Source organism: Schistocerca americana, chromosome 8, assembly GCF_021461395.2.
Source record: "Schistocerca americana isolate TAMUIC-IGC-003095 chromosome 8, iqSchAmer2.1, whole genome shotgun sequence".
Lineage (NCBI taxonomy): Eukaryota > Metazoa > Arthropoda > Insecta > Orthoptera > Acrididae > Schistocerca > Schistocerca americana.
Window position 1 is genome coordinate 391946715 of NC_060126.1, and position 288358 is coordinate 392235072.

A 288358-nucleotide genomic window follows, 5' to 3' on the forward strand; every position below is an offset into this window, starting at 1 on the left:
GATAGTTCCAAATGAAGTGGTATACAGAGAACTGGAGCCCATCACTGATACTATAGGAAAGAAAAGGATCTCTTTTTGTGGTCACATCCTGAGGACACCAGAAACCAGATTATCAAGGAAAATTATTGAGAAACTCTGGAATTTGAAACAACAAGGAGGATGGCTTAAGGAAATAAGAGAGGATATGGAAGAACTTGAAATAACTCTGGATGATTTGCAGAACAAAACGCCAAATTTAAAGAAGTTGAGGGACACAGAAATAAGATTTAAACCAAAAATTGACAAACGACATACAATGAAAAGGGTATTTACAGATAAGGAACGACGAAAAGCATCGGAACGAATGAAGAGATACTGGGCCACTCGGAAGGGGAAAATACCAAAGAAGAGGACCAGAAATGATTGACTGAAGTGGTCCAATGAGGCCGTAAAAGCAGAAGAAGAAGAAGAAAAAGGATCCTTCTTTCTATGTATTCGCAATACATTACATTTGTCTATGTTAAGGGTCAGTTGCCACTCCCTGCACCAAGTGCCTATCCGCTGTAAATCTTCCTGCATTTCGCTGCCATTTTCCAATGCTGCAATTTCTCTGCATACTACAGCATCATCCGCGAAAAGCCGCATGGAACTTACGACACTATCTACTAGGTCATTTTATATATATTGTGAAAAGCAATGGTCCCATAACACTCCCCTGTGGCACGCCAGAGGTTACTTTAACGTCTGTAGACGTCTCTCCATTGAGAGCAACATGCTGGGGTCTGTTTTCTAAAAAGTCTTCAATCCAGCCACACAGCTGGTCTGATATTCCGTAGGCTCTTACTTTGTTGATCAGGCGACAGTGCGGAACTGTATCGAACGCCTTCCGGAAGTCAAGGAAAATGGCATCTACCTGGGAGCCTGCATCTAATATTTTCTGGGTCTCATGAACAAATAAAGCGAGTTGGGTCTCACACGATCGCTGTTTCCGCAATCGATGTTGATTCCTACATAGTATATTCTGGGTTTCCAGAAATGACATGATACGCGATCAAAAAATATGTTCTAAAATTCTACAACAGATCGATGTCAGAGATATAGGCCTATAGTTTTGCGCATCTGCTCGACGACCCTTCTTGAAGACTGGGACTACCTGTGCTCTTTTCCAATCATCTGGAACCTTCCGTTCCTCTAGAGACTTGCGGTACACGGCTGTTAGAAGGGGGGCAAGTTCTTTCGCGTACTCTGTGTAGAATCGAATTGGTATCCCGCCAGGTCCAGTGGACTTTCCTCCGTTGAGTGATTTCAGTTGCTTTTCTATTCCTTGGACACTAATTTCGATGTCAGCCATTTTTTCGTTTGTGCGAGGATTTAGAGAAAGAACTGCAGTGCGGTCTTCCTCTGTGAAACAGCTTTGGAAAAATGTGTTTAGTATTTCAGCTTCACGCGTGTCATCCTCTGTTTCAATGCCATCATCATCCCGGAGTGTCTGGATATGCTGTTTCGAGCCACTTACTAATTTAACGTAAGACCAGAACTTGTACAGTTACAACTTATAAAATTTTACTTATTATTTATTTTTATTTTGAAAAGGTACAATTGTCATCCATAAAAATGACGCCAGGACCGAATACACCCCTGAAAATATGGACATTATTCCGGTGTAAAATCGAGCGCTGGTACGACGGGCAAGAACGTTAGAGTATAGAGGGCTGTGAGACGGCGTCAGCCAATAGTACGCTGACCGACCCCTCTCTAGGACGACAACGAGACAGTAGCGCTGTCTACACGAAGAGGACATAAGCGCCGTGCCGCGTGGCAGCGGCCCAGTTGGAGTCTAGGTGACTTACGAACTCTGCAGCTGCGATTTAGGAACTGCATTGTTTGGCTTGTATTACGAAATGTATATACTGAAGAGATTGCTTATGTTTGTCTGTCGCCCATTGCTCGCTAAACTTGTGTATTTCACAAAAGTTGAGTACTGTGATCATTTTCTTTTGTAATAAACTTTATTAATACGATCTGCTTGAATTGTTATCTAGCGAACCAAGAAGCAGGTTTCCTAGGCATCCACATATCTGATGAGTGGGCGGACACAACAGACATGGGGAGGGAGAACACTGCCACAGAAACGTTAACTGGTGAATGTTCTGTGTTCAAAGCTTTGGAGGGCAGTGCACTTATTATACCTTGCCCCCCCAATAAAATCTGGACAACAAAAACGATCATGTTCGACTATGTTCCTGGGTGCATTAAGTGTTTCCACTTCTGGCCATACTGCGCGTAGCTGGTTGAAATGTCCCTGCTGGATGTGTTACTCAGATAACATCCAATGACTAGTACACATTCGCAGTCACTGAGCTCTTCCGATATCCTGCTGTTTCTGCTACTCTTTTGACAACACAAAACTTCCCACCTGCTTTTATACCGGCAGGTCCGCCTCTCGTGAGACATAGTGGTCACAACCACCTTACATAATATATGAAGATAGTAACTGTTCCCGAAAGAACAGATACCATTGATGACCGTGCAGCTTCTCTAGAATAAATGGTAATTAATTCAAACTCTCAGCTGCCGACAGGTGTTGTTGATATACCTCGATTGGGACACCTGAAAATGTGTGCCCCGACCGGGACTCGAACCCGGGATCGCCTGCTTACGTGGCAGACACTCTATCCATCTGAGCCACCGAGGACACAAATAAATTGCGCGACTGGAGGGACTTATCCGTTGCACATTTCCTGTGAGACGCACATTCCCAACTGTCCCCAAGACAAGGCAATGCAGATTGCTGTATACAGCTCCCTGCCGCCGTTGGATAAGCAGCTGCAGCAGCGAGTCGTATACCCCTAGCTTACTTATTTGTTACCTAGTTTAATTCTTAATTTCTTTGCGTGTTTTTGGGTACTTGCATTGTTTAATTCATAAACTTCGGGCGTATTATAGTATTTGAGAGCTGTAGCATCGCGCTTTAGTACCTGAATAGTCTAAATTCGCGTAGTCGTCTGTCTTCTGTTTTTGTTTTGAACGGTCAGTGTCGGTTGGTCACAGCCAGTGGGCTCCCTGCCGCCCGTGGATAAGCAGCTGCAGCAGCAAGTCGTATACCTCTAGCTTACTTATTTGTTACATAGTTTAATTCTTAATTTCTTTGCGTGTTTTTGGGTACTTGCATTGTTTAATTCATAAATTTTGGGCGTATTATAGTATTTGAGAGTTGTAGCACCGCGCTTAGTGTTTACTTAGTAGATTCTTACTTAAATTGCGTGTGAGTTTCGTATAGGAGGTGTAATTTCGAGTTTTAGTTACTGTAATCGTAAATTCAGGCAGATTGTAGCGCAGTCGTTAGGCATTTGTACAGGTTATCTAGGCACGGACTCGTGTTTCAGTAACTGTTGTTCAACATCGATTAGAATGGACAGGGACTGTGATTGCTGTGTTCGGATGAGGGCTGAGTTGGCATCCCTTCGCTCACAGCTGCAAGCGGCGCTGACTCCGGTCGCGCAGCTTGAGGCTGTTGCCAATGGGCACCACTGTGGGGAGCCAGACTTGGGTATCACGGGGATGTCAACCTCGTCCCGTCTGTCCCCAGATCGGTCTGCCGCTGTGGTTGCCCCGGTTACTGCCCGCAGTGGGGCTGAGCCCTCGCCTGTGGTTGATTGGGAGGTCGTTCCAAGGCGTGGCAGGCAGCGAAGGACGTCCCCGGAGGCTGATCAGAAAGCCTCCCCGGTGCGTCTGACAAACAGGTTTCTGGCACTGTCTCTGGCTGAGCCAGATGCAGCTGCCTGCCCTGTTTCAGAGGATGATTCTCAGCCTTCAAGGTCCGGGCAATCACAGAGGGTGGGCTTATTGGTAGTTGGGAGTTCCAATGTTAGGCGCGTAATGGGGCCCCTTAGGGATATGGCGGCTAAGGAGGGGAAGAAATCCAGTGTGCACTCCGTGTGAATTCCGGGTGGAGTCATTCCTGATGTGGAAAGGGTCCTTCCGGATGCCATGAAGAGCACAGGGTGCAGCCAGCTGCAGGTGGTGGCACATGTCGGCACTAATGACGTGTGTCGCTTTGGAGCTGAGGAAATTCTCTCTGGATTCCAGCAGCTATCTGATTTGGTGAAGGCTGCAGGTCTTGCTTACGAGATGAAGACAGAGCTCACCATCTGCAGCGTCGCTGACAGAACCGACTGCGGACCTTTGGTGCAGAGCTGGGTGGAGGGTCTGAATCAGAGGCTCAGACGGTTTTGCGACCGTGTTGGCTGCCGATTCCTTGACTTGCGCCATAGGGTGGTGGGGTTTCGGGTTCCGCTGAATAGGTCAGGTTCCGCTGAATAGGGCAGCGGAGGCTGTGTGGCGTGGACTGGGCGGTTTTTTAGGTTAGAAGGCCTCGGGGAAGTACGGGGTGGGCTGCAATCTCAAAGGGTGCATGGCAAATACGGGACGTGCTTGGATCAAGGAACAGTCGGAATTGTAGTTGTAAACTGTTGTAGTTGTGCTGGGAAAGTCCCTGAGCTTCAAGCGCTAATAGAAATCACAGAAGCTGAAACCGTTATAGGTACAGAAAGCTGGCTAAAGCCTGAAATAAGTTATGCAGAAATTTTTACGAAGTCTCAGACGGTGTTCAGGAAAGATAAATTAGGCAGAATTGGTGGTGGAGTGTTTGTGTCTGTCAGTAGTGGTTTATCTTGTTGTGGAGTCGAAGTAGATACTCCGTGCGAATTGGTATGGGGTGAGGTTATACTTAACAGCCGAACTAAGTTAATAATTGGCTCCTTCTACCGACCCCCAGACTCCGATGGTATAGTTGCTGAACAGTTCAGAGAAAATTTGAGTCTCGTAACAAATAAATACCCCACTCATACGGTTATAGTTGGTGGGGACTTCAACCTTCCCTCGATATGTTGGCAAAAATACTTGTTCAAAACCGGTGGTAGGCAGAAAACATCTTCCGAAATTGTCCTAAATGCTTTCTCCGAAAATTTTTTCGAGCAGTTAGTCCACGAACTCAGGCGAATTGTAAATGGTTGCGAAAACACACTTGACCTCTTAGCCACAAACAATCCAGAGCTGATAGAGAGTATCATGACTCATACAGGGATTAGTGATCACAAGGTCGTTGTAGCTAGGCTCAATACCGTTTCTCCCAAATCCACCAGAAACAAACGCAAAATAATTTTATTTAAAAAAGCGGATAAAGTGTTACTAGAAGCCTTCCTAAGAGACAATCTCCATTCCTTCCGAACTGACTATGCAAATGTAGATGAGATGTGGCTCAAATTCAGAGATACAGTAGCAACAGCAATTGAGAGATTCATACCTCATAAATTGGAAAGAGATGGAACTGATCCCCCGTGGTACACAAAACAGGTCCGAACGCTGTTGCAGAGGCAACGGAAAAAGCATGCGAAGTTCAGAAGAACGAGAAATCCCGAAGATATGCTAAAATTTACAGACGCGCGAAATTTGCCACGGACTTCAATGCGAGATGCCTTTAATAGGTTCCACAACGAAACATTGTCTCGAAATTTGGTAGAAAATCCGATGAAATTCTGGTCGTATGTAAAGTACACAAGCGGCAAGACGCAGTCAATACCTTCGCTGCGTAGTTCCGATGGTACTGTTACCGACGACTGCGCCGCTAAAGCGGAGTTATTGAACGCAGTTTTCCGAAATTCCTTCACTAGGAAAGACGAATGGAATATTCCAGAATTTGAAACACGAACAGCTGCTAGCATGAGTTTCTTAGAAGTAGATACCTTAGGGGTTGCGAAGCAACTCAAATCGCTTGATCCGGGCAAGTTTTCAGGTCCAGATTGTATGCCGATTAGGTTCCTTTCAGATTACGCTGATACAATAGCTCCCTACTTAGCAATCATATACAACCGCTCACTCGCCGATAGATCTGTACCTACAGATTGGAAAATTGCGCAGGTCGCACCAGTGTTTAAGAAGGGTAGTAGGAGTAATCCATCTAACTACAGATCTATATCATTGACGTCGGTTTTCAGTAGGGTTTTGGAGCATATACTGTATTCAAACATTATGAATCACCTCGAAGGGAACGATCTATTGATACGTAATCAGCATGGTTTCAGAAAACATCATTCTTGTGTAACGCAGCTAGCTCTTTATTCGCACGAAGTAATGGCCCCTATCGACAGGGGATCTCAAGTTGATTCCGTATTTCTAGATTTCCGGAAAGCTTTTGACACCGTTCCTCACAAGCGACTTCTAATCAAGCTGCGGGCCTATGGGGTATCGTCTCAGTTGTGCGACTGGATTCGTGATTTCCTGTCAGGAAGGTCGCAGTTCGTAATAATAGATGGCAAATCATAAACTGAAGTGATATCAGGTGTTCCCCAGGGAAGCGTCCTGGGACCTCTGCTGTTCCTGATCATTATAAATGACCTGGGTGACAATCTGAGCAGTTCTCTTAGGTTGTTCGCAGATGATGCTGTAATTTACCGTCTAGTAAGGTCATCCGAAGACCAGTATCAGTTGCAAAGCGATTTAGAAAAGATTGCTGTATGATGTGGCAGGTGGCAGTTGACGCTAAATAAAGAAAAGTGTGAGGTGATCTACATGAGTTCCAAAAGAAATCCGTTGGAATTCGATTACTCGATAAATAGTACAATTCTCAAGGCTGTCAATTCAACTAAGTACCTGGGTGTTAAAATTACGAACAACATTAGTTGGAAAGACCACATAGATAATATTGTGGGGAAGGCGAGCCAAAGGTTGCGTTTCATTGGCAGGACACTTAGAAGATGCAACAAGTCCACTAAAGGGACAGCTTACACTACACTCGTTCGTCCTCTGTTAGAATATTGCTGCGCGGTGTGGGATCCTTACCAGGTGGGATTGACGGAGGACATCGAAAGGGTGAAAAATAGGGCAGCTCGTCTTGTATTATCACTTAATAGGGGAGGGGATGGAAGTCATTAAAGTAAAAACGTTTTTCGTCGCGGCGAGATCTATTTACGAAATTTCAGTCACCAACTTTCTCTTCCGAATGCGAAAATATTTTGTTGAGCCCAACCTACATAGGTAGGAATGATCATCAAAACAAAATAAGAGAAATCAGAGCTCGAACAGAAAGGTTTAGGTGTTCGTTTTTCCCACTTGCAGTTCGGGAGTGGAATGATAGAGAGATAGTATGATTGTGGTTCGATCAACCCTCTGTCACGCTCTTAAATGTGAATTGCAGAGAAGTCATGTAGATGTAGATGTAGATACATAAGCAATGTTCCTAACAGATATTTGCCCATCCACTCATTCCTCGCGCCCACTAAGGTGACGATTCCCGTAAGAGTTTGGGCAACCTGTGCACATTCACACAGATTAAGGTCAATAGCCAGGTAGCCTTTCAACTATATATCAAGATAGTAACTGTTCCCGAAAGAACAGATACCATTGATGACGTGCAGCTTCTCTAGAATAAAAGACAATCAATTCAGACCCTCCTGCCGACAGGTGTTGTTGATATACCTCGTCGGGTCAGCTGAATGCTATTAGGAACATTACGTATATACATTGTGGACAGTTGGGAATGTGGGTCTCACGAGAAGCGTGCAAGGGATGAGTTCCTGCAGTTGCGCTGTTCATCTGTCTCCTCGGTGGCTCAGTGGATGCCGGCACGGTAGCTCAGCGTGTTGGTCAGAGGGTTAGCTATCCTCTGTAATAAAAAAATGAGTGAACGGATCAACCAACAACCTGAACGGGTGTCTTGAGACGTCCGGCCCGAACATATACAACGAAGAAATTAGAACAAAATGAGATCAAAAAAAAAAAAAAAGGATAGAGCGTCAGCCATGTAAGCAGGTGATCCCGGATTCGAGTCCCGGTCGGGACACACATTTTCAGCTGTCCCCATCGAGGTATATCAACAACACCTGTCGGCAGCTGAGGGTTTCAATTAATTATCATTTACATTGCATAATGGTTGTCCTACTACTTTTGGTCAGAGATTGTATGAGACGGTAGTTGGCTCGATTCGATACCTCAAAATTCCCAATGAGAATATGTCGGCTTGTTGTTGCTGTTGCAGGTTGCGAGGCGATGCTGTGTCCGTGGCAACCTCTGCTGCCACTGGTGCTGGCTGTCTGGGCCTCAGTGTCGAGCGGAGAGCTGTTGGTGCGCAAGTGCTGCGGCCAGCATCAGTTCATGGACGACAAATACGCGTGTCGTGACGCAAACGCCAGCCAGGACAACAGCGACGACCCCTGGTGGTGGCTGCCCAAGAGCTCCGTCAGTCTCAGTGAGTGCCGCTGTTGAACACCACCACATCTCGATTGGCTCTTGACTTGGAAAAGAAGAAGGGAAGGAAGATCAAGATTTAACGTTCCGTCGACGACGAAGTCATTAGAGGCGGAGCACAAGCTCAATTTGGGGAAGGACAAGAAAGCAAATAGTCGTGCCCTCATCAAAGAAACTGCTTCGACATTTACCTTAGTATATTTTAAGGACGCCATGGAGAACGTACATCTGGATGATTACCGTGATCTCTACTCCACGTGGTCCAGTGGACTCGTATTCCGGAGTACAGCGTTTCAAATCTCGGTTTGTCCATCCAGACAAAGGTTTTAGCGTGATTTCCCTACATCCCTTGAGGCTAATTCTAGAGTTTTTCCTTTGAAAGAGTCACGGCTAATTTTCCTCCCCATTCTTCCACACTACGAGCTCGAGTAACGTCTCTGATATGGATGGAACGTTAAGCTCTAACAGCCCTTCCTCAGTGGGTTTGATACACGGATTCTGTTTCTCTTATTCCGTCAGAATGGATATTTTCTGTTACCGCATAATGTTTATTTACTCCACAGATAAATCTGTCATTCGAAAAAAGTTTCTTCCCTGTAGGCTTTGTAAGGTTAGCAACCTCATTGAGCATCGTGAGGAAAAAACTAGGTAATAGGGAGCTTTGGTCTAAGACGGGCCAGGCACCTTCCTCAGTGTAAGATCCCCGCCCCCTTTTCACTAAACCTCCAGAAGTTTCTCAGCGTAGTTAGGGAGTACATAGAAGTCGGCATGAGAGAAACAGTGAGACTGGCCGTGCTTTCCCATCCGAGGCTTACAGAGAATAAGGCAAGCCGTCCTTGGATTATTTCAGTGAGTCAAATGGCTCTGAGCACTATGGGCCTCAACTTCTGAGGTCATCAGTCCCCTAGAACCTATAACTACTTAAACTTAACTAACCTAAGGACATCACACACATCCATGCCCGAGGCAGGATTCGAACCTGCGACCGTAGCGGTCCCGCGGTTCCAGACTGTAGCGCCTATAACCGCACGGCCACAACGGCCGGCTTCAGTGAGTCATCACGTAGGATTTCATCCTACCTATTTTGCCACAAAGCTCTCGTAGTTGATGTCCCTCGCGGAAACCGACTCAACGTCATCGGATTATCTGGAAAATGCATTTCTGTATCCTGTAATGTCTGTGTAACGAAAGCGGGGAGGTATATTACTTGAAATAATGTTCGGTGATGCTCTTAAGATGCGTTTACTTACGAAAACACCGTAATCTGATAATAAACGAAACAATATGTTACTTATTAACTCGAAACTAGCGATTTCTTGATAGCATGCTCCTACGACAGAACCATATCGAAAGGCATCCCATCGGCGACTGGCGACTGCGGCACGCAGTCTGGATCTTGTACTTACAATCGCGACACATCGTAGCTCTCCGTATAATTGTGTTATGTTGAACACTATTCATCTCTTTGTTGAAATGAATGCTTTCTTGGGTCGTAATACTGCTGTAAGAAGGTGTTTAAGACCAGAAGGCATCTTCTAACGTCTACAGGGGAAAAACTGCTTTCATTAGTAAATTTTTATTTAAAAAAATGCTCGCTTCGCGCCAGAATCGCTGTGGTTTCCCTCAGTAGCGTGCGCTGCCGTAACTGTCTGTCTCACAGCTAGTCGCAGCGCCTCACCCCGCCGTCTACCGGCAATGCCAAGGGGTGCAGCGGCTACTTCAGCCAGCGTGGTAACTGAATTCTTACTCCCTGCTAGGCGTTCTTCAGTGGTGCCGGGGTGTATTGAATGCTATTGATATCTTCAGACGCGAGATAAAATGTAAATCTGGAAATTAAGGGAATAAAATGTAAATCTGGAAATCAAGGGATAGCTTACATCAGTCAGTGGCGATATTTGGACGTATGAGAGGGTGTGGGCTCAGTACATGGTTTTTCCGGCCGTTGTCGGCTTTGGAGGCCTAGGAGCCGCTACTTCACATTCAAGTAGCTCCTCAGTTGGCATCATGAAACAAACTTGGTCCAGTTCTCCCACAAAGAAAAAGTCCCCCGCAGAACCGGGAATGGAACTCAGGCGCTTTGCATGGCAGTCATATACGCTGACCTCTCAGCCGCGAAGGTGGACAGGTAACAGGAAGTTTAGGACATTACTTTGAAGGCCAGTTGATGCATTTTTGGAAGCTCATTGTTCAGGAAGTGAAGATATGCACTGTCTCGGTGTAAGGGCTTTGTTTTGTGGGATGATCTACACACAGTGAAGAGAACCATCCAGATGTGACTTCTCTGATCCACTCCAGAGAGATAAAGTGCTATTAATATGGTTCAATATAATGCACTTCCGTTTCATTCAGGGATTCCTTCTCTGACGAGAAGAGTCATCAGTCTATTGACCTTAGGTGTACTTCATAAATTTTTAGAATGCTCGCCGCACGTGATTAGCCGGGTGGTCTAAGACGCTGCAGTCCTCAACTGAGCGGCTGGTCCCGGTGGAGGTTCGAGTCCTCCCTCGGACATGGGTATGTGTGTTTGTCCTTAGGATAATTCAGGTTAAGTAGTGTGTAAGCTTAGGGACTGATGACCTTAGCAGTTAAGTCCCATAAGATTTCAGACACATTTGAACTTTTTTTTTTAGAATGCTCATTGTTTGCCGATGAAATTGAAGCCCGTTGTGTAGCTGTGGACTTTTTCTAAGCAGACTAGTAGACATACCAATAATAATAAATTCGCACTTAGACATTTTTAGTACATTCCAATCTTGACAGCAGCCCAAATCACCTTTTTACTACCCACAGCTGTGCTTGCGTATCAGCAGTTTTTTCATCGTGAGTGATGGTAAGTAAGTTATTGCACGTGCAATAATGTCAGCTGCCCCCACGTGTGTGCCTGTTTGGGTAAGCATAGGTCGCGAGGTGCGCCACGCTCTGTCCACTCCCAGACTGTCCCAACGCACGATGCGCCAGCACCCACAGTGTTAATGCCGACCCTTGAGTGCAGAGGGGCGTGGGCAGCAGTGGGCACGTATGTATACTGGTATTCAAGTAGCTGTATGCTATGTGGATTAAACACGTTGAGAATTGTATAAGTATTACATTGATTAGCTTGAATCATATTATGAAGAACATATCAACCAATAAAAGAATTTTCACCAACACGATCAAAGTTCAAAAGTCAAGGGCTAAATAGGGTTTTTAAAGAACAGATATTTCCCCCTAATTCGCTTTATGTTCTTCAGATCAATAAGTATCTTTCGCTACACGCTTTTTATAGTAGCCTATGTTCTTCCTCAGGGCTCAAGCTACCTCCGTATCAAATTTCATCGAAATCTTTTCAACGGTTTAGGCATGAGAAGGTAACTGATCGGGTTCCTTTCGGATTTTCAATATTAATGTTGGCTTTTCGTTAACCAGTTTCATCTATGTCACCCTAACAGCAGAAAGTTCTTGTAATGGCAGTGCACGCAGCAATGAAGAAGTACCATATGGTCCAGCAGTTTCCTGTATTAAGTGACGTAACCTGTTTCTGAAAATAATATAGTGAGGTGGTGGGGTTGTCACGGGTGGCGAAACGATGCTTTGTCTGTAGGATCTACAGTAGGCAGTTAAGGAAAATGCTTGTGAGGGGCGAGGTGAGTAGTGGGGAGACAGTCCCCTCTCTCGCCAATGAGCCACTCACCGTTGAAGTTCTTGACATGGCGCACGTAAGCAAACTCACGAGCCATCACAGCCAGCAGAATTCTCAGAAAGCGTATTTTGGAGCATTTTCCAGTGTTGTTCCTAAACAACCTATAACTCATGTGAATTAAAATGCGGAAATCGCAAGAAAAATCCCTTGTAGTGGAACTACACAGGACGTGCTTGTTAGTTACGTGTATCCACTGAAGGGAAATACCAGCTCGCTCTAGACCTGTACGTCCACACAGTGTGACGTCATCCCTCCCATATTATGTCGATGGTTTATTGGCGTCTCTACGTACAAGGGGCGTTCAATAACTAATGCAAAACCTTTTTTTTTGTCGGCCAGTTTCGGCTGAAAAAATGCGGAATTTCTCGTGGAATATTCCCGCCTCAGTTCCTATAAAGTCCCGATAGGTGGCGACGCTACACTTAGCCTTTAAAAAAGCCTTTGTCGCTTGCGCGACTGGGACGCAACACGCGCCTGCGCCTGCGCCGCGTCGCGCGGCATTGTGGTTGAGGTAAGGCCGGTTCCCACTAGAGCGCGGCGTGCGGCAACGGCAGCGGCAAGCGTTTTCCGCTTTGACGCGGCGGCTCGCGGAATTGGCGTTCCCATCTGGAAGCGGCAGACGCTAGCGGTAGCCAATGACGGACAGCCACTGAGGTACGGGTCGGGACCCACTGAAACTCCCGGTGCGTTTGAAAAACTATATCTTACACCTACATGGAGGAAAGACGAAGTTGGGTGAAGACATACCAATTTTTCATTTTCTGTACAGTGTACTCTTTCACATATTCCATTATGCATGTTTTCTCATTTCACCATAAACAGATTTCATGACTACCGTTCATGATTGTTCACTATCTCCTTACACACTGAAACAATGTACGATAAAAGAGATTATTCAGATAGTTAAGCGAGACAAAAATTTAAAGTGTGATACGGTAGCAGGTACAGGAAAACAATAAAAACACAAGGGCTTGGGGGAAGGGATGAAAGTGGAAGCCACCTGATAGAATTTAGCACAGAGCACAATGTAATCATCGCCAGCACCTTGCTTAAGAATCATGAAAGAATAATACATACTTGGAACAAAGTTTTCGAAACCAGATTTTAAATTATAAGATAGTTCCTGGTGCAGACGCAAACCTACAGTAATTTATTGGTTACGAGCTGCGGTTTACAACTAAAGAGACAGTAAACGGTAGCAAATTAAGGAAATGGAACTTGAATAAGACCCACAGTTTTTCGATAATCTTAAAGTTACCGTAATGCAACAACTGACTGAAACAGAGAAAGGAATCCGCTAGAATACGAATGGATATCTTTGAGAGAAAAAGTGGTGAATGCAGCAGAGTATGTGAACGGGAAGAAGGTACAGTAGAAATCGTTAGATTAAACGTGATATATTAAATTTGACACGAGGGAAATATATAAAAATGCAGCAAGCTACACAAAATAAAAATACAGTAGTTACTTTCGTAGACTTCAAGAAGGCCTACGACTCAGTTGACAGACAAACGCTATTCCAGATACTTTATGAATCAGGGATAGATGAAAACACCAGAAGACTTGTTGAACAAACGCTCACAGATACAACATCAAGAATTAAGTTTCAAGGCGAAATTTCTGAACCATTCAAAATCAAAATAGGAGTTCGACAAGGTGACGGACTGTCCCCAATTCTCTTTAACTTGGTTTTAGATAAAGTAGTAAAAACATGGGAAAACACATTAAAAAACAGAGGCACAAAGGGTATAAGCATGGGCCAAGGAAAGAACAAATTTGAAGTAAAATGTTTAGCCTTTGCGGATGATATGGCATTGATAACTGAAAACCGAACAGACGCAACAGTTATGCTTGATATGTTACACGAGATTGCTGAAAAGACTGGGCTAAAAATATCCTACGAAAAAACCGAGTATATAGAACACAAACATAATACAGAAAAGTTTATGAAAACAAAGTATGGAAAAATTAAAAGAGTTGATAGATTCAGGGAGTGGATCCAAGCCAATGGACTGGATAACACAACAAATAAAGAAAGGATAAAAAAGTTGGAATTTGCATATAAATTAACACAAAACTACTACAATAAGAAATCAATATCCATACAAGCAAAGATTAAACATTATAATTCAGTTATTAGGACACAAGCAACATATGGATCAGAGTGCCTAACATTGAATAAGAAAGGCGAATTAAGAGAACTAGAAAAAAGAGAGAGAAAAATATTAAGAAAAATTCTAGGTCCTGAGAAAAACAAGGAAAACAGGTGGATTAAAAGGAGAAATGAAGACCTATACAAAAATACAGAAAAGATCACAGATACAATGAGGAAGAGACGGCTAAAATTTTATGGACATTTAAAAAGAATGGAAGAAACACGAATTACAAAGAAAATTTTTAATTATGTTAGTAAGCTGAAAAACACCGTAGGATGGATAGAAGCAGTAAAGAAAGACGCCAACAAAATAGGTGCTACAGAAGAAATAATACGTGACAGGAATAACTTTAGGCTACTTATAGAAAACGCAAACTATGAAGAAGATGCGCCAAAACCTCGACCCAAGAGAGTGTGGACAGATGAGCAGAGATGAGCAGTTGGCGAGAAAATGAAGTAGTACTGGGAAGAACGGAAGAAAAAGAAACACCATAAGTCTTAAGTTTTATGCGGTCCATAGCTGGCCAAATTCATAATTAAAATTAGAAAAAAAATGCAGCAAATAAAGTAGGCCATGGGAAATAGAAATGTCTAAACATGACGTTGACAGAAAGTCCAAAATTGCAACGCGATTTTGCACTTGGAAAACAGGGGAATGAAAATGAGAAAGAACAAAGAAAACTTTGCTCAAAGGAGAAGCAACTGCCAAGGACTCATCTGGCAAGCCAGAACTAAGCAAATAAGAGAAGGCTAGAAAGTAGAAGGAATATGTAGAGAGGAGAGGGGGAGGGGTTGTACAAACTAACATAAGCACAATGTTAGATTCCTGTGAAATGTCTGAACACGCAAGGCAATACTGATCCTACCACTTAGTTAAGTAGACACACTGAAGAACTGCGAAACTGTGTTTATAGCATTTGCATGTTTAGAGAAAGATTTTGACAATCTTAATTAAAACATTCTTTGAAGCTCTAAAACGTAGGGCCACAAGATTATCTACAACTTGTACAGAAACCAAACTGCATTTCTAAGACTTTAATGACTTGCAAGGGAAGCAGTAATTGAGAAGGCAGAAGTAGAGAGGATATAAAATGAAGACTGTGAATAGCAACAAAAGCGTTCTGAAAAAGAAACTTTGTTCACATCGAATATAAATTCTAATGATTGGGTACAATTTTACAAAGGTATTTGTGTGGAGTGCAGCCTTGTATGTAAGTGAAACGTGGGCTATGAACAGTTCTGTCAAGAAGACAATGGACGCTTTCAAAACGTGGTGATCAATAAGAATGCTGAATATTAGATATGAGGATCGTGTAACTAAAGAAGAGGAACGGAATTAGAGCAGGAAGAGGAAGAGGAAATTACGGCACAACTTTGACTACAAGAGGGGTAAGTTGACAGGACATATTATGAGGCGTCAAAGAGTGAGGACAAAGGGGTTGGGTGATAGGATTCTGATAATAATCATCTGTTGAAATGCTATTCTGCTATTTTATCGATTAATGTAAGCAGTGAATTTACTATTCCATGCACTTCTCCATGAAACATTTAAACCAGAACTGAAATCAGCTGAACACCAAATCTTTCAACCACTGTCTGACAACTACTGCATTCTCTTTCAACTTTCTATAACTATCACTGGCTAGCCACACACACATAAAGATATAAGGAGGACAGAAATAAACAAACATTAGTTTTCAGCATATAATTCTTAAGATTGGCAACATGCACATAAACAAACCAAACAGGAAGGGACATGAGGTGAACACACTGTAGTTATGACTTCAAATCAGTGTTTTCGGTAAAATGTCTACAGCTAGTTACAGAAGAAAAAAGAGCGAACATGAAAATGTGCTTATGTTCCATAATCTAAGTTTTAGTTCAACCTCAAGCATGTGACCAGGTGAGGGGAAACGCAGGTGTCCGCCAAAAACTCGATTCACTGTAAGTAATCAGTTGTTGTTGTTGTGGTCTTCAGTCCTGAGACTGGTTTGATGCAGCTCTCCATGCTACTCTATCCTGTGCAAGCTTCTTCATCTCCCAGTACCTACTGCAGCCTGCATCCTTCTGAATCTGCTTAGTGTATTTATCTCTTGGTCTCCCTCTACGAGTTTTACCCTCCACGCTGCCCTCCAATATTAAATTGGTGATCCCTCGATGTCTCAGAACATGTCCTACCAACCGATCCCTTCTTCTAGTCAAGTTGTCCCACAAACTTCTCTTCTCCCCAATTCTATTCAATATCTCCTCATTAGTTATGTGATCTACCACCACATTTCGAAAGCTTCTATTCTCTTCTAGTGTAAACTATTTATCGTCCACGTTTCACTTCCATACATGGCTACACTCCATACAAGTACTTTCAGAAGCGACTTCCTGACATTTAAATCTATACTCAATGTTAAAAAATTTTTCTTCTTCAGAAACGATTTCTTTGCCATTGCCAGTCTACTTTTATATCCTCTCTACTTCGACCATCGTCAGTTATTTTGCTCCCCAAATAGCAAAACTCCTTTACTACCTTAAGTGTCTCATTTCCTAATCTAATTCCATCAGCATCACCCGACTTAATTCGACTACATTCCATTATCCTCGATTTGCTTTTGTTGATGTTCATCTTATATCCTCCTTTCAAGACACTGTCCATTACGTTCAGAGTAATCAGTTATTCACGTAAAAAAAGATGTGAACTGTTTTATAATCTGCAAGTATCACATATCAAAACAAAACTGAATCATTCTAGATTCCACCGAAGATGCCTTAAAGTAAAAGGCGAAACGCATCTTGAACCAATAAAGTACACTGGATAAAGAAAAAAACGTTTGTTACTTCCAAAGGAAATAATCAATAGCTGTAGATAATTAGCAAATTACATCTTATGACATACCAGCAAATTAGTCTCAGTTTAACTTCTCATTACAGATGCTATTAAATGCTGTTTAAAAAATTCATCTATCCCTTCCGAAAAAACTGTAGTTTCTTTCATATCTTGGTAGTTAAACAGATTTTGGATATTTACTATGCGACGAAATACATGAGTTTTTACAAGTTATCGTTTGCAAAAAAAACACGTTTCGATTTCTTGAACCGTTTACAAAATTTGCAGTTGATACAACCACACGGTTTACGACGAGCAGGACGAAGTATCGGTCGCGTCGCGAGCGACCCGCGCACGGTCACCGCACAGCCCGTCCGCCGACATGTCATTCAATATCTCGAGAACGGTGATAGCTATCGTTCTGCACTCAGCTTTAAAAACAATTTCGATATGTTGACTAAATTTCATACGCAATAATGTATTACCTAAAATGAACTGTACGCAAAGTCCACGCAATGCGTTTTTACCTCTGCACACTCATTCAAATTTCGTGTAAAAGTTTACGTAAATGCGATACAGCAAGTAACCACGACGAATAACGAAAAGAAATTTGGTCCTTTATCGAGAGAAGATATCAGGCTGTAACATGCCCAAGGATCAAATTTTTCTGCCGAATAGTTTCCTTGGAATCGGATGATAAGTATTTCATAGCTGCCGCCGCGTCTGCGCCAGCGGTTCGGCGAAAGTTCGTGTGGCCCAGGGGTCCGTACCTGACGTCACGCTCAGCGCGTTCTGTGATTGGCGGCGCGCACCTGGAGCGCGGCACGCGGCAGCGGAAGCGGTTCGACATGGTCAAACCGCGACGCAGAGCCCGCCGCGCCTTGCCGCTGACGCCATTTCCATGGCAACCACGCCGCTGACGCGCGGTTTTGACGCGCGGCAGCCCTAGTGGGAACCGGCCTGTACAGCTCCCCGAGCCGCGCGCCACGCGAGCACTGTGGAGTGGGAGGGAGGGGGAGGGGGGAGGAGGCGGGAGCAGGAAGGCAGTCCTGCCATGTGCTCACTTCGGCATAGCGCCAACGTTAATACCGTCTAACACTGTCTCTAGCATTGAAAATGTCCTTAATTCGGCGAGAAAGAAAGACCACAAGTTTCTGCAGGTGCGCCACATCCAGCTGAAGCCAGTCATTTACGACTAGATTCCATAGAGCTAGCATACTGTGACTGCTACGTTTCAGCGACTGTTCCTGTTACATCCGACATAATTCAACCGTGGAAGCTAAACTGAAAAAATATTTATTGATATAATTACGTTGAATGCACCCAGTAGCCCTTAGCAAAAAAATAACAACAATACAAAAAAATCTTTTTGAAGTGTCTTCCAAAACTAATCAACAAAAACACCATAGAAATTATAATGAAGCGCCAAAGAAACTGGCATAGGCATGCGTATTCAAATACAGAGATATGTAAACAGGCAGAATACGGCGCTGCGGTCGGCAATGCCTATATAAGACAAGTGTCTGGCGTAGTTGTTAGATCGGTTACTGCTGCTACAACGATAGGTTATCTAGATTTAAATGAGCTTGAACGTGGTGTTATAGTCGGCGCACGAGCGATGGGATACAGCATTTCTGAGGTAGCGATGAGGTAGCGATTTTGCCGTACGAACATTTCATGAGTGTACCGTGAATATCAGTAATTCAGAAAAAGATCCTGCAAGAACGGAACCAACGACGACTGAAGAGAATCGTTCAACGTGACAGAAGTGGAATCCTTCCGCAAGTTGCTGCAGATTTCAATTCTGGGCCATCAACAAGTGTCAGTGTGTGAACCATTCAACGAAATATCATCAATATTTCGGTGCCGAACGCCCTCTCGTGTACCCTTGACGACTGCACGACACAAAGCTTTACACCTCGCCTGGGCCTGTCAACACCGGCATTGGACTGTTGGTGACTGGAAACATGTTGCGTGATCGGACGAGACTCTTTTCAAACTGTATCCAGCGGATGGACGTGTACGGGTATGGAGACAACCCCATGAATCCATGGATCCTGCATGTCAGCAGGGGACTGCTAAAGCGGTGGAGGCTCTGTAATGGTGTGGGATGTGTGCAGTTAGAGTGATAATTATTCTACTAAATTATTATGCAAAAGGTATCTAAATATAAATTTTTAAGTTTCTAGCTCTTTTCTGTTGCGCCAATGTTTTTTACAGAAAAACGTCCAAATTTCGAAAATGGTTAAAGTTATTGAACTGATATTCAACACATAATGATTTAGTATTACTCCTGACATGCTAGAAACGTTTCAGATTATTTACTTGATTTTTAAAGTATTGCGCAACGTTTATGACGTCAGAGCTAGTTACAGCGGACTGGCTGGCACACAATGGAAGGACTGATGTGAATTTTATACGGCGTGAGTTGGCTGCTTCCCTACACAATGATATCAGACTTCCTCAGTGCCTCAAACATTTTCTACGGAATTAGGCCAGTCGATGCCTCATAGGGTATCTGAGTGTTCGTCAAAGTAGTAAGGTATCCATACAGCCCTATGAACATGGCTTTTCACAGCATACTGATCATTAAGATGTACTAGAAATGCCACAATTGGTCACCGAGAGTCTTGAAATAAATACCTTGTTTCATGCTGACGGTAACGTGATTGAGTTGGCCCAGGTCCTGATACGAAAAACGTTCCCAAAGTATCACAAAATCACCTTCAACCTGCACTATATTCGCTGTAACTTAAACGTATCATTAGGGCGTCGGCTCATTCGATATCTCGCCTCAATTGAAGAAAGAAAAAACTCGTTACTCGACGGAGCATACGATACGCCTGCTGCCAGGTTTCTGTATTGTTCGGCGCATCGAAGATGTGCACCTTTCTGTCGCGCAGGGAACAATAGCCATCTGTGAGCTATCCAACTCCATTTTCCCATTGCACGCAGTTCCCTTCACAATGTTCGATCGCAAATTGGCCGAGATGAACCTGCTTCACTAACATCAACAGCTCCTGTCGGAATTTTAACTGGCTGCCTTTGACAAGTTGTGACGCTCGTATCTTCTGCCTGTGAGCTGGAATCTTGTTTCACGCATCTCTGCATCTTTTACACAATTCCTTGCAGACATCTAGGACAGTCTGTACTAATACACTAATAGATCGGGCAGCTTCATACATGGCATGGTAACGGTCACGCCCAAAGACAAAAGCTTCTTTCTACCTTCTGTCATATCTTCTTTCTACACGTCTTACTGCGCCGATTGCATAAAATCGGCTGTTCACATACACGCTAATTCACTGCCATGACTTACATTAACGGTAGAGGGTCACATGACCAGTCCACTTGCTCTGCCCCTAGTGTTTGCCTTTAGCGGGGGGAGGGTGGGCAATATTTTATCTGGTGAGCTTATGTGAGTTAGCGCACAACTTTGCTGGTTGCAGACAACACCTTCGTTGAGCCGGAGAACGTGACGCGGGTTCTGTCTGGCGTGAGAGCCGAGTACAACGCGACAGCCACCTGCGACTGGAACTCGCAGCTTGAGCTGGTGAACTTGCCCGGAGAAGACGTTGACGAGTTTCACCTGCATATCGGGTCTCAACAGGTAAGCAGCCATGGCAGAAGGCACCTTGTGTAAGAGTACATACACGTATTTCACAAGATGCGAGGAGTGTTCAATAAGTAACGCAACTTCCTTTCGCAACAAATTCTACTTAAAAAAATGAGGAATTTGTTGCGGAACATCATAGAATGTTCCTGCTTCAGTCCATACAGTTTCGTGAAGTTACTATAGGTGGCGGTGCCATACGTAGCCTTCACAATGGCGTCTGTAACGGAGGAGAGCTGACATCGAGTTTCTTTTGGCAGAAAACCAGAGCATTCACAGGTGCTTGCAGAATGTCTGTCGAGATCTGGCAATCTGGCAGGGAACAAAAGCACGGTGATTCATTAAGCGAGGGGTCTGTCATCATCGCAACAAGGTCACGCACCTCACGAAATTGAAGGAACGATGTCAGCGTGTTAGCCGCCACAAACATGCAAACAATCTTCTTCTTCTCCGCGACAGCGCAAGGCATCACACAAATGCACAGCCTAAAAGAGCACACAGGACTTCCCAGCAATGTGCCATAAGGCCGTCATATTGAACAGAGATTATGTTAAAAAATGGAGTTCTGTAGCCAAAAGAGTGGAGAATAATATAGCGTATTGGAATCTTCAATAAAACGAACCTGCTTTTGGAAAAGATTTGTTGCATTTCTTATTGAATGCCCCTCGAATGAAAAACCTAACACTTTGGGAATCCAAGGCAATCCATATCCTTCATCACGTGTACATAAACCGTAAATGGGATTTTCTATAGTCTCTGAATAGAACACAATTTTTTATGTTGATAGATTCAGTACATTTGGTATCAAGCTCTGATACTACAGTAGTACACTCGATTAGCATGGAAGTGTACACTGGTGACTCCAGCAGTATATTAGTGCTGGTGCTGTACAAAAGCGGTGTCGAGATAAGTGGATGGTTGAAGCCATTTTTCTGGCTGCAGGGGTAGCTGTAGACCCGCCTGTGGTATTGTGAGTGCCTCAAGTGGCAGTACAGACAGTTAGTTAGTTACTTAGTTACATGTTCCATGGATCATTTTGCATTGTATATCATAATGGTGTGGAACGAGTCATTTCTCATGCACATCGCAAAATATCTGTAAAAAGAGCTTCATGTTGAACATTTCTAATTCTTTTAAATACACGACGGAAAAAAATCGCAGGACCAAGAATGAATTGTGGAACACAAACAAAAGTTGGCATACGTATATCTGTATGTGAAAGATGATGTCTGTTCAGACTTTGTGCTAGCGGCATGAGAGTGGCGCTAGTAATACCACTCTGACGATGCAAATCAGGTTTTAAATACACGTTGTAACGGTTGTAAGAGTTCGTTACCTTTGAGACTGGACGTGGTGAGTTTGCATTAGGCAAGAATGCCTTTAAGGTGAAGAAGAAGCCTTTATCAACACCTCACAGAGTTTGAGGCCGGCAGTGGTGGCCGAGCGGTTCTAGGCGCTACAGTCTGGAACCGCGCGACCGCTACGGTCGCAGGTTCGAATCCTGCCTCGGGCATGGCTGTGTGTGATGTCCGTAGGTTAGTTAGGTTGAAGTAGTTGTAAGTTCTAGGGAACTGATGACCTTAGAAGTTAAGTCCCATAGTACTCAGAGCCATCTGAACAATTTGAACAGAGTTTGAATGAGGTCGTGAAACACTGCTACCAGAAGCTAGATGTTCCTTTTGCGATACTGCAGAGAGACTTGGCGGGAATGTAGCCACTGTACATGACTGCTAGCAGCAGCAGTTACGAGAATGTCGGGTCGCAAGAAGACCGGGCTCCAGATGGCCGCGTGGCACTACCGACAGGGAAGACCATCGTGTTCGGCGTATGGTTCTGGCGCATCGTACTGCATCTGCAGCAGCAATTTGAGCAGCAGTTGGCCCCACAGTGACACGACGAACTGTTTCAAATCGGTTATTTCAAGGAAGGTCCCCTGTAGTGTGCGTTCCACTGACCCCAAACCACCACCGTTTGCGACTTAAGTGGCGCCAAGCGAGAGCTCATTCGAGGGCACGGCGGTGATCCGTTGCGTTCCCTGATGAAATCTGGTTCGGCCTCGGTGCCAGTGACGACCGTGTATTGGTTAGAATGAAGCCAGTTAAGAGCCTGCAACCTACCTGTCTACCTGCTACACATACTGGGCCTGCACTTGGAGTTACGGTCTGGGAGGCGATTTCGTATTACAGCAGGAGCACTCTCGTGCTTAGCCCAAGCACCCTGACTACTTATTTGTAAGTCAATCTGATGATGCGATCTGTGTGCCGCCATTCATGAAGAATTTTCTAGGGGCTGCTTTCCAGCAGGATAACGCTCGCCCACATACCGTTGTTGTATCCAAAAATGCTCTACAGAGTGTCGGCGTGTTGCCCTCGCCCGCCGGATCAACAGATGTCTTCCAATCGAGCACATATGGCACATCATCGGACGACACCTCAAGCGTCATCCACAAACAGCATTAACCGCCCCAGCACTGACTAACTAACTGCATCTGGCTTAGTACTCCATCACACAAACTGGTACAACGCAAGCGCGTTTACATGTTTCCATTCACCATTCTGGCGGTTGCACCATTTATTAACGCACCAGCATTTCGCTTTTGCAGTGGCTTATCTAGCGTTTACATTAACCTGTAATCTTGCATTGTTAATCACTTAAATGTTTCCTAGACCAATATATTCTCGAAATTTCAGTACTCTACATTAATTATTTCTCGGTACTGCAATTTTTCTTCCGTCATTGTGTACAGATGAGTGTTAATAATTCCTGCCCACCACTTTTTACACATTACTAAACTAAACTAAACTCCGCCCGAAGAGGCCATGAAGGCCCAACGGAACCGACCGGCCGCCGTGTCATCCTCAGCCCACTGGCGTCACTGGATGCAGGTATGGAGGGGCATGTGGTCAGCACACCGCTCTCTCGATCGTATGTCAGTTTATGAGACCGGAGCCGCTACTTCTCAATCAAGTAGCTCCTCAGTTTGCCTCACAAGGGCTGAGTGCACCCCGCTTGCCAACAGCACTCAGCAGACCAGATGGACACCCATCCAAGTGCTAGCCCAACCCGACAGCACTTCGGTGATCTGACAGGAATCGGACCTTTTACACATTGCTACAAAAGAAATGCACAGCAGTTAACGATCATGATGTCATCATAGCAACTGTGGTCACTAAAGATGAAAATTTAATCAAAAAGGCTAGGACAGTATTTCTGCTAGAAAGAGCAGATAAGCAGTTGTTAGCAAACCCACTTAGACAAGGAACTGACATCATTTAGTTCCAACATGATGGACGTACAGGTATTACGGGCAACGTTTAAACAGATTGATTCGTACTCTGAAGAACAGGATTTAGGAAGGAAAAGTCATACCGTGGTTTAAAAACGAAATTCGGGAAATGCTGAGGAAGCAACGGCTGTTCGACTCTCAGTTCAAAGGAAAACGCGCAAATGACGACAGGCTAAAGTTAGCAGAGATCAATGCGCCTGTAAAAAGATCCACGCATGAACCATAAAAAAAATGCCATCACCATACCTTAGCCAAAGATCTTGCCGAGAACTGGAGAAAATTCTGATCCTGTGTAAAAATGCTAGTTGGGAGTAAAACTTCCACGCAGTCACTCGCTGACCAATCTGGTGTGTGGCGGTAGAAGGTAGTGGAAGGCAAACCTAAGTTTTTTTCCTTTTTTTGCGTTTAAAAAATCATTCACGCAGGAGAATTGAACAAAAACGTCGTCCTTTGATCATTGCACAGACTCCCGACAAACAACTGAAAGAGTTGAAAAGAAATAAGTCGCTAGGTCCGAATGGAATCTAAATTCGGTTTACAAAGAGTGCTCTACAGCATTGGCCCCTTTCTTAGCTTGCATTTATGGCGAATCTCTCGCCCAGAGCAAAGTCCCAAGGGACTGAAAGAAACGCATGTGACTCATGAATACAAGAAAAGTAAAAGAATGGACGCGCAGAATTACAGATAAATATCTTTAACATTAGCTTGCTGCAGAATTCTTGAACATATCCTCAGTTCGAAGGTTACAAATTTCCTTGAGACGGAAAAGCTTCTGTCCACAAATCAGTACGTTTTCAGAAACTCAGCTTGCCCTTTGCTCAAATGAATGAAGCCTAAGAGGCAAATTCCATAATCCTAGATTTTCGAAAAGTGTTCGATGCGGTGCCCCATTTCCGGCTGTTAACGCAGGTCCGAGCACACGGAATAGGTTCCCAGATATATAAGTATATAGTTCTGGCAACACCGGCCATGACCTCCTTCTGCTGTGCGGATGCACACACATTCCCAGAACTCTTACGGGACTTGGTAAGTAATGAGTGTGCTGGGGTGGGATACCGCGAATGTAGTGTGTGGACATGTAGGGTGAGAATGTGGGTCTCGCGGGAGGCGTGCGCGAGATAGTTCCTGCGGTCGCACTATCCTCTGTGTCCTCGGTGGCTCAGATGGATAGAGCGTCTGCCCTGTAAGCAGGAGATCCCGAGTTCGAGTCCCCGTCGGAGCACACATTTTCACCCGTCCCCGTTGATATATATCAACGCCCGTCGTCAGCTGACGGTATTAATATAGTTCTAATTAGGTTCCCAGATAGGTGGGTGGCTCGAAGACCCCATACGTTGTCCTCGACGGTAAGTGTTCATCAGAGACAACAGCATCGTCAGGAGTGTCGCAAGGAAGTATGATAGGGCAGTTGTTATTTACTACATAAACAAATGAGAGGACAGGGTGAGCAGCAATCTGTGGCTGTTTGCTGATGGCGCTTTAGTTTACGGGAGGTGTCGCCGCTGAGTGATTTTTGGAAGATACAAGATGACTTAGACAAAATTTCTACTTGGTGTGATGAATGTAGAAAAATGAAAGTTAATGCAGATGATTAGGTAAAGCAAACCCATAATGTTCGAAAACAACATTAATAATATGCTGTTAAACACATTCACATTGATTACACATCTAGAGGAAACGTTTCAAAACGCTATAAAATGGAACGGGCATATAAACACTGTAGTAGGGAAGGCGAATGGTCAACTTCGGTTTATCGGGAGAATTTTATGGAAGTGTGGTTCACCTGTAAAGGTCACCACATGTAGGACACTACTGCGACCCGTTCTTGAGTGCTGCTTGAGTGTTTGGTATCCATACCAGGTCGGATTAAAGGAATACATAGAAAACATTGAGAGGCCGCTTTCTAGTTTTGTTATCAGCTGGTTCGAACAACACACAAATATTACAGAGATGCTTCGGGCACTCAAATAGGAATCCCTGGTGCGTAGGCGACGTTCTTTTCAAGGAAAAATATTAAGAAATCTGAGAATCGGCATTTGAAGCTGACTGCAGAGTGCTCCTATTACCGTCAACACACGTTTTGCTTGAGGACCACGGAGGTAAGATACAGGGAAACTAGGTCTCTCACAGACGCATATAGGCAGTCCTCTCTCCTTCGCTCTGATTGGGAGTGGAACAGGAATTGAAATGACTAATAGTGGTACAGGGTACCCTCCGCCACGCACCCAGTGATGGCTTGTGCAGTACGTATGTAGACGCAGATGTAGGAGGTGATGGTTCGCCTTCAGTGGGACCCGGCAGCCACGGAAGAATATAGGTCCATTTAGTATCACAGCTTGGGCTGTTCCATTCCCTCCGAGTTTATTCTCGAGGCTAATAATACGTTTGCAGACAGGCATACGATGGCGGCGTTGACGATACAGACGTCCACGAGGCATAGTGCTTCAATGTGCTGTTGCAGACAGAGCTCACAGCGGAATGGTTCCGCTGGAGTGCACTGCCCGCTTATATAGAAGAAGAGTGACATTGATTACGTAACGCGCTGATGATCCCACATGCTTCTGTGATCTCTTGCCGGGCTGGGGTCATACTGGTGATGTGGCCAGGTGTTGCATGTCTGTGGATGAGGTCACAGTAGATCACAGTTGTTGCAAAGGTTACTCTGAGGTCTTGGTGCGGGCACAGTTTATGGAGGTTGTCGTAACTACAGCTGATTTCTGTTGTGGATCATCAGCTCTGGTCTGGCCTTGACGTCGAAAACCTAGTGTTCCACGTGATCTATGATGACGCCTTGCAGCTAAGTCGGGGTCTGGCGTAAAGTGCAAGCCGAGATGAGGGGACCTGCACAGAAACAGGAGCTCGAGTACGGATTGTGGGCTGATGAAGATGGGCACGATACGAGGGTTGAAACTTAAATAGTGACAACTATTTACGTGTTTGCACCTGTTACTGTCCTTCAAAGTAGTCACCAGCGTTGTGTAGAACCCGTTGTCATTGATGTGGGAGGCGTAGCATACCGTTAGCAGAGCCTGTTCTGTTGGTGGTGCGAATGGAGCGGCCTACTGCCTGTCGAATCTCTGGAACAGTTCTGAACCAAATGCCACGAAGTGGTTCCTTCATCTCCGGTGTCCTCCCTGAACAGTTATTAGTACTTCGTGAAGTAGTAGCTCCTTTTCTTTGACTGAGGCTTCTTAACAATAGGTTATGGGAAATTCTTTCAGGATACTTTGCACGTTGTTATCCATAGCAGACCACAATGCCTCATTCATAGTCAGATCGGTGTCTGGCCACAAAGGCGTGAGAGATAGAGCATCGACATTCGTGTGTTGGGCCGTGGGCGATAATGTAATTAATAATTATAAAAGTTCAGAAATATTACCTGTGCCACTGTTGGTGGCCCGTATTGTCTGAGAGCTTTTATAATGGCGAAATAGCATGGTCACTGGCTTATGATTAGTTAGCAGATGGAATTTTGTACCGTACAGGAATACATGAAAAGTTTTCATGTCGGAGAATACTGCTGATGCCCGTTTTTGGAACAGTTCATTTGTGATAATGCCAGATTCCTAGAGTCGAACGCTATCGGATGTTCCGTAGCATCAGAAAGTTAGTAGGACAGCGTTACACCACCACCACATTCAGAAACATCAGTAACTATAGTGAGACACATGTTTGGCATAAGGCTGGGAGGTAGGGAATAGATCGAAGACGTCTGATGTCCACTCAAACTGTAAAACCTCCTTGTGGAGTCTATTGCAAAGATATGCTAGATCCTTGCTGCAGGATGCTAATGAAAACTCTAGCAATGATGTATATATTCATCAATGCACCAACAGCTGTTGAATCAGGGCCTTGTTTCTCAGGGTTAATTCGCACAGTGTTGAAATGGAGTCAAAATGGTTCAAATGGCTCTGAGCACTATGGGACTTAACTTCTGAGGCCATCAGTCCCCTAGAACTTAGAACTACTTAAACCTAACTAATCTAAGGACATCACACACGTCCATGCCCGAGGCAGGATTCGAACCTTCGACCGTAGCGGTCACGCGGTTCCAAACTGAAGCGCCTAGCACCGCACGGCCACACTGGCCGGCCAATGGAGTCAAAAGCTATCAAGCAATCCACCTACATAATCTGGAGTTTCATGGTTTTTCAAAATGCTTCCGTCAATCATCTCCTTTCCACAAGCTCCTTTCGTACAGTAACTGATGGAAAGAGTTTGTAGTTGGTTCTAATCATAGCTAAAGTTACTAGTTCCTCATCAGTTGATGTTTTTTCAGCATCCTCCACCTCTTCTCTATTGTTAATTTCTTCAAACCCCTAAATGAGCTCATAAGGTCTACAACTACTTTAGCAGGTAATATTTTCAGTCAAGTTACTCTAACGGGCGCCACTTGGTCAGCCTAGTGTTCTCTGAGGGCTGAGATAGATCACTATTCTATTGACTCTTAAGTGGCTCTGCAGGGAAACAGTTCACAATTTGTTTCATTCATATCTGCAGCTGTTTTCAGCAATCTGTTAATAAGAATGATCATTGTGTCGTTCCTCTGCAGCATTGTTTGCATTTATTTCTCTACTTTATTGCAACTTCATTACAATTATACTTCATAAAGTCTGATTTGATGAACAGCCACGACTGAGGATCATATTAATAAGATTGAGAAATCCGCTTCAGTTGTAAATGATAGATTAGATTATTACTTGTTCCATAGATCGTGACTACGACACTCGTAATAATGTGGAATGTGTGAGGTTAATAAAAGGTGTCTATACAAGATATTACATTACACAAAATATTAAATGACACTTAATTTGGGGGGGGGGGGGGGTTGAGGAAATTACCCACTTACTACATCCAAAAATTCATCTAATGAGTACAAGGAGTTGCCATTAAGAAATTCTTTTAATTTCCTTTTAAATGCTATGTGGCTATCTGTCAGACTTTTGATGCTATTAGGTAAGTGACCAAAGACTTTTGTGGCAGCATAATTTACCCCCTTCTGAGCCAAATTTAGATTTAACCTTGAGTAGTGAAGATCATCCTTTCTCCTAGTGTTGTAGCCATGTACACTGCTATTACTTTTGAATTCGTTCGGATTGTTAATAACAAATTTCATAAGTGAATATATATATTGTGAGGCTACAGTGAAGATCTCTAGCTCTTTAAATAAGTGTCTGCAGATGATGTTGGATGATCTCCAGCAATTATTCTGATTACACGCTTTTGTGCAATGAACACTCTTTTACTCAATGATGGGTTATCCCAGAATATGATGCCATACGTAAGCAGAGAATGAAAATAAGCATGGTAAGCTATTTTACTGAGATGTATATCGCCAAAATTTGCAATGACCCTAATAACATAAGTAGCTGAACTCAAACGTTTCAGCAGATCCTCAGTGTGTTTTTTCCAGTTCAACCCCTCATCAATGCATACTCCTAGAAATGTTGAATATTCTACCTTAGCTACCGATTTCTGATCGAAGTCTACATTTATTAATGGTGTTATTCCATTTACTGTGTGAAAATGTATATACTAATATATATTAAGAAAAGCAGAGGACCCAAGACCGAACCTTGCGGGTCCCCATTCTTGATTGTACCCCAGTTTGAGAAATCACCAGTTTTTTGCATGTAATGTGAACTGCTTATTTCAACTTTCTGCACTCTTCCAGTTGGGTATGATTTAAACTATTTGAGCACTGTCCCATTCATACCACAGTACTTGAGCTTATCTAGAAGTATTGTATGATTTATACAATCAAAAGCCTTTGATAGATCAGAGAAAATCCCAATGGGTGACTTCCGGTTACTCAGAGCATTTAATATTTCATTACTGAAAGTATATATTGCATTTTCCGTTGAAAAACCCTTCTGGAAACCAAACTGACATTTTGTTAAAACATTATTTTTACAAAGGTGTGAAGCTACTCTACAATACATTACTTTTTTCAAGAATTTTGGATAAGGCAGTCAGAAGAGAGATTGAGCGGTAGTTGTTGACATCAGACGTATCCCCTTTTTATGCAGTGGTTTAACAATGGCATATTTCAGTCTATCTGGGAAAATACCCTGCTTCAGAGAGCTATTACATATGTGGCTAAGAATCCCACTTATTTCTTGGGAACAGGCTATTTTTTTATCAGCACGCTTAGTTTCAGGGACTGTTGCTCGATTGTGGGATGCTAAACACTGCAACAAGAAGTGGGGGAAATGCTTTAATACGATGTTTGACTTACAAGGCAAAACGGATAAAGGCTAGATTAACGGCTACTTACTCAAATAGCTTGTCAAGTCATGGGTGTGCGACGGGCCAGTTAATCACAATACATTTAAACCCATGCATATCTGACATTGGGATATGCAACAAAAAACGCTACACTGTACAGGGGGACATGACTCAGACAAAAAGAGAAGTATGGGACTGCTATAGAAACGCCCTTCTCGCCAGCACACAGGACACTAAGCGTGCGACCAGTTTGGCCTAACAGCTGGGGCGTGGCGCCACAGGAGACCGGTACATGAACATGTCGGTTTGGAGACTGAAAGTAAAATCGCTAACCGGTAAATGTAGAACCCTGACGACACAAATGAGAGGAAACTGTAGTGTAATGCAGAAAATTACAAATAAACATCATTTATTCACTCTTTAATCCAGATTCCTGATTTATATGGATTTTTCCCCCTTTTCCGTGTTCGGAGGCGAAAGTGTGCGGTTTACCGTTGGAACGGTACGCCATATGTACATCTATTGTGTTGGCACCGCAGGTAGCAGCAAGTTCACCTGTCTGGAAAATGACGGTGATGCTGGTTACGGCATAATGATGGCTGACGAAATTTGCATTGCCGCCTGTTGTACTAAGAGAATAATGCCTCATGCGGAGGCAACGGCTCAGCTGGAAAAAGTAATGGATTACCTAGCACATCACCGGAACTAGGAAAACAGAGACAGAGAGAGAGAGTCGGAACTCACAGAGGGCCAGCAGACGACTCCACCACAAACGCTTCCCACAACAGCAAAACAAAACACACAAAATGACACAGAAGTGTAAGTATGTCAAGCGCAATGAAAGTGCTGTGTGCAAATGCTAATACGAACATATACGTAGAAGACGAAGAAGAGTGGAATAAACAATAAAAACGTAACGAAAAGAGTAAAAACTGTTTATTATAAGTGAAGCATGCGAGCTGTTAATGCTCGAAACAGATAAAATTGTAAGAGAAAAAAATAATTTGTCCAGTGACCACTCGAAGTGCTTTGCAACAAGGCAAAACGGAATAAGTCTTTTCTTACAGTCGCTAGGGACGGCAACTAACCGATATAAAGTGTATATGTCCATCTGCGGAAAAAAGAGATATAAAAAAGAAGACAACCTGTATTATTATTATTATTATTATTATTAACTGTATTACAATTACGCATCACTTTACAAATACAAATAGAATATGTACATAACTCACAAATATACAGACGTGTTATTCATATAAATACAAATACACTGAAGCGCCAAAGAAACCTGTGTAGACTTAACATCTGAGGTCATCAGTCCCCTAGAACTTAGAACTACTTAAACCTAACTAACCTAAGGACATCACACACATCCATGCCCGAGGCAGGATCCGAACCTGCGACCGTAGCAGTCGCGCAGTTCCGGACTGAAGCGCCTAGAACAGCTCGGTCACAGCGGCTGGCAAGACAACAATTGTCTGGCGCAGTTGTTACATCGGTTACAGCTGCTACAATGGCAGGTTATCAAGATTTAACTGAGTTTCAACGTGATGTTATTGGGCGCAGGAGCGGTGGGACACAGCATCTCTGAGGTAGCAATGAAGATTTTCCCGTAAGACCATTTCATGAGTGTACCGTGAATATCAGGAATCCGATAAAACATCAAATCTCGACATCGCTATGGCCAGGAAAAGATCCTGCAAGAACGGAACCAACGACGACTGATGAGAATCGTTCAACATGACAGAAGTGCAACCCTTCCGCAAGTTGCTGTAGATTTCAATGCTGGGCCGTCAACGAGTGTCAGTGTGTGAACCAGTCAACGAAACATCATCGATATGGGTTTTCGGAGCCGACGGCCCACTCGTGTACCCTTGATGACTGCACGACGCAAAGCTTTCCAGCTCGCCTGGGACCGGTCAACACCGACATTGTACTGTTGACAACTGGAAACATGTTGCCCGGTCGGACTAGTCCCGTTTCAAATTGAATAGAGCGGATAGACGTGTACGGGTATGGAGACAACCTCATGAATTCATGGACTGTGCATGTCAGCAGGAGACTGTTCAAGCTGATGGAGGCTCTGTAGTGGGGTGGGGCGTGTGCAGTTGGAGTGATATGGGGGGACCGCTGATATGCCTAGATACGACTCTGACAGGTGACACCTACATAAGCATCTTGTGTGGTAACCTGCATCCATTCATGTCCACTGTGCATTCTGATGGATTGGGCAATTCCAGCAGGACAAAGCGACACCCCGCACGTTCACAATTGCTACAGAGTGGTTCCAGGAATACTCTTCTGAGTTTAAACGCTTCCACTGGCCACCAAATTTCGCAGACGTGAAAATTATTGAGCATATTTGGGATGCCTTGCAACGTGCTGTTCAGAAGAATCCCGTCGTAGTCTTATGAATTTATGGACAGCACTGCATGATTCATGGTGTCAGTTCCCTCCAGCACTATTTCCGACAAAAGTCGAGTCCATGCCACGTCGTGTTGCGGCACTTCTGCGTGCTCGCGGGGGCCCTCCCCGATATTAGGCAGGTGTACCAGTTTCTCTGGCTCTTCAGAGTAGAATATGTTCATACTTTACAAATTTTGTGACGTGTTATTTATATAAGTTAGCACATGTGCTGTAGCGTCCAAGGCGTCGGAGGAGTTGCCGGAGTACGAATTTTGAAAGCATTCCTCAACAATTTGTCTGAAAGCCTGTCTTGGAAAGCCACTGGTGCACTGCACACCGGCAATCTTTTTCCATCTGCACGGTGGGTCACTGCATCTCCTGTGGTTCGTCCAGATCCTGTTAAGTGCACTCCTCATCCTCCAGGAAGACCAAGCTCACAAGCTTTATTATTGGCTTGGAAACAGCTCTGGAGCTTTGGTGGGTTCTTATTATACCATCCTTCTCCCCAAGCTTCATGGAGACTAAAGTCAAAGTTCGCCAGGTCGCTAGCTGCTCTGAGTGGGGAAAGTCTGTAGCGAAATCTGTTGACTGGGATAGCAGATATGTCCTTATGAATTAGTGGCTGCTGGTTGTTGCAGATTTTCTTATATTTCCTTAGAAGTTTATTCTTTTTTTCTAAGGGTAGTTTGTGGGCAGCGGTCCAGCACAGGTCTCCAGCATGCGGGAGTGGATTTGCTTGTAGCAGCAACATTCTGCATTGTTTGATTTAGTTACGTACCCACCCGTTTCCTGTGGCTGGTGTTTATTCAGACAGGGCTGTAATATTCTGCCGCTGAGTAGGCAAGACCGAGGGCAGATGCTCGTAAGTTCGGAGCTTCAGAATCTCATGTTGTACAACTCTATTTTTGCAGAATATTATTACTTGACGTCAGTTTAGCTGCAGTCTTTCTTAGATGTTGTGTAAATGACACCGTTCTGCCAAGTATAACTACAAGGTACTGTGGATACTTTTTATGGACCAGGCGGTTAACCTCGCAAAATATGTACATTTATCGGATGGCTAGAATAATGAAAGCAAGTCGATTCATGTTTCCTAAGATTCGTTTCAAGTCCCAATTTAACGAAAATATTGTCCCATTGTGCTTGGGACTTTTGTTAATATATGTTCGGTGCTGTGTTGCTGTCGCCCAATCATTAGCATAAGCAAACTGCCCGGACTGAGTGGCTCGCATGTCTGAAACATACACTCTAAATTCAGCGGAGCTAGGAGTGACCCTTGAGGTAGGCCACTGTTGAGGGTCTTGGTGGTATTACCTATAATTACCTGAAGTAGTCTTTGAGTCAGCATATTGTTAAGAATTTGTGCTGTTCTTCTGCAGAGTATTTTGTTGAGCGGCTGATAGACAGCATACTGCCTCCACACGCTATCCTAAGTGCTGTCAGATCAATAAACACAGCAGGGGTCTTTAGTTGTTTCTGAAACCCAGCTTTGTGTAAGTTGTCAATGAAAGGAAGTCATCCACACAGCTGTGGCTTGGTCGGAATCCGGCCAGTTCAATAGGAATCTTTCCAAGTACCTAGATACGTATCTTGTCATACAGCAGCTTCTCGAGTAGTTTTTTCATCTTAGTCAGAATGGCAGGAGGCCCCTCCAGAATCGCCGAGAGCGCTGACGCGCTGCTTCCTGGACTCGAGTAGGCGCGCCACGAGTCGAATCCGCCTGGCGGATTAACGACGAGGGCCGGTGTGCCAGCCAGCCTGGATGTGGTTTTTAGGCGGTTTTACACATCCTTCTAGGTGAATGCCGGGCTGGTCCCCACGTTCTGCCTCAGTTACATAGCTCGCAGACATCTGAACACATTCGCACTGTCATTCGGGAGGACGACGGTTCAATCCCGCGTCCGGCCATCCTGATTTAGGTTGGCTCAAATGGTTCAAATGGCTCTGAGCACTATGGGACTCAACTGCTGAGGTCATTAGTCCCCTAGAACTTAGAACTAGTTAAACCTAACTAACCTAAGGACATCACAAACATCCATGCCCGAGGCAGGATTCGAACCTGCGACCGTAGCGGTCTTGCGGTTCCAGACTGCAGCGCCTTTAACCGCACGGCCACTTCGGCCGGCCTGATTTAGATTTTCTGCGATTTCCCTAAATCGCTCCAGGAAAATTACGGGATGGTTCCTTTGAAAGGGAACAGCCGACTTCCTTCCCCGTCCTTCCCTAATCAGATGAGACCGATGACCTCGCTGTCTGGTCTCCTTCCCCCAAAGAGCCCCAACCCAACATTCGCGCTGTCCCATGGTTTCACTCGACGCAGACAGTTGGAGTACACTAATTTCTTCCTGGGGGGCACGGGGTGGCGACAGGAAGGGCATCCGGCCACCCCTTAAAAATTAACGTGTTGCATCCAATTACCCAGCAGACCCCACAAGTCGGGGTTAATGCTTGGAAAGAGAGAGCCAGAATGGCAGTAGGACGATAGCTTTCAGTTTTGTTGTTGGGTTTACCTGGTTTTAAGATATCAGTGACCATCTGTTTCATAACAAACAAATAAATTTTTTTATTTAGTTAAAAGTTTTTCTCCATATAAAACTTTGTTTAAGATATGTCTGAAAGATCTACAACTACACCTACATACATACTCTGCAACCCACTCTATATTGTATGTAGAAGAGTACCTTGTATCACTACTGGTCATTTGCATTCTTATTCCACTAGAAAGTGGGGCGAGGGAAAAACGACTGTCTATATGTCTCCTTACGAGCTCTTTCTCTTATATTATTTTCAGGGTCCTTAGTGAAATCTACGTTGGCGTCAGTGCAAGGTCTTTATAAATGATTAAAGCGATTTCATAGATTTGTTGGAGCTGTATTATTTGACATATTGTCACAGGACTTTGCACACACATAGAAAAACTTGAAAAGCTTTCTCACGTAATACAAGTGGTCCATATGTGCTCCCCTACTTATTCTGCAGACATCAAGTCTGTAATCTAGTTCTTCCCACGTTCGGCGCAGCGTGCTCCTATCAATCTGTTCAAAAATACTGTTACTGCGAGCTCGCAGTTCTTGGAGGTTTGTTGGTACAGGAGACGTAAACACAATCTTTCACATAATCCCAAACAAAAAATTGCGTGGGGTTACGTCGAGAGAGCGAGTAAGTGACGACATGAATTGCTGATTACCGCCACCATGACTCACCCATCGGTTTCTCAATTTCCTGTTGAAGAATTCACGAATGCCATGATGGAAGTGCGTTGGAGCACCGTCCTGTTGGTAGATGAGACCCACACTGTCGGCCTCCTGTTGTGGCATGATCCAGTTTTCCAGCATGTCCAGATAAGGCGCCCTGTTACTGTCTTTTCGCAGAAGAAAAAGGGGCAGTAAACTTTAAACCGTGAGACTGCACAGAATACATTAACTTTTGGTGAATCTCAGATGTGCTCCACGATAGTGCGGGTAGTCTCTGTCCCTAAAATTCGTACCTTGCGCCTGTTCAGTATACTATTCACAAAAAATGTTGCCTAATCACTAGTGGAAGATGAGTTTCTCACAAAAGCCGTTACCTGCCGTAAGGTACTGCAACTGTGCCGTAAATTCAAAGTGTCTGACTTGTCATCAGGAGTCAAGGCTTGTAGCAATTGAAAGCGGTAAGTCTACAGCTTCAGTCGTTTCCTGTAGATCTTGCGAACAGTAAGCATTGCTATGCTTGCTCTTTCCGTCGACTTCTGTAGCTACGTGCTAAACTCTCCCGCACGCGGTCAACCGTTTCTTCGCCCACAGCTGGTCGACCCGATGACTTCCCCTTGCAGAGGCATCCTGAAGTTTTAAACTGCGCATAGTATCGCCAAATGGAGTTGGCATTTGGTAGATCTTTGCTGAACTTCGTTCTGGAATGTCGTTACACTGTTAAGGCAGGTAGATATGAATCCATTCCAAACACAAGATACGCTTTGTTGGCGCCTGTCGCCATCTTGCCTAATTGCTCACTGCTGCGCTCTCGTACAGAAAATTGAAGCGCAACTGCAACGATAAAAAACTTTTTGAGTTTTTCTACATGAGTGCTGAGTTTTGTGACGACATCTCAATTAATGTAACTATACTGCATTTATGAAATCGCTTAAATCATTATAATAACCATGTAGAATCATTGTGCAGTAAGCTCCAAATGCAGCCTCTGCAAATTTGCTCAGTAGCGCTTCACGAAAAAAACACCGTCTTTGCATCAGAGGGAAGTTCACGAAGCATCTCTGTAATATTTGTGTATCGATTGGACCTACCGATAACAAATACGGCAGCATTCATGTGAATCGCTACGACGTCTTCCTTTAATCAGTCTTGACTCAAATCCGAAAAACTAGAATGGTTGCAGTAGAGTCCTATACGCCACCCACTTTATAGATGCGTTACACTTTCCTACAGATCTCCCAATAAATCTTAGTCGACCGTTCTCCTTCCCTGCTAGTACTCTTAAAGTGTTCATTCCACTTAGTGTTACTATGGAACGTAACATCTTGTATTTGAGCATTATAGGACTCATCAGTTTCCTGGAAATCTAGGGATATGTAATCCGTCTGTTGCCCTCATCCATGGCTCAGACGATATCACGTGGGAAAATGGCAAGCTGAGTGTCACACGAGCGATGCTTTCTAAAACCGTGCAGTTTTGTGCTCATAAACTTTTACGTCTAATGGAAACGTGTTACCTTGGAACTTAGAATAGGTTCAAGTATTCTGCAGAAAACCGATTTAAGGACATAGGTCTGTAACTCTGGGGTCCATTCATTTACCCTTCTTATATACAGGAGTCACCTATGCTTGCTTTTTTTTCAGTCATTTCGGACTTCGCGCTGAGCGAGAGATTCGCGATGAATGCAAACTAAGCACGATTGTTTTCTAAAATTTAATCAGCCTATTTTTTGTATATTGAAATCCTAGTACAAAGGCCCCAAATCATGTCAATACTAATTGCTGACTGTCAGAAAAAGAACGCTGAACACCATTTTGACATCTAGAGAGATGGTCCTGAAATTCTGTATTCTTTTGCCTAAGTTATTTTATTTGTTTTTCTATAGTTTCTGATGGTTGGCAAAAATGCGAATAGTCCCATTTACAGCACAGTTATTGTTTTCTCTACTAGTAGTTTTGTTTGTTAGTCGGTAATGTATTTTAGTGTAAAATCTGCTGTACTTCCATATGGTAAACCCATTTTTGTGTTCAAACTTTCCTCTCATTACGAACCCGTAAATCAAATCTCGAGAATGGAAGATGCAGAGCTGAAAGAGTATAAGCCTTTAACTTGAATTTTGGAGGAACATTCAAAGTCGCTTCCATAACGCGAATCAGCAAAATTCATTGCACGCACACAAACATTAGCAACTGAAAATGAATCAGCATGTTTACAAGAACATATCTATATTTTTCATCTCATTGTTCTTAGGAAATGCATGAACCTTAATTCTTAACCTTTTCTTCCTTTTTCTACAGTTATTAGTACATCTTGCGATCACAGAGTAAACCACATTTTTAAATGAAAACAATTCAGAACACACTTTCACAGCCACCCCTATATTGATAAATGTAGCGAAACACCGCACTTATTCGTCAGTCACCGAAAAGAGCTTACACTCATGTAAACAACGCTGTATTCATTCTAAAGCGCAGAGACCATACAACAGGTTAGGGTAGCGGCGAGCTGCTGAGAGCTGGAAGAGTCGGTTTTGTCGCCAGCACCACAGCTTTCTACTGCGCACACGCCTCGTCACCCCTGCTATATATTCTAGTAATTGTGGCCTTAACTGTTAGGCTGAGCACACCTTCAAGAGTAACTCGAGGTTTCATTACCTCTTAAGTTTGCATCTAAGATTTCCAAACTACGGCCAGAAATTCTTCTGCAGGCTTCGTGACAGTAGCGCCATTAGCGGAATTGACTCTGTGGAGTGCCGTGGCTTATGCTGCCACAACGGATGCATATATATGATATGATATGATTGAAATATACTAAAGTGAAATGAATGGAAAACTTCAGTGGCAATGAAAGATTGAACCAGGTCTGGAGAACTGCTTAACGATTAAGTTGACTGCCTCCAATAAACAAAAAACCTGCGTTCGGGTTCCAGTGTGGCACAGATTTTAGGTTCTGACTGACATAAATACACGTAGACGTTATTCTGCACAGTCTTGGGATGTGCCTTCATCGTCCTGTGCAGAAAAGGAATGGCAACCTAATATGTTAGTTTGTTGGGCTGCTGTTCACATAATTTTTTTAAAAAACAGTCACCAATACTGTTCATAAGAAATGCTTGTCTTTTTGTAGTGCGTTCAGTTATCTCCACTGCTATGGTTCCTTGGAAATTGTTAACTATTGTTCATGAATTAACAAAGAAAAATTAAAACATGACAACACAGACAGTTCTCCTTTACAGCAGAAACAAGATGGCGGTCAAAGCCAAGCTTTTCTCAGTTTAAACATCGATATGTCGATCCTGCTGTTCTCTGCCACTTGCAATGTCTTCTGCACATATTGCTATCTTATTTCCCATGTTGGTCGACGAACTAAATTACAATACGATAGACTTCGAAAATTTGATATTAAAATGACAGTATTACCTTAAGATATCGCCTAGATATATTAATGTCGTGTTCAGAGTATATAATCAAACTGAAGAAGCAACAGAAACTTTGTCAAGTAGACTTAATAATTTACATAAAAACATCCACTTCACCATAGAACATCAGAAAGATTAAAAAAACATTTATTTTAGACGTGGCAGTGCCTAATACAAACCACACTTGAACATTAATGTACACAGAAAACCAACATACAAGTTGAATTCGGAGCCGTCTTATTCAGTGTACAGAAATTTCCAACTAGCGCTGCCGAATATGATACAAAAAAGAATACATAACTGTGGTTATCATAAACGCTAAATATGTGCTCTTTTACAACACGTAACAGAAAGTAAAGTTATACAAATTAACATAGCCACTATCCACAACAACATACAAAAAACGGCGTATATAAATATACCTTATTCCGGAGTTATTTCAGACAAAATAGTTAAGTTGTTTAAAAACACAGATATCAAGGTCGCTTTTCGCAAGGAAAAAACTGGTGCATGATATCTCACCATCAGCTGAGAAACTGAGTAAATATTTCGTTGGCCAAACAGGTAGAAATCTTAGAACACGTTTTAAAGAACACATAGACTGTTTCACACTTGATGAACTATAGCAAAGCGTATAGACGAAACAGGACACTGTTGCAGTACAGAGCACTCTTAAAGTACTATGTACTTTAGAGAAAAGATGGAAAATAAACTCCTTGAAGGAAATGGTAATACTCCTCTATGATCACACGTGAAAAAATGAAATCATAAATGCAATTACAAAGTTGAAAAACTCATATTCAACAGTTCCAATTCATTTCCGCTAAAGTAGAAAAAACATAAAAGTTAAGAATATTTATAAGTGTATTCCAGAGATATCTTTGTAATTCTTAAAAGTAACTCCTAGACTCCTTTTCATATCAAATTATCAACGTAATATACACTCCTGGAAATTGAAATAAGAACACCGTGAATTCATTGTCCCAGGAAGGGGAAGCTTTATTGACACATTCGTGGGGTCAGATACATCACATGATCACACTGACAGAACCACAGGCACATAGACACAGGCAACAGAGCATGCACAATGTCGGCACTAGTACAGTCTATATCCACCTTTCGCAGCAATGCAGGCTGCTATTCTCCCATGGAGACGATCGTAGAGATGCTGGATGTAGTCCTGTGGAACGGCTTGCCATGCCATTTCCACCTGGCGCCTCAGTTGGACCAGCGTTCGTGCTGGACGTGCAGACCGCGTGAGACGACGCTTCATCCAGTCCCAAACATGCTCAATGGGAGACAGATCCGGAGATCTTGCTGGCCAGGGTAGTTGACTTACACCTTCTAGAGCACGTTGGGTGGCACGGGATACATGCGGACGTGCATTGTCCTGTTGGAACAGCAAGTTCCCTTGCCGGTCTAGGAATGGTAGAACGATGGGTTCGATGACGGTTTGGATGTACCGTGCACTATTCAGTGTCCCCTCGACGATCACCAGTGGTGTACGGCCAGTGTAGGAGATCGCTCCCCACACCATGATGCCGGGTGTTGGCCCTGTGTGCCTCGGTCGTATGCAGTCCTGATTGTGGCGCTCACCTGCACGGCGCCAAACACGCATACGACCATCATTGGCACCAAGGCAGAAGCGACTCTCATCGCTGAAGACGACACGTATCCATTCGTCCCTCCATTCACGCCTGTCGCGATACCACTGGAGGCGGGCTGCACGATGTTGGGGCGTGAGCGGAAGACGGCCTAACGGTGTGAGGGACCGTAGCCCAGCTTCATGGAGACGGTTGCGAATGGTCCTCGCCGATACCCCAGGAGCAACAGTGTCCCTAATTTGCTGGGAAGTGGCGGTGCGGTCCCCTACGGCACTGCGTAGGATCCTACGGTCTTGGCGTGCATCCGTGCGTCGTTGCGGTCCGGTCCCAGGTCGACGGGCACGTGCGCCTTCCGCCGACCACTGGCGACAAATCGATGTACTGTGGAGACCTCACGCCCCACGTGTTGAGCAATTCGGCGGTACGTCCACCCGGCCTCCCGCATGCCCACTATACGCCCTCGCTCAAAGTCCGTCAACTGCACATACGGTTCACGTCCACGCTGTCGCGGCATGCTACCAGTGTTAAAGACTGCGATGGAGCTCCGTAAGCCACGGCAAACTGGCTGACACTGACGGCAGCGGTTCACAAATGCTGCGCAGCTAGCGCCATTCGACGGCCAACACCGCGGTTCCTGGTGTGTCCGCTGTGCCGTGCATGTGATCATTGCTTGTACAGCCCTCTCGCAGTGTCCGGAGCAAGTATGGTGGGTCTGACACACCGGTGTCAATGTGTTCTTTTTTCTATTTCCAGGAGTGTAGTTCGTCGACCATCTTCAGAGATAAGACAGCAAGGTGTTTACAAGAAGTGCCTTTATTTGTATATACTTCACGAGAGGTACTGTGGCTGCGTTCCTTTCAAAGATATCCTTTGCCTTTCTCGAAAGCATAGATAGATGTCTCTGTTGTCAAAGTATAGTCGTGATTTCGGCAGCCATTCCATCAGCTGAATTTAAGTGGAAGCTCTTTATATATTCAGCTGCTTCCAACACTGCAAATTTGGAAACTACTGCTGTCTTTTCATTCTTTGAAAGTGAGAAGCTGCCCAATTCATTCTCGTTATTTACAAAGCGGTATGTAGTACTTAAAAGTGCTTACGAGGCTCCCCCAATGCTAAATAAATATGCTGGTTGTGTGAAGAATGTTGTAATCTACGCTAAAATTACAACTATTCTCTGAAAGTGAGTACCTGTCAGCTGCATACTAGTTATTTACATAGGGATAAGTGTTACAAAAATACTTAAGGAGCAGCTCCCCCATTGCTAAATAAATGTGCTGGTTGTGTGAAATATGCTCTAATTTGAGCGAAAAAATTACAATTCACTATCAGGAAAGTAAACTCTTCCTTTACTCCTGAAAGTCACTGAAACAACGACAAAAAGTACCAGCAGGAATATGCCTGCACCAGTACCAGAATATATTTCGACCGCATGTTTCCTTTATTTGAAGACGATTCTGTTTGGAAAATAAATCTGCTAAAATAACTAGCTCGCAAATTTTCTTTTGTACTTTATAGGCGGCTGAAAGTGTGACTAAGTCACCTTTCAATTCTTTCTCATAGGCGTCAGTCCGTTTCATGTTTTTCGTTCTGACAATGAGTGGCAGTTTGTTTTTACCAGCTACTCAACGTGTTTTGAATATTTACTCGCATTTCCATGTTGCATTCTTAATTTGTAAATTATTGAAATAGCAAGACCCAGAAGCTATCAGGAACGTGAAGGTTGATAATAAAACTTTTGTCAATGACAGCACACGAAGGAAAATTATCGTATTTGAAATTGCACATCTTCAACCACAAAATAAGAAGTTACCATTATACCACTGTTATGGCATACAACTTGGAACTTTGTTCTGTTTCATGCCTTCTGAGACCTTTACATGCCGATAACTTATTATCTGAAATTTAATATCAGCAGACTGTACCTTTCTGATAGATCCTTAGTGTGCTAGTATATTGAGACAGCATTTATTTATAGGACATAAGTTATAATGTGGTTTTAGTATAAAACGCCAAAGATACGAGCTTGAAGAGATTCAATACGGCCTCAGCCTGGTGCTTCAGTCAAAGTTTATCTTTGAGAGGACCACTGCACCTCTCGTAACAAGTATGCAAATAAAAGCACGTGTTTAGAAGACATTGCATCGACTTACCGACAGTTAAATAGAAACAAGCATTATTTTGATCGCCATCTTGTTTCTGTTGCACAGGGGAGGTGATTGTGGTGTCGTGTTTGAAGTTTTCTTTGCAAGTTCATGGACAATGGTCAACAAGATCCAAGGAGCCGTCACAGTGGACGTAATTGAACACACTACAGGAAGACAGCCATCACATAAAACAACGTGTGTGATTATTTTTTTTTAATATGTCAACTGCAGACCAACGTATGAACAGATTAGATTATCCTTCTCTCTCTCCATAGGATGACCAGAGCTCATGCCAAGACTATACAGAACACGTTTGACATCTACGTGTACTTTAGTTAAATGTTTTTCTATTGGCATTGTAGCCTGAAGGTGAAGTTCATACCTCGAAATGTGTTGCTTTTTTCTTTTGTTTCTTGTCTGACATGGTTCGCAGGAGAGCTTCCGTAAAGTTTGGAAGGTAGGAGACGAGGTACTGGCAGAAGTAAAACTGTCAGGAGGGGTCGTGAATCGTGCTTGAGTAGCTAAGATAGCAGAGCACTTGCCCGCGAAAGGGAAAGGTCCCGAGTCTGAGTCTCGGTCCGGCACACGGATTTAATCTTCGAGGAGGTTTCACATCAGCGCACACTGAGCTGCAGAGTGAAAATCGTATTCAACAGATTTTGTGACTGGCATCGCTATCTGAAAAAAAACGTTTTAATATTTTTGAAACAATCGCAATCGTTTAACAGTCAACACGGCTATAAGTTGTTTGATTCATTTCACTTCACGGCATTTCATTATTAGAAAAAAAGTAAAATTCACAGTTACCAAAAATTCGGCCATACTTCTCTAAGGCGCCTCGTGCAAGATGATTTCCGCTGCAAAAGGAGTACCGGCCGGGGTGGCCGAGAGGTTCCAGGCGCTACAGTCTGGAACCGCGCGACCGCTACGGTCGCAGGTTCGAATCCTGCCTCGGGCATGGATGTGTGTGATGTCCTTAGGTTAGTTAGGTTTAAGTAGTTTTAAGTTCTAGGGGACTGATGACCTCCGCAGTTAAGTCCCATAGTGCTCAGAGCCATTTGAACCATTTTGCAAAAGCAGTGTGTGTTGCACAGGTGGAGCTGGAGGTGCTGCTCCTGGACACGGCCCCAGAGGGCGCGCTGGTGCCGGCGACCTCCTTCTGCGTGGACGGCGTGCGCGTGGACAGCATGGTCCTGCACATCGCCTTCGCCTGCGTGTGTGCGGGGGCGGCTCCCTGCGTTCGCAAGTGCTGCAAGGACGACGAGGCCTACGACCCCGATGGCGACGGCCTCTGCGCAGATGTCTCGGACGAGGAGTGGGAAAGGGACCCGGATATCGCCTACTGGCGGCCTACGCTGCAGGTCTGTACCAACCACTAGAGAGGGCGTGCGCAGCGGTCTAAAACTGCACTTTTGTTGTTGTTGTTGTTGTTGTTGTGGTCTTCAGTCCTGAGACTGTTTTGATGTAGCTCTCCATGCTACTCTATCCTGTGCAAGCTTCTTCGTCTCCCAGTACCTACTGCAGCCTATATCCTTCTGAATCTGCGTAGTGTATTCATCTCTTGGTCTCCCTCTACGATTTTAACCCTCCACCCTGCCCTCCAATACTAAATCGGTGATCCCTTGATGCCTCAGAATACGTCCTACCAACCGATCCCATCTTCTGGTCAAGTTGTGCACAAACTCCTCTTCTCCCCAATTCTATTCAATACCTCCTCATTAGTTATGTGATCTACCCATCTAATCTTCAGCATTTCTTATGTAGCACCACATTTCGAAAGCTTCTATTCTCTTCTTGTCCAAACTATTTATCGTCCATGTTTCACTTCCATACACGGCTACACTCCATGCAAATACTTTCAGAAACGACTTCCTGACACTTAAATCTATACTCGATGTTAACAAATTTCTCTTCTTCAGAAACGCATTCCTTGCCATTGCCATTTTATATCCTCTCTACTTCGATCATCATCTGTTAGTTTGCTCCCCAAATAGCAAAACTCATTTACTACTTTAAGCGTCTCATTTCCTAATCTAATTCCCGCAGCATCACCAGATTTAATTCGACTACAATCCATTAGCCTCGTTTTGCTTTTGTTGATGTTCATCTTACACCCTCCTTTCAAAACACTGTCCATTCCGTTCAACTGCTCTTCCAAGTCCTTTGTTGTCTCTGACAGAATTACAATGTCATCCGCGAACCTCAAAGTTTTTATCTCTTCTCCATGGATTTTAATACCTACTCCGAATTTTTCTTTTATTTCCTTCACTGCTTGCACAATATACAGATTGAATAACATTGGGGATAGGCTACAACCCTGTCTCACTCCCTTCCCAACCACTGCTTCCCTTTCATGTCCCTCGACTCTTGTAATTGCCATCTGGTTTCTGTACAAATTGTAAATAGCCTTTCGCTCCCTGTATTTTACCCCCGCCACCTTCAGAATTTGAAAGAGAGTATTCCAGTCAACATTGTCAAAAGCTTTCTCTAAGTCTACAAATGCTAGAAACGTATGTTTGCCTTTCCTTAATCTTTCTTCTAAGATACGTCTTAGGGTCAGTATTGCCTCACGTGTTCCAACATTTCTACGGAATCCAAACTGCACTGCGCAGCAGAATTAAAGGATCACTTTTTCAGACATAATTCCAACCCATTGCGACGAGTAAGTTAGAAAGTCGGTGATATACTCTTTCTACCAGGTCAATCAATAAACTGTTCTCCCAACCAGTTTCAACAACAAGGGACAAACAATCAGATATCTTTAACGGTAATTATTAGGGAAAGGATTATTTCGCCCCAGCGCTTCACTTTAGATTTTGCATTTATTGTCACACCCTATAACACTGCTGTCCGTTACTGCTATACCATAACCTTGAAGTTGGAGTCAGGTCGTGAAATAAAACTATCTTGTTAAAGCAATTATGGTATAAAGCAACAGAGTAGTGTTACCCTCTGAGAGGAATTTTACTATGCTGATCGTGTGGTACCTAACGGAGGTGGCTTATCGGAAGCGAAAGTAAGAATTACGTAAATATTTAAACAGTAAGAAACAATATTTTACCTAACTACACTGTTCAAAGAATAAAGAAAACGGTCGCCAGCCTAATTAGGCAAGAGAATGATTGATGTTCTTGTTCAAGAAAATAGGTATGAGTAACTTTAACGGACAAACACAACCTATATTTTGCCACACGCGAATACAATGAACTCTGACACCTGCATATATTAACGTTAAGTCTGGAGTTGACAGAGTAGAACAAATTATTTGCATAAATATAACAGATAACAATACACACTATTACTTTCAGGGCTTATTCAAACTGAATGGTCTTTATAACATTACTATTACTATCCACTGTAGAATCACAAATTGAACATAGGTTCAGTATTACTTTTGAAACATTTTCCTAGCTGACATAAAATTGTAAATGTAGTTCATTGCAAAATTATGAACTGGTCACAGGTTAAATCTCTCTCAGCTAAATACTTTTCTAATTAGAATGAAAGTTAAATGGAATTCACTAACAGAATACTTATCACTGTCTTTTGAATAAAGATGTTACTGTATTCATAGGTAGTTGTCTTTCTATTGATCCTTATGTAGCATGAGCACGATAGGCAAACTATGAATCCTGTTACAACATTAATATGCACTTTTAATACACAAGAGGAACCAGTGCTTAACAAGCATGAGTATATAATTTTCCACAATTTCAGTTTTGCACTTGTACTACAGTGAAACACAAAATTAACATATTTGTAAGATACTGACTCACCTTTTGCGATTTACAACAGGCAGCAATGTGATCATTTACTAAGCAAAACTTAATAAGCCTCAGTCTTAAGAACTTTTAATTTTGAAGTTGGCAACAACATATTAATAAGCATTTTTAGTAGGAAAATTACTTTCAGCAAGCATCATTTGCTTTAGTTTACTCTCTTGCCACATTAACTTTAACTTTCTTTCAATAAAGGATACTCGGTAAGCACTTTAGCGTGGGAGGGACCCTAAGTGGATATGTGACTGAGAATAAATCACGGTAGGTACAAAAGTTCAGTTAAAAATTACCTTGTATTTGAGTACACTAAACATCCAATAAGCTGATCCTTCACTGTACATTACTATAGTGTTCCATTACAGCGATTGCGCAATGTGGTGGCGATTGCATGTTGGTAGGTGGATTTGCAGATAGAATTGACGGACTCTGTCATTTCTTGGTGGCGATGATAGACATCAATTCCAGAATAGTTCCAGCTCTTTCTCTATCCATCCGAGGCATTGGAAATCGCCAGGAAAAGCCTCTCTCAGGACCAACACAATACACAACTTTTACATGAGCAGTTGACAGTTTGGTAGCTGGTCCCCGACTGACTCTTGTTCCACCTTTCTACCTAGGCCAACCACAATTTGCGAGCGCTACACAATTCCGTTCCCGAGGGGAACCACAACACCTTTTACATACAAAATAACTAAGAACCCTAAGTGAAGGTCAACAGTTTACATAACAGAGAACAAACATTTTAAATAAAACTGAACCTTTTCACATATTGACAATTCTAAAAAATTGTTTAAACAAATTCCAAGTATATACAGTAAGTTTTGTCTCCCTCCAATTCGGACAAAGAATTTAAATCACAGATACACTACATTGCATAGAATCAAATCATGACATCAAAGTTTTTACAAAGAAAGGAGTATACAATTTTGTGTTATCTATTCAATCAAACATTTTTACAGAAGCTCAACGATGTGACATTAAATAAAACAAAAGGCAAAATAAATCAGTAGAGTATTAGAGCTATGGTGTTACAACTGTATGGCCTGCAGAGATTTGTTTGTTTTTATTTAATCGAATTTTTATGCTGTTCACAAATTGCAACACCTTCTAAACTTTTTACGCTAATTAAGGCCATATAAGAATGATCTTTTCCGAATATACTTCTGACCAAAAAGCGATTCTGCTACCTGGAGTCCAAAGTTTTTGTTAAACCTGCCTTTGCGTTCTTGTGGAGATATTTCCACAGCAATTTTCATCCTCTACCAAATATTTCCTTATATCTAATCGAGAAGTAAAATACCAATTTCCTTAACTAAAGCTTTACTTTTTTTTAATGTAACGAAGTATTTTCTTAAAAATATTCATCCTCTATTGGACTCCGTTAGTGGTCGAATTTCCAGAAACACTGAAGCACGTATTTTTTATTTCTAAGCGAGAAGTCAAATACAAATTGTCATAGATGTAGCCTAAAATTTCCTTTAGCAATTCTTTGGCAAGTACTGATTTCAAAAAAGGTTTTCACTCGTTATTTCACCTCCTTAGTAGCTGAATTTCCAAAAATGTTCAAACACATGTTTGCATGGTCTGATTGAGAAACCAAATACCAGTTTTCATAGTTCTAGCTTCAAAATTCCTTAAATAGCGACGTATTTTCAAAAGGCCTTTCAACCCCTATTTCACCCCATTAGTAGTGGAATTTCAGGCAATCCCTTCTTAAACGTTGACTACAGTCCAATATCCACACCTTATCCAGACTTTACGTTCGAATCCTTAGAGGTTTGGGCTGGCCGATGATGGCTCAGTCAGACTGACCTCATTTTTTTTCATCTCTAACCGAGAAGCTTTAAAAATGCTTTCGCAATGAAATATTTTCAGAGAACGATTCACCCCTGTTTCACCCCTTAAGGGGTTGAATTTCCAAAAACACTGATACAAGTATCTTTTATTTCTAACAGAGCAGCTAAATACAATTTTTCGTATAATTAGCTTAAAAAATGATTGCGCCATGTAATATTTTCATAACTATCTTCATCCCCCGTTTCTCTTCCTTAGGAGTTGAATTTCCAAAAACAGTGAAACACCTTTTTTTGTTTCTAACTGAGAAGCCAAATTTAAAATTTCTTAGATTTAGTTTTAAAAATGCTTTCGTAATGAAATGTTTTCATAAAATAGTGTGATCCTTAATTTAATCTCCATAGGGGTTCAATTTCCAAACCACTGAAACAGGTGCTTTTTTTACCTGTAACCGAGAAGTCAAATACCAATGTTCATAGATGTAGTTTGAAATACTTTAATAGTTCTTTAATAATGGTATATTTTCGAAGAAAGCTTTCACCCACCATTTCACCTTCGCAGGGCTAAATTTCCAAAAATGCTGAAACACGCATTTCTTTATTTCTGACCGAGAAACCAGATACCAATTTTCGTAGATCTAGCTTCAAAATTGCCTTGCACTTCTTTAACAAGGACATGTTTTCAAAAAACGCTTTCACCCACTATTTCACCCCCATAGGTTTAAATTTCCAAAAATGCTGAAACACTTATTGTTTCTGACCGAGAAACCAAATACCGGTTTTCGTACGTCTAGCTTCAAAATTGCTTTAACAGTGACATTTTTCAAAAAATTCTCCAGTCCCTGTTTCATCCCCTTGGACTGAGAGTAAATCGAAGAAAGACGAAAGTAATGAGACGTAGCAGAAAGTGAACATTAGGACTGATGGCCACGAAGTGGATGAATTTAAGGAATTCTGCTACCTAGGCAGCAATATAACCTATAACGGACGGAGCAAGGAAGACGTCAAAAGCATACTACCACTGACAGAAAGGATATTCCTAGCCAAGAGAAGTCTACTAGTATCAAACGTAGCTCTTAATTTGAGAAAGAAATGTCTGAAAATGTACGTTTGGAGTACAGCATTGTATGGCAGTGAAACATGGACTGTGGGAAAACCGGAACAGAAGAGAATGGAGGCATTCGAGATGTGGTTCTGCAGACGAATGTTGACAGTTAGGTGGACTGATAAGATAAGAAATGAGGAGGTTCTGCGCAGAACTGGAGAGGAAAAGAATATGTGGAAAACATTGAGAAGGAGAAGGGACAGGATGATAGGACATCTGCTAAGACATCAGGGAATGACCTGCAAGGTACCAGAGGGAACTGTAGAGGGCAGAAACTCTAGAGGAAGACAGAGATCTGAATACATCTAGCAAAAAACTGAGGACGTAGGTTGCAAGTGCTACTCTGATATGAAGAGATTGGCAAAGGAGAGGATTCTTTTTTGGGCCTCGTCGAATCGGTCAGAAGACTGATGACTCAAAAAAAAAAGGTTGGAATTTCGGAAAATCCGTCATTATACTAAGCCTACAATATAAGATCCACACCTTGTCCAAATTTGAATTTTCTGTCATTGGGCTGGCCGATGACGATTCAGTCACTAAGTCAGGACATTGCCCTGTATATATGGAGATTTTAAGAATGTACCCGTACAGAAAGCATCCGTGACGACGCCCTAGCCGCTTGTCGACCGGCAACTCCTTTGACACTCTCCGATTCTGGATGGACTACTATCTACATCTACTACTACATAGATACTCTGCAAACCACATTTAATTGCCTGGCAGAGGGTTCATCAGTGGAGTGCACAATAGGCTTAATTCATCCTAGGTGAATAATATCCTTTAGTCTTAGCAGACAGTCATCGATATCACGAATAAATTCTACATCTACATCTACATACATACTCCGCAATCTATTATACGGTGCGTGGCGGAGGGTACCTCGTACCATAACTAGCATCTTCTCTCCTTGTTCCACTCCCAAACAGAACGAGGGAAAAATGACTGCCTATACGTCTCTGTACGAACCCTAATCTCTTTTATCTTATCTTTGTGGTCTTTCCGCGAAATGCAGTCAGCCTCAAATGCTGGCTCTCTAAATTTCCTCAGTAGCGATTCACGAAAAGAACGCCCCCTTTGCTCTAGAGACTTTCACCCGAGTTCCTGAAGCATTTCCGTAACACTCGCGTGATGATCAAACCTAGCAGTAACAAATCTAGCAGCCCGCCTCTGAATTGCTTCTATGTCCTCCCTCAATCCGACCTGATAGGGATCCCAAACGCTCGATCAGTACTCAAGTTTCACTCAAGAATAGGTCGTATTAGTGTTTTGTAAGCGATCCCCTTTACAGATGAACCACATCTTCCCTAAATTCTACCAATGAACCGAAGACGACTATCCGCCTGCCCCACAACTCCCATTACATGCTTGTGCCACTCCATATCCCTCTGCAATGTTACGCCCAAATATTTAATCGACGTGACTGTGCCAAGCGCGACACTACTAATGGAGTATTCAAATATTACAGAATTCCTTTTCCTATTCATCTGCATTAATTTACATTTATCTATATTTAGAGTTAGCTGCCATTCTTTACACCAATCACAAATCCTGTCCAAGTCATCTTGTATCCTCCTACAGTCACTCAACGACGACACCTTCCCGTACACCACAGCATCATCAGCAAACAGCCGTACATTGCTATCCACCCTATCCAAAAGATCATTTATGTAGATAGAAAGCAACAGCGGACCTACCACACTTCCCTGGGGCACTCCAGATGATACCGTCACCTCCGATGAACACTCACCATCGAGGACAACGTACTGGGTTCTATTACTTCGAGCCACTCACATACTCGGGAACCAATCCCATATGCTCGTACCTTATTTAGGAATCTGCAGTGGGGCACCGAGTCAAACGCTTTGCGGAAGTCAAGAAATATGGCATCCGTCTGATACCCTTCACCCATGGTTCGCAAGATATGAGCTGTGTGCGGGCGCAGGAGGAACTAGCCGCGGTTCGCGAGCAGCCGAGCGTGCTGTTGGCCACGGTCAGCCGCCTTCAGGCTGCTGCCTCGAGGATACATGGAGACCAGGTTGCAACTATCCCCTCCAATTAACAATCCCGCACAGATTAAGTGTTCTGAACAGTGCTGTGATATTTTTGTTACTGTTATGGTTTTCTTAAAATTATTATTGCTCCCATAGAACGTAGTCGTTGCATGACTATCTTGGCAGTTATAGGCGTACTGGGGTCTTTCCTTGCTTCGTATGCCGTCTTTGAAGGCAAGATACATCGAGCTACAACTCTTCTGTCACTCTTTTTGCCTGATGCAATGCGCGGACATTTCTCATAGCATTAAGTCCATAGAAATTACAAGAGGGCAGGGACACGGTTCTTAATAGGGTGTGTGACCATCACCGGCGGCAGCGCATGCTCTGCAACGCCCTCCGCTGCTGGCCACAACGCTGGTAAGGAAGTCTTGTGGCAGGGAGTACAGTTCCTCCACCAGCCCGATTAACAACAACTGGATAGTCGTGGGTGCATGTGGACGCTCTGCGATACGTCTCCTCAATGTATTTGTCACGTGCCCGCTGGGATTTAAGTCGGTGAAAGGAGTAGTACAGTCCATTCGCCGAACATCCTCACGTTCCAAGAGCTCCTTCGTCTGCGCTATTCGATATTGATATAATAGGATCACCACTGGGGTTTACTACCTAGAAAAGAAAGAAATACGAGGGTAATCCCAAAAGTAAGGTCTCCTATTTTTTATAAGTACATAGACCTGTTTATTTCTACAATGGTTTACATCTGTTTACAGCTTTAAAATTTAGCTATTTTTCGACATAATCACCATTTCTGTCGATGTATTTTTTTAGACACTGTGGCAGTTCTTGTATGCCCATGTCATACCAGCTCGCCGCCATGCTGTTCAAGAATTTATGAACCTCTTCTTTCCCCTCGTTGTCGGTGCTGAATCGCTGGGACCACAATTAACGCTGACAGGTACTGTGAGACTCTGAAAAAACTCAAACGGGCAATTCAGAACCGGAGAAGAGGAATTTTGAGCAGGGACGCACACATTCTCCACGACAACGCTTGCCCACACATTTCTCGGCAAACGGTTGCTCTCCTGCAACATTTTCAGTGGGACATAATCACCCAATCGCTCTATAGTCCTGACTGGGCGCCCAGTGACTATCAACTGTTCACTAGAATAAAAGAACATTTGACGGAAAGCGATTCAGCTCCGACGACGAGGTGAAAGAAGAGGTTCATAACTTTCTGAACAGCATGGCGGCGAGCTGGTATGACATGGGCATACAAAAACTGCCACAGTGTCTACAAAAATAGATCGACAGAAATGGTGATTATGTCGAAAAATAGCTAAGTGTTCAAGCAGTAAACTGATGTAAACCATTGCAGAAATAAACAGGTCTATGTACTTATAAAAAAATAGGAGACCTTACTTTTGGGATTGCCCTCGGAAGTGACGCCGCTCTTAATGTCACAGCATGAATCCACCTTCCTACGAACATACTGCATATTGTCAATTGGAAGTAGGTCATGTGTAATACCTAAACAAGTAGCTCCCCATATCATACCTTTTTACTTTTTTTTGTTTTCTCTCGTTATCAATTTATATGATTGTTTTCTTTTCCTCATTATTAATAAAAAATGTGTACATTGCCGCAGAAGGCGGCAAAGATAGGCTTATAAAATAATCTTTGCAACAGAAGGGAAATGTCCAGAGAATATTCAATTTTTGTAATAGAATTTCGCTTGAAAGTACTTATGTTTTAGATTTCACACAAAAAGGACGTGTAATTTACTCGTGCGTCAATAATGTGTGTATAAAATTGCAAGAAAATATACATATTAAGAGTTATCATAGCCGCAAGAATATTTTCATTTATTACGCCAATATTCGTTTACAAGCATGACTTTTGCCTGCAGGCATAAGAAGAGGCAGTAATTTCTTCCATCCTGCAAGACATCTGAAAATCTCATATATATGTACTAATCATCAAGATTTAGTGGATGTACTGTACGATCGGCAACCGCAGAGAATTAGAGGCAAATTAATGTCAGCGTAAGTCAATAGTGACTTCTATTAAATATATATTTGTGTAATAATTGGACAATTTACTTTTTGTGAAGCACTAAGTTTTCCGCAAAATCAGACAGTCTAAAAATCTACGTCGACAGAGTAAGAAAATTTATCGTACATACATTTATCATAGACACATTATTCATTTTTGCGCCTTCAGTATTTGTATTTTTGTACGTTGCATTGTATTTTCCTTACGCTGCGAGGAAGACTGTTTCAACAAGAATTCATGCTTTAATTCCAGTACTGCAAGCAGTAATTAACTCTCATTACGTAAATTTCATTTGTGTTAACTGTTGGGCTGCCTCCGAGGACGGTTATTCCAAAATCGAACCACAGGCTAACACAGGCACTACATTTGTTGACGAGCTATACTGATTCTTACGCGTCACAAGGCACAGTAAACGTTCGTCCACATTTGATGAAAATAAGTTTATTACAACATTTTGACAAAAATAAGAGTATAGATAAAAGTAAGCATCTAAATCGAGGCACCACAGTTCCACGGAATTTTTCTTCCTCAATTGCAGTCAGTCTCGTATAGCACCTAGGGTAGTCCTTCCTCTACCAGACAGCAGCTAAGAGTGAGCGGTCTGACGTCTGCACCACACGTAACTCCAAAATTATGAACTGAGGCAATTGGCGTTCGCCAGAACTCTCATGACAAGTCAGGCCACTTCCCCTAGTTAAAAAATACTGACGTTATATTCATACATTATAGACATGCCTTTAACAAGGCTTAGTTTTTTGAAAAAAGCTTCCTACTACTTTATATTGCCCACTGCGCTATTAATTTGATATTAAGCATTCGCTATTTCACACCAAACCCTCTCCTTGCGGTTTCTCTGTCCATTCAAAACCTCCCTCCTCTCAAGTATGAGTAGCCACATCTTCTCCATCCCCCTACCCCCAACACTCTGTTTAAAAGAAGACCGTGACAGCAGCTTTCTTGCAAACTGTTGCCATCTCGCTTTCTTACACTGGTCAGTACGAACCGTCTGTATACAGCAAACATAAAGTAAAAATAGAGCGTTGTATCTGACATGTTGTCCACCAGACGGGACTGAGTGTCGGCTGGTTTGTTTACAGGACCGTACAGCCACCCCCAAGCACTTCGTGTTACGCGGCCGTTTCCCGCGCTGCAGCCTGGCACTCTACCTCACACAGGGCAACGCGTCGGGCTTCGTCTTGCGCGACGACGGCCACCTGCTGGTAAGTCATCCACTCTGCCTACAGCGTTATTCAGTTCAGAACCGCAACCATTCTTGATTACAAACTTCTTTCCTTTGTAATAAATTATGAAACGAGGGAAAATTCACTGTAGTTGTTACAGGGCAACTATCTTCAAGCATGCCATGCTGTGTTGAACAAAGTCGACAATGAATGCGAGTGCAAGGTCTACCAGATTGGTTCTCTTCAGTCTACGAAGGATAGCCTAACATTTTTGTTTGTGCTGTTGCCGGGTGTCCAGCCGGGTACAGTCGTTTTCGTAACATGGTAGTTCGACAGCATCCCTTGCCTCTCGAAATATCGTGTTGCGAAAACGACTGCACCCGGCTGGACACCCGACAACAGTACAAACAGTTGATACACTAGGAAAGCCTAGATCACACCTAAGAGTTCTTGTTATCACCTCGAAAAAATAAATTTACGGCTTTAATTTTTGTTTGTTCGCAGATACGTGTGTGCAGTCCTGTTGCACGTTTTATTATGTTAACTGATTCTTTCGTCGCTTCTTGGTGGGACAACAAATTAATAAATGAAAAGCACAATACTGTGTATCTTCTAGCGGATTAATTTACTTAGTTAACCTATTATCGGCTTACAAGGCCATCATCAGACTTTGAATGACTATCGACGTCAAAGAAATTACAACACTCACTAGCAACATTCGAAAAGATGTTACTCATCTAGAGCGAGTCACAAGCACAAAGTGAAGGTCATTTTTGACAGTGCAGTGTTAATGCAATAAAAAGTTGAACAGTAAATAAATATCAAGGTAGCATACCAGGAAAAACGTTAACATTGAACTGGAAAACAGCGCCTGTACAGCAATTAAAATTAAATTAACAAAATCCCAGCAAAATAAAATTATTACTTGATAAGAGCACTAAGGAATAGGCTGAATAGGTATTACATATTGAAAGCCATACAGGAACAGAGTAAAACATTGAATTCACAATTGTAACGACAAAATATAAGGAGCACATAGGCAACCACAATAAAATAATAAATATAGGAAAAAGGAGGAATAGAGAAGAACAGACATTGTCAGAAGCACTGAAAACTTTGAGGATGATGTTTGCTTTGTGGGGGCCTCAACTCGGCGGTCATCAGCGCCCGTACAAAGTCCCAATTGTCACACAGTGCACTCTAGCCACAATTGATGTTGATGAAATGATGAGGGCAACACAAACATCCAGTCCGCGGGAACAGAAAATATTCAAGCTGGTTTGGAATCGAACCCGGGACTCCGTGATCCAGAGGCAGCAACGCTAACCACTTTTCTTTCCGTTATGGTTCGGTGCGTTTGCTCGTAGCGGACGTCACGTGACATTCGTTGAAGTTCGTTGTTGATCCCTTCACTCAGTTTTTTTATTACAGAGACCAGCTCGCTCTCTGACCGAACATGCTTTTTTTTGCGTTTTGTTCGTTATTGATCGTTGTGTTTGGTCGTTGCGGACGTCGCAAGACATCCTGTTCAAGTTCGGTGGTTGATCCTTCCACTCAGTTTTTTATTACAGAGGCCAACCGGCTCTCTGACCGAACACGCCGAGCTACCGCGCCGGCGCCACTAAACCACGAGCTGTGGACCGGAAAGCGTGAGGATTTCAGTCTGTTAAGTAAGAGCGTGTTCGGCAGTACACACAAATGGTAAAACGAATCACCATAGTTCTTACAGAGTCCAATAGAAGGAGCCTTTGGCCTTCATAAAATGTCCATAAACCACTAGTGTACTTTGAATTCATGACTGAGATACACAAGAAGAGAATGGTGTGCAGGTACTGGACTGAATCTCACAGTCGCCTGACACTCATCCAATAGACAATTTACGATCTTACATCAAAAAGAAGTTGCAAGGAATAAAGATTTTTACTTCTAAACAGCTGTCAACGCATATTCGACACATCTGGAGCTTTCTTACATGTGAATAAGTGTAAAATTTGATTGTAATCTTGCCTCAGAGATGCCAAGCAATTATCGATGCTGCGTGTGAGTGGACTTATTACTAATTGTAATTGCATTTTTATTTTGTTCACATATGATGCATGTATATATTTTATTTTTTTTGTCAAATACATTTTCCTACTGATTAACCCGACCACGATCTTACTTAACAGTCTGCAACTAAAATTTAGCAGAGGGTAAGTGTTCCCTCATTTATGTTTGTTGATTTCTAGGGCTTCCAACATCTTGAGTTTTTAACATTTTTTGCTAATTGGAGGCCTCGTCACTGTGGCTGGTAATTTGGGCATCACTCAGTACAGGTTCAGCGAACCAGCCGCAGCTTCTCTGCCTGATCGATCAATATAAAACTTATCACAATCAGGACAACCAATTTTAATGTTACCTAGTAAGTGGGTCTTATCATTGTTACTGAGAATACATTTGGCTGTAGTATTCCTCACATAGCAGGAAGTCCTGTACTTCCAGGATTTCAGTGTTTTCCCTACGGAAAATAAATGGCTCTGAGCACTATGGGACTCAACTTCTGAGGTCATCAGTCCCTTAGAACTTAGAACTACTTAAACCTAACTAAACTAGGGACATCACACACATCCATGCCCGAGGCAGGATTCGAACCTGCGACCGTAGCGGTCTCGCGGCTCCAGACTGTAGCGCGTAGAACCGCACGGCCACTCCGGCCGGCTGTTTTCCCTACAGTCTCTGATATCTTTCCTAGGTATGAGACTGTACACCAATTTCTGTACACATTGCAAAGAGAAGCAGAGTGAGCCCAGAGGAGGGGTATAATTTTGAATTTTTGTTTCCTGTGTAAGATGTGATCAATCAGGACAGACAATGAATTGTTTAACACGGTTTTGAAATCTTTTTTGGACGAGGGAATGGATATTAGACGGTGCACCATTGAGTGGGAAGGTGCACGTTTGTATGTTACTAGATTTTGCGAGCAAGAAGATATTACTGTGTCTGTAGTTATAATTTTTATATGAATTCTGAAATAATGTGTTTGTATACTGATGTGAATCGTTACATCTGGGAATACCTCAATGCACTGCTAGAAGATCCAAGACACAAAGACGCAGCACTCCACAAGGTGGAGCACAGAATGGTAATTCGTTTTCTGCGTATGAAGAGGAACAACTCTGTAACAATCCATCTGCAGCAGGCAGTGTACAGTAATAATGCTCCTCATAAGACAGAGTAGTTAGGTGTCCCGACGCTTTCAGTGTGGTAAAACAATTGTGAATCACATAGAACCAAGTGGCAGACGAGCTTACTACGAAGAACTAGGAATCATAGTCAGCATTGTCGTGGTCTTCTGATTAGCGCTCGATCACGGAACCTCGGGTTCGATTCGCGACCGCATCTGGAACTTTCACCGCTCGAGACCGACTATCTGTGCTGTCCTCAACATCATTTAATCACCATCGACGTGCGAAGTCGCCGAAGTGGCGTCAAATAAAAGATTTGCACTAGGCAGCCGGAACACCCCAGATGGAGTCTACAGGCAAATAACGCCATACACACATTTCATTTCACCATAAATCATCCGATGGCTGGTGTAATAAAATAGAGGCGATACTCGAAAAAGTGAAAAACAGTCACCAGTGATGTTTTCAACATCTTGCATGGTATTTTGAACGTAGCCTATGTTGCCTCCCACGAGTTTCCACCAGTGTCGCAATGGATAAAAAGTTCCACAAGGAAACCTATAACGTCCTTCGTGGGGTGGACATCGATTCAGATCATTACATTTCAAAGGTAAAAATTAAGTTAACCCCAAGAAATAAAAACAAATCATCAGAACCCACTATGAGGAGGAAATATGACCCTAGCTGTTTAATAAATAATGTGTTGTTGTATTCAGAGAGATCCAAAACAGTTCCAAGCGACGAACCGGCAACGATTATTGATAAACTGAAAAACATTGCCAAATAGATTTCCCCTGGCAGAAGAAGAAAGAACATGCCTGGTGGAATGAAGAATGTGATAAAGCAATACAGAAAAGGCACAAAGCATGGCTGAATGACTAGCAAAAGAAAACTGAAATATCTCGAGAAGAGCTAACCACTGCCAGAAGACAAACGGCCAAGGAAATCAGAAGAATCAAAAGAGAACATAAAAAAAACCTAAGCTTCATAGACGAATCATTCAAACAACATAAAACAAGGGACTATTATAGGACATTCGAAAAATTTCAATCAAAGTATACTCCACCACATTCATGATGAAAAATAAAAATAGGAAACTAGCGCACAATAATCAAGACAATGCCCCAACATTCTAGCTGATCACTTCAAAGAATTACTAAATGCCGAGGAACCAAAAGAATACCTAGATTTCCAACCACATCCAAAAAACAAAACACTTCCAGAGAAGATTACACCACCAGACTTCAGTGAAGTGATCGAAGCAACTAGCTGGCTCAAAAAGTACAAAGCAGCAGGGGAGAATCAACTGGTCGCAGAGCTGTGGAAGAACGCAAATAACCAAACACTTCAGAACCTCCATAAGCTCACAGTAGACATATGGAATTCTGAAAAAATGCCAGATGAGTGGAATACAGCTATAATCCACCCAATACACAAAAAGGGTGGTAGATCGGATCCAAACAACTATTGGGGGATTTCGCTGCTTGATGCTACATGTAAGATCTTGTCTAGAATTTTCTTTACAAGAAATCAGGAACAACTCGACCAAGAACTTGGAGAATATCAAGGAGGATTTCGTCCTGGAAGAAGCTGCCCAGATCACATTATCAGTCGATCATGAAACAACAAAGAGTGAGAAACAAGAAGTTGGTCACCACTTTTATTGGCTTCAAGAAAGCATATGACAGTTTCCATCGTGAGTCATTACTTAAAATCCTCGCGGAATTTGGACTGCACCTGAAACTCGTTAATTTTATTGGACTCACCCTTAACAATACTAAATCAAAAGTTAAATTCAGAGGGAACTACCTGAATCATTTGAAATCCTGACGGGACTTCGACAAGGGGATGGTCTCTCCCCACTACTATTTAACAGCGCACTGGAGAAAGTCATGCGACAGTGGAATGAGAAATGCCAACCAAACATCAAGATTGGCAGAAATATCAAAATCAATTGTCTGGCCTTTGCTGATGATCTAGCGCTGTGCGCAAATGGCGTGGAAGAGGCTAAACACCAAATTGAAGAACTCGAAAAAATAGCACCAAAAGTCGGACTACGGATCTCGTTTGAAAAGACAAAAATGATGCCATCCTTCAAAGCCGAAACAGCAGCCATTGAACTGAATGATAACAAACAAATTAAAATTGTAAATAAATTCAAATATCTCGGGGAGGTTATAAGTTGGAATTCAACGAGAAAATGTCAGTAGAAAGCAGAACAACTGAAACAAGCACAACGCATCACTTGGCCAGCTTAGAAGAAGAAATGTCTCTCGATAAACGCAAAACTCTGTCACTACCACTCTGCTATTAAACCTGAAGCAATATATGCTAGTGAAACACTTTTCACGATGAACGTCCAATCAACCACAGACAAACCACAGAAGGCAGACAGAAGAATCCTTAGAACAATTATAAACAAAAAATACCAAGTAGAGGGACAGCGGCGTCTATTACTTAACGAAGTTGTATACCAAGAAACTGAATCAATAATTCACACAATGCGGAAAAGGAGGGTAGCTTTTTTCTGACACCTTTTCAGACTACCAGAAACCAGGCTACTGAAACAACTGTTCACTTACTTTTGGAAAAGTAAGACCAAAAACAACTGGTTCAAAGAAGTTCAAGATGGTTTAGACCTGTTAGACTTGACAATGCAACAAATTGAAGGAGGAGAAGAGAAGAACATCCTGAAGTACAGTGACGCGAGATTTAAACTAAAGATATTTGAATGCAAAAAATACACCACAACTGATGAAGAAAGGGCAGCCAGGTCAGAAATGATGAAGAAGTTTTGGGAGGAGAAGAGAAAAGCCAAATCTACAACTAGTATTAAGACTTAAATATATATGAAATGAATAAAGTGCTCCAATGAAGGCGTAAAATATGTAAATAAATAATAACTGTATATGAGTATACACTGAAGCGCCAAAGAAGTGGTATAGGCATGCGTATCAAATACGGAGATATGTAAACAGGCAGAATATGGCGCTACGGTCAACAACGCCTATAGAAGACAACAAATGTCTGGCGCAGTTGTTAGATTGGTTACTACTGCTACAACTGCACGTTATCAAGATTTAAGTGGTGTTACAGACGGCGCACGAACGATGGGACACAGGATCTCCGAGGTAGCGATGAAGTGCGGATTCTCGCGTATGACCATTTCAAGAGTGTACCGTGAACATCAGGAATGCGGTAAAACATAAAAATTTCCGACATCGCTGCGGCCGGAAAAAGATCATGCAAGAACGGGACCAACGACGACTGAAGAGAATCGATCAACGTGACAGAGGTGCAACTCTTCCGCGAATTGCTGCAGATTTCAGTGCTGGGCCATCAACAAGTGTCAGCGTGCGAACCAGTCAATGAAACATCACCGTTATGGGTTTTCGGAGCCGAAGAGCCGCTCGTGTACCCTTGATGACTACATGGCATAAAGCCTTAAGACTCGCCTGGGACCGTCAACATAGACACTGGGCTGTTCATGACTGGAAACATGTTGCCTGGTCGAACTAGTCTCGTTTCAAATTGTATCGAGCAGATGAATGTGTACGGGTGTGGACACAATCTCAAGAATCCACGACCCTGCACGTCAGCAGGGGACTGTTCAAGCTTTCTAATGGTGTGGCGTGTGGAGTTGGAGTGATATGGGACCCCTGATACGTATAGATACGACTCTGACAGGTGACACGTACGTAAGCATCCAGTCTGATCATCTGAATCTATTCATGTCCATTCTGTATTCCGACGGAATTGGGCAATTCTAGCAGCACAATGCGACACCACACACATTGCTACAGAAAGGCTCCAGGAGCACTCTTCCGAATTTAAACACTTCCGCTGGCCACCAAACACTCCAGACATGAACATTATTGAGCATATCTGGCATGCCTTGCAAAGTGCTGTTCAAAAGATATCTACAACCCATCGTACTCTTACAGATTTATGGATATCCCTGGAGGACTCATGGTGTCAGTTCCCTCCAGCCCTACTTCAGACATTAGTCGAGTCCATGCTACGTTGTACTGCGGCACTTCTGCGTGCTCGCGGGGGCCCTACACGACATTAGGCAGATGTACCAGTTATTTGGCTGTTCAGTGTAGTGCCCTTTAGTAAAGTGTTGCTTCTTGCCAGCATTTTTCAAAAGTTTATTTCGAACAGGATTTGGAGAATATATGCCATTATGGAAGGTCACTAGCTCGTATGTCAGTATAATTGGCTCCGACTGCAACCCATTTGGAAGTATATACAGGCTCGACAAGGTGGTATGATGGGATATTCAAATGGTTAGCATTTCAGCACAGTTTCTCAAAGTAAATGGAAATAACGTCATCTACATTCTAGTCTGTTGTTGTTGTTATGGCCTTCAGTCCAGAGACTGGTTTGATGCAGTTCTTCACGCTACTACATTGTGTGCAAGCTTCTTCATCTCCAACTAACTACTGCAATCTACATCCTTCTGAATCTGCTTAGTGTATTCATCTCTTGGCCTCCCTCCACGATTTTTACCCTCCACGCTGCCCTTAAATACTAAATTTGTGATTCCTTGATGCCTCAGAACATGTCCTACCAACCGATCCCTTCTTCTAGTCAAGTTGTGCCACAAACTCCTCTTCTCACCAATTCTATTCAATATCTCCTCATTAGTTATGTGATCCACCCATCTAATCTCCAGCATTCTACTGTAGCACCACATTTCGAAAGCTTCTATTCTCTTCTTGTCCACACTATTTATCGTCCATGTTTCACCTCCATACATGGCCACACTCCATACAAATACTTTCAGAAACGAGTTCCTGACACTTAAATCTATACTTGATGTTAACAAATTTCTCTTCTTCAGAAACGCGTTCCTTGACATTGCCAATCTACGTTTTATATCCACACTACTTCGACCATCATCAGTTATTTTGCTCCCCAAATAGCAAAACCCATTTACTACCTTAAGCGTCTCATTTCCTAATCTAATTCCCTCAACATCACCCGATTTAATTCGAATACATTCCATTATCCTCGTTTTGCTTTGGTTGGTGTTCATCTTATATCCTCCTTTCAAAACACTGTCCATTCCGTTCAACTGCTCTTCCAAGTATTTGCTGTTTCTGATAGCATTACAATGTCATCGGCGAACCTCAAAGTTTTTCCTTTACTGCTTGCTAAATATATAGATTGAATAACATCGCGGATAGGCTACAAACCTGTCCCACTCCCTTCCTCCCAATCACTGCTTCCCTTTCACGCCCGTCGACTCTTATAACTGCAATCTGGTTTCTGTACAAATTGTAAATAGCCTTTCGCTCCCTGCCACCTTAAGAATTTGAAAGAGGCTATTCCAGTCAGCATTGTGAAAAGCTTTCTCTAAGTCTACAAATGCTAGAAACGTAGGTTTGCCTTTCCTTAATCTATTTTCTAAGTTAAGTCGTAGGGTTAGTATTGCCTGACGTGTTCCAACATTTCTACGGAATCCAATCTGATCTTTGGGGAGGTCGGTTTCTCCCAGTTTTTTCAATTGTCTGTAAAGAATTCTTGTTAGAATTTTGCAGTCGTGGCTTATTAAACTGATAGTTCGGTAATTTTCACATCTGTCAACACCTGCTTTCTTTGGGATTTTAATTATTATATTCTTCTTGAAGCCTGAGGGTATTTCGCCTGTCTCATACATCTTGCTGACCAGATGATAGAGTTTTGTCAGGGTTGGTTCTCTCAAGGCTATCAGTAGTTCTAATGGAATGTTGTCTACTCCCAGGACCTTGTTTTGGCTTAGGTCTTCCACTGTTCTGTCAAACTCTTCAAGCAGTATCATATCCCCGTTTCATCTTCATCTACTTCCTCTTACATTTCCTCAATATTGTCCTCAAGTACATCACCCTTGTACAGACCCTCTATATACTGATTCCACCTTTCTGCTTTCCCTTCCCGTGGTCTAGGGGTAGCGTCTTTGATTCATAATCAAAACGTCTTCGGTCCCGGATTCGATCCCCGCCACTGCCTAAATTTTGATAAATAATCAGCATTGGCGGCTGAAGACTTCCGGCATAAGAAGTCAGCCTCATTCTCCCAACGGCCTTGTCAAAGAGGGCGGAGGAGCGGATAGAGGTTCAGGGCACTCTCTTGTCCTAGGGGTGGGAAATTGCCCCTAATGGTGGAAGAATCAGCAATGATCAACGACATGAGGATGCAGAAGGCAATGGAAACAACTCCATTAAAGACACGTAACGTGTATCCACAGGACATGTGGCCTGTAATTGAAGAAGTGTCATGATGATCTCTCCATTGGCAAAAGATTCCGGAATAGTCCCCCATTCGGATCTCTGGGAGGGGACTGCCAAGGGGGAGGTTACCATGAGAAAAAGATTGAATAATCAACGAAAGGATAAGGTTCTACGAGTCGGGGCGTGGAATGTCAGAAGCTCGAACGTGGTAGGGAAACTAGAAAATCTGAAAAGGGAAATGCAAAAGCTCAATCTAGATATAGTAGGGGTCAGTGAAGTGAAGTGGAAGGAAGACAAGGATTTCTGGTCAGATGAGTATCGGGTAACATCAACAGCAGCAGAAAATGGTATAACAAGTGTAGGATTCGTTATGAATAGGAAGGTGGGGCAGAGGGTGTGTTACTGTGAACAGTTCAGTGACCGGGTTGTTCTAATCAGAATCGACAGCAGACCAACACCGACAACGATAGTTCAGGTATACATGCCAACGTCGCAAGCTGAAGATGAACAGATAGAGAAAGTGTATGAGGATAATGAAAGGGTAATGCAGTATGTAAAGGGGGACGAAAATCTAATAGTCATGGACGACTGGAATGAAGTTGTAGGGGAAGTAGAAGAGGAAAAGGTTACAGGAAATATGGGCTTGGGACAAGGAATGAAAGACTAACTGAGTTCTGTAACAAGTTTCAGCTAGTAATAGCGAATACTCTGTTCAAGAATCACAAGAGTAGGAGGTATACTTGGAAAAGGCCGGGAGATACGGGAAGATTTCAATTAGATTATATCATGGTCAGACAGAGATTCCGAAATCAGATACTGGGTTGTAAGGCATACCCAGGAGCAGATATAGACTCAGATCACAATATAGTAGTGATGAAGAGTAGGCTGAAGTTCAAGACATTAGTCAGGAAGAATCGATACGCAAAGAAGTGGGATACGAAAGTACTAAGGAATGACGAGATACGTTTGAAGTTCTCTAACGCTATAGATACAGCAATAAGGAATAGCGCAGTAGGCAGTACAGTTGAAGAGGAATGGACATCTCTAAGAAGGGCCATCACAGAAGTTGGGAAGGAAAACATAGGTACAAAGAAGGTAGCTGCGAAGAAACCATGGGTAACAGAAGAAATACTTCAGTTGATTGATGAAAGGAGGAAGTACAAACATGTTCCGGGAACATCAGGAATACAGAAATACAAGTCGCTGAGGAATGAAATACACTCCTGGAAATGGAAAAAAGAACACATTGACACCGGTGTGTCAGACCCACCATACTTGCTCCGGACACTGCGAGAGGGCTGCACAAGCAATGATCACACGCACGGCACAGCGGACACACCAGGAACCGCGGTGTTGGCCGTCGAATGGCGCTAGCTGCGCAGCATTTGTGCACCGCCGCCGTCAGTGTCAGCCAGTTTGCCGTGGCATACGGAGCTCCATCGCAGTCTTTAACACTGGTAGCATGCCGCGACAGCGTGGACGTGAACCGTATGTGCAGTTGACGGACTTTGAGCGAGGGCGTATAGTGGGCATGCGGGAGGCCGGGTGGACGTACCGCCGAATTGCTCAACACGTGGGGCGTGAGGTCTCCACAGTACATCGATGTTATCGCCAGTGGTCGGCGGAAGGTGCACGTGCCCGTCGACCTGGGACCGGACCGCAGCGACGCACGGATGCACGCCAAGACCGTAGGATCCTACGCAGTGCCGTAGGGGACCGCACCGCCACTTCCCAGCAAATTAGGGACACTGTTGCTCCTGGGGTATCGGCGAGGACCATTCGCAACCGTCTCCATGAAGCTGGGCTACGGTCCCGCACACCGTTAGGCCGTCTTCCGCTCACGCCCCAACATCGTGCAGCCCGCCTCCAGTGGTGTCGCGACAGGCGTGAATGGAGGGACGAATGGAGACGTGTCGTCTTCAGCGATGAGAGTCGCTTCTGCCTTGGTGCCAATGATGGTCGTATGCGTGTTTGGCGCCGTGCAGGTGAGCGCCACAATCAGGACTGCATACGACCGAGGCACACAGGGGCAACACCCGGCATCATGGTGTGGGGAGCGATCTCCTACACTGGCCGTACACCACTGGTGATCGTCGAGGGGACACTGAATAGTGCACGGTACATCCAAACCGTCATCGAACCCATCGTTCTACCATTCCTAGACCGGCAAGGGAACTTGCTGTTCCAACAGGACAATGCACGTCCGCATGTATCCCGTGCCACCCAACGTGCTCTAGAAGGTGTAAGTCAACTACCCTGGCCAGCAAGATCTCCGGATCTGTCCCCCATTGAGCATGTTTGGGACTGGATGAAGCGTCGTCTCACGCGGTCTGCACGTCCAGCACGAACGCTGGTCCAACTGAGGCGCCAGGTGGAAATGGCATGGCAAGCCGTTCCACAGGACTACATCCAGCATCTCTACGATCGTCTCCATGGGAGAATAGCTGCCTGCATTGCTGCGAAAGGTGGATATACACTGTACTAGTGCCGACATTGTGCATGCTCTGTTGCCTGTGTCTATGTGCCTGTGGTTCTGTCAGTGTGATCATGTGATGTATCTGACCCCAGGAATGTGTCAATAAAGTTTCCCCTTCCTGGGACAATGAATTCACGGTGTTCTTATTTCAATTTCCAGGAGTGTAAATAGGAAGTGCAGGGAAGCTAAGACGAAATGGCTGCAGGAAAAATGTGAAGACATCGAAAAAGATATGATTGTCGGAAGCACAGACTCAGCGTACAGGAATGTCAAAACAACCTTTGGTGACATTAAAAGCAACGGTGGTAACATTAAGAGTGCAACGGGAATTCCACTGTTAAATGCAAAGGAGAGAGCAGATAGGTGGAAAGAATACATTGAAAGCCTCTATGAGGGTGAAGATTTGTCTGATGTGATAGAAGAAGAAACAGAAGTCGATTTAGAAGAGATAGTGGATCCAGTATTAGAATCGGAATTTAAAAGAGCTTTGGAGGACTTACGGTCAAATAAGGCAGAAGGGATAGATAACATTCCATCAGAATTTCTAAAATCATTGGGGGAAGTGGCAACAAAATGACTATTCACGTTGGTGTGTAGAATATATGAGTCTGGCGATATACCATCTGACTTTCGGAAAAGCATCATCCACACAATTCCGAAGACGGCAAGAGCTGACAAGTGCGAGAATTATCGCACAATCAGCTTAGCAGCTCATGCATCGAAGCTGCTTACAAGAATAATATACAGAAGAATGGAAAAGAAAATTGAGAATGCACTAGGTGACGATCAGTTTGGCTTTAGGAAAAGTAAAGGGACGAGAGAGGCAATTCTGACGTTACTGCTAATAATGGAAGCAAGGCTAAAGAAAAATTAAGACACTTTCATAGGATTTGTTGACCTGGAAAAAGCGTTCGACAATATAAAATGGTGCAAGCTGTTCGAGATTCTGTAAAAAGACGGTTCATATACAATATATACAACAATCAAGAGGGAATAATAAAAGTGGACGATCAAGAACGAATTGCTCGTATTAAGAAGGGTGTAAGACAAGGCTGTAGCCTTTCGCCCCTACTCTTCAATCTGTGCATCGAGGAAGCAATGATGGAAATGAAAGGTTCAGGAGTGGAATTAAAATACAAGGTGAAAGTATATCAATGATACGATTCGCTGATGACATTGCTATCCTGAGTGAAAGTGAAGAAGAATTAAACGATCTGCTGAACGGGATGAACAGTGTAATGAGTACACAGTATGGTTTGAGAGTAAATCGGAGAAAGACGAACGTAATGAAAAGTAGTAGAAATGAGAACAGAGAGAAACTTAACATCAGGATTGATGGTCACGAAGTCAATGAAGTTAAGGAATTCTGCTACCTAAGCAGTAAAATAACCAATGACGGACGGAGCAAGGAGGACATCAAAAGCAGACTCGCTATGGCAAAAAAGGCATTTCTGGCCAAGAGAAGTCTACTAATATCAAATACCGGCCTTAATTTGAGGAAGAAATTTCTGAGGATGTACGTCTGGAGTACAGCATTGTATGGGAGTGAAACATGGACTGTGAGAAAAGCGGAACAGAAGAGAATCGAAGCATTTGAGATGTGGTGCTATAGACGAATGTTGAAAATTAGGTGGACTGATAAGGTAAGGAATGAGGAGGTTCTACGCAGAATCGGAGAGGAAAGGAGTATGTGGAAAACACTGATAAGGAGAAGGGACAGGATGATAGGACATCTGCTAAGACAAGAGGGAATAACTTCCATGGTACTAGAGGGAGCTGTAGAGGGCAAGAACTGTAGAGGAAGACAGAGATTGGAATACGTCAAGCAAATAATTGAGGACGGAGGTTGCAAGTGCTACTCTGAGATGAAGAGGTTAGCACAGGAAAGGAATTCGTGGCGGGCCGCATCGAACCAGTCAGTAGACCGATGACCAAAAAAAAAAAAAAAAATCTACATCTACACCCATTCTCCGCAAGCCACCTGAAGGTGTGTGGCGGAGGGTACCTTGAGTAATTCTATCGGTTCTCCCTTCTATTCCAGTCTCGTATTGTTCGTGGAAAGGACTGTCGGTATGCCTCTGTGTGGGCTCTAATCTCTCTGATTTTAGTTTATCTATCATCTCCGTAACGCTTTCGCGATTACTAAATGATCCTGTAACGAAGCGCGCTGCTCTCCGTTGGATCTTTTCTATCTCTTCTATCAACCCTATCCGGTACGGATCCCACATTGCTGAGCAGTATTCAAGCAGTGGGCGAACAAGCATACTGTAACCTACTTCCTTTGTTTTCGGATTGCATTTCCTAAGGATTCTTCCAATGAATCTCAGTCTGGCATCTGCTTTACTGACGATCAACTTTATATGATCATTCCATTTTAAATCACTCCTAATGCCTACTCCCAGATAATTTATGGAATTAACTGCTTCCAGTTGCTGACCTGCTATATTGTAGCTAAATGATAAGGGATCTTTCTTTTTATGTATTCGCAGCACATTACACTTGTCTACATTGAGATTCAATTGCATTTCCTGCACCATGCGTCAATTCGCTGCAGATCCTCCTGCATTTCAGTACAATTTTGCATTGTGACAACCTCTCGATATACCACAGCATCATCCGCAAAAAGCCTCAGTGAACTTCCGATGTCATCCACAAGGTCTTTTATGTACACTCCTGGAAATTGAAATAAGAACACCGTGAATTCATTGTCCCAGGAAGGGGAAACTTTATTGACACATTCCTGGGGTCAGATACATCACATGATCACACTGACAGAACCACAGGCACATAGACACAGGCAACAGAGCATGCACAATGTCGGCACTAGTACAGTGTATATCCACCTTTCGCAGCAATGCAGGCTGCTATTCTCCCATGGAGACGATCGTAGAGATACTGGATGTAGTCCTGTGCAACGGCTTGCCATGCCATTTCCACCTAGCGCCTCAGTTGGACCAGCGTTCGTGCTGGACGTGCAGACCGCGTGAGACGACGCTTCATCCAGTCCCAAACATACTCAATGGGGGACAGATCCGGAGATCTTGCTGGCCAGGGTAGTTGACTTACACCTTCTAGAGCACGTTGGGTGGCACGGGATACATGCGGACGTGCATTGTCCTGTTGGAACAGCAAGTTCCCTTGCCGGTCTAGGAATGGTAGAACGATGGGTTCGATGACGGTTTGGATGTACCGTGCACTATTCAGTGTCCCCTCGACGATCACCAGTGGTGTACGGCCAGTGTAGGAGATCGCTCCCCACACCATGATGCCGGGTGTTGCCCCTGTGTGCCTCGGTCGTATGCAGTCCTGATTGTGGCGCTCACCTGCACGGCGCCAAACACGCATACGACCATCATTGGAACCAAGGCAGAAGCGACTCTCATCGCTGAAGACGACACGTCTCCATTCGTCCCTCCATTCACGCCTGTCGCGACACCACTGGAGGCGGGCTGCACGATGTTGGGGCGTGAGCGGAAGACGGCCTAACGGTGTGCGGGACCGTAGCCCAGCTTCATGGAGACGGTTGCGAATGGTCCTCGCCGATACCCCAGGAGCAACAGTGTCCCTAATTTGCTGGGAAGTGGCGGTGCGGTCCCCTACGGCACTGCGTAGGATCCTACGGTCTTGGCGTGCATCCGTGCGTCGCTGCGGTCCGGTCCCAGGTCGACGGGCACGTGCACCTTCCGCCGACTACTGGCGACAACATCGATGTACTGTGGAGGCCTCACGCCCCACGTGTTGAGCAATTCGGCGGTACGTCCACCCGGCCTCACGCATGCCCATTATACGCCCTCGCTCAAAGTCCGTCAACTGCACATACGGTTCACGTCCACGCTGTCGCGGCATGCTACCAGTGTTAAAGACTGCGATGGAGCTCCGTATGCCACGGCAAACTGGCTGACACTGACGGCGGCGGTGCACAAATGCTTCGCAGCTAGCGCCATTCGACGGCCAACACCGCGGTTCCTGGTGTGTCTGCTGTGCCGTGCGTGTGATCATTGCTTGTACAGCCCTCTCGCAGTGTCCGGAGCAAGTATGGTGGGTCTGACACACCGGTGTCAATGTGTTCTTTTTTCCATTTCCAGGAGTGTATATTGTGAATAGCAACGGTCCTACGACACTCCCTTGCGGCACACCTGAACTCACTCTTACTTCGGAAGACTTTATTATCGGGATGAGTGTATACGTATATGGACGCTGAGATTGAAGGACTCTTGGACAGAGTTGAATGAGCATGTAATGAAGTACTTGTACCTGTCATCTAAGCCGGTGTCCAGTTGGATGTTCTACCGGGTTTTGAGCCATAGTTGCTGCCAGGCGAAGCAGCTATGTGTACTAAATTTCGAACTCGGTGCACCCCCAAATCACCTACAAATTCAACACATGGTTCAAGTGGTTCAGAGCACTATGCGATTTAACTTCTGAGGTCATCAGTCGCCTAGTAGAACTACTTAAACCTAACTAACCTAAGGACATCATACACACCCATGCCCGAGGCAGGATTCGAACCTGCGACCGTAGCGGTCACGCGGTTCCAAACTGAAGCGTCTAGAACCGCACGGCCACACCGGCCGGCCACAAATTCAACACGAGATGTTTCTATTGTACTGTAAACACACAAACCTTAACCCGTCGGCACACGGACCGTGCTGTGGATCGTTAACGTTGAGCGTGCGAAGTTGAACGTGCTGCTGAACGCTCAGGAACGATGCGACTTGTGCATACGGTACGTGGGCCCCAACGTGGTATACGCGATCGCAACGCACTCCAGCGGCAGTTGAGGGATGTTTCTAGTTCGTAAATAACACAGTTTGCTCAAAGAGCGCGCGTAAAATTCCCACGTTAGCTCTATTAAAACGCACATTTCTTCCATCGTCCACGAAAGGGAAAGTACCATGTCAAATCAATAAGGACAAAGGCTCATAAATGTTCCATTACAAACAGTACGGTTCAAATTTGGAATACTTCTCCGCATAAGATAAACATTGTTTCGTCATTCCCGCATTTTAGTAAAACCCCCAGGTCAGTCTTACTTGACCACTGTTCCTACCAAGCAGCAGAATCTTTGCAACATGTGAATTACAAAGTGTAAAAGAAAAAGGAGCAAAATATCTTTATACAAGTAGCGCAAGCTGTCCTGTAGATTAAGCCAATCGAACAAAGTCATCAAAAAAAAAAAAAAAAAAAAAAAAGGAAAAGAGGAAAGGTGAACTTAATATTTACATACCATCAAATATTGTAGTATATACTTAAATTAAACTAGTAATAAAGTATGAGAACCTAATAAAAACGTGAATGTTAGGAAAAAAAATTTGGAAACGTCAAGACATGAACCACCGCCCCATCTAACGGCTGTATTGAGGTCACGGACGCTACTAATTACGCTAAACCAACAACTCAATACTCGAATTTAATCATACGGCTTGCTTAAAACCTTAATCGTAGATATGTTACTAACTGAAATTTATTTATAACAAATTGTACCAAGAACAATACGTTTTGGGTGGATCTTCAGAGTGTCGCTGACTTCAAATAGCCTACTCTCATAATACGCAAGTTACAATAATTCTTTTGCCACAAATATGTTTCTCATTATTTTATTGCAACGAATCACAAAGATAACAACGGGTTTTCCAGTGATTGTCAATTTGCTGGTGCCTAGAAACGGCATAAACAGGGTTATTACAAATGATTGAAGCGATTTCACAGTTCTACAATAACTTTATTATTTGAGATATTTTCACAATGCTTTGCACACACATACAAAAACTCAAAAAGTTTTTTTAGGCATTCACAAATGTTCGATATGTGCCCCTTTAGTGATTCGGCAGACATCAAGCCGATAATCAAGTTCCTCCCACACTCGGCGCAGCATGTCCCCATCAATGAGTTCGAAAGCATCGTTGATGCGAGCTCGCAGTTCTGGCACGTTTCTTGGTAGAGGAGGTTTAAACACTGAATCTTTCACATAACCCCACAGAAAGAAATCGCATGGGGTTAAGTCGGGAGAGCGTGGAGGCCATGACATGAATTGCTGATCATGATCTCCACCACGACCCATCCATCGGTTTTCCAATCTCCTGTTTAAGAAATGCCGAACATCATGATGGAAGTGCGGTGGAGCACCATCCTGTTGAAAGATGAAATCCGCGCTGTCGGTCTCCAGTTGTGGCACGAGCCAATTTTCCAGCATGTCCAGATACACCTGTCCTGTAACGTTTTTTTTTTTTTTTTGCAGAAGAAAAAGGGGCCGTAAACTTTAAACCGTGAGATTGCACAAAACACGATAACTTTTGGTGAATTGCAAATTTGCTGCACGAATGCGTGAGGATTCTGTACTGCCCAGATTCGCACATTGTGTCTGTTCACTTCACCATTAAGAAAAAATGTTGCTTCATCACTGAAAACAAGTTTCGCACTGAACGCATCCTGTTCCATGAGCTGTTGCAACCGCGCCGAAAATTCAAAGCGTTTGACTTTGTCATCGTGTGTCAGGGCTTGTAGCAATTGTAAACGGTAAGGCTTCTGCTTTAGCCTTTTCCGTCAGATTTTCCAAACTGTCGGCTGTGGTACGTTTAGCTCCCTGCTTGCTTTGTTCGTCTACTTCCGAGGGCTACGCGTGAAACTTGCCCGCACGCGTTCAACCGTTTCTTCGCTCACTGCAGGCCGACCCGTTGATTTCCCCTTACAGAGGCATCCAGAAGCTTTAAACTGCGCATACCATCGCCGAATGGAGATAGCAGTTGGTGGATCTTTGCTGAACTTCGTCCTGAAGTGTCGTTGCACTGTTATGACGGACGGATGTGAGTGCATTTCAAGCACGACATACGCTTTCTCGGCTCCTGTCGCCAATTTGTCTCACTGCGCTCTCGAGCACTCTGGCGGCAGAAACCTGAAGTGCGGCTTCAGCCGAACAAAACTTTATGAGTTTTTCTACGTATCTCTTGTGCGTCGTGACCATATGACAATGAATGGAGCTACAGTGAATTTATGAAACCGCTTCAATCATTTGTAATTGCCCTGTATTTAGGGTGTTACAAAAAGGTACTGCCAAACTTTCAGGAAACATTCCTCACACACAAATAAAGAAAAGATGTCGACATGTGTCCGGAAACGCTTAATTTCCATGTTAGAGCTCATTTTAGTTTCGTCAGTATGTACTGTACTTCCTCGATTCTCCGCCAGTTGGCCCAATTGAAGGAAGGTAATGTTGGCTTCGGTGCTTGTGTTGAGATGCGACTCATTGCTCTACAGTACTAGCATCAAGCACATCAGTACGTAGAATTAACAGGTTAGTGTTCATCACGAACGTGGTTTTGCAGTCAGTGCAATGTTTACAAATGCGGAGTTGGCAGATGCCCATTTGATCTACGGATTAGCACGGGGCAATAGCCGTGGCGCGGTACGTTTGTATCGAGACAGATTTCCAGAACGCAGGTGTCTCCACAGGAAGACGTTCGAAGCAATTGATCGGCGTCTTAGGGAGCACGGAACATTCCAGCCTATGACTCGCGACTGAGGAAGACCTAGAATGACGAGGACACCTGCAATGGACGAGGCAATTCTTCGTGCAGTTGACGATAACCCTAATGTCAGCGTCAGAGAAGTTGCTGCTGTACAAGGCAACGTTGACCACGTCACTGTATGGAGAGTGCTACGGGAGAACCAGTTGTTTCCGTACCATGTACAGCGTGTGCAGGCACTATCAGCAGCTGTTTGGCCTCCACGGGTACACTTCTGCGAATGGTTCATCCAACAATGTATCAATCCTCATTTCAATGCAAATGTTCTCTTTACGGATGAGGCTTCATTCCAGCGTGATCAAATTGTAAATTTTCACTATCAACATGCGTGGGCTGAAGAGAATCCGCACGCAATTGCGCAATCACGTCATCAACACAGATTTTCTCTGAACGTTTGGGCAGGCATTGTTGGTGATGTCTCGATTGGGCCCCATGTTCTTCCACCTACGCTCAACGGAGTACGTTATCGTGATTTCATTCGGGATACTCTACCTGTGCTGCTAGAACATGTGCCTTAACAAGTACGACACAACATGTGGTTCATGCACGATGGAGCTCCTGCACATTTCAGTCGAAGTGTTCGTACGCTTCTCAACAACAGATTCGGTGACCGATGGATTGGTAGAGGCGGACCAATTCCATGGCCCCCACGCTCTCCTGACCTCAACCCTCTTGACTTTCATTTATGGGGGCATTTGAAAGCTCTTGCCTACGCAACTCCGGTACCAAATGTAGAGACTCTTCGTGCTCGTATTGTGGACGGCTGTGATACAATACGCCATTCTCCAGGGCTGCATCAGCGCATCAGGAATTCCATGCGACGGAGGGTGGATGCATGTATCCTCGCTAACGGAGGACATTTTCAACATTTCCTGTAACAAAGTGTTCAAAGTCATGCTAGTATGTTCTGTTGCTGTGTGTTTCCATTCCATTAATGTGATTTTGAAGAGAAGCAATAAAATGAGCTCTAACATGGAAAGTATGCGTTTCCGGACACATGTTCACATAACATATTTTCTTTCTTTGTGTGTAAGGAATGTTTCCTGAAAGTTTGGATGTTCCTTTTTGTAACACCCTGTACATATAGGCTTGAAATGAATGCCAAAATGGCTTTGGTTCAAATGGCTCTGAGCACTATGGGACTTAACTACTGTGGTCATCAGTCCCCTAGAACTTAGAACTACTTAAACCTAACTAACCAAAGGACATCACACACATCCATGCCCGAGGCAGGATTCGAACCTGCGACCGTAGCAGTCGCGCGGTTCCGGACTGCGCGCCTAGAACCGCTAGACCACCGCGGCCGGCAAAATGAATGCCAATATGGCGCCTCACAACTCTGTACTGTAGGGAGACGGCGTGTGTGTAACGTAGGTGGCGTTGTGCCATCTCATTGGTGATCGCTTAGATGCACGCTCAGAATATCTGACATACCAGATATTGCTCTGCACGTTCAGAAAGACTCCCGAACGTGCTATTCCACACTATGACGTCAGAAACTCAGCACGCTCAACGCTGAACGTTCGGATGCACGGTCCGTCTGCTGACGGCTTTAGACCGTTAGAAGCGCCGCCCGAAAGAGGAGAGACGGTGAGTGGTCGGTGCTGCTCACAGATGCCGACCGGGGAGTGGCTGGCGCCGGAGGAGTTCTGCGCGGAGCGCGTGCTGTTCAGGGACTCCTCGCTGGTGGTGTTGGCGTGCCTGCACCTCGAGGTTCCGTCGTCGGCGCTGCACGTGGTGGAGGGCGTGCTGCTCGCGCTGGGCGGGCTGCTGCTGTGCTGCGCAGTCGCCGTGCAGAGCCTGCTGCTGCTGCCCGCGCGGCTGCGCCGCCGCCTGCACGCGCGCCTCTCGCTGGCCCACAACGCCACGCTGGCCGCCGCCTTCGTCGCCCTCGCCGTGCTGCACCTCAGCCCCGACGCGGGGTCGCCCACGGGCTGCGTGCTGCTCGGTCAGTACCTAAGGCTGCCGCTGCTCCCACACAGCCGCCACTCTTGTTGGCACTGATGCACGAACCACTGTATTTTTTTTCCTTTATTGACTTTCAATTCCCCCCAAAGGGGGCGGGCTGGCAGCAGCTTAGTACGCTGCTCTACAGCCTACAGACTTTTTTAAAAACGGAAGAAGAAAAGCAACTAGAAAAACAGGCGATAAAACGGTGACTTAAAGCGTAAAATGGCGGAAAATTGCGGAAAGTTAAATCAGAAAGCAAAGGGGTTGGCAATGTTAATAGAATACACAGGAATCAGACAAGTAACATAGTAGACACACAATTAAAAAACATGGCGACGGTCTGGTTCCTGTTCGCAAGAGATAAAAAATCACACCCAGCGACAGTATGATGGCCGTTCGCAACACTTCCCAAAAGACACACGACACAGAACACTCACTGTAAAACACTCACTGTAAAAGACTGCACGAAAATGTCGGCACAAAGATGACACTCCCTGGCCAAGGGCAGATGGGGGGGAGGCGGACCTGGAGGAGGGGGTAAACAAGGAGGGAGGAGAGGGGGTGGGGAACCAAAGGAGGGAGAGGACTCATAAGGGGGAAGAGGGGCAGGGCAGACGCAAGAGGGAATGGGAAAATGCAGAGGAGGCAAATGCAAAAGGACTCAAGGGAGAGAAGGGGGCAGAGAGAGGGGAAGTGGGAAAGAAAGAGGATGGAAGGGGGGAGAGGGAGCCCGGGAAAAGGACAGAGGAAAGGAGGGGGAGTTGATAGGAGGGATAAATGGAGGTAGAGAGGGCATCATCTAGGAGGGGCAGTTGATGGGAGCCACCTTGGGAAAGGAGATGAAGGGCGTAGAGATGGAGGGTAGGGGGACACGACAGTGAAGACGTGGCAGGGGGCCGGGACAGGAGAGGAGAGGAGCAACCAGGGGGTGAGGGGGATCAAGGCGGTGGGAGGTGTAGAGGATGCGGATATGTTCGAGGAATATGAGCAGATGGGGGGAGGAATGAGGTCATAGAGGATACCCGTGGGGGATGGGAGGCATATACAGAAGGCGAGGTGGAGTGCATGACGCTCAAGGATCTGGAGGGACATAGAATTTGGGGGGGGGGGGCGGCAGATATCCAGGTGGGACTGGCATAACAGAGGATGGGACGGATTAAGGATTTGTAGGTGAGGAGGATGGTAGAGCGGTGCAACCCCCATGTCCGGCCAGAGAGGAGTTTGAGGAGTCGGAGGCAGTTGTGGGCTTTGGATTGGATGGAGCGGAGATGAGGGATTTAGGTGAGGTGATGGTCCATGGTGAGGCCAAGGTAGGTGAGGGTGGGGGTGAGACACTTTATTGCGCCTGGGCTATATACACCATCAGCCAGAACTACCTAATAGCAAGTACCCGATGGTTATCATTAAACTTTCCGTATTTAACACGCTGTAGCACGGAAACTACACTACTGGCCATTACAATTGCTACACCACGAAGATGACGTGCTACAGACGTGAAATTTAACCGACAGGAAGAAGATGCTTTGATATGCAAATGATTAGCTTTTCAGAGCATTCACACAAAGTTGGCGCTGGTGGCGACACCTACAACGTACTGACATTAGAAAAGTTTCCAACCGATTTCTCATACACAAACAGCAGTTGACCGGCGTTACCTGGTGAAACGTTGTTGTGATGCCTCGTATAAAGAGGAGAAATGCGTACCATCACGTTTCCGACTTTGATAAAGGTCGGATTGTAGCCTACCGCGGTGGGGTTTATCGTATCGTGACATTGCTGCTGGCTGCTCGCATTATTCTGTTAGCAGAATATGGAATCGGTGGGTTCAGGCGGATTATACGGAACGCTGTGCTGGATCCCAAAGGCCTCGTATCACTAGCAGTCGAGATGACAGCCATCTTATACGCGTGGCTGTAACGGATCGTGCAGCCACGTCTCGATCCCTGAGTCAGCAGATGGGGACGTTTTCAAGCCAACAACCATCTGCACGAACAGTTCGACGAGGTTTGCAGCAGCATAGACTATCAGCTCGGAGACCACGGCTGCGGTTACCCTTGACGCTGCATCACAGACAGGAGCGACTGCGATGGTGTACACAACGACGAACCTGGGTGCACGAGTGGCTAAACGTCATTTTTTCGGATGAATCCAGGTTCTATTTACAGCATCATGATGGTTGCATCCGTGTTTGGCGACATCGCGGTGAACGCACATTGGAAGCGTGTATTCGTCATCGCCATACTGGCGTATCACCTGGCGTGATGGTATGGGGTGCCATTGGTTAAAAGTCTCGGTCACTTCTTGTTCGCATTGGCGGCACTTTGAACAGTGGGCGCTGCATTTCAGATGTGTTACGACCCGTGTCACTGCCCTTAATTCGATGCCTGCGAACCCCTACATTTCAGCAGGATAATGCACGACCCCATGTTGCAGGTCCTGTACGGGCCTTTCTGGATACAGAAAATGTTCGACTGCTGCCCTGGCCAGTACATTCTCCAGACCTCTCACCAATTGAAAACGTCTGGTCAATGGTGGCTCAGCAACTGGCTCGTCACAATACGCCAGTCAGTACTCTTGATGAACTGTGGTATCGTGTTGAAGCTGCATGGGCAGCTGTACCTGTACACGCCATCCAAGCTCTGTTTGACTCAATGCCCAAGGCACATCAAGGCCGTTATTATGGCCAGAGGTAGTTGTTCTGGGTACTGATTTCTCAGGATCTATGCACCCAAATTGCGTGAAAATGTAATTACATGTCAGTTCTAGTATAATATATATGTCCAATGAATACCCGTTTATCATCTGCATTTCTTCTTGGTGTAGCGATTGTAATGGCCAGTAGTGTATCATTCCTACCAAACTTGGTAGCTCTAATGTCCAGACTATATAGTGCATGATTTCCATGCGTCTCAGCACCACCGCCCAGTTCCAACTATGGCCACCAGGTGCCATTATCAGCCATCGTGATTCATAGTTTCACACACCTGACCAATCGCAGTACACTTCTCAAAGTGTCAACATGAGCTTGGACGAGAGGAACAGGGCACTGTTGACGAAGCTCCATTATCAAAACAACAGTAACACTGCAGCTGCACTTCAAGAATATCACCGGCTGAAAGGATTAGGGAGGGGTCATCTTTCTCCACCTGCTGTGCGGAGCATGATAAAGAAGAATCAACTGGAGAACTGGGCGTCGCTCCGGGAAGAGGCCGAAGACCGGTTTCACCACAGATGGTTGATGAAGTCACTGTCGCTATGGAAGACAACGATGCGCCCAATTCCCAATCGTCAGGCAGTGCACGTGCTGGGTCATGACAGCTGAACATCCTGCGGCCCACTGTACAGGAGGTGCTTCGAATCATTCTCAAATGGTATCCGTACAAGGTCCATATCGCACAGCAGCTTGCACCACAGGGCGCACAATGACGTGTTGATTTCGCAAGAATTGAAGTTGACGAGGGCTGGCCCTGGACCACCCTATGGACAGACGAAGCTCATTTTTCTCTGACAGGTGTGGTGAACACACAGAATTGCCCAGTGTGCGAACTTCACCTCCAGTCACTGTGCGCAAAGTTCCTCCATACAGTGAACGTGTCACCGTATGGTGTGGCTTCACGGCTACGTTCATCATTGGCCCTTTTTTGAACAGGTTGGCGCTCGAGGACCAAAGACGTGCAGAGTGCCTGGCCAGCGCTACTCCGATATGCTTCGCCAGCATGTCATACCCGCCCTATAGCAGAGAGACGCATTGAACTCAACAGCTTTCATTCAAGATGGGGCCCCACCGCACATCGCGCGTGAAGTTTACCTGCCTCTCCGAAACACATTTGGAAACGATCGAATTACCAGCCTATCGTTTCCAAATGGTTGGCCGGCACGATCATCTGCTCTCACTCTCCATTATTTCTGTTTGGGGGGCTATCTGAAGGATAAGGTTTACCAGGGGAACATTCACACATGTGCTGATCCGAAGCGCAGCATATCTCTTCGGGTCACTGATGGGCGCCATATTTAGCCCCTTTTGTAGCAATAATGGTACCAGTATGTAATGTTATAATATACCATACCACCATATTGAAAGTGTTTCAATTGAATTGATTCTGGATTATTTCTCTTCCCCATGTCCTTAACATCAATACTGCCAAGTTTCGTTCTCTTACGGTATTTCGTTTCCGTGTCATAACGAGTTAAATAGGGAAAGTTTAATTATAACCACCCAGTATGTCCACCTTTGGCACGATAACAGCAGCGAGTCGTCGTGCGAGGCATGGAAGCAATGATGCCTTGGTAGGTCGCTGGAGGCAGCTGGCACCACTTCTGGACACCCAGATCACCTAACTCCCGTAAATTCCGGGGAGGGGGGCGATGAGCTCTGACACCACTTTTAATGACATCACAGATGTGTTCGACTGGGTTCAGATCTGGCAAGCTGAGGCGCCAGCAGATCAAATGAAACTCGCCACTGTGTTCCTCGGACCACAGTATCACAGTCACATGGCGCATTATCTTGCTGAAAAATGCCACTGTGATCGTCACGAAGTGGTATAAATGGTCTGCAACTCCTTGGTCGTCAAGGTGCCTTGCGCGAGCTCCGCTGGACCCATGGATGCCTATGTGAACGTTCTCCACAGCATAATGTAGCAACTGACAGCTCGTCTCTGTCCCACAGTATAGGTGGTCCCGGTGCTGTTCCCCTGGAGGACAGCGGATTTGCGCCCTAACATTGGCATGATGAGGAAGATATTGGGATCCATTACACCATGCAACGTTCTACAACTATACCAATGTCCAATGCAGATGGTCACATGCCTTTTTGAGTCGTAGCTTCCAATGTAGCTGTGTTAACATTGGCATATGCATTGACTGTCGACTGCGGAGGCCCATCGTTCATTGCACTGGGTGTTCAGACACACTTCCTCTCTGCCCACCAATAAAGTCTGGCGTTAGTTCCGTCACAGTTCGCCGTCTGTTGTCTGTTACCAGTCTGCTCAGCCTACGACGTCCGACATCTGTAATGAGGGGTGGCTGCCCAACCCTGCGACTTCTGGACGTGGTTTCAAATTAGTTTCGCCGTATGTTGAAGACCCTCACCATTGCACGTCTCGAAGACCCGACAAGTCGTGCAGTTTTCGAGTCTCCGGGCCATCACAATCCGCCTCGGTCAAACTCAGACAGATTGCGCGCCTTCCACATTTTGCATATGAACAGCATGCACAGTGATAGCCTACTACATGTTGTGCATGTGTCTGACTAGCAATCATTCCTCGCCAGATGACGCTGCTATCACCTGAATGCGTTTATATCGATAGTATGTCGGTGATCATAATGTTCTGGCTGGTTAGTAAGGACTGATGAGCCCAAACGTTATGACCATCAATCGTTAGCTGCATTTCGGCGCTGAAATGAATCAAAGGTAGCAAGTAAAATTGATGTTAGACCGCGACTCGAAATCTGCTCTGCTGCTTAAGAGAGGAAGCTTGGTGTCCATCGGCACTGAAGGAATGGATCTTAGGTCTTTACACCTGACTGATATATATATATATATATATATATATATATATATATATATATATATATATATATATGTGTGTGTGTGTGTGTTTGTGTGTGTGTGTGTGTGTGTGTGTGTGCGCTGGTAAAGCTCTTTTACAAGAATCGTGACTGTGTGAAAAAAGCCGTTCGTCTGATGTCTGCTAAGGCTCTGGAGAAAATGATTGCAAAATTCGAAAAGACAGGTTCTTTTGAAGTGTAATATGGCAGAGGGATGAAGGCAGTTGGTCAGACGTCTGTTGGAGATGTGGCCACAGCTTTGGAGGGGGGGTCGAGCGGTGGCGTGCATATACTTAGTGTACAGGAAATTGCCCGAATGTGGGAAATGTCTGCGAGCGCTGTGCATAAAATCCTGTGGGACATCCTGCATTGCTATATGCAAAACCTGCTTTAGTCACGAGTTGCCTCCTGCTGATTTGTCAACAACACAGGTGTTGGCTCTGGAATTTCTCGGTCGCATTGAAGTGGACAATGAACAGCCATGAAACATTCTGTGGACAGATGAAGCCAATTTACATCTCCAAGGAGATGTCAATACGCTGAATTGCAGAATATGGACAACGGAAAATCCAAATGCAGATCAACTGGTACCATTTCATTCTGCAAAGATGACTGTTTAATACCTCCCCTTCAATGGCACTGCCATCGGTTAACACTGCCATCGCTGTTGCATAATGAAGGTACTGATGGCGTCTTATCGCTGATGTACTTCACATACGATCAGAATCTCCTTTGGGTTTTCTGTCAGATTACGAGATAGAGTTTTTTTGTGGATACTATTAAAAACCTCTTGCATTGAAATCCGCGCCAAATGACGAGCTCTTTAAAATATTTCCAGTCTTCGGGATTTAGCGCTCTTTAAAATGTGGCATGCTTTTCTCGTTGCTTCTACACCAGTGTTCCGACCCGTTTTGTTTCAAAGACGCCATTACGGGCGAGAACATTATGCTACACATAGGAACTCACTCGCTGAAAATTGTCTGCTTAAGTGTTTCACCTGAAAGTAAATTAATATTTCATTGCAGAAACAGCTTTTGTGTTAGCCTGGTATAAATCTCTCAATTGCTGCCAATACCATTTCATTGATTTAAGCCACTTCTGGTCTACGCTTACATGATTTTGCAGTGCCTGTGTTATTCTGAATTACGACGCAAAGCTCTTTCGTATATACATGCATGTTAAAAGGAGCTTTTCATTGTAATTAAGAATTACACAACACTGTAATATCGTATTTATCCACGACACCGGGCAAGAGACTTTCATGTAAAATGTCTCACATGTACATTAATATACATAATGGATGTACGTGTACAGGTTGCAGACACTTGGTTGGTAACATATGCATGTTTGGGTCTGGCCATAAGTCTTGCATGGATAGCCAAATTTCAAGGGGTCCACTCGCTATAAGAAGCAAATGCAGGTTCGCGTCTGGTCCTGCACAAAATTTCATCGTCATCATTCCATTCTACAGCCGATGGTTATCCATATTCGCAATTGCGAATCCATTTAATGCTTACACAGTCAGTTCGGAAGGAATGGAGACTGTCCCTTAGAAAGGCGTCAAGCGATCATTTTATATATCGAACGGTGATTTATTTTCAAAGAATATTCTTAAGAATTTATTTTATTTACTAGCGATTCATCAAGAACATTAACACATTTAACCACACTATGTAAGCATGGAAGTAGTTGCCACGGAGTAACTGATGAAATCATAACCAAATTCCTTTTAACAAATGGGAATTTTATTCACTTTCATAGTGCCTAAAGGCATGTTTTTTAAGAAACAGATTTAAAATTATAATCAGAAAGCACCCTCTAAATATCAAAGTTACAATTTATTCAGAGGCAGAAAGAAACAAGTTTTCGGGCAGAGAACCTTGCTGCTCCCAGAAAATATTAGATACAGGCTCCCAGGTAGATGCTATTTTCCTTGACTTCCGGAAGGCGTTCAATATAGTTCCGCACTGTCGCCTGATAAACAAAGTAAGAGCCTACGGAATATCAGACCAGCTGTGTGGCTGGATTGAAGAGTTTTTAGCAAACAGAACACAGCATGTTGTTATCAATGGAGAGACGTCTACAGACCTTAAAGTAACCTCTGGCGTGCCACAGGGGAGTGTTATGGGACCATTGCTTTTCACAATATATATAAATGACCTAGTAGATAGTGTCGGAAGTTCCATGCGGCTCTTCGAGGCTGATGCTGTAGTATACAGAGAAGTTGCAGCATTAGAAAATTGTAGCGAAATGCAGGAAGATCTGCAGCGGATAAGCACTTGGTACAGGGAGTGGCAACTGACCCTTAACATAGACAAATGTAATGTATTCCGAATACATAGAAAGAAGGATCCTTTATTGTATGATTATATGATAGCGGAACAAATACTGCTAGCAGTTACTTCTGTAAAATATCTGGGAGAATGCGTACGGAGCCATTTGAAATGGAATGATCATATAAAATTAATTGTTGGTAAGGCGGGTGCTAGGTTGAGATTCGTTGGGAGAGTCCTTAGAAAATGTAGTCCATCAACAAAGGAGGTCGCTTACAAAACACTCGTTCGACCTATACTTGAGTATTGCTCATCAGTGTTGGATCCGTACCAGATCGGGTTGACGGAGGAGATAGAGAAGATCCAAAGAAGAGCGGCGCGTTTCGTCACAGGGTTATTTGGTAACCGTGATAGCGTTACGGAGATGTTTAGCAAACTCAAGTGGCACACTCTGCAAGAGAGGCGCTCTGCATCGCGGTGTAGCTTGCTCGCCAGGTTTCAAGAGGGTGCGTCTCTGGATGAGGTATCGAATATATTGCTTCCCCCTACTTATACCTCCCGAGGAGATCACGAATGTAAAATTAGAGAGATTCGAGAGCGCACGGAGGCTTTCAGACAGTCGTTCTTCCCGCGAACCATACGCGACTGGAACAAAAAAGGGAGTTAATGACAGTGGCACGTAAAGTGCCCTCCGCCACACACCGTTGGGTGGCTTGCGGAGTATAAATGTAGATGTAGATGTAGGAAGCCGCGCCGATCTCCCGTCTCACGACGTCGCAGCTCGCAACGGCCAGACTAATGTCGTGGGTTGACTCCTGTTGCTCTCGTGTCGACCGCGAAGCCACTACCCCTCGCTATACCCCGCGGCCCATTGGACTCCCGTGGCGACCTCACATGCGCCGACGGTCAAGACGGACAAGTCATCTTGTGTGTCAGTGCGCGACCGACCAACCGATCGATCCAACCGCCAATGACCATTGCCTGAGCAAACTCGAGCAGACTGGCGGCCTAACGCGCAGACTCAGACGCAGGAACTAAGCCCCGACCGGGCGACCACTCGCAGAGTTCTCCTACTGGCGGAGTGGAAAGACTCATTTTGCCGGCTTTAAAGGTTGATCCGAACGACAGACATACTAGCACTCAGAATGACAGACACACACTAACTGCCTGACAAATGCGGACGAGAGACAGACTAGCAAGCTGGGGACGAGAGACTGGCCCAGACTCCTCGCCGTCGGAGTGGCCGTACGGTTCTAGGCGCTACAGTCTGGAACCGAGCGACCGTTGCGGTCGCAGGTTCGAATCCTGCCTAGGGCATGGATGTGTGTGGTGTCCTTGGGTTAGTTAATTTTAATTAGTTCTAGGTTCTAGGCGCCTGATGACCTCAGAAGTTAAGTCGCATAGTGCTCAGAGCCATTTGAAGCCAGACTCCTCGACTCGCGAGCTCAAGCGCCCCTTAAATGCACGTGAACAGGCAACCTTTCCCTTTCCCACCAGAGGGAGACACAAAAGCTGCGATTGCCACAGCGACGCCACCGCCAGAAACGGAGTGTGACTGCTTCACCCTACGCGCTGTGGCGCGCTCTTCAAAACAGCAATTTTTACCACGGCTCATATATATTGTGAACCTCGTTGCCTACCCATGTGTTACTGTCGTGAGCATCTACGAAAAGAGGTCTAGCGCATGTGTTAGACTATTGTACGATTCTGGTGCATCCAAAAGTATTTTAGAGTTCATCACTCAGGGCACGTTGGCGAACATGGAGCTCTGCAGCAGCCGACCTCAACTGTTTACCACAGTGACGCAACGACACCGTAAGTTACGGTGGCATTGGGCGATGTACCGCACACAGGACGGTGGTTCAAATGGCTCTGAGCACTATGGGACTCAACTGCTGAGGTTATTAGTCCCCTAGAACTTAGAACTAGTTAAACCTAACTAACCTAAGGACATCACAAACATCCATGCCCGAGGCAGGATTCGAACCTGCGACCGTAGCGGTCTTGCGGTTCCAGACTACAGCGCCTTTAACCGCACGGCCACATCGGCCGGCCAGGACGGTGGGCACTGTACTATGCTACGGAGCTGGGACCTGTAGTAGTAATCGAAAGGGCCATTCAAAAATGGTTCAAATGGCTCTGAGCACTATGGGACTCAACTGCTGAGGTCATTAGTCCCCTAGAACTTAGAACTAGTTAAACCTAACTAACCTAAGGGCATCACAAACATCCATGCCCGAGGCAGGATTCGAACCTGCGACCGTAGCGGTCTTGCGGTTCCAGACTGCAGCGCCTTTAACCGCACGGCCACTTCGGCCGGCCGAAAGGGCCATTACAATTACAGAATGCGTGAACGTTACTGCGGACCACCTGCATCCTTCATGCTTCACATCTTCCCCGACAGTGACGGTATCTTCCAGTACGGTAACTGTCGCTGTCTTAAGGCCTGAATCGTGCTATAGGGGCATGAGAAACTTGACACTAAATCCACGTTGATGTACTGACCCCCAAATTAGCCTGGTCCGAAATCGCTGGAACATGTCTGGTGTACTGATATCCGAACTGTATGATTTTATTGTCAATGTTCGTATAGCACAAGAAATAATTAAGTATCAATGGTAAATGCAGTTGTAAATGCAGAATACTCAATTCTACTAACACGTATTGATGTTCTGTGATATGAAAGGTTGCAAATTAGAAAGTGCAACACCATTGAAGCCACCTTAATTGAGCTTTGCTATTTTCAATAAAAAGAAATGTACTTTTCCTGGGCGCCTTGGCCCCACACACTTTAGTTTTCTTAAGGCCTGCCGTTATTAGAATATTATGTTTCACGTACTTTTCGTCGTGACGAAAGTGTCGCTCTGCAACACGAAGCTGAAATGCTGTGTAGAAGTGCACCAAAGTATTGACGGTTACGTGAAAGGCTTTGATTGTTGTGCGCGTAATGTTAATTTCTTTTCAAGTGCGAGTTTAAGCAGTCTAGCAAAAATGGTTCAAATGGCTCTGAGCACTATGGGACTCAACTGCTGAGGTCATTAGTCCCCTAGAACTTAGAACTAGTTAAACCTAACTAACCTAAGGACATCACAAACATGCATGCCCGAGGCAGGATTCGAACCTGCGACCGCAGCGGTCTTGCGGTTACAGACTGCAGCGCCTTTAACCGCACGGCCACTTCGGCCGGCTGCAGTCTAGCATGTTTGTGTTTAACGTATTAGACATGAAATGTAGCAAAGCTAAATGTCCCGCACATTAAAATCCAACCAGCTTCTTTATTATATTAATAAGAAGAGACTCGGGGCTTTCTGTGAGGTTCGCATTGAAATCTTGTTATAGAACTGATTAAAATTATTTGAATGTTATTTTCTATTTACATCTGAATTACAATTATTTTTTTATGTAGTGAATCGTGTGAGACCTGATCCGTGCTGACTGGTCCAGGCTAACACAAAAACTGTTTCTGCAATGAAATATTAATTCACTTTCAAGTGAAACACTTAAGCAGATAATTTTCAGCGAGTGAGTTCCTATTTTTAAGCCGTATAGCGTAATGAAAAACTTAAAATTATGTTCTCGCCAGTAATGGCGTCTTTGAAACAAAATCAGGTCAGTGTATGAAAACTGCAAATTATTCAGTAATAATTATGGGATGCCTTTCCCTACACTATTGAAAGGAAAACACAAGTTTATGTATTTACAGAATTAATTATTATTATCATAAGAATGCTTTACCTTACAGTATTAGTAACAAACACATAGTCGGCCGGGGTGGCCGTGCGGTTCTAGGCGCTACAGTCTGGAACCGAGCGACCGCTACGGTCGCAGGTTCGAATCCTGCCTCGGGCATCGATGTGTGTGAAGTCCTTAGGTTAGTTAGGTTCAATTAGTTCTAAGTTCTAGGCGACTGATGACCTCAGAAGTTAAGTCGCATAGTGCTCAGAGCCATTTGAACAAACACATACCATTCTCATCACGAATCGTCAATGGTGTCCTTCTACAATCGAGAACAAAACGAAGAGTAGTTAGTTTTTTCTGTTTCTTCCTCGTTAGAGGACTGTCTATTCACTTTTATCTTTGTTCGCAGATTACACACAGTTTTGATATTTACAGTAATTTTCATTGTTCTTTCTCTATATTGTTTTCCAACATTTCACTGCAATAATCACAGCACATCGTCTTTATGGCTTTTATCAATATTTTCGTTATTATGATTGTTTTTGTATCGTCGCACTAGTTTCGTAAATTTTCACAATAACGTCATGGGGATGGCACACTGGTGTGGAACACGTTGGGTGCTAGTACTATGCGTGCTAACCACCCGTCGTCTGAGTCCTGCAAAGCTATGAAGGATTTGTCGGATCCATGCTACCCAGAATCGCTGCCCAGTCGCGCGTGGGTAGCCAAATGGCAGCCTGATTTCGGCAGGGCAGCGGCTCGGACGCCCTGTTTACGTCCCTGCCGAGTTAGCGCGCGCGCTTTGTTCCTGTTGTTTACATCCGGCTCCGTGTTGCTTACTTCCTTCGATGCACCATGACAAATTCACAGCGAAAGTCGGCACTGATATTCAGTTTTACGGACGAGTGCGCATGACGGAAAGCATCAGAAATTGAACAGTTTTTGCAAGACATCGTTCACATCGATTACCACAGCGTAATAAAGATTTACCTCTCCATCGAGAGCGGGGGGGGGGGGGGATACCTGTATACCTGAAACTGTTGAACGACTTGTCTTGTAAGATTCTCAAAGGGACGAGCGACTTTCAGTTAGGCATTCGGATGGGCACATTGCCCCTGTGAAACTGGAACACGCAGGTATCGGCCAGAGAACTGTCCGTGTGTTTGAATGGCCGTTAGAGGTGCCAGCAGAGATGGTGATTTACATCTACATCTACATCCATACACCGCAAGTCACCTGACGGTGTGTGACGGAGAGTACCTTGAGTACCTCTAGCGGTTCTCCCTTCTATTCCAGTCTTGTATTGTTCGTGGAAAGAAGGATTGTCGGTATGCCTCTGTGTGGGCTCTAATCTCTCTGATTTTATCCTCATGGTCTCTTCGCGAGATATACGTAGGAGGCAGCAATATACTGCTTGACTCCTCGGTGAAGGTATGTTCTCCAAACTTCAACAAAAGCCCGTACCGAGCTACTGAGCGTCTCTCCTGCAGAGTCTTCCACTGGAGTTTATCTATCATATCCGTAACGCTTTCGCGATTACTAAATGATCCTGTAACGAAGCGCGCTGCTCTCCGTTGGATCTTCTCTATCTCTTCTATCAACCCTATCTGGTACGGATCCCACACTGCTGAGCAGTATTCAAGCAGTGGGCGAACAAGCGTACTGTAACCAACTTCCTTTGTTTTCGGATTGCATTTCCTTAGGATTCTTCCAATGAATCTCAGTCTGGCATCTGCTTTACCGACGATCAACTTTATATGATCATTCCATTTTAAATCACTCCTAATGCGTACTCCCAGATAATTTATGGAATTAACTGTTACCAGTCGCTGACCTGCTATATTGTAGCTAAATGATAAGGGATCTTTCTTTCTATATATTCGCAGCACATTACACTTGTCTACATTGAGTTTCAATTGCCATTCCGTGCACCATGCGTCAATTCGCTGCAGATCCTCCTGCATTTCAGTACAATTTTCCATTGTTACAACCTCTCGATATACCCCAGCATCATCCGCAAAAAGCCTCAGTGAACTTCCGATGTCATCCACAAGGTCATTTATGTATATTGTGAATAGCAACGGTCCTACGACACTCCCCTGCGGCTCACCTGAAATCACTCTTACTTCGGAAGACTTCTCTCCATTGAGAATGACATGCTGCGTTCTGTTATCTAGGAACTCTTCAATCCAATCACACAATTGGTCTGATGGTCCATATGCTCTTACTTTGTTCATTAAACGACTGATCGCATTGTTGTGACCTCATGGCACTGTCATAAGCCATACAGCGGAAAAATGGGCACACTTTACCACGTACCCCATTCTGAATAGGGAGCTCCAGGAGCGCATCAACCTTATTAAACATGTCCCGACCTATTTTAACATCGGCGGATGCCGTGTCGTCGTAAATTACAATGGCCAGACCAAACCTGTTCGGGATGCGGGCAAGAGGGAATTCTCAGATCAAGCTATATGCAGCGTTGCATCACACAACTGCCGACAGGGGAGGAGAAAATGTCGCCCGATCCAATGGTGCTCCCACTGACATACGTAGGGGTCCTTCAAACTTTTCCATCTGATCATCGACCGTCGACGTAAGGGTCGCCTTCATTTTACACAGAGCAGCTTCCGATGCAGAGGCATTCAGCAGCGCCAGAGCAAGCCTCAGCATCAGTTTTGCAATGCTAGAAGGGAACCGCCCTGCAGAAGAGGCTGGCTACTGCAGATCTGCTTCTGAGAACCGTCGGTTTTGTCCCTAATGGCAACGACCCCCAGCCGTTGTCGGATACCGATACTCATGTCCACAAACTCCAAAGCGACGGAAGAACCGCCGACTGTCCCCATCCGTTTACCTACTGTACTAAGTCAACGGAAGACGAAGATTTCGATAGAGGCGACCATCCCCAGCAGGAAGATATGATTGTCGATTCCCATTGACAGTATTCGATCAGCGGCGGATTGGAATGAAACCTCTCGCAGTGCCACGCTTCTGAATGAATGGCAGTAGATGGATTCCGTATATGTGAAACGCCCCCTTAGAAAAATTATAAATGACTGGGCGTAAACTGACACACAATTTTTTAGCGCAACGTAATCTGACTTTCAAAAATCCCTTCAAAAGAATGGCCCTGACTAACAAAAACCTATACCTTTCACAAACCACTTACCTGACAAAAATCTGCGTTACTCGAACTACTGCAATACTGCAAACGCCACTACTGCCAGCTTTATAGTGTTCAAAAGTCATAATATATATATCATTTCATGACATCCAGTCTTACAAATTTACTGTCTCTGATGGACACATGTCCAGATTATCCGCTCTCAAAACTCCGCCATTTCTCTCCCCACATCCACCACTGCTGGCGGCTCACCTCCAACTGCGCAACGCTACACGCTGTTAACAGCCAACTGCCCAACACTACAATAGCGTATATTCTAACAATGCAAACCAGCCACAGACTGCACACAGCACAGCCAGTGATTTTCATACAGAGCGTTACGTGGCGTTTCCAATATAAAAACCTAAACAGCCTACTTACATAGGCCCAATGCTCCCCACAAAAAAAAAGTGTTGTGGGTTGGCAGGAGAGCCAACACCGGGTATGAGAGGAAGCCGAAAGGCACGCGTTTTAGCTCACGCAGGCTGGCGTGCGGTCTGGAACAGGACAAGGAAATTAGACTTTAGAAAAAACGGACGTAGCTGGTGGAATACTTAACTTTAACCCATTAATGGTGAACGTCGCTCTTGACGGTACATGTTTTACAGTATCAATAGTAACTGGTAATGGCGCCTTGCTAGGTCGTAGCAAATGACGTAGCTGAAGGCTACGCTAACTATCGTCTCGGCAAATGAGAGCGTATTTTGTCAGTGAACCATCGCTAGCAAAGTCGGTTGTACAACTGGGGCGAGTGCTGGGAAGTCTCTCTATACCTGCCGTGTGGCGGCGCTCGGTCTGCAATCACTGATAGTGGCGACACGCGGGTCCGACGTATACTAACGGACCGCGGCCTATTTAAAGGCTACCACCTAGCATGTGTGGTGTCTGGCGGTGACACCACAAAAAGTTCCCTTAGAAAATTATAAATGATTGGGCTTAAACTGACACACAATATTTTTAGCGCAACGCAATCTGACTTTCAAAAATCCCTACAAAAGAATGGCCCTGACTAACAATAACCTATACCTTTCACAAATCACTTACCTCAAAAAAATCTGCGTTACTCGAACTACTGCAATACAGCGAACGCCACTACTGCCAGCTTAAAAGTGTTCAAAAGTCATTATATATATATATATATATATATATATATATATATATATATATATATATATATATATATATATGTCATTTTATGACATCCAGTCTTACAAATTTACTGTCTCTGATGGACGCACGTCCAGATCATTCGCTCTCAAAACTCCGCCATTTCTCTCCCCATATCCACCACTGCTGGCGGCTCACCTCGAACTGCGCAACGCTATGCGCAGTTAACAGCCAAATGCCCAACACTACAATAGCGTATATTCTAACAATGCAAACCATCCACAACTGCACACAGCACAGCCAGTGATTTTCATACAGAGCGCTACGTGGCGTTACCAATATAAAAACCTAAACAGCCTACTTACATAAAACTTTGAACATAGCTGCTAAGGTTCAGTGACCGTGTCAGAATTATATTAGAACAAATAAGCCCTCGGTCACCGAGGGCTTATTTCTTCTGATATAAGCCTACTTACATATGACTCTGTCACGGACCAAGTGCAAACTTCGGCTACCCCATTAATTCCGAGGTATGATCGCAACACAAACCTGCTTGCGTAGGCCAACGATGTCGAGTACGTGATGTCTGCTTGAATAGCTAAAGCGGTTGCAGTTGCTTCACATCACGGCAGTTAAATGCCATTGGACATAGGAGAGGACCCATTGTTGACTGCGGGTCCTTTTCCCGATCTCCCGTCTCCACCTCTCCGAACAGGCGCCAGCAGTACTGCCTCCCAATGCCAGGCCTACCGGTTGGCACCATCAGTTCTGAGGTTCCCGTCTATTTATGGATACGACTTTTATAAGGTGTCATGCACGGATGATGGTAGTGGTATGGCCTTTATGTGAAGGAAGGCATCGTGATCGATGGTGTGGTCTACCTACTGTCACCGGCCGCGGTGGCCGTGTGGTTCTAGGCACTTCAGTCCGGAACCGCGCGACTGCTACGGTCCAGGTTCGTATCCTGCTTCGGGCATGGATGTGTGTGATGTCCTTAGGTTAGTTAGGATTAAGTAGTTCTAGGGGACTGATGACCTCAGATGTTGAGTCCCATAGTGCTCAGAGCCATTTCAACCATTTGAACTACCTACTGTCACCACGAGGACTTGCTATCACATATCAGGATTGTGAATGTGTATGACCCCTCTGTTACGGATAAGAGGAGAGACCGTTCGAGATTTTATGCAGAGGAGTTCGCGTCCTTATTCGAGGGACGCTACGATCATATCATCCTAGGGGACAACGTCAATTGTGTCCGGTCACCACAGGATCAAATACCACACATTAGCAAATGCAGAGAACTGCAACCCCTGGTGTAAGACCTTCGCGCCGTGCAGGGTAGCCGCGCGGTCTGAGCCGCCTTGTCACGCTCCGTGCGGCTCCTCCCTTCAGAGGTTCGAGTCCTCCCTCGGGCATGGGTGTGTGTGTGTTGTCCATAGCGTAAGTTAGATTAAGTAGTGTGTAGGCTTAGGGACCGATGACCTCAGAAGTTTGGTCCCATAAGACCTCATCACAAATTTCCAATTTTTTCTAAGAACTTCGCCTTGTCGACACACGGCGGAGTAGTGATGAATTACCGTCAAGAGGCTGTGTGTTGGCAAAGGCACACCATAGAATATCAATTTATGCTACTGCTGGAGATATCCACCCAGCCACCGTCGCCAGGGCGTGAGGCTGAGGTCCGGAGGTTACGAGCAGTGATCGTAATGCTTACAATTCGTCGCCTCGAGGGCACGCTTTTGCACATTCATAGTCAAGACCAGATAGGGGGGTGAACTGCTGGCAATGTACCACATTATCCATGAACGTCGCAGATGTCTCAGAGCATTTATCTCCACGCTGGATATGACACATGACCGGCGCCTGACGGCTCAAAACGATACTGCCGACGACTTCTTGGATCATAACCGGCAGTTCTACGCACAGAAGACCATGATGCAACGGTTATGAATGAAGTCCTCCGCTTGCTGACTCGGACCCTCGATGGCAACGCGGCGGCAACCCTTATGCAGCGAACAACAGATGGTCTCCTGATGGAGTTCTATAGTACGTTCCGTGATATTAAGATGCCCCAATGAGTTACGATGTATCAAGAAATGATGGATCCTTCAATGCAGATGCCGCCTGCCTTTGTCGATGGCATCCTTATGTCGGTCCCCAAGCCATCTGCCCAACAGAGATTTGACCGTTACCGACCTTCTACGCTGCTCAACAGCGATTTCAAGATATTTACGAAAATTCTGGCTGACTGAATTCAGAGTCTTCAGCACCACGTCCTCTCTACCAACCAGCCCTGTCTTGGCAGTAACAGCAACATTCAGACGGCGCTCATCGACTACCACAATGTCAACACACTGGTGGAGACATGTCGTGTGTGAGGAGTCTTAGTGACAGTAAACTCTGACCGCGCTTTTGATAGAGTATGCCATGACTATCTTGAGAAGGTGCTGCTACAGCTGGCCTTCCCTCAGACCTTCATAAGCACTGTCATGCACCTTCTGCGTGGAGCGACTTCACAGGTTACAATCAATGCATGTATGGAGGGCAAGATTACTATTGTCCGCTGTGTGAGGCAAGGTTTCCCCCTGTATGCCATTGCCATGGAGCCACTGTTTCATGCACTATGACCCTGGCTGCAGGGACTTCTGTTGAGAACCATACCATTGTATGTCGAGCCTATGTGGACGATCTGGTGTTTTTACTGCGTTTCGCAGCCAAAGTCCAAAGATCACTCTACTGGATCGCCAATACGGTGCTATAGCCAGAAGCCGCTTAAACATGGATAAGTCTGGAGTGGTGGTCCTTGGCACCAGCTTCCCAGAAGGGAGCTTGGTCCCATACCCAGTCTTGGATATCAAATGTCTGTGGGTTATCTTCACGTATGACAGTCGAGAGGCATCACATCTTACCTATTCTCGTCTCCTACAAGGCATGCATACAGATGCCCATAGCAACTTGCTGCAATCTTTGAACATGGTACAGTGGGTGGCTTATGTCACTACCTATCTGGCATCCGACATACCCCATCTGGTCACAGCCCTCCCAGTGCCAAAGACGATAGTCCGCAGCTTACAAGCAGTATTGAGTTGCTTTTCCAGTGTAGGAATGATCATCAAAGTGTGATACGACACACTCACACACCCTACCACAAAGGGTAGTCTCGAAATGGTCAATGTGTGGGTTAGGGCAGCTGCCTTATACACTACTGGCCATTGAAATTGCTACACCACGAAGATGACGTGCTACATACGCGAAATTTAACCGTCAGGAAAAAGATGCTGTGATATGCAAATGATTAGCATTTCAGAGCATTCACACAAGCCTGGCGCCGGTACCGACACCTACAACGTGCTGACATGAGGAAAGTTTCCAACCGATTTCTCATACACAAACAGCAGTTGACCGGCGTTGCCTGGTGAAACGTTGTTGTGATGCCTCGTGTAAGTAGGAGAAATGCGTACCATCACGTTTTCGACTTTGATAAAGGTCGGATTGTAGCCTTTCGCGATTGCGGTTTATCGTAAGGCGACATTGCTGCTCGCGTTGGTCGAGATCCAATGACTGTTAGCAGAATATGGAATTGGTGGGTTCAGGAGGGTAATACGGAACTCCGTGCTGGATCCCAACGGCCTCGTATCACTAGTAGTCGAGATGACAGGCATCTTACCCGCATGGCTGTAACGGATCGTGCAGCCATGTCTCGTTCCCTGAGTCAACAGATGAGAACGTTTGCAAGACAACAACCATCTGCACGAACAGTTCGACGACGTTTGCAGCAGCATGGACTATCAGCTCGGAGACCGTGCCTGCGGTTACTCCTGACGCTGCATCACAGACAGGAGCGCCTGCGATGGTGTACTCGACGACGAACCTGGGTGCACGAATGGCAGAACGTCATTTTTTCGGATGAATCTAGGCTCTGTTTACAGCATCATGATGGTCGCATCCGTGTTTGGCGACATCGCGGTGAACGCACATCGGAAGCGTGTATTCGTCTCGTCATACTTGCGTATCACCCGGCGTGATGGTATGGGGTGCCATCGGTTACACGTCTCGGTCACCTCTTGTTCGCATTGACGGTACTTGAACAGTGGACGTTACATTTCAGATATGTTACGACCCGTGGCTCCACCCTTCATTCGATCCCTGCGAATCCCCACATTTCAGCAGGATAATGCACGAGCGCATGTTGCAGGTCTTGTACGGGCCTTTCTGGATACAGAAAATGTTCGATTGCTCCCCTGGCCAGCACATTCTCCACATCTCTCACCAATTGAAAACGTCTGGTCAATGGTGGCTGAGCAACTGGCTCGTCACAATACGCCAGTCAGTACTCTTGATGAACTGTGGTATCGTGTTGAAGCTGCATGGGCAGCTGTACCTGTACACGCCATCCAAGCTCTGTTTGACTCAACGCCCAAGGCGTATCAAGGCCGTTATTATGGCCAGAGGTAGTTGTTCTGGGTACTGATTTCTCAGGATCTATGCACCCAAATTGCGTGAAAATGTAATTACATGTCAGTTCTAGTATAATATATTTGTCCAATGCATACCCGTTTATCATCTGCATTTCTTCTTGGTGTAGCAATTTTAATGGCCAGTAGTGTATGTCTCCACGGTGACGAAAACATGAAACCACCGCCAGCTCAGCTTCACAGCGACTCTGATTGAAAATCTTGCATCCACTTATCACGAACCACTCCTTGTAGGGGCGTATATTTCGCCACCACTATCTCACCTAAAGGAGTTTTTTTGTGGATTTCTGTTATGCCAACGCTGACCCGCCAAGTGAGCGACTGCACAGGACCCGTGATGTTTACTGTCATATGATGTGAGACCATCCCCGAAATCCGATTGAAAGCTGTCTGCTCTCGGTTACTTGGTCAGTGGTCTGGAGTTCAGTGTATGGCGCTATTCTTGAGTTCAATGCCAGAGTGGCCAGGTATTTGGTGGCCAGCCACAAGTACACGAATCGCCAGAGACTCCATTCCATACGTATTGCTGGTTCTCCGTCGCGTCCCCAGAGCCATATACCTGATACAGATGAACACCGTGTGGAATGTGGGTCCCTCGTGGAGATGTGGAGGTTGATAAGACGTATGTTGGCCCTCATTCAGCAAATGATCCCTACAGCAGTAACTTCGACATCCCTTCTTATCCCAAATATGACATTTTATACACATACTAAGATGAATGCAGTGATATGGATGAAGGGCCTGACCACATTGTACCTTTACCGTGTAACCTCCCCACCGCAATTTTTAAAGAAAATAAAGCAATACTTAATAGAAATGGGAGCCAAGTGTAACCTCCCTACAAAAATTTTAAAAGAAAAGGACGATACTAATTAGAAATGCTGATGGACATGGCTCTATGCGTAACCTGCCCACAATGAAATGTACTGACAATGGCAACAAAAAATGTGAAATTCGCAATCTGACTCAAATATAAATTCTTCACAAAATTTAAAATCCGTTCAGTGACAAGAAAATACAATTAAACCGAAATATCGGTCTTTGGCCCTGTGTAAAACAATCAGAATTAAAGTCTTACCTCAGAATAAATGGATGTCACATATCTGCTCTTGTTGTTGCGCACCGCTTGGAGGAACTGCATTGCAAATAATAATATTCTCTTTTTTTGTGATTTTAGTGGAATTTTTCTTCAAAAGAAGTGGAATGAAATGGGAAGTGCAACGAAATCTTGAGTTCAATAAAAATTAAATTTTTGAGAAAATGCTTTTGAAATAAAAAATTATTATTGGGAGACTTGTTGGAGAATAATTACAATAAATAAAATTTTTCATTACCTAATGATTATATTAATTAACAGTATACCTTATTCCTCATCTTGACCAGTGTTGCCGACCGCCTACATCACACAACCGCACTGGGCTGCTACTACTGACCGACCGCTCTGCATGACGACTACAGACTGAGTACTGCTCTCAACTAGACAGAGCTACAGACTCGCAACGACTGACTGACTGCTACTGACTGAGAACCGCTCGCGACACTCGCGCGGTCAAGCGCATACTCTCTGGTCACAGATGCTACAATGCCTCGCCATCGCTGCTATGTTACATACGTGTTTCATAACCCTCCACTGGGGGGGCAAAAATTTGGCAGCGATGGTGAGTCATTTGGACTTGCCAAGCGCGGCAAAATTTTTCTTTAATTAACAAAATTCTACAACTTACAGAGTATTTAAATGTTGTGCACACGCACTAAGTACAAAATATATCAGACAAAGACAAAATGTGAGTACAAAACATAGTAGCAAATCAGAAAAGTATATACAAATTATTTGACAGATAAAGTGCACAGGCACTGAAAAAATTCTTTAGCATATTCAGAACAAATAAACAGACTGGCAAAAAATATTATGTTGACAAGTGACATAAGTGTACTCGCATTGGAGTTCAGCGAATCGAAAAATGTATAACCTATGAACATAAATGATGTTACCAAAAAAATTTTTTCTTTATGTGACAAGAATCAGGATAGGAAAGGGAAGGATTGCATCATGGTTGTAGCACTTTAGATTGCACACAGCTGCTCTGAAAGTCCATATCTTTCCACAGAAGTACAACACCAAGTGACACAACTGGAAGTTCTTTTCCCATCAGAATTTAGCAGTGTAGCCAAGACACTGAACTGTCGTAGTAATGTTCCATGTTTTCATTTTGGCAGTATATTACGTACACCAAACAGTGGGACCATAATAATGTCTTCATCGCTCACGGTGGTGGACAGCATGTCGTGTCAACACCACGCTCTTACAAGGCACACCCACGTAGAATTAGTGCAAAACCAAAGATAGTGCTCCATGATCACTAGCATAAACAGGACAAATGGACATTGCAGTAATTTAGGGTAGTCAGCTTATGAGGTGAAGGACATCAAGTCACATAATATTGACGATTACAGACTTAATTAGTAGTTTGTGGCATTCATAGCCCAGTTATTGAACATTTCTGTACCAAGTATGTAGTATTACAGAAAAATGTTCATTAATTGTTGTACATAGAATCAGTAGCCTTCTTTTCCTGGTTACAAAGCATTATGAAATAATTGCATTCTTTTCAGTTACAGAGTATAATTAAGAATTATTAACCTTCTCCTAATTACAGTTAATTAATCATTTGTCATTCCAATAATCATTAGCCTTTTCCTAATTACAGTTAATTAATCATTTGTCGTTAATTAATCATTTGTTTAATTACAGTTAATTAATCATTTGTCTAATTACAGTTAATTAATCATTTGTCGTTAATTAATCATTTGTCTAATTACAGTTAATTAATCATTTGTCGTTAATTAATCATTTGTCTAATTACAGTTAATTAATTGATCATTTGTCATTTCAATATAGTAAGAATTATTAGCCTTAATTAATTACAAAGCATTATTAAACAGTACCATAGTTAATTAATTATGTGTCATTCCAATCTATTAAGAATCATTAGTCTTTTCCTAATTACAAAGCATTATGAAACAGTCACATTCATTTCCAATAACAAAGTATGGCATCGTTAATTAATCATTTGAAATTCCAATATAGTAAGAATTATTAGCCTTCTCCTAATTACAAAGCATTATTAAACAGTCACATTCATTTCAAATTACAAAGTATCAACATTGGAAACAAGAGCTAATCAATGGCATAATTAATAACAATTCGTGGAGTGACATTAATTATTGGCACTCAGTGGCCAGCAAGTAATGAATAGAATCATCATTCAGTATTATTCAGATTATTACAAAGTCATTATTAAAATCAGTTAATTACAGTCAAATCATTAGTAATCACAGGCGTTATAAGTAATATCATTACAATAAACAGTGGCAGTTATCAGCTAGTGACAAAGCATTATTTTGAATATAGTCTCATTAAGAGGTCATTACTCAAGTGACATGCTATTCATAGTTGATCAGTATTATTCAGAATTATCATAAACTAGTGACATTATGTGGGACTGGTAATACATTTTTTTGGTAGCAATGCATTGCGTTGGGATCGATAATTAATTGCTGAGGCATAATACTTTTTGCTTTTGACCTATTGCTGCAAATGAGGATAGGTAACGTCATTCGTCATGAGTCAGCTGTAGCAAGATTATGTAACAAGGCAGTACATGTGATCACATTTATAAATGATAAATACAAATGGGTAAAAAATATAAAAATGCAAGTACTAGAACAGGTATAATAAGTAACAGGTTTAGTAAGTGTCATGAAAAACTTCTCCTGGAAAAAAAATACAAAAACGGATTATTGACCTGAAAGAAGAAACGCACACTATGCTGAAAAGTAGTGAACTTCGAATTAACAAGTAGTGAAATGTGTATAAAATGTGTTCCATAGCTGTCCTTTCCAAAACTTTCAGTCATCCTACTATGCAATGTAACACCTGCTGTCAAAGCAAACTGCAACAAATACTTAAATAACTACATAACATAAATACATAACTTCAACATTATCCTCATCTGTAAAGAAAAAAACTTCATTATCCATATCATCATAACTTCACCATTATCATCACCTGTAAAGAAAAACTTCATTATTCATAATACCATATCCTTCATCATTATTCATCAGTATTCATTATCATCTGCAAAAAATCACTTCATTACTCATTTCATAACTATTCCTTATCTCTAGCATATTTCATCACTAAAACTAAGATGTGTAGTTCAGTCTGACAGCCTGCATCAATCACCTTGTATTCTGAAAGAAAAAATTAGTTAAGACTGCTATTCTTCGATGAGTATAGTATATTCTTGTTAATGTTTGTTAATCCTGATCCATTTACTCTTCCTCATAAAGTTATTGCATCTCCTTTCGTTTATTCCGTAGGTGAAATTCCATTTATGTTAAATTTATTTCTTAGAATCATCATTCCTTTCTGAAATTGATGAACAAAGATTAATGTCCTGCATTTAAATCATATACCCACTAGATAATGACTGGTTTATGGTAACATAATTAACCATACAGCATAACATGACAGAAAACGTAATATGTCAAAAACATTGACAGTGTTCAGATGCAAAAATGTACACAGAATAATACAATGCAGTAGCAAAAAAAAAAAATGTGAAACAGTCACGATGTTGAGATGTCATAAGGCAAAAAAAATGTCAAAGTCGACTGGTGTGTGTTATATCTTAACTATTTCATAGTCCATACAAACAAAACTGGAGTACAGTCACATACACAAAAAAATGGAAAATGTGCACGGTCTGATGTGTAACAACAAGAAAAGCGACCTGCTAACCTTACCTTGCCGGGCACTTGCCAAGAAAAAATACGATAATCATCAATAATTAGTCACGTGAAATAATTGCATTAGTAAATGGCATCATAGTGTGTTGAATCATACAGTGGTTTCACTCAATAAACGGTTTAATGTTTGATATATGGTGATTGCCTTACGATTTTCTGGTTCTCAAAGTTTCGACGTGTACAACATTGGGGTGAGGGATGCTGCGAATCCGATATGGACCTGCGTATAGAAGTTCAAATTTACTGCACTTACCTTTTAATTTGCTGGATAAATAGTGTGTACGTACTAGTATCTTCTGTCCAACGTGAAAGTATCGGCGTGTACAAACCTGTTTTTGCTGTCTTCTCCGGCGCTCTGCGGCACGTTTGATGTTGTTCAGCGCAATGTTAATTATTTCGTGGTGTCGTAGGCGACGACTTTTGGGAAATTCTATTAATTCTTTAATTTTGTTCGGTGGTTCAACGTTTTTCAGTACAACAGTCGGAGATAGCATAGTGGATTCATTTGGAATGGAATTAATTACATCTTGGAATGAGAGTATGTGTGTATCCCAATCAATATGTCTTTTGTGGCAGTATATTCGGCACAGCTTACCAATTTCCTTCATTAATCTTTCACAAGGGTTCGAAGAAGCGTGGTACTTGGATATATAAATCGGAGAAATGTTTCTGGCTCGTAACATGCGTGTCCATACGCTACTACGAAATTGAGATCCATTGTCAGAAATTACTTTCATTACATGCCCTACATGAAATAGAAAATGTTTTACAAATGCTTTCGAAACAGTTTTAGCAGTAGCTTTGCGTAACGGAGTGAAAGTAACAAATTTTGAAGTGAGCTCAACAGCGACAAAAATGTAGCAAAAACCTCTGTTAGTTCTCGGAATCGGACAAAAAATATCTACAGCGGCCATGTGTCTTAATTTAACAGGTATAATGGAATATAAAGGAGGAATATGTGAAGTGGTGTCTGATTTAGCTTTCTGGCAAATTTTACAAGACGCTAAAACTCGTCGTATACGTTTCTCCATGTTGGCAAAATAACAGTTCTGTCTCAGTATAAGAAAACATTTTCTTGCTCCGTAATGTGCGTAACTTAAATGAGTGTACCAAATTAGTTTGTTAACCAGTTCGTCAGGAATGCATAATAACCAATTGTTGCTGTCAGGATGAGAGCGGCGAAACAGAACGTCATTGCGTACAGTGTAATGGTTCCTAATCGTAACATTTTTCCTATCTTGCCAAAGGTGTTTAATTTCTTTCCACACATTGTCTTTATTTTGTTCTTGTGCTATGTCCTGTAATGACGATGAAATAAAGTTTTCAAATGCAACTTGCTGAATGTACATGACACTGAAATTTGTTTTGCAGAAGTTGGTTGCTACGTCTTGCTGATTGTTGCTGAGAGAACGCGATAGTGCGTCTGCTATAACATTTTGTGTGCCAGAAATGTGAACTATTGTAAAATTAAATTCCTGTAAATAAAGTTTCCATCTGCTTAATCTATCATGCGTGAATTTGGCTGAAAGTAAAAATTGTATCGCTCTGTGATCTGTGTAAACTGTGGTATGTCTGCCATAAAGAAAGTGCCTAAATCTCATAAAAGCCCATACAACACATAATGTTTCAAGTTCTGTAACGGAGTAATTTCGCTCAGCAGGTGACAGAATGCGGCTTGCAAATGCGATGTTTTTAATTACTATTGAACCATCTTCTTCAATTTCCTGGAAAATGTGTACGCCTAAAGCGGTGTTGGAACTGTCGGTGGCAATGGAAAAATTTCTAGTAAGATCAGGGTGCGATAAAAGTGGTGCATTCAACAAAGCATGTTTCAAATAACATTCTCGTGAACAAAATTCTGCGTGTCAAAAGTAATGTTTGCGTTACTGTAATATGCAATCTGTGCTGTATCTGGTTAAAATTTATCGTACGTGTTATTATTTACGGGACAATGTTGTGGCATATCCACTATATGAACTGTTCTGTTATTTCTTACTGACGTGTTACGCTATCGATGACACCTATTGTCTGTTTCATTCATGATTATTTGTTGTTGCTGATGTTGTTGCTGCTCATAAGATCGACTGTTATTAAATGTACGCTGAAAATTGTGCTCGTTATTTTTACGTCTGTCATGATAGTAATTTCTATACGGCGCATTGCGATACGAGTTGAAATAGAGTGTTGTCTGTACGTAGTTATTTCTTTGCTGCCATGCGTTACTATTTGTTGGAGCTGGGACTATACGTGCACGCGGCGAAACGTTAAAGTTTGCTTGACCTTGTACACTGCATTGTTGGTTACGTATGCTAAGCGGCTGACTTTCATGCTGTTGTGGTGAAAAACATCTATTGTTACCAAAAAATGCGTTTCTGTTACTTTTAATTCTACACATACTGATGATTACGATTTTATCTGTTATTAAAATTACGCTGGTTCTGGAGTGCCTAATGAAAATTGTCACATTCGGTAAAATATTTGTCATATCCGGTTTTCATTACTCGTTTCTTAATACTAGGTAGAGCAATAGTTAAAGAGCAGTTTGATAGATATAAAGGACAGTAGAAGAAAAGGCAGCAGTGCAGAAAACTAAAGATGAAACAGCACTACTACAGCTCGGGGCCCTATGCTCGCTACGGCACATATTCATTAAAGCGTAATGAATCCCCTGAGGTCAATTACGCACTGCAAATCAATTTTAGCTTTTGCGTTACAGGCAATGGCGGTAAAAATTCAGAAATAAATTGCTGTCTGCATGCTAATTCCAATTTCTGCATAATAGATAATGCTGATGAAAATACAATAGCAAATTGTCGCATCTGGTTCAAAGCTAGTTTTTGCATTACAGGTAATAGTGGTGAATGTACAAAGATAAATTGTCGTATACAGTGCAAAGCGTGTACCTGTACGCTGTCATTATTAAATTCCTTACATTTTCTTACAAATGCAAATTGCTCGTAATCTACGTACTCGTCATTGAATTTAAAAACACGTTCGGGTTTGTGTGTGAATCTGTTCGTCTGTGTCATTTCGGATTTCAAGTTGCGTAGCTTTTCATATTTTAAGTCGCGTGGCTTTTCGGATTTTACTTCGCGTAGTCTCTGTAAATTATTCACATTATACACGCTGCGTGTGTCAGACTCATGTTCAAAAAGTGGCGTCTGTTGTGGCATGTTATTAACTGAAATGTTTTTCATCTCTGTTACTTCAATGCTTTCGTCAATCTGGTTATTGTGTCGTTCACTTTTCTCGTCAACTTCCGTATTCGGAGTGTATGAAACTTCCACTGACTCTAAATTAACTTCGTCGCGAATCTGTACTTCGTTTTTAGGACATTCTTCAGTGACTGCATTAATTTCGTGTATCAGTGTTTCGTTTGCTGAACATTGTTCAGTGACTGCAATAATCTCGTCTTTATGTGATTCGGTTGTGCCTACACGTGTGCTACTGAATTCTTGTGCAACAGTGCCAACCTTTTCATTACTGTTATTAGCACAAGTCTTAGTATCATCACGTAGTTGTTCCTTACTGTCCTGACATTGCACGGTAACAGCTGTAATCTGCTCACTAACTTGTTTGTTCTGTTCTTTACGGTCGTCTTGTTTTCCGTTTGTGAGATCGACACTTTTATCAATTGTTTCGCTAAGTTGTTTGTAATGGTTGTCAAAAATTTCATCAAGTTGTTGTTTGAGTTTTTTGTTATCTTGTTTGATATCTTCCCTAAGATCGTTCTTAAACTGTAGCATTATTGTCATAAATTGATCCAAACTTAAAGTAGCTGTTGCATTCTCAGTACTGTTTAATGGTGTACCTGCAGTTGTCGCGCTTTGTGTGACCATTTGGTCATTTTGCAACTTACAAAAAGGATTATCAGTCGGATGTACACTGTCAGACATTATTTCGGAATTAAATGGATCCGTCATACTCTCACTACACTGATCATTTTCATTCGAAAAATTTGTCTGTACATTACTTGGATTTTCTAAATCGGGTGTGTTAAACTCGGCAGCGCTCATTACCATAGAGCATTCTGCGTCATCAATTGTCGTCAAGTTAACAGACGAGACAATTGAGTTCGTTTGTTCATCATTAAGGTGAAAGTCATCTTTAGTGGTTGGAATGCACTGATTGTTAGTGAACGCAAGATTGTCATCATTACGTTGCGTATCACAATTACTATCGGTCACGTTGTTTAAGTTGGTAATTTCATTCACAATACTTCGCGATACACTATTCACAGTCTTTCGCGGCATTTTTACAATAGTCAAAATTTTTCACAAAACAAATCAACACAATGCAAAAGCAACACACAAATACAACAAAGCAACAAATTGCCGTTGACCTGTAGAGAGAAAGTCACAATATTATTAAAAGCGTTGCGCTAAATCCTAATTATATCTAAGCAAACAAGAGCAGATATCTGACTGTTGTTCAAAAGACTCTCAACGAAATACGATCCTGGCAGGGTCGCCAAGTGTAACCTCCCCACCGCAATTTTTAAAGAAAATAAAGCAATACTTAATAGAAATGGGAGCCAAGTGTAACCTCCCTACAAAAATTTTAAAAGAAAAGGACGATACTAATTAGAAATGCTGATGGACATGGCTCTATGCGTAACCTGCCCACAATGAAATGTACTGACAATGGCAACAAAAAATGTGAAATTCGCAATCTGACTCAAATATAAATTCTTCACAAAATTTAAAATCCGTTCAGTGACAAGAAAATACAATTAAACCGAAATATCGGTCTTTGGCCCTGTGTAAAACAATCAGAATTAAAGTCTTACCTCAGAATAAATGGATGTCACATATCTGCTCTTGTTGTTGCGCACCGCTTGGAGGAACTGCATTGCAAATAATAATATTCTCTTTTTTTGTGATTTTAGTGGAATTTTTCTTCAAAAGAAGTGGAATGAAATGGGAAGTGCAACGAAATCTTGAGTTCAATAAAAATTAAATTTTTGAGAAAATGCTTTTGAAATAAAAAAATATTATTGGGAGACTTGTTGGAGAATAATTACAATAAATAAAATTTTTCATTACCTAATGATTATATTAATTAACAGTATACCTTATTCCTCATCTTGACCAGTGTTGCCGACCGCCTACATCACACAACCGCACTGGGCTGCTACTACTGACCGACCGCTCTGCATGACGACTACAGACTGAGTACTGCTCTCAACTAGACAGAGCTACAGACTCGCAACGACTGACTGACTGCTACTGACTGAGAACCGCTCGCAACACTCGCGCGGTCAAGCGCATACTCTCTGGTCACAGATGCTACAATGCCTCGCCATCGCTGCTATGTTACATACGTGTTTCAACCGTGATGATGACAAACACTTTCCCAATTTTCGGACCTCATTATTGGAACGATTCACTCTTTTACGACACCACCCGCGCTACTGCCAGTACTTCGCTAATTATCCGGTTAGTGTCATCTTTGACCCTCCCCACACTTGGGGTGTGCCGGGTATAAGAAGTTAGCCTCATGTCCATGTTAAATTTACGGAACGGACTGGAGCAAGTGGGAGAATCATATGAACCCTTTCTTCGTGAAGACGTGCCCAGCCCGAATGACGAGTTATGATTCATGGACGTTCTGATTGATGCTAGCGGTGGGTGCCGAGTCTAATGTTGCTGCTGCCAGAACGCGGCGTTTACGTTCTGTTTATGCTTCAGTATTTTTTGTTCGTAGTTACCTTCTTTACCCCTCGAAGGGCAGCTTTTTAAGAATAAAGATATTCTGTTTAACAAAAAAATAAAAAATTAAAATAAAAATTAAAAATGGTAAGGCGACTCCGCGCCATAAGCGGGAAATCGAGTTCTAGTACCTGGTATTTTTTTAAATTAAAAAAGCAACAAAAAATGGTTAGTCAACCACTTGCGATAAGCGGAAAATGCAGGTTAGAGTCCCGGTCCGGCACAAATTTTCATCGTTATCATTCCATTCTACAGCTGATGTCTTTCCAAATTTGCAGTTGTTTATATGATTAGGTTGGAAGGAACGGAAACTGTCTCTTAGGAAGGTTTCAACCGAATCTCGTCACCTGTCCGCGTGCTGCTGTCTTGAGGATCTATGAAAAGTGGTTGAAGAATGGCGAAACCACGATTAAGCGACAGGTGCTGGCCGTCCACGTCCACCATAGAACGTGAATGTAAGAGACTTCTATCTTTAAGCTTAGAGATAGAAGACGTAACGTAAATTTAAAATTTACCGAAAAGATTCCTTCACTGACACTTCCATCCGGCTTCCTCCCAACATCCTATAACCTACAAACAATCCACAGTCTTCTTTCTATCCCTATGTCCCTAGAAGACTTTGATCAGGAACTTAATACAATAAAAATAATACCCATAAATAAAGAATTTGACTGCAACACCACCATTAATAAAATTTTAGGCAAAAAGATGAAGAAGCTAGCCAGGTCTCTACTGTTCCAAATGAAAAACACAGACAAACAGGAAAAGAAATGGTCCAGATTACCTTTTATAGGGAAAACATCAAATAGCATAAGTAACATCTTGAAGGCAAAGGGCTTCTCTGCGGTTTTTTATGTCCTTCAGACGATAGGTAGTTTCTTGTTCAATGCAAAAGTCAAACAACCAGCTATCACAAAAAGTAGGGTTTATAAAATCACATACCATGAGTGTCAGTCTTGCTACATTGGACAGACAGGGAGGTCAATCTGTACCAGACTTAAGGAACACCATAGAAGCTGGAGATTGAAGAAGCCTGATTCAGCCTTTGCAGCACATTGCCTGAACAAAAACCACAAATACGCAATAGATGTACACGTTCCACACACAGAGGAAAAGGAGGCCAAACTGAACCAATTAGAAATTTTAGTAATTAAAAAGTAATGTGTATATCCCCTAACCTGTTATTAAACGAGCAAACACAATGCAATTATTCACCTCTTTTAGATGAGATTACAACCCCAGGATAGAAGCCAAACTTTGGCTCCAGTCCAGTAGTTAAAAAGCTCTTGGCTGATGCATAGCTTTAGTCCACTCATTGCATTGCAATGGGTGAATGCTTAATAATGTATGTAATTTGTTAAGAATGGTCTTTGACGTAATTGTACATTAAGCTATGGATCAATACGTTAAGAAGTTGAGATGATTATCTTTGCCTTGTCATCATGTTTATTTGTGCATTATCATCTTTGGGAATCAGTAATGTACTTGAAAATGGGCTTATAACTTGAAACCTAGGTTTCCCAATAACATTAATAATAAACTGTGAAACAAAGCTAGAAACAGTGTTTCTTTAGTTAAAATAGAAGCTAGCTGAGCTACTGTTCTTATCTAGGTGGTGTATCTCTATCTGTTTGTAACCGTTTCAAATGGGCAGCATAACACGAAGAAAAGAGCTCTCCAACCTCAGTTTTCATCCCGTAATACTGACTATTCGTAGCGCCCCAGGGTATGATTCTCGATTACAACATGATTTTGGGCAGAATTTAAAAAAACTGTAATCATTAGGGGAATATCGGCGATTTTTTGTAGTATCCACCCGTCGCTACTTCTCTAGAAAAGCAGCTAATAGTATACGGGTCACGTTTTTCTTTGTTTACCTGTTTTTTGATATTTTTATTCTAGGTACAGTATCTTGAAACGTATAACGCAAGAGTCTGAGGGAGTGTTAGAATTTTTCAGTCTCTGTGCGATGTCTGCGTTTATTACTGGAAATAACAGCAAGAAAAACCGAAAATCGCTTCTTTCACGAACCGGTTATTTTGAGCGGTTTTAGTAGCCAGGTTAAAATGGAGATGAAAAAAAAAACCAATATAACAAAGACCAGTTGTTTCAGTGATAACCGGCATCCCTACTTCGAATATAATATTCTTAATAATCCACATTACTTTAGACTACTGTGACAGAAAGTACGATAGCAAGAAGTCACGCTTAGTGAAGGAAGATGCTCTCCTATACAGAAGACAGTCCCTGATGTCATACATATAATGCACAATAGCTTCATTCTTAGCCACGGTTCCATGTGACGTATTCAGTCACAACTGGTTTCGGCATCTTTATCATCTTCATCTACATCTACATCTACACGGATACTCTGCAAATCACATTTAAGTTCCTGGCAGAGGGTTCATCGAACCACCTTTACAATTCTCTATTATTCTAATCTCGTATAGCGTGCGGAAAGGACGAGCACCTGTATCTTTCCGTACGAGCTCTGATATCCCTTATTTTATCGTGGTGATCGTTCCTCCCTATGTACGTCGGTGTCAACAAAATATTTTTCGCAATCGGAGGAGAAAATTGGTGATTGGAATTTCGTGAGAAGATTCCGTCGCAACGAAATACGGCTTTGTTTTAACGATTTCCAACCTAATTCCTGTATCATTTCTGTGACGCTCTCTCCCATATTTCGCGATAATACGAAACGTGCTACCTTTCTTTGGACTTTTTCGATGTACACCGTCAGTCCTATCTGGTAAGGATCCCACACCGCGCAGCAGTATTCTAAAAGAAGACGGACAAGCGTTGTGTAGGCATTCTCCTTAGTAGCTCTTTTACATTTTCTAAGTGTCCTGCCAATAAAACGCAGTCTTTGGTTAGCCTTCCCCACAACATTTTCTATGTGTTCCTTCCAATTTGAGTTGTTCGTAATAGTATTACGTAGGTACTTAGTTGAATTTACGGCTTTGAGGTTAGACTTATCGTGTAACCGAAGTTTAACGAGTTCCTTTCAGCACTCGTGTGACTGACCTCATCCAGACAGGCATACTCTCTATAAATCTGCTCAGGGCCGTCGTCTTGCACTTGCAACTACGAAGCGTCATTGTAGCTGCAGCATCTCAAGGTGATTAAAATATCAAAACTGATCATGTGTGATTGAATGAGAGTAAAGGTACTATGAATCAACTGATAATCGCTGTAGCTTTGCCATCCAATGGCAATATACATAAACCAAATGAAGGGAGTTAGATATTTTTTGTCAAAAAAACAAAGATCTTATAAATGCAACAGGCAGTCCTAATCGGACGAGGAATGACACAATAGTATACGTAGGTTTAACTTCGTTTAAGCCAGCTTATACTCAGGACGTGATCTTTCTCGGCATTGTAACTCGAACTTAGTTAAGAGAAGAGCGTCAGATTTTAAACTTTACGAGTATTCCCTCTTTTACAGCAGTTTCTTAGCAAAGTGCAATGTGCAATGTGACTCTAGTAGCTGGATATGAAAAAGACGTAATTAAATGGTTTGTGAACGTTCATGTTGAGGCTGAAGCTCTCTCTCTTGTGTCAGTGTTCGTCTACGAGTGTGTTTCTCGATATCTTTCGCCTTCTTATCGTATTTTCTGAACAGTTACAGGATGAAAATTTGAAAGTGCTGTTTTTCACCGTGCAGTGAACGGCGAAATCAGAAAAATGACAAGCTAGGAAAAATGCCAAGCTTGGTAAGAGAAATAGCTGTAACGCTAAATACAGAAAACCACGAAAGCAACAACATGTGTTCATGAGAAATAAAGTTAAAAAATACTTATGATGCTGTAACTTCAGAAGCGAAAATTGTGTTTGTTCAATGAGAAATCTATCTAAAAAGAAACTGGTTTGTGAACACCTTCAAACACGAAACACGTCTGTATTTAAAGAAAGTTTTTGACAATGCTGACTGGAATACACTCACTGAAATGCAGAAGGTTGCAGGATTTAAATACAGGGAGCAAGAGGTTATCTACAACTTTTACAGAAACCAGGCTGTAGTCATAAAAACAGAGAGACATGAAGGTTTGGCAATAGACGAGAAGCGAGTGAGATAGGGTTGTTACCTATCTTCCACGTTATTCAATCTATACACTGAGCAAGAAGTAAATGAAATTAAATGAAAGGGAAATAAAGTTCACGAAAATTAAATAAAATTTTTCAGCTTCGCTGATGACACTGAAATGCCGGCAGAAATGGCTTGGGACTAGGAAGAACAATTGAAAGGAATGAACAGTGTCTCAAGAAAGAGTTAAAACATGAGTACCATCGAAAGTAAAACGATAATGTAAAGTAGTAGAATTAAATCAGAGAGGCTAAATATTAATAAAGTTAGTAGATGAGTTTTGCTGTTTGGATAGAAAGATAACTGACAATGGCCAAACTTGAGAGGATATCAAATGCGGACTAGGAACAGTACGAAAAGATTTTCTGTAAAAAAGAACTTTCTTAACATTGAATATATACACATCAAAAATTGCATCACCCCAGTTCCCAGAACTCCTGAAGAAGACGTTGACTGTGGATACTGTATCACAGACACAGTCGCTTTGGCTGTTCAGAGATGTCACTAAACCCGCCCAAAGATGTAAACAACCATGCATGAGCAGCTCCTATGAGACGGAGGACGTCCGACAGCTGATCAGTTCCAGTCATTCCATCAGGAAGGAGGTACAAGGCTCGGGTTCAACCACGCCTAGACGGTCCATACCGCGGTTCGATGACCTCCACATTGTTACTTTGTGCCAGGAAGGGCACTCAACAAGAAAAGTGTCTAGGCATCACGAGTGAACCAAAGCGATGTTGTTCGGACATGGAAGAGACACAGAGAGACAGGAACTGTCGATGACATGCCTCGCTCAGGCCACATAAGGGCTATTACTGAAGTGGATGACCGCTACCTATGGATTATGGCTCGGAGGGACGCTGACAGCAACGCCACCATGCTGAATAACGCTTTTCGTGCAGCCACAGGACGTCGTATTACGACTCAAACTGTGCGCAATAGGCTGCATGATTCACAACTTCACTCCCGACGTCCATGGCGAGGTCCATTTTTGCAACCACGACACCATGCAGAGTGGTACAGATGGGCCCAGCAACTTGCCGAATGGACCGCTCAGGATTGGCGTCACGTTTTCTTCACCGATGAGTGTCGCATATGCCTTCAACCAGACAATCGTCTGAGACGTGTTTGGTGGCAACCCGGTCAGGCTGAATGCCTTAGACACACTGTCCAGCGACTGCAGCGAGGTGGAATTACCCCGCTGTTTTGGGGTGGCATTATGTGGGGCCGACGTACGGCGCTTGTGGTTATGGAAAGCGCGGAAACGGCTGTACGATACGTGATTTCCATCCTCCGACCAATAGTGCAACCATTTCGGCAGCATATTGGCAAGGCATTCGTCTTCATGGACGACTTTTCGCGCCCCCATGGTGCACCTCTTGTGAATGACTTCCTTCAGGATAACGACATCGTTCGACCAGAGTGGCCAGCATGTTCTCCACACATGAACCCTATCGGTCATGCCTGGGATAGATAGTTAAAGGCTGTTTATGGAAGACGTGACGCAGCTCAAGTGGGACAATCTGGAGCAACAGTGCCTTGATTAACTTGTGGATAATATGCCACGACAAATACAGGCATGCATCAATGCAAGAGGATGTCCTACTGGGTATTAGAGGTACCAGTGTGTACAGCACTCTGGACCATCACCTCTGTAGGTCTCGCTGTATGGTGGTACAACATGCAATGTGTGGTTTTCATGAGCAATAAAAAGGGCAGAAATGATGTTTATGTTTATCTCTATTCCAATTATTTTGCAAGTACAGTCCGCGCACCTGTCTTGAGGCAGCCGCTCATTGGTATCTTGTGTTCAGTGCGATGCGGACAGTTGTCGGATGCGTTTGTTAAGTCGGACATTGTCACATTCTAACTGAAGAGATAGATGTGATCATGCTTGTGCCGATTGGGAAAATTGCCGACTGTGAGGTGCCAAGATATTATTTGTTTTCTCCAAGCGGAAAATGTTAGATGGTTCAAATGGCTCTGAGCACTATGGGACAGCTGTGGTCATCACTCCCCTAGAACTTAGAACTACTTAAAACCAACTAACCTAAGGACATCACACACATCTATTCCCGAGGCAGGATTCTAACCTGCGACCGTAGCGGTCGCGCGGTTCCAGACTGTAGCGCCTAGAACCGCTCGGCCACTTCAACCGGCGAAAATGTTAGACTCTGTGACGTTCGCCGCAGACTTGTTAATGATTGCAGCCGGTCTTCGAAAGTGATGCATAATATTTAAGAATGGGAGAACGGACGTTCATGACAAAGAGAGATCAGGACGACCCTCAGTCATCACAGATGCTCTGAAACAAAAGATTGACCGTATCATCCGAGATAATCGACATCCACGATTAGCGACGTGCATGAACAAAGCCAGGAAGTTTTTTTTTCTTTTATCTTATGGGACTTAACTGCTAAGATCATCAGTCCCTAAGCTTACACACAACTTAATCTAAATTATCCTAAGGACAAACACACACACCCATCCCCGAGGGAGGACGCGAACCTCCGCCGGGACCAGCCGCACAGCCCATCAATGCAGTGCCAGGTAGTATATCGTTTAATGGTGCATGGATCTTTCAGTCAGTACTCAGGGTACCACAGAATCTGTGCACGGTGAGTACCATGCATACTCGGGGATGACCGGAAAGCTGCGGCAGTGGGTGCTGCATTAGCGTTCTTGAAGCTTTACGAAAAGGAAGGCAATACGTTTATTTACCAGATGGTTACAGGAGATGAAGCATGGGCTTATCATAACACCCCCACAATGAAGCGACGGTCTATGGAGTGGCGTCATCCTCGGTCGCCACAAAGCCACGCAAGTTCAAATAAGCTAGATATAACCAGAAAGTGATGGTTTTTGTATTCTGCGATTGTGAAGATGTCTCTCGTCCATTTCATGCCAGGCAACACAACGATCAATAGCGACACATACAGTGCTATCCTTGAACGTTTTAGCCAGGCGATGCAGAACTGCCAAAGAGGCTAGCTCTCGCGTGGAATTATTGTTGCTCAACAATACACGTTCGCAAACTGCCCAGCAGACACACGCCTCATCGCATGAGAAATTCAGGTGGGACATCTTCGTGCATTCTCCTTGCACTCCGGACCTGGCACCGTTGGGCTGTTTCCTGTTTCCAAAACTGAATGAGCAGCTTGCTGGTATACGCTTCGCAAATGACCTGAAGGATGCTGTCGTGACTTAATTCGATAGCAAGGCAGCCACACGGTATACACAAACTCGTGGCAAGGTACAACGTATGTCTCAATGTAAAAGGGGGACTACGCGGAAAAGTAGTCAAAGTATATGTCAAAACGTGTATATTGAGTTTCTGTAGTATTATTAAAGAACATCCTGCTTTGGAGAAATGTTCTTTATTTTCTGGATGGCTCTCGTAACTGTAGGTGTCAGGAGGTCCTTCCTGAAGATATTTGCTGGAGTGTATCCTCGTGTGGAAGTGGACGACAAGCAGTTCAACAAGAGCGGAGTGGAAGCTTTTAAAATGTGGTGCTACAGAAGAATGCTGAAGATTAAATGGGTATCTCGTACTGCTAATGATTAGCTGCTGGACAGAATTGGGGAGGAAAGAAATTTGTGATACCGTTTCCTAATGGAGGGAGCTGTGTATGGGAGAGGGGGAGGGGAATTATAGGAGGAGATGAAGGTTTGACAACAGTAAGCAGGTGCAGATGGCTATAGAGATGCTGGGGCTTGCACGGGAAAAGTAGCGTGCACAGCTGCATAGAACCAGTCTTCGGATTGAAGACAATATCATTCCTGGTTCCATAACAGCATGTCTGATGATTAATTTAGAAATCAGAGTAATTCTGCCTCTGGATATTTAGATATCCTAAGGAAGTTATCATAAATGGGTAACATAAAACAGCAGGTAATTTTTGAACAAGGTCCGAAAGTCATTCCCACAATAGTGGCCGGGCGTTTCCGTGGTGAAGAAAAGAAGAACTTTAACAATAGTAGACTACAAAATTAATTAAGGACGCTGGATCGGAAATGCCAATGTCAAATGTTACATCTACATCTATGTCTACATCATACTCCGCAAGCCACCTAATAGTGTATGGCGTAGGGCACTTTCGATACCTCTATCTGATCCCTCCAACCCTGTTCCACTCGCGAATAGTGCGTGGGAAGAATGATTGTCAGTAAGCCTCTGTATGGCTCTAACATCTCGAATTTTCTCCTCGTGGTCAGTACGCGAGATGTATGTGGCGGGAAGCAATATGTTTTCCGACTCCTCCTGAAAACTGCTGTCCCGAAATTTCAATAGTAAATCTCTCCGTGACGCACAACGCCTCTCTTGTAACGTCTGCCAGTGCAGTTTGTTTAGCATCTCCGTAACGCTCTCTCGCCAGCTAAACGATCCCATGACGATCTTCGTTCGATCTTCTCTATCTCCTCTATGAGTCCTGCCTGAAAGGAATCCCAGACAGATGGACAATACTCAAGAATCGGGTGAATAAGCTCCTTATAAGTCACTTCTTTCGTGGTTGAGTTACACTTTCGTAACATTCTTCCGATGAATCTGACTCTGGTACCTGCTTTTCCCGCTATCTGTTTTATGTAGTCATTCCACTTAAGATCGCTCTGGATGCACTACTGGCCATTAAAATTGCTACACCACGAAGAAATGCAAATGATAAACGCGTATTCGTTGGACAAATATATTATACTGGAACTGACATTTGATTACATTTACACGCAATTTGGGTGCACAGATCCTGAGAAATCAGTACCTAGAACTACCACGGCCTTGATACGCCTGGGCATTGAGTCAAACAGAACTTGGATGCCCATGTAGCTTCAACGCCATACCACAGTTCAGCAAGAATAGTGACTGGCGTATTGTGACGAGCCAGTTGCTTGGACACCACTGACCAGACGTTTTCAATTGGTGAGAGATCTGGGGAATGTGCTGGCCAGGGCAGCAGTCGAACATTTTCTATATTCGGAAAGGCCCGTACAGGACCCGCAACATGCGGTCGTGCATTATCCTGCTGAAATGTAGGGTTTCGCAGGGATCGAATGAAGGGTAGAGCCACGGGTCGTAACACATCTGAAATGTAACGTCCACTGCTCAAAGTACCGTCAATGCGAACAAGAGGTGACCGAGAGGTGTAGCCAGTGGCACCCCATACCATCACGCCAGGTGATACGCCAGTATGACGATGACGAATACACGCTTTCAATGTGCGTTCACCGCGACCTCGCCAAACACGGATGCGACCATCATGATGCTTTGAACAGAACATTGATTCATCCGAAAAAATGACGTTTTGCCGTTGGTGCGTGCACCCAGGTTCGTCGTTGAGTACACCATCGCAGGAGCTCCTGTCTGTGATGCAGCATCAAGGGTAACCGCAGCCATGGTCTCCGAGCTGATAGTCCATGCTGCTGCAGACGTGGAACTGTTAGTGCAGATGGTTGTTGTCTTGCGAACGTCCCCATCTGTTGACTCAGAGATCGAGACGTTGCTGCACGATCCGTTACAGCCATGCTAGTGTTACGAGGCCGTTGGGATCCAGCACGGCCTTCCGTATTACCCTCCTGAGCCCACCGATTTCATATTCTGCATTTCACAGTCATTGGATCTCGACCAACGCGAGCAGCAATGTAATGATACGGTAAACCGCAATCGTGACAGGCTACAATCCGACCTTTACAAAGTCGGAAACGTGATGGTACGCATTTCTCCTCCTTACACGAGGCATCACAACAACGTTTCACCAGGCAACGCCGGTCACCTACTATTTGTGTATGAGAAATCGGTTGGAAACTTTACTCATGTGAGCACGTTGTAGGTGTCGACACCGGCGCCAACCTTGTGTGAATGCTCTGAAAAGCTAATCATTTGCATGTCACAGCATCTTCTTCCTGTAGGTTAATTTCGCGTCTGTAGCACGTCATCTTCGTGGTGTAGCAATTTTAATGGCCAGTAGTGTATTTTACTGTCTCCAACTGTTTGTCACCAATAGTGTAACTGTACAGAAGTTGATTTCATTTCCTAGGTATGCGCAAAACGTTAAATTTATTTATTTTCAGGGTCAACTGCCAGAGTATGCACCATTTATCAATTCTCTGCAGGTCGTTCTGCAAATTCTTACTATCTTATGGCGTTGCTACTTTGGTATAGACAACTGCATCATTTGCGAATAGCCTTAAAGAGCATCCGACGCTTTCTACTAGTTCGTTTATATATATTGTAAACAGCAACGGTCCTATCACACTTCCCTGTGGTACTACGGATATTACCTTTTCATTTCTAATTTCTCTGATTTCGATAAATAAAGGAAAAATACACGAGAATAACGATTAAATGTACACATGGCGGAAAAGGTGATCCTATGCGATAAGTCCTATTACTTGGAAAAAACATGGAATTCTTCATTTCCTGCTGTCGTAGGGCGAGTAGTGTTGACTGTCGCGCTACTGCGATCTTGGCACCTGCCCAGAGCAGCATACAGCGCATCAATAAATAGGGCAACGTGAGAAGCACACAACAGTCTTCGTCGACTTGCCTGAAGATGCATGACAGACCAGTTTAAATAACGCTCTGGAACGTGAATCATAACCGGCTGTGATATTCAAACATCGTCGACTATAAGCTGCTTGATCAAAAGCATCCGGACACCTATTAGTGGACAGTAATATGGGTTGTGTCCACCCTTCGCCTTTACGACTGCTTGAACTCTGTTGGGGACGCTTTCAGTGAGTGCATTTTCAACTTGTCGTCGCGTAATGAATAGTCCATTAAATTTCGGGCATGCAGCCGCGCAAATAAAATTTTCTCCACTGATATTTCAGCCGCATATCGTCCGGTCATCCTCAGAGTGAGTCACAAGACTGACGACAAGATGCCAAGCGCGGCCTTATATGCTCCACCGTAGCAGTACTGCGCATGCGGGTCGCAGATGCTGGTCGGCGGCAAAGAAATACGCTTTTACACATGCGATGCCTGTGGCGAAGGCATACAGACATTCTATTCGCTTATCGATGTTTGATCGGCGGCGGTGACACCGTGACGACTTCTCTGCAGTTTAATTACCCCAAGAGCTGGATTCCATGCTTTGTCCAAATTAAAACCATTATCTCTATTTATAAATTATTAGCTAATCTAATCTCTATAGCTTCCCTGAAAACAGATTCCCAAAAGGAAGAGATTTATGTTAAAATCATCACATCCCTGTAATTCATGGAATGCCCTGTATCAATGCAGTGTTCGGCCACAGCTGACTTGTCTGGTTGTAATAAGCGTGTGTATCTTCGATGCTCCACACATCACTCATGAACAGTGCGTGTTGTTCGACCTGTATACGACTTCTCACAATTTCAGCAAGGAATCTGATACCCACCCGCTTTGCAAAGCTATAAATCGTCCTTCACAGAACCGAATAAAGATGCAATCTCCGTGGGGGGGGGGGGGGGGGGGGGGGGCGGGGGGTATATCACCTAACACAGTGTTTCTCAACAATATGGCCTATCTTCGAGGAAAGAGCACCCACATGGGGCAAAAACGCACTAGCTATGAAGGAATTACCATCTTCTTTCCCATCACATACCAGCAATCTAGGTTTTGCAGTGAAAGCTGTACGAGTTTGTTGCGGAGAAAATCCAATCGATTTAAAAATGCTCTTGAGGTATGTGAGCTCTTCTTGCAAATTATCTTTATCGGATACACAGTGCGCCCTATGCACTAAGGTGTTAAGGACACCTATGGTCTGTGAAGGATGATGGCAGCTACTGGCATGGAGATATAGATCTGTGTGTGTTGGTTTCCGATATACGGCATGACCTAATGTGCCATCAACTTTTGGATGTCTCATCACCAACAGTCGACCTGGGCAGATGAAGAGAGGTTTAAATGTTCCTGTTGGATGTGTTACTCCGGTAACATCCAGTGACTAGTCCAAGTTTGAAGTCAGCTCTCCTGACGGACCCACTTTGGTGATACTGCTTCTGTTTTACTCTGGCGGTTTCTGCCTCTCGTGAAATCTAGTAGTCCATTCAACATTACACAGTAGTGTCCGGATGCTTTCGAGCCGATAGTCCACACGTTAAGGGATCTTTGAGATCCAGGAGAATACACTACGTCATGGGAACATGACGCTGGCTAAACTACGGTGGGAAAATTTGGTAAGAAGAGGCATACATTATAAGCCAATACAAGGTCTCTTAATGTTGTTGTGTGTGCTGTTGGTGCAAATGATTCCTGCCGCCGGAATGACGACACTGCACGAGAAGCGGTTGTTGGCAGATTAGAAGCCGTTCGCAAATAAAATGGCTGGCAATTTACTATTGGCGACAGCGTCGTTTCACCCCTTTGGAATCGTTTTCAGGAGGGGGAAAACATTCATCTGCATTTTGAGCAGGGCCAACCAGTCGCTACAACTGTAAGTTTCCCTTCTGTTTGCTTCCTGGATTGCTTCTTGCACACGAGAGCAACAATATACACGTCTGCTAACACTGCTAAATTCTTGCTAAATAATGTACTACCACAGCTACGGTGCCCAGAATACGGAGTCGTTTGTAAGACTGGTTGACCACATGTACCTCCCAGAATTACCATTGCTAATTTACTTGGTCTTACAGGCGAATTGCACACCGCTTCATTTATGTCCTGCAGGTGTGATAACTATACTAGAAACATGTTTCACAAGCGATCATATGCTCAAAACCATCACAAGACAAGCACATTTCCAGACCACATAATAAATATATTAATGTCATCCAGGATTGTCAACGACAGCGGGCAGCGCCTAAAATATGTATAAATTATAATGCATTTGTTTATTCATTTATTGAAGTAAAACCAATTAATCATGGCTTTACAACAATTCAAACAATAATCCAATGTGGTGCACCACCTAAACTCACGGAACATTACAAGTGCAGGTAACGTTGCGTATAGATGAACAAGTGCTAACAGATTGTATACATGTGCCTAGCCGGTTTCTTGAAATGTATTTCACTCTCTCTCTCCCTCTCTCTCTCTCTCTCTCTCTCTCTCTCTCTCTCTCTCTCTCTGTGTGTGTGTGTGTGTGTGTGTGTGTGTTTGTGTGTGTGTTTGTGTGCGCACAGATCAAAGCTTAAAGTTCAAGAACGTAGTATTCGGTATGTCAGGACCAAAAGATAGCATTTGTTTTTATGGGCAACTGGTAGCTGGTTGGGAGCAGTTAGCATACAGAAGACTGCATGAATCTCTTGCACTTATAAAAATTCACCGAGAAAATATTCTGTAGCAGTTTCCACCTGATCTTTGTCATTCTTGTCACTACGATTTACTTTAGCGTGCCACCAAGACGAAATCTTAACTTCTTGTGATCGTCTGTTGCAGCGTTCGTCGTACAGTTCTCGTTCCTGGCAGCCTTCTTCTGGCTGAACGTCATGTGTATCGACATGTCCTGCACCTTCACGTGAGTAACTTTACCTCCAGTCTCCAACACTCAGAACTTTTAGAAAATTTGGTTGAGTTTCGTTTACTACACTATAATCTTGCTGTGAAGGAAACAGTAATGGTACTACTCTTAATTAAGCTTAACGAGTGAAATGAAACTTACCGTATGTGTCTAACTACCTTCCACCTATGAAAATAATTATAGTGGTATGAAATGTCTTCTAGTGGGCGATTGTACACATAAAGCTTAGTACCCTTGGTTTTATTTCTCTCTCTCTCTCTCTCTCTCTCTCTCTCTCTCTCTCTCTCTGTTCTACCGCCTGGGCACAGAGGATGTGTGTGGAGCAGGTCTTCTAGGTACCAGGGGTCAATTTTATCACCTAATTGTGTACAGCATCTACCATTATCGGGATGATCACTGATTTTTCTGTACTTAGCTAATGTTTTAACAGTTACAATACGAATTTTCTTTCTCGATACTGACAAAGAACTTGTTTTTAAATTTTCTCTTTTGCCCTAATAAGCAAGAGAGGTTGCTTGGTATCCTGATGCACCGTACAGCTTGGTTCTTCTCAGCCAGATCGCAAATAAATGAGAATGGAATAAAGGCTACCTACTTCGAAATGTTTGGGTAGGTATGGGAATGGACTTCCATTTGAGTCATTTTCCTTGGTCGGAACCATGAGCTCGAATCCACATTTAATGTGTACCAGTGACAACACGGACCTAGCCAAAAATATGAAAATATGTAACTGTTTGGCTCTGTAACCCATCGTGCTTTTCAACTCCTCATTACTTGCTCTGATGCACAAGGCAGGCTGTTCGAGAGACGGATTCATTGCAGAGTTCTAAACTGCTCATCTAGACAGACTACATGAGAACTGGTATCGGGTCCAGGGGTTCCCCAGTGGGAATGTATGGGAGAAAATTTCCAATTCTGTCGTTTGCCTTACAACCAAGAAAAACCTGCCGAACACCTCGGTCTGAATGAGTGGACTGGAAATATTGTTAATTTATGTCTCGGACAGTACGTCCTTGACAAAAATGTGGAGGTATAATGTGTTTCTGTAAGTATGTAATTGTTGAATGGTTCGACATGTGAATAGTATCTGACAACGTGGTTTGCTTGAGCTCCTGCTTTCTTCTCATTACCTGAACGTCGTCGCTGACGGACGAAACCGGTAATTTCCCGTTGAAATTGTGTGTAATTGCCCCTGACAGTAAAACATTCTGAAACTCGATTTCAACAATCACTGGCGACTCCACCAAGACCGAAATGTAGTTCTTTCCAAACACAACAAGTGACTGGCTGCACACCACAAATGCCCCCTAATCCATCATCGTATTCTCATTAACCCTTCACGAGACAGTGACACAGGTTATGTTGTGCCATCTTCCTATAATATCGGGCCTCTAGATTTATCAAGTCGGATTTCGAGAGCCAATGTCGCGTTTTTCCAGAACTTCCTATTCAACAGCCTGAATATTTCCGGTATACTCCAGTGTCGGTTACGCTGCCCTGTTAAGATCCTACCTGCACTTTTCTGAATTCGTTCTATGTCTTCAGGTACGCATACTTGATGAGGACTCAAAAAATTTGAAAAATTCCCCTGTATTGGCCACAGCAGCTTTCCTGTGCCGTTACCTGTATGAGTGCAACACACTTTATCAAAATCCTCCTAACATACCTGTCATGCTCCTTCAATAGACTAATTTTATTTCATATCGCTCTCGAACATTTGAACGATATTACGGACTCCGAAATTGACCTGCCCACTAGCCTTGGAATTGGATGGGATGTAGCTCTCTCTCTCTCTTTCTCTCTCTCTCTCTCTGTTTTATGAGCATTATCATGGTTTGATAGTGTTGAGACAGCAAGCAGCCACAAATTTATTTTCATTTCCATTATTCAAAACGTACTGTTACCGGTTTCGAATCATTACGATTCATCTTAAGACTGTTTTGATGCTTTCATTAGAACATGTGGTGCGTTTTTTTACAGGTTAATTGTCCTAAAATATAAATAATACATAATTGTAAGCACGCCACACAGATGGTTGCGTTACAGACTTGCACAGGATGTGACTTACGTCAAATGTCGGTTTGGAGTGTTTGTGTTCATAGGTTTCGTCGAACAGGTGTGAATGCATTCCCACTGCATTCTTATCGTTGCACACGTAAATTTTTCTCACTGAACACTTTAGATTTGTCACAGAAAATATTTCTAACATGCACCCACATGTTTTGATACATACAAAGTGCTTACAAACATTTGAGTGTCAAAGATGCTACGATATATCGTAACATTATAAACATGTCCCATGTGTGGAAACAGATCATATATTCACTAATGCAACTGAAACGCCTTTTACGGTAGTTCAGAGGGACATTGATGTTGTGAGTTCTAGAGCGAATACTGTTAGATTAATTATGTTAGAAATTCGTCTTGTACGTGTTACGAACGTATTAATCTTTCCTCTTTGCTGACTTAAGTGATGATCTGAAAGTTTGAGCAGATATCGGTCGGTGTGTATCGGTTTTCTAAACACCCTGCGACCCATGTTTTCAGCATTTCTCGTACCCAGCACATCTAGAAAGTCTAGCTATTGGTCCTCTTCTGCCTCTACCTCCAGCTTTTTAATGTCGAAGTGGAGACTGTTAGGATGTCTTGGGAAAACACACAGCTGTTTCTCACCATGTCTAATGTGTCGTCGATATATATGCACCACCCCATAAGTTTACAAGGTCTAACACCTGCCTTTTGAAAAGATTTCGGGCTTGCAGCCGGTCGTCGTTAGCTTCCATCCACGACATTTCGACTGGACAACTGCCAGCCATCCTCAGGTGAGCCATCGAAGACTGACGAAGACTCGCGTGGATCTGCACGGAGATAACTTGTCCTCCGATGTGTGATGGAGTTCGCAGCAGTTATTGCTTTGCCTCCCATGCATGCCGATGTAATGCGTCTTCACACGTAGGTTGTCTTGTTGGGTGTCTCCTCAGCACAGTTCTGCAGTGCTAGCTATGCAGCGAGCTGGTGCAGCCAGCGGGTACTGACGAAGACGCCCTCCGTTCCGTAATATATAGCGTGCAGCGAGTATTCCGCGCATGCGTCAAAATCATATGGAAAGACGAACCACACCGCGCGCCAGCAGCGCCCCCGCTGGTGGAACTGCAGAACTCAGCTGTGTTCGGCGTTGTCAATTGCCGCGGCTATCGGAGTTCTCTGACGTCTTCCTCTGGAGCAGAAAGTGTCATCCACGTACCTCCAAAAAACAGTTGGTTTGAGGGCTGCTGATTTCGTAGTGCGGCCACATGGAGAATAAAAATTAATGGAGTTATTAGATCACCTCAACTCCATTCATGAGAACATTCGGTTTACCATGGAATTAGAGGAAAATGCACTGCGGTCGCAGGTTCGAATCCAACCTCGGGCATGGATGTGTGTGATGTCCTTAGGTTAGTTAGGTTTAAGTAGTTCTAAGTTCTAGGGGACTGATGACCTCAGAAGTTAAGTCCCATAGTGCTCAGAGCCATTTGAACCATTTGAGAGGAAAATGGTTGCCTCCCTTTCTTGGATGTGCTAGTTAGACAGAAGAGTGATGGCTCTCTGGGGCATTCGGTTTATCGAAAGTCCACATATACTGATTTGTATTTCGATTCGTCCAGCTGCCATCACCCATCGCAAACAACGAGTGTACTTAAAAAACTTGTACACAGAGCTCAAGTAGCGTCAGATACAGATAGTTTGCCTGAAGAGCTTGCCCATCTCAAGAGGGTTTTCAAAGAGAATGGCTATTCTACCCGGCAAATTAGCAAGGCACTTGCAATTAAGCCAAAGAAACAGGGAGTGGAGAAAGAAGAGAGGACGTCTGCTAAATCTTTAGCTTTTCTTCATTTTGTTGGCAACATTTCCTTCAAAATTGTAAGAATCCCCCACGGTTTCGGAGTGAAAGTAATTTTCCGTCCACCATCGAAGATTTCCGCCCTGCTGGGATCAGTGAAAGACGATCAGGCATTGCGGAAGGCGCGAAATTATCAAATACCTTGTCAGTGTGGCATGTCATGTATAGAACAAACATTGCGAACAGTAGAAGAACGTTGCACTGAACATCAACGCTGTACTCGCCTTTTGCAACCTAGCAAGTCTGCAATTGCTGAGCACTGCATTTCCACTGGGCACTCAATGGAGCATGCCAAGACAACAATTTTGGCCACAGCAACACCCTTTTGGGACTCCGTCATAAAAGAATCAGCAGAAATTCGCATGACAGACAATCTTATCAACCGTGACAAAGGCTACCAGCTACATAATGCGTGGAACCCCGTCATCTCTAAGATCTGCTCCAGACGAAGACGTCAGAGTACTCCGATGGCCGCGGCAATTGACAACGCCGAACACAGCTGAGTTCTGCAGTTCCACCAGCGGGGGCGTTGCTGGCGCGCGGTGTGGTTCGTCTCTCCATACGATTTTGACGCATGCGCGGAATACTCGCTGCACGCTATACAGGGTGTTACAAAAAGGTACGGCCAAACTTTCAGGAAACATTCCTCACACACAAATAAAGAAAAGATGTTATGTGGACATGTGTCCGGAAACGCTTAATTTCCATGTTAGAGCTCATTTTAGTTTCGTCAGTGTGTACTTTACTTCCTCGATTCTCCGCCAGTTGGCCCGATTGAAGGAAGGTAATGTTGACTTCGGTGCTTGTGTTGACATGCGACTCATTGCCTCACAGTACTAGCATCAAGCACATCAGTACGTAGCATCAACAGGTTGGTGTTCATCACGGACGTGGTTTTGCAGTCAGTGCAATGTTTACAAATGCGGAGTTGGGAAATGCCCATTTGATGTATGGATTAGCACGGGGCAACAGCCGTGGCGCGGTACGTTTGTATCGAGACAGATTTCCAGAACGAAGGTGTCCCGACAGGAAGACGTTCGAAGCAATTGATCGGCGTCTTAGAGAGCACGGAACATCCAGCCTACAACTCGCGACTGGGGAAGACCTAGAACGACGAGGACACCTGCAATGGACGAGGCAATTCTTCGTGCAGTTGACGATAACCCTAATGTCAGCGTCAGAGAAGTTGCTGCTGTACAAGGTAACGTTGGCCACGTCACTGTATGGAGAGTGCTACGGGTGAACCAGTTGTTTCCGTACCATGTACAGCGTGTGCAGGCACTATCAGCAGCTGTTTGGCCTCCACGGGTACACTTCTGCAAATGGTTCATCCAACAATGTGTCAATCCTCATTTCAGTGCAAATGTTCTCTTTACGGATGAGGCTTCATTCCAACGTGATCAAATTGTAAATTTTCGCAATCAACATGTGCGGGCTGAAGAGAATCCGCACGCAATTGTGCAATCTCGTCATCAACACAGATTTTCTGTGAACGTTTGGGCAGGCATTGTTGGTGATGTCTTGATTGGCCCCATGTTCTTCCACCTACGCTCAACGGAGCACGTTATTATGATCTCGTGCGGGATACTCTACCTGTGCTGCTAAAACATGTGCCTTTACAAGTACGACACAACATGTGGTTCATGCACGATGGAGCTCCTGCACATTTCAGTCGAATTGTTCGTACACTTCTCAACAACAGATTCGGTGACCGATGGATTGGTAGAGGCGGACCAATTCCATGGCCTCCACGCTCTCCTGACCTCAACCCTCTTGACTTTCATTTATGGGGGCATTTGAAAGCTCTTGTCTACGCAACCCCGGTACCAAATGTGGAGACTCTTCGTGCTCGTATTGTGGACGGCTGTGATACAATACGCCATTCTCCAGGTCTGCATCAGCGCATCAGGGGTTCCATGCGACGGAGGGTGGATGCATGTATCCTCGCTAACGGAGGACATTTTCAACATTTCCTGTAAGAAAGTGTTTGAAGTCACGCTGGTACGTTCTGTTGCTGTGTGTTTCCATTCCATGATTAATGTGATTTGAAGAGAAGTAATAAAATGAGCTCTAACATGGAAAGTGGTAAGTAGGCTGTTTAGGTTCTTATATTGGTAACGCCAGGTAGCACTCTGTATGAAAATCACTGGCTGTGCTGTGTGCAGTCTGTGGCTAGTTTGCATTGTTGTCTGCCATTGTAGTGTTGGGCAGCTGGATGTTAACAGCGTGTAGCGTCACGCAGTTGGAGGCGAGCCGCCAGCAGTGGTGGATGTGGGGAAGTGAGATGGCCGATTTTTGAGAATGGATAATCTGGAGGTGTGTCCATCAGAAACAGTACATTTGTAAGAATGGATTTCATGAACTTCTATATATATTATGACTATTAAGGTAAATACATTGTTTGTTCCCTATTAAAATCTTTCATGTGCTAACTATGCCTATCAGTAGTTAGTTCCTTCCGTAGTTTGAATCTTTTATTTAGCTGGCAGTAGTAGCGCTCGCTGTATTGCAGTAGTTCGAGTAACGAAGATTTTTGTGAGGTAAGTGATTTGTGAAACGTATAGGTTAATTTAGTCAGGGCCATTCTCTTGTAGGGATTACTGAAAGTCAGATTGCGTTGCGCCAAAAAAAAATATTGTGTGTCAGTTTAAGCACAGTCATGTACAATTTTTCAAAGGGGACTTTTCAAAGTAAGCGTTTCTGGACACATGACCACATAACATATTTTCTTCCTTTGTGTGTGAGGAATGTTTCCTGAAAGTTTGACCGTGCCTTTTTGTAACACCCTGTATATTACGGAACGGAGGGCGTCTTCGTCAGTCTTCGATGGCTCACCTGAGGATGGCTGGCAGTTGTCCAGTCGAAATATCGTGGATGGAAGCTAACGACGACCGGCTGCAAGCCAGAATGTTTTTGAATATTTAGTTCGCTCGGAAAATTTTAAATTTCACACCTGTCTTTTGGATTTCTCCATGAAGAAAACCACCAGCCTAATTAGACTATCAATGGAGACTCCTAAAAGTTGAACTATGTATTTTCTTGTTCTAGAACTGCAATGTGTTCAGTGTTGTTGAACAGTGACGCCACTGCTTCCTCTGGCTGCAGCGGGATGCGCACCACGCAGTCCCCGGAGCTGGAGCGCGACCGCCGCCGCTTCCTGTGGTACTCGGCCTACGCCTGGGGCTGCACTGCTGCCATCTGCGCTGCCGCCGTCGGCGCCGAGTTCTCACCCGCCGTGCCCGAAGACTCGCCCTTCAAGCCCAACATCAATAAGGGCACCTGCTGGTTCACAGGTCAGCTCCTGCGCCTACACACTTACTGATGATGCACAATGAGACATCTGCTACTCAACAAATTCTCTCTTTCACGAACATTATTTATACAGGGTGAAACGTATTTAAACCGACAAACTCTTGGAGTTTGTAGGGGACATCAAAACAAATATTTTTCCCTAATGTCATTTTTTCCTATGAGGATTATTTAAACCGGTGGAGGCCGTGTTACGCTCTTCAGTTTGATATGTATCCACTTTGCGAGCTAACTATTGTATTGGCTAACTCGTTAGAATTTGCGGAACATGCGTTCCTATAAATTTTAGGAAGTCAGTAAGATTTTTTGATTACAAGAATTGAAAGAGATTTGGTATAGGTTAACACCGATCTTCGTTACCTACATACCTAGTTGTTGCTTTCACGTGTACTGGGGCATACCCGCATCCTACGTACACAACCAGGGAAGATGGACTTATATAGTTGTTACTCTGGTCTAACTACTCAGTAACTGGCCTTCACAGGGAAACCCTGGAAAACCAGGAGGCTTAGACCCCAACTAGGTATCACGTTGTTGTTGTTGTTGTTGTTGTCTTCAGCCCTGAGACTGGTTTGATGCAGCTCTCCATGCTACTCTATCCTGTGCAAGCCGCTTCATCTCCCAGTACCTACTGCAACCTACATCCTTCTGAATCTGCTTAGTGTATTCATCTCTTGGTCTCCCCTTACGATTTTTACCCTCCACGCTGCTCTCCAATACTAAATTTGAGATCCCTTCGTGCCTCGTAACATGTCCTACCAACCGGTTCCTTCTTCTTGTCAAGTTGTGCCACAAACTCCTCTTCTCCCCAATTCTATTCAATACCTCCTCATTACTTATGTGACCTACCAATCTAATCTTCAGCATTCTTCTGTAGCACCACATTTCGAAAGCTTCTATTCTCTTCTTGTCCAAACTATTTATCGTCCATGTTTCACTTCCATACATGGCTACACTCCATACAAATACTTTCAGAAACGACTTCCTGACACTTAAATCTGAGCTCGATGTTAACAAATTTCTCTTCTTCAGAAACGCTTTCCTTGCCATTGCCAGTCTACATTTTATATCCTCTCTACCTCGACCATCATCAGTTATTTTGCTCCCCAAATAGCAAAACTCCTTTACTGCTTTAAGTGTCTCATTTCCTAATCTAATTCCCTCAGCATCACCCGACTTAATTCGACTACATTCCACTATCCTCGTTTTGCTTTTGTTGATGTTCATCTTATACCCTCCTTTCAAGACACTGTCCATTTCATTCAACTGCTCTTCCAAGTCCTTTGCTGTCTCTGACAGAATTACAATGTCATCGGCGAACCTCAAAGTTTTTATTTCTTCTCCATGGACTTTAATACCTACTCCGAATTTTTCTTTTGTTTTCTTTACTGCTTGCTCAATATACAGATTGAATAACATCGGGGAGAGGCTACAACCCTGTCTCACTCCCTTCCCAACCACTGCTTCCTTTTCATGTCCCTCGACTCTAATAACTACCGTCTGGTTTCTGTACAAATTGTAAACAGCCTTTCGCTCCCTGTATTTTACCCCTGCCACCTTTAGAATTTGAAAGAGATGATAGGAAAGACAGAACAATTTAGAAATTTGAGAGATATTCTAGAATTCGTAGGAAAGATAAAATCTGCCTCATAGCCAAAACAAATCTTTACACATGAAAATTTTTACAATCTTCAGAAAAATTTTCTTCATCGATGTCTTGCTGAACTGCGGTGAAACTGATCGAACCGTAACATGGGACACGGCACGGAGACAGGCGTCGCATTGGCGTACCGGACAGGAAACGTAACGGATTTGAGAGACCAGAAGGAACCTCAGGAACAGGTACTCAGGATTGTGGCATGAAACAATCGAAATTCGTCTAAGGAATGGTCAACTATTAAATATTCCTGGAAGAGAAGGGTTAGTCGAATTCCTCCAGATTCATTTTGAACTTAATAATGGACCTGATCCATTCAATTATTCGTATTTCTCCAGATTCAGTTTAAACTCAAATATGGACCTGATCCATCCAATCTTCCATCTGAGGAATGGGAAAATCCATTCGTCTTATGCTTTCCACACCTAGGTGTCTTAATCGATACTGTAGTTGCACAATATCATAACTCCAGATCGGAAAACAATTTTGAAAACGTGGATAATTTCATCCATCTTCTTGAGTAAGCCGAAAGGTTCTAATCCTGGTTTTAATTTTTTTATTTTTTTTGTGTTTCGTTGGCTTTTCCAGGTGGAAGTAGATCTGAATCTTTCCTAATTTGGTTTCAAGTACGAATGTGGATAGCATGTCAGAATATTAAAAACTTTATTATTTGAGACAATTTCAAAAAAAATTATATCTTATTCATGCATGGTTACAATGAAATTTTGCTGATAGAGAACGTTTAATTAAGTCTTGCTGCATGACCTCTCCAGCTGAAATTAATCTTTGTTAGTAGTGATTGACGATCAAATTTTTCTCTTTTATACTCCGATTGCCGCATTTTCTCATGAACATATATGAATGCAATATAACAATAAACAAATCCAACTGGAAAATGACACATTGTTATTAATTCGATGAAGAATTTTCTTATTAACTGTAATTTTATAAACACACACTAAGCTAGTTAATTAAATTCTCTTGAATAGAATTTAGCTCGCGCCAAAAAACCAGCGAGTCTTTATGTCTGTGGACAGTTGCAAGAGACATTACAAGTTGTTAGAGGCCGTATTACGACCTTTAGTTGCTAGAGGCTGTATTACGAGCTTCAGTTTTTAGAGGGCGTATTACGCTCTTCAGTTGTAGACAACTGCTGTCCACCAGTGTAGTAGCGCGTTGTCTCTGTTTACTAATGGAGCGATACACGTGGAGTGAGTACACTGTGTGGTTGGTGCGTACTACTTAGCGCACCACAACGGACGGGCTGCGTGAGACCGGGTCATCTAGCAGATTACCTGGACAGGGACGCCGTCGCACGGTAAGAACGCTGCAATTTGAGGAAGCTGTCTTCAATCAGCATTCGTGCAATTGCACGTAACGTGGGGACGAGTCAGACGAATGTAAGAACAGTCATTCGAGAGCAATTGTTACGTCCATTTCACTTAAAGCGTGTCCACAACCTGGAACCAGTTGATTATCCACCCAGAACACAGTTTTCGCAGTGGTACATGGGACACTGTGAAATGCATCCTACATTTCCATCCTCTGTGTTGTTTACCGATGAAGCAACGTTCGGGTGTGATGGAGTCTTCAACATGCACAATTCGCATGTTTGGAGTGAGGATAACCCACATGCCACAGTTACCAGCGCTCATCAAGTGCGGTTCTTCGTTAATGTGTGGGTCGGTGTTGTTGGGGACTTTTTAATTGGGCCATATCTGCTACCTAGGCCATTAAACGGCAGGCACTATTACAATTTTCTAGCCAGAGCATTGCCAGAATTGCTGGAAGACGTCTCGCTCCCTACAACACAACGCATGTGGTTCCAACATGACGGGGCGCCGGCACACTTCAGTCGTCGTGTGCGTCGATTCCTGGACCGATGGTTCCCAGAAACGTGGATTGCTAGAGGTGGTCCTGTACCATGGACTGTTCGATCCCCAGATATGACCCCTCTGGACTTTTTTGTGTGGGGAGAGATCCGCAACCTTGTTTTCGCAACTCCTGTTGCATCAGAAGAGGATCTGGTTGCCCGGATAGTAGCAGCAGCAGGAACAATTCAGGATACTCCTGTGATGTTTGCTCGTGTCAGACAGAACACGATCCGACGGTGTAACCTTTCTTTGCGTGTCAAAGGCGCCATTTTTGAAAATGTACTGTAATTGGAATTTGGTTGTGTTAATGTGTTGTCTCATGGTCATAAAAAAAATAGAAAAGTGGTTGTTGATTTAATTAATTTGCCGCCAGAGCAATCTTCCTCTACCGCTTTAAATACTCCTCCTAGGAAAAAATGACATTAGGGAAAAATATTTGTTTATTTGTTTTGACGTCCCCTACAACCTCCCAGAGTTTGTCGGTTTAAATACTTTTCACCCTGTATACTCATATGTACTAGCTGAGTACATTTGGACACGCATGCGTGATCAGTGGAACTTTGCATCGCTAATTCAGAATAACGCAGCGCTGCAACGTCGTCTCCTTTGCAGACCGTAAGTGATATGTGTACCAAGTTTGGTTAAAATCAGATCGGTAGTTTGTATTTATAATACGTATGGATTTCATAGGCCAAGTTCCCGCAGGCTTCAAAAAGAATGTAGTTATTCCATTTTCAAAGATGGCACATTTTAACAGAATATTTACCGTACTATCACCTTACTAAGACGTGCATGCAAAATACTACCCACGACTCAACAATGCGTTTCGAGAGGAGAGAGAATAGTCTCATCACCAGAATGTCAAACTTAGCTCATGAAGTTAAAACGCTAAAAGGCCTACCAGTACATTTTTTGCGTTTATACAGTGAAATACACTCATGCTCATAAATTAAGGATAATTGCAGAATGTGGTCCACACAACGTGGCGCTACACAAAACTGGCGCTAATAGCATAGGCACATAGGGAACACACACGACACAGATCTGTAAGTTGAGAAAACCGTCCTGAAACACATGAGCTACAAAACGCCACTGTTTCCTGCGCATGTACCCCGACATCAGTATGAGATATGATCCTAGGCGCTCAGTCCGGACCGCGCGACTGCTACGGTCGCAGGTTCGAATCCTGCCTCGGGCATGGATGTGTGTGATGTCCTTAGGTTAGTTAGGTTTAAGTAGTTCTAAGTTCTAGAGGACTCATGACCAGAGATGTTAAGTCCCATAGTGCTCAGAGCCATTTGAGATACGATCACCATGCACACGTACACAGGCCGCACAACGAGTCGGCATACTCTGGACCAGGTGGTCGAGCAGCTGCTGGCACATAGCCTCCAATTTTTGCATCACTGCATGTCGGAGCTCCTGAAGTGTTGTAGGAGTTTGAAGACGTGCAGCGATACGTCGACCGAGAGCATCCCAGGCGTGCTCGATGGGGTTTAGGTCTGGAGAACAGGCAGGCCACTCCATTCGCCTGATATCTTCTATTTCAAGGTACTCCTCCACGACAGCAGCTCGGTGGGGCCGTGCGTTGTCATCCATCAGGAGGAAAGTGGGACGCACTGCACCTCTGAAAACGCAGACATAATGGTGCAAAATGGCGTTCCGATACACTTGACCTGTTACAGTTCATCTGTCAAAGATATGCAGGGATATAAGTGCACCAATCATAATCCCACCCCGCAACATCAAACCACTACCTCCATATAGGTCCCTTTCAAGGGGTTGGTATCTAGTATGTAGGTCCCTTTTAAGGGGTTGGTATCTAGTTGCTGGTTCACGCCAGATGAAAACCCGGCGAAAATCACTGTTCAGGCTATACCTGGACTCGTCCCTGAACATAACCTGGGACCACTGCTCAAATGACCATGTACTGTGTTCTTGACAACAGGCTTTACGGGCTCTCCTGTGACCAGGGGTCAGTAGAATGCATTTTGCAGGTCTCTGGGCGAATAAACCATGTCTGTTCAGTCGTCTGCAGACTGTGTCTGGAGTCAACTGTTCCAGTGGCTGCGGTAAGGTCCCGAGCAAGGTTACCTGTAGTACTCCATGGCCGTCTGCGGGCTCTGATGGTGAGGTGTCGGTCTTCTTGTGGTGTTGTACACTGTGGACGTCCCGTACTGTAGCGCCTGGACACGTTTCCTGTCTGCTGGAATCGTTGCCATAATCTTGAGATCACACTTTGTGGCACACGGAGGGGCCAAGCTACGACCTGCTGTGTTTGACCAGCCTCTAGTCGCCCTAGAATTCTACCCCTCATAACGTCATCAGTATGTGTTCTTTGAGCCATTTTCAATACACAGTCACCATTAGCACGTCTGAAAACGTCTGCACACTTACTCGCTGCACCGTACTCTGACATGCACCGACACACCTCTGCGCATGTGGACTGCTGCCAGCGCCACCGGGCGACGATCGCAGGTCAAATGCACCTCATGCTCATACCCTGAGGTGATTTAAACCCGCAAACCGCCCACCAGAGCATTGTTTCACCATGTATCAGCATTATCCTTGATTTATGAGGATGAGTGTAGTATAAAGTCGCTGTGGACTGTGGGCCCATGCCTTACATTGAAATTGCCGACTTCCGTCAGCAGTCGTCCCATATTACACCGCTCACCCCACCAGATCGCGTTCTCCTGACCTGCTACGGCCTTCAGGAGTGTCAAGCTAACGTTTCTACAGATGTCCGAGGTTTTTGTGAACTGACGTGCCCGGGTGTTACACTGTAAGTGCAGCTATTGGCTCAACCACAATATTATCCGTTGATCCTTTAGTTTCCCTCATTTCCAAATGTGCTACTTGCATGTTGTCTACGTTCATCAGCCTCTAGCTTTTTCGTCAAAGATGTATTGAAAATTTATAATTAAACATCTGCTGCATAATAATTCTAAAAAATCGTTGAGAAACCTCGTTCAGTTGTCTTTCACTTGCTGGTTACGAATACCGTTACGTTTCTTCTCAGAAACGGCAGTCTCCAACTCTTCCAGCAAATAGAGTTGACGTACTTTCTTTTCTATGTGCCGCATTTCTAAGTCTTATTCTATTCTTTTAAGGTTCAAATGGTTCAAATGGCTCTGAGCACTATGGGACTTAACTTCTGAGGTCATCAGTCCCCTAGAACTTAGAACTACTTAAACCTAACTAACCTAAGGACATCACACACATCCATGCCCGAGGCAGGATTCGAACCTGCGACCGTAGCAGTCGCGCGGTTCCAGACTGTAGCGCCTAGAACCGCTCGGCCACCCCGGCCGGCTATTCTTTTAAGGGGATAGCCTGTTTCGTACGCATGGTTAGCAATAGTTGATTAATCGCAGTTACGTAGACTGAATGCATCTTTGTGTTCCTCGTATCTAATCGGAGACGAGGACCTACGGGACAATGTATTTCTATTCTATTTTATTGCACGAGCACTGCAAATGCGTTGTAGGATTTTTAGTTATTTTAAGCGCATGAGTTAAGTTTTAGGAACTGCCGATGAAGCACTGTCATGTATGGGACAAAAAAAAAAGACCATTGGATGCTACCAGTTATTACTGTTAAAATATGACAATCGCTATCTCATATCCCTAAAATGGATGATATTACTGATAAACATTACGAGGATCGCCCAAAAACTAATACCCTACATTTTTTTCTCAGCTGTCAACGATATTGAGAATGTGAACGCTAATTATGAACGTTTGAAGTTTTCTGAGTGCGCGCGCAAAATTTCCGTTTCCTCCTCAGACAGCAGTGGCGCCTCTAAGTCCATAGAATTCATCACTGCGGAGAAAGAAAGAATGAGGACTATCCACAAATGTATCTGCGAAGTTCGTGGCGTATTTGCAGGAGAACTGTTGGTCGCTGGGTACAGAGGGTGAAGACCTCAGAAGGAAGTTCACATTCACTGTCTTCATCTGATCAGAGCATGTAATTAGCTAGCAAGTCAAAAACACTGATTTTTCCTTAAGTTTAGTGTTTTGTCCTCAACAGTCTCTATATTAACAGGATAAACTTTTCCTCATTTTGATTACTAATACGCTAACACTGTTCATTTTGTTCACTAACGGGTTCACAATGTGTGATTTCCAAGAAATGAACGGAGAAATTCTCTGTATTGGCAGACGAGTCGTCGCTGCATGTGCCTTATTTACTACAGTGTTGAACTTCTGACATACATTTGCTTCATCTGTGTAGTTTTCTCCTTTAAATTGTGCAAATGTTCCTCCCTAAATTTTTTATTAATCTTTTATTGATCTGTTCCAGATTCCTGGCAAAATCCATTACCTTCTTCCCCGTCTTTCGTCACGTTCTTCAAATTTGTTTTATCGCGTCTCCTGTCACGTGCTTCAATTTTCGTCCAGTCTTGAGTCACGTTATTCAAATTTTTTATCCTTTTCTCACTGTGCTCTGATGATACCTTCAGAATACTTTGCAAAATATCAATGTTCCCATCTTCGGCATTACTACAGGAAGGGATTGAGACTGCAGATGAATCCCAGCATTAGTCTCAACAACACTAGCATGCAGAGGAAAATGACAAGGTACCTAGCCATATACTTGGCAAACGGTTAACATTCAACGAGCACGTAAGACTTGCAACTGAAAAAGCGACAATACTAACGCACGATGTTGCCACGCTAAACTCAGCTCACTACAGACAACCATTGAAGACGCTGCGAATGTATCATACAGCTCTCTTTGAGTCTGTTGCGAGCTTCGCAGCAAGTGCCTGGCCACATCGACTGTCACTCGCGACATACAAAGCCGCCGTGAGGTGTGGACAAAGAGGTGTATTTCCCAGAATATCAGGGGCATTTGGTACCACGTCCGTGGAAGCCGTACGCTTGTACTTGTGACCTACCACACTGATATAACCATTGTACACACAACAGCGGCATATTGACTCTAACGGAGAAAACTGGTCAAGGTACACGAGAGAGCAGAGGAGCATATTTAAACAAGAATTAAATCTCTGGAAGGTTGAGACATGGCAAAGAGAAAAGTAGGAAACATCTGACAAGGATCGTCGGGTCTTCTCCTTCTTCCCGAATATCCAGGAACGTTTGAGGATCATACATGTTCACCCAAGTCTCGGTATGGTACATTTGCTGAGGGGCCATGGCCCTCGCCCTACATACCTGCACCGCAAGTGATTCATTTGAATGTGGGGAACAGGCATCCCCCGACCACACAACACTAAAACGTGGGGCTCACACACACACACATAACACCGATGACAGAAATCGAAGAAATAGGGCAAGCTTTAAGAGACCCAGATAAATGTTGCATGCCTAACTGGATTACTGATGAAATATCAAGTAGTCTGCACGAGACTTACAATCAGCAACGAGCATATAAAAAATCGCGACCAGACGCAAACCCTACACCTCAAGATGATGCATGGGACAACAGAGATTCAAACACTGATATGGGAACAGATGGTGACATGAGCACACCAGTTTCATCAGATACAGATACATATAAGACATAGCAGCAGATCACATGACTCGAGCGGTCTAAGGCGCTGCAGTCATGGACTGTGAGGCTGGTCCCAGCGGAGGTTCGAGTCCTCCCTCGAGCATGGGTGTGTGTGTTTGTCCTTAGGATAATTTAGGTTAAGTAGTGTGTAACCTTAGGGACTGATGACCTTAGCAGTTAAGTCCCATAAGATTTTTTTAAAAAAGATCACATGACTGTAACAAAACTACAAGTAATAAGTTAGTAATAAAATATTAAACGACGAATTTTCCTGTTTGTACAGAGTAAAACAAGTAATTCTTAATTTTTTTGCATCATTATTTTCAAACATGTAATTTGTTAATATGTAAACTGTATTAGATGCTAATCGTAAAACATGTGAATTTCATAACATTGTGTATAAACATACATATGAAGCATCATAAATCTTAACTACACAAAGATGAAAGCACAATATAGATAAGAAGTGCCTTTCGGAGAGACGAGGCTCAAGGTCGCCGTCCACAGAGCTCCTCTCCCACTTACGGTACGAGCAAATGGCCGAAGGAATTGTAATAACAAATACTACGGTTAAACCTCATACACAAACCACATAGAGTTAATCTCGCCACATAAGTACATACAGTTGTAAGTATAGTGCAACAGAATACGCTAACTCAGGTGAGACAGGCTCTAAGTGTTTATTGAAGCCCTCCCTCTTAAAATGACCAGGTAAATAGACCTCTTTTATCATCTGAATCTTTCCTCTCTTCTATTATTTCTTCCTAAGAACAAAGTAAGGTTTTTTCATTTCCCAGATTGTACTTTATGAAGCACATATTTGTAATTAACAATGTAATTATTTAAAAGATAAGAAAAATAACAGCACTGAGAGAATTTCGAGAAAAACACGAAATGTCTGTGTGCAAATTGTTACTAATTTTTAGCAGCAAACGACCCACCATAGTTACCAAGACTGTAATGTTAATAAATAAACAGATTGAAGCGCCAAAGAAACTGGTATAGGCATGCATATTAAAATACAGAGATATGTAAACAGAGAGTGTACGGCACTGCGGTCGGCAACCCCTATATAAGACGACAAGTGTCTGGCGCAGTTGACAGATCGAGAACTGCTGCTACAATGGCAGGGTATCAAGATTTAAGTGAGTTTCCACGTGGTGCTATAGTCGGAGCACGACCGATGGGACACAGCATCTCCGAGGTAGCCAGGAAGTGGAGACTTTCTCGTACGACCATTTCACCAGTGTACCGTATCAGGAATTCAGTAAAACAATAAATCACCTACATAGCTGCGGCCGGAAAAAGATCCTGCAACAACGGGATCGACGACGACTGAAGACAATCGTTCAGCGTGACAGAAGTGCAATTCTTCTGCAAACTGCTGCAGATTTCAATACTGGGCCATCGACAAGTGTCAGCGTGCGAAGCATTCAACGAAACATAATCGACATGGGTTTTCGGACCTGAAGGCCCACTGATGCATCCTTGATGACTGCACGACACAAAGCTTTACGCCTCGCTTGGGCCCGTCTGAGTATCAGCGTGCGAACCATTCAATGAAACATCATCGACATGGGCATTTGGACCTGAAGGCCCACTCATGCACTCTTGATGACTGCACGACACAAAGCTTTACGCCTCGCTTGGGCCCATCAACACCGACATTGGACTGTTGGTGACTGGAAACATATTGCCTGGTCGGACGAGTCTCGTTTCAAATTGTATCGAATGGATGGATGTGTACGGATATGGGGACAACTTCATGAATCCATGGACCCTGCATGTCAGCAGGGGACTGTTCAAGCTGGTGGAGGCTCTGTAATGGTGTGGGGCCTGTGCAGTTGGAATGATATGGGATCCCTGATGTGGTATGGATAGCTACGATGCCACGGCGTAAATACAATTTCTAAAGTTGGCACTACGGCAGACACCGACGACAGCGCACTCTAGCTGGAGCGGGAGAGCTCTACGAGCTCCGCTCCAGATTCTGCCCATTTCATCAAGAGCAGACGGCCGGGACACTTGACACCTCATTGCAAAGTTATGTAACCGTTTATCAATTTGTTTTTGCCTATAGTAAACATCTACCATTTGACAAGCAGTAACGACGTGTTTTGCCTTTTCCTGCTCCTACTCACTTCCTTCGTTCGGCCGACCTTTCAGTTTACCGGAGCAGACCTACGCGCCGCCTTCCAGGCGGGATACAAAACCTGATACGTCTAGATACTATCCTGACCGGTGACGCATACGTGAGCATCCTGTCTGGTTACCTGTATCCATACATGTCCATTGTGCATTCCGACGCACTTGGACAATTTCAGCAGGACAATGCAACACTCCCCACATCCACAATTGCTACAGAATGGCTTCAGGAACACTCTTCTGAGTTTAAAAACTTCCGATGGCCATCAAACTCCCCAGACATGAACATTATTGATCATATCTGGAAAGCCTTGCAACATGCCGTTGAAAAGAGATGTCCATCCCTTCGTACTCTCACGGATATATGGACAGACCTTCAGTATTCATGGTGTCTATTGCCTCCAGCACTACTTCAGACGTTAGTCGAGTCCATGCCACGTCGTGTTGCGGCACTTCTGCGTGCTCGCGGTGTTTCTACACGACATTAGGCAGGTGTACCAGTTTCTTTGGATCTTCATTGTAATAATTTATGACCTTCTTTGGTTTGGGCTTGTAACGTCCTTCGGATCTTCGGTCTTGGCTAACACTCAGCGGTAGAGCAATGACATTGTTATTTCCTATGTATCGGTACACACGTTCCAAACAGAACATTGATGAACTAAACTCGAGATTTGTGCGATATATTCACTTCACCAAATGTCGTAATTAAATCGTTTATAATCAATGGTTTATCAGTTGCTATTTAAATATTAGTGATAAGTTCAAATTAATTCCAGCGACACCGAATTCCCTATAGACTGGTTGTAATCTCAAATTTATAATCAGTCGTAACAGTGTAATTAATTCCTAATGTCAGGGAGTTTCTATATAAGCGCCGAGCCGAGCGCTTCAGTCAAATATCATCGCAGCACGTTATCTCTATAAATAATATTGTAAAACTTGAATGACAAATGTATGAATTGACACGATATGCTGGTTTATTACCCAACATTAGTCACTTCCTAACAGAGACGAGAGGAAGAAGCTTTCTCAGGTGTTGGGGGAATTATAAATTATATGCTTCGTAACTATCGTCAAGTTCCATAGTCCATTAGTTATTACGAATGAAATTATCTATCTGTGTTCACTTCCTAAATAGTGTTAACTTCAGGTTATGTAATTAAAAGTAACTTCTGTCTAATATATGCAAGTCCTCTATCGGAATTCTAAATAACGTTTATTTTAAGTCAAATTGTTGTTTCACTGCGTCGTAGTAGGTCGCAATAATCAATTCTGGAAAAAAAAAAACAATCTAATTGCGCCCACATATACGAGCATTCAAAAGTTTGACCTGCTTAGGCTAACTCTCGTAACGTAGTGACAATGGATTAAATTATCCTTAGCCATTACTCACGAATCTCAAAGAGTACTCACACGGAGTATTCTTTGGGAACGTTGGTTCTACTTTGCGAATTTTAATTATAATAATTTAGCGATTTACTATGATTTTGAATTTTGAGTTTGATTTTACTGGAATCCTATCTTTCTTACGTATGTTAATAAATTACCAAGTATTAGAATCCTGATTCAATTACCACTCCGTCTACAGGCCACAAGTATCCTACCGGGACCATCCGACCGCCGCGTCATCCTCAGAGGAGGATGCGGATAGAAGGGGCATGGGGTCAGCACACCGCTCTCCCGGTCGTTTTGATGGTATTCTTGACCGAAGCCGCTACTATTCGGTCGAGTAGCTCCTCAATTGGCATCACGAGGCTGAGTGCACCCCGAAAAACGGCAACAGCGCATGGCGGCCTGGATGGTCACCCATCCAAGTGCCGACCACGCCCGACAGCGCTAAACTTCGGTGATCTCACGGGAACCGGTGTATCCACTGCGGCAAGGCCGTTATTCCCGATTCAGTTACTCGTTAATATCCAAATAATAGTGTTAACTGGAAATTTGTTTTCTTGTTCATTTTTCATGGAATTTGGAACTTGTTTTGGGGAAATCTTTGGGAATTTTGGAGCTAATTTTTTATTTTCATTTCTCGTCCGAGGAAGTGGCATTACAGGTTCTTGCGGAAGAATGGGCTGTCAGTCATCACAGACATTCACACACCTCATGCAATGTGTCCCCAGCAGAGATCAAGCAGGCATAAAAGTGGAGGATGGACGCACCCCATGCTAATGTCTATTAATAGTTGTCTGCATGCTTTTGATCAGATAGTGTATGGCCAACACCGACTCAAAGGAAGGCCTCGGCGCTTGTTGGTGACGTTACGTCAGCTAGGCACGGCGAACGCCAGGTCTGTTGCAGGCAGAAACGCCTGGGCGTGCTTATCACTGTAAATCTCTTATTTTTGGACAAAATGTTTGGTATTGTTTTGGATTCTGCAGTTTTATTTAGATGAAAGATTTTCTTACTATCGTAAAGCTACAAATAAAGATCATAGTTCTGTATTACTGAATCCTGTCGAAACAAACGTAGATCAATATGAGAAGATGCTTTGCCCCATTGCAAGATTCGGAAATTTTACATTCAAGTAACTATATTTACTTGATCCATTTTGTTATAGAAACTTACCCCAACCCCCTTACAATGAACTCGTTTCTTTTATTTATTTATTTTCTTTTGACATCGTCACTAGAAATGTGTACTAATTTACAGGTGTAAATGTCCAACTGTTGCCAGTCATTAGATTACAGTCGTTTTCAACGAAAGGAATTCTAAACAGTAAACAAAATAGCTTCATACATCGAAAATACTGCTGAGCTTAAACTTTTTCAAACATGCACATTAGAAAAGATAAGCATTCCCTTCTTGCAACTGAAAGGAGAAATATTATAAGAAAAAAAATTTATTTGATAAAACACGTATCTCTCTTTTGTCTCTTCTTCTATCCCCCACCCCCATCCCCAACGTGTACAGTCGCAAGATATTTCATGAACATTCAGTGCTCCTCACCCCATATTCAACCAAGATTCCTAAAGAAGAGCACCAATATGTTTACAGTTTCTTGTAAAAGCAACCCAGTAGAAACGTAACTTCCTCAGATTTACAAATAAGATGAAGAAGCACGAATTCTGTTGCTGCTGGACCACGAAGTTGTTTTTGTATGTCAATCCTTAAAACAGGTGGAAATTTAAGTTCAGGAGTACACTATTTGTTAAGAAGTGTAATGAATTGCACAACTAATTGATTGCAGAAATCTCCCAGAACAATGTGTGTTGGTCAACTATCGCCAATGTTTCACATTTTCCTGTGTCAGAGAGGGAGACACCACTATTATGAATATGCCTGCAACAGACCTGGCGTTCGCCGTGCCTAGCTGACGTGACGTCACGAACAAGCGCCGAGGCCTTCCTTTGAGTCGGTGTTGGTATGGCTCTTGCGAATCTACAGCAAATCTTATTCTTTATAATACGGTATGCTACGGCCGTTGTGGTTGCAGGGAAGCCGGCGACGCTGCTGTACTTCTACGGACCGATGGCGCTGCTGCTGGTGTCCAACCTGTGCCTGTTCGTGTACACGGCGGGCCGCATCTACGTGGCACAGCGCGGCTCCGACATCCTGCGAAAGCCGGGCAGCCAGCGACACCACGGGGGCAGCAAGAGGCGCCAGCAGCAGGAGCAGCAGAAGGAACTGGGGCCGGAGCAGGCGCGCAGGGAGCAGCGCAAGGACCGCGGGAGGTGAGGCGCAGGCGTCGCGGTCCCAGACCAGTACTGTCGGGGACAAAGCGGGCGACGCTGCTGGTCACGGGAAAACTTCAGTATACACTACTGGCCATTAAAATTGCTACACCAATAATAAATGCAGGTGATAAACGGGTATTCATTGGACAAATATACTAGAACTGACATGTGATTACATTTTCACGCAATTTGGGTGCGTAGATCCTAGGAAATCACTACCCAGAACAACCACCTCTGGCCGTAATAATGGCCTTCATACGCCTGGTCATTGAGTCAAACAGAGTTCGGATGGCGTGTACAGGTACAGCTGCCCATGCAGCTTCAACACGATACCACAGTTCATCAAGAGTAGTGACTGGCGTATTGTGACGAGCCAGTTGCTCCGCCACCATTGACCAGACGTTTTCAATTGGTGAGAGATGTGGAGAATGTGCTGGCCACGGCAGCAGTCGAACATTTTCTGTATCCAAAAAGGCCCGTACAGGACCTGCAATATGCGGTCATGCATTATCCTGCAGAAATGTAGGGTTTCGCATGGATCGAATGAAGGGTAGAGCCACGGGTCGTAACACATCTGAAATGTAAGTGCCGTCAATGCGAACAAGAGGTGAGCGAGACGTGTAACCAATGGCACCGCATGCCCTCACGCCGGGTGATACGCCAGTATGGCGATGACGAATACACGCTTCCAACGTGCGCTCACCGCGATGTCGCCAATCACCGATGCGACCATCGTGCTGCTGTAAACAGAACCTCGATTCATCCGAAAAAATGACGTTTTGCCATTCATGCACCCAGGTTCGTCGTTGAGTACACCATCGCAGGCACTCCTGTCTGAGATGCAGCGTCAAGGGTAACCGCAGCCATGGTCTCCGAGCTGATAGTCCATGCTGCTGCAAACGTCGTCGAACTGTTCGTGCAGATGGTTGTTGTCTTGCAAACGTCCCCATCTGTTGACTCAGAGATCGAGACGTGGCTGCACGATACGTTACAGCCATGCGGATAAGATGCCTGTCATCTCGAGTGCTAGTGATACGAGGCCGTTGGAATCCAGCACGGCGCTCTGTATTACACTCCTGAACTCACCGATTTCATATTCTGCTAACAGTCATTGGATCTCGACCAACGCGAGCAGCAATACGATAAACCGCAATGGCGACAGGCTACAATCCGACCTTCATCAAAGTCGGAAATGTGGTGGTACGCATTTCTCCTCCTTACACGAGGCATCACAACAACGTTTCACCAGGCAACGCCGGTCAACTGCTGTTTGTGTATGAGGAATCGGCTGGAAACTTTCCTCATGTCAGCACGTTGTAGGTGTCGCCACCGGCGCCAACCTTGTGTGAATGCTCTGAAAAGCTAATCATTTGCTTATCACATCATCTTCTTCCTGTCGGTTAAATTTCGCGTCTGTAGCACGTCAACTTCGTGGTGTAGCAATTTTAATGGCCAGTAGTGTATTTCTGAGCTGTGTGGCGAGGTCGATACCGGTGAACTGGAGCGCCATCTTTGGGTATCTGGGAACTAGCGATCTCTGCCGAAGAACAGTGGAGTGGACAGTCAGGCAGAGGCTTGTCAGGGGTCGCACAGAGGATGACGCATGAGACAGAACGTAGTCGTTTTTGGGTTAGTGTGACCAGATTTCCCAGTACGCTCATGTTCCAGCAGAAGGCTGTGTGTAGTGGCGCTGTTGGTATAGAGCAGGGACGGCCAAGATTTTGATTCGTGTGCCGTACGCGGGCACGAGTGACAAAGCGCGCAGTCTGGCTGCACTTTTCCCCTACTGACGTGCTACGCTGTCTGAGCGTGAGGAGGGGATAGAGGAGAAAACTGCGTGCATGCCAGACTTTAATGGCAGTGCTGTTGCACTGCGTGTGACTTGGTTTTATATTTCACATTCCTCAACAACACAACTCACAAACAAAGTACACTCCTGGCAATGGAAAAAAGAACACATTGACACCGGTGTGTCAGACCCACCATACTTGCTCCGGACACTGCGAGAGGGCTGTACAAGCAATGATCACAGGCACGGCAAGCGGACACACCAGGAACCGCGGTGTTGGCCGCCGAATGGCGCTAGCTGCGCAGCATTTGTGCACCACCGCCGTCGGTGTCAGCCAGTTTGCCGTGGCATACGGAGCTCCATCGCAGTCTTTAACACTGGTAGCATGCCGCGACAGCGTGGACGTGAACCGTATGTGCAGTTGACGGACTTTGAGCGTGGGCGTATAGTGGGCATGCGGGAGGCCGGGTGGACGTACCGCCGAATTGCTCAACACGTGGGGCGTGAGGTCTCCACAGTACATCGATGTTGTCGCCAGTGGTCGGCGGAAGGTGCACGTGCCCGTCGACCTGGGACCGGACCGCAGCGACGCACGGATGCACGCCAAGACCGTAGGATCCTACGCAGTGCCGTAGGGGACCGCACCGCCACTTCCCAGCAAATTAGGGACACTGTTGCTCCTGGGGTATCGGCGAGGACCATTCGCAACCGTCTCCATGAAGCTGGGCTACGGTCCCGCACACCGTTAGGCCGTCTTCCGCTCACGCCCCAACATCGTGCAGCCCGCCTCCAGTGGTGTCGCGACAGGCGTGAATGGAGGGACGAATGGAGACGTGTCGTCTTCAGCGATGAGAGTCGCTTCTGCCTTGGTGCCAATGATGGTCGTATGCGTGTTTGGCGCCGTGCAGGTGAGCGCCACAATCAGGACTGCATACGACCGAGGCACACAGGGCCAACACCCGGCATCATGGTGTGGGGAGCGATCTCCTACACTGGCCGTACACCACTGGTGATCGTCGAGGGGACACTGAATAGTGCACGGTACATCCAAACCGTCATCGAACCCATCGTTCTACCATTCCTAGACCGGCAAGGGAACTTGCTGTTCCAACAGGACAATGCACGTCCGCATGTATCCCGTGCCACCCAACGTGCTCTAGAAGGTGTAAGTCAACTACCCTGGCCAGCAAGATCTCCGGATCTGTCCCCCATTGAGCATGTTTGGGACTGGATGAAGCGTCGTCTCACGCGGTCTGCACGTCCAGCACGAACGCTGGTCCAACTGAGGCGCCAGGTGGAAATGGCATGGCAAGCCGTTCCACAGGACTACATCCAGCATCTCTACGATCGTCTCCATGGGAGAATAGCAGCCTGCATTGCTGCGAAAGGTGGATATGCACTGTATTAGTGCCGACATTGTGCAAGCTCTGTTGCCTGTGTCTATGTGCCTGTGGTTCTGTCAGTGTGATCATGTGATGTATCTGACCCCAGGAATGTGTCAATAAAGTTTCCCCTTCCTGGGACAATGAATTCACGGTGTTCTTATTTCAATTTCCAGGAGTGTAAGTTTTAAGTATTATTTAATCATTTTTGGTGAGCTGACGACTTACTTTTTACATGGGACTAACTGTCGGCATATGGGCAGATGCAGAGAATTTTACAGAGTTTTGCTCTGAAGTTTCCACGTGAGCCGTGTGTCGGCTCTCAACATATATCGCGCTGTTAAGATTGTTCTGAGTCCTTCCATTACATCGTTAATTGATTCTTTCATATTTGCCGTTATGCTGCCTACGTTTCTGTTGAGATTCCCCTCTGGCGGCGTGTCTGGTCTTATCGATCTTCGAGTCGTTGCTTCCTGTTATCCTTGCGTAAGGGAATAAGATCATTAAGGCGAGGGGGAGGGGGGGGGGGGCGGGGATGGCCGGTTGTTTGTTGGTTGCCTAGTGGTGACGAGTCGGTCGGTCGCCTTCTAAAATTCCTTTGAAGCCAGGGAGCTTAAGGAACTTGACTTTCTTTGTGAGAATTTATGCGTTCTACAACGCAATTTTCTTTTTAAATGCATCCCTAGCAAATCAGAAAGAAGTTACCTAACAATATCTTACGGTAAGCAGTGTGCGGTCAAGTCCACATAAAATGCGGTGGAGAGTTGGCTGTTGTTCCGTGAAGCCGCGTAATCTATCCCGGCGGTGAGAGACGTGTGTGACGAGTTGTCGGGACGAGGCTGTAAGCTCTTGCTGTGAGCACCCGGGGGCCACGGCTGTGCTTCCGAGTCACTACTTGGTGGGAGCGGCAACGGATGTCTTTAAATTTTCCGCATGGATTCGGGAATGATGGACAAGTAACTCACCTAACCTGAGGAATGGTATTTCGCCGCCGTGGGTGCAGAGAAGACGAGGGCTCCGGTGACAGGGCGCGTGGCTGCGTGACGGTGCCCAGTTGGGTACGCTGGCGACGTGGACACGGTCGGGTGTGAGGAACCTTTGCATTGGAATTCACCTGCTGTTTCTCTGATAAACTGCGACTTAAGTTGGTTAAAGGTTTAGATGCTAACTGAAGAATTTTGGTTTGTGCAACCAGCGTCTTTTCTGCCTTGTGGCCTCCTGCGTTCGGGGTTCCTGTCCCTGTCGCCGGTGTATTTATAGACAGCGATCTTTTTCGCTTCTTATTAGTACTACCCGGTAGGAAGGGTATTTCTGGGCAGGGATCATTGTTTTAGATTACATTTTTTCTGCCTTGTGGCCTCCTGCGTTCGGGTTTCCTGTCCCTGTCGCCGGTGTAATTATAGACAGTGATCTTTTCACTTCTTATTGATACTGCCTGGGAGGAAGTGTATTTTTGGGCAGTGATTATGGTTCCTGATTTGATTCCTCCTCCCCCCCTGGGCTCGCGGGAGGTCGATGTGATTCCTGAATGTGAGGCGTTGTGGGTCTGTTAGTCCGCTTCTAGCCTGAGCATCCATCGGGAGACAATTGTGGCCGCCCTTACACCCGGTCGGTTAATTATTTCTATCCCAGGACATTTTGGTGGCAGGACATGGCATTACAGTCGTTTAGTTATTGTAAAATGTTAAATGGTTGTATTTTACTCTGATTGTTTTTGGCCACTTCTTAAAAAAGTTAAGTTTGCCTTTCATAGGTGTTTTTTTTTAATTACGTGGCTTTAAAATTGTAAGTTACTGTAAAAGGTGACTGACTGTATCTTTACTTTGATTGTTTTAAATTACTTGGCATCCTTTGAAAATGCTAGTTCTGCCTCCCTGTTAGCGAGCCTTGTAATTTAACATCTTGTGCCAAAATTTAAAAGAAATGGCTCCCTATATATGCGGTAGCGAAATTGTATGCAAATTGGTGTTTTTCTTTTATTACTTGGAAAGTTTTAATTTTGTTATTAAATGCTTTATCAAAGTCTGTTTTAAGTAAAATGGCTTGGCTATTAACGGTAAAGTAAAGTTTTTGATTTCACTACTTGGAAAATTTTGATTTGTTATCAAATGTTTTATCAAAACCGGTTTTAAGTAAAATGGCTTGGCCGTTAACTGTAAAGTGAATTGTTTTGAAAAGGCACTCATGTCTGCTAGCTTTTTGGATCTGTTCCTGGTCAAGTGATAAAGAAATGACTTTTAATGGTTGAAATAATAAAGAAATTGTAAATTGCAACTCGACAGTAACCAACTAATTTTGGCCCTGTTTCCCAACTGGGGTTTTTCCTTGATTAATCGTAACACCCGTTTGACCACGAAATTATGGTTTATTTAGTTTCATAATCGAGAAAGGGTTTTTCACGCAAATATGTTCGTAGAAATATTGTAGCACTTTTGCAACCTCATTACAGGGAAAGGAAAATCTACCTGAAACAAGCAATGTAGACGTTCTAGACAGCTATAATTTAAAAAAATTGTCATTAAAACTGGAATTAACTTGCAGGTCACTCAGTTACATCTGCACAAGCATAGGTGCTCTTTCAGCTGAAATGCCAAACGATCTCGACAACACTTTGAAAACAGATGTAAATCTTTATAAAACTATCCGTGTAATTCTTTGAAGGCCACAATGAGTGCTTCAAACTGCACGTTTCCTTTGAAGCCAGTGAGCTTAAGGAACTTGATTTTCTTTGTGAGAATTTATGCCTTCTACAACGCAATTTTCTTTTTAAATGTATCTCTAGCAAATCAGAAAGACGTTACCTAACAATATCTTACGGTAGGCAGTGTGCGGCCAAGTCCACTTAAAATGCGAAGTCTGCAAACCAGTGCAGATATTCTAATTTTCGTTTCTTCACTCTTTTTTCCTTCATAAATTCAACAACAGCAAGTTTTGAAACGAAAAATCGTTCTAGGCATGCCCCCTGAATTAGCCAATGCACTTTGCAGTACTATATGAAGTCTCCATACTCTTGGTTCAGTTCCACTGAAACCTGTTGCAACAGACATTGGGATATTATGCATACCACCAGTTTCTTCAAGTGATCCAAGACTGAAAATTTAGCACAAAGTGCTTCTTAATGTACAGAACAATAAATCCCGTCAGTCGAGCATTGTATCTTTTTGCTCTTCCATTGTTCAATTCAATCTTTAAATTTGTTTCTGCATGGTATTGTAATGAAGTTTCATAGCAAATATGCTGTACCCGTCGCTTGTGCGAACAGAGAATTACCATCCCCCTCCAGTGTCATTGCCATTCATAGTAAATGCTTGTGACGGTAGATCGCTAGAATGCCTCTCTTTGTGCAAATAGCCTCTGGACCTGTGAGTGTCCTTCATATCACGAACAAATAGCGAAGGGTAAATAGCGCTGACACCACGATTCTCCACAACTCAGAGGCTATGCCTACCGAAAAATGCCGCACCGAAATTCTAAATGAAATACAGCGCTGCTCCAGGTACCTCCGAGAAGGAAGGAGCAAAGCCAAGTGACAGGCTGGGCCTTAGCCCACACGTGGCTGGTACGCGGCCCGCACACCATGCACGCGTGAAATTTGCAGCGCTGTGCGCAGCAGTTATTGCGCTTTACCGGCCATTTGATCGGTAAGTTGAGTGTACATTAGCTTGGCTTGTTTGCATGCATGATCGAAGATGGAGCTAGGAATATGCCACTTTCTTTCTAAAGATGAACATCCTCTGGTATTTCTGTGACACACATTCCGGCCGGTGACTCTTGTGTGTCCTGCTCTGGTTTAGTGATTATTGCCTGTTTGGTGCTCAACTCTCCGCCGTCATATTTGCAACCCTGCTTTGGTAAAGCCTATTTTTGAACTTCCGTCACATATGCTCAACCCTCTTCCTCGTAGGCAACCTACTGGCTCTATTATGGCCTATTTTTCTTAAACTACACCACTGCCCAGTAAACCTGCTACACCACGAAGATGACGTGCTACAGACGCGAAATTTAACCGACAGGAAGAAGATGCTGTCATATGCAAATGATTAGCTTTTCAGGGCATCCACACAAGGCTGGCGCTGGTGGCGACAGCTACAACGTGCTGACATAAGGAAAGTTTCCAACCGATTTCCCATACAAAAACAGCAGTTGACCGGCATTGCCTGGTGAAACGTTGTTGTGATGTCTCGTGTGAGGAGGAGAAATGCGTACCATCAAGTTTCCTACTTTGATAAAGGTCGGTTTGTAGCCTATCGCGATTGCGGTTTATCATCTCACGACATTACTACTCGTGTTCGTCGAGATCCAATGTCTATTAGCATAATATGTAATCGGTGGGTTCAGAAGAGTAATACGGAACGCCATGCTGGATCCCAACGGCCTCGTATCACTAGCAGTCGAGGTGACAGACATCTTATCCGCATGGCTGTAACGGATCGTGCAGCCACGTCTCGATCACTGAGTCAACAGATGGGGACATTTGCAAGACAACAACCATCTGCACCAACAGTTCGACGACTTTTGCAGCAGCATGGACTATCAGCTCGGAGACCATGGCTGCGGTTATCCTTGACGCTGCATCACAGACAGGAGCGTCTGCGATGGTGTACTCAACGACGAACCTGGCTGCAAGAAAGGCAAAACGTAATTTTTTCGGATGATACCAGGTTCTGTTTTCAGCATCATGAAGGTCGCATCCGTGTTTGGTGACGTCGCGGTGAACGCACATTCGAAGCATGTATTCGTCATCGCCATACTGGCGTATCACCCGGCGTGATGGTATGGGGTGCCATTCGTTAGACGTCTCGGTCACCTCTTGTTCGCATCGACGGCACTTTGAACAGTGGACGTTACATTTCAGATGTGTTACGACCCGTGGCTCTACCCTTCATTCGATTCCTGCGAAACCCTACGTTTCAGCAGGATAATGCACGACCGCATGTTGCGGGTCCTGTACGGGCCTTTCTGGGTACAGAAAATGTTCAACCGCTGCCCTGGTCAGCACGTTATCCAGATATCTCACCAACTGAAAACGTCTAGTTAATGGTGGCGCAGCAACTGGCTCGTCACAATACGCCAGTCACTACCCTTGATGTACTGTGGTATTGTGTTGAAGCTGCATGGGCAGCTGTTCCTGTACACGCCATCCAAGCTCTGTTTGACTCAATGCACAGGCGTATCAAGGCCGTTATTACGGCCAGAGGTGGTTGTTCTGGGTACTGATTTATCAGGATCTATGCACCCAAATTGCGTGAAAATGCAGTCACATGTCAGTTCTAGTATAATATATTTGTCCAATGAAGACCCGATTATCACTGCATTTCTTCTTTGTGTAGCAATTTTAATGGCCAGTAGTATAAAAAGGCAAATATCTCAGGGAGAGTATTTTAGGTTAAGTCTTTCAGTGTTGTTCTTACTTAATTCTTTTAGAGGGTCTTGAGAGCTGTATATGTTGTTTTACACTGAAGACCCAAAGAAACTGGTATACCTGCATTATTGTGTAGGGCCCCCGCGAGCCCGCAGAAGTGCCGTAACTCGACGTGGCATGGACTCGACTAACGTCGTGAGTAGTGCTGGAGGGAACTGACACCATGAGTCCTGCAGGGATGTCCATAAATCCGTAAGAGTACGACCGGGTGGAGATCTCTTCTGAACAGCAAGTTGCAACGCATGCTAGATATGCTCAATAATGTTCGTGTCCGGGGAGTTAGGTAGCCAGAAGAGTGTTGCTGGAGCCACTCTGTAGCAATTCTGGACGTGTATGGTGTCTCATTGTCCTGCTGGAATTGCCCAAGTCCGTCGGAATGCACAATAGACATGAATTGATGCAGGTGGTCAGACAGGATGCTTACGTATGTGTCACCTGTCAGAGTCGTATCTAGACATATCAGGGGTCCCATATCACTCCAACTGCACACGCCCCACACCATTACAGAGCCTCCACCAGCTCGAACAGTCCCCTGCCGATATGCAGGGTCCACGGATTCATGAGGTTGTCTCCATATCCGTAGACGTCCATTCTTAATACAATCTGAAACGAGACCCGTCCGACTAGGCAACATGTTTCCACTTATCAACAGTCCAATGTCGGTGGTGACGGGCCCAGCCGAGGCGATGAATGTTTCGCACGCTGACACTTGTTGATGGCCCAGCATTGAAATCTGATGCAGTTTGCAGAAGGCTTGCACTTCTGTCACGTTAAACGATTCTGTTTAGTCGTTGTTGGTCCCGTTCTTGCAGGATCGCTTTCCGGCCGCAGCGACGTCGGAGCTTTGATGTTTTCCTGGTTTCCTTATATTCACGGTACACTCGTGAAATGGTAGTAGGGAAAATCCCCACTTCATCGCCATGTCGGAGATGCTGTGTCCCATCGCTCGTGCGCCAACTATAGCAGCACGTCGAAACTCACTTAAATCTTGATAACTTGCCATTAAAACAACAGTAACCAATCTAACAAATGCACCAGACACTTGTTGTCTTATACAGGCGTTGCCAACCGCAGCGTTTGTCTGTTTACATATCTCTGTATTTGAATACGCATGTGTATACCAGCTTGTTTGGCGCTTCAGTGTATTTTAACTGTTCAGCTCTCGTTTATCAAGAAAGGAGTTCCTCATGGTAGTCGTAACAACTACTGTGTGGAAGCATTAGTGATTTGTAATTCTTGTCAGGTTTCAGTTAATAATAGCCTGAGTAATCCTTCTGACGAACTGAAGTGCTTGTTACTTCTTGGCGTGTTTAAATCAAATTGTCTGTTCATTTCTTCATGGATAACGTAACCGGTAGTACATGCGTCGCATCTTGAAAAGGTACTTTCTATTGTTTGGCACGCTTGATTAATATCAAGTTCTTTTTAAGGTAATGCTTGTGCTTTGATGCTGTTAAAAGCCGGCCGAGGTGGCCGAGCGGTTCTAGGCACTTCATTCCGGATCCGCGCGACTGCTACGGTCGCAGGTTCGAATCCTGCCTCGGGCACGGATGTGTGTGATGTCCTTAGGTGTACTTAGTTCTAAGTTCTAGGGGACTGATGACCTCAGATGTTGAATCCCATAGTGCTCAGAGCCATTTGTACCATTTTTTGCTGTTAAATTTCTCGTTCCAACTTCTGCTCAAGACTTGAGTATAGTGTTTTGACAAGGGCAATAAACTATTGTTTTATCCCTGCTTTATTTGAGAGAAGTTTTATGTATGTTGTAGTTGAGCCAGTGTTAATTTCATATCTTGCTATCGCGGATAGGGTGCCCGAGATCCGTTGTAGGATTGCACCTATCTCCTTTGGCACTCGAGCCCTTTGCAATATTGTTAATGGGTCTGAAGAATGCCTGACGTCAACAGAAAGACAAGAGAGAGCCTTCCTAAATGAGTGTAGTAGGTTCCGATCACAACATTCCTTAAAAATTGTCTGCTTGCCGCACAGAGCACTTTACATAGAACAGGAAAAACAAAACAAGCTCCAGACAAGCAGACAAAACCCAAATTTGCCTGAAAGTAACTCCTGAGTCCCCAACAGCTAAAATAATGTTCTATACAGGTAAGTAGTGCAAGGTTATCACCAAATTTAAGACGATTTATTTTCAGTACGAATGCTAAGAATAGTTACGATGACATGGAGTATCACTGCCCGACTCCTTTTTCAGTTACGAATTTCTCACTGTCCTGACAAAGCTTAATGGAAGCTGTAACCTTGATGTATACATTCTTTAGTATACTAACATAGGTCACTTTAGTTCCTCTTCCATCAAGAACTGTTCATACACATTTCATTGAAACTGAGTGAAAACTTCCTTATAATATGTGAATTCCAGACAAAGTGCTAATTCACACACATTTCCCGTTCTGTAATGTTGCTGAGACCTGTCAATGGTTCACTGCACTACACCCACTTCTAAGGAAAGCTCAATCCTCTGCATGATTCAGATTAAATTTTTCCCCTGTGCAGTTGGCAGTAATTTTAGTGAATTTCCCGTACATTACGTGGAAGATTCTGAAAAATCAATAGTTTTTCAGCAATAGAACAGTTAAATCGCTGTTCCAGTTCATCATAGAATACATTACAGATCGAACAGGGCCCATCAGAGATGTTTATGTCACGCTGAATCTATGCAGAGACACAATTCGCACTCTCCAGATTGACCAGATTCAGAACAAAAAACTAGCTGACGGAAACTTTCGGACCAGATTTATGATTCAAATGTTCAAATGAGTGTGAATTTCTAAAGGACCAAACTGCTTAGGTCCTCGAGCCCTAGACTTACACACTACTTAAACTAACTTCAACTAACGTATGTTAAGAACAGCACGCACACCCATGCCCGAGGGAGAACTCAAAACTCCGGCGGGAGGGGCCGAGCAGACCGTGACATGCCGCCTCTAACCGCGCGGCCACTCCGCAGGGCAGTTGTAATTCAATCAGGGTTTACTAATACATAGAACACAACACATAGTTCTTAACGGAATGAAATCTACTCACCAAAAGTAGCTTCGCATGACCCGCCGCCCCCCCCCCCCTCCCCACCCCAAATCGTCATTTTAGTTTAGAGTTCGTGTAAATGATGCGATAAACGTCGAAGCATCCGTTAGGAAGATCCAAGTCGATGTTGTTGGCTATAAGACGGCTGGAAAGCCAAGAGGCAGTCAAGAATGCAGGAACATCTGCAGAGAATCGACAGCTGGTGTAGGGACTGGCAGTTGCCCCTAATGTAAATATGCAGGAAACCGATGTAAGCACTAACAATCTTAAAACACTTACAACACTCTGCATGGTTAGAAAAGACGGGGTTGAACATGAAGAACAAAAAGTGTGCTCTCCTTACTGCGTAGTCTGATTAGTAGGGTACAGGGGCTCTGAACGCAATTTGTAATATCAAATTGAATAGAAAATTAATTAAATTGTTCAATGAATCACCTCCACAAACAAGCCCACCCCCACCCGCATACCTGGATGACGTCATGTGTTCTCCTCAACCATGTGGGTCCCCCTCCCCGCCCCCTATCCCTCCCCACCCCTCCCTCACCGACCCTATTGATCGGAACTTCTAATTTTGGAGGGCATTTCGAGTTTTGGTAAGAATTATGAAGTTTCGTAGAATTTCAAATTTTGGTGGGACTTTCTGTGTCCCAGGACTGTGCTGACTTCTCACTCCACCCCACCCCTCCTGGGAACTGGCGGCTAATCAAAATTGGTGGTTTCTTTTCTGGGACTCAAAACATGGTCCTTCTGGACAGAAAACCCAAGTGCACCTTCCAATATGTGCAAACTACCCAGATTCAGGTGAGGTAGATTACGTTAGTGTACTTTATTTATTTTGGTTGGGAAACTCAAGTAAAGATCGATTCTAAGAACATAATTAATAATAAATATCGGTCCTAATTACACCACAACTGCCTAAAATTGCAATACTGCTCAAAAATTGGATATGCCATACAACAAGTGTTATTCTGCTGGGAAAATATTTCGCAATACTACTTGGAACTAGCGGCAGACACGCTCAAGCTTTACCCTTCACCTACAAGCCGGCGGGAAAAGAGGCTGGAGAAGGAGGCTCTATATTTTTTTGGAGGGAAATATGTTTAACTGACGAGATGTTAGTGTTGGACAGAGACGAGTTTACTAAATGTATTACATGTAAGCATACAGCTGAGGACGGTATCTATCACTGTTCGACATTAGACTTCGTCACAGACGCAGCCCAGGTAATCGAAGCCGAAACACTGGTATAAAATTCTTCTCTGCTCTAATTACATATCGTAATTGTCGTGAAAAATCACGCTTACTTTCCATGTTACAGCTCATTTTAGTTTCGTCAGTATGTACTTTACTTCCTCGATTCTCCGCCAGTTGGCCCAATTGAAGGAAGGTAATGTTGACTTCGGTGCTTGTGTTGACATGCGACTCATTGCTCTACAGTACTAGCATCAAGCACATCAGTACGTAGCATCAACAGGTTAGTGTTCATCACGAACGTGGTTTTGCAGTCAGTGCAATGTTTACAAATGCGGAGTTGGCAGATGCCCATTTGATGTATGGATTAGCACGGAGCAATAGCCGTGGCGCGGTACGTTTGTATCGAGACAGATTTCCAGAATGAAGGTGTCCCGACAGGAAGACGTTCGAAGCAATTGATCGGCGTCTTAGGGAGCACGGAACATTCCAGCCTATGACTCGCGACTGGGTAAGATCTAGAACGACGAGGACACCTGCAATGGACGAGGCAATTCTTCGTGCAGTTGACGATAACCCTAATATCAACGTCAGAGAAGTTGCTGCTGTACAAGGTAACGTTGACCACGTCACTGTATGGAGAGTGCTCCGGGAGAACCAGTTGTTTCCGTACCGTGTACAGCGTGTGCAGGCACTACCAGCAGCTGATTGGCCTCCATGGGTACACTTCTGCGAATGGTTCATCCAACAATGTGTCAATCCTCATTTCAATGCAGATGTTCTGTTTACGGATGAGGCTTCATTCCAACGTGATCAAATTGTAAATTTTCTCAGTCAACATGTGTGGACTGACGAGAATCCGTACGCAATTGTGCAATCACGTCATCGACACAGATTTTCTGTGAACGTTTGGTCAGGCATTGTTGGTGATGTCTGGATTTGGCCCCATGTTCTTCCACCTACGCTCAATGGAGTACGTTATCATGATTTCATACGGGATACTCTACTTGTGCTGCTAGAACATGTGCCTTTACAAATACGACACAACTTGTGGTTCATGCACGATGGAGCTCCTGCACATTTCAGTCAGAAGTGTTCAACAACAGATTCGGTGACCGATTTATTGGTAGAGGCGGACCAATTCCATGGCCTCCACGCTCTCCTGACTCAACCCTCTTGACTTTCATTTATGGGGGCATTTGAAAGCTCTTGTCTACGCAACCCCGGTACCAAATGTAGAGACTCTTCGTGCTCGTATTGTGGACGGCTGTGATACAATACGCCATTCTCCAGGGCTGCATCATCGCATCAGGGATTCCATGCGACGGAGGGTGGATGCATGTATCCTCGCTGACGGAGGACATTTTATCATTTCCTGTAAGAAAGTGTTTGAAGTCACGCTGGTACGTTCTGTTGCTCTGTGTTTCCATTCCATGATTAATGTGATTTGAAGAGACGTAATAAAATGAGCTCTAACATGGAAAGTAATTGTTTCCGGACACATGTCCACATAACATATTTTCTTTCTTTGTGTGTGAGGAAAGTTTCCTGAAAGTTTGGCCGTACCTTCTTGTAACACCCTGTATATAGTGGGGAAAATCGTCGTCCCAAAATACTGCAACGGGCGAGAGCGGTGGCAGTTGAACGTGCGTTCTCCTCGATGTACGATCACAAATTGCCACAGTCAGCCTTCGGCAGCCGGCCGAAGTGGCCGTGCGGTTTAAGGCGCTGCAGTCTGGAACCGCAAGACCGCTACGGTCGCAGGTTCGAATCCTGCCTCGGGCATGGATGTTTGTGATGTCCTTAGGTTAGTTAGGTTTAACTAGTTCTAAGTTCTAGGGGACTAATGACCTCAGCAGTTGAGTCCCATAGTGCTCAGAGCCATTTTTCAGCCTTCGGCGGCGCAGCGGTTCGGACGGTGTTTACGCCCCTGCCGCACGTCTGCGCGAGAGGTGTTTACGTTACGTGTGTAGCGGTGTGTGGCGGTATACATAGAACGAATCATGGCTTTGTCGTTCCGCAAATCGACACTGAAATTTAGTTTTGCTAACGAATATGCTCGACCGAAGGCTTACGAGATCGAACGTTATTTACGGGACGAGGTGAAAATCGAACCTGACGTTCTAGTTGGAATACACTTATCTATAGTCAGCAGCGTGGTCTATGTCAAGCTCATAAATGAAGCGGCATGTGACGAACTACTACTTCGACACCGACAAGGACTTCGTTTCTGTCATTCGGACGGGAATGTTGGAGCGGTAACTGTTGAACACGCCGGCATGGGCCTCCGAACGATCCGCGTATTTGAGCTTCCATTCGAATTGCCAGAAGAATTGGTGACAGACGCCCTGCGTCCTTACGGAACGGTCCTATCCCACGTGGCTGAAAAATGGGCGAGTTTCAAGACGTATCCTGTCCTCAATGGCGTCAGACAAATACGGATCGAACTCCGAAAACACGTCCCGTCATACTTGTACATCGCCGGTTGTCGGGCGATTGTCATTTACGACGGACAACCAAGGACGTGCTCTGGATGTGGGAAGGAGGGACACATACGTTCTGAGTGTGCTCAACGAAGGATATTACAGCTGCTACGGGATGATCCACCCCTCACGCCGCATCCGACTGTGCTCCCCATGACGTACGTCGCCGCATTACGCGATGACGTGGGCCGCGAGACAGACGCGTACCAGAACACACAGACAGCGACGGATCGTGGCGAGCCACAGAAAGACGACGTTGCGGTGGACCGCCTGCAGCAGTCACAGGACGCCCTCTCTTCGGTTCCGCTTGCGGCCCCTTCAGATAACGCACTTGGAGACGTCGATCATACGACGGCGCATGATTCCGACGTCCCCCACGAACAACTGGAGACCATGCTGACCTCTGATTCCGAGGCCCGGCAGCGTAAACAGCGATCACCAAAACGCCGGAAGAAGCGTCGCCTCACGGTGGAGAACGACCACTCTGATCTAGCAGACAATTCTGAGAAGTTTACGGGTACAGAACAGACGACCATGGATACAGAAGAACTGCCTAGCGTGGATGCAACGGTGGCCAGCGGGACGGCGGCACGACCTACCGCTGACGATGCTCCAGACACAGCGAAGGCGCCCGATCGGCGGCAACAGGCTAGTGAGGAGGCTACGGCGTCTGCACCGCACGACAACGATGGGACACTAGGGGACTGGTCAGAAGACCCACCCCCGTGGGGAACTGATGATGCTAGAGGAACTGCTCCCACGCACTCTCCCGGTGTAAGACCGGAAGGGTGCACGGAATAACGGCAGACCATATGAGGGTACGGCGGGGGACGTTAGTACGACAGCAGCCTATGTACGGAAGAATTAGCGACCGTACGGTGCCCTATCTACGTTAACAGCCATGCAACAAGCTTATCGGATAGGGTCTGTTAACATCAATAGCATTGGGACGCCGGTAAAAATCAAGATGCTCAGTGACATGATAAAGGCTGCGGATTTAGACATAGCACTATTACAAGAAGTTCGGGTACTTCCCCCCTCGGACTTTTACGGTTACGACATTTACTGTTCCCCGTGTGACGAGAGGGGCGTTGGCACAGCTATTCTATTAAAGGAAGGGATACGTGCAGACGAAGTGGAATATTTGCCTTCTGCCCGTGGTACGGCCGTGACCATGGGTGGGATACGTTTGATCAACATATACGCACCGTCAGGCTCGGATAAGAGAAGGGACAGAGCAGATTTTTACGCCCATGAGGTTACACCGTTGTTCCAGGGACGATACGATGGTTGCATAATCGGCGGAGATTTTAATTGTGTGCTCGATAGAAAGGACCAACAACCTAACTATACTACTAGCCAAGAACTTAGGGAGCTGGTCAACGGGATGGAATTAGTCTATACATGGGACCTGAAGTATCGAAACCAACCAGGATATACATTTTTTACTAGCCACTCCGCGGGCCGTTTGGACCGGATCTACGTTTCAAGGGCGTTTGCAACGTCGACGGTGGACGCAGAAATATGGCCGACGGCATTTACAGACCACGAGGCATATATTTGTACGGTTAACCTTAATAGACAGCAGGTGTGGAGACGGAGGGGTAGTTGGAAGATGAACGTCTCCCACCTGCGAGATGCAGAATGCCGACGCATGGTGGAGGACGCGTGGCATGGCTGCCTCCGTCGACGAAATTCTTTCGGTTCTGTCCTGCAGTGGTGGATCGAGTGCGCGAAGCCAGCTTTACGGAGGACGTTAATAGGTTACGGGAAGGAAGTTTCTCAATGGCAGCGCACGACCACTGAGTTTTACTTTACGGCTCTCCGGGAACTGTTAGCACAACCACCTACACCAGAACGCCAGACGGCCGTCCACCGAGTTAAAGCGAAGCTTGTACAACTTGCGAAGCAGAGGATGGCAGGTACGATGATACGCGCGAGGTCGCAGGATTTCCTGCCCAACGAGGTTCCCTCGATGCATTATGTGATAAAGGAAAGACGAAGAAGACGCAGGAATTTGATACATGAGATCGATCTCGGCGATGGCCGTCGTTTTACAACACAGAGGGGCATAGCACAGGCGTTCACGGATCATTTTAGCAGATTCTATGCGAGCAACGGGGAGGGTCAGAGGGAGCTGGGGAACGTCCTGGAAGAGATCCCAGACGCGACGAGTGTGAACGGGGAAGCGGACGGGTTATCTGAAATTACGTGTGAAGAGCTGGAGGAAGCGATTACACGAGGTGCTTGCAACAAGTCCCCAGGTCCAGACGGATTCCCGTTGGAATTTTACCGTGCCTTTGTGACCATTATGACACCGATGTGGCTATGTATGTTTAATGAGCTTCTGCAGCAAGAAGTACCGGTTCACATTCAATTCACGGAAGGGCTCATGATACCAATACCGAAGCCCCGTGGTGGCAAACGGCCTTGTGATTATCGGCCCTGGACCCTCCTTAATAGTGACTACAAGATCTTCATGCGCATCCTGGGAAGTCGTATCAAAAAGTCGCTGGAGAATCGAATACATGCCAATCAGACTTGTCTTGGCGGCATCAGTAATATCCACACAGCCTTGGGAGACTATCGTGACGTCGTCGCCCTCGCGGCTGCATGCCGCCTCCGGGGGGCGATGGTTGCAGTAGATTTCGATCATGCTTTTGATCGCGTGGATCATGTGTACCTCGCGGCGGTGATGAATAGGATGGGTGTCTCGCCATTATTGACCAATGCTGTGATGCGTTTGTTGCACGGCGCCAGATCAGCGATGGTGGTCAACGGAGGGAGAACTGAGTATTTTAAGATCTTAAGATCAGTGAGACAGGGTTGCCCCTCGTCGATCCTCATTTATGCAATCGCCTTAGAACCGTGCCTCGCAGGCCTTCGCCGCCGTCTTAGCGGGATCTCCCTACGGCAATTATCATTCAAATGCAGAGCATACGCGGATGATATTGTGCTCCTCGTACGGAATGAGAGGGAGACTCAAACAGCACTGGATTGGCTACAGACGTATGGGATGGCAGCTGGAAGTGTGGTCAACTACCGAAAATCACAATTCATGCATGTGGGGCGTGGACTAGAACCAGGAACGGAAGGACCCTTACCTGCGGTGGAAACCCTCCGCTGTTTGGGTATCACCTTTCATAAAGAGACAGCGAGAACGGCTGCGGACAACTACCGAAGATTGTTACTCAGAGTCCGCACGGCAGTACGACTAAACGCCCTACGGTCGATGGATATGCTGCAGCGAGTGTTACTCGTCAACCTTTATCTCGCGCCCATGATGTGCCACCTGACGCACCTTCTTCCCTTGACGCGCACGATGGCTATGAGGATTCAGGCGGCTTTTGGGTACTATGTGTGCCTGGGACAACTCTTTAAGGTACAGTACAACACGCTTACCCTCCCAGCGCGAGAGGGGGGCGTTGGTTCAGTGAACGTGCACGAGAAGGCGCGTGCCATGTATATTAATACTATGCTCAAACGGTGGCGTAACAGGAATCACTCGCTTACGGGGACGATCATCGAAGAATTCGTACCCACATCGCATCTTCCTCCAGTCAGTGTCGGCCATATATCACCCCCTTTAACGTATGTGCGCACGTTCCTTGTGGAACACAGTTACGTTCGAGAGCGTTTACCGACGACCCGACAGTCGACATCGAAGGACGTGTACCATCTGCTTCTTCGACAGATCGCCCGGAATAGGGTGGAACGCAAACATCCAGCTGTTAATTGGCACGTGGTGTGGCGCACGGTCCACCACCCCCACCTACCTACATCTGTCAGGTCAACATGGTACATTGTCGTCAACAGAAAATACCCTACAAATGATAAAAAGTACGCAATACATTTGGCGGATTCGCCCTTGTGTCAGCAATGCGGCGTGCTGGATACGGACGACCATCGGCTGGTCTGCGGCGAGGCATTGGCTGTCTGGACTCTCGCAAGAAAGATAATAGCGTTCATGCGGCGCACTATCTATACAGCAGTCTGTTCTGACATAGTATTTTTTCCAGAGGAAACGTATTTTCCGCGTCATAAGACGAACGCAGTGGCGTGGATCACAGGTATGACGGTCCATTACATCTATAGAGACAGACGTAAGAACTTACTGAACGTCCTGGATTACTGGCAATACTTGCAAGATGGACACACGAAACTATTACGGCTACAAAAGTACAAGGATTGGTATGCCAATTTCCTGGTAACGGTATTTCCGGACCCGCCATATACTTGGGGTGTGCCGGGTGCGCAAAGATGAGCGGCGGTGCTTTCGTTGTGAAACCGACCAAGTAATGTGATCGACTAAGAACACTATGCGAGTATGCGACCTACGAAGAACTCACGCTTGAACAGTTAGCAATTGGATGTACTTCAAATTTTGTTTTCATATCCCTAAATACTTTTCTTTAGGGTGCCGGAAGTGGCCCCATTTTGATTTTGTTGTTATTTCATGCTGCATGGTAGGACGGCAGCGAGGTTCCTTCCAGGACGGTTATCATGTGTCAGGACGTACTATGTTTATTTTGTGAATAATAAAGGTTTTTGTTTCTCCTTTCTCTTACCTTCCTTCATATACATAAAAAAAAAAATAAAAATAAAAATAAAGAGTGTAGAAGCTTCTAAGTTGTTGCAGTCACCAAGGAAGAAACACAGCAAGTCAAGTGTTAGTTTTTGAAAATAAAATTTTTGGCCGCTTTTGCTGCCTTGTAGTTGACAAAAAAAAAAAAAAAAAAAAAAAATTGCCGAGATTGGAGACCCTCTTACATCCCCTCATCCCTCCCCTCCCTCCTCCCTCTCTCCCTCCACCTCTAGGGGGACACAGGCTTTTTCAAGCAGTCAGTTGCTGTTAGATGCAGTCCATTTACCTACAGCCTACTTCCCCTGGCAGGTGAACGACACGCAGCCCACCTTGAGGCGAAGGTCCTTCGCCATCACAAAAGCGTGTAAGGCCAACTAAACAATATGGGATAAATGGCGACTATCCCGCCCCCACACGCCGCGCCCTGGTCAGAGCTCTGCTGGCTAAGGCGACCACACACACACACTCGACCGACACCACACTGCTGCCACAAGAGCCCACCATTCTGAATGTGAGAACACTGCACTGTAACAGTTTTGTTTAATTTCAACGCACCTCCTGTAATGGAGCCTATATTACACAGGAAAAGAGAACCGCGATGATAGTAAATGGCCTCCCTCCACGAAAATAGGCACAGTCCATTTTCTTTCAGTTTTAGGAGCAAAATCGGTATAATTTTTACATTCGACTCCAGGATACAATTCTTACCTCATTGTTTTGCGACATCCAGTTCGAGTACAGCGCCATACTGTCTGACTGATGCGCTGTTCTGTACCGTACATAAGAATAAGACTCACAAATGAGGTGGGTCATATAGCACACAAAATAGCGCAGATGGGATGATTATGTGCCGTGATCGTGGATCTTTTAGAGTGCAATAGGTGGTGTGATCGGCGCGGCAGGATGCTTCGGTTTGTCATTATTACTGAAGAATCTAGACAATATTGTTACGAAACATCGCTAATATTACCTGCATCGAAGATGTTATGCTCTTTAGCAGCATGAATTTAAATGTGTTAACACGCCTTGCAGTATCTTTCTGCGAGGAGTTTTTCACTATTTGCGGCGCTGTATCACTGTCGAAAATAATGGAAAAGCGGTTGAAATCGAGACTTCGCAGTTGGTAATATGCACACATAGCCTTTATATGTATGTGTGTACAGCTGTCAGCGGTGGACGGTTGCGGTTACTATGCATAAGTTGCTGTTCGTCTGTAAATTACGTTGCCTTAGGTGCGCACTCTCTACTGGGGGGAAGGGGAAACTCTCACATTCCAGGATGCTGAGTGCAGTTGACTTTGTCAACTAATGAATAGAATATTACTAGAATTTAACAAATACTCCAAATCTACAGTTTCTAGACTGCCTGACATGGTTGGGGGGACGTATTGCAGTTGGACAGTGTAAACAAAAATAGCGAAGCTCATCTGCTAAGCAATAACAACATATACTCATGGGGAAAAATATCAGACCTGCAGCAGAAATCAACTTTTTTCACATTTCAACACCCTGATGCAGACCCCCACATGGTAGAGTGGAACCCAGATGAACACGTAGAATTGCGTCAGATTTTTTGAGTTTCCATCAAGCTTGTCATTACATGGGTCTACAGACAAGCTCTCTGATGTGCCATAGCAGCACACGGGATTGTTCCCAGACTACTTGTTTCCAATCTGCACCGCTTGATGAGTCTCATCTAGGTACGAGGCGAGTGTTACTATACTTTTCATGATTTTCCCATCCAAAATGCATGCACGTAGATTGTTGGGAAGAGGGGAACTCCTGGAATTTTTTAGTAGGCTGGTGTATCGGACATGCAGATACCCTCGTATAAAATCAAACAGTGCATGGGTGTGGCGGCAATATGACCATACACGTACGGAAAAATATGACAAAATGACACAAACTCGGTGGAAATCGATGAAAACCTGGTATAATTACGACAAATTGATGGAAAATGCGTAAAATTGAGGGAAATACGACGTAATATGTAAAGGAGGAAAAAGCTTGAAAAATTACGTAACTGACTGAGAATATATAAAATTAGAGAAAAAGCATCATGAAATGCGGGGAATTGAGGTGGCTCGGGGGTATCCTGCCACTGAAGACTGAGAAAAGCTCAAAACCTATGCTCTGGCTTGTATTCACTTTTCACCCTGCTCTCCCCTGTAAACTATAACTGTGTCCTCACACATGCAGTCGAATATGGATGTTACTGGAGGTCACACATGGCACCTTAAATAGTGTGAGGGGGATGTACTGAAGAGACATGGAGTTAGGGCGAAACTGCTATATTATCCCACACGCGAGCAAAACTACCTAACATCAGACCAGATCTTCTTTGTGCAAGAGGAATGCTACCACTGCTGTAGTGATGCTACTCTAGACAGCAATAAGACTGTTACATCTCCTTTGGCTACTGATTGTGGTTTTTACTGCCCCATAAGAAGCTGTTGCTTCTTCATGTGTATTTTCGTGCAGCAGGGCGTGGGTGGTACCTCAATGTATCAGCTATCGAAAACACTCATGTCGGTTTTTCCTCGCTGTATTTCCTAGCGAGACATAGCTACATATGTAAAAACCAATACTGCTACTATTAATGATAAGCACGACTGACGCAAGAAGTGTGATTGAGGGTAGGTATGTTTCCAACTTAAAAACACGTATAAAATCCATTAATTTCCTAAGAGACAGAACAGCAGTTTCCTGGCTTCGTTCTAGTTGGTTTATAAGCAGCTCGAGCGGCGGATATACACTGGTGATGCCTGCCTAGCACACCACAACAGTGTAGAAGGAATTAGTTTCATCATTTCAAAGTTTTCCGCCATAGTGATTGGGGGAGGAAACTTGTATCGTGGTTGTATGTCTGATGTTAGACAAATACATCCTGCATTAGAGTATTAAGAGCAATGCATTCGACGCAACTAATACGTCAGAAACCACACAGATTTAACAATATAACATTTTAGGTGCAGAGCCATGTAACCATATGAGTGTGTATTTATTCTCTACGATCATTTCTCTTCCCGGCACTGACTTCAGACAGTGGAATGATGATTCAGAACTGATAGCACAGTTGATTTACATGAAGTATTTCCAACTCTATCCATCTGGAGCTCCATCATGTATAAACCACACGTTTCTGCTTAACTGTCTTTTATCTCACTGCATCACTCTCATGCCCACTATACATTGATAAGAGGTTCTACCCTCCTCAACACACACGCATCTGGAGAGATCTTGTGCATTTGGATTGTTGTCGTGGGTAAGGTTGGTGTTGCATGGAGAACTGGTCAAGGACAATATGGGTGGGATCTGTCAATCTCCGATTTTACCCCACAAATTCGAGAATACTCTGTGATGCCCATTCACATGTGGAAAGATGGCCAGTCGTAACTGTAAATTCTGCACTATGAGCGATGCACTGGAAATACGTAGATAACCTAATTGCATCGGTATCGCACGCTATCTGGCATACTTTGTGTATATGGCCGAATGGATGTCCTGCACAGTCATCTATCTATCTGCACAGTCAATCTAGTATATGGTACCTGCAAAGTAGTGGAGAGGAAATTTAGCGATAATACAGAAACAGGGAAGCAAACTGCTGTGTAATTGGCTGGCACTGAAATTACTGAACAACTGGTAAAATTGCTAAAATTGATCGCGCTATCAACTGCAGTGCATACTAAAGTATGTCGACTTATATCAATAGTGTCTTTCCTATACCATCTGATTGCTGCTACACTGTTGATTACGACATAATGACTGAAACCGCTTGGCTGAGATGGAGAGAGCCTTGGCGCAACATTGGATCTCTAGTTGTTTGGAGGCTTTCCTCAATGTTGAGGACTCGTCCCATTTCCATATGCTGTGATGCCCTCCACATGTTTTTTTTTTTTCACCAGTAAGAAAACAGTACCTCTTTTTACGTATTTTACTGCCTTATACTTGTTGTGAACAGCACCTTCTCGTAAAGGTCAACACAAGAACAGCAATCATGTACACGACTGCAAAATAGGAAACAATGCTCCTCGAAACAGGATACTGCCACTGCAGAAGATGAGGTTGACTGTACAGGTCATCATCTTTGGAGAGCTGTTGGAAACGCTCTACAATACCTCAAACTCTTCCAGTTTCCATATGGAGAAACATCGCCTCTGTGTTTTATTTCTCCTGTAGTGACCTATTTCTGACAATCGATTCCTACAAGTGTACAGTGCTTCATATACATTCCGTGAAGTGTTAATTTACGTGCAGTGATATTCTTTGACTTAGCTTTTGTTGGTTATTCCATGCTGTTCATGTCTGCACAATTCATTTATCTGCAAATGTTCACGGTAAGACTATATTTTCTACCATTGATCTAGTTCGAGCTTGCTATCAGATCCCTATAGCTGCAGAAGACATTCCTAAAAGAGCGGTGACAACACCATTCGGTCTATTTGAATTCACCCGAATGCCATTCGGACTGTGTAATGCCGCCCAGACCTTCCAACGTTTTATGGATGAGGTTACAAGAGATTTAGATTTTTGCTATGTGTATATAGATGATTTATTGGTCATGTATGCATCGGAAGAGGAGCACTTACAGCATTTGGCACAAGTGTTTGATCGCCTACGCACACATGGGCTAGTAATTAATCCTTCCAAGTGTGTTTTCGGTGAGAATGAGGTCCACTTTCTAGGATATTTGGTGAATGCACAGGGTATTCGACCGCCACATAGTAAAGTAGAGGCCATAAGCAAATACCCCCGCCCTGTCACAGTCAGAGAATTACGACGATTCATTGGAGTAGTGAATTTCTACCAACGCTTCATTCGCAATCATGCACTGATAACTGCACCATTGAATGAACTACTTAAAGGCGCACCTAAACCTAACCACAGTGTGCATTGGACTATCGAGGCGGACACCGCGTTTCACGCTATAAAAAAAGCTATAGCAGAGGCCGCACAATTAGCACACCCGGTCGCGCATGCTCCACTCAAAAATGGTTGATGCTTCGTCCACTGCCATTGGTGCCGTACTTCAGCAACAAATTGATCAGTTATGGCAGCCCATTACATTTTATAGTCATAAGTTGTCACCATCTCAGCAACGTCGGGCAACATATGACCGTGAGCTGTACGCCGCTTATGCGGCAGTAAAAAAATTCAGACACGCATTAGAAGGGCGGCAGTTCACGATTTACACAGATCATAAACCGCTTACCTATGCCTTTAAGGTAAAGCCAGAGAAAGCATCGCCCAGGCAGCTGCGACGCTTAGATTATATCACCCAGTTCACGACCAGCATTGTATATGTGGAAGGGAAGCTAAATGTTCCAGCTGATGCACTTTCTCGCATAGAAGCAGTGTCTACAGTAGCAGATGATATCACACAGGTTTAAGCAGTGACAAAGGCCATTGATTACGACGCCCTCGCGCATGCGCAACAATGTGACAGTGAGTTGCGTGATCTATTGCAACAAGAGAAAGGATAGAAGCTACAGCCCGTGACATTTCCTGAAGCAAGCATTGAGTTGTACTGTGACGTAGCAAGAGGAAAGATACGTCCATTTGTGCCACAGCAATTCAGAACACAGGCAATTGCATCAATGCACAATCTGTCACACCCAGGAGTAAGACCACGCTCAGGCTGGTCAAACAGAAATTTGTATGGCCATCTATGCACACAGACTGTAAAACATTTGTGAAGCAATGCTTGGCGTGCCAGAGGAATAAAATCACACAGCACGCCAGGGCACCATTAGGCACATTTCTTCCGCCAAATCAGCGTTTTGACCATGTGCATGTTGACATCATCGGCCCACTCTCGACATCGGAAGGCTACAGTTATTGCCTCACGGTGATTGACAGATTTACTAGGTGGCCTGAGGCATTTCCAATGAAGGACATCACTGCAGAAACTATAGCTCGAACATTTTTTCGTGGTTGGATTGCCCGGTTTGGAGTTCCACTAAGAATTACAACTGATCAAGGACGACAATTTGAAGCCTACGTTTTCAAAGCATTGGCTACGTTATTAGGTTCGAAACGCACACGCACCACGGCATACCACCCCGCATCAAATGGCATGGTTGAGCGTCTTCATCGACAGTTAAAGGCAGCACTGAGATGTCACGCAACACCGAATTGGACAGACACATTACCTATCGTACTTTTGGGTCTACGAACGTCATTCAAAAGTGATCTGAAAGCAACAGTAGCAGAACTGGTGTATGGGCAAACTTACGCCTACCTGGAGAATTTCTGCACAGCATGGCAGATGATACAATCACAGCCTCAGAATTCGCCACAAGATTAAGAGAGCATTTACGCCAATTAAGACCAACAATGCCCAGAAACCAGCTTGGAATACACTCGTTCGTTTTTGCGGAGCTAGACAAGTGCACGCATGTATTCTTACGCAATGATACTGTGCGTAAACCACTGCAGCCACCATATGACGGACCGTATCTGGTAGTCAGTAGGGATACCAATACTTTCCGCATAATGGTTAACGGTACACCCCCCACAGTTGCAGTGGACCCTATCAAGCCTGCATTTCTGGACGCAACAGACACCACAGCTACCACTGAACACAAACCAGAGAAGACAGGAGAAGCTACAAGATGTGTTCCTGTACCCCATGAACACCACAACACCAGTCACTGCAACACCAAGACCGACGTCGAGGACTACTACACCACTCCCTGACACAACCACTGACACACGTGACGCACCGCCCGGTTTCAAGAAAGAAGAAGTTACAAGAGCTGGACGGCGTGTGAAATTTAATCTGCGGTATCGTTAGCATTAATGGGGGGAGTCATGTAGTGACCTATTTCTGACAATCGATCCCTACATGTGTACAGTGCTTCATAAACGTTCCGTGAATTGTTAATTTACGTGCAGTGATATAGTTTTTCTCTGACTTAGCTTTTGTTGGTTATTCCGTGCTGTTCATGTCTACACAATTCATTCATATGTGTAGTGCTAAGTTATTGCTAAATATGTGTGGGGATAAAGGAATTGTTTTCTCCAACACCGACACTCCCTTTCTGTGTGTTGTGAGAGCTGCATAGTTTACACAATGTGATGTTTAGCTTTCTGTGCGAGCCAATGGATCAAAACGTGTTAATGTCGGCTTGGCACCTAACACAGACCTCGAACCCATTGTAGAAAAACGTGTGTGGCAGTATACAAAGTTGTAGTTGTACACTGCTTGGATGTGTTACAACCTAAAAACAATGTATTAAACTGCTTGTGAAGAAACAATACAGACCCTCTCTTGTGTTTGATAGTCTGTTAGATATGGTATTCCTCCACTACACTCGACAAAACTTTACACAGATCTGTGCAAGCAACTTCGAGCACTGGCCACGTGCTCCAATGGAACGATATGTGTATATGTAATATGCTCAATGTCAACATGCAGATAATTTTTTTCTGAAATAACAAAAGAGAGAGACACAATAAAATCTTATAGGAGGTTCTATTAGAAGGAGTGGTATAGCTGGTTAAGGTTTAGATGCAGATAGTTCTCTCAAACTTTTGCTCATAAAACTAATAGAAATCAGCTGTATCTATTCTAACAGAAACATGTCTGTTTTTATTATTATCATCATGATTGCATGTTTAAGAATAGATGTTACCACAGGTCCTGTGTTATTTCATTCTTCACAACCTCTAGTTATAAAGTAGGCACCACCTGGATTATAGCTGATTGTGTAGCCTAGAAATGATAATGTGTTTCCCCGACATGTAAGTAGCTTGCATGAAACAGTGTGTGACGATCAAGTTGCTTACAAAACTGGAACGCAAAAATCTGCTGCTATTGCGAATGATTGTCTGTTGTATGATAGAAATTTTACACACTGGTTGGTACAGAGGAGATATGGAGTAAAAACATCAAATGTAAACACTCCGATAGCTTGGCTCTGAGCACTATGGGACTTAACTGCTGTGGTCATCAGTCCCCTAGAACTTAGAACTACTTAAATCTAACTAACCTAAGGACATCACACACATCCATGCCAGAGGCAGGATTCGAACCTGCGACCGTAGCGGTCGTGCGGTTCCAGACTGTAGCGCCTAGAACTGCTCGGCCACTCCGGCCAAACACACCGATGGCATATACTTTCAATGTAATGGAAGAAAGAGAGATGCAGTAAAACCTTATAAAGATTTTTATTACAGGGCAGGCTCTCACGATTTGTTTCGTAAATGGTGATGTGATACAGCTTTGCATTGGTAAAATGGGACTTGTCATAGTGTACAAAACAGGATCGCCCTCTTGAATTATAACTTCTTGTTGTCGAACGTAAAATGATTATGTTTATTCCAGAATGTGAGCAAATGATGTGAAATATTGTATTCTCTAATGTTATTTCACGTGTCTGAAATGTTTGTAATACATATGTACATGACAGTTTATTTACAGACACTGATTTGAATGCGAGATATGCTCTCAGGTCGTGTAATTTGTCTATCAAGCTGAAAGAAATAACTTAACATACATGCTTTTTCTTTTGGGTTTAAACTCTCGTTTTTTTTTTTTTTTTTTTTTTTTTTTTTACTCTGGTGACGGTTTCGATATAATGAGGACATTCTGCGGTGATCAGTAATTTTCGCTGCAAAGTAGTGCAAGTTTTTTTTCTGATCTTCAAAACATATGTTTGTGAATTCATAAGGGACCAAACTGTTAAGGGCATCGGCATCTAGACTTCCACACTATTTAAACTAATTTAAACGAACTTGCTCTAAGGACAACACACACACTCATGCGCGAGGAAGAACTCTAACCTCCGGCGGGAGGGGCCGCGCAATTCGTGACATGACGCCTCTAACCGCGCAGACAGTCCACTCTGCTTTTCTGGTCTTACGCAGGGTGCAGATGTATAGGGGTTGTATCTGCAAGCGGCAGGGGTGCATTTCTTTGGACGTCGCAAAATGAGATAAGAATTGTATCCTGCGATCAAACAAAAACTATAGCGGTTTTTCTCATAAAACTAAAAGGAAATGGATTTCACATATTTTCGTGGAAAGAGGACATTTGTTATCATCACGACTGTGTTTCCCTTTTTAATAGATTCCACATTGTAGAAGGTGCGTGGGTGGTGTGATGTCAATCCAGTGTATGTGTATGGTCGCCCTAGGCAGCTATGCCCTGACCAGGCCGTGGTGTGTGGGGTGGGATGGCCTTCATTTATGTCATATTGTTTAGTTGGTTTTACATGCTTTCGAATTGGCGAAGGAATGTCAAATCAAGGTGGGCTGGGTGTTACTTGTATGCCTGTGGAAGAGTGATAAACCGAGAACTGTTTTTTTCACTATACTTTCAATGTGTAATTAGAGCAGTGAAGCATTTTCCATCATTAGCAGTAGTGTGTTTTGGCTTCTATTTTCTGGCTACAGGGTGAGGCGTCTGTAACGAACTCTGACATGAAACAGTGATAGATACAGTCCTCAGCTGTGTGCTTGGAGGTAATATACTTATTGAACTCCTCTCTGACCAACACCAGCATCTCGTCAGTTGAACATATTTCCCGCCAAAAATAAAAATAAAGCTAGTACCTCCCATTCCAGCCAATTTTCCCCGCTTGCTTCTAGGTGAAGGGTAGAGTTTGAGTGTGCCTGCCACTAGTTTCAAGTGGTATTGTGAAACTTTTTTCCCAGCAGAATAACACCAATTTTTGAGCTGTATTGCGATTTTAGGCAGTCCTTGCGTAGAGCTATGCATATAGTTGTGTAATTGTGAGCGATCTTTATGACTAATTACGTAATTAGGACCGATCTGTGCTCCAATTTCTCACCGAAAATGAATAAAGCATACTAACCTAACTTTCCTCACCTGCATCTGGGTACTTTCCACGTGTTGGTGGGACCTATGACCTCAGTAATTTGGTTTCATAGCAACTTACCTCCGCCATGTGTTAGGGGGTGGGGGGGGGGGGGGGTGGACTTGGCCTTTCTGTCCACAAGGAACAGGGTTCGAGTCCCAGAAAGGGTACTGCCATTTTTCGTTTCCCGCCATTTCCTGGATGGGTGTTGGCATGGGACGTCAGCACAGCCCTGGGACAAAGAAAGTCCCACCAAAATTCGAAATTCTAACAAAATTCAAAATTCCCACCAAAATTTGAAATTCCTGCAAAAATTTGAAATACCCACCAATAGGGTAGGTGAGACTGGGGTGGTGAGGGGGAGTGGACGTGGTTGGGGACCCATACGAAGGCTGAGGAAAACACATGATGTCATCCAGGGTGGGGGTGGATTGGGGTGATGGTGGGTTTGTCTGAGGGGTAATTAAGTGATCAATTTAATTAATTTGCATTAAAATTTGATATCAAAAATGCGCTCAAAGCCCCTGTGTCTTACTACCAGCCTGTGCGGCAACATATTCTCACCATAGTTTATGAGTTGGGGAGGGGGGGGGGGGGCAGTCCTGCATAAGGCCGAGCCTGCTGCCAACCACTGCCAATCTGCCGCTGTGTGATGGGCTGATCCTCAAAAATGCAAGTCTGCCTTCTGCTGCATCTCCAGAGTCAGAGTGTCCTGCATCTTCATTCCAGAGAATCCGCTCCTCCACACCTCCAAAACGCAAGTGTCGACCTCGTGTCTCTATCCAGAAAGTAAAAAAATTCGGTCTTTTCCCTCTGCTCAGCACAAAACCCATGCAAAAGACACTTTAACAATTAGAAGGCTGCATTAAACACTGGCCAATCACAGTTTTTTCCCAAAACAGTTGCCCAATGCTCCACCTGGAAAATGTTTTCTAAATTATCCAATGACGTGCCTTCCTGAGAAAAACGAACTCTAAACTCCCATTCCTTGATATCTTTTCACGTCATGCAATGAGCTGTTTACCTGCGTCTAAAATTCTTAGAAAACAGCGTACTGAACTCCCACTTAATTATATTTATTTAGACCATCAAATGAACTACCTTCCCATCTTATGGCATAGAGAGAGAGGAAAATTCTCACACCACATGGCCCAACTGTCACACAAGCGTGGCACCCTCCAGATTTCTAGCAAGAGTGTTACTGAGAAAATAACATTGCACCAAGCTTTCTTTGGGCAGAGAGGCCGACTGCAAAAAATAAGTTATTCTGCACTAGGCAAATGCACGACATGGTTCATTATACACTGATGTGGTAAAAGTTAAGCGACACCTCTCAGAATCATGTTGGACTTTCTTTTTCCCGACGTGGTGCAGAAACTGGACGTGGCATGGGCTCAACAAGTCGTTGAAAGTCGCCTGCAGAAATATTGAACCATGCTGTCTCTATAGCATTTTAATTGCAAAAGTGTTGCCGGTGCAGGATGTTGCACACGAACTGATCTCTCAATTACGTCTCATAAATATTCGATAGGATTCATGTCTGAGCAGCCATATCATTCCCTTGAATTATCCACAATGTTCTTCAAACCAACTGTGAACAGTTGTGACCCAGTGACTCGACATCGTTGTCTGGGAACATTAAGTCCGCGAATGACTTCAAGGAGTCTCCAAGTAGCCGGACATGACCATTTTTAGTTGATGATCGGTTCAGTTGGGCCTGAGAACTCAGTGCGACAGCTTGCAGAGTGTCTTGGTGACGATTTTGGTCTATGCTTTCGTGGTGTCTGTGCCACATTCGAACCCTACCATCAGCTCTTACCAACTGAAATCGGCATTCATCTATGACACAGTTTTCCTGTCGCCAAGGGCCCAACCGATTTGGTCACAAGTGCAGGAGAGAGGTTGCAGGCGATGTAGTGTTATCGTAGGCACTCGTATCGGTCATCTACTGCCATAGCCCATTAACGCCAAATTTCGCCGCAACGCTCTAATGTATATGTTCGTCTTACGCTCGACACTGATTTCTGCATTTATTTCACGCAATTTTGCTTGCCTGTTACCACTGATAAGCTGGTAACTCTACGTAAATGCTGCTGCTCTGCCATTAAGTGAAGGCCATTGGCCACTGCATGACCTGTTGCGAGAAGCACTGACTGAAATTTGGTATCCTCGGCACGCTATTGAGTCTGTGGATCTCGGAATGTTGAATTTCCTAACGATTTCCGGAATAGAATGTCTTATGTGTCTAGCTCCAACTACAATGCCGCGTTCAAAGTCTGTTTATTCCCGCTGCGCAGCCGTCATCACTTCGAAAACATTTTAACATGAATCACTCGAGTGCAAATGGCAGCTCCACCAATGTATTGCCCTTTTATATCTTGTGTATGTGGTACTATCATTGTCTTATATGTGCATTTCACTATCCCACGACCTTCGCCACCTCAGTGTGTAAGGTGTCAGGCAAATCCAACACCTTCCATGAAAACCCTGACATGATAAGCAAATCCAGTAGTATGTCACATAGCTCTGAATAAATCGTGACATTAAATTAACCAAGTAATACGAGTAACGAGTGAGCAAATGGAATACCACAGACTAACACAAGAATGCCTAAATGCATGTCATACCTTCCCACCGTGAGACTGACGCAGTTCCGAGGGGAGAAACGAGAACAGAAGCCCAGAGCAGAACCGTGTTAAGCGAGAAGGCCCTACGATAAGGGACGGACACCCACGTTGCCAGCTAACCGCTAGGACCACCCCCCAGCCCATGTTAAAAGCTAGAGCCCTCCAGAAGAACAGTATAGATCTTACGATAACACTAAAAGGGCCACCCCAGCCGCAAGTTTCAGCGTGAGACTTTTTGACGTCTCTGTTTCGTCAGGGCCACCCCCAGCCCATGTTAAAAGATAGAGCCCTCCAGAAGAACAGTATAGATCTTACGATAACACTAAAAGGACTACACCAGCTGCAAGTTTTAGCGTGAGACTTTTTTGCGTCTCTGTTACGTTGCAAACTTTAAAAACATTGCCCCACCACGAAAAGTATAACGTTTCTCTTTGGATAGACAGAATTTTTGTAGGCGGAGCTTAAGGTTAACATTGAGACCCTGATTGGTCAGATGAAAACACAGCCAGATAGTTTTTTTTTTTAAACCAACTTCGGTAAATTGTAGTAAGGAGAAGTTAGGACAGAGTTGCTTCCGAGACGGCGAGGTGAGCGGAGCTGTGATGTCCGCCGCCCCCTGACGAACACCGACAAGGTAATGAACGCACGCGATGCCGCATAACAGCGCATAAAGCTTTACTCAGAACTCCAGAAGTCTCATCTGTTACACCCCCTTTTTGCGTAATACTAGTGTCGATCGTCAATTAAAGCTCATGGTGTTCACATTTGCCACTTGAAGTAAAAATCTGAAACGCAATGATTTTTCTGTTATATAGTTATTGAGAAGCCACATCAGCCACTGTAATTTCCGACAAGTTAGATAAATAATTAAAGATAATTGAGGGTCACTGTAGACCATTTTGATAGTTTTCTCTTTTGTGAAACTTAATTTAAACCTAGATTATAGATGTGATATGGCATAGGTCATCCTTCGATCCATTGTAGAACTTGGAAACCCACTCAGGGAATATTCGTTCACATTTTTGTTGAACGCAGTTGGTTTTTACCATCCTGTATTAAAACATTTCCTTTTATCAATAGTGCAATTTATAAACAATGTTTTGTGAGTAGAATAAAATTTCCAGTGCCAAACTTAACTGCTTTTTCGACGTTGCTTTACCAGCTAACTAAAAATAGGAAAGCCTTGAAACCCTTCCACTAAAGTTAGTTAGTATTAAGATTCTTTTACAGGGAGTACAGTGGAGCTGACGCTGAAATCATTAAGTATTTGGTTATATCATCACTAGTCTCACTGAACTCTTCTGAACTCTACATGTCATGTGTGGTCTGGCGTCTCCTCACCAGCAACATGTCCCAGGTTCAAACCAGTCAATTGCCTAAAAAACACGCTCAGAGCGTCGTTGCACGAAAGTGGTAGGGAGACACGATATAGAACAAACAGACACCACGCAGAATGTTAGAAGTGTACTGGACATTTTAGCCATAGGGCCAGACCACAATGTGCTTGGCTGTAGTTTGTGGAATTCTGACAACACGAACCCCACAGGCAGTGTGGCAGACAATACGTGACCCATAAATGTCTATCTGGTGGTTAGAGCCCGGGTTGTAATCCCCTGGTCAAGGTGACCCAATCCTTAGAGCTCAACTATTCTCTGCAGAGGGATCCAGAGGCTCGATTCAAGTGCCCCCTCCCCCTACTACCATCCAAGACTCCATCAGATTCATAACACAACAAATATGGATATGCAATCATCGCAAATATAGAGAATTTAAGATATGGTAACTTTCGACTTTTGGAGACCCCGATATCACCCATGTTACCAGCATAAGATATTCATAAGTCGATCAAAATATGATCCGGATTATGATAAACTGAATCAATGCCAATGATATGTGTATATGTCGGTCCACCACTTGACTGACGCTTTTCAAGATCACAGTTATCAACAACTTCAACTGGAAACCTCCCATAGAATATGTGGTGGAGTAGGTGAAACAGATGCTGCATTTTACTGGCGGAACACTTGGAAAATGCAACATCTCTTCTAAAGAGATTACTTATAATAAGCAAAAATTGAGGATATTCAGCCCAGTCAGCAATCATGCCATTATTATCACAACATATCTCAGGAAAACATTATCCCGTTTTCAAGCTCTGAACACAAGGAAACTAGACAAAACAGTCGTTTTTATAACGACAGACATATAAGGATTACCAATGTCCTGAGTTATACTCTACATTACATTTTTTTTATTCCATATGGCCTTGTCGCCGTTAAGTAGTGGGACAAAGTGGACATCACCCCACTCTGCATTGTTGCCAAATTCATTAAAGATGGCGGATCCCAGATGGTGGATACAGATGTGGCAATGTCACACTATTGTCATGATGGGAAATTCCAATTTTGGTGAGAAAATAGGTCAGTTGGGCTACCTCCACTAACCCAACTCCACCCACCCCTGCCCCTGGAAATAGTTGCAATTAAAAAAGAGATGGCAAGAAATTCGAATTTACTGATGGGGCTATCAAATTTTGTTTGTTCACCTTGAGGCCTGGAGACCAACTGACCTAGTTTACAACACCAGCACCAGACAACACTGTTGGCCCTCCCCTCCACCAACCCTCACCTCACCACCCCTCCCCTACTGGAAACTGGCGGGAAACTTACTCAACCTGTGTCGAGTTGCTGGACTGGGAAGACCTGTTGATGGAATGCTAATATAGTATGCATAAGGCGCTGTTTAAACAATTTGTTTAAGTACATTGTTTGTTTATTTCTGTAATTGCAAACACACCTCGATATTGATGCTGGCGTTTAAACAATGTAGACGATGTTAAAAAAATAGGTACTTTCTTTTTATTCCCGTAGTCAAATGAACCATGTAATTACACTTTCCCAGATCATACTACACATATCTGAAAAAATTTCTCGCATGTGCTTTACGCGCCTGAGTAACGGCCTTAGGGAGAAGCATGCACTTAGCTGCTCCACTCTGGCCACCGGCCACTGCCAACATAACAGTCACGTAGAGTGCTTCTTGTTGTGCTGGAAATACCTGCAACATTTCTCCTCATCCCTGACGCACTTTCATTCCTTGTGGCACAAGGATATCACTTGTCACTGAACATGAACTGCTTCAGGAGTTATTAAATTTGGTGTTTAAGCAATGTACGGAATATTGTCCCATACATAGCTTGAAGATGTCACAGGAACTACCAATGCACAAAGAGAGAGAGAGAGAGAGAGTTTTGCAGATGACGCAAGAATATTTAAACAGTTTGCGATGTAATTACACTTTTTTCCGAGGAATACCTCCATACTTGAACACTGATTCTAAAAAGATCGTGGCGTGTTCTGGCATACTTCTGAAACCTCCCAGCCTCCCTCCCTGAGACAGTTTGTGTGCTACAGTTCTCGATACCGGTATCACCGCAGTATCCGATTTCCCACACCAAAACGACGATATGTGGAAGCCAAAATAAATGTCTTTGCAAATCTGAACAGGATGCTTACCACTTTTTTGAGGTTTAGCTGCTTGGCTGAAAGCACCGTCAGAGAGAGATAAAACTTTCTAAGTCCTACAGCTGCTGTGGTGTTGATCAGTTTTCTGAAACGCTGCCGGCCGCGGTGGCCGTGCGGTTCTGGCGCTGCAGTCCGGAACCGCGGGACTGCTACGGTCGCAGGTTCGAATCCTGCCTCGGGCATGGGTGTGTGTGATGTCCTTAGGTTAGTTAGGTTTAAGTAGTTCTAAGTTCTAGGGGACTTATGACCTAAGATGTTGAGTCCCATAGTGCTCAGAGCCATTTGAACCATTTTTTCTGAAACGCTGAGTGCGATTAGTTTATTTTTGCTGCTGGAGTCAGGAATGTTAAGGCTCTTATTTTTATTTTTCTCTCTTTTTGGAGCACACTAGCGTATAAGCACAAATGGTAAAATCAGAGCAATTACATATCTAAAAGTTCATGACATATTTCGAATCTTACATTAGACTGTGGAAAAAAACAATGAGAATTAGAAATATAGAAGAGAAAAATGGATGAAATTTTCGGTGAATTTTCGATGTCCTACAACTGCTGCTCTGGAGATGCTGTAAAACCGCAGTGGCAGGTGTGGAAGGGGTGGGGGACAACACCCCATCTGTACAAATCAGAGGAGGCTGGTCAACTTGGACTTGCCTCTGAGCACTTGAGGAAAGAAATCACATGACTCTCAGACGTCACAGAAGTTTTCGGAGATACCTTACCTCTGTCTTGTTCGAGTCATTCTGTAAAGGCTCCTACACCCTGCACAAACGATGTCTTGTGACGCTCTGATGTAATGGAACTACCTGTGAATGGAGCACTCTGATTCTCACTGAATTTACCAACCAAATTGCTGCCGCCTGTTTGGGAACACTGTCACTTCCTGCACACAGACAAATTACGAGACTTTGAGCGGCAAACTATTTTGTACAAATCGGAAAACATACAGCAGTCTTATTGGACTGACAATTACACCCTGAAAAAGTGGTCTACTGATCACGATATACAGAAACTACCGCCAAAGACAGTCCCTCAATTACACTGCTCTGCTACTGTCGACGAAAGCTTGAATCTTTCAGTATGAAATTGGTCTTCAATCAGACTATATCACCACAAACGTATGTACCACCATACCACATCGACGCAGTAAACGCAATTCGTTTCCTGCACCATACAAACTCATCACTTCTGCATCCTGCATATAGCTATCGACCACCTCACTCTCGTATAAATGCTGAGAAGACATAAAGACCCCCCCACTAAAAAAAAATAGAAAATAGGCACATGCACAGTACATAGTCACAGCACTACATCTTTCCCATCAGGTTGGTCGGTTAGTCATCCACTGTGGCCAATGGTCACAAGGCAACAGCCCCCACACACAGTGCTTTGATGCGCAATCAGAGGGCCCTACGCAGACAGCGGCCACACACTAAACTAGTGTACAAAGGCTGCGCTGGTTTCCCTGGCACAGAGGCTTCCACTGATGGTACTGCTTCCCATCTGGCCTGCTTCCTGCCATGGTTTCTGCAACGTGTTGTAATCGTCTCTAGACTCAGGATTACAAGAATGTGTGTATTTTAACACGGTTTGTCAGAATATCATACCATTTACGGGATGGTTCTCTATATTAACTACATAGCGGTGTGTTACCAATCGCTTGTACAGTATAATTCCAAAAGTAAGGAGAGAAAATTACATGTCTAGAAACCCAAAACTTTAACAAAGTCATCATGTGGGGCATAGTGCAAACCACCGAGTAACTAGAAACATCACACCTGCCACGACCTTTATGTGAAAACTCGAAAAACAGAGGAACCTGGTAGATCCACTTATATTTTTTAACAGATTGCGAAGCATGCGCTATCCACTGTACCACAGAGTACACCACCGCATACGCTGCCAGTAACTGGGGTGCAACGGCGGCCCCTGCAAAGCGACGAATTGACCGCCAGCTGCCAAGCCACGTGCAGGTGTAAGTTTGGGTCCCGCAAGCATGAGGCGGCAGCGTCCCTTTCATACTTGACATCTGAGAAATTCCTGTCGAAACACATGTTTACCTAGCAATCGCGGCTGATGCATAGCATTTGTACCTGTGGGTCCAGTACAGGCCTATTTCCGAGCTGGAGATGTTTGCCTAGCGACTCGGCCCCGCAAGCGCATCTAAAAGATTGTCAGTGTTATAATGACATCTCATGTCTGTGTACATAACAGCCAAGTATCTCTCTGGACACGCTATAGAAATCTTTTGCAGTGCTTCCCAAAACTGTTAGTGAAAATAACCCAGAATAACACAGGATGCATTCTTCCTAGTGATTCTAACAGCAGAACCTGTCCATTACATATCAGCCCCACACAGAAATCATTAAGTGTTGCATAAATAATTATCGTCACTTTTTTGTTGTAGGAGCTTTCCTGATGTCTCAGCTTGTCTGCATGGAAATTCTTGTCCTGACAGGACCTGTTTACGAAAATAGCCAAGTATAACATAGGGTACATTCTGCCTAGCGATCCTAATGGGACAGCCCATCCATCACGTATTGTCCTTCCAACATAGATCTCACAAATGGTAAACGTTTTGCTCATGTTCTCACCGATTAAAAGCTTCATCATGTCTGCGCATGCTTACGAAAACACCATTAATCATAAAAGTATTCTTGTTGTACGGAAAGAGGGCACTGTCTAAGCACAGACAGGAAAACGGAATTCGAAGCACTGTCCTACAGAAGAGAAAAACGGCTGGAATTTTCGGTGCCCTATAGCTGCTGGTCTAGAGATGTAACAATGCCACAATGGTGGATGAGGGACAGCATCACACCAACTTGTCTTTGAACACTTGAACGAAGAAGACATAATGCTCCTCTCAGAACTTTCCGTAGATACTTTTCACCATCATGTTTGAACCAGGCGTAGAGGCTCCTATGTCCCAGCACAAAGGATGAATGAATGGATCATTCTGATTGGCTCTTACTGAATTTACCCGCCAAACTGCTGCTGCTGGTGTGGGAGCACTGTACGCCATTTCTTTCTGCAGGCGAGACTTTCAGCTGCAAAAATATTGCAAAACCATCGCACTGACAACTAAACCATGCTAAAGTGGTCTACAGATCGTCAGATACGTATTTGACACTTCCTCAATTACACTCCTCTGCCGCTGACGACGAAAGCTTGAATGAAACCGATCTCCAACGCGGCTATACGCCACCGTATACTGTATCGATGTAGTAAGCGCACAATTCGTGCCCTGCACCAAACAAAATCATCACTTGAGTACGTTGCATATAGCTATCGACCATCAGACATTCACACATATATCACGGACACCATAAGCACATGGATCATACATTGTCCTCGCAAGCTCGGCAGGTCATCCACAACAGCCGCCGGTCACAAGTCATCTGTTCCTGCACACACACTGGCACTACGCGAGACAAGAGTGCCCTCAGCGGACCGAGGCCACTCTCCAAACTGTTGTACAAAAGCTAGGTCGGTTCCCATTGGCACAAAGGTGTTACTGTTTCTGGCCCCAGCCTGCTTGCTTGCATGCTTTCTACACCCACCTCCAGGCGCTGTAATTACAAGAACATAAGTACATCGACAGTCTAAATGATGGACCCACTTTGAAAATTTCGTATTTATTCAAATACAAATCCAAAATAAACAAGCTTTATACGAATAAAAAGAGGAAGTTTCAAAGACTTTTTTCATAATGTTTGATATCAAATAAATAAATTTAATAATGTCTAATACACTACTCACCATTAAAATTGCTGCACTACGAAGATAACGTGCTACAGACGCGAAATTTAATCGACAGAGCATTCACACAAGGTTGGCGCCGGTGGTGACACCTACAACGTGCTGACATGAGGAAAGTTTCCAACCGATTTCACATACACAAACAGCAGTTGACCGGCGTTGCCTGGTGAAACGTTGTTATGATGCCTCATGTAAGGAGGAGAAATGCGCACCATCACGTTTCCGACTTTGATAAAGGTCGGATTGTAGCCTATCGCGATTACGGCTTATCGTATCGCGACATTGCTGCTCGCGTTGTTCGAGATCCAATGACTGATAGCAGAATATGGAATCGGTGGGTTCAAGAGGGTAATACGGAACGCCGTGCTGGATCCTAACGGCCTCGTATCACTAGCAGTCGAGATGACAGGCATCTTATCCGCATGGCTGTAACGGTTCGTGCAGCCACGTCTCGATCCCTGAATCAACAGATAGGGATGTTTGCAAGACAACAACCATGTGCACGAACAGTTCGACGACGTTTGCAGCAGCATGGACTATTAGCTCGGAGACCATGGCTGCGATTACCCTTGACGCTGCATCACAGACAGGAGCGCCTGCGGTGGTGCACTCAATGACGAACCTGGGTGCACGAATGGGAAAACCTCATTTTTTCGGATGAATCCAGGTTCTGTTTACAGCATCATGATGGTCGCATCCGTGTTTGGCTACATCGCGGTGAACGCACATTGGGAGCGTGTATTCGTCATCGCCATACTGGCGTATCACCAGGTGTTATAGCATGGGGTGCCATTGGTTACACGTCTCGGTCACCTCTTGTTCGCATTGACGGCACTTTGACAGTGGACGTTACATTTCAGATGTGTTACGACCCGTGGCTCTACCCTTGATTCGATCCCTGCGAACCCCTACACTTCAGCAGGATAATGCACGACCGCATGTTGCAGGTCCTGTACGGGCCTTTGTGGATACAAAAAATGTTCTACTGCTGCCCTGGCCAGCACATTCTCCAGATCTCTCACCAATTGAATGGTGGCCGAGCAACTGCTCCTCACAATACGGCAGTCACTACTCTTGATGAACTGTGGTATCGTGTTGAAGCTGCATGCGCAGCTGTACCTGTACACGCCATCCAAGCTCTGTTTGACTCAATGCCCAGGCGTATCAAGGCCGTTATTACGGCCAGAGGTGGTTGTTCTGGGTACTGATTTCTCAGGATCTATGCGCCCAAATTGCGTGAAAATGTGTTCACATGTCAGTTCTAGTATAATATATTTGTCAAATAAATACCTGTTAATCGTCTGCATTTCAACTTGGTGTAGCAATTTTAATGGCCCATAGTGTAATTTGTAATTAATTAGTTATTAATAATTCTTTAGTAAATATAAAAGCGACAAATGTTATAAATGTTCAATGCGACCACTGTTGGCTGCACGGAAAACATCAACGCAGTAGCCAAAATCGTCCCACACACGCGAAACCGTATCTGCTTTTACTGAGTCCACGGCAGCAGTGATCCGGTTCCTCAGATAGTTCAGAGTGGTTGGTAGAGGCCGGACGTAAACAGCTTCCTTCACAAAACCCCATAAGAAATAGTGACAAGGAGTGAGATCAGGAGAACTCGGTGACCAGAACTGCAGAGCCAGGTCCTCATGTCCCATGCGGCGGATACAGCACTAGGGAAGGGAATCATTCAAAACGCCTCGTACATCACGGGCCAATGGAGCGGAGCTCCATCCTGTTGGAAAATGAAGTCCTGGGAATCTTCCATAACTTGCAGGAACAGCCATTGTTCAAACATGTCAAATAATGGATGAAATGGCTCTGAGCACTATGAGACTTAACATCTGAGGTCATCAGTCCCCTAGAAGTTTGAAATACTTAAACCTAACTAACCGTCAGTGACTTAATCTGCAGCTGACCAGAAGTAGACCGGTATATTTTGCGTCTTGTGAAAGAATGGAGCGTACCGAGATCGTAACTGCTGTTCCACACACATCTAAGTGCACAAGATTTCTCCAAATGCGCGCATGTCGGGGAGCTTGGCACCCCTTATCGGTGTGTAGTAGTAGATATGAAAGTGTTGTGATGTAATAGCAGACAGTTAAGAAGAACAAGGACAAGCACAAGAAAGAGGTGGTTTTTATGCACAATGGACTTCCAGACGGATGGAGTTCGAAGCATTTTACGTAAATCAATTCTAATGTATTGTTCTGGTGTCTGGGATTAGTGCCGGGAAGCTATTGGTATGAGAGAACATAAACACATGCACTCCTAAGGCTACGCGGTTCTGTACTTAAAACAGGCTATAATGTCTGATCGTTGCAGTTTCCGACCTATTTGTCGTGTGGAGTGCAAGGCTGTTAATATTCCAATGTAAGAAATATATTTCCAATGTATGACATTCATGCTTCTTGGCGGTTCCTCTACGATAAAATATAGTGACAAACTGTAAAATGAAAAAAAAATCTACTTTCTTAAAACATCGATTCTGTGTGATACATGCATAATATAGGTTTCCAGAGGTGTGTAGCATCCACTGCTCACATCAGAAATTATACTGTGCTCGCATCATTCCTATGTAAAATGATCGTTAGTAATGGAGAATACCTCTTACAATGCGACAGGTAAACGCATAGCACTGTCGTTTGACATGTGAAATTACACGCCATGCCGCCATTAATTCTGTGAACAGGACATCTGTCAAGCAGATGTATACACAGGGATTGCAGTGACTCACAAACACCTGTCACTACTGGTGGCATGTTCGGTGGTGTTCTCTGCGATACATAGATGACCCATGCTACACGATGGAAAGATTTTGATTCTGTGTGAAAGGTGTTTTAAGATGGAATTGCTTGTGCAATCAGAATGAAAAAAAGCGATCGATTTATTTACTTCTTACAAGACCTGCCTGTTCCCAGACAGCAGGGAATGATGACCAAGAGAATTCCAACCCCTGCAAAGTAATTTTTCTTATATGTAGACAATAAATCCTTGAACTGAAACTTACTGGCAGATTAAAACTGTGTGCTGGACCGAGACTCGAACTCGGGACCTTTGCATTTTGCGGGCAAGTGCTCTACCATCTGAACTACCAAAGCACGACCCACGACCCGTCCTCACAACTTCAATTCGGCCAGTACCTCGTCACCTACCTTCCAAACTTCACAGAAGCTCTCCTGCGAACCTAGCAGAACTAGCACTCCTGGAAGAAAGGGTATTGCGGAGACATGGCTTGGCCACAGCCTGGTGGATGTTTCCAGAATGAGATTTTCACTCAGCAGCGGAGTGTGCGCTGATACGAAACTTCCTGGCAGATTAAAAATGTGTGCTGGACCGAGACTCGAACTCGGGACCTTTGCCTTTTGCGGGCAAGTGCTCTACCATCTGAGCTACCAAAGCACGACTCACGACCCGTCCTCATAACTTCGATTCGGCCAGTACCTCGTCACCTATCTTCCAAGCTTCACAGAAGCTCTCCTGCTCTCCTGTGAACCTAGCAGAACTAGCACTTCTGGAAGAAAGGATATTGCGGAGACATGGCATAGCCACAGCCTGGGGGATGTTTCCAGAATGAGATTTTCACTCTGCAGCGGAGTGTGCGCTGATACGAAATGTCCTGGCAGATTAAAACTCTGTGCTGGACCGAGACACGATCGCGGGACATTTGCCTTTTGCGGGCAAGTGCTCTACCATCTGAACTACCAAAGCACGACTCACGACCCGTCCTCACAACTTCAATTCTGCCAGTACCTCGTCACCTACCACCGAAGCTTCACACGAGCTCTCCTGCGAACCTAGCAGAACTAGCACTCCTGGAAGAAAGGATATTGCGGAGACATGGCTTAGTCACAGTCTGGGGGATGTTTCCAGAATGAGATTTTCACTCTGCAGTGGAGTGCGCGCTGATACGAAATGTCCTGGCAGATTAAAACTGTGTGCTGGACCGAGACTCGAACTCGGGACCTTTGCCTTTTGCGGGCAAGTGCTCTACCATCGGAGCTACCAAAGCATGACTCACGACCCGTCCTCACAACTTCAATTCGGCCAGTACCTCGTCACCTATCTTCCAAGCTTCACAGAAGCTCTCCTGCGAACCTAGCTGAACTACCACTCCTGGAAGAAAGGATATTGCGGAGACATGGCTTAGCCACAGCCTGGGGGATGTTTCCAGACTGAGATTTTCACTCTGCAGCGGAGTGTGCGCTGATACGAAATGTCCTGGCAGATTAAAATTGTGTGCTGGTTCGTAATTCGAACTCGGGACCTTTGCATTTTGCGGGAAAGTGCTCTACCATCTGAACTACCAAAGCACGACACACGACCCGTCCTTACACCTTCTATTCGGCCAGTACCTCGTCACCAACCTCCCAAGATTCACACAAGCTCACCTGCGAACCTATCAGAACTAGCACTCCTGGAAGAAAGGATATTGCGGAGACATGGCTCAGCCACAGGCTGGGGGCCGGCCGGAGTGGCCGTGCGGTTCTAGGCGCTAGAGTCTGTATCCGAGCGACCGCTACGGTCGCAGGTTCGAATCCTGCCTCGGGCATGGATGTGTGAGATGTCCTTAGGTTAGTTAGGTTTAATTAGCTCTAAGTTCTAGGCGACTGATGACCTCAGAAATTAAGTCGCATAGTGCTCTGAGCCAGAGAAACGGCCTGGCGGATGTTTCCAGAATGAGATTTTCACTCTGCAGCGGAGTGTGCGCTGATACGAAATGTCCTGGCAGATTAAAACTGTGTGCTGGACCAAGACTCGAACTCGGGACCTTTGCCTTTTGCGGGCAAGTGCTCACCTATCTGAGCCACCAAAGCACGACTCACGACCCGTCCTCACAACTTCAATTCGGCCAGTACCTCGTCACCTATTTTCCAAGCTTCACACAAGCTCTCCTGCGAACCTAGCAGAACTAGCACTCCTGGAAGAAAGGATGTTGCGGAGACATGGCTTGGCCACAGCACGGGGGATGTTACCAGAATGAGATTTTCACTCTGCAGCGGAGTGTGCGCTGATACGAAATGTCCTGGCAGATTAAAATTGTGTGCTGGTTCGTAATTCGAACTCGGGACCTTTGCATTTTGCGGGAAAGTGCTCTACCATCTGAGCTACCAAAGCACGACACACGACCCGTCCTTACACCTTCTATTCGGCCAGTACCTCGTCACCAACCTCCCAAGATTCACACAAGCTCACCTGCGAACCTATCAGAACTAGCACTCCTGGAAGAAAGGATATTGCGGAGACATGGATTAGCCACAGCCTGGGGGATGTTTCCAGAATGAGATTTTCACTCTGCCGCGGAGCGTGCGCAGATACGAAATGTCCTGGCACGTTAAAACTGTGTGCTGGACCGAGACTCGAACTCGGGACCTTTGCCTTTTGCGGGCAAGTACTCTACCATCTGAGCTACCAAAGCACGACTCACGACCCGACCTCAAAAACAATTCGGCCAGTACCTCGTCACCTACCTCCCAAGCCTCACACAAGCTCACCTGCGAACCTAGCAGAACTAACACTCCTGGAAGAAAGGATATTGCTGAGACTTTGCTTAGCCACAGCCTGGGGGATGTTTCCAGAATGAGATTTTCACTCTGCTGCGGAGTGTGCGTTGATACGAAATGTCCTGGCAGATTAAAACTGTGTGCTGGACTGAGACTCGAAGTCGGGACTTTTGCCTTTTGCAGGCAAGTGCTCTACCATCTGAGCTACCAAAGCACGACTCACGACCCGTCCTCACAACTTCAATTCGGCCAGTACCTCGTCACCTACCTCCCAAGCTTCACACATGCTCACCTGCGAACCTAGCAGAACTTGCACCCCTGGAAGAAAGGATATTGCGGAGACATGGCTTAGCCACAGCCTCGGGGATGTTTCCAGAATGATATTTTCATTCTGCAGCGGAGTGTGCGCTGATACGAAATGTCCTGGCAGATTAAAACTGTGTGCTGGACAGAAACTCAAACACGGGATCTTTGCCTTTTGCGGGCAAGTGCTATACCATCTGAGCTACCAAAGCACGACTCACGACCCGTCCTCATAACTTCAATTCGGCCAGTACCTCGTCACGTACCTCCCAAGCATCACACAAGTACTCCTGCGAATCTAGCAGAACTAGCACTCCTGGAAGAAAGGATACTGCGGAGACATGGCTTAGCCACAGCCTGGGGGATGTTTCCAGAATGAGATTTTCACTCTGCAGCGGAGTGTGCGCTGATACGAAATGTCCTGGCAGATTAAAACTGTGTGCTGTACCGAGACACGAACTCGGGACCTTTGCCTTTTGCGGGCAAATGCTCTACCATCTGAGCTACCAAAGCACGACTCACGACCCGTCCTCACATCTTCAATTCGGCCAGTACTTTGTCACCTAACTCCCAATCTTCGCACAAGCTCACCTGCGAACCTAGCAGAACAAGCACTCCTGGAAGAAAGGATATTGCGGAGACATGGCTTAGCCACAGCCTGGGGGATGCTCCCAGAATGAGATTTTCACTCTTTGCAGCGAAATGTGCGCTGATACGAAATGTCCTGGCAGATTAAAACTGTGCGCTGGACCGAGACAGGAACTCGGGACCTTTGCCTTTTGCGGGCAAGTGCTCTACCATCTGAGCTACAAAAGCACGACTCACGACCCGACTTCACAACTTCAATTCGGCCAGTACCTCGTCACCTACCTTCCAAGCTTCACACAAGCTCACCTGCGACCCTAGCAGAACTAGCACTCCTGGAAGAAAGTATATTTCGGAGACATGGCTTAGCCACAGCCTGGGGGATGTTCCCAGAATGAGATTTTCACTCTGCATCGGAGTGTGCGCTGATACGAAATATCCTGTCAGAATAAAATTGTGTGCAGGACCGAGACTCCAACTCGGGAATTTTGCCTTTTGCGGGCAAGTGCTCTACCATCTGAGCTACCAAAGCACGACACACGACCCGTCCTCACAACTTCAATTCGGCCAGTACCTCGTCACCTATCTTCCAAGCTTCACACAAGCTCCCCTGGAACCTAGCAGAACTAGCACTCCTGGAAGAAAGGATATTGCGGAGACATGGCTTAGCTACTGCCTGGGGGATGTTTCCAGAATGAGATTCTCACTCTGCAGCGGAGTGTGCGCTGATACGAAATGTCCTTGCAGGTTAAAACTGTGTGCCGGTTAGAGACTAGATCTCGGGACCTTTGCCTTTTGAGGGCAAGTGCTCTACCATCTGAGCTACCAAAGCACGACTCACGACCCGTCCTCACAACATCAATTCGGCCAGTACCTTATCACCTAAAACCCAAGCTTCACAAAAGCTCACCTGCGAACCTAGCAGAACCAACACTCCTGGAGAAAAGGATATTCTGGAGACATGGCTTAGCCACAGCCTGGGGGATGTATCCAGAATGAGATTTTCACTCTGCAGCGGAGTGTGCGCTGATACGAAATGTCGTGGTAGATTAAAACTGTGTGCTGGACTGAGACTCGAAGTCGGTACGTTTGAATTTTGCAGGCAACTGCTCTACCATCTGAGCTACCAAATCACGACACACGACCCGTCCTCACATCTTCAATTCGGCCAGTACCTCGTCACCTACCTCCCAAGCTTCACACAAGTTCTTCTGCGAACCTAGCAGAACTAGCACTACTGAAAGAAAGGATATTGCGGAGACATGGCTTAGCCACAGCCTAGGGGTTGTTTCCAGAATGAGATTTTCACTCTGCAGCGGAGTGTGCGCTGTTACGAAATGTCCTGGCAGATTAAAACTGTGTGCTGGACCGAGACTCGAACTCGGGAATGTTGCCTTTTGCGATCAAGTGCTCTACCATCTGAGCTACCAAAGCACGACTCACGACCCGTCCTCACAACTTCAATTCGGCCAGTACCTCGTCACCTACCTCCCAAGCTTCACACAAGCTCACCTGCGAACCTAGCAGAACTAGCACACCTGGAAGAAAGGATATTGCGGAGACATGGCTTAGTCACAGCCTGACGGATGTTTCCAGAATGAGATTTTCACTCTGCAGTGGAGTGTGCGCTGATACGAAATGTCCTGGCAGATTAAAACTGTGTGCTGGACCAAGACTCGAACTCGGGAACTTCAACACATCCAGTACCTCGTCACCTATTTTCCAAGTTTCACAGATGGTCTCTTGCGTACCTAGCAGAACTAGCACTCCTTAAAGAAAGGATATTGCGGAGACATGGCATAGCCACAGCCTGGGGGATGTTTCCAGAATGAGATTTTCACTCTGCATCGAGTGTGCGCTGATACGAAATGTCTTTGCAGATTAAAACTGTGTGCTGGGCCGAAACTCGAACTTGGGACCTTTGCCTTTTGTGGGCAAGTGCTCTTCCATCTGAGCTACCAAAGCACAACTCACGACCCGTCCTCAATACATCAATTCGGCCAGTACCTCATCACCTATCTTCCAAGCTTCACAGAAGCTCTCCTGCGAACCTAGCAGAACTAGCTTTCCTGGAAGAAAGGATGTTGCGCAGACATGGATTAACCACAGCCTGGGGGATGTTTCCAGAATGACAATTTCACTCTGCAGCGGAGTGTGCGCTGATACGAAATGTCCTGGCAGATTAAAAACTGTGTGCTGGACCAAGACTCGAACTCGGGAACTTCAACACATCCAGTACCTCGTCACCTATTTTCCAAGTTTCACAGATGGTCTCTTGCGTACCTAGCAGAACTAGCACTCCTTAAAGAAAGGATATTGCGGAGACATGGCATAGCCACAGCCTGGGGTATGCTTCCAGAATGAGATTTTCACTCTGCAGCGGAGTGTGCGCTGATACGAAATGTCCTGGCCGATTAAAACAGTGTGCTGCACCGAGTCTCGATCTCGGGACCTTTGCCTTTTGCGGGCAAGTGCTTTACCATCTGAGCTACCAAAGCACGACTCACGACCCGTCCTCACAACTCCAATTCGGCAGTACCTCGTCACCTACATCCCAAGCTTCACACAAGCTCACCTGCGAACCTAGCAGAACTAGCACTGTTGGAAGAAAGGATATTGCCGAGACATGGCTTAGCCACAGCCTGGGGGATGTTTCCAGAATGAGATTTTCACTCTGCAGCGGAGTGTGCGCAGATACGAAATGTCGTGGCAGATTAAAACTGTGTGCTGGACCGAGACTCGAACTCCGGACCTTTGCCTTTTGCGGGCAAGTGATCAACTATCTGAGCAACCAAAGCACAACTCACGACCCGTCCTCAATACATCAATTCGGCCAGTACCTCGTCACCTACCACCCAAATTTCTCAGAAGCTCTCCTGCGATCCTAGCAGTACTAGCACTCCTGAAAGAAAGGATATTGCGGAGTCATGGCTTAGCCACAACCCGGGGGATGTTTCCAGAATGAGATTTTCACTCTGCAGCGGAGTGTGCGCTGTTACGAAATGTCCTGGCAGATTAAAACTGTGTGCTGGACCGAGACTCGAACTCGGGAATTTTGCCTTTTGCGATCAAGTGCTCTACCATCTGAGCTACCAAAGCACGACTCACGACCCGTCCTCACAACTTCAATTCGGCCAGTACCTCGTCACCTACCTCCCAAGCTTCACACAAGCTCACCTGCGAACCTAGCAGAACTAGCACACCTGGAAGAAAGGATATTGCGGAGACATGGCTTAGTCACAGCCTGACGGATGTTTCCAGAATGAGATTTTCACTCTGCAGTGGAGTGTGCGCTGATACGAAATGTCCTGGCAGATTAAAACTGTGTGCTGGACCAAGACTCGAACTCGGGAACTTCAACACATCCAGTACCTCGTCACCTATTTTCCAAGTTTCACAGATGGTCTCTTGCGTACCTAGCAGAACTAGCACTCCTTAAAGAAAGGATATTGCGGAGACATGGCATAGCCACAGCCTGGGGGATGTTTCCAGAATGAGATTTTCACTCTGCATCGAGTGTGCGCTGATACGAAATGTCTTTGCAGATTAAAACTGTGTGCTGGGCCGAAACTCGAACTTGGGACCTTTGCCTTTTGTGGGCAAGTGCTCTTCCATCTGAGCTACCAAAGCACAACTCACGACCCGTCCTCAATACATCAATTCGGCCAGTACCTCATCACCTATCTTCCAAGCTTCACAGAAGCTCTCCTGCGAACCTAGCAGAACTAGCTTTCCTGGAAGAAAGGATGTTGCGCAGACATGGATTAACCACAGCCTGGGGGATGTTTCCAGAATGACAATTTCACTCTGCAGCGGAGTGTGCGCTGATACGAAATGTCCTGGCAGATTAAAAACTGTGTGCTGGACCGAGACTCGAACTCGGGACCTTCAACACGGCCAGTACCTCGTCACCTATCTTCCAAGTTTCACAGAAGCTCTCCTGCGTACCTAGCAGAACTAACACTCTTGGAAGAAAGGATATTGCAGAGACATTGCTTAGCCACAGCCTGGGGTATGCTTCCAGAATGAGATTTTCACTCTGCAGCGGAGTGTGCGCTGATACGAAATGTCCTGGCCGATTAAAACAGTGTGCTGCACCGAGTCTCGATCTCGGGACCTTTGCCTTTTGCGGGCAAGTGCTTTACCATCTGAGCTACCAAAGCACGACTCACGACCCGTCCTCACAACTCCAATTCGGCAGTACCTCGTCACCTACCTCCAAAGCTTCACACATGCTCACCTGCGAACCTAGCAGAACTAACACTACTGGAAGAAAGGATATTGCGGAGACATGGCTTAGCCACCGCCATGGGGATGTTTCCAGAGTGAGATTTTCACTCTGCAGCGGAGTGTCCGCTGATACGAAATGTCCTGGCAGATTAAAACTGTATGCTGGACCGAGACTCGAACTCGGGACCTTTGCCTTTTGCGGGCAAGTGCTCTACCATCTGAGCTACCATAGCACGACTCACGACCCGTCCACACAACTTCAATTCGGCCAGTACCTCTTCACCTATCTCCCAAGCTTCACACACGCTCTCCTTCCGAACCTAGCAGATCTAGCACTCCTGGAAGAAAGGATATTGCGTCGACATGGCTAAGCCACAGCTTGGGGGATGTTTCCAGAATGAGATTTTCACTCTGCAGCGGAGTGTGCGCTGATACGAAATGTCCTGGCAGATTAAAACTGTATGCTGGACCGAGACTCGAACTCGGGACCTTTGCCTTTTGCGGGCAAGTGCTCTACCATCTGAGCTACCATAGCACGACTCACGACCCGTCCTCACAACTTCAATTCGGCCAGTACCTCGTCACCTACGTCCCAAGCTTCACACAAGCTCTCCTGCGAACCTAGCAGAACTAGCACTCGCGGAAGAAAGGATATTGCGGAGACATGGCTTAGCCACAGCCTGGGGGATGTTTCCAGAATGAGATTTTCACTCTGCAGCGGAGTGTGCGCTGATACGAAATGTCCTGGCAGATTAAAACTGTGTGCTGGACCGAGACTCGAACTCGGGACCTTTGCCTTTTGCGGGCAAGAGCTTTACCAAATGAGCTACCCAAGCACAATTCACAACCCATCCTCTCAGCTTTCGTGAGTCGTACTTGGGTTGCTCAGATGATAGAGCACTTGCCCGTGAAAGGCAAAGGTCCCGAGTTCGAGTCTCGTTCCTGAACACAGTTTTCATCTGCCAGAAAGTTTCATATCTGTGCATACTTCGCAGCAGAGTGATAATCTCATTCTGAAAGCCGTGAATTTCCTGCCATGAGATCCTTCCTCTCCACCACAGAGCCACCAGTTTGCAGGTAGTGGAGAGGAGGGAAGAGGGCGAATGGGAGGTTTATCAGAGGAGGAGGGGTTAATTAATTGATCGATTTAACTAACTAGTCAATCAGGCTGATAAGAGTGAAAGGGGCGATTTGAATAACTCAGACCTGAAAGTGTACCTGTACCAGCGAGGGGGTGAGAGGGGTGGGGGGCGTAATCGATTTCCTGAAAACTTCTTTAAATAAATAAATAAACTATATTCAGAACACTGCCAACAACCCCATAAATTGTTTAAATAAACAATATTCCACACTTTGTCTGAATTGCTTGAACAATATTCCTTACACTGCAACCGATTTCCTGACAAATTCTTTAACTAATTAAATAAACTACATTCCATACACTGCCACAAATAATTAAACAATAAACTGTACATTGTCCAGATTAATTAAACAATATGCCATACACTGCAATCGAATTCCCCCTTAATGACCAATCATTAGTCTTTTTCCCACTAGATTCCGGGAGGGGGTGGGGTGGGCGCTAAGAAGTGTCCCAGAAATCAGATTTACTTAATTGATTGATTTAATTAATTTGTCACTGAATTTGATATCAAAAGTGTGCTTGTATCAGCGAGGGGGAGGGTGGTAGAGTTTGACGTTCCCTGAGAGATTGGGTGGAAGGGATAGGGGTGGATAGGTTGAGGAATTGTCGATCAAACGGAAAGGTCCCCTTAGCAGAACAATAGGTTAATGATCTTCCACTCAAAGGAGAACAATAGTTTTGCCCCTAAGTGCATACCTGCTCCTAATGTAGGCAAACCGTACTAACGAAATGCATAGTTTGTCGCACTGCTAGCAGATACTGGTGGTAAGCCGAAAATGTCAGTTTGTTCCGGTCACCATCTGTCATTCCCACGCACCTGCACACCAAGCAGAATCGTTCTAGGAATCCAGACATATATTTATCACTGTAATTACAACTAAATATTACGATTACAGCCCCAATATAGTGATTTTTGACAATGAGTAAAGTGTCAAAACAAGCCTCCTCCTGATGGGTGTGGCTCTGGAACTATCAGTATCTATATCCTCCTTATGACTGGACATAATTTTCTAGATAACATTTTCTGCTATCGATGCACTGAATCGCAGTCTCCCACATCAAATCTGTACCTCCCTTATGACAGGAAATAGTCACTTTCTTTGCACATGTCAGAACAATGGTCACAGTAACTTCACACTCCAGCACATTCTTCATAAACCTGCTGATGATAACGAATCTATCACACATCCCATATTAAGTACAAAATTTCGACCATAACTGAATGCAGTTGACACTGAACATACTGAGGGAAAGACCCCGATGGACGAACATGCCGTATTTGTTTTTGTTGCGAGTGGTACCAGTGTGTCTTAGGAAGAGAGACGCATTTGTCATATAAGCGACCAGTTATTAAAAACAGATCACAACAGCTGCTGTATGTTATTGTCACCCTGCATAAAAAGCGGTCTTGGTTCTGCAGGGGGGCACAATGATATCCATGCAACAAACTACACAAGCTGTGGTACGTTAGCCGGCCGCGGTGGTCTAGCGGTTCTAGGCGCGCAGTCCGGAACCGCGCGACTGCTACGGTCGCAGGTTCGAATCCTGCCTCGGGCATGGATGTGTGTGGTGTCCTTAGGTTAGTTAGATTTAAGTAGTTCTAAGTTCTAGGGGACTGATGACCATAGATGTTAAGTCCCATAGTGCTCAGAGCCATTTGAACCATTTTTTGTGGTATGTTATTGCTTGTGAATGAAGTGCTCTTCCACACAAATACCGCGACATTGAGTATAAGTGTGACCACTGGGATGTATATTAACAGGCCAAAAGCGAAGCTGCACGTCGCTGGCGGGGTAAGCTCGTAATAAAATCACGACTCTCATCGAATTTAGAAAGTGACTCAGCTAAGCAACGAGGTTTTAAGGAACTCCCTCATTCCGCTTCTAGATATTTCTCATGCTAACAAAGATTATTTGTAATTCACTCTATCTCAATGCAATGTAGGCAGTGTAACAGACGTTCTGCGATGTATCCACTGGGTTATAGGAGAGGGAGAACGATGGTTGACTGAGAATGATCACATGCAGTAGATAGTGTCCCATGTGACGAATCATTTAAAAAATGCAACGCTAGATTGACATCATAAGAAATGTACAGTATACTATGACCAGGACACTGGCTTTTTAGATCTATAGTGTTACACTCTGGTAGATATGCTATCTGCATTTTGGAATCAAGACCATCTATTCAACCACATACTTACGTTGGATCCTATAGAGAAGTCTTTTAATGATTACAGCCACTAGTGAATCATATTTAAGGCATTCTTATATCTCGAAACGAGTTCCCTTTATCTGCTAAGGACTCCATACAGCAAAAGTCCAAAGTGGTTTTAGACAGTCTCTCTGCATCTTGGAACTGTTCATCAGTCCCTCCTCCGTCCTCCTTGCAGCTTTGTCCATGTGATAGTCCCAATTTAAGTCAGAACTGAACCGAAGTCAGAGAGAGTGATATCTGCCACCTTCTGCTACCCACGGAGAAACAGGATAAGCTAAGTTAATGCGACAGGACCATGTTTAGACCACTAAGTGGAAATGGGAACATGTTGCAGCTCTGCGAACTGTGTACAATGCGTAAGGACAGCGCCAAACAAAGCTTTCCCCTCCAGCTGTAATTTACAACTAGGTTCATCTGTTTGCCCTGTGCAGAACTGTTTAGGTCTTTTAAATCCTAACAAACAGTATTTACAATGTGCTTCGCTATACTCTCCACCAATCAGAACCATGTCGTTTCAGCTAACAAATACCACACAAACAGTTGCTGCATGTTTTTTAACAACATTTTACTGTATGTCAATTGAGGTAATAGAGATACATGCAAGCTCACTGCTATCTTTGATGCTTTCCTGGAAAAGAGAACCATCTGCCTCTAAATTGACTTGCATGTGCGTTAAATGATGACTGAAAGTGGATGGAGTGATCGGTTGAGATGGGGACATAACAAGGTATGATTTAATGGTAGTCTGATGACGCATTCTAGAGAGAGGGAGATGTTGCTGCAAGCCACTTATCATGCATTTAACCATTTTTTTCTCTTGTTGTGTCAGGGTGTATCAGTTGTGTGGTATAACCTGCATTTGACTCATATCAACTGCATGTCCTGTGTGTGACTTAAAGCACTATCTACCTGCGATCGTTAACCCCAAATCTCTTCATACTACAGTCAATTGAGGAATTCCACCTCATGTGCTCTCTGGTGCTGATGTTGTGAACTAGATCAGTTGGTCTCCAGGCCTTAAGGTGAACACACGAAATTTGATATTCCCGACAATTAATTCGAATTTCCTGCCATTTCTTTTTAATTTCCTGCCATTTCCTAGGGGGTGGATTTAGGTTAGTGGAGGTAGAGCAACTGACATACTTTGCCACCAAAATTTGAATTCCCTCCATGATATGTGCGACATTGCCACATCTATGCCCGCCCTCTTGCATCCACCATCTTGAATAAATTTAGCAACAATGCAAAATGGGGTGATGCCTGGTTTGTTCCACTACTCATCACAACATAAAAACAGGCTGCACATGTGCATTATTAACTCAAACCGTAAAATATACAACATCACAAGCCGGCGCATCCACCATTACCGAGATACAGTTGAAAAATAGAAAGCCGCTGCCATCACCTACCAACGATAACATTTATTTAAAGCGTGATGCTCAGCGCCAACCATACTACCCTCAGTCATAAAATCTTTGAGAAATTCTGGTCCTTGACAATTCTAACTTAAAACTACCTCTAAGCTGCAATCTGAATGGAAATAGCATGCGTAAATCATATGTCACTAGCTGAAATATGTTTGTGGCTACTAGTGAAACATCTGATGTGCATGTGAATGAATTTATAAGATTATAAAGTTTGTTTTATCATTCAACTATTTTAAGTTTAATGGTAAGTTTTATGTACAAGATAAAGGTTTAGCAATGGGATGGCAGACATCTTCTTGAATAAGAACGAAACAGCTTTTTTAAAGGTAAATGTTAAGTACAGTTCCAAGATATGGATGAACAGAAGACACGTTGATGATGTTTTCATAGTATATCAGGGGTCCAAGGAAAAAATAAATGGGTTGATGAATTACTTCAATAAGATGCTTAAGGACATAGCTTTTAAAGTAGAGCATGTGCAACCAGGAGTCTTAAATTATCTGGACCTGAGGATCGAGAATAAGAATAATATGCTCGAGATACGGATTTTTAGGAAACTCACGTTCACAATGGCGATTATTGGTAAGCTGCCCTCATAAGCATAAATAAGCATTTTTCAAAAATTTTTCATTTTTCAAAAATTAGCATTTTTCAAAAATGGTATGCTACCCTCATAAGCACAAATCAGAATTTTTCAATAATACGATGCACAGGACTAATTCCATACCTCTAAAACTGGAAAACAAGAAAGAAGAAATGAAAAACCTTAAACAAATAGCGGTCGAAAATGGCTTTGAGTTGTGTTTGAAAGGTCGATTGGATGTAGTAGTTAGGCATGGTAACCAGAAAAACGGCAAAAATCCAAAGAAATATAGAGTCATGCCATATTTGGATACCATCTCACAGAAATTAGCGAGATTTTTTTAACAGGAAAGGGGTTAGAATTGTTTTCAAGATGGACAATAAATTATGACAGAGGCTGAGCATAAGATGGACACAGATAAGACTTAGATGAGGAAATCGAGAATGAATGAAGTAAAATGTCAGGATTGTGTAGTGAGATATGTGGGGCAGACGGGACGCAATTTTAAAGTTACATTTAAAGAGCAGAGTAATAGAGAGAACGGTTCGTCAGATGCAGCAAAGCATATCAAGAACGAGCAACATTCGTGGGGGAATATAACAGAAAGAATGACGGTGGTTGCTATCAAATTTAGACGAGGTAGAGATTTGTTATGCCTAGAAGTAAGAGTGCATCTCTGTTTTAAATGAGAGGGAGGAAGTGTCTGAAGGGCATTTCTGAACACACGTTAGCAGTATCCACCTTAAGAAGCAGCCACCAATATATTTTACCTAGTGACATAGGAATTACGCATGCTATTTCCGTTCAGGCTGCAGCTTAGAGGTAGTTAGAATGACATAGGGACAGACAGGCATTTCTCAAAGATTTTATGATAGACGGTAGTGTAGTTGGTGCTGAGCAGTAGGCTGTAAGTAAATATTATCGTTGGTAGGTGATGGCAGCGGCTTTCAGCTTGCAATTGTTCCTCGGAAACGGTTGATGCACCGGCTTGTGATGTTTAATGTTATGTGGTTTTAAGTTGTGAGGGGGCCTGCGGCATAAAAAGTTTTTAAGGTAGGTTATAACACAGGACGTCTGTAACTCTTATTTGTCTGTCGGTATAAGGAGGATTGTTTTATCGGGTTTCCTCGCTTTCTAGCATTTGAAAGCGGGGTAATGTTGTCTCGAAATATGTTGTGGGAATGATCACACGATTGAAAATTGTGCTGAAAATCCTCTATATTGCTTGAATAACAGTTGTATGATGGCTTCACATCGGTTACCTACAATAAGCTTGTCCGGCTTCTTGTGAACTTTCGTTCTGCAGTAAGGGATCATTAACAGGTAGGATTGATGGAGGGCATCGAAAAAGTTCAAGTAAAGTTTCTTCGTTTTTTATTATTATGGAATGGAAATAGGGCAATAGTCTCGCGGACATGTTACGGGATTTGGAGTGGCAGTCATTCGAATATATGTCGTTTTCGTTGCAGCGAGATTTTTTCGAGTGAGATCTCCTCGCGGAGTTTAAATCATCCACTTCTCCTCCGAACGTCAAAATATTTTTTTGACGCCCACCTTCATAAGGAGAAATCATCATCGTGATAAAATAAGTCAGAGCTTCCACGGAAAGATTTACCTATTTATTTTTTCCTTGCGCCATTAGAGAGTGGAAGGGTAGGGAAACAATTAAAAGTGATTCTATAATCCTCTGCCAAACACTTAGACGTGAATTGCGGAATAATCTTGTAGATGTTGATAAGATGCTCATCAAACGCCAGTAGCAAATGCTACAAGAGAGGCATTGTGCACTATAGAGAGGTGAACTGTCAAAATTCTGAGATCGTAGAATGTAAGAAGATTCAGGCAACTTATTACTTTCGCCCAGATACAACTCGCAATATGACCATGACGTGAAATTAAAGCTTACACAAAGATTTACTGAGAGATGTTCTTCCCACACACCATTTCTGAATACAACAGTGAAGAGGAGATATAATAGTTGTACTAGATCTTACCTCTGCCACACAACAAGGTAGCTTCGAAATATAAAAGTAGGTGTAGATGTAGATCGTTTATGTCGATGTAGATTTTAGATGCAGATGTAGAGTTATTATGTCGATGTAGATTTTCGATGTAGAAAAAGATTTTTGACGTATATACAGATATTTTGTGGTTTTCATGTAGATTTAGATTTTTGATGTAATTGTATACTACCGGCCATTAAAATTTCTACGCCACAAAGAAATGCAGATGATAAACGGGTATTCATTGGACGAATATATTATACTGTAACTGACATTTGATTACATTTTCACGCAATTTGGGTGCATAGATCCTGAGAAATCAGTGCCCAGGGCATTGAGTCAAACAGAGCATGGATGGCGTGTACAGGTACAGCTGCCCATGGAGCTTCAACACGTTAGCACAGTGTATCAAGAGTACTGACTGGCGTATTGTGACGAGCCAGTTGCTCGGCCACCATTGACCAGACGTTTACAGCTGGTGAGAGATCTGGAGAATGTGCTGTCTATGGAAGCAGTCGAACATTTTCTGTATCCAGAAATGTCCGTACAGGACCTGCAACATGCGGTCGTGCATTATCCTGCCGAAACGTAAGGTTTCGCAGGATCTAATGAAGGGTAGACCCACGGGTCGTAACACATCTGGAATGTAACGTCCACTGTTCAAAGTGCCGTCAGTGCGAACAAGAGGTGACCGAGACGAGTAACCAGTGGCACGCCATTCCATCACTCCGGGTGATACGCCAGTATGGCGATGACGAACACACTCTTCCAATGTGCGATCACAACGATGTCGCCAAACACGGATGCGACCATCATGATGCTGTAAACAGAACCTGGATTCATCCGTAAAAATGACGTTGTGCCATTCGTGCACCCCGGTTCGTCGTTGAGTACACCATCGCAGGCGCTCCTGTCTGTGATGCAGTGTCAAGGGTCTCCGAGCTGATAGTCCATGCTGCTGCTAACGTCGTCGAACTGTTCGTGCAGATGGCTATTGTCTTGAAGACGTCCCCATCTGTTGACTCAGGGATCGAGACGTGGCTGCACGATCCCTTACAGCCACGCGGATAAGCTGCGTGTCCTCTCGACTGCTAGTAATACGAGGACGTTGGGATCCAGCACGGCGTTCCGTATTACCCTCCTGAACCCACCGATTCCATATTCTGCTAATAGTCATTGATCTCGACTAACGCGAGCAGCAATGTCGCGATACGATAAAGCGCAGTTGCGATAGTCAACAATCCGACGTTTACCAAAGTCGGAAACGTGATGGTAAGCATTTGTCCTCTTTACACGAGGCATCACAACAACGTTTCACCAGGCAACGCCGGTCATCTGCTGTTTGTGTATGAGAAATCGGTTGAAAACTTTCCTGATATCAGCACGTTGTAGGTGTCGCCACCGGCGGCAACCTTGTGTGAATGCTCTGAAAAGCTAATCATTTTCATATTACAGCATCTTCTTGCTGTCGGTTAAATTTCGCGTCTGTAGCACGTCATCTTCGTGGTGTAGCAAACTTAATTGCCAGTAATGTAGATGTGAGTCGATGTGAGTCGCCACAGAATGTGTTCTCCTTTGCAGGCTTTCGCTGTACCTCAAACTGTTCGGTCTAACGGGCGTAACGTGGCTGATGGAGATCGTGTCGTGGGCAGTGGGCGGACCTGCCTACGTGTGGATCGTGACTGACCTGGTGAACGTGATGCGGCCGGCGTTCATCTTCTACATCTTCTGCTGCAACCGCACCGTCGTGAGGCAGCTCCGCAGCATGCTACCCAGCAGCTGGCCCTGCGCACTTGCGCCCTCCCAAGGTACAGAGCGGCCAAAGCACGTCGTCACACACAACTTGGCAAACCAATATACTTAAGCACCGCTTGCCTCATGCTGTAGTAATATAAAGAGAGTTCTCTAAATTATACACCTATTTGTGCATATCTTTCACCACTAAAGATTAGAGCCCACAGATCCTCTCTTACACCTAACCAATCACCTTTAATGAGTCAGCATTACAATATATATAGCACATGAGCAATATACACTGATGAGCGAAAAGTTTATGATCACTTGCTTAAAACCGCACACATTTTAAATGCAATACTTTTGCTGTTTTGCGTGTCCTTAGGGGGTTTCCGGAGGTATGTGGCACCTAATATTTACGAACAGGTCTCGCAGTTCCCGATAATTACCGGGCGACACCTGATAGCATAGCAGATGTGTTGCATAGGGCTCAGATCATTCAAGAGCATTTCTTAATTTAGATATGTTGCTACACTGTCGTTTGTGACACGAGCAACGTTTAAACACTACGGCTGCACGAGGAGAACACGACAAGTGCCATAACTTGATTTCGCAGAAACTTCGCTGAGTGGAAGAGGATTCAAAAAAAAGAAAAAAGAGAAGCAAATATTTGTCTGGGCTTTTCCCTAGATACTCGATCGTTTCTCAGAAACCGACGCTCAGAGTTTTGAGGTACTTTATGTTCCTTTTATCGAGAAAATTGTTTAGCAGAAAAGATGGCACAGTGACAAGCGTCGCAGTTTTACTTTTCTACATGTACATCTACATACATACTCCGCAATCCACCATACGGTGTGTGGCGGAGGTTACCTCGTACCACAACTAGCATCTTCTCTTCCTGTTCCACTCCCAAACAGAACGATGGAAAAATGACTGCCTATATGCCACTGTACGAGCCCTAATCTCTCTTATCTTATCTTTGTGGTCTTTCCACGAAATATAAGTTGGCGGCAGTAAAATTGTACTGCAGTCAGCCTCAAATGCTGGTTCTCTAAATTTCCTCCGTAGCGATTCACGAAAAGAACGCCTCCTTTCCTCCAGAGACTCCCACCCGAGATTCTGAAGCATTTCCGTAACACTCGCGTGATGATCAAACCTGCCAGTAACAAATCTAGCAGCCCGCCTCTGAATTGCCTCTATGTCCTCCCTCAATCCGACCTGATAGGGATCGCAAACGCTCGAGCAGTACTCAAAAATAGGTCGTATTAGTGTTTTATAAGCGGTCTCCTTTACAGATGAACCACATCTTCCCAAAATTCTACCAATGAACCGAAGACGACTATCCGCCTTCCCCACAACTGCCATTACATGCTTGTCCCACTTCATATCACTCTGTAATGTTACGCCCAAATATTTAATCGACGTGACTGTGTCAAGCGCTACACTACTAATGGAGTATTCAAACATTACGGGATTCTTTTTCCTATTCATCTGCATTAATTTACATTTATCTATATTTAGAGTTAGCTGCCATTCTTTACACCAATCACAAATCCTGTCCAAGTCATCTTGTATCCTCCTACAGTCACTCAACGACACCTTCCCGTGCACCACAGCATCATCAGCAAACAGCCGCACATTGCTATCCACCCTATCCAAAAGATCATTTATGTAGATAGAAAACGACAACGGACCTACCACACTTCCCTGTGGCACTCCAGACGATACCCTCACCTCCGATGAACACTCACCATCGAGGACAACGTACTGGGTTTTTTTGCTCCCCATGTTCGATACCCGATTATTGTTTTTATTTTCGTTTTCATTTATCTATCCATGTCCGTACGAGATTACTACAAGAATATTTTCCAATGTATACTGAAATAACGTTGTCCTTATTCGTTTACTAATTTTATGTCTGATGAATGACTTTTTAAAAAATCAATAAATCAACGAGAAAATTATTTTAAATTGTTTTCAGTTTAATTCCTGTAGCGTATTTTCATTCATGATCAATAACAGGTGCCAGTTTTCGGTAAAGCGATCCGCTATGCGTGGTTTTCCACGAAGTTATTGCGAATGCGTGAAGTCTTCAACAACGTTAATGATTTTTCTTTCTCTAGGTGAGATTCGTATGAAGAAATGTTACTGTGGCATACTTCCCTTCACACGTGGTGTTTGGAATGTTTCTGCGATCAGTATCGTCCTAGGTAATGCAGAAAATGTTCCTGTAGAACAAACATAAGCATAAACTATAAGAATTCATATAAGAACTGGCAATATGAGAATTTAAAAAGATTGTAGCCCCTGATATTACGAAACACTTATCATATACAACAAATATATGACACTTATTACGATAAACCAGTTGTGATTTCACAATTAATGTAAGCCCTTGCACCCCAAACTTGGTTAGAAACATTCGTGTACTAGCCTTGTATAGACGTGGAAGGATGAATGAAAAAACAAATAAAAACAATAATGGGGCTTCAAATGCGGGGCGAAAATTTGAGAGGCCGCGACGCCAGCCAGTGTGCCACAATTATGTCTGAGATTATCGCCCGCTATATAAAAGACATTTCAATCACGTCAAAAACCTTGAACGTCGTTTTCTCAGAAACGGTCGAGTATCTGTGGAAAAGCTAAGACACGCGTTCATTTATTTTCACTCCTCTTCCAATGAGCCAAGTCTCCGGGAAATTAGGTTATGGCACCTGCCATGTTCACCTCATGAATGTTCGCAAATCTGTTGTTTACAATTGTTAGTTCAGGTTACCACCGTAGCTACTAGGCTGACGTCACTTGTATGCCAGGAGCAAAATCAATTATAGAACTCCTAGGACAGACAGTGTAAATCTACCCAATGATGGAGGTTCAGACTTCTGAAACTTGTGCATGGTAAGAGTAAACTTTTTTGCACGAATTCATGATTTCACGGCGATATACAATTCTCTCGTGCTCCCAGCCTCGTCAAACGGTTAAAAACACACAAGCTTTCGTCCTAGCGCTCCTAGTGCATTGATGTGATGACGGACGCCACGACAGTCACCACACGAACTGACGCAGAAGCCATCAGCCGAAACACTGTGGATTTTTAGCGCCTCAAGAGAATGCCATCAGTAACCTTGTTGTTTCAATCGATATAGGCAATGATTCCAGTAAAGCCTAACTTAAAATGTTTGTGTTTAAAATGCTCTCCAATCCCTCACCTAGAAAACGTTACCAGAAGCCTACGGCATCGATACTATAATAATCCTACCATTTCTTCTGGCACCTTAAACCAAGTATAACATAATTACTGTTCCCCGTCAGAAATACGTTAATGTCTATACACAAAGGAATTTTTCTGTTATTTTACTGAATCTGAGTGCGTTTATGAATGGAATCTCACTGCAAGAAAAGTACATAGAGATTCTGCTATATGCCAACAAAGCTGACCTCTCCATGTTGTTTCCTTCGTCTGAAGAACTATGCTATACAGCTGTAATACTAATACATCGTTCTTTGTTACCTAAAGATAGATCTGTGATTGCGAACTCTTCTGCTCTTTCTTAATGTCAATTAGTTCAAAATGTTCAAATGTGTGTGAAATCTTATGGGACTAAGGTCATCAGTCCCTAAGCTTCCACACTACTTAACCTAAATTATCCTGTGGACAAACACACACACCCATGCCCGAGGGAGGACTCGAACCTCCGCCGGGACCAGCCGCACAGTCCATGACTGCAGCGCCCAAGACCGCTCGGTTAATCCCGCGTGGCTGTCAATTAGTAATCGAAGGATTATTGCAATGAGAAAGACGTATGATCACTACTTTCTCAATATCTCTTATTTATTTTCACGGTTATTTTGTTACACAAACCGTTATGAGGCAGTGTTACTACTTACTTCACTACGTGTGTTCACTGTGTTGCACCCAATCAAAACAACTTGTTGATGTCGGCTTAATTTCATATTCACTAAGGGTCCTATCTTCCACTCTCACTATCCTGTCTCCACACTTTTAATTACCGTACCACTTCTTCACGAAAGTCGATCTCACTTCATACAGTCACTCCCACGTCCAACAATTTCGGGTTCCAGCACTGGCCTCCGACTCCCATTCGGCCACAACTACCTGTCTTGGCGTCATTCTCCACGGGTAGATCTTTCAGCTGAAGTCACTCTGGTAGCCTCCTCACATCTTCTGTTAGAATTTCCACTTACTGCAATTTCTTTGCATATGATCTAACGATATAATTAGTTCTCTTCTCTAAAAAATTCCTTTTCTCTGTGCTGCTGTCTTCTAATCAATGTCTACATCCTCTGAGGTTTGAGTTTATTCACACCCTACTTTACATATACGCAGTTCACTCGCTTGTCAATGAATGAAATGTAGGGTGACCTCGGAAGTTTCCGTAAATACGAGGGTTGGAGCTTTAATAGTGGCAACTACTTATTTACAGCTCGTACGAAATAGATATGTGTTTCAAAGTTTACTGACCTTCAAAGTAGTGACCACATTGTGTATAACCCGTTGCCAGCGATGTGGAAGTCTTAGGATACGTACTCTTAGCAATGCCAGTTGTGTTGACATTTCGAGCGCCGCGGTCTATTGCCCGACGAATTTGTAGCAGTTCTGCCGCGAATGCCGTGAAGTGTTTCCTTTAGCTCAGAAATCGAGTTGAACTCACGAGGGCTTAAGACTGGGGAGTGCAGTAGGTCGTATAGCACTTAGCAGCCCAATCAATCAGACAAATCAGTAACAGCTTGCACTATACGTGCTTGAGCATTGTCCTGCAAAATGATGGTTAGGTCCGGCAGAAAGTGCCATCACTTCTAAGTTGGTCGTAGGTTCTGTTCCAAAAATGAACAGCATAGAGACAGAAGTGATGACACTTTCTGCAGGACCTGACCATCATTTGCAGGACAATGCTCAAGCGCAAACAGTGCAAGCTGTTACTGATTTGTTTGACTGATGGGTCTGCTAAGTTCTGTACCACCTACTGCAGTCCCCCGACTTAGATTGCTAAGAAATGCGCTATTGTGTCTGCATACTCTGAAAGAAACCTGGTTGGTATACCATCTGGACCGGAAGACTTGCTTTTCTTAAGTTATTTGAGTTGCTTCGCAGCACCTAAGATATCTACTTTTAAGTCACTCGTGCTAACAGCTGTTCTGGTATCGAATTCTGGAATATTTAATTCATCTTCTTTGGTGAAGGAATTACGGAAAACTGTATTTCGTAACTCCGCATTAGTGGCGCCATCATCAGTAACATTTCCATCGCTATCGCGCAGTGACGGTATTGACTGTTTTTTGCCACTGGTGTACTTCACATACGACCAGAATTTTGAGATAATGTTTCATTGTGGAAACTATTAAAAGCATCTCGCATTGACGCCCGCACTACATTTCGAGCTTCTGTAAAACGTACCCAGTCTTGGGGATTTTGCATGATAGCGGCAGTGGAATTATTGTATTTGATTAAAAGTGTCATTTCTGTTAGTCCCACTCCGTACTTCTTTTAGTTACCCGCTGTACTATACTGTAGCAGTTCTTTCTCCACTACTGGCCATTAAAATTGCTACAACACGAAGATGACGTGCTACAGGCGCGAAATTTAACCGACAGGAAGAAGATGCCGTGATATGCAAATGACTAGCTTTTCAGAGAATTCACACAAGGTTGGCGCCGGTGGCGACACCTACAGCGTGCTGACACGAGGAAAACCGATTTCTCATACACATACAGCAGTTGACCGGCATTGCCTGGTGAAACGTTGTTGTGATGCTTCGTGTAAGGAGGAGAAATGCGTACCATCACGTTTCCGACTTTGATAAAGGTCGGATTGTAGCCTATCAAGATTGCGGTTTATCGTATCGCGACACTGTTGCTCGCGTTGGTTAAGATCCAATGACTGTTAGCAGAATATGGAATCGGTGGGATCAGAACGGTAATACGGAACGCTGTACTCGATCCCAACGTCCTCGTATCACTAGCAGACGAGATGACAGGCATCTTGTCCGCATGGCTGTAACGGATCGTGCAGCCACGTCTCGATCCTTAGTCAACAGATGGGGACGTTTGCAAGACAACAACCATCTGCACGAACAGTTCGACGACGTTTGCAGCAGCATGGACTATCAGCTCGGAGACCACGGCTGCGGTTACCCTTGACGCTGCATCACAGACAGGAGCGCCTGCGATTGTGTACTCAACGACGAACCTGGGTGCACGAATGGCAAAACGTCAATTTTTCGAATGAATCCAGGTTCTGTTTACAGCATCATGATGGTCGCATCCGTGTTTGGCGACATCGCGGTGAACGCACATTGGATGTGTGTATTCGTGATCGCCATACTGGCGGGTCACCCGGCGTGACGGTATGGGGTGCCATTGGTTACACGTCTCGGTCACCTCTTGTTCGCATTGACGGCACTTTGAACAGTGGACGTTACATTTCAGATGTGTTACGACCCGTGGCTCTACCCTTCATTCGATCCCTGCGAAACCCTACATTTCAGCAGGATAATGCGCAACCGCATGTTGCAGGTCCTGTACGGGCCCTTCTAGATACAGAAAATGTTCGACTGCTGCCCTGGCCAGCACATTCTCCAGATCTCTCACCAATTGAAAACGTCTGGTCAATGGTGGCCGAGCAAGTGGCTCGTCACAATACGCCAGTCACAACTATTGGCTCTGAGCACTATGGGACTCAACATCTTAGGTCATAAGTCCCCTAGAACTTAGAACTACTTAAACCTAACTAACCTAAGGACATCACACACACCCATGCCCGAGGCAGGATTGGAACCTGCGACCGTAGCAGTCCCACGGTTCCGGACTGCAGCGCCAGAACCGCTAGACCACCGCGGCCGGCAGTCACAACTATTGATGAACTGTGGTATTGTGTTGAAGCTGCATGGGCAGCTGTACCTGTACACGCCATCCAAGCTCTGTTTGACTCAATGCCCAGGCGTATGAAGGCCGTTATTACGGCCAGAGGTGGTTGTTCTGGGTACTGTTTTCTTAGGATCTATTCACCCAAATGCGTGAAAATGTAATTACATCTCAGTTCTAGTATAATATATTTTCCAATGAATACCCGTTTTTTATCTGCATTTCTGCTTGGTGTAGCAATTTTAATGGCCAGTAGTGTATATCTGGTGCAAGATTAATCAAATTACATTACTTAGCAGAGTCACACATCGTGCGGAAGTTAGTTCTGTACTTGTTTCGTACACCAGTGTATTTGAATTGTATTAATGAAGCCTGACGAGCAGCGGCCGCTTCCAACTTGCTTCCCCGTAAATGCCGGGTAAATAAAAGAAGCCCCCGTGGTGTGCTCCTTCAGAGAGAGGCGCGCAGTGACGGGGGATGGTGACGGCTGGCTGGTTGACAGGTAACGAACGATAGCGTCCGCTCCGGGGGCGGCAGCAGCAGCGGCGCCCACTCCAGACCCACCGGCACCGCCTCCACCTCCGCCAACGCCCTCGAGATGGCCAGCCTCCGCTCCTGATGACGCTACCGCGCACCGAAACGTCGCGCACCAGCTGCGGGTGGCCAGCGACTTAGGACGTCTCCCGACGTAACACAGTCTTATCCGTGTCGTGGACGTGTAGTGACCGAGAGGTTGCCTTCGTGAAACTCTACAATAGCTATTGCTGTAAACTACTAGTATTATCAAAGTACCTGCCATTTACATTGTCAAAGAAAGTGTAGATTTTTTCAGATGCGTTAGAATATTCACAAATTTTATTATCTGATGTGTAATAAAATATTTCAAACCACAATAAATGATCTGTAATGTTGTTGTACTTGAGATTAAGTAAAGTCATTCATTCGCTTGTATTCTCTAAGGTGATATCTTACGTCAAGTCTAACACAGATGTTTGGGACTGACTCAGCACTATGGAGCAAGAGTGCAGATAAATGCTTCCAAAGAGTGTTCAACGAAAACATTTAATTTTTTATTTTTCCATAGTGTGGACCACAGTCATAGTACATTTTTTGAATGAGATCAGTATTGCCATTTGACTGTGCATTTTTATTATTTACCAGCCACTACCCACGGCTGTGCTGCCAGATCAATAGTTTCATTATCATGAGTGATGGTGAGGAAGTAAGTGCAATGACGCCAGCTACCTTCAGGTGTCTGCCTGTTTGGCTCCAACACCAAAATGGCGGCACACACTGCATTGCTGCTGAGAGTGTATATGTGTAGGTACAGGCAGGAGAGTGTTCCATTTAAGTGAGTATACATTATGCAATGTGTACATTGTGCAAGAAAGTTAATATTTTTATATCTGTATACGATTAATATTATTTATTTTCACTGATGTGTGAAAGTTCTAGAATAGTACGAATCATGAACCCACATGCAGTAACATTGGTATTAGTCTCTACCACTTCATACATTACTACCTGGGTAACAACCACTGTAAAAACTTAATAATCTAAGAGTGAGGTACAGTTTTTTTATCTCGCCTGGCGCTAGACACACTGTTATAAATCCATAAGTATGCATAAACTCAAGCCAAAAAGGCATTATTAACCTTTAAACATAACCTTCCTGCAATAAACAAATCGATGTCCAGAAACAGTAAGCATATATTTCATGGTATAAAATGCTAATCCATTACAATCCAATTAACATACGTAAAAGACAGGGCACACACATGTAACAAAACAATAGAACACACAGTGGCGTCACAATCATTTTTTGCCTTCAACGATATTTCGACGACTTCACTGGTTGTTTTGTCATATGTAAAGTCCAAATTTCGTTGCTTGCTGTTTGGACTTGAACTAAACTGGAAGCAATGAGCAACGAAATACATACATCAAAAAACGTTTTGCATCACCCCTGTTCCCAGAACTCCTGAAGATAGACATTGACTGCGGATATTGTATCACAGACACATTCCCTCGACTATTCAGAGATTTCACTAAAGCCGCCCAAAGATGTAAACAACCATGCATGTGCAGCGCCTATTAGACGGAGTGGATCCGAGAGCCGATCAGTTCCAGTCATTCCGCCAGGAAGGAGGCACACGGCTCGTGCTGTCTGTAGTTCAACCATGCCAAAACGGTCGATACCGAAGTTCGATGGCGTCCACGTTGTTACTTTGTGCCAGGAAGGGCTCCCAACAAGGGAAATGTCCAGGCGTGTCGAAGTGAACCAAAGCGATGTTGTTCGGACATGGAGGAGATACAGAGAGACAGGAACTGTCGTTGATACGCCTCGCACAGGCAGCCCAAGGGTTACTTACTACTACAGTGGATGACCGCTACCTAAGGATTATGGCTCGGAGGAACCCTGACAGCCACGCCATCATGCTGAATAATGCTTTTCGTGCAGCCACAGGACGTCGTTTTACGACTCAAACTGTGCGCAAAAGGCTGCATGATGCACAACTTCACTCCCGACGTCCATGGTGAGAACCGTCTTTGCAATCACGACACCATGCAGCGCAAAACAGATGGATCCAGCAACATACCGAAGGGAACGCTCAGGATTGGCATCACGTTCTCTTCACCGATGAGTGTCACATATTCCTTCAACCAGACAATCGTCGGAGGCATGTTTGGAGGCAGTCCGGTCAGGCTGAATGTCTTAGTCACACTGCCCAACGAGTGCAGCAAGTTGGAGGTTCCCTGCTGTTTTGGGGTGGCATTATGTGGGGCCGACGTACGCCGCTGGTGGTCGTGGAAGGCGCCGTAACGGCTGTACAATACGCGAATGCCATCCTCCGGGCGATAGTGCAACCATATCGGCACCATATTGGCGTGGCATTTGTCTTCACGGACGACAATTCGCGCCCCCATCGTGCACATCTTGTGAATAACTTCCCTCAGGATAACGACATCGCTCGACTAGAGTGACCAGCATGTTCTCCAGACATGAACCCTATCGAACGTGCCTGGGGTAGATTGAAATGGGCTGTTTATGGACGATGTGACCCACCAGCCACTCAGAGGGATCTACGCTGAATCGTCGTTGAGGAGTGGGACAACCTGGACCAACAGTGCCTTGATGAACTTGTGGATAGTATGCCACGACGAATACAGTCATGCATCAATGCAAGATGACATGCTACTGGATATTAGAGGTACGGGTGTGTGCTGCAATCTGGACCACCACCACTAAAGGTCTCACTGTATGGTGATACAACATGCAATGTGTGGTTTTCATGAGCCATAAACAGGGCGGAAATGATGTTCATGTTTATCTCTATTCCAGTTTTCTGTACAGGTTCCGGAACTCTCGGAACCGAGGTGATGCAAAACTTTTTTTGACGTGTGTATTTGCTCAGCATCTAACGACGGCAACTAGGGAAGCTGTCGAAATATCTTGAAAGGAAAAAATATTAACAATTACTCCTCTGCAAACTCAGAGACCTAGAAACTTCACTGAGGAAAGATGAAAGTTGATTTTTTCTTTTTCTGTATTTTTTCTCATCCTCTCATGTCCTTGTAGTGTTAAACAGCTGATGTGCTGAAGGTAACACACAGCTCTTCTTAGGAGATTGCAAGGTTGAATCTTCTGCTGCCTCACTTGTTTTTTGAGTAGGAACAAAAGCTACTTTTTTATATTTACCTTCCATGTCTTACCCCATTTTTGCAAGACACTGGTGAAAGTCTTCATTCTGGCCTTGTACTGTGATAACCACCAGAGAAATCGCAATATCGATATGATAATTGATGAAATTCTAAATGATAATATGTTTGATATGGAACAACTTAATTTTCTACTTCTTGTAATTTAGATCACTGTGGGTGAATGAATGCCATCCTACGGAAGATGGAACGTGGACTCCAGTTGGCCATTCCATCAAATCAGGTGCACCATGTTCCTACGGTGCGCTGGCTGGTTGCAGGCACGTCAAAACCACGGTAACAGAGGCATTGCCTAGCACGTGGTCTGCACAAAACTCCTCCGGCGGTAGCCACGCCCCACCAGGTACCTGTCACAATACAGCGTATAAACTTAACTTTGCAACACATTTAACGTCCAACCAACAGTCCATGCATAATCGACAACTTCCTTCATTTCCATTTGCTATATATTGGGTGCCTTTCCTAATACAGTGTTCTCACTGGAGCCGTACGATATGTAATATGAAATGCAATGCGATTTGCGATGCTGTACAAAAGCAACCCGCATTAGTGGGGAGTGTAGAAACGTAGCTGAACCAAATTGGCTTGTTCAAACTGGGACGATAGCAATACAATACCAGTACAGTTCTCTGTAATACGTCACAGCGCAACACGGAGAGGTGGTTACGCCATGCAACAGTTTCTTACTGCACATGGGGAGAGAAGTCACTTAATGTGTTTGATAAACAACTGTTTTATGTACATGAAGCAATGCTCATCCATCTCCATTATTATTTTCTCAGTGAAATTTTTACTTTTCGAATAAAAAATTAATCACTATGTTCTCTGCTACACGAGCTTTATCATCCGCTTTTGATGAAATTAGTTACTAAAAAAACTTATTTTTTGCATCTTATAGTACGATATCATAGCTGGTTTCTTTTCGCTATTTCCCACAGTTGCTGGATACTTAAAAAATAAGCAAAACATGGAGCCTATTTTGAAAAGATTGCAGCAAAAAAATGCAGTTGCTGGCTCGTTTACATTTGATACACTTTAGGTCAGACAAGGCCGCATACCAAATGTAGCTAACATATCGAAATTGTTTTTAATGTTGGGAGGAGAGCCATACTTCTTTCCAGGCTGAAGAAAATACGTGAAACATTTGAATGTTGTCCACGTCAAGGCCGGCTGCGAAGTGCCACACGTGAGGCTCTTACCGCCTGCTGTCTCTTGTTCCTTGTTGTATCACTGCTGTGCGAACGTGAGTGTCGCACGAATAACCTCGTGTCTTATGATCTTTTGTGCAGCGTGTCTTGTCGTATATTGTATTGCATCAGTAAAACCTACACCTAAGAGACGTCAGGGATTTTTTCTGGAGTTTCTGTTTCTTTTTTTTTTATTTGCAAACATGGGCTAACCCCGCACTTTTCCCAGATTTATTTCTAACAGGTGTTCGAAACACCTGTCGTAGTTAGATTAATTGCGGGAAGACACACATATCATCTCCAGACTGGACAGTGCCCGGTTTATACTCCACTCTAAAAAGCGTGTCTGGCTTCCACAGTAACCAGGACGACGATCCCACAGTTGTAGCTAGGAATGATATATTTCAAGCTCTTCCCGTAAAAAAACAACTTCTCTAAATACCTCAGAAAAGACACTGCAAATACACTACTGGCCATTAAAATTGCTACACCACGAAGATGACGTGCTACAGACGCGAAATTTAACCGACAGGAAGAAGATGCTATGATATGCAAATGACTAGCTTTTCAGAGAATTCACACAAGGTTGGCGCCGGTGGCGACACCTACAGCGTGCTGACACGAGGAAAACCGATTTCTCATACACATACAGCAGTTGACCGGCATTGCCTGGTGAAACGTTGTTGTGATGCTTCGTGTAAGGAGGAGAAATGCGTACCATCACGTTTCCGACTTTGATAAAGGTCGGATTGTAGCCTACCGCGATTGCGGTTTATCGTATCGCAAAATTGCTGTTCGCGTTGGTCGAGATCCAATGACTGATAGGAGAATATGGAATCGGTGGGTTCAGGAGGGTAATACGGAACGCCGTGCAGGATCCCAACGGCCTCGTATCACTAGCAGTCGAGATGACAGGCATCTTATCCGCATGCCTGTAACGTATCGTGAAGCCACGTCTCGATCCCCGAGTCAACAGATGGGGACGTTTGCAAGACAACAACCATCTGCACGAAGAGTTCGACGACGTTTGCAGCACCATAGACTATCAGCTCGGAGACAATGGCTGCGGTTACCTTGACGCTGCATCACAGACAGGAGCGCCTGCGATGGTGTACTCAACTGGCTGGTCACAATACGCCAGTCACTCTTCTTGATGAACTGTGCTATCGTGTTGAAGGTGCATGGGCAGCTGTACATGTACACGCCATCCAAGCTGGGTGCACGAATGGCAAAACGTCATTTTTTCGGATGAATCCACGTTCTGTTTACAGGTTCGCAGGAGAGCTTCTGTAAAGTTTGGAAGGTAGGAGACGAGGTACTGGCAGAAGTAAAGCTGTGAGTACCGGGCGTGAGTCGTGCTTCGGTAGCTCAGATGGTAGAGCACTTGCCCGCGAAAGGCAAAGGGCCCGAGTTCGAGTCTCGGTCGGGCACACAGTTTTAATCTGCCAGGAAGTTTCATACAGCATCATGATCGTCGCATCCGTTTTTGGCGTCATCGCGGAGAACGCACATTGGCAGCGTTTATTCGTCATCGCCATACTGGCGTATCACCCGGCGTGATGGTATGGAGTGCCACTGGTTACACCTCTCGGTCTCACCCTTTGATCAGTGGGCGTTACATTTCAGATGTGTTACGAACCGTGGCTCAACCCTTCATTCGATCCCTGCGAAACCCTACATTTCAGCAGGATAATGCACAACCGCATGTTGCAGGTCCTGTACGGGCATTTCTGGATACAGAAAATGTTCGACTGCTGCCCTGGCCAGCACATTCTCCAGATCTCTCACCAATCGAATACGTCTGGTCAATGGTTGCCGAGCAACTGGCTCGTCACAATACGCCAGTCACTATTCTTGATGAACTGCGGTATCGTGTTGAAGCTGCATGGGCAGCTGTACCTGTACACGCCATCCAAGCTCTGTTTGACTCAATGGCCAGGCGTATCAAGGCCGTTATTACGGCCAGAGGTGGTTGTTCTGGGTACTGATTTCTCAGGATCTGTTCACCCGAATTGCTTGAAAATGTAATCACATGTCAGTTCCAGTATAATATATTTGTCCAATGAATACCCGTTTATCATCTGCATTTCTTCTTGGTGTAGCAATTTTAATGGCCTGTAGTGTAAAAGAGGCGGCTGAGGTTAGAATGAAGAGCAACAATTGAAACAGAGGCCAGGGGATGAATCCAGGCTCTGTTTACAGCATCATGATGGTCGCATCCGTGTTTGGCGACATCGCGGTGAACGCACATCGGAAGCGTGTATTCGTCTCGTCATACTTGCGTATCACCCGGCGTGATGGTATGGGGTGCCATCGGTTACACGTCTCGGTCACCTCTTGTTCGCATTGACGGTACTTGAACAGTGGACGTTACATTTCAGATGTGTTACGACCCGTGACTCCACCCTTCATTCGATCCCTGCGAATCCCCACATTTAAGCAGGATAATGCACGAGCGCATGTTGCAGGTCTTGTACGGGCCTTTCTGGATACAGAAAATGTTCGACTGCTGCTCTCGTCAACACATTCTCCAGATCTCTCACCAACTGAGAACGTCTGGTCAATGGTGGCCGAGCAACTGGCTGGTCACAATACGCCAGTCACTACTCTTGATGAACTGTGGTATCGTGTTGAAGCTGCATGGGCAGCTGTACATTTACACGCCATCCAAGCTCTGTATGACTCAATGCCCAGGCGTATCAAGGCCGTGAATACGGCCAGAGGTGGTTGTTCTGGGTACTGATTTCTCAGGAGCTATGTACTCAAATGCGTGAAAATGTTATCACCTGTCAGTTCTAGTATAATATATTTGTCCAATGAATACCCGTTTATCATCTGCATTTCTTCTTGGTGTACCAATTTTAATGGCCAGTAGTGTATACTGGCTCACAATAATAGTGGAGCACCGAGAAGGAGAGCAGGAAACTACATAAAACTTCATATTATTCCAGTGATTAAAACATTGAGTCAAATTTAAAAGAACTTGGTTGTCTGGGCCCTCTTATAATTATGACATTGAACCGCCTTTGGCCTGCATGCATACACTGATTCAGTTGCGAAGGGTGTGATAAGGCGATCGTGTCGTTTCCCAAGGCAAGAAGGCGCTCAGCCGTTGTAGCTGGTCCTTGATATCCTGGATACTGACCGAGCAAGGTGGCGCATTGGCTAGCACACTGAACTCGCATTCGGGAGGACGACGGTTCAAACCCTCCATCCCTAAATAGCTTGAGGTAAATGCCGGGACGGTTCCTGTGAAAGGGCACGGCCGACTTCCTTCCCCATCTTTCGCTAATACGATGGGACCGATAACCTCGCTGTTTGGTTGCCTCCCCCAAATTAACCAACCAACTTGGATACTGGCTCTGAGATGGAACTGACTTCTGAGCTCGCCCCATACACGTTCTGTCGGGGACATATATGGGACCTAGCCGGCACTGGAGTGTCTCAGTATCAAAAAATGGTTCAAATGGCTCTGAGCACTATGGGACTTAACATCTATGGTCATCAGTCCCCTAGAACTTAGAACTACTTAAACCTAACTAACCTAAGGACAGCACACAACACCCAGCCATCACGAGGCAGAGAAAATCCCTGACTCCGCCGGGAAACGAACCCGGGAACCCGGACGTGTCTCAGTATCACGCTGATAGTTCATACAGATACGTGTCACATGTGGAAGAACATTGCCATGTTGAAAACCTGCACCACGATACTACCGCAGGCTACACACGAGAAGGCTGATGTCCTTGACATACTGAAGTACCATCACAGCTCCCTCAGTAGGTACCACCTGTGACCTTGTAACACCACAACTCTGTGGACGATCATACATTTTCTATGTGTTTTACGAAGTTTGTCTTATTAGTTTTGCTGATATTATTCTTGTACATATGTTGTCAAGTACAAATGCTATTTGTTGTTTAAGAAAGAAAATACGCATGGAATTTTAACATTTAAGTTGACATGCTAGCCTATTCATGGAAAAGATGTTGTCAAAGAGTGTAATAAATTGAAAATGCATTATCGCCGGGCGTGCGAGCGTGCCAAAAAAGTAGCAGTTCCGAGTCGCGAAGAGACGATTGGTGTCGATGGTTGTGTGTATACGCCGGTGTGGCTATGCAAAAGTGCAGACATAAAAAGCCTGTTTCCGAAGTTTGGAACAGTGAAAACCGAAATGGTTGTTTTGGCAGATGTTTCATACGGTTAAGCTATGTGCATGGGATTTAATGGAGACAGCACAAATGCAGCAAGAGTACTTCACATAACATCAAAAGTAATGTCGGCCCTCGTTATTGGCTATGGTATGGAAAGAAGATCAATCTGTGCTCTATTTTACCGCTAAGTAAAGCCACTGGACAAACCAACGGCGTCATAAAGTGAAGTAAGATCTACACTTTTTATAACTGGAAGTGTAAAGGCTGACCAGCTTAGTTGGAATTTTATTGCTTAAATAATTTTGTTTTCGTAAATATTGTGACGTAAATAATTTTCCTAGGTCGCTATCCAAGTAGTATCCATAGTATCCCTTTGTATGAACCGAGATAATGAGAAAATGAACTGAAAATGAAGTAAACATTAATTTATTAGATTATCAAAACGTAATTTTTACAACTTTTGGACAACTACGTAATAATGAAATCTTTGGCTATAGTATGAATAATGTCAGAAATAGAATGATGCAAAGTCAGTATTAATTCATTTGCTAAAAATAAAGTAACTTTAATAATAAAAAAAGAACTGGTAGTAAAACTTTACGTAACTTGGACACTGAATTTCATTGTCAAAGCACAATTCTAATTTATAGCTTGTGGCATAATTTATAACTTTTATTACAAAGAAATATCAGAGTAACTGCTAGGTGAATGACAGACCTTACCAATGAGCAAATTCAAACAATCTTTCTGCTTGCTACAATTGCCACAGTCAGTATTACGGTGAGTAACATAACAAAAAGTTTCTGTCCACACCCTATAAACAATCTTACTTTAATTGATATTTGGAAATTAATATAATATGTTGTATGCGTTTGCTATTGGATTACTATTTGACTACTGTGAAGTGTGGTATGAAGTACCTGAATACCTAACGCACTATTCCTAGGTCATGACGCCAATAACTATTCTTACCTAAGATTGGTTACATGTATAAAGTTCAGTTTAAATCTAACGCACTATTCCTACGTCATGACGCCAATAACTATTCTTACCTAAGATTGGTTACATGTATAAAGTTCAGTTTAAATTTCGCTATTCATGTTCCGGTATGAAGTACCTGAATACCTAACGCACTATTCCTACGTCATGACGCCAATAACTATTCTTACCTAAGATTGGTTACATGTATAAAGTTCAGTTTAAATCTAACGCACTATTCCTACGTCATGACGCCAATAACTATTCTTACCTAAGATTGGTTACATGTATAAAGTTCAGTTTAAATTTCGCTATTCATGTTCCGGTATGAAGTACCTGAATACCTAACGCACTATTCCTACGTCATGACGCCAATAACTATTCTTACCTAAGATTGGTTACATGTATAAAGTTCAGTTTAAATCTAACGCACTATTCCTACGTCATGACGCCAATAACTATTCTTACCTAAGATTGGTTACATGTATAAAGTTCAGTTTAAATTTCGCTATTCTTGTTCCGGCGAGGAACTGGCGACCGTTGGCTCTCGTCATTAATGAAAACTCTGAAAACATTTTTTTCCAAATATCCACTAACTACTGTTAATTAAAAACTAGTTTACATAATAAAAAACGTATAAAGTTAACCGAACTTTGTTGCTAATCGTCATTGCTAAAATACTGAGCAGTGGCGATTCGGTTATACCTTCATCTACTTCTCTCAGTTTTGCATTATTCTTCGGAGTAGACGCCTTTTCCTCACAGATTAGGGACTTTAGGTACACGGTCAAATAGAAAAGCCTAATTAGCCGGAGAGACAGGAGGGTTACAACCTAAAGTCATATACGATGGCTCCCCGCACCATAATCCCAGCAGGAACATCTATCTCTCTGCCTCTCCAAAACATTGCAAGAATGGGGCTCTTTGCCAAGTAGCTGACATAGTCTTGGACGATGGCCACTGGGGACAGTGCAGAACCTCGATTCATCGTTCAGCACAATGCGACGCCATTCATCAGTGGTCCACGTGCGCAGACACGGCACCACTCCAAACTCAGACGTTTGCGTTGTGGTGTTAACGGCAGCCTACGTGTGGGACGACTATTCCCTATTCGGACTGCTGTTAGCCTCCGGCCAACGCTGTGGGTTGACGCAGATTGCTGCAGGGAGTCCATTACCTGTCATCGTATGGCAGGCGTGGATGTGAACGGATTACACAGTGCCTGGTGCACAATGCTGCGATCCCTCAGTGTGGCGGTTCAGACGTTGCTGACCAGAACCTTGAAGGTATGCAACTATTAACCATGTTTGGGAATACCTATTGCACCAGACATCTGTTAGGAGATACAGCTAGTATTGTCTTTCAGTGTCATCAAGTAAACAATAATCATCTGAAAGGAGAAAAGTGTGGAAGAATAGTGAAGCTGAGTGAGTAAACGTGAAGTTCTGGGGGTGAAATACCGTTGTATTAGACTCTTTCAGATCTGCAACCCATGTGGTAGAAATTACTATACTACCATTTGAAAAAAAATTACTTGGTACAGCTAAATGTAATTAATATTGCTAAAACCAGAGACTACACATACTTTCGTGAAGACTTTTTTACAATACTGCTGGGCGGACATATATTTTACATGGTTCCGGAAATATTTAAGATTGACAACTTAGGTTTCTCACCTAGTTTTTAGTATTTCCAATTGTTTCATCTTCTGAGTCCTTTAAAGAAATATGATTTTTCTTTTGAAGAAGGAGGAGGAGGAGATTAGTGTTTAACGTCCCGTCGACAACGTGGTTATTAGAGACGGGGCACAACCTCGGATTAGGGAAGGATGGAGAAGGAAATCGTCCCTGCCCCTACGGAGGAACCATCCCGGCGTTTGCCTTAGGCAATTTAGGAAAAATCACAGGAAACTTAAACCAGGGTGACCAGAGACGCTTTTGAACCGTCACCCTCCCGAACACGAATGCAGTGTGCTAACCACTACGCCACCTCGCTCGGTTTTCTTTTAATGGGCTAACGTAATTCGTAAACACAAACAAAAATATTCAATTGCAAGTTCTGAATGTTAAACATGTTATGTAACCATTTCTTATATACGGAACGTAGTTTGCATTATTCCTATCTTCCGTGTGCGGTTGCTCGAAAATGCTAATTACACTCCTGGAAATGGAAAAAAGAACACATTGACACCGGTGTGTCAGACCCACCATACTTGCTCCTGACACTGCGAGAGGGCTGTACAAGCAATGATCACACGCACGGCACAGCGGACACACCAGGAACCGCGGTGTTGGCCGTCGAATGGCGCTAGCTGCGCAACATTTGTGCGCCGCCGCCGTCAGTGTCAGCCAGTTTCCCGTGGCATACGGAGCTCCATCGCAGTCTTTAACACTGGTAGCATGCCGCGACAGCGTGGACGTGAACCGTATGTGCAGTTGACGGACTTTGAGCGAGGGCGTATAGTGGGCATGCGGGAGGCCGGGTGGACGTACCGCCGAATTGCTCAACACGTGGGGCGTGAGGTCTCCACAGTACATCGATGTTGTCGCCAGTGGTCGGCGGAAGGTGCACGTGCCCGTCGACCTGGGACCGGACCGCAGCGACGCACGGATGCACGCCAAGACCGTAGGATCCTACGCAGTGCCGTAGGGGACCGCACCGCCACTTCCCAGCAAATTAGGGACACTGTTGCTCCTGGGGTATCGGCGAGGACCATTCGCAACCGTCTCCATGAAGCTGGGCTACGGTCCCGCACACCGTTAGGCCGTCTTCCGTTCACGCCCCAACATCGTGCAGCCCGCCTCCAGTGGTGTCGCGACAGGCTTGAATGGAGGGACGAATGGAGACGTGTCGTCTTCAGCGATGAGAGTCGCTTGTGCCTTGGTGCCAATGATGGTCGTATGCGTGTTTGGCGCCGTGCAGGTGAGCGCCACAATCAGGACTGCATACGACCGAGGCACACAGAGCCAACACCCGGCATCATGGTGTGGGGAGCGATCTCTTACACTGGCCGTACACCACTGGTGATCGTCGAGGGGACACTGAATAGTGCACGGTACATCCAAACCGTCATCGAACCCATCGTTCTACCATTCCTAGACCGGCAAGGGAACTTGCTGTTCCAACAGGACAATGCACGTCCGCATGTATCCCGTGCCACCCAACGTGCTCTAGAAGGTATACGTCAACTACCCTGGCCAGCAAGATCTCCGGATCTGTCCCCCATTGAGCATGTTTGGGACTGGATGAAGCGTCGTCTCACGCGGTCTGCACGTCCAGCACGAACGCTGGTCCAACTGAGGCGCCAGGTGGAAATGGCATGGCAAGCCGTTCCACAGGACTACATCCAGCATCTCTACGATCGTCTCCATGGGAGAATAGCAGCCTGCATTGCTGCGAAAGGTGGATATACACTGTACTAGTGCCGACATTGTGCATGCTCTGTTGCCTGTGTCTATGTGCCTGTGGTTCTGTCAGTGTGATCATGTGATGTATCTGACCCCAGGAATGTGTCAATAAAGTTTCCCCTTCCTGGGACAATGAATTCACGGTGTTCTTATTTCAATTTCCAGGAGTGTATTTGGACATCCAGGCACATAGTACTCTTCAAGCTAATTTAACGTTTGTTACATTTTGTCGTTATACTGTTGCTATTTTAGTGACCATCAGCGTTCTAATAACTGTTTTAAAGTGTGACCACACAGTCCAGTCACATGAATGTGACCACCACTTACGTTCGACGTCAACTTGCGGTAACCACTCACAGGCGGCCGGTGTAAACACTAGCGGTGGAGGGTATAAAAAGCTGTCAGGTGGATGCGGAAACTGAGCGATTTATCTGATGTCCAAAGGGGCATGATCATTGGCTTTTGGGCCATGGGTGGAACCGTTTTCGAAACTGCTAGGTTTGTTAACTGTTCGCGTGCAGCCATGGTAAAACGGTAGTATCCAGAACTGGTGGCGAGACAACCGTAGTATACCACGGGCCACAGATAGCACAGCTGAATGAAGCCTGCGGAGACGTGCAACTGTTGAGTTAATGACTACCCAGCATGAACAAAGGGGCTACCAACAGCGTCTTCCCAACGACCGTTCAGTGAATGTTGCTGTGTGTGGGTCTATGCACCAGGCGCCTCTTCCGTGCACCCATGAAGACTGTTGTTCATCAAAGACAAAGGCTATAATTTACGCGCTAGTACTGTTCTGACGTAACCACAAGCCCCAGAACGAAGACGAATAACGGAAGGCCAGAGGAGGCGATGAAACGACAGGAGTGCCCCCTGAAAGAAGTGAATGCAAGAGCTGCTCCTGCCAGCCGTGGTGATTAGTGATCAGATCGGCTCCGTATACGGACATTAGTGGACAGTACAGGCACAGTTGTAGACCAGCACTCGCAGATCAATTGGCATGTGTCAACTTGCAGGAACATTGTCTATAGCAAGAACCAGGATTTATGTTGTATATCGCCCATCGTTTGCGACACCTTTTGTAAATATAGGCTACTGGCCATTAAAATTGCTACACCAAGAAGAAATGCAGATGATAAACGGGTATTCATTGGACAAATATATAGTACTAGAACTGACATGTCATTACATTTACACACAATTTGGGTGCATAGATCCTGAGAAACCAGTACCCAGAACAACCGCCTCTGGCCGTAATAACGGCCTTGATACGCCTGGGCATTGAATCAAACAGGTACAGTTGCCCATGCAGCTTCAACACGATACCACAGTTCATCAATAGTAGTGACTGGCGTATTGTGACGAGCCAGTTGCTCGGCCACCATTGACCAGACGTTTTCAATTGGTGAGAGATCTGGAGAATGTGCTGGCCAGGGCAGCAGTCGAACATTTTCTGTATCCAGAAAGGCCCGTACAGGACCTGCAACATGCGGTCGTGCATTATCCTGCTGAAATGTGGGGTTTCGCAGGGATCGAATGAAGGGTAGACCCAGGAGTCGAAACACATCTGAAATGTAACGTCCACTGCGAACAAGAGGTGACCGAGGCGTGTGTAAGGAATGGCACCCCATACCATCACACCGGGTATTACGCCAGTATGGCGATGACGAATAGACGCTTCCAATGTGCGTTCACCGCGACGTCGCCAAATACGGATGGGACCATCACGATGCTGTAAACAGAACCGCAATTCGTCCGAAAAAATGATGTTTTGCCATTCGCGCAACCAGTGCACCCAGTACACCATCAAATGGCTCTGAGCACTATGGCACTTAACATCTGAGGTCACCAGTCCCCTAGAACTTAGAACTGCTTAAACATAACTTCAGACTGAAGCACCTAGAACTGCTCGGCCACGAAGGCCGGCAGTACACCATCGCAGGCGCTCCTGTCTGTGATGCAGCGTCAAGGGTAACCGCAGCCTTGGTCTCCGAGCTAATAGTCCATGCTGCTGCAAACGTCATCGAACTGTTCGTGCAGTTGGTTGTTCTCTTGCAAACGTCCCGATCTGTTGACTCAGGGATCGAGACTTGGCTGCACGATCCGTTACAGCCATGCGGATAAGATGCCTGTCATCTCTACTGCTAGTTATAGGAGGCCGTTGAGATCCAGTCCGGCGTTCCGTATTACCCTCCTGAACCCACCGATTCCATATTCTGCTAACAGTCATTGGATCTCGACCAACGCGAGCAGCAATGTCGCGATACGATAAACCGCAATCGCGATAGGCTACAATCTGACCTTTATCAAAGTCGGAAACGTGATTGTACGCATTTCTCCTCCTTACACGAGGCATCACAACAACGCCGGTCAACTGCTGTTTGTTTATGAGATATCGGTTGGAAACTTTCCTCATGTTAGCACGTTGTAGGTGTCGCCACCGGCGCCAACCTTGTGTGAATGCTCTGAAAAGCTAATCATTTGCATATCACAGCATCTTGTTGCTGTCGGTTAAATTTCGCATCTGTAGCACGTCATCTTCGTGGTGGAGCAATTTTAATAGCCAGTAGTCTAAGTTAAGTATTCTCAATTTGCTTTATAGAAATAAAACTACTAATGTTATTTGGTTGAATTGTTGTATAACATTCCGAGAACGCAGCATCCCTTAAGTACCTTCTATACGAGACGAGTGGGCGAGATCCAACAAGTACCGCAACTGGACGTCCACTGACTAGTAACAGATGCGCTTTTTAGATGAATCAAACTTTATGCTCCATCGTACAAACTTGGGGTCTACGGACCAGGCCAGAGGAGGTGGCGTTATGGTCTGGCGAATCTTTTAGTGGCATTTCCTGGGTGATTCCGTCATTCTGGAAGTCAGAGTAGATCAACACCAGTATGCATCTATTCTTTGGGACCATGTCCGCCCCTATATGAAGTTCGTTTTTCTTCGGCATTATGGCATGTACGAGTAGGACGACGCAACATGCCACGCAGCTCGCATTGTACGTGCTTGGTTTGAAGAGAACCAGAATGGGTTTACTGTATTCCCCTGACCAACAAACTCCCCGGGACCGCCTCGATCGGGCAGTTCGCCCCACGGATTCTCAACAGTGAAACGCAGCTGGCCATGGCAGCTGGCCATGACACTGGAGTCGGCATTATCCTGCATCCCGTTCGGTACGTTCCAGAACCTCACTGACTCTCTAACCGCACGTCCGCGCTACAAAAGGTGGTTATGCAGGATTTTGAAACGTTGTCTCTTTAATGTGGCTGGATCGTGTATCAGTTTAGTACTTGTAAAAAAAAAAATAAAAAAAATAAAAACAGGTCATTTTTGTGCAAATAAACGCAGTTTTACTGTACAATCATTACATTCCTGCATCTGGCGCAAATCTTCATTTTATTAGCATTACTGACAAATCACACTTAAGTATAATACTTTAATTAGTCTGTTTCGTCATAAATTATCACTCTTAAGTGCATTACTTGTAAAGAACCAAATTCGTTACAAGGCTCTCCCGAACGTAGGGCCTTAAAGGAAAGTGCACAACATAAAAACGTTTCCCAGAGTGCAATATATAGTCACAATTGCTACAGGTACACTACTGGCCATTAAAATTGCTGCACCACGAAGATGACGTGCTAGAGACGCGAAATTTAAGCGACAGGAACAAGATGCTGTGATATGCAAATGATTAGCTTTTCAAAGCTTTTCAGAGGTTGGCGTCGGTGGCCCCTGAGAAACCCTACATTTGAACAGGATAATGCACAACCGCATGTTGCAGGTCCTGTACGGGCCTTTCTGGATACAGAAAATGTTCGACTGCTGCATGGGCAGCTGTAGCTGTACACACCAGCCAAGCTTTGACCCAATGCCCAGGCGTATCAAGGCCGTTATTACGGCCAGAGGTGGTTGTTCTGGGTACTGATTTCTCAGGATCTATGCACCCAAATGGTGTGAAAATGTGATCACATGTCAGTTCTAGTATAATATATTTGTCCATTGAATACCCGTTTATCATATGCATCTTTGTGTAGCAATTTTAATGGTCAGTAGTGTATTTTCCGAATTCAGACGTACCTGTACCGACCAATACAAAGAAGTTACAGTACTCTATAACCCTACTGCTATCAAAAATTTGAGTATCATAATTCAAAAAAAAGACTCTTGTCTACTTGGAAAAAATAAATGCTCGATCAACCAATTGGAGAATAAATCAAAACCCAACGAATATGTACGAGGGTTGAATGAAAAGTAATGCCTCCACCGTCGTTAATTGGGCTTCGATAGGAATATTTTAATAAGTGAAACGCAGAAATAATCCTTAGAATGTGATCTTTAATTGCCAATATTCACTTTTCTACATAACCACCAGCCAATTGGATACATTTCGGCCAAAGATGAACAAGTTTTGTGAATCCGTCACGGAAGAAGTCGACACTCTGTTTCCGCAAAAACAGTCTCTCAGTTCTCTCAACGTCTTCATCAGAAGCATAATGATGTCGCTGGCCGCGGTGGTCTAGCGGTTCAGGCGCTCAGTCCGGAACCGCGCGACTGCTACGGTCGCAGGTTCGAAACCTGCCTCGGGCATGGATGTGTGTGACGTCCTTAGGTTAGTTAGGTTTAAGTAGTTCTAAGTTCTAGGGGACTGATGACGACAGATGTTAAGTCCCATAGTGCTCAGAGCCATTTGAACTATAATGATGTCCCTGCAGATCGTCTTTCATTATCGGGAACAGATGGAAGTCAGGCGGTGCTAAATCAGGACTGCATGGAGGATGTTGTACGGTGGTGAGATTCGAGTCTGTGCGCTTTCATATCGAGAGTCAGCATTCGGGGTACCCATCGTGCAATGATCTTCCGATAGCCAAGCAAAGCAATAATGTGACCCACACGTTGTTGTGAAATGTCGATTGTCCTTTCAGTTTCTCTGAGTGATACGACGATCGTCCTGAATCAATCTGTCAGCATTTTGCTTGTGAAACTCGGTGGTTGCTGTCACATGGCGCCCAACTCTTTGTCACGCAGGTCAGATGGTTCCGCCTCAACATCTTTATACTTACTCGCCCAACGACGCACAGTACTCACATCAACATAATCACCATAAACTGCTTTCATTCTCTGATGAGTCTCCTTTGGGGTGACACCTTCTGCTGTCAAGAATTCAGTGACTGCACGTTGCTTAAATCTCATTGACCGACCGTCTGCACAGGGTTCCATACTTTACAGTGTAACAACACAACCATTCAATGCTAAGGCTTCCCGCCAACTAGAGCTGTAGGGAAGAGGCTACGGAACAAGCCAGTACCTGTCGCATACCTATCCTGCCAACTTTTGAAGTGTTATGAAGGTGAAGGTATTACTTTTCAGTCAATGTTATAGATAAATGAAAGACACGTGACACTAAAAGCCAGCAAGGTAACAGAAGTATTCAATCCCCGTTAATACTCCACGGCACAATGCGATGTCTACGTATCTACCTCGGTAAACATCTGAAATGAGAAAATATGCCTGTAATAACTACAAAACAAGACGCAAAAATGCATGTCCTGATTAGGTAACTGCAACCCAAATTCCATGGACGCAGAGAAGAAACAGCATTAAAAATATACAGGTTATGTCATAACTAACAGACAAAACTGACACAAGTGAAAATTTACGGTAACAGATGCAGAGATGTAGGAGTAAACATGAATCGACAAAGGAGACCTCTGCGAAATAATTGTGGATCTGTGCAACGAGCCTCCACTGACTTCTGCATGAAATATTGTCGTACTTATGCAAATGTATTTGAAATGTAAACTTTTCGTTTGTTCACATCCAACTGGTCGACACTGGCGAAAGTTTACGATAACAGAAGCAAAGATGTAGGAGTAAACATGAATCCACAAAGGAGACCTTTGCGAAATAATTGTGGATCTGCGTTTACGATCCTCCACTGATTTCAGTATTAAATATTGTCGTAGTTAGTGCAAATACGAGGTGCATTCAAGTTCTAAGGCCTCCGATTTTTTTTCTCCGAACCCCTCCTTTCCTCCAGAGACTCCCACCCGAGTTCCTGAAGCATTTCCGTAACACTCGCGTGATGATCAAACCTACCAGAAACAAATCTAGCAGCCCGCCTCTGAGTTGCTTCTATGTCCTCACTCAATCCGACCTGATAGGGATCCCAAACGCTCTAGCAGTACTCAAGAATAGGTCGTATTAGTGTCTTATAAGCGGTCTCCTTTACAGATGAACCACATCTTCCCAAAATTCTACCAATGAACCGAAGACGACTACCCGCCTTCCCCACAACTGCCATTACATGCTTGTCCCACTTGGTTAATGTTCTTTTCAGTGCTATGTTAATGTGTTTTCTTATTTTACTCTTCCAATTGTGCTTTTCTGTGTTATCGTGTGAAACATTGTGACAATTATGGCGTGTGAAAAACGTAATACTAGTCTTCAAAGTAAACTGAGAAATGACAGTGAAGACGATAGCAGTGTATCAGCACAACCGTGTAATGAATTAACTAATGTTCAACATAGTAATTTGGTAATTGTGCATAGGGAAATGGAGCGGGCGGCAAATAATGGTGTAGACAGTGAAACAATTAGTGAACAGGGAAGCATTCTCGATCGATCGGTCGGCAACAGTTCGCCTCAGGAATCCGAAATGACAGGACACAATCTTGCAAATACTGTAGACTCAGGTTTAGCGTCCTCACCGTTTTCTCAAATAAGTCAAGACACATTTTCTGCTCGTCAAAATGTGAATGTTGCCGGTGCAAATGCACTGCCGTAAAGCATAGAGGAACAGATTCCAGACACTAATACATTATTATTGCAATTAATTCAAAAAATGAAACAAAATCAGAGACAAACAAAGCAACAGTTAGACACAATGGAACAACACCAGAGACAAACACAGAAACAGTTAGACGCAGTGGAACAAAATCAAGAACAGTCACAGCAACAGCTTCAAAAGTTAGATACCACGCTTGAACAAACACATGAAGCTTTAGCTGCTGAGTTACTTAAAATCGAATCGAAATGTCAGAAAGTCTGTAATGACGTAAAAACACAAATTTGTGAGCATTTTCAACCTATTTGTTCGCGGCATGAAGATGCATTACAGAATCACGAAGCAGCCATAAAAGAAATGCAAACTATTGTTCATGAAAATCACGACACCTTGCAAGCTACAATTGACTCAGTTGCATCTACCGATTCGGTTACGCAACTTGCAAAAACTCAGGAAAACTTAAAGGACACAGTAGATACGATTTCAACACAAATGGACACTCTGAAACTTGGTTCAGAAAAACACACTGAGGAAATAAGTTCTGTATCGGAGAAAGTAACCGAACTTTCGGATCAGTTCACCAACTTATCCACAAAGGTAGATGATGATACGAATGACACAAGACCCATAGCCTTCACTGACACTGAAGAGTATGAACAAATTTAAAAATTCAAACAAAATCAAAATCAAATCAATATGCAGTAAAAAACAGAAATCTGGAAAGCATAATATCAGTTGACACAGGTAATAAAAGAATTACATATTTCAGAGGAGACTCGCGCTCCAACACGGTAAGAGGGACTGAGAAATACGGAAAAGTCGCAAAATAATAACACAGGGCATTTCGGAAATTATGAAAGGAATTGGCAAGGCGCACTGAATTTTGAGATTGAACCACCGAAACGAAGTAACAATGACCGATATGCGACTCGCCGACATGATGAGTTTGACTATAAGTTGTTCATTACTACATGTAAATTCAAAACATTTAAGAATTCTGGCAACGACATTCATCCACAAGCATGGCTTCATCAATTCTCTCATTGTTTTCCTCCCAACTGGTCATTGGAGCACAGGTTAGAATTTATGTGTGGCTACTTGGAGAATGAACCAGCTATAAGAATGCGATCGATCATTCTCGATTGTCACAGTGAAGGAGAATTTTATCATGCCTTCCTCTCAGCATATTGGCCTCAAGCTACACAAGACCGAGTGAAACATAGCATCATAATGATGAAATATTTCGAACAATCTGAATTTTCCAGTGTTGTGAAATATTTTGAAGACATGTTGCACAAGAATCAGTACCTGTCAAACCCATACAGCCCCTCAGAACTCATCCGCATTTGCTTAATCAAATTGCCTGAACATTTACGACACATTATTTTGGCAGGACGTTGCAAAGACGACATTGAAGCTTTTCAGGGACTGTTACAAGAATTGGAAATTGACACTGACAATCGCAGGACGCAAAAACAAGAACACAACAATTACAGGTCACATCTGTCACAATTCCGCGATGACAGAAATAATAAATGGACACGACAAGGCTATTCTTACAACGTAAATCGTGACCAAAACAGACACCACCCGTATGACAACCGTTGGCAGAGTAGTAATAATTATAGAGAAAGATCGCATTTCCATAGTAGTGAATGTGACAGAGACAACCATAGAAACAGACAATATGGGAACCAAAACAATTATTATCAAGGGAGACAGAATAACGTCAGACGCAACGGTCCACTGCGCAGTTATGATTCCGGGGGAAATTCTCCACCACATGACCGACAAAAAAGAAACTATGTAAACTACCGACAAACGACAGACCTGAATTTCATTAGAACTGGCGAGATTCAAACAGGGCAGGGCCTTCTCATCAAGGTTAATTTGTAGAAGTTAGGTCTCCTAATCCTAATAACGACGCGCGCCAACAAAGAGACAGACAATGACTCGCACCGCAGGCAGCCACGTGCGCCGGCTGGCTCAGAGAAAGATAACATAGACGCTAACCTTGAGAGAAATTCCAGTAATCTTAACCGACGTATACCACATGCTAATTGCGTTCAAGTTGAAACTCTGAGTACTATGAAGAGTAAAGTTTGCACTACATTTCACATGTAAAACCGTTTATTGAGAGATAATCTGTTTTTTTAACATAGTCTTTGCTATAAAATTTTTCACTTCACGTTACTAGTACTCTTTGTCACACTTGGAAACTGTTAACATGCAACTATGTTTTAAAATTAACTGTCCAGTCTAGAACCTAGGGAACATATTTAGACAGTATTTACGAGTGCATTGTTATAGACACAGATGACACAATGTTATTGTGTGTGTACATTCTTGCTTGTTAGTTGCACGATTACGTAACGGCTATAACGCTCACATACTTAGAACATATACCAGTACTGCTAATGAGATTTTAATGCAACATTTTGGTTTACTTGAAAATACATTCTGGATTTAAAGTACTTTCTGAGAGATACCAGATGACACAGTCGTTAGTTTATTTGACAGCTACACGACTATATTACGACGCTACTAATGTGTGACATAATTTACATTGTTGCTTTTGCAGTGTGTCTGTTTTATCTCTGCATAGTCTTTCTGAATTCTTCTGGAAAGTAAAATATGTAGTAGTAACTTTTGTAGTATAGCTACAATGAGACAGCCTTTTTCGTAGCACAACAATACGTTACAGTACAGTACTTTCTTCATACGGCAATAAGCGTAATAACTACGATATCTATACACAAAGCATTTCATTTTTGTTTATGATGAGGTGAGTACATTGACTTCAGCATAACTTTGCTTGCAGAGGACGATAACTACGACACTTGGCACATTTTTACCGTTAAGTAATGACAGAGATTATCTTACAACAAGACGCACAGTTTAGCGCTAAAGGACACGTATTTGAGTGACTAATTTTATTTTTCAAGATTTTTGAATCACGAAGATACAAAAGTTTTCTGTGATACATTTCATTCCATTGCTGCAATCTGTAACACCTGACAGTATAATTACATTAATCCTTAGGGGGTACACGCTTACTTTGTGTACCATGTGTTTGGCAAGCACAAGGAGCCCTAGCTAATATGGTATTTGCTTATACAACTTTACACATTGGTACCATATTTCTGTAAGACGGAATTACACTGCTATCTGATCATTTAACTGAGAGAGACAAACATTTTTTTTACTACATCAGTGACAGATGTTTCCGCAATTTCACAGATGTATAACTTCACACTTATGAAATTGTATTTTGTATGTACTTTGTGAACTGTTCATATATTTTTCGGAACCATTGTGATACTATGCGAGCTTTGAATGATGTATTTGGTATGGGATCATGATTTTAAAATACGATTGAGGTAGATGACATTATTGAAATGAGCAGAGAACTTTTTTAGGTTTTGAAATTATTGCAGAAAGCTACGACGTTATTGAGATTTGACTGAGGTGTTATGATGTTATTTTTACGACGACGATGTGTATTATGCTGTTGAGGTATGTGTATGATCAATAAGCTGATGCTATATGAGGAATTTGATTATGCTACATATTTATAATGATGAAATATTGAAGAAAGTCGACGAATATGTGTATGTGTAATAAGGTAAGGAATAATGAGTAGTGGTTAGGGACGCTGATTTGTGAAAAAGGATGTTGGAAACCAAGAATCGTACTTTAAGAGTTATGAAATGTGTGTAAATGCGTGAATGTATTACAATGCCGACGAAAATTTTTTGGACACTGTTACATTTATAGGATTTTGTTTCTACACATTTGTAGCGCAAATTCTCAACGTGTGAAATTTTTTTATATGAGACTGTCACTGCTGTTGTAAATTTTTAGGTAAGAAAGTTAAGTGACCCTCATGTAATGCGTCGTGGGTGCCCAGCTGTGCCACCTGCCTGGAGAAAAAGCTGTTAGGTGGTGAAAAAAGCGGCCATTAACGTCGCTATTGACATTCCCTTGTAGAAAGCATCGCAAATATGACACACTATTACTTGGAAACATATGATTATACTGTGGAGCACGTACTTTGTGCTCATTACTGAAATGCTTATGAATTGATGGGAAATATTCTTACATCTGCACACCTGATTATGACAAGTGCCTTTCTACGAGAGTTGAGAGACCTTCTACTGATTTATGAAATACCACATGGCTATTGAATGATATTTTTATGGTTTGGTTTACATAGTTGCTTATTTCATTTGATATCTGTTTTCCAGCTGTGTTGCAGCATTGGTTTTATAAAATAAAATTAAATGCATTTGCTAATGTGAACACTTTCTGTCAAAAGATCTATTAAATAATAATTTTATGATCCACATTCTTCGATAAAAGGAGCACTTGGAAAGGAGAGAACAGTAAGAAGGGACTAATAACAGTAACTGCATACATAATTTTCTTTTCAAGTACTTGGTAATTTTTTTTGTAGAATAAGTTGTGGTACACCACTTTAATTACATAGACACTAAGATGTGAATAGACGTTTCCCTTATCTGTATTGTTGTCTTTAGTGTACTATTTTTTCTGCTTGAGCTATGTCATATTTAGGTATAAGTTATTGCATTTGCTGCTGCTGTTTGCCAGGCATAGTGCTACTGAATGTCACTTTGTATTACTCTGTTAAGCCAGTTTTACTACTGATTTATTTTTACTGTTGCTGCACATTGGCTCATATTAGTTGTAATGTTGCATTTGCTTTGCTAATTTAGATATACTGCTGCTTGCTTTGCCAATTTGCATTTTTTTGTCATTTCTGTTTGTGTTAATTGTTTTGTATTGCTGCATTGCCTTGTCCCTTAGTTTAGCATCTGAGCTCAGTAGATTTAAGTTAGCTTAAGAGAGGGTAGACTATATAAGAGAGTGAGTTGTGAGGAATTGGAAGAAATGCATTGACAAGGTATTTTAAAAAAAGTGAAATAAGAGGAAACATCTATGAAATGAGGTTTTGGGTTGGACTGCAGTACCAAATGTCACACTGAAAACAAACCCTGACCTGTCCTTTGTGTTATTCCACTATATGTCTGTGTACCTTGTGTATTTGTGTTCTTCCTGTCTATATGTGTTTATCTGATAATACTTATGTTGTAGAATTTTTCTAATATTCAGCTACATTCGCTATGATGAGGAATACTGTTATCCTCAAACATAATTTGCATTTATAATATGTTATTTACTTTGTAAAGATGTTTAGACATTATTTATTCTGTTTTGTTTTAATGCTCACGCGTGAAGTTGATGTTTCGAAAGTTATTTAGACCTTTTATATATTTACTGATGTCATAATTCCTGTAACACTCTTGTATATGTTTATTTATATTCTTTTGTAAAGCCCCTATTACTACAAATGTTATCTGTATTGTTATGTTCTTTAATGATGTATTTTGTACCTTTGTAATTGTATTCTTATGTTGTAAATTTATAATTGTATAGACACCAGTTCTTTAAATTAAGTTGCATTTCACTGCACACGTTTCTGTTGGTCATAGTATATGCACATTAGATCAGAAGTTGGGACTGTTAGTGTTTGCACATGTGTTGATAATTCAGCAAGGGACTGGTTAACAGCATTGCTGGTTCTAAGGACAATTCCAAAAACTTTGTGAGTGAACAAGTGGTGGTTTATGGACTTGCTATATTGTTCACAAGACTCTTCGATGGTGATTGTGCACCTCCACAGTGGCAACAGATGGCTGCTGGCAGTCTCTACAAGGACTGCAGTGGGTCTGCATCTTTGGTGGCCCACCAATACCGTAATCTCTACCAGGACTACAGTGGGTCTGCTCTGTGATGACCTACCTACCAATATTCTGCAAAACTTCGACTGACTCTGCTGTGGGTTTGCTCTGTTGTGGACCATTACCTGTTTGCATGTCAAAAATCAGTATTATCTTTCTGTTGCAAGGACATCACTACTTCTTCAAGGCTGCATGGAAGTCCACTACTTCTGTGTGCATTTTATTTTACTGCTCAGACTTTGTGCAGAAAATTGTAATTAATACTGTGATGAATTATCAGGACTGTCTTTATGGACTGTGAGAAAATTTTAGCTTTTGACCAACATTGTATCAATAAGTGCGTATATTTGATATCTTTGTTATTGTAATTACGAAAAATTTTATCAAATCATTATTGGCCACTGCCCAAAACAATTTGTAAAATTTTTTGTGGGGAGTATGGGGGCTATGTAAGTAGGGTGTGTAGGCTTTTATGTTGGTAACGCCATGTAGCGCTCTGTATGAAAATCACTGACTGTGCTGTGTGCAGTTTGTGGCTGGTTTGCATTGTTGGAATTTGCCATTGTAGTGTTGGGCAGTTGGCTGTTAACAACGCGTAGTGTTGTGCAGTTGGAGGTGACCCGCCAGCAGTGGTGAATGTGGGGAGAGAGATGGCGGAGTTTTGAGAGCAGATGATCTGGACGTGTGTCCATCAGAGTAAATTTGTAAGACTGGATGTCATGAACTGATATATATATTATGACTTTTGAACACTATCAAGATAAATACATTGTTCATTCTCTTTCATTTGCTAACTATCCCTATCAGTAGTTAGTGCCTTCAGTAGTTAGAATCTTTTATTCAGCTGGCAGTATTGGAGCTCGCTGTATTGCAGTAGTTCGAGTAACGAAGATTTTTGTGAGGTAAGAATTCATGAAAGGTATAGGTTATTGTTAGTCAAGGCCATTCCTTTGTAGGGATTACTGAAAGTCAGATTGTGTTGCGCTAAAAATATTGTGTATCACTTTAGTGAATGTCTGAGTACGTTCAGTTTTGCTCAGCTGTTTGAAAATCAAAAAACATAAGATGTTTATCAGCACAGTAATTCATTAATTTTTCTAAGGGGACGTTACGTATGTAGGGTGGTCAGAAACAGTCTGAAAAACTTGAAAGTGTGTTGCATGGGAGTTGTATTGAGAAATAATTGTCAAGAAAAAAATCGTTACGTGTGCAAGCTATTACTATTTAAGTTAGCCAACCAGGCCGCTGCGGATCGAAAATTCAAGCGGCCTGATAGAAACGGTGTCGCCAAACCTGTTCTTAGTTTGGTTTCCTAAAACCGAACAAGTGGGCGATACAGAAATCGGACATGGTATGGTAATAACGATCGAACCCGAGACAAAAGCTGAATAATCTCGTGCACCATCATATACGCTGTGAGAGCACCTTGAATTGTGTCCAGCGGTACACCTGAATTTTCATGTGCAATGACCTGACTAGCTAACATCAATGTTATTAACTCATAAATGGAGCAACTTACCGAATTTTTTCTTAACCCTTATCACTCAACATAACCTACCCTGCAACACCCTTACAAGCTTTTCAGACAATTTCTGACCACCCTGTACACAGGGTGTTTCCGTAAGAGCGTGCAGAAATGTAACAGGGGATAGAGAATTCTCCACTGCACCGAACAATTTGAGGTAGGGAACCTGGGGTCGGAGAAGCCAGCTCAAGGATATATGGAAGTAAATTTGTCTACCACTATGTCTAGCATTACTGTTTTTCAGCTAACGTGCGTACATGTTTACACATTCTATACTGTTTATTTACTTGTACATTCTTCATTTCCTGCAAAGAAACAGCATGGTTAATGTAATGTTCAGCATGACACAGTCCATCCCATACCACCTCCGTAAACCACACTTTAACACTTCTCATTGCATTTTCAATCTCTAACACAACACGTCAGTCACTGTCATCTGAAGCTTCTAAAACAATATTTAAGCGCTTTGAACCACTAGCTGTGAAATTGTAAGTTGAAGTGAAAAGCTGTAAAGCACTGGGAGGAATCGGCAGTTCTTATCCCCCACATTAACCCTGTGCCCTGCTGTAACATCAGAATGTTCTGGGATGGTGTATACAAACCATTACTGACCCACTCCATGGGTTTAGGACCCACAGCACAGTACATCTGAGAGTCAGAGACTTGCTGGGTGTCTAAATCAGTGAGCAGGATGGAAAACAGCAGCTGGTTGTCTTGCTCCAGTGTGTCGGCCAGATGTGCTACAGGAGTCCACGGTGCTGCTGCCACCGCTGATCTTGACAGGCCAGAGTTCACTGCATCTCCCGATGAGTTGATGGTGGCTGTTGCTGCTCTAGAATCACAGAGGCCACTGAACAAAGAAGAAGAAACAATAAGAATCCACAGACAATGACATAGAATTGAACAAAGAAAGGGAACTTGACAAAGAAGAAGAGGAGAAGGATGAACTGCTACATGCAGTATAGCAGCAATGAATATAATGAGTAAGTACATTTATGCTTCCTCTGCAATGGAGAGGCAGACAAGGATCTCAACTGTTGGCAAGGCTTCATGGTTCTCTTTCTTCCAGAGACTGACTGCGACTGGGAGCAGTGAGCTATTGCACCCCTCCCCCCTTATTCTCTACATTGTGATCATATGACCAGAAATTAATTACTGAATCAGTTTATTGACTACAGTAGTATCTCTGGATCAATTCTCAGTCAGACATTTGCCTTGTAAGGAGTTTTCACATGCATCCATATTCCGTAGGGGGGAGGCTAGGGGGTTTACCAGGTAAACGCTGCTTTGTTTGTGGCTTGGTCCGACTGCGACTGACAGCGCTCGTAGATGTGGCAGTGGCACACTACAGTATGATACCACTTGAGAGAGGGAAAGAGAGAGAGAAAGAGTGTACATGTTTCGACAGGAATTTCTTGGGTATCATATATTAAAAGGTTGCCACTACCTGACGCTTTTGTTCAGAGTCAGGCATTAGCACGATGTCCGGTCTGTCAGTCATGGGGCCTGAATGGACACATCTTGTTGGACACTTCCATATGAGGCGGCCACTGATGGACAAGTTGCTTTGCAGGACCCCAAGTGGATGGCTGATGGTGGACAGTGCATGCTTCGCAATTGAAAGTTTTCTAACTCTTTAATTAATTATGCCATGACTGTTTCATGATGCTATTCCTTGCAAAATAGGAATAAAAATTTTTTGCAGGACTTAAATCATTCCAAACAGCAGAGAATGATGACTAAGAGAGATCCAACCCCTATATCCTGAATTTTTTTGTAAATAAACAGTGTATCTTTTGATACATAATTGAATTTCCCGTCGTGAGATCCTTCCTCTCCAGGTATGGGGACGAGTGGGGGACAAGATTGGGGGATTTGCCAGTGTGGGAGGGGTTAAGTAATTGATTAATTTACTTAAGTACTCAATTAAGTTGCTAAAGTGAGAGAGGCCTATTCGAATAACTAAGGCCTGAAAGTGTACCTGTATCAGCAAGGGAGAGGGGGAAGGTTGGTTTCCCGAGGAGTTTGGAGGAGGAGGGGGAGGGGGAGGGAGGGGGGTTTCTCAGAATGATAGATTATCCCCAAGGGGTCATAATCCACTTAGCAGAACAATATTTAGGGATCTGTCAATCAAAAGAGAACAATAAATTTGCCCCTGAATGCAGGCAACCAGCACTAAAAACTGTGCTGATGCCTCCCTTGTCCCACTACTACCACTGCCATTTGCGACTTCGGTGGTTTCAAGTGAGAGGTAATAGGAGGGCAGGGTTGAGGTATATTGTGTTTTCTGACGAAAGCTGGTTCTGCCTCAGTGCCAGTAATGGCCACGTGTTTGTTAGGAGGAGACTAGCTCATGGCCAGCAACCAACCTGTCTGCATGCTAGACACACTGGACCTACACCTGGAGTTATGATCTACAGTGCGATTTCATATGACAGCAGGAACATGTTCATTGTTGTCCCCGACTTGTACGTCAGTCTGGTGAGTCGACCTGTTGTGCTGCCACTCATAAACCACACTCCAGGGGTTGTTTTCCGACATGATAAAGCCCGCCCTCATACCGCTCTTGTTACCCAACATTACAGAGTGTTGATATGTTTCCTAGGCCTACTTGATCACCCAGTCTGTCTCCAATCGAGTAGATATGGCATTTCATTGGACGACAACTCCAGCATCATCCACAATTAGCATTAAGCGACCAAGTGCAACAGGCACAGAATTCCATCCCACAAACTGATACCCACCACCTGTACAATGCATGCACATTTGCATTCAACATTCTGGCGATTACACTGGTTTTTAATGTACCTAAGTTTCACATTTGCAATGGTTCTCCTTAACCTGTGATCTTACTACGTTAAGTGCTTTTTTATGTCACCTAGACGCTTGTATTCCTGGAAATTTCATTACTCTACAGTAGTTATCTTTTGATGTCGCGATTTTTTCCTTAGTGTAGTTTGTACATTCACGTTTATGAGGTTGCCATATTATGTACTCTTTTGATGTAAAGTAACGTGTTTTCGAAAAGATTTCAAAACATAGTCGGCAACTGTGAACCCCTCGTCCTCTCTTGTTTTCAATAGCCCTGAATAGGAGGGCTCTGGTTGTGACTGCGCAGTACAGTTCTTCATGCTGGGACGTTAGGGGGCTGTAGTGGGGTACAGCAAGTGAAAGCACAAATGTTTGAAAGCTGTACATCCAAATAGTCATAACTGCATACTATCAGAAATACGGCCAAAATTTTCGTGCAGGATCGATTTCTGGGACCCATTTCTTGCAAGTGTGCTTTTTTTCTCCTTAAGGTAAGAGGTCAAATTTATGTTTCCTTATGAGCCTAAATGCACTACGAGAGCCAATCCATCTTAATGCAACTGGCAGTGGTACTATAATGTATAAAGCACAAACTTTCTCTTGTTTGCAAGGCTGAAAGCTATATCCTGCAGAAAGTCTGTAAGAGTGGTCTGAATGAATTTCTTGTAGACAGCAACTGCATGTGAGTTGGGGGCATATGGACCTATCGTGAATTTTTAAATCTATAGTCTAGAATTACATGTTTGCACACTACCCAGACTCTACGACTTTCCGAAAATTCATAAGGAGGATCTATCTTTATAGCCAATAGCAAGCAACGTTGGTGAACCTACACGTTATCTAACGAACGAAACGTCTAGTTTCTTTGCTGAGGCCACTGGTAGATAAATGCTCACATTATGTAGGTAACTTGGCAAATTTAATAAACATCGATTTGGATTGTTTAGTGAACTTTGATGTAGTATCAATTTTTACAAAAGTCCCTCTTGCAAAGGCTTTGGCACTAACTGATCATAAATTACAGGCAGACAGCACTGCTTTGTTTCAGCATGCTCTTTCTTCAACCTGTTTTATTTTCAGCCAAGACCTTTTTGAACAGACTGAAGGAGTCGCCAATGGTAGTCCCGTTCTCTCCTGTTGGATTTTATGAAGGGCTTCGTGGAGAGAGCGTTGGAATCTGTGACCCTTGAGCCAGCTGCATTTTGGAAGTGTGTGGACGATACTTCCATAGTGTGACCTCATAGAAAAGATAAATTAATACAGTTTTTACATGACCTCGTTTCCATTTTGCATTGAATCCTCAACTGAAATAAAGGAAGATGGTTGTGATTCTTGAAGTTTTCTCGGCGGACATAATGTTCCATCATCTTTCGGGCGTGCACTCGGGACAGCGACAATTCTTCTTGCGATATTTCGGCTAGAAACCTCCCAGCCATCTTCAAGGCGAGGCCGACACTGAGTTCATAGCGTTTGCGCGTGCCTATTTATACGGAGAGTCACGTGATACAAAGCTGCTGAGGATTGAAAGCAGATGAAGATGAAGCAGTAGTTAAAATCTTAACATCTTTATAATCCATGGCATGGCCAGTAGAATGTTAAGATTTTAACTACTGCTTCATCTTTCTGGGACTCAGTTGTTATGGAAGCTGTAGAAATACAACTAGCTGACAACCTGCTAAACCGTGACGAAGGATTTCATCTTGACAATGCTTGGAAACCGCTTATTTCACACCTTCGTTCGGAAAGAATTTCTGCATCTTCACTTCCGACAGATGTTACCACTTTTAAAGATTAATTATTTATTTACAAGCACTGTGGATTCACAGCAGCACTATTTTGTTTGCACTCTGAGCTTATATGTATATCTTTGCTATATACATCTTATCTATGACTAGCGCAGTAGTGGCGACTTTGATATCTTTGACGCATGCGCTTTCAATCCTCAGCAGCTTTGTATCACGTAACTCTCCGAATATATACGCACGCGCAAACGCTATGAACTCAGTGTCCGACTCGCCTTGAAGATGGCTGGGAGGTTACTAGCCGAAATAACGCAAGAAGAATTGTCGCTGTCCCGAGTGCACGCCCGAAAGATGATGGAACAGGAAGATGGTTGTTTGCCTTTCCGGGACTTTTTGGTTACACGGAAAATTGATGGCTTACTCATTTAGATTTGTACTTACAATCGTCAAGCTGTCATCACTAGTAGCAAATTGTGAGTCTGTTTAGAACACATGCACACAGAGTTCACACATTCTCCAATCCACATCGTTTGTCTAAGAGGTGACCCACCTAAAGACTAAGCCGAGATAAAATGAATATTCTATCCAGTATATTGATATTGCACTATTAGTTAAAGCAAGAAACCAAAAAGTAGATATAGAAGAGAACACACCACCAAAATCTCTAGTAAATTTTCTTCTATTTGTTGGCAATATTTCGTTCAACATAGCCAGAATCCTCCGGAAATTTCGGATGAAAGCGGTTTTCCGCCCACCGTCTAATAATGCAAACCCTTTGGGATCAGTGAAAAACAATTTGTTATTTGTGGAAGGCTGTAATTTTAAAATATCTTTCCAAAGTGATACTACTAGCGTAGGCCAGAATTCTCGCACCTTGCGAGAAAGCTGCACCGAATATCAACCCTGCACTCGCCAACCCAGTCTGTTGTTGCTGAACATTCTATCTCCACCGAGCATTCAACGGATTATGATAACACAACAATTTTGAACTACTGGAACATCTTTCTAGAGTTCCATTATTAAATAATGCGTGGAAATAAGCATGGAGGAAAATATTATAGCTGGCCGGCCTCTGTTGCCGAGCGGTTCTAGGCGCTTCAGTCCCAAACCGCGCTGCTGCTGCGATGGCAGGTTCGAATCCTGCCTCGGGCTTGGATGTGTGTGATGTCCTTTGGTCAGTTAAGTTTAACTAGTTCTAAGTCTAGGGGACTGATGACGTAATATGTTAAGTCTCATAGCGCTTAGAGCCATTTTTTTAAAATCTGATAGCTGTTACCAGATGGTTAATGCTTGCAACTCCATCATTTCCACTATTACCTGCGAATAAAGATGTCACATAACAACTATGGCTAACTGACCCTTGAGGAAAATGTAATGTGGTGCAATATGGTTTAAATCTAGCTGGTCAACATGTATTGCGTCGTGATGCGTTGCGACACACACTAGTTGCATGTGTGACACGTGAAACGACGGAGAAGATGCGTCTGTGATCACGTGAAAGAACAAAGCAACATGTTTTCTCGTCTCCCACGGACTATGCCTTAAAAGTAAGCGTTGCCTTTCCAGGCCTTTAACTGGATGAAAATTGAAAACAGAGACTACAGTATAACTGGACACCAGATTTGCGGCCTCATATCAGTTTTGGGAGTTGTGTTTGACAGTTCATTCTTGGCAGTTAAGTTTGTAAGTTTACTATTGGAAGTCAATTGGACGTTCACGTTAGAAAGGAGATTTATGATAATGAGGTCAATCTGGTATGTACAGTACGACAGTTTGTTTTCTAATTCGTTTGTAATCTTAACTTTGTGATCATGACGAAGTGTAGTGGCTCACATTGCAACATGGCAATAAATTTGTCTGACATTACAAAGTCATTCAGCAGATTTAGAAAATCCTTGATCCTCATTACAGCCACGAAGGATGTAATCAACGGGTCTACGACAGTGCAAGGTCTTCTAGGAGAGAAACACAACTACTGCAAGATACGAGGTGAGTGGACACAACTTTTGCGACGTGTGCTTGAAATGCACAAGTCCAAGCACAACTCCTACGTGAACTGTTAGTCTGTAGTAAACAGTCCACATGGGCGCGTTTTCAAAAGCAATTTCGAGTGGCCACGGTGAACGGGGAGACAACTGACAGTTCCACTATTCCACCAGTGGTGGCGCTGTCCAACGGGTAGTGTGGTCAGCCATGACTGCGGTCTTAACACATGTGCGAAATACACACAGCGCGATTGTCAACTGAAAGACAAGGGGAGTCTTCGTCAGTCTTAGGTGGCTCAGCTGAGGATAACTAGCAGGTACCTTGTCGAAACCATAGTGGAGCTTAGTAAATGACGACTGGCTGCAAGCCCGAAATTTCTTTGAAAAATATGGACCTTCCAGTTATCCGTAGTCCAGTTTGTATATTAATATTAGACTAATGTTGGTATTTTGATTGAATTGCACCATGAGCATCTGACGCACCCCTAGCTCATCAGCGAATGCCAGATTGGTGCCCCTCCTCCCCCCTTCCCCAATGTTTAAGTTAAATTTAGCGGTGAACAAAAAATATGGAAACACGAAAAACGTAACACGTTATCATGCCTAGTATGTAGCAGGAAAACCGTTGACATTCATAACGGCTTCCAGTCATCTCAGAATGGTTAATTACAGGTCCTGTATGGTTTTCAAGGGACTCTTACGTTACTGCACCTGCAAAATAGTGGCAACTTCAGGTGAAGATGATGGAGGTTGATAGCGAGCTCATTATGGTACACCGTGTAACAGAAGTTTCTTATCACATACACACACACACTATGTGATCAAATGTATCCGAACACCCCCAAAATCATACGTTTTTCGTATTAGGTGTATTGTGCCGCTGCCTACTGCCAGGTACTTCATATCAGCGACCTCAATACTCATTAGACATCGTGAGAGAACAGAAAGGGACGCTCCGCGGAATTCACGGACTACGAATGTGGTCAGGTGATTGGATGTTACTTATATCATAAGTCTGCACGCGAGATTTCCACACTCCTAAACAACCCTAGGTCCACTGTTTCCGATGTGATATTGAAGTGGAAACGTGAAGAGACACATGCAGCACAAAAGCGTACAGGTCGACCTCGTCCGTTGACTGACACAGACCGCCGACTGGTGAAGAGGGTCGTAATGTGTAATACGCAGACATCTATCGAGACCATCACACAGGAATTCCGAATTGCATCAGGATCCACTGCAAGTACTATGGGAGTTAGGCGGGAGGTGAGAAAACTTGGATATCATGGTCGAGCGCCTGCCCGTAAGCCACACCCAGTGCGTGTAGAGCCAACAGTAAAATTTGAAGGTGATGGTGTTATGGTGTGGTCGTGTTTGTCATGGAGAGGGCTTGCACCTCTTGTTGTTTTGTGTGGCACTACCACAGCACAGGCCTACATTTATGTTTTAAGCACCTACTGGATTCCCACTGTTGAAGAGCAATTCGGGGATTTCGATTGCATCTTGCAACACGATCGAGCAAGCGTGCATAATGCACGGCCTGTGGCGGCGTGGTTACACGACTATAACATCCCCGTAATGGACTGGCCTGCACAGAGTCCTGACCTGAATCCTGTAGAATATCTTTGGGATGTTTTGGAATGCCGACTTCGTGCCAGGCCCCACCGACCGACATCGATACCTCTCCTCTGTGCAGCATTCAGTGAAGAATTGGCTGCCATACCCCAAGAAACCTTACCCTGCGAGAGTGGAAGCTGCCATCAAGGCTAAGAATGGGCCAACACCATACTGAATTGCAGCAGTTCCGATGGAGGGCGCCATGAAGTTGCAAGTCATTTTTAGCCAGGTATCCGGATACTTTTGATCACATAGTGTACAATATCAAGTGTCTTAGTTACAACTTTACAATGATACCAGCCACAGTAGCACTAAAAAAAAAGAAGATTACATGATATCACCGCTGACTTTTCTTTCTTTCATTCTTTACCAGAATGAAGATAGCATTCGTAGATCCTCAAGGATTCAAAGATGATGCATATAATATTGTGCTTAAACAAGCAGCTGCTATGCTCATAGATGGAAGGCATGTTATTGCAGAGGAATATCTCACTATCGCTAAAGCTGTAGCCTTTAGCAGTCTATCAGAAGAAACTCAGAAGATAAACTGATGACCAACACCTAATCACCATGAGCAGCGAGGAATGGACGCTGTGTCGTACTTAATGCGAGGAATACTTTGAGGAAGTTGTGCAAATGCTGTGATTATGTTATGGTGATGGGACAAGAAAAAGTAGAATGGACATCTTCTTTACTGGGTGTGCATCGTGGTAGAGTAGTAAACATGTGATCTTTCGACTGCCCCTCATTGAAAACTCTGAAAAAATCTTTCAGTATTTCTGAAGATCGACGTTTGGCAAAGACTAACGTAAAACTTATTATGAGGTGGAACTTTGAGAACAATAACAATTCCTCTTAGAATATATGTATGTTCTTTCATTTTCTTCTCCTCCTTCATTTTTTCCCCAGCACTCCAGTCGATATAAGCAAACGTTTTATCAAAATTCTGTCATTTCATAGGTATATCACCTTCCATAATGAACTGGTTAAGAAGAGAGCGTGATGAAAGCAGCCATTGCTCATGAGCTTCATCGACTTACCCGCCGGACATATCCTAGGAGGACAATTATCACAAAAAGCCTTTAACGCAAACTGGTCCAACGAAACTTTCAAAATACGTAAAGGGCAAGAATCTATTCCGAGAACATATCTCCTCGATGATTACAATTCTCAGCCCGTAGCTGGAGCTATCTATGTTGAAGAGCTACAAAAAACAAAATATCCGTTAACAAAAATTATTGAGAAACTTACACATAAGAAAGGAAGTAAAGCTCTAGTAAATTGGCTTGAATTCACCAATACACACAGCAGCCGGATTAATTTGCAAAAATATGCGTAATTCAAGTTGAGTTACATCTTACATACGCTGATTTAGGGGTGTGTACGTGTGTGTGTGTGTGTGTGTGTGTGTGTGTGTGTGTGTGTGTGTGTGCGCGCGCGCGCGCCCATGCGCATCACACGTGCGTAGCCGCGCTGGGCTGCTGTCAAGCTTCCGGAAGGTTGCCAGGCTGGGCTGTGACGTCATAGTCACGTATATACGGGGCGGTGCTAACCTAAGGTGAAAACACTACTGGCCATTAAAATTGCTACACCAAGAAGAAATGCAGATGATAAACGGGTATTCATTGGACAAATATGCTATACTAGAACTGACATGTGATTACATTTTCACACAATTTGGGTGCATAGATCCTGAGAAATCAGTACCCAGAACAACCACCTCTGGCCGTAACAACGGCCTTGATACGCCTGGGCATTGAGTCAAACAGAGCTTGGATGGCGTGTACAGGTACAGCTACCCATGCAGCTTCAACACGATACCACAGTTCATCAAGAGTAGTGACTGGCGTATTGTGACAAGCCAGTTGCTCGGCCACCATTGACCAGACGTTTTCAATTGGTGAGAGATCTGGATAATGTGCTGGCCAGGACAGCAGTCGAACATTTTCTGTATCCAGAAAGGCTCATACAGGACCTGCAACATTCTGTCGTGCATTATCCTGCCGAAATGTAGGGTTTCGCAGGGATCGAATCAAGGGTAGAGCCACGGGTCATAACACATATGAAATGTAACGTCCACTGTTCAAAGTGCGTCAGTGCGAACAAGAGGTGACCGAGACGTGTAACCAATGGCAGCCCCTACCAGCACGCCGGGTGATATGACAGTATGGCGATGACGAATACAAGCTTCCAATATGCGTTCATCGCGATGTCGCAAACACGTATGCGACCATCATGATGCTGTAAACAGAACCTGGATTCATTCGAAAAAATGACGTTTTGCCATTCGTGCACCCAGGTTCGTCGTCGAGTACACCATCTCAGGCGCTCCTGTCTGTGATGCAACGTCAAGGGTAACCGCAGCCATGGTGTCCGAGTTGATAGTCCATGCTGCTGCAAACGTCGTCCAACTGTCGGTGGTGTCGCCACCGGCGCCAACCTTGTGTGAATGCTCTGAAAAGCTAATCATTTGCCTATCACAGCATCTTCTTCCTGTCGGTTAAATTTCGCGTCTGTAGCACGTCATCTTCGTGTTGTAGCAATTTTAAAGGCCAGTAGTGTATATACGGCTCGAAAAGTGTGCCAAAACACCGATTACTATACTACCAATGTGGACTACTCACACGATGTCACCTGATTAAGAAATCCTTCAATGCCATCTCTGCACTTCTAAAGATGCCCAGGACCACTGTTGGTAATGTGCTTATGTAGAGAAACGCGAAGGAACAACAACAGCTAAACTAAGACCAAGCAAACCTCATATTCTGACAGACAGGAACCAACTACCACTGAGGAGTATTGTTGTAAAGTATCACATGAAGTCATCGGAAGATGTGACTAGTCAGTTTCAAGGTGCTATCAGCAGACAGTGTACGTCAGGTTATCTTCCATTCGGAAAGTGGATGCACTCAGCTACTGCATGTGACTTATAAATCATAGAGTGCACCAATCAGTCGTCCTTTTTTTATTTTTTTTACGCAAATCCAGATTTCGGCTAGTAGCTAGCCATTCTCAATGCGCTATTTTTTATTCTCAATTCATGTAAGTCCCTGTTGTTCTGGCGTCAGTCACAGTTCTCTGAATACTATTCAATTCAAAGAACTGTGATTGACGCCGGAACAACAGGGACTTACATGCATTGAGAATAAAAAAACAGCGCATTGAGAATGGCTAGCCAATAGCTGAAATCTGGATTTGCGTAATAAAATCAAAAAAGGACGACTGATTGCTGCACTCTATAATTTATAAGACAGTGCACGTGTTATATCACCACCACATCTGCAGATGATTGTTTGCCAATCAAACCGATAAGCATAATTGTATCTTTCGATAATGATAAATGGAATTTATACTTCGTTAAAGTACTTGTGTTAATACATGGCTCCATAGATCAGCTGCATTTTTACGTATCTGATAAATACTTCCAAACACGACCTACACAAACCCAACATTCCTGTCACTTCATTTTGAATTCAACCATAAATTCACAAAAGTACTTTCAGTCGTATTCGAGGGAAGGACGAGCTTCCCGTGCTTTATTGGTTTCAAGAATTCACTGAAAAAAATCTCCTATTAGCATCCATTAGCAAGCGGAAGATTATATACTGTACAAAGTGAACTCTGTACGTTGGCATTATCTGTTATAACTGTGTCATTCGTTACAGTCCCCGTACAACGCACATTTCCCCCTTTCAAACGGGTAAAAGCACGTAAAAGCCCTACTGAAAGTCAACATCACGTTTCAAGATATTAGATTCTGTCCACATGAAAAGTTGTCCTTTTTCAATTAAACAGTGGCGCGACATAATGAAAATACCGCCAGTAAATTCGCTCAGAAAGCAGAACTGATTATCACACAAATAAGATGCTCTGAGACAAACTAAGAAATGAGAGTGTCAGACACATACGTTGTGAATAACCAACTTAGTAAGTGCTGCGCATTGTTTTAGTTTTTAGGCGAATTTTCCCACGTCAATTGTCTCAGAAGTCATCTGTTTTGAGGTTTAAATAATGTCCTAGTTATTGAAACACATTTTACAGCAATTTAAATGCGATTATAGCTCCCGTATTACTCTTTTTTAATGACAACGAACAGCATACGCGCTATAAACGGTAACTGTCAGACATGGATCTAGTGAGGGGCGGGGGAGAAACCTGTGTATCTGCCCTGGGCGGCAATGTCAAGGGGCGCCAAATTTATATTCTTAAAGAAAAAAATCTTGTTTCACAAAGCGCCTATCATTCAGCATTCTTTGGTCTACCGATTATTCAAATGATTTTGAAGCGCATCGCAGTTGGTTTTTAAACGTTTTTAACACATTCTAAGTTGATTTCTGAATGAATCGTAAGTTGATTTTTGAATGTGTACATAGTGTACCTGATGTCTCTGCCAGGAGAATCCCCATCGCATCTAGAAATAAGAAAATTCGCAGCAGACAGAAGGTGTTGGGGCTATACAAACTGAGCCGAATAAACCTGAACGGGTGAATGACCGTCGCTGTTTGTTTATGTGGGTGATTGGGTATATGAATGATCAGCGTTGATATAATTAGTAACAAAATCCATAGATTCAGACTACCAGAGAGGAAATAAACAACTAACAGGAATAACAAGTTAGAAAGATTACATAATATGTTCCAGATGTATCCAAGAAAATGAAATTTTGACAGAAAATTATTGCTGGATCCCTACACTACTAAGGGCCAGTTGTACATTCCCCGGTTTGTACCCAAGTAAGTTGTATTCTTGGAACAGCGTGGAAAACGCGTTGTACGAACACGTAATAACACCTAACTGGAGAATAAACGAGAAATAACTGATCTGGTGAATCTGAAACGTTAGTGAAGTTATCCGGAGAATATGTTTCGAGAATGGTAGGAATAGTTACAGAATTAACTCTGTTAGAACGAAAAAGGAAAAGAAACGAAGACATCACAGACATTATATGTAAGAATATCACGATTTCAAACTTACATAAAAATTTCATAATACTATTTTTGATCTCATGCTTGAGAAACTGGAGCACATAAATGAAATGTGGAACTATTCCCTCACATAAAACTTTTTGCTTGTATTAGGCCTAATAGGCATATGATATTGGTGTGTATATTGTGCATTAAACTGGGGACCAAGAAACGATGGAGACGCTTCGTCCTCCTGTAAACCTCAGTGGTTCACAATCCCACAAAAGGCCACAGCAGTCCACCCACCCCACCGCCGCCCCACACCAGTTGCGGTTCGGCCCCCAGTCGACCCGACCCCCCAACGTCTCATACCAGACGAGTGTAAACCCAAATGTTTGCGTGGTAGGGTAATTATGGTGTACGCGTTTGTGGAGACAGTGTTAGCGGAGCAATCGCCGACATAGTGTAACTGAGGCGGAATAAGGGGAACCACACCGCATTCCCCGAAGCAAATGGAAAACCGCCTTAAAAACCATCCACAGGCTGGCCGGCACCTCGGACCTCGACACTAATCCGGCAGGCAGATTCGTGCCGAGGACCGGCACGCCTTCCCGGTCGGGAAGCCGCACGTTAGACCGCGCGGCGAGTCGGGCAGACTATGGTATTGGTACTTCGTGAATTATATTCTGTCGTGTTATTTATGTAAATCAGATACATGAAAATGACCATCTGTTCCAAAACAGTCTCGCTTATTCGGCATCTATTACAACTGCTGCAATATTGGGAAGGTCTATTTCGGTTTATCTAGCAGACAGCGACGAAATAGACGTAATCAAATCGAGAAACTACACTAGTCTTGGGTACTATTCGTACTAACAACATTTCCGTATTAGACAACAAAGATGATTATTCATGTAGCAAAACGTTTCACGAACTTTGATGAAGTATTAGATTCTTTCACAGAAAGGAAAGCACGCCGTGTAGAGCTGTAGCAATATTAGAGAGAAAAGAAATGCTTCCTAAGGGTTGAAGAAATGTGCACTGTCCTGATTGCCTCTTGTCTTTACTGGTTTTATGTTTGTCATATTTAATTTTATGTCACACAAAAGAGAAAGTTCTTAGCTAATAGGCAATAAAAAGTGCAAGTTTTCTGAAGAGTTCTTATTCTCCCAGTCGCAAATAATAGAGACATCACAGGGAACTTCAATTTCCACTGTCTTGAGCATAGGCTTGATGACTTCCATTCCATTGTCCTGAGTACAGCCTTGTTGGGTTCCATTACGAAGTACACTTGTCTGAATTCCACAGAGCGAAATACAGTAACGTGGTATAGAAGAATGCTGCGTGAAGAGGCGTGGCACTGCACAATGCTTTATACACTGATCTCTTCAGAAAGATGTGCGCTACAAAATGAACATATTTTTTAAAAATCGGTAGATCAGGGACTAGTAACTGTACAGTAACTGTACAATATATTTTCTGGAGACTTTTTGGCAAAGTTATTGAAAAGATACCATAAATTATTTAGGACCAACCGACTACTAATTATAGGCTGTTGCAGCAAGCAACATCGCCCACTGTCACCATTGTTACAGTTCACACTTTTTCTCCAGTGAAAACTACAGCTTCAGGGACAGTCGTAAGTATGCAGTGAATTCACCATTCCACATCTGTGGAACCTTTGTATGAACACGAAAACTGGCAGTCACATAGGCAACAAGGCGATTGGGTAAACAAAATAAATTCGCCACGTACCCCAGGTGCACAGACTAATCTTACCTCTGGCCTAACGTGTTACTGGACCTTAATCCACATTTACGGTAACCGGTGCTGACAACGAGCTAAGCCACAATCTCGAGTCGCACACCTCAAGAGTAGCAGATAAGATTACGTCGGCGTACAAGTGTTAAAAGCGGTGTAGGGAATCACTCCTCACCGATATTTTTAAAACCGTGAATCCTGTTTACTGAGAAATCATGTATCTTCCTTTCTCACAAAACAGGAATATATCTCGCTGAATACTTTTAAAAATAACCTTGATAAAGCAGCCTCCCTGCTTCCTATCGTACCTAGCAAACAGATTACAAAGGGTGAAACATCAGACTAGGCTAAACTTTTACTGAAACGCCTATCAGAAAGAAAATGCATTAATGTAGGAATTCCTCGAGGCAGCATGTTTGGACCAACATTGTTCCTTATCTTCATCAGTGACTTTCCCGATAGTGCTTGTCATTGAGAAAAAATTCCTACTTGCTGATGACAGAAATGTTATTGTCACTGAGAAAACATGAGAACTCCTTGCGGAGAAAACAGAAAAAGGGAGACGGGAAGTTTAGTGTTCAATGTCCCGTCGACATCGAGATCATTAGAGGTGGAGCACAATCTCATAGTGTTTCAGGGCTGGGGAGGAAGTCGGCAGTGCCCATTGAAAGGAACCGTCTTGGCATTTGCCAGGATCAATTTAGGGAAGTCACTGAAAACCTAAATCTGGACGATCTGACGCGCATTTCAACTGTCGTCCTCCCGAATACGACTCCAGTGTGCTGACCACTGAGCCAGCTCGTTCGGTAAGAAGCCGTACGAAAACCTCAAGGAAATTTAGTTTGCCCCATAAACAGTAAAGTTACAGGGTAACAATTTATTCAACAACATGAAATAAAATCGTCATCACTTCTTAACTGTCTGATTTAGGACGTTCAACCTGCACGGTTGGGAGCGAGACGTGATGGCAATTAGTGTGCGCATGTATGGTTTGGTTTAGCGATGAAGCCAACTTTCATTTGGATTGGTTCGCAGTAAGCAAAATTTGCGCATTTATGGGACTGAGAATCCGCTTTTCGCGATCAGGAAGTCTCTTCACCCTCAACGGTTGACTGCGTGGTGTGTAATGTTCAGTCATGGAATAATTGGTGCGATATTCCTTGGTGGCACGGTTACTGCCGAACGGTACGTGAAGCTTTTGGAAGATGATTTCATTCCCATTATCCAAAATGACCCTGATTTCTACAAGATATGGTTCATGCAAGACGCAGCTCGACCCCACCGAAGTAGGAGAGTGTTTGATGTCCTGGAAGAGCACTTTTGGGGCCGCGTTCTGGCTCAAGGATACGTAGAGGCCACTGGCATGGGCCTCGATTGGTCGCTATGTTCTCCGGATCTGAACACATTTGACTCCTTTTTGTAGGGCTGTATTAAAGACAAGGGCCGCACAGGGTTAGCCGAGCGGTCTAAGGCGCTGCAGTCATTGACTGTGCGGCTGGTCCCAGCGGAGATTCGAGTCCTCCCTCGGGCACTGGTGTGTGTGTTTGTTCTTACGATAATTTAGGTTAAGTAGTGTGTAAGCTCAGGGACTGATGACCTTAGCAGTTAAGTCCCATAAGATTTCACACACATTTTTAAAGACAAGCTGTCCAACAATAACAAAAAAAGATTGCTGAGCTAAAAACAGCCATTCAGGGGGTCATCGACAGCATCGATGCACTGACACTTCAGCTGGTGATGCTGAATTTCGCTATTCCTCTGTGCAACATCATCGCCAATGATGACAGACATATTGAACACGTAACCTAAATCCGAATATCTGTAGTGACGTTTATATGTTGAATAAAGTATATGCAGGCCGTACTTTGTAACTAATTTACGGCTTTTTGTCATATACACTCCTGGAAATGGAAAAAAGAACACATTGACACCGGTGTGTCAGACCCACCATACTTGCTCCGGACACTGCGAGAGGGCTGTACAAGCAATGATCACACGCACGGCACAGCGGACACACCAAGAACCGCGGTGTTGGCCGTCGAATGGCGCTAGCTGCGCAGCATTTGTGCACCGCCGCCGTCAGTGTCAGCCAGTTTGCCGTGGCATACGGAGCTCCATCGCAGTCTTTAACACTGGTAGCATGCCGCGACAGCGTGGACGTGAACCGTATGTGCAGTTGACGGACTTTGAGCGAGGGCGTATAGTGGGCATGCGGGAGGCCGGGTGGACGTACTGCCGAATTGCTCAACACGTGGGGCGTGAGGTCTCCACAGTACATCGATGTTGTCGCCAGTGGTCGGCGGAAGGTGCACGTGCCCGTCGACCTGGGACCGGACCGCAGCGACGCACGGATGCACGCCAAGACCGTAGGATCCTACGCAGTGCCGTAGGGGACCGCACCGCCACTTCCCAGCAAATTAGGGACACTGTTGCTCCTGGGGTATCGGCGAGGACCATTCGCAACCGTCTCCATGAAGCTGGGCTACGGTCCCGCACACCGTTAGGCCGTCTTCCGCTCACGCCCCAACATCGTGCAGCCCGCCTCCAGTGGTGCCGCGACAGGCGTGAATGGAGGGACGAATGGAGACGTGTCGTCTTCAGCGATGAGAGTCGCTTCTGCCTTGGTGCCAATGATGGTCGTATGCGTGTTTGGCGCCGTGCAGGTGAGCGCCACAATCAGGACTGCATACGACCGAGGCACACAGGGCCAACACCCGGCATCATGGTGTGGGGAGCGATCTCCTACACTGGCCGTACACCACTGGTGATCGTCGAGGGGACACTGAATAGTGCACGGTACATCCAAACCGTCATCGAACCCATCGTCCTACCATTCCTAGACCGGCAAGGGAACTTGCTGTTCCAACAGGACAATGCACGTCCGCATGTATCCCGTGCCACCCAACGTGCTCTAGAAGGTGTAAGTCAACTACCCTGGCCAGCAAGATCTCCGGATCTGTCCCCCATTGAGCATGTTTGGGACTGGATGAAGCGTCGTCTCACGCGGTCTGCACGTCCAGCACGAACGCTGGTCCAACTGAGGCGCCAGGTGGAAATGGCATGGCAAGCCGTTCCACAGGACTACATCCAGCATCTCTACGATCGTCTCCATGGGAGAATAGCAGCCTGCATTGCTGCGAAAGGTGGATATACACTGGACTAGTGCCGACATTGTGCATGCTCTGTTGCCTGTGTCTGTGTGCCTGTGGTTCTGTCAGTGTGATCATCCAGCATCTCTACGATCGTCTCCATGGGAGAATAGCAGCCTGCATTGCTGCGAAAGGTGGATATACACTGGACTAGTGCCGACATTGTGCATGCTCTGTTGCCTGTGTCTGTGTGCCTGTGGTTCTGTCAGTGTGATCATGTGATGTATCTGACCCCAGGAATGTGTCAATAAAGTTTCCCCTTCCTGGGACAATGAATTCACGGTGTTCTTATTTCAATTTCCAGAAGTGTAGTTCAATGATTGATCTGAGACACCTCTATAAGACTGCGAACAAACGCAAAATTTCTACGAATGAACATTGATTCTGAGTTATAGTTGTATGAATGCACAAAGATACTTGAAAGCAGAATGTAATCAGCATTTTATGCCCTTAGAGTGCTGACATCAGTGTGTAACAGCCAATGTCTTCCAGTGGCATGTTAGTCATGTGTAGATTGCTTTCCTAGCCTTGCAATTATTTTTGTGTGCAATTCAATAATTAAAACAAAGGAATGGCTCTGAATTGCAAGAAATCCTAACATTAATAAAATATGAAATTAAAGAAATATCATACTCTGTTAACCGCCTAAACTCATTTCGATCACGAACCCCATTTTTTATTTTCTAACAACTATTGACTCTAACTACTAGGAGGCATATGACTAGCAAAAGAAAAATTTTGTTGAAGAACACACAATGAATTTGGAAAATTTTACCTTATTCATGTGACATCCAGTTCTAAAAATTATATAGTTGTCAATAATTCCACTACCTAAATGCTATGAACTACATCCATCCTCATTTTATATTTCCTTGCGTCTCACTTTACAATGCACGTCCTACCAACACAGAGACTCCACTAAGAAAAACATGTCCATAGCTTCTCTATCCACTCGCTAACAGCTAGACCATCCAACCACAGAATCTTTTGCCGAGGGTGTAGATCGCTATCAGCGATATTAACACAGTTTATAGCTCTGCAAACGAACAACAGGCTACATACACAGCCCCCCCCCCCCCTCCAGATCCCCTCGAAAAATTTTACAAAGTGTTTTGGGTAGTGACCAAGGCTAAGTTGTTAAAATTTTTATATTAACAATATCAAATAGAGAAGATGCACACAAAGATTAAGTAATATGCTGTGAGTCAATAAAGTAAAAATTCTCCTCATGATCCCTAAAGACAGTCCTAACAATTCATCACAAGAGAAGTGTGTGCCAGTTTTACACAGAAAGACTGAGCAGTATATGAAAATGTACAAGTAAGTAATGGACAACTGTGCAGCCTTGAAGAAGTATTGTTGTCATCCCTTGAAGAAGTATTGTTGTCCTCCCTTGAAGAAGTGTTGTTGTCTTCCCCATGGAAACATAGTGCTGACTCTTAGCATAAAGATTTCAGTTCGTATTGGAAGATTGGTAATGGACCCCAACAGAGCAGACCCACAGTAGTATTAGTCGAAGTCTTGAAGAATATCGGTAGTATTCGTGGGTCACCACAGAGCAGACCCACTACAGTCTTAGTGGAGATTGATAGTAGTGGGCCACCAAAGGTGCAGATCCACCATAGTCCTTGTAGAGATGGCCAGAAGCCATCCATTGCAACTGTGCAGGTGCACAATTACAACTGAAGAGTCTTGATGGTAACACAGCAAGTCTGTGAGCCAGTACTGTGTAGTCAATATTGATGCATATTACAAGTCCTTAAACCATCACTTGCGCACTCACTAATTTGTTTTTGCAATATTCTTACAACTTGCAATGCTGTTAACCAGTCCCTTTCTGAATTATCAACATATGTGCAATCACTAACACAGCCATATAGTCTCTGAGATTTAATACATATAGTATGACAAACAGACAGATATGTGCAGCGAAAAGAATCCCTACTATTTACCTAAATTGAAGAGCTGGTGTCGATACAATTACAATTTTACAGCATAAGAATACAATTACAAATGTAATGAAAACATCATTATAGTAAAGAACATGATAATACAAGTAACATCTGTAGTAATAGAGGCTTTACAAAAATAGTAGAAATAAGTATGTAGATGAGTATTACAGGAATTATGACGAAAAATTAACTTGACACATAAATATTAAAAGCAAACATAACAGAATAAATAATGTCTGAACATCTTCCTAAAGTAAAGAACACAGTACAAAAACATAGATTAGGTTTGAGTATAACAGTATTCCTCATCATAGTGAATGCATCTTAGTATCAGAAGGAAAAAAATTCTACCAAACTCATTCAATTCAGGTAAACACAAAGAGATAGGAAGAACACAGAGACACAAGGGTGCACATAAGCATAGCGGAATAACACAAAAGGAAAGGACAGGATCTGTTTTTCGAGTGTAAATGTTTAACGTATAAGTGTAAATGTAACATTTGATACTGTAGTACTCGTGGTGTGCATTTTATACCTCTATTTCATTTTTCGCGTTTCAAGAATATCTTTCATGCATATCTCCTTTACTTTTAACCAAAATTACTTCATTTCCAACCAAAACTTCATTTAATTCTCGCAGACCTAGCTTACTTCAACATTTGTTTTCACTGAAAATCCTATCTAAGCGTGCTATCTCTATTTACTCTTTCAACCAGTGCTTATACCTCATCATTCGTTTCCAAGAAGATCCTACCTAAACATGTTGTCACTATACCCTACTTATACCTGTTCATTACCTCTTCCAAAATATATTGTTCCTCATTATACAATACTCTTTGACCAGACCTTTTCCTTATAGCTCCTCAATGCATTTCTTCCCAACTCCTCACAACTCGTTTTCTCATACAGCATACCCCCTGTTAAGCTAACTTAAATCTACTGATCTCAGATACATAAACTAGAGAACGAGGCAATGCATCAACACAAAAAATTAACACAAACAACAATGACAAAAATGCAAATTGGCAAAGCAAACAGCAGCATATCTAAATTAGCAAAGCAAATGCAACATTACAAATAATATAAGGCAATATGCAGCAAGAAATAAAAATAAATCCGTGGTAAAACTGGCTTAGCACAGTAATACAGAGTAAAATTCAGGAGGACATTGCCTGACAAACAGCAGCATCACAAGCAGAAAAAATACTACAGTGAAGACAGAAATGCAGATAAGGGAAATATATGGGTAAGCTTACAACAGCATGTGTGCATCTGTGATCATCAAAACTATGCAAAGCGCTAACACAAGGAACAATATCTGTACTATCTCTCACGTGAAATGTAGTGATCCTATGTCACATCTTAACACTAACGTGGTGCACCACAACAACTTATTCCACCAAAAAAATTATCAAGTTCTTGAAAAAAAAATATGTATACAGTTCCTTTTACTAGTCCCTTCTCCTTCTTATTGTTCTTTCCTTTCCAAGTGTTCTTTTTTAGGAATGTGGATCGTAAAATTATTATTTAATGGGTGTGTTGACAGAAAGTGTTCACATTAGCATATGTATTGAATTTTATTTTATAAAGCCAATGCTGCAGCGCAGCTCGAAACCAGATATTAAATTAAATAAGCAAATATGTACAAAGCAAAACATAAAAACATCATTCAGTAGCCATGTGGCATTTCATAAGTCAGTAGAAATTCTCTGAACTCTCGTAGAGAGACACTTGTCATAATCAGGCATGTAAACATAAGAATATTTCTCATCAATTCATAAGCGTTTTAGTAAGTAGCACAAAGTTGAAACTCAAACAAGTAATAGTGTACGTCGTGTTGATGGTGCGTTCTGCAGAGAAATGTCAATAGCGAGGTCAATGGCCTTTCTTTTCTACAGCTATGTGAGCGCTTGCAGGAGTGTGACGAGCTTAAAAGTGGCTGAAGCAGCACCAGTAGAGTTGACAGGCAACCCAACTATGAGTCATTTCAAGGGGGCTAGTACATATCCCAGCACAGTAGAGCATTACGACAATATCACATACACTCTTTACCAACATATTTACAGCAACAGTTTCAGTTATAACAACAGTTTCATACAAACAAAAAAATTTCACAAGTTGAAAAATTCCCGGAGAAGTGTAGAAACGAAATCTCATCAATAACAGCATCCAAAATTTTCCGCTGGCTTTCTGGTGCTCTCATTCACATATATACTCACTTTCCATATTGGTCACAACCACATCTCGACATCACAATACACGTTGTCGTCGTAATAATATCATCATAACACGTCAATAAAATCTCAGAACCATCGTAGCTGCATTCACCAATCTCAAAACCTCCAAAAAATGCTCTGTGCTCGTTTCAGTAGTGTCATCTTCCTCAAACGTGCATCAAAAATCATGATCACATACAACAGACATCACTCAAAGCTCTTGCAGCATCACAATGGTTCCGAAAATATATGTGAACAGTTCACAAAACGCAGACAAAGTACAATTTCATAAATGCAAAGTAATCCAACAGTGTAACTACTTAGACATGTGTCAGAGACGTAATAAAAATGTCCATTTCTCTCTGTTAAATAACCAGATAGCTGTGTAATTCTATGTTAGAGAAATATGGTACCAATGTGCAAAATTGTGTACGCAAATACCATATTAGCCAGGGCTCCTTGTGCTTGCCACATGCATGGCACAGAAAGCAGGTGTACCCCCATGAGGGGTAATGTAATTATATCACAGATCTAACTGATAAAAACTGCAGAATGAAATGTATCACTGAAAACCTCCGTATCAATAAATGATAATTAATTGAAACCCTCGGCTGCCGACAGGTGTTATTAATATACCTCGATGGCGACAGCTGAAAATGTGTGCCCCGACTAGGACTCGAACCCAGGATCTCCTACTTACGTGGCAGATGCTCTATCCATCCGAGCCATCGAGGACATAGATGAATACCGCGACTGCAGGGACTTATCCCTGCTGAGGGTTTCAATTAATTATCATTTATTCTAGAGAAGCTGCGTGGTCAACAATGGTATCTGTTCTTTGGAGAACAGTTACTTTCTTCATATACTTCTCTGTATCATTGTAGTTCAAAAACATTGTAATAATGTTTCAGGTACAAAAAGTAATCACTCAAATGCATATCAAGTAGCTCTGAACTGTACTTAAAAATGTGCCAAGCGCACTAGTTATCGTCGTTCATAAGCAAAGTTCTCCAAAAATCAATGTACTTACCTTGTCATACAAAAAGTAAAGTGCTATGCGTAGAAATCCTATAGTTACTACGTTCATTAAGCACTGTACTGTAATATATTGTTGAGTTACGAAAATAACTGTCTCGTTGTACCCATGCCACAAAAGTCACTACCAAAACGTGTTTTATTTTCCAAAAGAACGTAGAAAAACTGTGCAGGCATAAAACAGATACAGCGTAAAAGCAATAATGAAAATTGTGTCACTCATATGTAGCGTCGTAGTATAATAGTGTGGCTGTCAAACAAACCAAATACTGTGTCATCTATGATCTCTCAGAAAGTACTTTAATTGAAAATGTCTTTTCAAGTAAACCAAAATGTTGCAGTAAACCTCATTAGCAATATAGGTTCCAAGAATGAGAGCATTATAGTCGTGACGTAATCGTGGAGCTGACAAGCGAAAATTTACTCACAATAAGACTATCATCTGCTCCCTATAAAAGCATACTCGTAAAATTACTTTCTTAATATGTTCTACAGGCACTTAACTGGATAGTTGACTCAAACATTGCTGCATGCTAACAGTTTCTAAATGTGACAAGGCGTAATAGTAACTTGAAGAGAAAAATTTTATATAGCAAAGACTAAGTCAGAAAGCAAATTATTTTTCAATAAATGATTTTACATGAGAGAAGTAGCGTAATCCTTTACTTTTCTTATTACGCAGAGGTTCATCTTCAACGCAGTTACCATGCAGTATACGTCGGATCCTGCAAAGTCCATTGCAAATCAGAAAGAATTTCTGACTCAAATGTTTCTTCTTATGTGACAATGAATAAGCTTTAATGGGAACTTTTTGACCAATGTGTAGTTTCTTTGCATTTGTCTCACAGTGTAGATTTCTCCTTTTGTCTGCAGTAGAATTTATATTTTTAATAGCCAAACCAATTATGTCTTTATGTCCAAGTTTACGTGTACTCGTAAAAGGTAAAAGCTCTCTGATTCTGTTCGGTGGTTCGTCATTCTTCAGTACAAGAAGAGGTGGTGAAGCAGTAGAGTCATGAGGTATTTCATTCAGTAAATTTTGAAATGAGTGTAAGTATCTGTCCCAATACTGATGCTTCCAGTGACAATAAAGTCTGCAAAGATTATTAATTTGTTTCATAATGCGTTCAGACGGGTTACAATGTGGAGAGTACAATGAAATAAAAACAGGTTTGATTTTACGATTGCGAAGCTTTCGTGACCAAATAGCAGACCTGAATTGTGGTCCGTTATGTGAAGCGACCTTGTCAATATGTCCAAATTCACCAAAGAAATTTTTACCATAGGCGTTGGATACAGAACGTCCAGTGGCTTTGCGTAACGTTGTAAAAAAACAAATTTTGAAGTAAGTTCAATAGCGACGAGAACGTACGAAAATCCATTCAATGTCTTAACACAGGGCCCCAGATGATCAACAGCAGCTAATTCTTTTAATCAAGTACGAATAATAGTAAACAATGGAGCGCGATGTGAGATGGTAGACGGTTTAGCTTTTTGACGAAGTTTGCAAATAGACAAAACTCTCCGAATTCTCTTTTCCATGTTGTTAAAATAACAAGTCGTCTGTAGAATATGATAGCATTTTTGTGGACCAAAATGTGCGTAGCTCAAATGAATGTACCAGATGAGCTTATTAACAAAATCGCCAGGAATACAAAGTACCCACAGCTTGTCATCAACAGCACAACCTTTGAAGAGTACCAACAATGACGAATCTGAGTGTGTGTCTTTTCATGCCATTAACTTCTAATATCTTTCCAAATTGGATCTTCGTCTTGCTTATGAGCAATGTCCTTCAAGATGTAGTGACGAAGTTTTCTGAAGCTACTTTTTGAATGTAAAGAACACTGAAATTTTTCTCAAGGTTAGCTTCTGTGTTGCTTTTCTCAAGGCCAGGAGGTACACTTGAAAGTGTGTCCAGAACAATGTTTTATGTGCCAGGAATGTAGATTATTGTGAAGCGGAATTCTTGCAGAAACAATGCCCAACGTTTCAACCTGCCATGATTTAGTTTTGATGACATAAGAAATTGCAGTCTCGATTATCACTATAAACTTTTACATGTTTGCCAGAAAGAACGGTGCGAGTCATTGTCTATTATCTCTTCGTTGTCGCCCGTCGCTACTGGAACTTGGAGGTCTCATTTCTATAGTTTCAACTTATCGAGGCGGCCCTGCCCAATTTGAATCACGTCAGTTATGATTAAATTCAGGTCTGTTGTCATAACTATAGCGTCTGTCATGTTGTCGGTCATTTCTGTAATTTCTTTCTTGTCGATTAAGTGGTGGAGCATTTCTCCCGGAATCATAATTACGAGGTGGACTGGTGCATCGAAGTCTTATTTTCTCCCTCGATAATAATTATTCTGGTTCCCATATTGTCTATTTCTACGGTTGTCTCTGTCATAGCCACCACCACGGAAATGTGATCTTTCTCTGTAATTATTGTTATTCTGCCAATGATTATATTGCTATGTAGTCTGACTGCTGTACAGTGACAAAATGACTTCCAATAACTAACGCAAAAGAATGGCCCTGAATTGCAAGAAATCCTCAAAATAAAAAAAAAATTACAGAAAATGAAATTAAAGCAATGTGAAACTACCTCCAACTCTGTTAATTGCCTAAACTCATTTCAATAACAAACCCCATTTTTTATTTTATAATCACTTCACACAAAATTTTCATAACATAAACTACAGGAGTTACAGCAAGCAGCAACTACAGCCAGCAAAATAAAAAGATTCTAACTACAATAGACTCTTAGTACCAGGAGGCATATGGTTAGCAAAAGAAACATTTTGTTGAAGAGGAAACAATATATTTAGAAAATTTTATCTTATTAATGTGACATCCACCTTTACTGTATGGTTAAATGATGTTGGCGTCCTCTTGGGCAAAATATTCCAGAGGTATAATAGTCCCCCATTCGGATCTCCGGGCGAGGCCTACTCAGGAGGACGTTGTTATCAGGAGAAAGAAAACTGGCGTTCTACGGATCGGAGCGTGGAATGTCAGATCCCTTAATCGGGCAGCTAGGTTAGAAAATTTTTAAAGGGAAGTTGATAGGTTAAAGTTAGATATAGTTGGAATTAGTGAAGCTTGGTGGCAGGAGGAACAAGACTTCCGGTCAGGTGAAGACAGGGTTATAAATACAAAATCAAATAGGGGCAATGCAGGAGTAGATCTAATAATGAACAAAAAAAAATAGGAATGTGGGTAAGCTACTACAAACAGCATAGTGAACGCATTATTGTGGCCAAGATAGACACGAAGCCCACGCTTACCTCAGTAGTAAAAGTTTATATGCCAGCTACCTATGCAGATGACGAAGAGATTGATGAAATGTATGAGATAAAAGAAATTATTCAGATGGTGAAGGGAGACGAAAATTTAATAGTTATGGGTGACTGGAATTCGATAGTAGGAAAAGAAAGAGAAGGAAACGTAGTAGGTGAATATGAAATGGGGCTAAGGAATGAAAGAGGAAGCCGCCTGGTAGAATTTTGCACAGAGCATAACTTAATCATAGCTAACACATGGTTCAATAATCATAAAAGAAGGTTGTATACATGGCAGAACCCTGGAGATACTGACAGGATTCAGATAGATTATATAATGGTAAGACAGAGATTTAGAACCAGGTTTTAAATTGTAAGACATTTCCAGGGGCAGATGTGGACTCTGACCACAATCTATTGGTTATGAACTGTAGAATAAAACTAAAGAAACTGCAAAAAGATGGGAATTTAAGGAGATGAGACCTGGATAAACTGACAGAACCAGAGGTTGTAGAGAGTTTCAGGGAGAGCATTAGGGAACGATTGACAGGAATGGGGGAAAGAAATACAGTAGAAGAAGAATGGGTAGCTTTGAGAGATGAAATAGTAAAGGTAGCAGACGATCAAGTAGGTAGAAAGACGAGGGCTAATAGAAGTCCTTGGGTAACGGAAGACATACTGAATTTAATTGATGAAAGGAGAAAATACAAAAATGCAGTAAATGAAGCACGCGAAAAGGAATACAAACGTCTCAAAAATGAAATCGACAGGAAGAGCAAAATGGCTATGCACTCATGGCTAGAGGACAACTGTAAGGATGCAGAGGCGTATATCACTAGGGGTAAGATAGTTACTGCCTACAGGAAAATTAAAGAGACCCTTGGAGAAAAGAGAACCACTTGCATGAATATCAAGAGCTCAGATGGAAACAAAGTTCTAAGCAAAGAAGGGAAAGCAGAAAGGTGGAAGGAGTATATAGAGGGTCTATGCAAGGGCGACGTTCTTGAGGACAATATTATGGAAATGGAAGAGGATGTAGATGAAGATGAAATGGGAGATACGATACTGCGTGAAGAGCTTGACAGAGCGCTCAAAGACCTAAGTCGAAACAAGGCCCCAGGAATAGACAACATTCCATTAGAAGTACTGATAGCCTTGGGAGAGCCAGTCCTGACAAAACTCTACCATCTGGTGAGCAAGATGTATGAGACAGGTGAAATACCCTCAGACTCCAAGAAGAGTATAATAATTCCACTCCCAAAGAAAGCAGGTGTCAACAGATGTGAAAATTACCGAACTATCAGTTTAATAAACCACGGCTGCAAAATACAAACACGAATTCTTTACTGGTAGAAGCCATCCTCGGAGAAGATCAGTTTGGATTCCATAGAAATGTTGGAACACGTGAAACAATACTGACCCTACGACTTATCTTAGAAAATAGATTAAGGAAAGGCAAATCTACGTTCCTAGTATTTGTAAACTTAGAGAAATCTTCTGAAAATGTTGACTGGAATCCTCTCTTTCAAATTCTGAAGGTGGCAGCGGTAAAATGCAGGGAGCGAAAGGCTACTTACAATTTGTTGGCAGTTATAAGAGTCGAGGGGCATCAAAGGGAAGCAGTGGTTGGGAAGGAAGTGAGACAGGTTTGTAGCCTATCCCTGATGTTATTCCATCTGTTTATTGAGCAAGCAGTAAAGGAAACAAAAGAAAAATTCGGAGTAGGAATTAAAATCCATGGAGAAGAAATTAAAACTTTGAGGTTCGCTGATGACATTGTAATTCTGTCAGAGACAGCAAAGGACCTGGAAGAACAGCTGAACGGAATGGACAGTGTCTTGAAAGGAGGATATAAGATGAACATCAACAAAATCAAAACGAGGATAATTGAATGTAGTCGAATTAAATCGGGTGATGGTAGGGGAATTAGATTAGAAAATGAGACGCTAAAGTAGTAAATGAGTTTTGCTATTTGGGGAGCAAAATAGATGATGATGGTCGAAATAGAGAAGATATAAAATGTAGACTGGCAATGGCAAGGAAAGCATTTCTGAAGAAGAGAAATTAGTTAACATTGAGTATATATTTAAGTGCCAGGAAGTCTTTTCTGAAAGTATTTGTATAGAGTGTAGCCATGTATGGAAGTGTAACATGGACGATAAATAGTTTAGGCAAGAAGAGAATAGAAGTTTTCAAATTGTGGTGCTACAGAAAAATGCTGAAGATGAGATGAGTTGGTCACATAAATAATGAGGAGGTACTGAACAGAATTAGGGAGAAGACGAGACTGTGGCACAACCTGACTAAAAGAAGGGACCACTTGGTAGGGCACGTTCTGAGGCATCAAGGGATCACCAATTTAATATTCGAGGGTATTGTGGAGGGTAAAAATAATAGAGGTAGACCAAGAGATGAATACACTAAGCAGATTCAGAAGGATGTAGGTTGCAGTAGTTACTCAAAGATGAAGAAGCTTGCACAGCATGGAGAGCTGCATCAACCAGTCTCTGGACTTAAGACCACAACAACAACAAAAATATCATTGTGCCTTTAGTGAATTGTGGCAATACATTAAATGCTGTGTCAAACTTAAGTGACATTTTACAAAAACAATGACTCAAAATTTCAACTCCCTATTCTTGTTTCTGGAACTGTGGAACATTGAAAATATATTAACTGTCTCTGCGTTCCAATGATCATAGTGCAGAAAATCAAACATGAAATAAAATTGAAAGACGACAAGTGGATGCAACAGAAGTTGAAAGTGGGTATGAGGAACAAGAAACAAACTATGGGAAATGCAAGGAAGTTAGTGAAAAGTGTCACTAATGAATTTGGGTAATGGCTCAGTGCAAGGCTATCAAAGTGACAGATCTATGTGCATATTTTGAAAGCCTTAAAACTTTTAAGAATTTAGTGATAATGTTTCTAAATAACTGTGCTTGACATTACGACTTTAGAATGCTGGTGCGGTCTTTTAAGTATGTTATAAGTATACTCATAAAAAATCAGAAGATTTGTCTTTGATGTTGCTTCTTTTATCTTATGGGCTGGCATTAGCGTGAACCGCTAAGCACACTGACTGAATGGCTGCTGTGAATTTTTGTTTCCACTATCAGTGTATCAAGGTCATTCAGTGCAATGAATAGGTGATGACAAAAGTAAGAAATAGAATGGGTCAGGATACACTTCAAGCTTGTTTTAAGGTGTCAGCAGAAATAGATGAGGAACCCACAGAAACTTTCATTGATGATGTCATTAACAGATATGCTGCAAAAATGCCGCAAAGCATTAGTTGGCTGTAAATGTAAGTTATTGTAAGCAACAACATTAGTTTATTGCTGCCCTTAAAATTTTATTCTTTAAGATGATTAATTAACTTCGGCTACAACTATCTATTATTTACACACAATTTAATTAATTATTAGAGATTAATGGAAATTTTTAAATATTCATACCACTGCAATTTTTAAAGTGTGATATCACTAAAATTTGGAACCTATGACATTCCCTTCTGCCCCTCCCCCGAGCACTGTCAAAGTAATATCTCCCCCATTCCTCCCCCTCCCCCACCCTCGCACAGGAAAGAGGAAAGCGGCTATATTCATCTCTGCCACCATTAACTAACGATAGTATGCTAGAGAATACGTTACCATTGAGCAAATCCATATAAAATTAGAGAATGGGTCTACAACATTTTTCGATGAGAAAACGCGAAACAGAATATAAGAATTGGAGTATAACATCAATCTTCCAGCTCCAAAATCATGTGAATGATGCAAAACATGGCTGTTAACATGACCACTATGAGCTGTAATATAGGGGCTCTACAAACTAATATTACGACTGAGACCAAAACTGGAGACTCAGATCTAAAGTTAGACCTAAACTGGGAATCAGAAGATGGAGTCTCACATTAAAGTTGATAACCCGAAATTGAAGGCTAGAATCTCTTATCTAGAATGTAACTTAACAAACAAGATAGATATGGATTCGGTTAGTCTGAATTTACGGAGCTGAAGGATTATTGAACTCAACACTTGATTTCCACAGTAACGAACCAAGCTACACGTATCAGCGAAAGATTTGATACTGAAATACGAAGAATAGAAGAAAATGTAGAACCGTTGGGAATAAATTGCAGGGCCTCGTCCTGGTCATAGAGACAGAAATTACAGATGAAACGGAAGTGGACTTTGTGGCCCTGAAAGATGTCACGAATGTACATTCTGGTGTTATGCAATTATAAAGCAGTGTAGGTGACATAACTACATATATTCGTAATGAAGTAGAGTCATTATATATAGAATTGCATAAAAATGCGATTAATATTCCTTTATTTGCGCAAAAATCAGAGCTGTTGAGCAGATAGAAGAAATATAGTCCGCAGACTAAACAGGGAGTGCTTCAATCGATATGAGTAATTAGGAAACAATTAATTCAGCAACTGATGTTATGGCAAGTAGTTGCAAAGAAATGTCGTTTGAACTTAGAGACGGAGTTCAAAGCGAAGTTTTTAGAGCAATTTTGGTTTGTGCAAAAACAGGATATAGTGTGGCGTGAGTTCAGCGTGGCAAAAATTCTAGAGCACTACAGGAAGTATCAAAAAGGACTTTACAACTTTAAAAATTGATATAAATTTATTGAAAGAAGATATAGAGATGAGTTTAGTGTTATTTTGTAGGAAAACACATTAAGTTTTTTTTTACCTTAGTCTAAAGATTTTGTATGTGGCTTCCATTGGTTACCATCCTCGCCAGTCAATTTCTTCCCAAACTCATTGTAGCATTGCAAGGGTAACTTGCTCAGTGGTGGCGTAAATTCTGGCTCTAAGTTCATCTAGAGTAGCCAGCACAGGAGGTACAACAAGATATCCTTGATGAATTCCCCTTTTAAAAAAATCGAGTAGTGTCAAGTCTGGGAAATTTGGGGGCCATACAATTGGCACATCATGGTCAATCCATTGACCTGGAAATCAGCGGTGGTGTGGTGCGCCATTTTGCTTGAAGTAAACATTTCGTTCTTGTTCAGTCATCTTCATCGATCTGTGGTATCAAAAATTGTTATAACATATCCAGGTACACTACCCTGTTGGTTCTCTCATGGAAAAAAAGGGGCCATGCACTTTGTTCTTGTTCAGTGCACAAAAAGCGTTCAGTTTAGGGCTATCACGAATATGTTTCAATGTTTGATGTGAATTTTCACTGCCCAAAATCCTACAGTTAGGTGTGTTAACCTTTCCACTTAAGTGAAAAGTTTAGAAATGGTCATCCTCATCTAATCGATTTAACATATCCACACAGAAGTTCTTGGGAGATAGTTTATCAGGGTCTTTTATTGCTTATACGACCATCAATCTGTACAGTTTCAAACGCAAACAGTTTCTCAACACATGCAAAATAGTCATATGTTGGATATGCAGTTCACGAGATGCTCGCAGGGTCGATATCGTAGGGCTGTTGACAAAATGTTGTCTCACTCGCTCAACGACGTCGTTAGATGTGCTTGGATGACCCGATGATTTCCCATGTCTTACCGAGCACCTCGTTTCTCCAAAAAATTTGTGCCAGTCATAAATTGTGGGCCTACTAGGAGGATCTTTAGCGTACTTGGTATGGAAATTACGCTGAAATGCTGTCGCTAACTTCGATTCTTCAAACCAAAACACACAGCTAGCACGCTCGTGCTCCTTAGGGTGCGATTCGACATTAGCAAACTATACGAGACAAAACTTGATGTATTTCCCTAAAATTCATACTACAATCACCTCTGTAGGTACTATGAATTAATTTATATGAATTGTCAAACTTGTGAAGTCTTTTTTGACTTTGTATGTAGTATCATTAAAGACTACTGTGACTGAGGAGCTTAGATAATTTAAAACTTATAAGTTGAAAGTCAGAGATAGTGTGGGAATTACGGAAGAAACTGCCTGATGATTTGAAATGCTACATCAGTAGCAATCATAAAACCGCCGACGAGTACTTCGGTAAGGTCAATCAAGAAAATATTCCTTTCTGCCACTAACGGTAGAGACTCTTCCGCATCACTGCCTCTCATATCTTGTTCGACTTTCCCATTTTCAACCCTTTATATATTTGCAAAGTTACCCAAACCAAGTGGCATTGTCCGATTTCTCTTCTGAGCAGCGCTTATTGTTACCTTCTGCAACAGTAGGAACCTGCTTCGGTACTTCCAGACCATCTTCTTCCTAATCCATGATGGCTGTTTCTCTTCCCCATATAGTACCTAGTTCCGTTTGATCATTTTCAACTTCATCTACCTCCTTATCCATCGATTCTTCTCTAATTGCATGTGTCTGCATCCCAACACAGCTTTGGTAATTAGATTTTGATTAGATACTATTCTCCAAACGCGAAAAATGACTAGAGTCGACTTTCAAAAAGAAGGTAGGTATTGAAGGACAAAATAAGCATGATCCTAGAATAAAATTAATAGAAACCCACTCTGATTTCCACGTTTACTGAGTAGAGGCGGAAATTCATCCAAATACAAGCGATTCCGAAGATGCATTTCTACTAAAGTCGAAGAAAATGTGGAAGATACAATGTCAGTGCATGGTGAAGAGGAAGATTACGTGTATGATTCTGATGGGAATTTTCTACAAGAGGATGAAGAAGACAAAGAGATTTATCGATTAGACAAGGGATTTCTAGAAGCAGGTCACACAAAAAATGAATAAAAAATAAAAACAGAGTTACACCAAGAGAACGATGCAGCTGAAAACAGTGGCGATGGCAATTTTATCTTTCCTCTCTAAGAAATCATAAATTGCAGCAGTAATAATCTGTGTAAGGCAAATAGCAGAATAACTGCATTGTTGTAAGAAACCATAAATGAAGTTAATGAACCACAGCAAAATACAGAAATAATATTAGATGAATAGAGTGAAGTAGATGAGGAAGGGGAAGAAGATAAGCAACAAAGGGAAAAAGTGGTCAAAAATGTAGAACAGCAGAGGATCAAAAAGCTCCAAATAAAGGACGAGAAGTAAGAATAGGACAAATTCCTTGGCAACACCTGGCTAGTGAAAAGTATTTGTTCTGATATAGTGAGAAGAACAGGACTTTAGGAGGATATTAGCTAACATGAGAGATATCCTGAAAGATACATGCAAGAGATTGGGCAGTTATGTCGAACTTACTGCCACAAAAACCATCGATATCAGGGAAAATACCTAACAGAATTTGTACAAATAATGAACACATTCAGTCATGAAAGTAAGGGTTCTGACTCCAAAAGAAATAATATTATATTTATTGTTTCTGAAATTTAGATTTCCATACTGCATGTAGCTATGTGGAGATATTTTATTAATCTGACAGTATTGGGAAGGATTACTCTGAAATGCATGTAATCAAATTGAAAATCATCTGTGTATGGAAAGAAATATTTACTGCTGTTTATGTTGAGAAATTTTTTGATGTCGATGTTAATATTTTCTCAACTTGAAATTTTACTGTCTCTAAATATTATGAAAGTAATGGAAGTGAAACTTACCTATGGAAAGATCCTTCATGCTCTTTTGAAACATAATTTACCAGTGATCGGTAATATATAAACAGAGGCATGATTTTTGTACTGCTGTTGTTTTGAAACAGTTGCAGGTAAATTGATCTGGATCACTGTTATTTTGCGTAACTTTTGTGGGATTTTGAAAACAAACTTTGGCCTTTACATCAGAGAAAAAGTGAGACAGAAAATAATTTTCTGTTTTATAATAATAGTCAGAACATCAAAATCTCTGAAGTCTTCATGAGTGAAAAAATAGAAGGTATGAAATTCTTGCATTTTTCGCAAGCAATTTCAGCTTCCTTACTGTTGTAGTGGCATAGTGATACAATGGCTTAATGGAGGAGGATGGTTGTCAGATCAAAAGATTATTAATACAGTGAGACTGATTGAAATATCAATTGTAAAAGTGTTCTTGGTTTAATGTATACAATGTGTTGTTATGAGTGAGGAATATGAATTATATTCAGAGCATTTTTCTATCTGAGGTACTACTGAGCTTTGTGGAAGCCACAATGAATATTTTGGGATACAGGTATTTTGAAGAGGTTTATGATATTCTGCAATTTAAGGTACGTATTTTGAAGATGTTTATGGTGTTCTGTGAAGTATATAACGACAATTATGCTCATAAGGCAGAGAATTTAATGTGTGAAGTACTTATTAGTGCTTCCTTTCATTTATGATGGTATGCTATATATGATTCTGGAGGATGACTCAAGTGAATTTATGCTATTTGTTGAAGTAAAATTTTAATTTGTGACTATGTTGATGATATCTGAGCACAACTTGGAATGAGTGTAGCATATTTGAGTTACCTAAAATTTCAGTCGAGACCTTTATTGTGATGACATAGTTTTGAAACCAGGTGGTTACTAGAGTGATTTATGTGAAGAAGGAAATGTAATGTTTTTACTGACTATAAAAATAAACTTTGAAACTGTGTGATATACTAAATACAAAGCTGAACATAAATAGAAATGAAAGTATTTTTCAATGTTCAGCAAAATGTGGTAGTAGGTATTTCTTGTTTACATATATCAAAGATATATCATGATAATAATAAATTTAACAAAGGCAAGGTCAGTCTGGGTGATACATATTCCCTTTCATATTACACTGCGAGATTACAAAAAGTAGAAATTAGAACTATTTCGTTCTTTTTCTCCATATTATGGTATAGATGAGTGTCATATTGCATAGGCTAGGTGATTAAGTCAGTTTCTCTATAATGCAAGTTCACTAAAGTCTAAGCAATGCATCTGTCTCTACCTTGTCTTTTATACTTCCAACTTTTAAATCACAGTAAACTAGTATCTTAGTTTTGTACTATTTGTGCTTAAACTAATTTCATTACCATATGCTGTTATTATGGCACTCTGTATCTTGCTGTTCAGAACTAAATATCATCTGCAGTACACAAAATTTATTTATTATATTTTTGATAATGCTTCATGCATTTTTCTTATCAGTAAGTACAAAGCAAAGATATTTGATGCTGGTTGACATGGAAAAGGAAAGAAGATTGTACTTACTATATTTTCATAAAAACATAGTAATTCTATTTGTCCAAAATCAAAGAGTTTAAAAAAATATTACAATATGTCCCATCATAAATTAGAAAATGTAGATAAATCACTATTTTGATTACACTATCTGGTGCATAATGCCTACTTCATCACAGTAGTGTCACTTGTCTTTTCCTGAATCATTCCATTCTTTCACGATCCTATCTATAAATAAGAAATTTTTGTGATTTTCCTGTACTAAGATTTTTTGAACCGAACTATATTTGCCAGTATAATGTAAAAACCTGCCTCTAGAAACTAAAAATACTGAATCATCTTGCTCATGAACTCCAACTGTATTTTGTCATATTTTTGCTTGAAATATTCTTTGTAAGTTATATTTCCTCAGTTTGCTTCGAACGCCTGCTTGTTAGAGGCTTAGTGAAATTAACATCTTCAATTCTGTATGTTCTTTGGTTATAAGGTGTCAATACTATGACTGACACAATAAGTTTTATACATGCCACATGGTAATCCCTATCTCAGTCGCATATTTTTGTGCAAATACAGAAGACTTTATCCTGATGCATAATTTAAAAATTAATTTCTGATACTGTGATAAAGAATCACATGTGTAATGCTCGTTTACAACTTTAAAACATGTCATTTCGATATAGGATAAAACAAAACTGGGGGATGAAGTCAAATTATTTAAAATGTAGATTTGTATATAAATATATGCTTAACAGGGAACTAAGTGCTGTGACTATTTAAATAATTTTTAGATGTTGTTATTGATACTCCACACATTTTGTTGTAATATAAAATATAAAGATGTTTGAAGTGGTAGAACAGGAAGAGAAAGGAAAGATATTCACAATTTTATTATATCTAAATAAGTATGTACTTGTTGTAGTTGTCAAGGAACAAGGAATTCAAATAATTTTTGATATTTAATCCATTGTTGATTAAAATTACTTTAAAGAAAATAGTATAGTATGAAAATATTCATATTCTTATTTTTGGGTTTCTTGAACATAAAATAATTTGAAATTACGTTAACTTTCATATATTTGCATAATTAATAAAAAATTTGAGTTCATTAATTTTATACCTTAAAATATGACAGCTAACTTTTCCATTAGGTTACCTTTCATTCGGAAAGTGGGTGCACTCAGCGAATGTTATGTGGCTTTAGATTACAGAGTGGAGCAATCAGTTGTCCTATTTTAGATTTTATTATACATATTCAAAGAAATGTGACTGATGCCCAAACAACAGGGAATTACATGCATTGACAATAGAAAATAGTGGATTGAGAATGGCTAGGCACTAACCAAAATCAGGATCTGCGTAATAAAATCTATTTCTCTTATTTAGGGGAGTTGATGATACCATTTGGTTTTTAGAGATGTTTACATTTATTTTCAATTGTAAGGGACCTAATTCATGTTTTTCAACATTTGTCAATTCTATTTACATTTACGCAGAGCTCTGGCTTACATTTATGTTTTACCAGTTATGTAGCAATAACGAGTTGTAATATGAAAACTAGTTTCCATATCACAAAAAATTGTAAGAAACAACCTAATTTTTACTTCTGTTTTGTAAAATCATTTTACCTTAATTCATGAGAGATTTCAACAATATTTATACTAACTTGCTTGATGTAATGTTACATTGACATTGAGGCACAACAATGTAGTTTTCAAAAATGTGTAATTTATTTTGTTACTTTCATAAATAACTTTTACTGTGACAGTAACTGTAGAAATTTTCTATTTGTAAAATACTGAATATTTTGGAATTATGACAAATCTTAAAAGCTGTAGCCTATAAATTGTTAATTTGAGTCATCAGTTTTTCATATTTTTTTGGAACAAAGCCTAATTAATATACTTTGCATATATGACACTGAAAGTACCACTAGTATTTTGACAATGCAGATAACTGTACACGAAGCACTTTGCTAGGTATCAATGAACAACTATGCAATATGTCTTGTAACATAATTCTGAACTTACTGGATATAAGTAGTGCTGGTGACTTTGTTCTAATTGAACAACAAGAAGTGGAAATAAATGGCAGATATGTAAAAATTGAGAAAAGATACTTCAGACAATTTTTAAAAAAACCCTTGTTTAAATAGGGTTATGCAGACATCGTAACTCTTGGACACTGGCACCAACTACAACTTAAGAGAAAACTTCGAAATCATCATAGAATTTCATCTTAACTTACTGCAAATACTGCTGTACTAGTGGTAGACGCTAGCAGGAGATAAGTTTGGGCTAATTCAGTTTGTCATGGTGTTAAGGGTTCTTTCATAATGTGGAAGAATGTTCTGAAGGAAGTCCTTGAAGATAGCATTGATGCTGAAGGAAAATAGGGACAGTCAAATTAAAACAAGCGAGATGAAAAAAAAGTAAGTAAAGTGTTTATTATTTCAGAAGTAATCGTAATAACTGATAATACACTTACCCCACAACGAGGAAAGCTGGTCGTTGCCTTCATGGAAAAATGTTTCCATTGCTTGTGGAACCAGATCTTCGTCCAAAGGAAATTGATGGCCACAAATGTCTTTCTTCATGCCTCCAAAAACATTGAAACCGCATGGGAAAAGATTGGGACTCTATGGAGGATGTATAAGAGCTTCCCAGTGAACCTTCAATAGTGTAGTTATAACAACCAGGTTATATGTGGGCCTGCCCAAAGAACCATACTGGGAAGTCCTTGCACATCCTCCATACAATCCCAATCTCTTCCCATGCGGTTTCAATATTTTTGGAGGCATGAGGAAAGACATTTGTGGCCGTCAATCTTGTCCCCAAATGGGATAAATGTGTTAACAATTCTGGCGATACTCAGCATCTTCCTCTCACCGGCTTTGTCTGTATATTATGTATCTCTCCCACTTTCTCCTGTTTCTCCAATTCATTTACAGTACATCCCACTTCCGCTATCTACTCTCACAATTACATTGTCTTCTTTAGTCTTTCTTTTCCATTGCCACTGTCTCCAGCATATCTCGGCAGTCAAAAAATTCTGGGGCATCCAACGTATTTTTTTCCTTATATCCACTTGCTTGAAATTTCGGCCCCATACCTATGTGTTGCAGTTCGCGGGTCTGAAGGGGGAGGAGGAATCCTAATCCCCCCAGGCCCAAGTATGCTCTCCACTCATCTGTACATTTCATTTTCTCTGTCTCCTCTCTGTTTTGCTGGGACTACTTCTATCTCCACCCATCTGTACATTTCATTTTCTCTGTCTCTTCTCTGTTTTGCTGGGACTACTTCTATATCCACCCATCTCTCTTTCTCTTTTAGTGACGCTGTCTCTCACTGGCCTTCAAAATCTCCTATTTCTTTGGTTCGCACTGCTATTGTCTTCATCCATCTCTTTTTCTCTTTCACTGCTACTTTCTCTCTCCCACCGTACAGACACTGACTCCTATCTCTGCCACCGTCACTGTCTATCTGCTGCTCTCTTTTACCACAAAAGAGCATAAATATGTTCGCATGACAAAATTTTGGTGAGGAAGGCGGAAAGAAGATTGAGGCAGCTGGTTCCCTACTTTCCTCTTACGGTCTTTCTAAGAGGAACATATTCGCCTTTTTGTGCTCTATCAGCAATATTTTTTCCATTGGTTCCCTTTTTTTCCCTGCTATAGCAGTGTGTGCTGCCTATACAAAACGAATTCTATAGTTCAGTAAAGTTTTAGCAGTTTATTAAAGTACTTGGATATATTTATATACTTGGAAACACATAAACAACAAATAAGTATGCATAATTTAAGGATAGCATAAAACATTTGCTTTACATTTTTTTATACTTTGCTTCCCGATGTCAATTCATCGAAAATAACCAGATTATGATTTGGATCTTACAAGGTTAAAAATGTTATAAGAAATAGAGTTTTTCAAATTTCGACAGCAAAATCTCAGCATCGAATGTCACATATAACAAGAAGGAAAAAGAATATCATCTTAAGAACACATCGTAAAAAATTGGACGTTGTGCCACGAAAAGAAATTATAGAACGGGCCGTCGTCACAACTGGTACCCAAAAATCATGCTTTTTCGAGGTTTTCTCAGCAACCGCACACGAACAAACGGTGCTTTTATAAGGCACTTAAGGTCAGCCCTTGACCACACATAACGCAAAAGAACCAACTCATTTGCTCAATTTGCATGGGCCCGAGCAAGGGTCTTATGAAACTTCCTGGCAGATTAAAACTGTGTGTCGGACTGAGTCTCGATCTTGGGACCTTTTTCTTTCGCTGGCAAGTGTTCTACCGACCTAGCTAGTCAAGCACGACACAGGACCCGTTTGGAAAGTCGCAGCTGAGGTACTTGCCGAAATGAAACTATGAGTGCGGGTCGTGAGTCGTGCATGGGTAGCTCAGTGGTTAGAGCACTGCCTGTGAAAGATAAAGGTCCCGAGTTCGAGTTTCCGCCCTGAACAAAGTTTTAATCCGTTTGGAAGTTTCATATCAGCGCACACTCCGCTAAAGAGTGGAAATTTCATTCTGAATTAAGCTATGTTCAGTCTTGACCTTGTGCTGTGGGATAGCTACAGTAGCTGTGCGGTTAAAGGCGCTTCAGTCTGGAACCGCGTGACCGCTACGGTCGCAGGTTCGAATCCTGCCTCGGGCATGGATGTGTGTGATGTCCTTAGGTTAGTTAGGTTTAAGTAGTTCTAAGTTCTAGGGGACTGATGACCACAGAAGTTAAGTCCCATAGTGCTCAGAGCCATTTGAACCATAGCTACAGTATCCACGTTCTTCCCATAGGTATGCAAATAGTCGCTAGGTCAAGGGTTATCCAGAACACTAGAATGCTCTGTCTCTCTGATGAGAAGAACCGAGATATGACAGCCCCGCAAAATCGCATTTTTATGTGCGGTTTTTTGGAACACATTAGCACCGTGCACTGTCGTACACGGACCGATTCGCTTCGAAACACCCACCTGTAATATTATTAAGCTACTATACCAAAACTCAAAGACAGTTACAGGTTGACTACCTAATGGCTTCCAGGGCAACAAAAATTATTGGCCGAATTTATAAATTTAACATTTAGTTATAATTTATTCATAAAGCTATATACTCTTATGTTAAAAGTGTAACACATTAAGACAAGTATTATGATTACAGCCTGTGTGGTTGTCTTGAGGAAGCCTAACTGACGACGCCCAAGTATCCTGATTTCAGTCATCCATTATTTGAGAACAGGAGCACTTAGTGACGTCCAACAAGCCTTACACGTAATATTCAAACGTTTACGAAACTTCCTCTCGCTCACAGCTCTCACAAAATGATGAGAGAAAGGAAGTTTATTCACTACTGGCCATTAAAATTGCTACACCATGAAGATGACGTGCTACAGACGCGAAATTTCACCGACAGGAAGTAGATGCCGTGATATGCAATAGATTAGCTTTTCAGAGAATTCACAAAAGGTTGGCGCCGGTGGCGACACCTACAACGTGCTGACATGAGGAAATTTTCCAACAGATTTCTCATACACAAACAGCAGTGGAACGACGTTGCCTGGTGAAAGGTTGTTGTTGTGCCTCATGTAAGAAAGAGAAATGCATGCCATCACGTTTGCGACTTTGATAAAGGTCGGATTGTAGCCTATCGCGATTGAGGTTTATCGTATCACGACATTGATGCTCGCGTTGGTCGAGATCCATTGACTGTTTGCAGAATATGAAATCTGTGGGTTCAGGAGGGTAATACGGAACGCCGTGCTGGATCCCAAAGGCCTCGTATCACTAGCAGTCAAGATGACAGGCATCTTATCCGCATGGCTGTAACAGATCGTTGAGCCACGTCTCGATCCCTGAGCCAACAGATGGGGACGTTTGCAACATAACAACCATCTGCACGAACAGTTCGACGACGTTTGCAGCAGTATGGACTATCAGGTCGGAGACCATGGCTGCTGTTACCCTTGACGCTGCATCATAGACAGGAGCGCCTGCGATGGTGTACTCAACGACGAACCTGAGTGCAGGAATGGCAAAACGTCATTTTTTGGATGAATCCAGGTTCTGTTTACAACGTCATGATGGTCGCATCCGAGATTGGCGACATCGTGGTGAACGCACATTGGAAGCGTGTATTCGTCATCGCCATACTGGCGTATCGCCCGGCGTGATTGTATGGAGTGCCATTGGTTACACGTCTCGGTCACCTCTAGTTCGCATTGACGGTACTTTGAACAGTGGACGTTACATTTCAGATGTGTTACGACCCGTGGCTGTACCCTTCATTCGCTCCCTGCGAAACCCTACATTTCAGCAGGATAATGCACGACCGCATGTTGCAGGTCCTGTACGGGCCTTTCTGGTTACAGAAAATGTTCGACTGCTGCCCTGGCCAGCACATTCTCCAGATCTCTCACCAATTGAAAACGTCTGGTCAATGGTGGCCGAGCAACTGGCTCGTCACAATACTCCAGTCACTACTCTTGATGAACTGTGGTATCGTGTTCAAGCTGCATGGGCAGCTCTACCTGTACACGCTATGCAAGCTCTTTTTGACTCAATGCCCAGGCGTATCAAGGCCGTTACTGCGGCCAGAGTTGGTTGTTTTGGGTACTGATTTCGCAGAATCTATGCACCCAAATTGCGTGAAAAGTAATCACATGTTAGTTCTAGTATAATATATTTGTCCAATGAATACCCGTTTATCATCTGCATTTCTTCTTGATGTAACAATTTTAATGGCCAGTAGTGTAGCTTAGTTCATTTTCACTGTTCATTCCGTAAAATACCAGCATCAGACATGACGTTTTATTTTATTACTTCTTCCTATCGACTTTATTCGTACCACAGTTTGCAGAGGAGGAGGAGGAGATTAATGTTTAACGTCCCAACATTAGAGACGAAGCACATGGTCAGATTAGGGAAGGATAGAGGAAGAAAGCTCGAATTAGGGAAGGATGGAAAAGTAAAGCGGCCCTACCCTTTCGAAGGAAACATCATGGCATTTGCCTTAGCGACTCAGGAAAATCATTGAAAAATGACGCGTGTGCGTCCTCCCGGATGCGAGTCCATTGTGTTAGCCACTGCACTGCCCCGCTCGGTACAGTTTCCAGACAGTATCCACATGTACCTGGAAGATTATAGACGTCATAAACAGTGAGCTGCATAAAAAACTACCTTCTGCTTAAAATGGAGCATCTTTTACACAGACAATATTCATCCAGTACTTTATAATGAGAGCACCTACCGATTTCTACAAACTTTAAGCACAGTTTCAAATCTTTTCTAAACTATTTCTCGCTTACGCGCTTAAGGTTAAATATTTGAAATATAAAATCATTTATAAAGCAATCAAACGTTTGAAGGTTTTCTGCTCGTGGGAGTTCGATTCTATAGCTTCATGGTTTCATTGGTAGTTTCTAATAAACATTTCACACATGACTTTTGTGTCAACTTCTGCCACCAAGTCTTCAATGATGTCGCACAGCGTCTCGTTTTGCATTTTATCATGAAAATTACTATGGACATATTTAAACACGCTTATCATTCCATCGTATATAGTGTTTCCTCCATAAATTTTCCCAGTTTCCCGAGGAATCTCGACCCCTTCACGTATTTCGCGCACAGAAGATAAGTAACTGTGTACATCTTACCCCGACGATATCCTGTTGACTGAGGCAGTTTAAATAACCACGTGAACACTGACGAATGCTTCCATTAAGGCGTCTGTGAGCAGCCACAAGTCACCATATTATAAGGAGTACAAGTCCTTGTTAAGATATAAGAACAGGAAACGACAGTTACGCTCGGAGCGGCCTGAAAGTGAAATACGGAAAAATCTGGCACGAAAATCCGTATTCATGTTTTATAAAATACGAGCATTAGATGATAATATATTTCATTTACGTTTTTTGCGTCGACCTCGTAGTTTGGTTTTAAACTGAGTACCTGGAATTGTTCTAGAAAGTAATATATTTGAGAGGCATCAATCAAAAATCAGAATTAATTTCTCGTAGCTGGGGTCCCAAGTCAAGTAACATTTTTTTAAATGAAATCGTTCTCGCCTTTAGACAGTAAAATTGTTTATTTGTAAGACCCAATATTGGAATTTCAGCTGCATGGCCAAAATCAAATGGAAATAATTGTGCTTTAGCGCATGTCAAAACCTAAAAATCATCTGACATGACATGAAATAGAGGCTAGTTTCATTATTTTCTGCTCCTGATTACGATCTTCTTGTGTGTACTACGCTCTTCGAATTCCATTGTAAATATGCAGTGTAAATAAGTTGTTCGTATTGTGCTTAATTTTTCTCGCATTCATAACAGTGACAAGTGGGTAAATGAATCCATAAACGTTTTTCTTTTACAGAAAACAGACGTTGGTGTTCCGTGGGCTCATGTCTATTTGTTAGTACATATGAATCCATCTGTTAACTGCTCGATTTAAATGCATTGTAAGTATACTGCTCGTGTTCTACGTTACTTTTGTTCACATCCGTTTTTCGTACTTCGTAAATTTGATGGAGGCCGAAATTTCTCTTGGAGTGAGGGATGATTGTAGTGCTTTAATTTCTGCTGAAATATATTGTCTGTAGTACCTGCTATAATGTGTAAACACATCTGGGTAACTATTGCAGCAATTGTAGCATTTGCAAGGAAGACTACAAAGCATACTGATTAACATCTACGTCCGTACTCTGCAAATCACTGCAAAATGCATGGCACCCAGTGGCAAGAAGCAATCTCTTTCAGTGACAAGATGTAATAAAGCTGAATACCAAAAATGCTTCAAATGGCTCTGAGCACTATGGGACTTAACATCTGAGGTCGTCAGTCCCCAAGACTTAGAACTACTTAAACCTAATTAACCTAAGGACATCACACACATCCATCCCCGAGGCAGGATTCGAACCTGCGACCGTAACAGCCGCGTGGTTCCGGACTGTAGCGCATAGAACCGCTCGTCCACAGCTGCCGGCGCTGAATACCAGCTCTATAAAAAACCTGCTAATAAGTTCTCCATTAAATGGGAGAAAATACAGAAAACAGGTGCAACCAAAAATAAATAAAAGCAGTGGACTTAACAATGATTTTAAATCGAGCAATTCACACACGGATTAATAAGCGGTAACAAATATAACAGCCGGCCGGTATGGTCGAGCGGTTCTAGGCCCTTCAGTCTGGAACCGCGCGACCGCTATGGTCGCAGGTTCGAATCCTGCCTCGGGCATAGATGTGTCTGATGTCCTTGGGTTAGTTAGGTTTAAGCAGTTCTAAGTTCTAGGGGACTGATGACGACAGATGTTAAGTCCCATAGTGCTCTGAGCCATTTGAACAAATATAATAAACGAATCAACAGAACACGATGATAAGAAACCAGCTTCTACTTTAGATTAAACAATTACAAACATGGAATCATTTACTCTGTCCAGTACCACTGATGAGAGGAGAAATAAAGCAGAATACAAGAAACATATACTGAAGAGCCAAAGAAACTGGTACGTCTGCCTAGTATCATTTAGGGCCTCCGCCGGCTGGCAGAAGTGCCGCAACACGACGTGATATGGATTCGACTAATGTCCGAAGTGGTGCTGAAGGGAATTGACTGGCGCGTGGGATTAGCCGAGCGGTCTTGGGCGCTGCAGTCATGGACTGTGCGGCTGGTCCCGGCGGAGGTTCGAGTCCTCCCTCGGGCATGGGTGTGTGTGTTTGTCCTTAGGATAATTTAGGTTAAGTAATGTGTAAGCTTAGGGACTGATGACCTTAGCAGTTAAGTCCCATAATATTTCACACACATTTGAACATTTTTTGGGAATTGACACCATGAACCCTGCAGGTCTGTCCATAAATCCGTAACAGTACGAGGGGGTAGAGATCGCTTCTGAGCAGCACGTTGCAAGGCATCCCAGATATGCTCAATGCTGTTCATCTCTGTGGAGTTTGGTGGCCAGCAGAAGTATTTAAACTCAAAAGAGTGTTCCTGGAGCCACTCTACAGCAATTCTGAACGATTGGGGTGTCGCATTGTACTGCTGGAATTGCCCAAGTCCCTCGGAATGCACAATGAACGTGAATGAAGGTAGGTGCTCAGACAGGGTGCTTACGTACGTGACACCTGTAAGAGTCGTATGTAGACTTATCAGGGGTCCCATATCACTCCAACTGCACACACTCCACACCATTACAGAGCCCCCACCAACTTCAACAGTCCCCTGCTGACACGCAGGTCCCATGGATTCATGAGGTTGTCTCCATACCCCTACACGTCCATCTGCTCGATATAATTTGAAACGAGACTCCTCCGAACAGGCAACATGTTTCCAGTCATCAACAGTCCAATGTCGCTTCAAAAAAATGGCTCTGAGCACTATGGGACTTAACATCTAAGGTCATCAGTCCCCTATAAATTAGAACTACTCAAACCTAACTAACCTAAGGACATCACACACATCCATGCCCGAGGCAGGATTCGAACCTGCGACCGTAGCGGTCGCGCGGTTTCAGACTGTATCGCCTAGAAGTGCTCGGCCAACCCGGCCGGCCCAATGTCGGTGTTGACGGGCCCAGGCACCGGGTGAAGTTTTGTGTCGTGCAGTCGTCAAGGGTACACGAGTGGGTCTTCTGCTCCGAAACCCCGTATCGATGCTGTTACGTTGAATGATTCGCACGCTGACACCTGTTGATGGTCCAACATTGAGATCTGCAGCAGCTTGTGGAAGGGCTGCACTTCTGTCACGTTGAACGATTCTCTTCAGTAGTCTTTGGTCCCGTTTTTACAGGATATTTTTCCGCCCGCAGCGATGTCGGAGATTTAATGTTTCACAGGATTCCTGATATTCGTGGTACACTCGTGAAATGGTCGTACGGGAAAATCCCTACTTCATCGCTTCCTCGGAGGTGCCATGTCCCATCGCTCGTGCGCCGACTATAACAGACGGTTCAAATTCACTTAAATTTTGTATAACCAATCTAAGAACTGCGCCAAATACTTGCTTATACAGGTATTGCCGACGGCAGCACCATATTTTGCCTGTTTGCATATCTCTGTATTTGAATACGCGTGCCTATACCAGTTTCTTTGACGCTTTAGTGTATTTATGATGCAGTTCAGAGTGAAATATAAACAAGAATTCGCAGTTAGAAACACAATGTGACGAAACCAGTTTCTGTTGAAAACGAGCCGGCCGAAGTGGCCGTGCGGTTCTAGCGCTGCAGTCTGGAGCCGCGAGACCGCTACGGTCGCAGGTTCGAATCCTGCCTCGGGCATGGATGTGTGTGATGTCCTTAGTTTAGTTAGGTTTAACTAGTTCTAAGTTCTAGGGGACTAATGACCTCAGAAGTTGAGTCCCATAGTGCTCAGAGCCATTTTTTTTTTTTTTTTTGTTGAAAACGAAAGAAAAGTAAATATGGACGACTTTAATCGTCCAAAAAGAAAACGGCATGATAAAGGACTGTTAAATTTCAGCTCTCCAAGTGGACTGGCAGCGAACCAAAGTCTTGTTACGGGAAGTCCCTAGACGAGTTTCATCCCAGTGTCGAGCAGCCGACGGATGGAGGTAATCGGTGTCCTCTCGCAGATCGCCACCCACAGCACTGCAGCAGCCCCATTTAAAAACGTCACTTAAAAAAAATAGAAAATCAGTCATGGTAGCTCTTTAACTCTCAGACTGAAATTGGCTATGGCGACAGATTTTACCGAGTCACTGCGTAGCACGCACAGTCCCCGAAGTGCACAGCTGGTCTACGTCACCGCCTGAGGTACATTGGCACCGACATCTGCCGATTCCGACGCCGACCGGCCTCGGCAGAATATGGCGACTTTTCCAAATCATTACGTTAGTAAATGCGCAGTCACAGTGGAGCCGACCTCATCGCCCGAACGTGCAAACCTCGGACGACATTCTGTGAAATTCAAATATGTTCTCTTCCGTCGAACTTGGCGACGTTCTCGCACGCGAACTATCGACTGTAAGAAACAGATAAGTTTCGTCCAAGAAAGAAGGAATTTATGGCATCCTACGGATGAAAAATATAACTGGGACATAGTTCGAAATCTCTGGGTTGATATCGTAGTTTTGAGGCCGCTTCACATACATTAGTGGCGCAACAGTGCCATGACCGGCCCGTTATGCCGCCGACATGATTGATGGTATTGTTGTATGAATTTAAGGCGCAGTGTTCACGCTCACCCCTTGTGTGGCCATGACAACGCAAGCTATTTTCCTGCCGACGCCGTACCATAACCGTCGTATTTCTTACGCCCGATAATTTCTCACTTCACGGACACGGCGCGGTCAGGTCGTTGTGTTGCAGTACAGCAGTTTTCCATCGTAAACATGAATGACGAAAAACTTACTGAATTAATGCCCAACTATCCTCAGTTGTATGATCACTCCCCTCCCCCCCCCCCCCCCCCCCCACAAATACGTGGACACAGAGCTGATTAATACACTGTGGAATAAACTAGGATTCAGTCTGGTACTGCGCGACCGCTACGGTCGCAGGTTCGAATTCTGCCTCGGGCATGGATGTGTGTGATGTCCTTAGGTTAGTTAGGTTTAAATAGTTCTAAGTTATAGGGGACTGATGACCTCAGATGTTAAGTCCCATAGTGCTCAGAGCCATTTGAACCAATAAACTAGGAGCAAAACTAAAAACCGACAAGTAAGTACATAGTGCATATTTAGGACTTTACGTCAATGAATACAGCCAGCTAGGTAAAAGATTGTGGTTTAAGAGTGTTGGCTAAAGCTGTAGCATTTTTTTCCCATATGCTCTGACATCAATGGCAATATAATTACAGTTAGTGTTGAAACGTCCCCTTTTGAAAAATTATGCACGAGACTGTGCTTATCCTGACACACAATATTTTTAGCGCAACGCAATCTGACTTTCAAAAATCCCTACAAAAGAATGGCCCTGACTAACATTAACCTATACGTTTCACAAATCACTTACCTCACAAAAATCTTGGTTACTCAAGCTACTGCAATAAAGCGAGCACCACTACTGCCAGCTAAATAAAAGACTCAAACTACTGAAGGCACTAACTACTGATAGGCATAGTTAGCAAATGAAAGATTTTAATAGAGAACAAACAATGTATTTACCTTAATAGTCATAATATATATAGCAGTTCATGACAAATTTCAAAACTCCACCATTTCTCTCCCCACATCCATCACTGCTGGCGGCTCACCTCCAACTGCGCAACGCTATGCGCTGTTCACATCCACCTGCCGGTGCCCAACACTACAATGGCAGACAACAATGCAAACTAGACACAGACTGCACGCAGCACAGCCAGTGATTTTTATACAGTGGTGGCGTTACCAATAAAAAAAACCTAAACAGCCTACTTACATAGCCCCCATGCTCCCCACAAAAATTTTACAAATTGTTTTGGGCAGTGGCCAATAATGATTTGATAACATTTTTCATAATTACAATAACAAAGATATCAAATGCACACACTTATTGATACAATGTTGGTCAAAAGCTAAACTTTCTCACAGTCCATAAAGACAGTCCTAATCGTTCATCACAGTAAAATAGCAGTGTTTTTCTCAAAGTCTGAGCAGTAAAAGAAAATGCACATGGAAGTAGTGGATTTCCATGCAGTCTTGAAGAAGTAGTGTTGTCCTTCCAATGGAAAGACAGTGCTGACTCTTGACATGCAGACAGGTAATGGGCCACAACAGAGCAAACCCACAGCAGAGTCAGTCGAAGTTTTGAACAATATTGGTAGGTAGGTCATCACAGAGTAGCCCCACTGTAGTCCTGGTAGAGATTACAGTATTGGTGGGCCACCAGAGGTGCTGACCCACTGCAGTCCTTGTAGAAATAATGGTATTGGTGGCCCATCAAAGATGCAGACCCACTGTAGTCCATGTAGAGGCGGCCAGCAACCATCTGTTGCGACTGTGCAGGTGCACAATCACCATCGAAGAGTCTTGCGGACAATACAGCACGTCCATAAACCACCACGTGTGTACTCACAAAACTTTTTGGAATGTCCTTAGAACCAGAAATGCTGTTATCCAGTCCCTTGCTGAATTATTAACACACGTGCAAACACTAACAGTCCCTACTTCTCACATATTGTCCATATACTATGACCAACAGAAATGTGTGCAGTGAAATGTAACTTACAAGTTAATAATAAGATGAACTGGTGACAATTACAATTTTATATCATGAGAATACAATTACAAATATACAGAAAACATCATTAAAAACATAGCAATACAGATAACATTTGTAGTAATACAGGCTTTACAAAAGAATAAAAATAAACCTATACATCATTGTTACAGGAATTATGACATAAGTTATACATAAAAGATCCGAATAACTTTTGAAACATCAACTTCACACCTAAGCATTAAAACAGAACAGAATAAATAATGTCTAAACATCAACGAAAATAACATATTATAAATGCAAATTATATTTGAGGATAACAGTATTCCTCATCATAGTGAACGTTGCTTAGTACTAGAACTGAAAAAAATTTCTATGAAACAGTACACAGAGACAGGAAGAAAAGAAATACACAATGGTACGCAAACACATAGCATAATAATACAAAAGGAAAGGACAGGGTTTGTTTTACTGCAGTATTTGCAAACAAAATTTTCTTTACGTCTTGGAGATCTCCCTTCATTCATCATTATTCCCAAAAAGTCCTATCTATACCTGCTTTCTGTATTCTATTCATATTTCTTTCAAAATAATTATTTCTCAGTGCAAAATACTCATTTTTGCCAAATCTGTTTCTTATAGCTTCTCAATGCATTTCTTCCAATTCATCATAGTTAGTTTCTTATATAGTCTACCCCCTCTTAAGCTAACTTAAATCTACTGAGCTCAGATATATATACCAAGGGATGAGGCAATGCAGCAGCACATAAAACAATTAATACAAACAGCAATGAAAAAAAATGGAAATTGTCAAAGCAAGCTGCAGTAAATCTAAATTACCACGCAATGCAACATTACAACTAATATGAGCCAATGTGCAGCAACAAGAAAAATAAATCAGTAGTAAAACTAGATTAACAGAATAATACAAAGTGAAATTTAATAGCACTATGTCTGGCAAACAGCAGCAGCAAATGAAATAACTTATACCTAAACATGACAAAGCTGAAGCAGAAAAAACAGTACACTAAAGACAACAATGCAGATAAGGAAAATGTCTATTCACATCTTAATGTCTATGTAATTAAAGTGGTGCACCACAAGAAGTTATTCTACCAAAAAAATTACCAAGTACTTGAAAAGAAAATTATGTATGCAGTTCCCGTGAAGGTAAATGTCTTTTTGTGCTCCCTCATTTGTTTGAAAAAAATTATTATTTACTCGATCTGTAGACAGAAAATATTTATATTAGTACATCTATAAAATTTTATTTTAACCATTGCTGCAGTGCCGCTAGAAACTAGATATTAAATAAAATGAGCAATCTCTCAACTAGAAAGACAATGGATGTAAAATGTTTCTCATCATTTCATTAGGCATTTTAGTAAATATAAATTAAGAGCTCCACAGTGTAATCATATGTTTTCAAGTTCGAACGTGTCGTATTTGCGATGCTTTCTACAAAGGAATGTCGATAGCGAGGATAATGGCCTCTTTTTTTTTTTTTGCACCTAATGGCTTTCTTTTGTCAGACGTCTACCTCTCAGCTGGGCACCCAAAACGCATTACGCCAAGGTCACTTACCTTTCTTGCTGAAATATTTATGACGGCAGTTTCCGCTACAGTGACAGTCTCATATAAAAATATTTCACAGGTCAAGAATTTGGGTTACAAATCTGTAGAAACAAAATCCTATTGATATAACAGTCTCCAAAACATTTTCGTCGGCATTGTAATACATTCACGCATTTACATACATTTCATAACTCTTAAAGTACGATTCTTGGTTTCCAACAACCTTTTTCACAAACCAGAGTCCCTAACCACCACTCATTATTCCTTACCTTATTCGTCAACACTTCTTCAATCTTTCACCATAACAGATACGTAGCATACTCAAATAACTCATACAGCATCAGACTATTGATCATAAACATACCGCAACAGCATAATACACATAGTCATTGTAATAATATCATAACACCTCAGTCAAATCTCAAAATCGTCGTAACTTCCTCCAATAATTTCAAAGCCTAAAAAAAATTCTCTGCTCATGTCAAAAGTGTCAGCTGCCTCAAACGTACTTTAAAAATCGTGATCCCATACCAAATATATCATTCAAAGCTCTCATAATATCACAATGGGTCCAAAACAATATGAACAGTTCACAAAGTACAGACAAAATACAATTTCGTAAGTGTGAAGTTACCCAACTGTGTAATTGCGTAAACATGTGTCACTGATGTAGTAAAAAAAGTTTATCTCTCAGTTAAATGATCAGATAGCTGTGTAATTTGTGTGTTAGAGAAATATGGTACCGCTGTGTAAAGTTGTATAAGCAAATACCATATTAGCTAGGGCTCCTTGTGCTTGCCAAACACATGGTACACAAAGTAAGCGTGTACCCCCTGAGGATTAATGTAATTATACCCTCAGGTGTTACAGATTACAGCAATGGAATGAAATGTATCACGGAAAACTTTCTTTGTAATTCAAAAATCTAGACAAATAAATGGTTTAAGTACAAAATTAATCACTGAAATGCGTGTCCTGTAGCGCTAAATGTGCGTCTTGCTGTAAGATAATTCTGTGGAAGTGTCGTAGTT

At 43.5% G+C, this 288358-nt stretch overlaps 1 protein-coding gene and 1 non-coding gene across 2 annotated transcripts; one reads left to right on the top strand and one right to left on the bottom strand.

Moving 5' to 3' along the window:
- Positions 1–2600: 2600 nt before the first annotated feature.
- Trnat-cgu lies at positions 2601–2674 on the bottom strand. The gene has a single exon. It is a non-coding gene; the product is annotated as a tRNA-Thr (tRNA).
- A 73260-nt stretch (positions 2675–75934) lies between these two features.
- Positions 75935–209475, top strand: LOC124545442 (probable G-protein coupled receptor Mth-like 1). The gene is made up of 6 exons (XM_047124364.1): positions 75935–75992; positions 120208–120286; positions 127278–127465; positions 142114–142351; positions 201564–201790; positions 209053–209475. The coding sequence occupies exons 2-6, from the start codon at positions 120258–120260 to the stop codon at positions 209067–209069; spliced, it is 699 nt and encodes a 232-aa protein (XP_046980320.1). The 5' UTR covers positions 75935–75992; positions 120208–120257; the 3' UTR covers positions 209070–209475.
- The last annotated feature ends 78883 nt before the right edge of the window (positions 209476–288358 follow it).

Coding starts and splice junctions, on each gene's coding strand:
- LOC124545442 (XM_047124364.1), top strand. CDS start 120,258: ATGTGTATCGACATGTCCTGCACCTTCAC. Junction 127,466..142,113: donor GGGCACCTGCTGGTTCACAG/GTCAGCTCCTGC, acceptor TTGTGGTTGCAG/GGAAGCCGGCGACGCTGCTG. Junction 142,352..201,563: donor CAGCGCAAGGACCGCGGGAG/GTGAGGCGCAGG, acceptor TCTCCTTTGCAG/GCTTTCGCTGTACCTCAAAC.